At 45.5% G+C, this 213,680-nt stretch overlaps 5 protein-coding genes and 2 pseudogenes across 8 annotated transcripts; 5 read left to right on the top strand and 2 right to left on the bottom strand.

Annotated features, from left to right (window-relative positions):
* Positions 1–11,883: 11,883 nt before the first annotated feature.
* Positions 11,884–83,585, top strand: LOC133381901 (zinc finger protein 420-like). 4 transcript variants are annotated; one of them, XR_009761752.1, is made up of 3 exons: positions 11,884–11,996; positions 56,807–58,739; positions 83,419–83,585. XR_009761752.1 is itself a non-coding variant. In XM_061621475.1 (3 exons), the coding sequence occupies exon 3, from the start codon at positions 32,489–32,491 to the stop codon at positions 34,535–34,537; it is 2,049 nt and encodes a 682-aa protein (XP_061477459.1). In that variant the 5' UTR covers positions 11,884–11,996; positions 30,661–30,787; positions 32,418–32,488; the 3' UTR covers positions 34,538–37,230. The 4 variants fall into 4 exon arrangements, 3 of the variants coding, with proteins under 3 accessions (XP_061477459.1, XP_061477458.1, XP_061477460.1); XM_061621475.1 differs by lacking the exons at positions 56,807–58,739; positions 83,419–83,585 and adding exons at positions 30,661–30,787; positions 32,418–37,230; XM_061621474.1 differs by lacking the exons at positions 11,884–11,996; positions 56,807–58,739; positions 83,419–83,585 and adding exons at positions 31,129–31,195; positions 32,418–37,230.
* On the bottom strand, positions 47,143–201,567 carry LOC133381895 (zinc finger protein 420-like; annotated as a pseudogene).
* LOC133381989 (zinc finger protein 892-like) lies at positions 83,673–97,617 on the top strand (the record flags this gene model as incomplete). Its single annotated transcript, XM_061621633.1, has 3 exons — positions 83,673–84,053; positions 84,222–84,475; positions 97,614–97,617. Coding segments are annotated over 3 exons (639 nt in total), but the record flags the coding sequence as incomplete, so codon positions are not given.
* LOC133381902 (zinc finger protein 883-like) lies at positions 105,354–116,598 on the top strand. Its single transcript, XM_061621477.1, has 2 exons — positions 105,354–105,436; positions 111,092–116,598. Exons 1-2 carry the CDS (start codon positions 105,394–105,396, stop codon positions 113,014–113,016), a joined length of 1,968 nt encoding a protein of 655 aa, XP_061477461.1. The 5' UTR covers positions 105,354–105,393; the 3' UTR covers positions 113,017–116,598.
* On the top strand, positions 133,100–145,222 carry LOC133381905 (zinc finger protein 420-like). The gene is made up of 2 exons (XM_061621482.1): positions 133,100–133,208; positions 143,148–145,222. The coding sequence occupies exons 1-2, from the start codon at positions 133,166–133,168 to the stop codon at positions 144,902–144,904; spliced, it is 1,800 nt and encodes a 599-aa protein (XP_061477466.1). The 5' UTR covers positions 133,100–133,165; the 3' UTR covers positions 144,905–145,222.
* Positions 167,797–212,187, top strand: LOC133381918 (zinc finger protein 420-like). Its single transcript, XM_061621497.1, has 7 exons — positions 167,797–167,848; positions 172,766–173,493; positions 173,835–173,949; positions 174,471–174,550; positions 175,727–175,853; positions 177,794–178,796; positions 208,330–212,187. The coding sequence occupies exons 2-7, from the start codon at positions 173,005–173,007 to the stop codon at positions 209,264–209,266; spliced, it is 2,751 nt and encodes a 916-aa protein (XP_061477481.1). The 5' UTR covers positions 167,797–167,848; positions 172,766–173,004; the 3' UTR covers positions 209,267–212,187.
* Positions 203,550–203,651, bottom strand: LOC133382552 (5S ribosomal RNA; annotated as a pseudogene).
* Positions 212,188–213,680: the final 1,493 nt, after the last annotated feature.

Below are 213,680 nucleotides of genomic sequence, written 5' to 3'. Positions count from 1 at the left end.
TCCTTGAGATTATTCTCCTGGCATAAACTTGAGGACATGCTCTTCATGGAAACAAAGATGGGGGGTGCCTTTTCTTATCTTGATCAGTATTTCTCAATTTGAGACCTTCCTTTACACAGCAATTTAAGAGTTTCCATCCTCCACAAATTATTGCCACTACCATTACTATGCAGACCATCCCATACAAAATGACACTTTCTAAAGATTTAAAAATCCCCCAAAACCATGAACCAATACTCCAACCAACATCCCATCCCATGTTTGATTCTCCAATGTCTTTGGCTTCTTTCCCTGCCTGCAAGATGTTCTTGGTTATGTCTGACAATTGAGATGCATTATCAGGAATAAACACACAAGTAAAAAAAGTAAGTAAGTAAAATTTAATTTTTGTGTCACCTATCTGGCCGAAGCCACTCTAGGCGACGTACACATTGAAATTGATAAAATACAATATAAATACAGAATAAAATACAATGCAATCAACCATAACCATTTTAATCAACACTTAGTTCCTACAACCGAACAGACTCTGCCCTGATCTGCCAATAAAAAATCCAATGAGACTCTGTTCTGGAGTATCATCATTCTCATGGCGTGCATTTCGACAGTAATTGCTGTAAGTGCTGTAGCAGTTTGGTTTGCTACTACATCTATTATCTGTCCCAAGCGCCTGATTTCTCTTAAAGAATAAGCAACTGGTGCTGATGGAAAAAAGAAAGACAATGCTGTCTCACTCATGGGTCCCCATGATTTTTGGAATCTTTTGACACGTGATCTAGGAATAGAAGCCTCTGAGCATCTTCTATTCCGTAATTTAGGAAATTCTGTGCTGTTTGTATGATGCATAGCAGGAATTAGATAAGACAGATAGCATGATCCTGTCCATCCATTTATGCAAGACAACAAAGTTTTGCAGTATGTCAGCATGTAGTCATCCATCATCACTAAGTCTTTGCAATATGGTGGTATGGGAGGTGTGCTTGGCAGTCTCATTGGTCTTCCCATCAGGATCTCATGTGGTGACAGACCCAAATTTTGGCTATAAGTTGACCTTATGCTCATTAAAGCTATAGGAAGTGCATCTACCCATTTTAAACCAGTTTCAGCACATATTTTTCTTAATTTTCCCTTTAATATAGAATTCGTCTTTTCCACCCTACCACTAGAGGCAGGATGGTACGGAGTGTGAAGTTTTTGCTGGATTCCTAAGGCTTGACAGACACCCTTCATGGCCTCAGCTGTAAAATGGGTACTCCTATCAGAATCCAGTACAAGTGGAATCCCAAATCGGGGTATTAATTCTCTCACAAGTTTTTTTTACTACTGTTATGGCATCTGCCTTTGCACAAGGGTAAGCTTCCAATCCTGAGAACATGCAGACTATGACTAATAAATACTCATAAGGCCCACATTTAGCTAGTTTTGCAAAATCGATTTGAAGATTTATGAGACTGACAAATGTGGCAAGCTTGACAATGCTCCTTGGCGATCTGAGAAAATCCCGGAGCATACCAGTACCTGGCCAGTTCCTTTGTCATCCCATCATGACCCAAATGAGCCTGTCCATGTGTTAGTCTGGCAAAATATGCCAATAACGCTTTTGGAATTACCAACCTCCCTTTTCTGTCTCTCCAACGTCCATCTGATCCCCTAGTGCATCCTTTGTTTAACCATTTTTCTTGTTCTACATCATTTACATTATCCTGTATTATACTTAGGTTTTCCCAAGGGTTTATGTCCTTACCCTGCAACATTCCCACATAAGCTTCACCTGTGGTCTTTTCCCAGGCTGTGGCTTTTGCAGCCATATCTGCCATTTCATTTGATATTTCATCCCGTTTATGTATATGAGCTTCACATTTTACCACTGCTATTTCTTTCGGCAGTAATGCCGCTTCCAAAAGTGCAGCTATATGTTTCCCATGTTTAATAGGGGTACCTGCTGAAGTGAGAAATCCCCTATACTTCCAAATTTGTCCAAAATCATGTACAGTGCCAAATGCATATGCGGAATCTGTATATATATATTTACAGATAATCCAGTGCCTAATTTACAGGCTTGTGTTAGAGCTACTAATTCAGCAACCTGGGCAGACTTGACCAAAGGCAAATATGAACTCTCCAAAGTCTCCAAACGGCATAGGCCGCTGAAAGATCACCCTTTTGATCTCTTAGGCATGAGCCATCAGTATAAAGAATTAAATCAGGATTTGGGAGGGGTATTTCCCTTAAGTCAGGTCTTGGCTTGCTAATTAATTCAACGGTGGCAACACAGTCATGAGCTACCTCCCCCAGTTCTGCTTCTGGGATTGGGAGCAAAGTAGCAGGATTTAGACTGGTACAGCGCTGAATTGTAACATGAGCCGGTGTTAAAAGCAAATGTTCATACTTAGACAGTCTTTGATTTGATAAATGTTGTGCTTTCGCTTTTAAGAGTAAAGCTGCTACTGCATGAGGAACCATCACCACCAGTGGAGACATGAGAACCAGTGGCTCTGATGCCTCCACTAGGCTTGCAGCTGCTGCCACTGCCCTCAAACATGGTGGAAATCCTTTGGCCACATTATCCAACTGTTTACTCAAATATGCCACTGGACGCTGCTTATTGCCATGAAGCTGCGTGAGGACTCCAATCGCTGCACCTCCCTTTTCATGGCAAAACAGCATGAAGGGTTGGTCATAATTTGGAAGTCCAAGGGCAGGAGCAGGAGCCAGGGCCTGTTTGAAAGCCAAAAATGTGTGTTCACATTCCTTTGTCCAGACAACCTTTTCTGGCACTAATTGTAATGTTAATTGTTGGAGGGGTTTCACCAATTCTGCATACCCCAGGATCCATGGGCGGCACTAGGAAGTCATGCCAATGAATGACCTTACATCCATTTTTCTGCTTGGACGAGTTAGTGCCAAGATAGGCTTAATTCTATTCATTGAAAGTGCTTTTTGGCCTTGTGATATATCATGTCCCAAATAATGGACCCTAGGGAGGCACAACTGTAGTTTTTCCTTGGAAACCTTATGCCCCTTTTCAGCTAATGCACGCAACAATGTTACTGAATCCTCTGAGCATGCCAAAAATGTTTTAGATGCTAATAGAAGATCATCAATATATTGGACTTCCGGGAAGGGTGACTTAGCCTGTGCCTGCTTTTGAGACGGGCTCCTGCCTCAAAAGAAGCTTATTCAGATATATCAGTCAGATTTTTTCTTTTTTTGACTGATTAAACTTCTCCCGGGTAGGGAGAAACGAAGAGATTAACCTCAAAGCCTATTTTTGTTGGGACGACCAGATCTCATTAATTTATGGGACGAGGTCCAGCCGACGAAGGTGGGACGGATTTTTAACAACAAGCTCTATCTGATAAAGCGAACGTTCATCTTATCTTCTAAGAGAGAACGCACTAACAGGCAAGCACCCTTCTTTCTATATTTTTCTTTTACTTGACTTAAATTGTTGCTGTTTAAAAGAGATTTGCCAGATTGATCGGTTTTTGACATCTCACTGGGGAGCCATAACTTCTCTCTGCTACTCACTAATTAATAGCTTATCTCTGTTTTTGTTGCAAAAAGCTGTCCTGGATTTGCATTCTAAAGATATACACAGAAGAGGGATTTCTATTCCAGATTTTTATTTTGAAGAATATTATATTGTCTGAGACTACTCTCTTTTTGGTCTATTTTATTTTGACGAATCTGTTTCCTGACGACCGCCATTAATTGTTTCGATCCTGGGAACTGCATTTTGTTTACTTAAGCATGGAGAGATAAGGCTGTCTGCTCTGTTTATACTGTGATGTCACCAAGTTTGGAGTATTAACCCAATTGTTGCTGAAATAAGAAGTGGTTTTCCTATATTTTTCTTTTAAAATGGCAATTAAGAAAGTGGCTGAGAAGCTGGAAATAACTATGTTTCAGAAAATAATGGATGAGATTGAGATAACGAAACAAAACCTGCGACAGGGTTGTATGGAGCTGAAAATTGAATTGAGTAAAATGAAGCAGGAGATTAAAGATATAGGGGTCCCTGTGAGAGAGGTGACCCTGGAAGGGGTCCCTGTGAGAGAGGAGACCCCGGAGATTGGAACAAACGTGGAACAGGAAAAAGATTTGGAGTCTATGGACTTTAGAAACAAAATCTATTGTTTGGAGACACAGGAGATTAAAGACATAGGGGTCCTTGTGAGAGAGGAGACCCTGGAGACTGGAACAGGGGTCCCTGTGAGAGAGGAGACCCTGGAGACTGGAACAGGGGTCCCTGTGAGAGAGGAGATCCCGGAGATTGGAACAAACGTGGAACAGGAACAAGATTTGGAGTCTATGGACTTTAGAAATAAAATCTATTGTTTGGAACTCAATGTTATCTCTGAAGAAATTAATGAAGATTCTAGAGATAAAGTTATCAATGGCATGGATAATCTTCTGGACTGGAATGATGTGATGGAGCCCAATATAGAGAAAATCTATGGAATTAACTGCAGCCATGTGACAATGGAAAAACTTTCAAGAGATGACCCAGTGTATTTTGAAAAAAAGAACAGAGATATGATTTTACAGCAGTATTTCAGCAACCTATTCAGAATGGATGGCAAGAAAATATTTGGGATAGAGGTAATTCCCATCAGACTCTTACTATATGACTATGGCTTTGACAGCAAGATTATTATGGAATACTGATAATGGAAGATTGGATACTGAAATTACTGGACTTAACAAGACTACTGAAGATGGAAGATGGAAAATGGAACTAATAGGGATAATAGAACAATGGCTACTGAAATTACTGAACCTAACAGATTCTGATGTGATGGATTAATTGAAATGTTTATTTTGACTATGGTTATGACAATAAGATTATCATAATTAGTAATGAGATGGATTAATCGATATGCTTATCTGGAAAAAAAAAATTGATAGATATATTTCTTAAAGAATTGAAACCTCTCTTTGACTTTTTGTGGAAAGAATAAAGTAATGTTTATGAGATTTGATGATTAAGTAAGATAACTACTGGAGGAAAGTGATTTTATAATATGACTTAAGAGACAGGATTGTTATATATTATAGACTTATAACTGATTTGATCTTTGACAAATGGGAAGTCAATATTTTACTCTTTATTTTTTATTTTTTATTTTTGTTTTTTTTTTTCTTTTTTTCTTTTTGTTTAACTATTTTTGATTTTGTTTTTTGTCTTTGAATGTTTTATGATTTTGTCTTGTATGTTTTATGAAAATCTGAATAAAAATTATTGAAAAAAAAAAAAAAAAAAAAAGAAGATCATCAATATATTGTAATAAGACTGATCCCTGGGGGAAGACAATATCATCCAAATCCTTCTTTAAAGCCTGGGAAAATATGGAGGGGGCATGGCAGAATCCCTGAGGCAGTCTTTTCCAGGAGAACTGCGTCCCGAGGAAAGAGAATGCGAGGAGGAATCTACTATCCTCATGGATAGGGATGGAGAAAAAGGCTGAACAGAGATCCACAACCATGAAGTATTGGGCTGAAGGGGGTAGCTGTGCTAATATGGTATGGGGATTTGGAACAACTGGAAAGGAGGGCATTACTACCCAGTTGATTTTCCGCAGGTCTTGCACAAGACGAAATTTTCCTGAAGGTTTACAAATACCCATTATAGGGGTATTACATGGACTTTGAATTGGGGCAATAATATCTTGTTGTAAGAGGGAAGTTATGTCTTCCTTTAATCCTTCAATTGTTTTAGGATTCAGGGGATATTGAGGCACTCTTGGCAATGATTTTGTAGGATCTATGGCAATATGAACAGGATCAGCAGATATGATGCATCCCACATCATTTGCATGTGTAGCCCAAAGCTTAGGAGGTACCCTATCTATAATTTGTTCTTGTTCTGTTGTAAATAGGCACACTCCCTCCCACATGGGAATTGATAGAGGAGAAGGAATAGGGCTATTCAGCACAGCCACTGCTTCATCACATCTCCTATGGTCCACATCCAGAAACACTCCTACTTCAGTACAATATATTGTACAACCCAATCGACATAAAAGGTCTCTTCCCAAAATATTTACTGGAGAAGATGGACTTAATAGAAATGCATGCTCTACTGACAGAGGGCCAATAGTGATTGGCAAAGGTTCTGTTACTGTATGTGGAATAGGTTGATTGGACACCCCTATCGCTTCTACAATGGTAGAAGTACTAGGGACATCTGAGAAATCTGATGCCTTTAAGACAGAAAGGAGCAGTGTGTCCCGCCACCATACATTCAAATTTTGAAGTTTGCCCATTTGAAAGTGGAATAATAGTTTCCACATCCATGATAGTGGCTAGTGTTGTCAGCTCTGCCCTGTTTGCTCCTAGTTGATCTTATTGTCAATTCCATTGATCCCACACCCCCTCATTGTTCTGTCTTTCTTGACCTTCTTGAATTTCTTTTGAGGGTTATAGGAGGGCTAAATGGGTTAGTTCCTTGTGGGGGACCCATCCTTTGTGGAGGTCTGCTTGGGATATAACCATGATTCACTGGGTGTTGATTTGCCCCCATCCCTTTCCCTCTTTCAGAGTGACTTTCCCAAGGGGCCCATCCTACTTGATGTTTAATAAGACAGTCTCTTTTATAATGGCCTTCCTGACCACAATGGTAACAGGTTGGTCCCTCCCCATTGTCCTCATGTCTCCTCTCATAACATCCCTGGTTATCCCCTTTCTAGCTCCCCTTCCTTGCCCTCCTCCTTTCGGTTGCCAAGGAGGAAGGGCTACTGCCAGTAATTCTTTTCCTTCCTTCTTCTTTGTAGGCACATTCATAAAATGATTGGCCTGATCAATAATTTCTTGCATCTGTTTGCTTTGCCATCCCATTACATGTGTTCGAATTGCTTCCCCTACTTTTGGTAATAATCCCTGAACAAAGGCTGCCACCAAGGCTGGTCTAGCATTTTCTTCTGCATTTTCTATGCCAGAACATTGATTAAAAATTGTTTTCATTCATTCCATAAAATCAGAAGCATTTTCTCCTTCTTTTTGTTTACAGTTATTTATTTTGATCCAATTAGCTTTCTTTGGACATATTTCCAAAATTGTATTTAGCAGATCTCGTCTGAGATCAGGTAAAAACTTTAGGTGGCAATCTTCGTCTGGCCATTGAGCATGAGTTTTAATTCTCTTAGCCACATTGGCTGGCATTACTACCCGCAGTAGCTGATTCACATCTGCCCAGCTGGGATTGTAACAGGTAAGTACCATTTCCAATTCTTCCTTAAATTTTTGAGGACCATCCCTTATTTTTGAAAATGTCCTTGTTAAATTTAACAAATCTCCTGGGGTCCAAGGAGCATGCACTGTTTCGAGATCTCCATGGGCCCCAGGCAGCTGTCTCAATGGAAATAATCCCTGCAGTGACAGAGCCTCCTCTCCCTCATTTAACACAGATCTGGTTTGTTGTAACTGTTGAAGTTCTACTGGCAACAACAATTTTGGGGTCGAGGTGGTTGGAAGTTTACTACGAGTATTCCTGGCTGGTACCTGTCTACTAGCCAGTTCTTCCCCCAACTTGACCATCTCATTTTTAAACTGAAAATCCTTTGGACCGAAATCCAGAAAAGGTATCCCTCCCTTTTGTCCTAATTGCATTTCTCCTCCTTTCTGTAGGCTGCAGAGGAGTCTATCTGTCTAGTTTTCCAGAAAGACAGAAATGAAAGACAAGTAAAGGGTTAAGGTGCGCAGCAGCTCAAGGACAACTCACAGCAGAGGCTGCAGCTGACACAGAGCAAACCCAGTCTATAAAGCCTTGAAAAAGAAACTACAAGGTGTGGGGGTGTTAGGAGTGTGAAGGAAAGTATTCGCATCTGTATTGTAACCGTTCCTGTACGAAATCCTGTCAGTAAACAATTAACAATTAACGGCCCGTGTGGGGGTATCCTTTCAACTTGCTCTATCCTGCTGGGCACACGCAGTCGATACACCGCTGCCAACACTTTCTGGGAGGCACTGTGTTGGGGAGAGTTAAATGGGTCCGGTAAATCCAACCAGGTGGTTTCTGAAGGGGCGGCAGAGGTTGGAGACACTTCTGTTCCCCATTGTCCAGCCCAAGTGAGGGCTCTTTGTGGCAAAAACTGTTTTGGCCAATCTCCCACAGTTACTTTGATTGAATTTACAGGAGAGCTATTTAGTCCCTGATTTAAATCCATATGAATTACACTGGTTTCTCTTGCTTCCCCCAGTCCACTTCTAGCTTAGGGTTGGAATCCTTCGTTTACAATCCCTTTTAGAGGATACAAATCAATTTTGCCCTTTGTTTCAGCCTTTTGGGCGGTTGCTGTTGCTTGCTCCAAAGGCTGTGGTGGTTTTTGGAGCGGCTGTGGTTTCTGGAGGGAAGCCAATTGCTCTGTTACTCTTGTTTTTGTATTTTTAAGGCTTCTGACTTGAGAAGCTGTTTTTCTCAAATTAGCCTCTAGTTCCCACAGCCTGAATGACTGCCATTGTTCTTGGGGAACCTGTGAGCCAAAGTCATGAAGCCATTTTCTTAATGCTTTTATCCTTCCAGTATCAAATGATCCTTCCTCTGGCCACTGCAGTTTTCTCCCCAAGCTGCTAGTATGAGCATGCCAGAGTGAGAGGTACTTTATGGGCACCATCCCATATTTTTCATACAGTTTAGCTGCTGGAGTGCCCTTTTCAGGGAGCTCTACAGGCTTTGAAAATGATTCCCCCATATCTGGTATTTCTTTGGGATAGGGTGCCCAGCGGCAAATTGTTAAAACTGACCACTCAGTGTTTTTGTTCTCGTTTTTTCCTTGCTTCTGGTTTAAACGTTCCCTTTCTCCACAACGACAAATCCTCTGTAGGGCTCGAGATCCAAACATTTATTCTTAAAATATCCAGAGGATAGGTCATGGGGTATATATGCGTATCTGAATATAACTAGGGCATAACAGCCCTGGGCGAAGCCCAAACTTCCTTATTTGCTGAAAAGCCCACCTTCTATGCCTTGTGCCTAGTTTCAAATCCCACTGTTTATCTAACAACTTTCTCCATTTTTCAGTATAAATTCTCTTTGGGTGTTTGTGTTTTGGCTGCCTCAAATAGCGTGGGTGAGGTGTACAATAATCCGCTATTGTCCAAAAATTTGGCGGCGGTGGCAGTTTCCAATTATGATACAAACCTGAATATGCTAAAGGCCAAGAGCATCCCTCCCCTGCAAACTCTCTTTCTTCTTCAGTTTCCCTATTTATTTCCTTATCTGTGGCTGTGGACATTACCCTGGGGTTCTCAAACTATATTTCTGAAGGGACCTAGATCCTAGCCTGACTCTGAAGGGATCTATTCCTGGACAGTATTCTCCAAAGGAACTTAAATCCTAGTCTAACTCTGAAGGGATTGAAGTCCTGGCCTATTTATCTCCAAGGGGAATTCAAATTCTAGTCTGACTCTGAAAGAATTCAATTCCTGGACTATCTATCTCCGAGGGGACCTAAAGCCTGGCCTGACTCTGAAGGGGCCTTTAAATCCTGGACAAATTCCTTTATTTCCTTAAATTCCACACCACCCTGCTTTCTGGGTTCTTTGCCTTAGCCATGACTCTCGCCCTTATTGGATCCTTAAGTTAATAGCCTCAGCATAACCCTGTAACATTTATTATTTCTTCTTCTTCTCCAAATCAATATTCAATTCTCAATACCAGTTGCACCCGGTGATTATTCAAGCCCAGAGAGCTGTTGCTAGTCGGGCGGTATATAAGCTTAAATAAATAAATAAATAAAGCCTGGATTTGCAGAGAGAGCCCATTCATTCAATATTGTGTGTCTCAGTCAAGGCTCTCCCTCTGGTGTTCATTTAGCCAGACCTGACTTGACTGTTACACACAATCTCTACTTTTCACAGATAGAGGGAAATGGGAGTGGGAAAACAAACAAACGGTTTTCAGGCATGCAGGGTCGTTTGACCATGGAGGGGTCTATGAACTCCTCATTCATGGCAAGGTGGTAGACACTGCTATGCAAACTCGCTAACCACTGAGTTCAATTGGCTGCATTCATATGGAAGCCCCCCGTTCGGGAGACCACCAGGGATGATGCAGGGGAAGAGTCTTGAAAGAGAGTTCACATACCAGGGACCCCTATGCCCACATAGACAGTCATTCCTCCATGCACTCTCAATGTGTTCCTTACCCAACTGGTATTTTCCCTTTTATAAATCCCTCAAAACATTTATACTCACCCAGTCAGCAGGAGCTTTTGAGCTCAAAGTTTTTATTGATGTTCTCTGGCCAATTTTGCACACAAGCAGGACACACACAGATGCCTATATCCTATGGAGCGACAATCTGGTGTTGGTCTATTCAGCAGGAGCTAACAGGCCGAGCCCTAATGTCTCCACCAACAAGACCACCAGGCTCCAATCCTGTCTCTGTCCTGCCCCACGTGAGGCGCCAAACTGTTGAAGGAAAAACTTTCCAGACCAAGATTGTGCTCCAAAAGACAGAGGTTTATTGATCAATAACATAAAATACCAGTATGCATAATGGGAGAGGAAGCTCTCTCGAATTTCATTCTGCCAATCAACAGGAAAACATTGCTTTTTATAGTGAGTTATGCATCATACATACATTGTACCTTATGACCCCTTTGGGCCAATCCCTACCCAAGCATCCTCCCCTGAGGGCAGGTACCTGGTCCCAGTGTCTCAAACTGTTTATGTCCGTTTAGAGAAAGAGGAAGGGCCCTTTGCCCATGTTCTGACATCTCACAAGGTACAAAACAAGACACCGAAACACATCTGAAGAAGAGTTATAGTTCTAACTTTTACTCAATACAATTTCAGCATATGTGGTGTTCTCCTAAGAAACATTCTTACAACAGTTCCTCTTTTTCTTTAACACTGAGCTGCCTTGATTGTGGCTCCGGAAACATGCTGACCACAAACTGCAATCTCTTCTGACAAAATGTTAGGAGAACATCTAAACAACAACAAAAACTTGCCTTGAGCAGGGGGCTGGACTGGATGGCCTTTCAGGCCCGTTCCAACTCTATGGTTCTAAGGATACTTGGTGGGAAAGGGGGCAGAATAACAAGCTTTGCAACAGGACAAAAGTGGGTCTCTCTCCAGAAGAGTGGTGAGGCAGGGTCCCCCCCAGGATGGGCAAACAAAACCTCCCAGTTAGTGGGGCAGTGAAATCCACTCCGGGTTTTCCCAGAAGGTGTCCAGGGAGCTGAAACCTCCGCTGCTCCCAGCTTTCTAAGTGGCATCCCAGTGGATGCCTGCTGCGATCCCTGCAGCTGGCCTCAGACCTCTGCTCTGGCAGACACGTGCTGGAAAGGCTGATCCCTCTGGGGAGGGAGTTGAAAAGGACTGGGTGGCAGGGGGAGGAGAGGAGATCCTGGGCTTGGAGGCTGCAGGCAGGAAGGGGGAGCAGCATAGCTGGGATTGGAGGGAGGCACTTATGGCAGCCCAAGTTTCCCGCTCCGAATAGCTCCACTCATCCCTGCGCCTGTTTCTTGGCGCGCTCCCTCTCCTGTGGGACCCAGAGCGACCTCCCGGAGAAAACCTTGACAACCCGGCCCAGGCAGGCAGCTCACTGGTGGGATAAGAGCAGGAGCATGGCCACTGGATTGGGCTGATGGGAGTTGTAGTTCCCAAAAGTAACTTTTCCAAGCTCTCAGCAGGAGTGGAGTCCACTGCTGGGCCAAGGACGATCCGTTCAGCCCGCTGGAAGAGCAGCCTCAAGGGAAGGTTCACCTGTCCAGAGCCAGCGGCTGGCCAACCGCACAGGGCTCGGGGCTCCGGAGTGGAGCCTGATCACTTCCCCAGGCCCACCCGTTAAGAAGCCTCTCTCTGCCGGGAGCTCTTGAAGGGTTAACAAGCGACGACAGAGCCGGAGGAAGGAGCGCAAAGGAGGGACGTCCCTTTCCTGCCTCGCCTCTCTGCGAGAAACGGAGGCTGGGAGCGCCGGAGGAGCCCCTCTTCGTGCGCAGCGATGTTGGCCAGCGGGGTTGCGCGGGGGGAGCCTGGAGACAAAGGTAGGCAAGTTGGGGAGGGTGGAAGAGGGCGAGGACCCCCTGAAGCGCCCCTCCCCACAGACCCTCCCGATCGGAGGCTGCAGCTCTGCCCGGGGAACATCTGTGGGTCTGGAGGTGAATTTCAGGGCCTTAAGCTTTGCAGATGTGGAAGCTTGATCGTCAGAACAGAGCTAAGGAGACACCAGTGCGCTGAATGTGCCGCTTCTTCATGTGTCCTCCTTTCTCCTTTGGTTCAGCTGTGAGAGTTGAATAGTGAGGTTATTCTGCCATTAATTCCATTCTGCCAGCCCTCCCCAGTTTCCTGTTCTGTTAGAATTAAGTTCGCCATTTAATCCAGGAAAGCAAAAAGGTGGCCCTGCCCTCCTTGTTTTGGGGTAGCCTGGCAGACAGACTACTTAGCGAGTGACGTTTCTCCTGAAATGGGTGCAAATTCGTTGAAGCTACTTCCTGCTCTCTCTTCCTACACTCCAGGTGTAAGTTCCCTACTAAATCAGAGGATGTTATCCAGTTTCTCCACACCACGCTTCTTTATGGCATATCCACAGTGTACATTGAAAGCATGTGGCTTCCTCCAAAGAGTCCTGGGAGTTGTAGTTTATGAAGGGTGCTGGGAATGTAGCGCAGTGAGGAAAAACTATTATCCAGGATTCGTTGGGGGAAGCCATGTGCTTTACATTTGTGTTGAATGTGCTTTAAAGGTGTGATGTGATCATATACTTCCATCGTGTCTCCTCTAAGCTATTTTTCTATGGCAAAAATCCCCAAATGTTGCAATCCTTGATCACTTTGGCTGCCCATTTCTCTACCTCTTCCACCTCTAGAATGCTATTTTTGCGATCAGGCAACCAGAACAGAAGACAACATTCCAAGTAGGATCACATCTTCAATGTGTATAATGGCGTTAAGATATTGGCAGTTTTATTTCCAATCTGTGTCTTAATAATCCTTCACATGGAATTCATTGATTTCATAGATATAACATATCTTAACTGAGGCATCCGCTATGACCTCAAGGTCTCTCTCCTGTCAGTCACCACCGGTTCACTTTGGATTTTTTTACTTCTGTGCATCACTTTACACTTGCTTTCATTTAATTGCATTTGCTCTTTGGAGAGTTCCTTTGGGAGTTCCTCACCATCCCTCTTTATTTAATCACCCTGAACTTGATATCAACAGTAAATCCATGTCATTTAGCAACAAGTTTAAAAGCACAGGTCCTAATCCTGATGATAGGCGGGGGGACACTTCTTACATCCCTCCATTGGGAGAACTGTTCATTTATTCCGACTTTCTCCTTCCTGATCTTTAAACAATTCGTGATGCATGAGAGCATATTCCCCGATATCCCATGATTGCTGAGTTCCACTCCATGTTTGGTAATTTTATCTTTAATAATATTTTACACTATTTTTCCCAGAACAGTTAATAGGCCTCTGATTTCCCTGATACCAGTCCATATGGTAGCAAGTCTTTGAGAGAACGTACCTATTTTTGTTAGAAGATCAGATGCCATCTGGACCTGAGGTGATTTGTGAACTCTAAAGGAAAAGATCCTGCTTGCCCCATCTCTCTTCAGAGCGTGAGTGGAGGGCAGATGATGTCCATGCCTTGCCTGGGAGTATCAATGAAGAAGGCAATGTTTTTTTCTTCCAGGGATTGGTGATCTTTGAGGAAGGGTCCTTGCACTTCACCCAGGAGGAACAGGCTCAGCTGGATCCAGACTAGAGAGCTCTGTACAAGGAGATCATGCAGGAGATTAATGAGATGGTGATTTATGCTGTTAGAATTAGGAGAGGTTAAGGATAGCCTTCTTACTCCCTTCCTGGCACCCCTGCTTCGCAAATCTGACCCACAATGCATTTCAGATTATCCGTTGGAGCTGCCATCATTTCCTACACCCCCTTTTCACAGACAGGAAGACTCTGGGATGCCAATTTAGTGCTGATAATTCTGGGATCCTAGCACAGCACCCCCTGTGCTTCCCAGCCAGAGCCCTCTTCAACTTACTGCAAGGCCTACAACCAACACTCTCCCTCTTTTGCTGCCACCAGTCTGAAGAGTCAGCTTTTCTTTAGCACCACATCAACCTCCCTGTCTACAACCACCCTGTCCAACCCCCACCACCATGACTCAACTGTCATCCTCTCATTTATACCTTCAGCCATTCAAACACACAGCCAATCATCCTCCAGCATTCTACAGCCCATGTACTCCCCCTTCTCACTCACTCCACTTACCATATTTCCTATAATAAACCTGCACTTACCATATTTACATTACATTCACATACAGGAACATCACAAATGCATCTTTGCATTTGAGGATCTTTTCTTGTAGCTACCCTTGCCAGTCCAAGATTTCTTGACTATTGTCTCCAGTTTGGTTAATGAGTGTGCCAAGGTATTGATAATCCTTGACAAGTTAAATGTCCTCATTGCCAACTTTGTTTTTCTTATCTGCCTTCAAGTCAATGATGACTTATGGTGACCCTATGAATCAGTGACCTCCAAGAGCATCTGTCATGAACCACCCTGTTCAGATCTTGTAAGTTCAGGTCTGTGGCTTCCTTTAAGGAATCAGTCCATCTCTTGTTTGGCCTTCCTCTTTTTCTACTGCCTTCTGTTTTTCCCAGCATTATTGTCTTCTCATGAGGTGTCCAAAGTGTCATGAAAACCTGAATTCAAGATGGTTGTATAGCAAAAAAATGTGGGGTTTCATTTGTTAATGTGGGATCTTAACAGGTTAACATTTCGTTTCTGTGTTAGAGCTGTGAGTTGGCAGTTTTATTTCCCAGCTGTGGATTTGAATTTTTGAATTTTGAATTTATTATTATTACAGTCAACAGACCATTCAAGACAACATACAAAATCGTATAAAAGTATTAATACACTCATAATTCATCCCTGTATGATAAGATAATTAATTTCAATTAAAATCATAGTACACTTAAGTTAACAGATGGTTAGTTCATTATAATTTTCCTGGATTTGATGGCCGCCATCCAACAGACCATTCAAGACAACTTACAAAATCGTATAAAAGTATTAATACACTCATACTTCATCCCTGTATGATAAAATAATTAATTTCAATTAAAATCATAGTATAATTTAATTAACCGATGTTTGATTCATTATAATTTTCCTGAGTTGGATGGCCGCCACACTAAATTTGGCAACTACAAATGTCACCTCAGGTAAGTTGTCGCCTAGTAAGTAATCTAGATAAAAAGCTTGGTCCTACCTGGAAAAGGTCGTAAAATGGGTGAAATTAATTTAGTTCTCAGATCTTGATAATATGTACAACAAAAGAGAACATGTTCATTAGATTCTGGTTCTTTTACGGCACATGAACATACTCTCTCTGAGTAGGGAATTTTATTGTATCTGCCGAAAAGGATAGCAGACGGTAGGATATTTAAACGCATTAAAGTAAAGGCTCTACGGTAGTTAGGGAGCTCTAGGGTCGTCAAATATGTCATTAATGTGCAAAATTTGGGATTGTGTCTTTGCTTCTTAATAAGAAGTAGATAATTCTAGGTCAGTGTCTTTGAGCCGTTGCTTAACTAGCTCTCGGGCAGCTTCAAAGCTCAGTTGTAGTATATAAGCTGGAGAAAGACCTAAAGTTGTTAGTTTGTTGTGGATCATTATCTCCCAGGAAGAGTGATGATTATCTATAAGAACATGGGGGGCCAACCCTAGGGAGTTAAAGATCAGTTTTAACCAAAATAATATTCTCAGCTTCCAAACAGTTGCCTCAATAGATTGCAGACCACATTCTAGTCTAAGAATGTGGTTAGGTACACAGGTGGGAACTCCTAATATAGCTCTTAAAAAGGAGTTTTGAATAGCTTCCGTCTTTGTGAAATTCGTAACTGCTAATCTGGGCTCCATAAATAAGTTGAGGGATTAATTTGGCAACAAAAACTTTTCTAACCGGGGGGAATAAGTCGACCCCCTTTAGTATGAAAAAAAGATATTAAAGACTTTGTCATACATCTAGCATTCAGCAGACTAGAGGTAATATGCTGCTGTTGGGAACCTGATGATTGGAAAATGATTCCAAGGTATCTAATGTTTTTTGCCTGTTCTATAAGCCGATTATCAATCCTCCAGACATGTTTGATCTTTTTTTTAGTAAATACTACCACTTTAGTTTTATGGTGGTTAATTATTAGATCTTCTTCTAGGCAAAAAGATGTTAGAGACGCCATTAATCTTTTAAGACCAACTGGAGTTTGTGATAATAGAACTATGTCATCAGCATATAATAGACAAGGTCTGGGCGTATAGGACAACATCGGGAGATGTGATGGAATAGGGGCGACGGTGAATACTAACGCATTTATATATAAGTTAAATAATAAATGAGCAAGGATGCAACCCTGCTTCACGCCCTTAGAAGTAGAAATTTGTTTCGTTAGATGGCCTTTATTATTACAATGAATTTGTAGAGAAGTGTTTTGATACAAACCTTGTATCAGGGCTAATAGGCGTCTGTCAATTCCCAAATTTTGTAATTTCAGCCAGAGTCTTGTTCTGGATATAGAGTCAAAGGCCGCTTTTAGATCAACAAAGGCAGTATATAATGCTTTACCCTTAGTATTACTATACTTGGAGATTATATGCTGCAAGACCAGAGCGTGGTCGTAGGGAGAACAGCCAGCACGGAAGCCTACTTGCTCTGGTGCCAAAAGGTCCTTTTGATTGACCCAGTCTAAAAGTTTTCTGTAAAGGTAAGTGGCATATAGCTTAGTTATTATGTTAAGAAGACTTACAGGTCTATAGTTTGCTGGGTCTGAGTGGGAACCTTTTTTAAAGATGGGAATTATTATTTCAGCTCCACAGCCCTCAGGGATAGTCATAGAGGAATTGATATTAGTAAACAGGGCAGCCAAAAAGGGTGCCCACCAGTTAGCATTCAGTTTAAAGACCTCTGGGGGTATGTTGTCGGGCCCTGGAGCCTTGTTTGATTTAAGAGAGGCTATAAGATCCAAGGTTTCTGCTTTTGTAACAGCTGGCCATATGGGAATTTCTAAGGAAGAGCCCTGCGGGTCCTCTGCTTTAGGCGTATTGCTTCATTTCTGTATTAGAGCTATGAGTTGGCAGTTTTATTTCCCAGCTGTGGATACTCAGAGGCCCACCCTAAGATCACCTTGTCAGTAGAAGCTGGGCTCCATCAAGGTTGTAATGTCTGGGAAGTTTTAGGGAAGATGTTTCATTTGGCCGGTGATTGATGGGCCCTTTTTTCATGCAGAAATTTCCAGATTGCTTAATTGGATCCGGCCTGTTGCTGGGCAGTTTGCCATAAGTATGGGGCTCAAACCTTAGCTTTTGTTCCTCTCCTGGGTCCCATCCTGCCTACCTGATGTTTCCTGCTGAGGTTCCATTTTGCATCACCTCTCCTGACTGTTCCTCTCTCTGAGAAGAGGGAGTCTGTGCAACTGTCTACCTGTATTAGACTAGGTTAGATAGTTTTCTTGTTTTTTTCTTGTGGCTGAACTCCCTAGGTTTTACCTTGCCCTTTTTGGATGTTGATATTAAGGAACTACTTTGCTGCTGTAACTGTGCACCTCTTTTATTCTTTCATAAAGTTATTTCTACTGACCAGTGTGTGTTCATACAGCAGAGGTTTGGCTCTGAACCGGTACCTTGCCAATGACCACAACTACAATTTTAGCTTCTAGTGATAGTTCTGGTTTAATTTGTTCTAACACCCAATTATTTGTCTTTTTCGCGGTACATGGTACCCACAAACCTCTACTCCAACACAACATTTCAAATGAGTTGATTTTCTTTTCACTGTCCAACTTTCACATCCATACATAGAGATGGGGAATACCATGGTCTGAAAGATCTGGACTTTGGTGTTCAGTGATCCATCTTTGCATTTGAGGATTTTTTCTCAGAGCTACCCTCCCCAGTCCAAGACTTATTCTGATTTCTTGACTATTGTCTCTGTGACTATCCCAACTTTTGGCTCCACCTGTCAGGTTCCCACCTGCTTGTGGCTACCGCCTTTCACTAGGCACCACCTCAGGACACCACCAGTCAGGATTGTCCTTTTTATTTTTTCTCACTCCGCTCTAGCACAGATCTCACAAGATCCCACTGCTAGGCAGCACCACCAGCCACTCCCTATAAACAAGACTGCTAGAGACCTTGCTTCAGTCTCTCTATAGCTTCTTACTTTGTGTCTGGGTGCCCTTGCTGTCCACAACCCCCCTGTATCTTTGTCTTGAAAGCATACAATCCTGGGTTGCTCTGGATACTTGACGATGTTACAATATCTCCCTTCGCTGCTGCCACCATTAGATACAGTTTCCCTTCAGCCTTGGTAATTACCCTGCCCTCCCTTCTGGTCTGTATATTTCCCCAGCCAAGGATCAGGCATTTGGTAAACCAATAAAAGTATTTCTTTGCTAACACCAGGAAATAACAAGATTACTTTAGGAATGTTTAACAAGCGTATGGTTTCACATAGTGTCACTCTTTATGTTTCTGGTCATATATATACTGTCTAAATGTCAGCCAAATATAATCCAACCCTCCGTCAGAGCTCTGCCAACCAACCCATCCAAATAACTCCTCATCCAGCATTCTCCAGCCTTCCATCCCATGCTCTTCCCCCCTCTCATTCAATTCACTTACCATGTATGCCTTCGTAAACCCACACTTACCATATTTACAGGTTTTAACATAAGGACAACACAGTCTCCACTTTGGTTAATGCCTGTGCCAAGTTCAGTGTCCTTGTTGACAACTTTAAAGTTACATAAATCTTCTGTTGTCATTACTTCAGTCTTCTTGACGTTCAGCTGTAGTCCTGCTTTTGTGCTTTCCTCTTTCACTTCCGTCAGCATTCTTTTCAAATCATTACTGGTTTCTGCAAGTAGTATGGTATCGTCTCCATATCTTAAGTTGTTGATATTTCTCCCTCCAGTTTTCACACCTCCTTCTTCTTGGTCCAATCCGCTTTCTGTATGATACGTTCTGCATATAGATTTAAACAAATGGGGAACCAATCAGTTTCTCCATATTCTATCCATGCAGTAGCCTCTTGTCCATAGTATAGGTTGCGCATCAGGACAATCAGATGCTGTGGCACCCCCATTTCTTTTAAAGCATTCCATAGTTTTTCATGATCTACACAGTCAAAGGCTTTATTATTGTTATTGTTACTGTCTTTATTTATACCCCGTTGTTTTTCAAAATTGGAACTCACGGCGGCTTCCAGATAAAAATACATATAATGAAAAACATACAAAGTCTACATTAAAATAAAATTAAACTATTTCCAGTATTAAAACATACACACATATAATATTTGCTATAATCTATAAAGCACAGTGTGATTTCCTTCTGATATTTCTTGGTCCGTTCCATTATTCAGCTTATGTTTGCAATGCAATCTGTGGTCCCTCTTCCCTTTCTAAAACCAGCTTCAACATCTGGCCCTTCTCACTCCATATATGGTAAGAGCCTTTACTTTCCTTGCATGGTATATTAAGGCAATAGTTCAAAAACTACTACAGTCCCTGGGATCCCCTTTCTTTGGAGTTGGGATGTCTACTGAACGCTTCCAGTCTGTGGCCATTGTTTTCTTTTCCATATTTGTTGACAAAGTTTTCTCAAAATTTGGACACAGTCAGTCTCAGTAGCTTGTAGCAACTCTACTGGTATGCCATCTATTCCTGGTGATCTGTTTCTTCCAAGTGTTTTAAGAGCAGCTTTCACCTCAGATTCTAAAATTTCTGGTTCTTCATCATATGGTTCCTCCATGAAAGAATCTGTCATCCTTCCATATCTTTTATAGAGTTCTTCAGTGTATTGCTTCCATCTTCCTTTTATTTCATCTCAGTCAGTCAGTGTGTTCCCCTGTTGATTATTCAACATCCCTACTCTTGGCCTAAATTTCCCTTTAATTTCCTCCTGTACTTCTGCATAAAATCTCTGTTTCCTCCTCTTCTCTGTTTGCCGTTGGAGCATAGACTTAGATGATGATTACATTGATAGGTTTCCCATGAAATCTCATTGATATTACTCACTCAGCCTTTGCATTATAGCTCCTAATTGCTTTTTCTACGTCACTTCTCACTATTAAAGCAACCCTGTTTTTTCTTAATTTATCATTTCCTACATAAAATATTGTATAGTTGCCTGAAAATGTCCCATTCCCATCCATTTCAATTCAGTCACACCAACTATTGTAATGTTGATGTGTTCCGTGTCTTCCTTGACAATTTCTAACTTTCCCTGGTTCATGCTTCTCACATTCAGTGTTGCTATTGTGTATGTTGCACACGTCTGGACTCTCTTGTCACATTGTGTGCATCAGCCTCTGGGCTTCCTTTCGGCCATGACCCAGCTGCATCCTTAGTCATAGCACTACTCGTACTTGTCCGTTGTTCTTCCCCAGTAGCTCACAGAGTGCCATCTGTCCTGGGGATCTCATCTTCCAGCACTATCTTGTGTTGTAGGTAACAGGGGGACAACATTTTGGGAGGGAGGGAGAGAGGGGATGTGAGCTGCCCTCTGGGCAGTGGAAAGGGCCATGTTCCTGTCAGACAGGATACATCCTAAGTTTGTAAATTGCAGCTGTGCATAACTGTTGGAGAAATTTTCCTCCATTGGGATCTTTTGCTGGGGGTCCTTGTCTATAAAAATTGAACACAGACGCTTGGAGCAAAAAGGTAGGCCTTTCTTTGATGACAAGTGTACACTTGGTCAGTCTCCCACCTAGTGGGTGGAGAACGGCAACTTAGCACTGTTTGCCTGGGTTTTTTATACATTTCAGGACAAAGACTTTAGCATCTACCAATCAGGATTTAACACATCAGTATGACACTGGATGACATAGGCATTATAGTATTGCACAGTTATTTGCATAGGCAATGTGTAGGTACTTGCCTAGGTACTGTGCTTTCTGCATCATGTTCTAGTGAATTTGGCAACGTACAGTGCTTCACATGAAAGTCCCCTTTCACCATGAGCTGAGTGCTCCAGCAAATGAGTAAAGAAATGTAGCTAAGCAATTTACTGCAATTCTTTTTTTACATCTTATCAATTTTTACAGTGTTATCACTTGTTTTGAATTCAAGTAGTTCCGAACATAAGAAGAGCCTGCTGGATCAGGCCAGTGGCCCATCTAGTCCAGCATCCTCACAGTGGCCAACCAGGTGTCTGGTGGAAGCCCGCAAGCAGGAGCCAAGTGCAAGAACACTCTCCCCTCCTGAGGCTTCCGGCAAATGGTTTTCAGAAGCATGCTGCCTCTGACTAGGGTGGCAGAGCACAGCCATCATGGCTAGTAGCCATTGATAGCCCTGTCCTCCATGAATTGGTCTAATCTTCTTTTAAAGCCATCCAAGCTGGTGGCCATTACTGCATCTTGTGGGAGCAAATTCCATAGTTTAACTATGCGCTGAGTAAAGAAGTACTTCCTTTTGTCTGTCCTGAATCTTCCAACATTCAGCTTCTTTGAATGTCCACGAGTTCTAGTATTATGAGAGAGGGAGAAGAACTTTTCTCTATCCACTTTCTCAATGCCATGCATAATTTTATACACTTCTATCATGTCTCCTCTGACCCGCCTTTTCTCTAAACTAAAAAGCCCCAAATCCTGCAACCTTTCCTCGTAAGGGAGTCGCTCCATCCCCTTGATCATTCTGGTTGCCCTCTTCTGAACCTTTTCCAACTCTATAATATCCTTTTTGAGATGAGGCGACCAGAACTGTACACAGTATTCCAAATGCGGCTGCACCATAGATTTATACAACGGCATTATGATATCGGCTGTTTTATTTTCAATACCATTCCTAATTATCGCTAGCATGGAATTTGCCTTTTTCACAGCTGCCGCACACTGGGTCGACATTTTCATCGTGCTGTCCACTACAACCCCGAGGTCTGTCTCCTGGTCGGTCACCGCCAGTTCAGACCCCATGAGCGTATATGTGAAATTAAGATCTTTTGCTCCAATATGCATAATTTTACACTTGTTTATATTGAATTGCATTTGCCATTTTTCCGCCCATTCACTCAGTTTGGAGAGGTCTTTTTGGAGCTCTTCGCAATCCCTTTTTGTTTTAACAACCCTGAACAATTTAGTGTCATCAGCAAACTTGGCCACTTCACTGCTCACTCCTAATTCTAGGTCATTAATGAACAAGTTGAAAAGTACAGGTCCCAATACCGATCCTTGAGGGACTCCACTTTCTACAGCCCTCCATTGGGAGAGCTGTCCGTTTATTCCTACTCTCTGCTTTCTGCTTCTTAACCGATTACTTATCCACAAGAGGACCTCTCCTCTTATTCCATGACTGCTAAGCTTCCTCAGAAGTCTTTGGTGAAGTACCTTGTCAAACGCTTTTTGAATGTCTAAATACATTTGCTCCTCAAATTCTTTTTTAGCATCACTTATTGTCTTCTTGCATTTCTCTTGCAAGAATTTGTGTTCTTTTTTATTTTCTTCATTCGGACAACACTTCCATTTTCTAAAGGAAGACTTTTTGCCTCTAAGAGCTTCTTTGACCTTGCTCGTTAACCATGCTGGCATCTTCTTGGCCCTGGGGTTACCTTCTCTGATCTGTGGTATGCACTCCATTTGAGCTTCTAATATAGTGTTTTTAAACAACATCCAAGCATTTTCGAGTGATGTGACCCTCTGGACTTTGTTTTTCAGCTTTCTTTTTACCAATCCCCCCATTTTTGTGAAGTTTCCTCTTTTGAAGTCAAATGCGACCGTGTTGGATTTTCTTGGCAATTGGCCATTTACATGTAAGTTTAATTTAATAGCACTATGGTCACTGCTCCCAATCAGTTCAACAACACTTACATCTTGCCCTAGGTCCCGGTCCCCACTGAGGATTAAGTCCAGGGTTGCCATCCCTCTGGTCGGTTCCATGACCAACTGGTCTAGGGCATAGTCATTTAGAATATCTAGAAATTTTGCTTCTTTGTCATGACTGGAACACATATGCAACCAGTCTATGTCCAGGTAGTTGAAGTCACCCATTACTACCACATTTCCTAGTTTGGATGCTTCCTCAATTTCATATCTCATCTCAAGGTCTCCCTGAGCATTTTGATCAGGGGGATGATAGATCGTTCCCAATATTAAATCCCTCCTGGGGCATGGTATCACCACCCACAATGATTCTGTGGAGGAGTCCGCCTCTTTTGGGGTTTTGAGCTTGCTGGATTCAATGCCCTCTTTCATGTATAGAGGGACTCCGCCACCAATACGTCCTTCCCTGTCCTTCCGATATAGTTTATATCCAGGGATAACCATATCCCACTGGTTTTCTCTATTCCACCAGGTCTCCGTTATGCTCACTATATCAATGCTCTTCTCTAAGACCAAGCACTCCAGTTCTCCCATCTTGGTTCGGAGGCTCCTAGCATTATCATACAGGCACTTGTAAGCAGTGTCTCTCTTTAAGTGTCTTGGGCACTTGTGGTTTGGCCTGTGGTAATTTTGCCCTTCTGAATTGATATGCTGGGCCTCTGCTCTCACAATGCCTACTTCTAGGCATACGCCTTTTAAAATGTCATCATTTCTTTGGTTTTTATCCCAGGGGGGAGGTTTATTCCGAACCAGATCTTCCTCAGCTCCTGTTGGGTTTCCCCCCTCAGTCAGTTTAAAAGGTGCTCTGCCACTTTTTAATTTTAAGTGCCAGCAGTCTGGTTCCATTCTGGTTCAAGTGGAGCCCATCCGTTTTGTACAGGCCCGGCTTGTCCCAAAATGTTCCCCAGTGCCTAACAAATCCAAACCCACCCGACACCATCGTCTCATCCACGCATTGAGACTGCAAAGCTGTGCCTGTCTGGCTGGTCCTGTGCGTGGAACCGGTAGCATTTCAGAGACAGCCACCTTGGAGGTCCTGGCTTTCAGCATCCTACCTAGCAACCTAAATTTTGCTTCCAGGACTTCACGGCTGCATTTCCCCATGTCGTTGGTGCCAACGTGCACCACGACCACTGACTCCTTCCCAGCACTGTCTACCAAACTATCTAAAGGACAAACCAGCACAGTCAGGGAAGACTGCTCTAAAAGAAAAAAAGAGTCTTGCTTGCTACAAAACTATTAATATGTTATGAACCTGTTTGAATACAAGTAGTTTTATAGAAGAATATATCTTGCTTATGTATATTTCATTCCCCATCATATGGCTATATAATATTTCCCCATTATAAGTACTGGGCTGTCCACCTTAAATGGAGGAAGAAGAGTAGATTTTTATTACAGTTGTCTCTCTCTGCATCTCTTTTCACAACCTGTGTTCTGTCATGCCAGCTTGCCAGCTTTACCCTGGCCTGCATTTAAAATGGCTGAACACCAAAGCCTTGTGGGGATTTTTCCCCTTGACATCTGTTTTGTTAACCTGCTGGCAAGCAGTTAAACATTTGGTTCCCCCCCATCACTGTGACCTGGTGATTTTACAACACAGCGCTATTGGGTGAAAGTTAGCTTAGCACCTCCTTATCAGCAGAAGGGGCCTGGTTCTGTCAAGGCTGTAAAACTCGTTGAGTTTGTTATGGGAAACCAAGAGGAGGCGCCATGTGCTGTGGGAAGATAGTTTTTTCATCCTTTTGATGAAAATGTCAATTGGTTAATTGTCTCCGGCTGAGCCAAGATCTCTTCCGTAACAAGGGGCTCAGAACTTTGGGTTTGTGTCCCACTTCGGAGGATCAGCCTATTGCATAGGTGATGTTCTGCTGTGGCTCCATTTTCATCCTGAGATGCAAGTTCCGTGAGGGGAGGAAGGCTATTCATCTGTAGATCTTATGGTCCGTAAGTATAGCTTAGGGTAGGAAGCTTTCGTTATTTTAATCTGTGCCAAAAGTCTCTTACTGTTTTCCTTTTTAAACCTTAACTTTTTGGGCATATGGTAACAGTATCTAAATTGCTACTAAAATTTATTGTGTGTACCTCTTTCTTATTTGTAAAACTTTTATGCTTTTCTTATTTTCTTTTTAATAAATTTTAATTATCTTAACCAACGTGTGTTCACTCCAGAGAGGGGTTTTAGTTCCTAACTTCAGTCCTTGCCATTCGACTACAACTACCGTGTAACAGAGGAATGTTTTACCTGAGACTTTAGAAGGGACAAGGAGTGCTTCCATACTCTTCTCCTGAGAAGCTCTGGTGTTTTAACTGGACTCTGCAGTTCCCTTCACCCCAGAGTGCTAACCACCTAGAAGGGTGGTGGCAGTTACTACCTTGCAGGGTTGGTGCGAGCATGCACAACCTTGTCAAAGCAGGACTTGCTTGGATCAATTGCCCAAAGCTGGGGATTGACTCCTGGGATGGTGAAGGCAGACAGCTGGTGGGCTCAAGCCTTTCACTACATAGTGACAGTGGGTGGGAGTTGCCCTCCCCACTTTCACTACATGTCCAAGCACCTACTGCTAAAATAACTCTGTACAAGGCATCGAGCTTCGACAGTTAAACTCTGATGTCAACAGAACTCCGAGAATTTTTTTTTTCAATTATTTTTTTATTCTAATTTTCAAAACCAAAATAATACAAAAAGAAAACAACACAAATCAATAACTAATACAATACAAAAAGAATATATATATATATATATATAAATATTGACTTCCAATTTGTCATAGTTCACCTATAAATCTATAATATATAACAAACCTATCTCTTAATAGATTATAAAATCACCTTCCTCCAACGGTTATCTTAGTTGGTTTCAAATCTCATTAACATCATATCATTTTAATCTTCCACAAAAAGTCAAAGAGAAGTTTCCAATCCTTGAGATATATGTCAATCAATTTTTTTTCTAAATAAACATATCAATTAATCCAACTCATCAAATCTACTAAGTCCAGTAATTTCATATCGCTCTTCTGTCATTATCCATATTGGGTCCATCTTCCATCTTTACGCACCGAAAAATCTTGCTGTCATAGTCATATAATAAAAGTCTGATAGGAATTTCCTCCATCACAGATATTTTCTTGCCATCAAATCCAAACGTATCACTGAAGTATTGTTGCAAAGCCGCATCTCTGTTCCTCTTTTCCACATGATACACTAGTACATCTCTTGAAGGTTTTTCCATTGACAGAAAACAGGGATTAATTCTGTTAACTTTCTCCATTTCAAGTTCCATCAAATCCTTCCAGTCCAGGAATTTTTTTGAACCGATAATATCTTTATCTCCAATCTCTTCAATTCCTTCAGGGACAGCGCTGAATTCCAAACTATAATATTTGTCTCCAGGATCCGTCACAACCAGGAAATCCAAATCTTTTTTCATGTCCATATTTAAGCCAATCTCCATAATTTGAACCTTGCCTTTAATTTCTCTTTCATCCTTTTTTTGTTTTCCAGATCTATCTTTATTCTCCTTTCTCATAGAATCCTGAGTTTCTTTCAGCTCCTGTCTCATTTCGTGAAATTCAATTCTCCACGCTTGTCTATTATTTCTCAGTTCTTGTTTTATTGAGTTAATCCCATTCATTATTTTCTGAAACATGTCTAGAAATAAAGTCCCTTCTTGTACATCCATGATCTTCTTAATTGTCATTCTTAAAGCCAAAGGAACAAAACTCCTTCAATTTTCAATGTCCCAAGCAAAGAGCAGTTTATTTCTTTATCCAGTTACAAAGGAGTTAATCTTTTCAACCAACTAATGTCACACGCTGGACAGCCCTTATCTCTTATATGCCCAGAAATGCAAAAACAACTTTAGTTCACAGCACCCAAATAGCTTGTAGCAGAGAGAATGAGCAGATCTGTCAAAAAAAAAAAGTAGATCAGGAAAAATAGTCCCAGCCATATATTATACAAAAGTCTTATAAATCAAAAAGATTTCTTATCTCTTCCAATCAGAAATCCCTCACCCGTTGTAATCTTTAAAATGCTATTTTCCATGTCAGCTTTTTGCAATAAAAAAAGATAAGCTATTTATATTTTCTTCCCCCTTAGTTCCGTGAATAAAAAAGGAAAGTCTTACCTCACCTAGGTTATCTTAATTGCTGTTACTGTGACAAATCTCTTTAGCTGTATAGATAAGAAAATGATAAATGTAGACAGGAGGATGTTTGCCTGTTAATCCGTTAAAGAAAAAACGGGTCACTTATCCAGCTGAGCTAGCATAAAAATCCTCGCTCTGTCTGAGCTGCTGGAAGACAGACAATTCTGACGAATTCCAGACTCCAACAATCAAAGCAAAGCTGTGTAGGAAATCTCACATTTCTTCCTTATCCGGAAGAAATTATCCCCAGTCAGAAAAGACCCTTCTGACTGAATTTAAAACTGAATAACTTTTGTCCAAGACGGAGCTCGTCTCAGAGGCTGCACAGGCGTAGGGATCCTCCTGGGAAGTCTTATTTTCTTTTTAATAAATTTTAATTATCTTAACCAACGTGTGTTCACTCCAGAGAGGGCGTTTAGTTCCTAACTTCAGTCCTTGCCATTCGACTACAACTACCATGTAACAGAGGAATGTTTTACCTGAGACTTGAGAAGGGACAAGGAGTGCATCCATACTCTTCTCCTGAGAAGCTCTGGTGTTTCAACTGGGCTCTGCAATTCCCTTCGCCCCAGAGTGCTAACCACCTAGAAGGGTGGTGGCAGTTACTACCTTGCAGGGGTGGTGTGAGCATGCACAACCTTGTCAAAGCAGGACTTGCTGGGATCAATTGCCCAAAGCTGGGGATTGACTCCTGGGATGGTGAAGGCAGACAACTGGTGGGCTCAAGCCTTTCACTACATAGTGACAGTGGGTGGGAGTTGCCCTCCCCACTTTCACTACATGTCCAAGCACCTACTGCTAAAATAACTCTGTACAAGGTGTCGAGGTACGACAGTTAAACTCTGATGTCAACAGAACTCCGAGAAATATGTTTTTTAAAAAATTAAGAAATCGGGATCCTCATGTTTATTAGCCCATCCATTAATATTCCATGACAGCAAGGATAACTGTCACGTAGATATAATCTCGTCAAATAAATCTGTATTTGCTATACAGCCATTAAAAATTAGGTTATTTCATTTTAGTTGACTAGGGGCTTTCTCATTTTTGGTCGGTTGATTGGATGTAACTAGTTTTATCTGATTAGCATGAAGGGTTTCCAGTTTTCTATACTCTGGACTGTTAAATGGTGTCCCTAATTCCACCGCCTCCAATATACGCATTCTTTCCCACCGCCCTGGTGTATCGATTTTTGCATATTTAGCTAATTCATAGCGTGGAGAATTTCCCCATTGATTATTTTCCTCGATCAGGAAGTGTGGAATTTTTGCCTTGCCTTTCTCTCTACTCATCCGGTTGGAATTGATCTGTACTTCTATCTCCTTGGTTAGATCATTATGCGTTCCCGTTCCACATGAATCCTTAGATTTTATGGGGTTTGATATCTTTGTTAATGGATCTAAAGTTAATACAGAATTTGCCCTTTCTAAACGATCGGAATCTGAAGTTCGATTCCGTATTGCATACAGGTGGTTTTTTAGACCCTCCAATCTTTGCAATATCTCATTTTGGGCGAGATCTGATAATGTTCCAAAGGTATCTAATAATGCCATTTCTTCAGAAGTGAACATGTTGTTACTATCCTGTGGCAGTTGGGGTGGGGCAGCAAATGAAATCTGATCCATCGGTTCTGTATTAATGACTATAAGAGGTTGATTGGACAGTGACAAATCCCTCTGAGATTGTTTAAAATTTTTAGAGTTAATAGATTTTGTTATCAATGACATCGGTAAAGCTTTGTTTACAAAATATCTGCTTACTCAAATATTTAAATCAGAAAGGGCGGATCTGGCCAAAAGCAACTTTTGGACAACCAAGTTAGAAGAAAAATAAACTATAGCCCGGGCATTACATCCATAAAAATACAAATATTGTACCTGAACAACATCAGATAGAGACAGCGTTACCATTGGGTTTAAAATGTTACACAAATGTAATTTGCGATCATCTTGATTTAAGAAATCCCATTGGTTTTGGATAATTTTCAAATACTAAATGTAAATAAGAGGAGAGGTCCTCTTGTGGATAAGGAATTGGTTAAGAAGCAGAAAGCAGAGAGTAGGAATAAACTGACAGATCTCCCAATGGAGGGCTGTAGAAAGTGGAGTCCCTCAAGGATCAGTATTGGGACCTGTACTTTTCAACTTGTTCATTAATGACCTAGAATTAGGAGTGAGCAGTGAGGTGGCCAAGTTTGTTGATGACACTAAATTGTTCAGGGTTGTTAAAACAAAAAGGGATTGCGAAGAGCTCCCAAGAGACCTCTCCAAACTGAGTGAATGGGCGGAAAAATGGCAAATGCAATTCAATATAAACAAGTGTAAAATTATGCATATTGGGGCAAAAAAATTGAATTTCACATATACGCTCATGGAGTCTGAACTGGCGGTGACCGACCAGGAGAGAGACCTCGGGGTTGTAGTGGACAGCACAATGAAAATGTCGACCCAGTGTGCGGCAGCTGTGAAAAAGGCAAATTCCATGCTAGCGATAATTAGGAAAGGTATTGAAAATAAAACAGCCGATATCATAATGCCGTTGTATAAATCTATGGTGCGGCCGCATTTGGAATACTGTGTACAGTTCTGGTCGCCTCATCTCAAAAAGGATATTATAGAGTTGGAAAAGGTTCAGAAGAGGGCAACCAGAATGATCAAGGGGATGGAGCGACTCCCTTACGAGGAAAGGTTGCAGCATTTGGGGCTTTTTAGTTTAGAGAAAAGGTGGGTCAGAGGAGACATGATAGAAGTGTATAAAATTATGCATGGCATTGAGAAAGTGGATAGAGAAAAGTTCTTCTCCCTCTCTCATAATACTAGAACTCGTGGACATTCAAAGAAGCTGAATGTTGGAAGATTCAGGACAGACAAAAGGAAGTACTTCTTTACTCAGCGCATAGTTAAACTATGGAATTTGCTCCCACAAGATGCAGTAATGGCCACCAGCTTGGACGGCTTTAAAAGAAGATTAGACAAATTCATGGAGGACAGGGCTATCAATGGCTACTAGCCGTGATGGCTGTGCTCTGCCACCCTAGTCAGAGGCAGCATGCTTCTGAAAACCATTTGCCGGAAGCCTCAGGAGGGGAGAGTGTTCTTGCACTCGGGTCCTGCTTGTGGGCTTCCCCCAGGCACCTGGTTGGCCACTGTGAGAACAGGATGCTGGACTAGATGGGCCACTGGCCTGATCCAGCAGGCTCTTCTTATGTTCTTATGTTCTTATGTTATTTAAAACTGGTTGCATAGGTTGTTTCAACAAGATTTCTGTCCATGGATCTTGAAAGTTATCAAAGGTTTCTAGAGCACCATTCTGAAAAGTTAAAGATATATCAAAGGTATTTATAAGTGACGATATGGTCTTATCTGGTAATTTCAATGAACACTCAGTTGTATCTAAAATCCCGGGATTTTTTTTTTTAGGTGCCTTCTCAATTGTATGTTGATTTCCCTCCATTTTCCGACGAGGTTTTCTTGCACTTTTTTGTAATCCAGAGTGCTTGTTAGCAGTTGGACCTTGCTCTAGCAATTTGAATAATTTCTTAAAATTCATTTTTTCCCTTCGACGATTTTTACAATTTTTCATATTTCTCTTTTTTTTTAAGATTGGATTTTTATCATCAGTTTTCCTTTTTGTTGTCTTTTTTCTCATAGTAGATTTCTTCATTAGGGGATTGATCGTCATTGGGTTATTTTCCTTCGAAATTATGTCTGGGTGCCGGAATGAAGCAGCAGAAGAGGGGTTTTGGGTAGTTGGTAGAAACTGCCCCTTATTATCCAATATTCCCAGGACCGATGTAAGTATATGATTAGTCTCAATTAATGAGGATTTCATAGAATCTAAATCGAAGGCTAACATAAGAAGCCATCCAGTAACTGTTGGACTTATTTCATCTGCTTTTCATTCTGTTTCCGTTTGAGTATAGGTATGTTGAACTTCTAATTGTAAGTTGTTTTTAGCTGCGCCATAACTGGTCGGCTCTAAATGAATAGAAGACGCATTTAACAAATTTACAGGCTCAAGCTGCTGCTCCGGCAACAAGACATCAATAACTGTACCATTATCCTGTTGATCAAGAAAGTTATTTATGCAGTTTAAAGAGCCAGATACATTGGGTATAAAAGGTGGAGTCTTCGTAAGATGTTCCAGACCACCTTCAGCAGAGTTAATAGCTGTATTTGCTATGTCTACAGATGTGTTCTTGGTACGTAAGACTGAATTTAATGACTGAGATTTGAGTTCATTTTGAAAATACAAACGCTCATTAGCAGCAATATTTGCTGATGTTATCTCTGCTGCTAGATTAGGACCCGTATCATCAGTAGATTTATAAGAATCATTGACTGGTATGTATTTCACTGACCAGTCGTGATTAATATAGGTCTTATTAGGGATTTTCTTCAGTAAATTTTCTTTTCCGGTGGAGACACAAAACTGTGTAATATGAGTTTGTCCCTTTAATTCCTGAGGGAAAGAATCAACTTGTTGAAATGCTGCTGGCAAAATGCCTTGAGATAAGTTCTTAGTGTTTACTTTTTTTTCTGCTGTTTTTTCTTCAGAGACCAAGGCTGAGGTAAATCACCCAAGGCTTTCCTTAGACTCCTTGTTAATACCATGCTGTTTTAGTATTTAGCTTTGTTAGTTCATTATAGTTCCCAAAAGATGATGATAATATAACTCCTAACGAGTTTCTCCTCTGGAGATGTCGTTATTTAAGATAACAAGGCTATAACAAGGCTATTACTAACTGTTGATATCTTAAAAAAGAATATCTTGTTAAAAATCCCTTGTTAATTAGTTTAAAATAGAGGTAAAATAAAAATAAAATTACAAACGAACGGGCAGGTAACCGATGAATCTTACCCGAACGCCATCTTTTAAAAGGAACACTGTAATATCCCCAATAGGTTACCCTCCAACCTGTGCTTTAAAATCTCTAACGAAGAAAAATCCAGCACCTTCCCAGGGAACCAGCCTATTCAGCTGTTAGGAACTCATTCAGACTTCCAGCAGAGGGTTGTTTTTAACCCCACAGGTTCATCTCCAGGGTTCAATCCCAATCCTCTCCATAACTTTGGATGCAGAACCACATCTCATCTTCCTGAACAGCGAGGTCACTCCCCGTGGTCTGGAGCAAAGCTGGCAGTTTTAAGCTTAGCCAATCTGTCTCCTACATTCTCTCCGCTAAGGGTGCTTGGTGCTCTCTCTCTCTTGCTGTACTTGAATAATTTTAAAGATGTTACTGTAGATAATATATGTTCATTTTTCTTCTTGTTTTCTCTTTTTAAACATTGTATACCTGTGTTGGCCTATGGTCCTGCAATAAAGGTTTGTTGTTGTAGAAATATGTTTTCAAAGAACAAATCATAATATATTCATAGGATTTATCCACATCATTTTATCTCCTTTCCTTTTCATTCCATCAGGATACATCTGGGGGGGGGTCAAAGCTGAGAGAGAACCATCTGAAGTATCACTGGAAAAAGCTGAGGAGCAGATGCAGGAGCAGAAACTGAGGAGTCAAGATGGAGCAAAGAGACAAGAGGAGCGACAGACGCACACAGGGGAAAAACCTCATAAATGCTTGGAATGTGGAAAGAGCTTTAGTCAGAGTGGCCACCTTACTTCACATCAAAGAACTCACACAGGGGACAAACCTTATAAATGCTTGGAGTGTGGAAAGAGCTTCAGTGACAGTAGTGCCTTTAGTAAACATAAAAGAACTCATACAGGGGACAAACCTCATAAATGCTTGGAATGTGGAAAGAGCTTTAGTCAGAGTGGCCACCTTACTTCACATCAAAGAACTCACACAGGGGACAAACCTTATAAATGCTTGGAGTGTGGAAAGAGCTTCAGTGACAGTAGTGCCTTTAGTAAACATAAAAGAACTCATACAGGGGACAAACCTCATAAATGCTTGGAATGTGGAAAGAGCTTCAGTCGGAGTGACAGCCTTACTTCACATCAAAGAACTCACACGGGAGACAAACCTTATAAATGCTTGGAGTGTGGAAAGAGCTTCAGTCACAGTAGTGACTTTAGTAAACATAAAAGAACTCACACAGGGGACAAACCTTATGAATGCTTGGAGTGTGGAAAGAGCTTCAGCCACAGTAGTGCCTTTAGTAAACATAAAAGAACTCACACAGGGGACAAACCTTATGAATGCTTGGAGTGTGGAAAGAGCTTCAGCCACAGTAGTGCCTTTAGTAAACATAAAAGAACTCACACAGGGGACAAACCTTATGAATGCTTGGAGTGTGGAAAGAGCTTCAGCCACAGTAGCATCTTTAACACACATCAAAGAACTCACACAGGGGAAAAACCTCATAAATGCTTGGAATGTGGAAAGAGCTTCAGTCGGAGTGACAGCCTTACTTCGCATCAAAGAACTCACACAGGAGACAGACCTTATAAATGCTTGGAGTGTGGAAAGAGCTTCAGTCACAGTAGCGCCCTTACTTCGCATCAAAGAACTCACACAGGGGAAAAACCTCATAAATGCTTGGAATGTGGAAAGAGCTTCAGTCGGAGTAGCCACCTTATTTTGCATCACAAAACTCACACAAGAGACAAACCTTATAAATGCTTCGAGTGTGGAAAGAGCTTCAGGTGTAGTAGCAACCTTTCTTTGCATCACAGAATTCACACAGGGGACAAACCTTATAAATGCTTTGAGTGTGGAAAGACCTTCAGTCAGAGTAGTGCCCTTACTTCGCATCAAAGAACACACACAGGGGACAAACCTTATAAATGCTTGGAGTGTGGAAAGAGCTTCAGCCAGGGTGGAAACCTTACTTTGCATCAAAGAAGTCACACAGGGGAAAAACCTCATAAATGCTTCGAGTGTGGAAAGAGCTTCCGTCGGAGTGACAGCCTTACTTCGCATCAAAGAAGTCACACAGGAGACAAACCTTATAAATGCTTGGAGTGTGGAAAGGGCTTCAGGTGTAGTAGCAAACTTTCTTTGCATCACAGAATTCACACAGGGGACAAACCTTATAAATGCCTGGAGTGTGGAAAGAGCTTCAGTCAGAGTAGCGCCCTTACTTCGCATCAAAGAACTCACACAGGGGACAAACCTTATAAATGCTTTGAGTGTGAAAAGACCTTCAGTCAGGGTGGAAACCTTACTTTGCATCAAAGAAGTCACACAGGGGAAAAACCTCATAAATGCTTCGAGTGTGGAAAGAGCTTCTGTCGGAGTGACAGCCTTACTTTGCATCAAACAACTCACACAGGAGACAAACCTTATAAATGCTTGGAGTGTGGAAAGGGCTTCAGGTGTGGTAGTAAACTTTCTTTGCATCACAGAATTCACACAGGGGACAAACCTTATAAATGCCTGGAATGTGGAAAGACCTTCAGTCGGGGTGACCAACTTACTTCGCATCACAGATCTCACACAGAGGACAAACCTTATAAATGTTTGGAGTGTGGAAAGACCTTCAGGTGCAGTAGCTCCTTTACACAACATCAAAGAACTCACAAGGGACAAATGTTATCGATGCTTGGAGTGTGGAAAGAGATTCAGTCAGAGTAGCTACCTTACTTCTCATCAAAGAAGTGTTACGATTGCTTGGCTAACCCCATTTTGGTTCAAGTGGAACCCAGGAGGTGCAGGGCCATGAACTATAACTCCCACCCCCACCTCTCACACCCCTGCCCCGCTGGTATGGCTGGTTACGAGTTCCTCGACATAAATTTTTTATTCAAGTTTTCAAAAACAAAACAAAACAAAAAAGAAAAAGAACAAATTAATAACTAATACAATAAAAAATATTGACTTCCGATTTGTCGTAAACCAGCTATAGGTCTATAGTATATAACAAACCTGTCCCTTAATATATTACAGAATCACTTTCCTCCAGTAGTTATCTTGATTAATCATTAAATCTCATTAACATCATTTCATTTTATTCTTTCCACAAAAAGTCAAAGAGAGGTTTCCAGTCCTTGAGGAATATATCTTTCGATTTTTCTCCAAATAGGCATGTCAATTAATCCATCTGTTCAAGTCTAGTAAATCCAGTAGTTTCAACAGCTATTCTTCCATTATCAGTGTTAGTTTCATCTTCCATCATCCATCCTTGCACACATAATCCTGCTGTCATAGTCATATAGTAAGAGTCTGATAGGAATTTCCTTCATCACAAATATTTCCTTGCCATCAATTCTGACTGTGTTACTGAAATATTGTTGTAAAGTCATATCTCTGTTCCTCTTTTTTACGGAATGCACTAGCACATCTCTTGAGAGTTTTTCCATTGTCACATATCTAGAATTAATTCTATAAACTTTCTCTATTTCAGGTTCCATCAGATCATTCCAGTCCAGGAATTTTTTTGAAACATTGATAAATTTATCTCTGATATCTTCACCAATTCCTTCAGAGCCAGCACTGAATTCCAAACAATAATCTTTGTCACTAGGATCCATCACAGCCATAAAATCCAAATCTTTTTCCAATTCCACATTTGATATATCTATTCCAATCTCCAGGACTTGCACCTTCTCTTTAATTTTTCTTTCATCTTCTGTTACTTGTCCAGTTATATCTTCTTTTCTCATAGAATCCTTTATTTCTTTCAGCTCCTGTTTCATTTTGCCAAATTCAATTTTCATCTCTTGTCTGCCCTGTCTCAATTCTTCTTTCGTTATCTTAATCTCATCCATTATTTTCTGAAACATATTTAGAGAGAGAACCCCTTCCTGTACATCCAGGGTCTCGGCCACTTTCTTGATTGTCATTCTTAAGACCGGAAAAAAACAACAACCCTTCAATTTCCAATATAGCCACTATTCCCAAGCAAAGAGCAATTTATTTCTTTTTCCAGCAACAAAGGAGTTAATATTCCAAGCCTGTTGACATCATCTTCTAGACAGCACAAACTGCCTTATCTCTTATGTTACCAAGAGTGCAAAACAAATTTAGCTCACAGCATCAAAATAGTTAGTGGCATAAAGAATAAGCAGATTCGTCAAAATAAAGTAGACCAGAAAAAATAGTCCCAGACATATAGTACTCAAATGTTCATATTAATCAGATTTTCCTCGGATTAGATGCCCCTCATCCGTTTGTATCTTTATAATGCTCAATTCCATGCCAGCTTTTTGCAATAAAAACAAAGATAAGCTTTTTTGATTTTCTTCCTCCTTAATTCCGTGTATAAAAGAGAAAGGTATAACTCACCCAGGGATTCTTTGTTGCTGATTCTTTAACAAATCTATTTTACTGTAACAATGATAAGAATGATAAGAGTAGACAGAAGAATGCTTGCCTGTTAAAATCCGTTTTTCTTTAAAGAAAAAAAAACTCTCGCTTAGTCAGTTTGAGCTTGCTTGAATTCCCTGTCTCCGTCCGACGCTGCTGGCTACACCTTCGTTCATAGGCGATCCTGATGAATTCCAGTCCCCAACAAACACAACGAAACTTCAGTGGGTGATCTCTTCATTTCTCCCTTGCCTGGGAGAAAGTTTTTACCAGTCAAAAAATTCTTCTGACTAGTTTTAAAACTGAAAAAGCTTCCTCTGAGACGGGAGCTCGTCTCAGAGGCAGTCACAGGCGGAGCAATCCTCCTGGGAAGTCTGCTGGTTATGAGTTCCATAGGTGTTGTGCGAAGAACAACAAGGGCACCGTTAAGAAACAAAATTAACCAAAAGCTACGGCATAAATGTTATCTTCTTCTTTGGCAGACTTCCCTCACTCACAGTAGAATCCTCCATTGTTCATTATAAGGAGCCTTAGTTTTTCAGGGTTAGTAAGAAACTCTCATGCAGGCACACACACACACGCGCACAAAATCAGCAGATTCCCAGTCCCCTCCTTTGCAGGAGGGGGAGAGTGGAAAAAGTCTTTTAAAAATGAGGCTTGAATCTAGAGAGAGAAGGAGAAGGGGGGCCAGAGAGATCCGAGCTCCACCCTGTGTACTATGCTGTCAAGGAATGCATGGAGGGACTGCAGGGACAGAACCGGGAAGACTCTGGGTCTTGGAGCAAACCCTTGAGACCAAGAGATTCCTTCCTGGTTTTGGATCAGAGCTCTTCCACATACCTTCAGCTGTATTCAGCCGCCCACTCAGGGCCTAGGAGAGGTAATCATTCCTACTTTTAATAGGAATAGGGTCCTTTAATCTCTTTAGTTTAAAGTTATGAATGGGTTAGGATATCAATGATTAATGCTGCCACGCACCCAAGTAATTCTGTAACGCTGTTCTACTCTTTTTCTCAATAAAATCAAGCTTTGCTTTAGTCTGGTGTGTACCTGCCTTTCTTGGGATACATATATATACGCACCATTTAGGCACACTTCAGGGCAAAGCGCTTGTTCTTACCCCTAGCAAGAGATCCCCCTCCTCTCAAGGAGGTGTGTTTCATGGGACAGGGACGTGGCAAGTTCACACACTCAGGTTCCCAAGAGCAAATGTAACAGACTGGCGGAGACTGGTGGGCAGCAAGGGTTGCAGGAAGTAAAGTAATGTGTGAACAGTCCTGCAATGCAGGGAAACAGGTAGCCAAGTTCTGAATGTGTCTGGAATGGGTGTGATTTTCTTTTCCTTTATTTTTATGTTTCGCTGTCTCTTGGTTTAAAATAAGTGGGGAAATGTCCTTTAAATGCTGTGGTAATTTAGAGGTTAAGGTATAGAAATTCCCTGGCACATGGCTATTTCTCTCCTCCTCTGTCCCTGGTAACAAAGCTTTGGCAAACAGTGGTAGCAATTGTGGCACAGTGTTTGGCCAAAGTTGATACTGGATAGAAAAGGTTAACCCACGAGTGGCCAGAAGCTACTAAGGGGGTTCCCTAAACTGGGTCCCATCCATTTTGAAAGCCCTTGATAACACTTGTGTCTCCCTCCCCTTCCGCAAAATCCTGGGGAACGAAGCCTTGCAAGTGGCTTGAGTGGAAATGCAATTTGCACTGAGAAGGTTCAGGGCTCTGGCTGGCAGAGACTCCCAACAGGTTCCTGTCCCTTTAGAAACCCCCCTCTTGTTTTTCCTTTTGAGAGTCAATCTGGGGGAAAAAGCTGGTGGGCAACAGCTTTCCTCATGAGTGACTTGATCTGGGAATGTGGCATTTGAAGTTGGCTCATCCCTGAACTTATTTTGAAACTAGGTTTGGTTGTTTTGTGTCTGCATTGTTGAACTCTTTGCATTTGGCTTTTGGTGTTGGAGATTTCTAAGTTATGGCAAAAGTGGCAGCCATGGACGGAACGAAATGCTTTATGAATCCAGTAGAGCGCCTAATGAAAGTAGAGAAATCATTGATGAATAAGGGAAGGTGCGTGTGGGGTAATAGTTCTTTTAAAAGAGATAGCCCCATGGAAATCATGAATGGGGCCTATGAGGAATATTGCAAAGAATAGAAGCCTTCCAAATGAAAGGAAAATGCTGCAGCAGCTTGGGGATTTTATAATGCATGTCAGGATTTGTCAGATCTTTCAAGAACATAAGAAGAGCCTGCTGGATCAGGCCAGTGGCCCATCTAGTCCAGCATCCTGTTCTCACAGTGGCCAACCAGGTGCCTGGGGGAAGCCCGCAAGCAGGACCCGAGTGCAAGAACACTCTCCCCTCCTGAGGCTTCCGGCAACTGGTTTTCAGAAGCATGCTACCTCTGACTAGGGTGGCAGAGCACAGCCATCATGGCTAGTAGCCATTGATAGCCCTGTCCTCCATGAATTTGTCTAATCTTCTTTTAAAGCCATCCAAGCTGGTGGCCATTACTGCATCTTGTGGGAGCAAATTCCATAGTTTAACTATGTGCTGAGTAAAGAAGTACTTCCTTTTGTCTGTCCTGAATCTTCCAACATTCAGCTTCTTTGAATGTCCACGAGTTCTAGTATTATGAGAGAGGGAGAAGAACTTTTCTCTATCCACTTTCTCAATGCCATGCATAATTTTATACACTTCTATCATGTCTCCTCTGACCCGCCTTTTCTCTAAACTAAAAAGCCCCAAATGCTGCAACCTTTCCTCGTAAGGGAGTCGCTCCATCCCCTTGATCATTCTGGTTGCCCTCTTCTGAACCTTTTCCAACTCTATAATATCCTTTTTGAGATGAGGTGACCAGAACTTTACACAGTATTCCAAATGCAGCTGCACCATAGATTTATACAACGGCATTATGATATCGGCTGTTTTATTTTCAATACCTTTCCTAATTATCGCTAGCATGGAATTTGCCTTTTTCACAGCTGCCGCACACTGGGTCGACATTTTCATCGTGCTGTCCACTACAACCCCGAGGTCTCTCTCCTGGTCGGTCACCGCCAGTTCAGACCCCATGAGCGTATATGTGAAATTCAGATTTTTTGCTCCAATATGCATAATTTTACACTTGTTTATATTGAATTGCATTTGCCATTTTTCCGCCCATTCACTCAGTTTGGAGAGGTCTTTTTGGAGCTCTTCGCAATCCCTTTTTGTTTTAACAACCCTGAACAATTTAGTGTCGTCAGCAAACTTGGCCACTTCACTGCTCACTCCTAATTCTAGGTCATTAATGAACAAGTTGAAAAGTACAGGTCCCAATACCGATCCTTGAGGGACTCCACTTTCTACAGCCCTCCATTGGGAGAACTGTCCATTTATTCCTACTCTCTGCTTTCTGCTTCTTAACCAATTCCTTATCCACAAGAGGACCTCTCCTCTTATTCCATGACTGCTAAGCTTCCTCAGAAGCCTTTGGTGAGGTACCTTGTCAAACACTTTTTGAAAGTCTAAGTACACTATGTCCACTGGATCACCTCTATCTATATGCTTGTTGACACTCTCAAAGAATTCTAATAGGTTACTGAGACAGGACTTTCCCTTGCAGAAGCCATGCTGGCTCTGCTTCAGCAAGGCTTGTTCTTCTATGTGCTTAGTTAATCTAGCTTTAATCATACTTTCTACCAGTTTTCCAGGGACAGAAGTTAAGCTAACTGGCCTGTAATTTCCAGGATCCCCTCTGGATCCCTTTTTGAAGATTGGCGTTACATTTGCCACTTTCCAGTCCTCAGGCATGGAGGAGGACCCAAGGGACGAGTTACATATTTTAGTTAGCAGATCAGCAATTTCACCTTTGAGTTCTTTGAGAACTCTTGGGTGGATGCCATCCGGGCCTGGTGATTTGTCAGTTTTTATATTGTCCATTCAGCTTAGAACTTCCTCTCTCGTTACCACTATTTGTCTCAGTTCCTCAGAATCCCTTCCTGCAAATGTTAGTTCAGGTTCAGGGATCTGCCCTATATCTTCCACTGTGAAGACAGATGCAAAGAATTCATTTAGCTTCTCTGCAATCTCCTTATTGTTCTTTTGTACACCTTTGACTCCCTTATCATCCAAGGGTCCAATTGTCTCCCTAGATGGTCTCCTGCTTTGAATGTATTTATAGAATTTTTGTTGTTGGTTTTTATATTCTTAGCAATGTGCTCTTCAAATTCTTTTTTAGCATCCCTTATTGTCTTCTTGCATTCTTGCGTTTCAAGCAGAGTCACTCCTGCATCTGGAGATGGTGGGAGGATGAGGGGCAGAGTGTAGATGGGGGCATGAGATTTCTGCTGCTGTTTATGCAATTGACCCATGCGATGTGGGGGGCTGAGAAGTGGAACAGCCACACAGCCTCCTGGAAGGAGAAGACAACTATCCCTTAAAAACACATAACAAGAAAATGATTAAGAATAAGAATTCTGAATAAGAATTACTCATAGCAAAAAGGGTGTCACGGAGTCTGCCACTCCAGCCCTCTAGGAGAGATTTAAAATAGATCGAGCTCCGTGGATTCCCATTCTACTTATTCTTTCATTGTGAAGTTTCAAAAGATGGCCTTGACCTGTCTGCGGACGCAGGAAACTCTTTTTCCATGGACTGACAGAGCAAGCCAATCTCAGGAAGAGCCAGAGCATTTCTCTGCTGATACATTCCCCCCTTTTGTTTAAAAGTGTTTATGTACTGCCAGCATCCCTCACATCTCCATGTGACATGTGTGTGTGTGTGTACTGCCTTCAAGTTGATTCTGACTTATGGCGATCCTATGAACAGGATTTTCATGGTAAGCGGTATTCAGAGGTGGTTTACCATTGGCTCCCTCTGAGGCTGAGAGGCAGTGACTGACCCAAGGTCACCCAGTGAGCTTCGTGGCTGTGTGGGGATTCGAACCCTGGTCTCCCAGGTCATAGTCCAGCACCTTAACCACTACACCACACTGGCTGTGTGTCCATGGGACATACCACAATAAAATACAAAACAACACAAATAAACAGTATAGTTACAAATCCAACTACATCCAACATATCTGGTAGTCAAAACATTCTGACAACCTGGAATCCGCTGCATTTTGGGAAAGGGAGTTTCTATTTCTCTCCTCTGTGGCCAGTGATGGATGATTTGTGCCCCAACTGACAGCTGCTCTGGGACTGGTGTTTGGTGCTCTACACAACCCACCATAGGTGTTGAAAATAAGAAGAGCCCCCTCCCTGATCAGACAGAAGAGGGTTCCTGTGCTCTGACATCTGTTTCACTGCAGTGGGAAGACAGAGAAGCCCAGAGCAGGGCATGAAGGCACCAGCCCTCCACCCCCCACTTTTCATCCCACCCCGAATTTGGCCCCATGAACAAGGTGGCACCAGGCAGGGACTTTGTCTGCAGAGCAACATGTTTCCTGAACTGTTTCCCTTTATGCTGTGTAATATGATGAAAATACCCAGAGCTTAAAGGAAGATAAAAACCGGTGGAAAGAAATCAGTATGTAAAATTTATTTATTGTTTTTGGAAAGAGGGGAGCATGTACTGAAAGGAGAGTTTGGATTAGAAAACGGGGTAGGACTTGGGAGGTCCTCATCCCACCCCACCAGAAAAAAAAATCTTTCTTGGAAGTATATGGCATCTATGAGCCCTTTGGGTGATGCTGGACTACACCAGCGTGGAGTTGCCCAGATGAACGCATCCCACATCAGTCTCAGACTCATTCTTCATCCAGGTGCCAAGTGAGGGACTGGGGATTGGGGGGCAGAGCAAGACAGGTAAACCAGAACAGAAAGTCTTGGGAAGGGCCAGGAGCCCAGCCGGCCTTCTGGAAGGGAAAGAACTGGCTGTCTGCTCCTTCCTCATCTGAAAGGAAAGGCGAGAGGGGCTGGTGAGCTGGGAGCCTTCCGCTTATCTCCTGCGACCAGCAGAGGGGAGACTCTCCGGGCAATACTTGCACTGTTTTTCTCAATGTGCACAGGTAAAATCAGAGCACACCGTTGTCATGCATGCTGTCGTAGGGATGCCTGTGATTAGACTGGGGCTCCAGGTGACAAGTTCACTCTCATTTTTAAAACTGCTCTGTGTCTGCAAGTTCTGGTTTAATTTGTTATGTTACTCAACAGGGGAAGGTTCAGACAATCCACCAGTCAGGTCAAATGCCTTCCTGCCTTCCAGGGATTCATGGCTTTTGGCCCAGCATGTCCCTGTTAAGGCAGAGTGTAAATGAGGAGATGGTTTAGGGGGCTCAGAAGGTCCCCGTCTGTCTCCTGGGGACCTTGTCCTTGGGGCAGCCTCCTTCTTCCTTAGGACAACCACACTGACTGGGGGGCTCCCAGCTGCCCTCCTTCCAAGCCAATCCTCCCTCTTTCTCTCCCCCCCATGCCATCTCTTTTTCTCCAGTGGAAGACATGGATGTGGAGGAGGACTTCTTCCAGGAGAGCTTCCCATTCCAGAAGATGCCCCATTTAGCCCATTCAGTTAGCATTCATTATTAGTGGCCGAGCTGAAAGCGGGAGCTGCAGGAAATTCCTGGTCTCCGCTCTCTTGCAAAGAAGGCTCACCCTCGTCCCTTCCCAGCCTCCACACGCTCTGCTTGGTGCTGATGCTGGAGGCCAGGGTGGGTGGGGGCTCCTTCTTGGGGGGGGGCTCCAACTAGCAGATGACTTTTGAGTGAAAGGACTGTGAGGCCAGTTCAGTTCTGGTCCTGAAAGCAAATTCCCAGGTAATTTGCGATATTACACTTAAACAAATGTATGCTTTTCTGCCTTTATTGATATTTAAGGAGATACACATGCTGGCAATTGCACTTATTTCTCCAAAAAAGCAAGAAACGTGTCACCCCCCTCTTCTCCCTTTCCTTCCCACAGAGAATGAAATTGACAAAGCTTTCCGGAGGCAGGCTGAAACCGACCACCACCCCTTTCTTGGTTAGTGTGCATTGCAGATCTCACTCAGAGCGGCCGCCCAGTTTGCAGGCTGGCAAAAAATAAAATGCATCTGCGCAGTAGTTGCAGACCCCGCCCAACACCCCACCATTGCGATGTTTGGTTCAATTTTCCCGGGCTTATTCTTGCACATGTGCAAAAGTGCAGATACGTGATTGGCTGGAATGAGGAGAAGGGGCAAGGGGAAACACCCAAGAATCACCCATCAGCTGTAAAGTCCGCGGTATTGCATCCTAACTCCTGAAGGCACAGCGGATGATTCCTGATTTCAAAGAGCAAATCACATTTTTGCTGGTATTGCAAGGAGCAGATTTAACCTGCGAAAATGCGTAACAGCACAAGATGTCATTTGGATGACCGAAAAATAATGAACATACATAGTGGGCATGTCACACATTTTGCAGTCATCTGGATGAGCCCCCCCCCTCTCTCTCTCTCTCTCACACACACACACAAACACACACTCTGTGTCTGTCTCTCTTACAGAGTCTCTCACACAGAGTCACACACAGTCTCTCTCACACACACTCTGTCTCTCTCTCTCTCTCTCACACACACACACACCGCATCCCCCTTTAGCTACAGCACAGGCAGCATGATTAACAGCCACTTGTTTGGCTCTAGCTGCTGCCCCCCAGCCTCTTCTCAGACAGGGAAGCCATTGACAATGTTCAAGGCTTTATTGATGCTACTAGAAGCCCACAAGGAGAGGCCTAATGAAGCAGAAAAGCGTGGGGGGGGGGAGGTGGCTGTGGTGGCTGTGGCAGCATGCACCCTTTAGCAGCACTGATGGAACTGGGGGTTAGTGGTGGGTTTCATGTTCTTACCATGCAAGATCATTTAATGTTTGGGGCTAAGAACGACTTGTTGCTTGCAACCCTTGACCTTGAATCCAAACTTCAATTTTCTCAAGCCAGTCACAGATAAACCAGAGCCCAGTTAAATCAGGCCTGGCATCAGCATGCAGTCCTCTCAGGGAGATGAGGTCTCATTAGAGATGCCTGCCCTAATCCAGCCCCTTTAACGCCCCCTGCCATGAGACACCATTTTAATTTTCCACTCAAGGGAAGGGTAGCCACGGTGGTGCCCTCCAAATGTCCTTGGACACCAACTCCCATCACCCCAGCTAGCATGGCCATGGAGGTTGGGCCCGAAGGGCAGTTTGGGGATCCTGCTGGTGTACCGCCCGCCCCGCTGCACGGCAGACTCCCTGGCCGAGGTGCTGGAGGTGGTTGCGGATGTACGGATGCTCTCCCCCAATCTTTCGGTTATGGGGGACTTCAATGTGCATGCTGAGACTGTCCTCACTGGAGCCCCTCGGGATTTCATGGAAACCATGGCTTCCTGGGAACTGCACCTTAGTAATACTGGGTCCACCCATGTAGCCGGTCATGCTCTCAACCTTGTGTTTGTCCTGGGAGAGGAGAGAAGTGCTCTGAAGTTGGGAGTGGTTCTTTCCACCCCTGTGTCATGGTCAGATCACCATCCGGTAAACGTGGACTTTTCGCTGCTGCACCCCCTCCGCAGGGGTGATGGACCTATTAGAATGGTCCGCCCCAGGCGCCTGATGGATCCTGATGGATTCCTGACTGCGCTAGGGGAATTGGAACCTGCTGAAGGCCGCCCGGTCGAAACCCTGGTGATGGAGTGGAATGGAAAGATCACCGGGGCGTTAGACCGGGTGGCTCCGAAACGTCCTCTCCCCCTGAACAGAACTCAGTTAGCTCCATGGTATACACCACGGCTGCGTACTCTGAGACAGGAGGTGAGATGACTAGAACGCCGGTGGCGGAAATCCCGCTCCAAAGGTGTCCGGACACAAGTTAGAGCAGCAGTAACTGCCTACCAAGTGGCAATAAAGGCAGAAAAGAAAACTTTCTTTACTGCCTCTATTGCATCTGCAGAGTGCTGTCCCAGGAGGTTGTTCCAAGTGGTCCGAAGCCTGGTCGGTCCAGTTGCTCAGGAACCCTTGGAACAGTCAAAAGCCTCCTGTGACACTTTGGCTAAGCACTTCGTTGATAAAATCGAACGCTTACGGAGCTCGATCCCGTGCACCGTGGATACGGTAGATGAGCCAGAGTTGGCCAGTTGAACGCTGGTATGTTTGGATCACTTTCAGCCTCTCTCTTCTGAGGATGTGGACAAGGTGCTCTTGACTGTAAAGCCTACCACCTGTCTAACTGACCCTTGCCCATCGTGGCTCATTATGAGCTGCAGAGAGAAGTTGGGTGAGGGGATTAAGGCGGTGGTAAACACATCCTTGAAAGAGGGTGTGATGCCATCAGCCCTCAAGGAGGCAATTGTTAAGCCCATCTTGAAGAAGCCCTCCTTAGATCCCCAAGTTTTTAATAACTTTCGCCCAATTTCGAATCTACCATTCTTGGGCAGGGTCATTGAGCGAGTGGTGGCTAATCAGTTGTCGACACACTTGGATGAAATGGATTACTTAGATCCATACCAATCGGGCTTCAGGACTGGTCACGGAACTGAAACAGCCTTGGTCGCTCTGGTAGATGATATGAGGAGGGCATTAGATAGGGGAGAATTCACCTTTCTTGTCCTCCTTGACCTTTCAGCGGCTTTTGATACTGTTGACCACAGTATCCTTTTATGTCGCCTGGAGGGATTGGAGGAATCAGCTAAGTTGGTGGGAACTAGAGAGAGGGCCTTTTCAGTGGCGGCCCCCACCCTCTGGAACTCCCTCCCACAAGATCTTTGGCACGTCTCTTCCCTGAATATGTTCCGCAAGGCCATAAAGACCTGGCTTTTTCAACAGGCTTTTGGGACTTCTGGGGAGGCTTAATGTTCTTACGTTTCAAATGCCTCCTACTCTGTATTCTGCTGTTATTATAATTTATAATTTATATTGTTATAGTGTATTTTAGTGTATTGTATTTCGCTGTATTTACTATATGTACGTCGCCTAGAGTGGCCATTGGCCAGATAGGCGACACACAAATTAAATTATTATTATTATTAATCAGGAATGATGGGTGTTGTCGTCCAGTAACATACAGAAAACGTCTTCTTGGCCACCCCTGACCTCAGGCTGGTTCACATTGGATGGATGCCTCATTAAAGAGTGGTGTGCCTGTGTGAATGAGCCATCCTCCCAGGTCAAGCATGCACATATTCAGTGAGAGAACTTTTATATCACTTCACATTACCTCAAAGTTTCCAGTGTGTCAGTTAGTTCACACCCTCAGCTGTGAAGTGATATCATGCATGTGCCCTAAAATGTTGAAGCAAGAAGAATGACTGCAGCTTTCTGTTGAAGCCAACCTGGTTCACAGAAACTGAGCCCCAGTACCTATTTTCTATGTGCAGGCCCTTCACCATGATGAGATAACACATGTTTCTGTTACCCAACTTTGGAATGGTTTTGATTTTGGGGTACGACCTTTGCAGGTGGAGGTTGACAGGCACGGTTGACAGAAGTGGTGCATCAAATTGGAACCCCACCCCTACAAACACAAGGCACTGTGCATAAAACTCAGCTGGTCAAATTACTTTGACACCCGGGATGAGAAATCCCGCAAGTGCCTCTATTTAATTCATGATTGTTGTAAAAATACAGTGACGTCTGATGTTTTGCTAGAGCTGCTGTCTACTCGGGATGGAAATGTTCCAAACTACAACTGTGGAAGACGGAATCGTTTACTGGCTGTTCTTGAACGGGCTGACTCTGAAAATTCCATCCAGATTTCAAGCTTGTTGAGCATCTATAAAATCCCACAGGTAGGAACGGAGAGGAGAGCAGCAGCATTTGTTGGACTCCTCGCTCAATGAAGCTTTTTCCACACTCAAAGCATTTATAAGGTTTGTCCTATGTGTGAACTCTTTGATGCAGTTGGACTCATCTCTCAATGATACTTTTTCCACACTCAAAGCATTTATAAGGTTTGTCCCCTGTGTGAGTTCTGTGATGCGAAGTAAGGGTGCTACTCCGACTGAAACTTTTTTCACATTCGAAGCATTTCTAAGGCTTGTCCCCTGTGTGAGTTCTTTGATGTGAAGTAAGGGTGCTACTCTGACTGAAACTTTTTCCACACTCGAAGCATTTCTAAGGCATGTCCCCTGTGTGAGTTTTGTGATGTACAGTAAGGTCGCCACTCTGACTGAAGCTCTTTCCACACTCCAAGCATTTATAAGGTTTCTCTCCTGTATGAGTGCTGTGATGCGAAATAAGGTGGCTACTCCAACTGAAGGTCTTTCCACACTCAAAGCATTTATAAGATTTGTCCCCTCTGTGAGTTCTTTGATGTTGAGAAAAGTCTCGTCTCCACCTGTAGCTTTTTCCACACTCGAAGCATTTATAAGGCTTGTCCTCTGTGTGAATTATTTGATGCAAAGTAAGGGTGCTACTCTGACTGAAGCTCTTTCCACACTCCAGGCATTTATAAGGTTTGTCCCCTGTGTGAATTCTGTGATGCAAAGTAAGGTGGCCACTCTGACTGAAGCTCTTTCCACATTCCAAGCACTGATAAGGTTTGTCCCCTCTATGAGTTCTGTGATGCGAAATAAGGTGGCCACTCCGACTGAAGCTCTTTCCACACTCCAAGCATTTATAAGCTTTGTCTCCTGTGTGACATCTTTGATGCAATGTAAGGTCGCTATTCCACCTGAAGCTTTTTCCACACTCAAAGCATTTATAAGGTTTGTCCCCTGTGTGAGTTCTTTGATGCGAAGTAAGCGTGCTACTCCAACTGAAGCTCTTTCCACACTCCAAGCATGTATAAGGTTTGTCCTCTGTATGAGTTCTGTGATGCAAAGTAAGTTTGGTACTACTCCCAAAGCTCTTTCCACACTCAAAGCATTTATAAGGTTTGTCCCCTCTGTGAGTTCTTTGATGCAATGTAAGGTCGCTATTCCACCTGAAGCTTTTTCCACACTCGAAGCATTTATAAGGCTTGTCCCCTGTGTGAGTTCTGTGATGTGAAGTAAGGTGGCTACTCTTACTGAAGCTCTTTCCACACTCCAAGCATTTATAGGGTTTGTCCCCTGTATGAGATCTTTGATGTACAGTAAGGTGGCCACTCTGACTGAAGTTCTTTCCAGACTCCAAGCATTTATAAGGTTTGTCCCCTCTGTGAGTTCTTTGATGCGAAGTAAGGGTGTCACTCCGACTGAAGCTCTTTCCACACTCGAAGCACTGATAAGGTTTGTCCCCTCTGTGAGTTCTTTGATGTGAAGTAAGGGTGTCACTCTGACTGAATCTCTTTCCACACTCGAAGCATTTATAAGGTTTGTCCCCTCTGTGAGTTCTTTGATGTGAAGTAAGGGTCTACCTTCTATTATTAATTAGCAAGATGTAATTCTGATTATTTTGGGTTTCCTTCTTTGTATTTTGGAAAGAATCTTAAAAACAACGGCCACAACTGGAGAGGACTGGTTATATGTGTTAGCCGAGCAGCAGAAACAGCAGATGCGTTGAGCTCTGTGTGTGAATATTGATGTGAAGTAGCTGACCTTTTCCTGGATAAAGTCACACTGAGACTTAAGACAAGAAGAAAGGTTCTTTATTGTTGGATGTGCATGCTTGATGGGAACATGGTCTATCTCTACCATTGAGGTGTAAGACTTCATGCTGAGGGAGAGGGAGACTAGATGAATATGTCTTCTGGTGGCATTCAGGAGGCAGCTGGACAGTCACCGTTCAGGAATGCTTTAATTTGGATACTTGCCTTGAGCAGGGGGCTGGACTGGATGGCCTTTCAGGCCCCTTCCAGCTCTATGGTTCTAAGGATACTTGGTGGGAAAGGGGGCAGAATAACAAGCTTTGCAACAGGACAAAAGTGGGTCTCTCTCCAGAAGAGTGGTGAGGCAGGGTCCCCCCCAGGATGGGCAAACAAAACCTCCCAGTTAGTGGGGCAGTGAAATCCACTCCGGGTTTTCCCAGAAGGTGTCCCAGGAGCTGAAACCTCCGCTGCTCCCAGCTTTCTAAGCGGCATCCCAGTGGATGCCTGCTGCGATCCCTGCAGCTGGCCTCAGACCTCTGCTCTGGCAGACACGTGCTGGAAAGGCTGATCCCTCTGGGGAGGGAGTTGAAAAGGACTGGGTGGCAGGGGGCGGAGAGGAGATCCTGGGCTTGGAGGCTGCAGGCAGGAAGGGGGAGCAGCATAGCTGGGATTGGAGGGAGGCACTTATGGCAGCCCAAGTTTCCCGCTCCGAATAGCTCCACTCATCCCTGCGCCTGTTTCTTGGCGCGCTCCCTCTCCTGTGGGACCCAGAGCGACCTCCCGGAGCCCGCTGGAAGAGCAGCCTCAAGAGAAGGTTCACCTGTCCAGAGCCGGCGGCTGGCCGACCGCAAAGGGCTCCAGGCTCCGGAGTGGAGCCTGACAACTTCCCCAGGCCCACCCGTGAAGAAGCCTCTCTCTGCCGGGAGCTCTTGAAGGGTTAACAAAGGACGACAGAGCCGGAGGAAGGAGCGCAAAGGAGGGACGTCCCTTTCCTGCCTCGCCTCTCTGCGAGAAAGGGAGGCTGGAAGCGCCGCAGGAGCCCCTCTTCGTGCGCAGCGATGTTGGCCAGCGGGGTTGCGCAGGGGGAGCCTGGAGACAAAGGTAGGCAAGGAGGGGAGGGGGAAGGGGGCGAGGACCCCCTGAAGCGCCCCTCCCCACAGACCCTCCCGATCGGAGGCTGCAGCTCTGCCCGGGGAACATCTGTGGTTTTGGTGATGAATTTCAGGGCCTTAAGCTTTGCAGATGTGGAAGCTTGATCGCTGGAACAGAGCTAAGGAGACACCAGTGCGCTAAATGGGCCGCTTCTTCATCTGTCCCCCTTTCTCCTTTGGTTCAGCTGGGATAGTTGAATAGTGAGGTTATTCCGCCATTAATTCCATTCTGCCAGCCCTCCCCAGTTTCCTGTTCTGTTAGAATTAAGGTCGCCATTTAATTCAGGAAAGCAGAAAGGTGGCCCTGCCCTCCTTGTTCTGGGGTAGCCTGGCAGACAAACTACTTAGCGAGTGACGTTTCTCCTGAAATGGGTGCAAAGTCGTGGAAGCTACTTCCTGCTCTCTCTTCCTACACTCCAGGTGTAAGTTCCCTACTAAATCAGAGGGTGTTATCCAGTTTCTCCACACCACGCTTCTTTATGGCACATCCACACTGTACATTGAAAGCATGTGGCTTCCTCCAAAGAGTCCTGGGAGTTGTAGTTTATGAAGGGTGCTGGGAATGTAGCGCAGTGAGCAAAAACTATTCTCAAGGATTCGTTGGGGAAAGCCATGTGCTTTACATCTACACTGGCTACCAGTTGTGTACCGAGCCCAATTCAAGGTGTTGGTGTTAACCTTTAAAGCCCTATACGGTGTCGGTCCAGTTTATCTAAAGGAGTGCCTCCAGCATCACCAAGTATGCCACCTGACGAGATCAGCCTCCCAAGGCCTTCTCTCGGTCCCACCAGTTAAAACAGCTAGACTGGTGCGGACCAGAGAGAGGGCATTCTCAGTTGTGGCCCCCGCCCTCTGGAACTCTCTGCCATACGACCTTCACCATGCCCCCTCCTTGGTAGGTTTCCGCCAATGATTGAAAACTTGGTTGTTTCTAGTCTCCTAGATAATTTTTGTTTACAGTGTATAGATGTAGGTTGGTGGATTATAATTGTTTTATATGTTAAAACTGTATTATATGTTGTATTTTTAATTATGTACGCCGCCTAGAGTGGCCGTTCATTCAGCCAGATAGGCGGCCTAAAAATAAATTTTTATTATTATTATTATTATTATTATTATTACATTTGTGATGAATGTGCTTCAAATGACTGGTGTGATCATATACTTCTATTGTGTCTCCTCTAAGCTATTTTTCTATGGCAAATATCCCCAAATGTTGCAATCCTTGATCACTTTGGCTGCCCATTTCTCTACCTCTTCCACCTCTAGAATGCTATTTTTGCGATCAGGCAACCAGAACAGAAGACAACATTCCAAGTAGGATCACATCTTCAATGTGTATAATGGCGTTAAGATATTGGCAGTTTTATTTCCAATCTGTGTCTTAATAATCCTTCACATGGAATTCATCGATTTCATAGATATATCTTAACTGAGGCATCCGCTCTGACCTCAAGGTCTCTCTCCTGTCAGTCACCACCGGTTCAGTTTGGATTTTTTTACTTCTGTGCATCACTTTACACTTGCTTTCATTTAATTGCATTTGCTCTTTGGAGAGTTCCTTTGGGAGTTCCTCACCATCCCTCTTTATTTAATCACCCTGAACTTGATATCAACAGTAAATCCATGTCATTTAGCAACAAGTTTAAAAGCACAGGTCCTAATCCTGATGATAGGCGGGGGGACGCTTCTTACATCCCTCCATTGGGAGAACTGTTCATTTATTCCGACTTTCTCCTTCCTGATCTTTAAACAATTCCTGATGCATGAGAGCATATTTCCCGATATCCCATGATTGCTGAGTTCCACTCCATGTTTGGTAATTTTGTCTTTAATAATATTTTCCACTATTTTTCCCGGAACAGCTAATAGGCCTCTGATTTCCCTGATACCAGTCCATATGGTAGCAAGTCTTCGAGAGAACGTACCTATTTTTCTTAGAAGATCAGATGCCATCTGGACCTGAGGTGATTTGTGAACTCTAAAGGAAAAGATCCCGCTTGCCCCATCTCTCTTCAGAGCGTGAGTGGAGGGCAGATGATGTCCATGCCTTGCCTGGGAGTATCAATGAGGAAGGCAATGGCTTTCTTCTTCCAGGGATTGGTGATCTTTGAGGAAGGGTCCTTGCACTTCACCCAGGAGGAACGGGCTCAGCTGGATCCAGATGAGAGAGCTCTGTACAAGGAGATCATGAGGGAGATTAATGAGATGGCGATTTATGCTGTTAGAATTAGGAGAGGTTAAGGATAGCCTTCCTACTCCCTTCCTGGCACCCCTGCTTCGCAAATCTGACCCACAATGCATTTCAGATTATCCGTTGGAGCTGCCATCATTTCCTACACCCCCTTTTCACAGACAGGAAGGCTCTGGGATGCCAATTTAGTACTGATAATTCTGGGATCCTAGGACAGCACCCCCTGTGCTTCCCAGCCAGAGCCCTCTTTAACTTACTCTGCAAGGCCTACAACCAACACTGTTGCTGCCACCAGTCTGAAGAGTCAGCTTTTCTTTAGCACCTCAAAATCCTTTTACTCGGAAGTGGGGAACCCACGTTTTAGCTCAAGTATCTACCTGATCCTAAGTCACTACTTATCTCCGGGATATTGGTCCTGTCAGGGGTAAAGCTGTTTGGCTGGTCCACTGCAGGCTTTTTCCTGATGGTGGATGAGGGACAAAGGCTGCATATCTCAGCCCATCTTTTAAAGATAATTCCTCCTAGATAAGTTTATGGCATACTGGGCTCTCTTGGATCAATTAAAGCTGAACTCACATAGTGTGTGTGTGTGTGTGTGTTATGTGCCTTTAAGTCAGTTACAACTTATGGCGACCTTATGAATCAGTGGCCTCCAATAGAATTTGTCATGAACCATCCTGTTCAGATCTTATAAGTTCAGGTCTGTGGCTGCCTTTATGGAATCAATCCATCTCTTGTTTGGCCTTCCTCTTTTTCTACTCCCTTCTGTTTTTCCCAACTTTCTCATCTTTTCTAGTGAGCATGTCTTCTGATTATGTGTCCAAAGTGTCATGGAAACTTGAATTCAAGATGGTTGTGTAGCAAAGAATTGTGGGGTTTCATTTGTTAATGTGGGATCTTAACAGGTTAACATTTGGTTTCTGTATTAGAGCTATGAGTTGGCAGTTTTCTTTCCCAGCTGCAGGCCCACCCTTGTTGTTGTTGTTATGTGCCTTCACGTCGAGTACAACTTATGGCAACCCTATGAACCCATGATCTCCAACAGGATCTGTCGTGAACCACCCTGTTCAGATCTTATAAGTTCAGGTCTGTGGCTTCCTTGATGGAATCAATCCATCTCTTGTTTGCCCTTCCTCTTTTTCTACTTCCTTCTGTTTTCCCCAGCATTATTGTCTTTTCTAGTGAATCAGCTGTTCTCATGATGTGTCCAAAGTATGATAACCCCAGTTTCATCATTTTAGCTTCTAATAGTAGTTCTGATTTAATTTGTTCTAACACCCAATTATTTGTCTTTTTCACTCCTCCAATACCACATTTCAAATGAGTTGATTTTTCTTTTCACTGTCCAACTTTCAAATCCATACATAGAGAACAGGAATACCATGGTCTGAAAGATCTTGACTTTGGTGATCAGTGATGCTGTGATGTTCCCTCCTTTCTTTGTGACCGCTAGTGATGTCTCACCTCTGTCAGGCGCACCTTATGATGTGTAGCCTACTTCTGGCCACCCTGGTCAGGATCGTCATGTTTCTTTTACCTCTCTCCGCTCTAGCACAGATCTCAAAAGATCCCCCTGCTAGGCCACACTACCCAACACTCTGTGTACCCAATATAGCCTCTAGACCAGTGTTTCTCAACCTTTTTTATTTTTTTGTTGCTGGACTACAGTTCCCATAATTCCTGACCATTGGCCATGCTGACTGGGGCTGATGGGAGTTGTAGTCCAGCAACAACAACAACAACAAAATGGTTGAGAAACACTGCTCTAGACTGTGCCTTAGTCTCTTCCTGGCTATTTTGATACCTTTTGTCTGTGTGTATCGGTAATTCCCAACCCCCCTGAAGCCTCTTGCCTATGAAGCTCACAGCTCTGGGTTGCTCTGTGGTACTGGATGTTAATACAATATCTCTTCCTTCGCTGCTGCCACCATTCGATACCATTTCTTCTTCAGCCTTGGTTACTCTGCCTCCCCCCCTGGTCTGTACACCCCTGCTAAGGAATCAGGCTTTAAGTAAACCAAGAAAATGTATATTGATAACACTAGGAATAACAAGATTACTTATAGATTTCATTGACAAGGATATGGTTTCATATATGTTTCTCTTATGTTCCTAATTCCTAATATTTGCTTCAGAACTCCTAATCCAATCTCTCAACAGCCACCTCTTACTCTCCACATCAACCTCCCTGTCTACAACCACCCTGTCCAACCCCCACCACCATGACTCAACTGTCATCCTCTCATTTATACCTTCAGCCATTCAAACACACAGCCAATCATCCTCCAGCATTCTACAGCCCATGTACTCCCCCTTCTCACTCACTCCACTTACCATATTTCCTATAATAAACCTGCACTTACCATATTTACATTACATTCACATACAGGAACATCACAAATGCATCTTTGCATTTGAAGATCTTTTCTTGTAGCTACCCTTGCCAGTCCAAGATTTCTTGACTATTGTCTCCAGTTTGGTTAATGACTGTGCCAAGGTATTGATAATCCTTGACAAGTTCAATGTCCTCATTGCCAACTTTGTTTTTCTTATGTGCCTTCAAGTCAATTATGACTTATGGTGACCCTATGAATCAGTGACCTCCAAGAGCATCTGTCATGAACCACCCTGTTCAGATCTTGTAAGTTCAGGTCTGTGGCTTCCTTTAAGGAATCAGTCCATCTCTTGTTTGGCCTTCCTCCTTTTCTACTCCCTTCTGTTTTTCCCAGCATTATTGTCTTCTCATGAGGTGTCCAAAGTTTCATGAAAACCTGAATTCAAGATGGTTGTATAGCAAAAAAATGTGGGGTTTCATTTGTTAATGTGGGATCTTAACAGGTTAACATTTCATTTCTGTATTAGAGCTATGAGTTGGCAGTTTTATTTCCCAGCTGTGGATACTCAGAGGCCCACCCTAAGACCACCTTTTCAGTAGAAGCTGGGCTCCATCAAGGTTGTAATGTCTCGGAAGTTGTGGGGAAGATGTTTCATTTGGCCGGTGATTGATGGGCCCTTTCTTCATGCAGAAATCTCCAGATTGGTTAATTGGATCCGGCCTGTTGCAGGGCAGCTTGCCATAAGTATGGGGCTCAAACCTTGGCTTTCGTTCCTCTCCTGGGTCCCATCCTGCCTACCTGATGTTTCCTGCTGAGGTTCCATTTTGCATCACCTCTCCTGACTGTTCCTCTCTCTGAGGAAAGGGGGGCTGTGCAACTGTCTACCTGTATTAGACTAGGTTAGATAGTTGTCTTGTTTTTCTCTTGTGGCTGAACTCCCTAGGTTTTACCTTGCCCTTTTTGGATGTTGATATTAAGGACCTATTTTGCTGCTGTAACTGTGCACCTCCTTTATTCTTTCATAAAGTTATTTCTACTGACCAGTGTGTGTTCATACAGCAGAGGTTTGGCTCTGAACCGGTACCTTGCCAATGACCACGACTACAATTTTAGCTTCTAGTGATAGTTCTGGTTTAATTTGTTCTAACACCCAATTATTTGTCTTTTTCATGGTACATGGTACCCACAAACCTCTACTCCAACACAACATTTCAAATGAGTTGATTTTCTTTTCACTGTCCAACTTTCACATCCATACATAGAGATGGGGAATACCATGGTCTGAAAGATCTGGACTTTGGTGTTCGGTGATCCATCTTTGCATTTGAGGATCTTTTCTCAGAGCTACCCTCCCCAGTCCAAGACTTATTCTGATTTCTTGACTATTGTCTCTGTGACTATCCCAACTTTGGGCTCCACCTGTCAGGTTCCCACCTGCTTGTGGCTACCGCCTTTCACTAGGCACCACCTCAGGACACCACCAGTCAGGATTGTCCTTTTTATTTTTTCTCACTCCGCTCTAGCACAGATCTCACAAGATCCCACTGCTAGGCAGCACCACCAGCCACTCCCTGTAAACAAGACTGCTAGAGACCTTACTTCAGTCTCTCTATAGCTTCTTACTTTGGGTGCCCTTGCTGTCCACAACCACCCTGTATCTCTGTCTAGAAAGCATACAATCCTGGGTTGCTCTGGATACTTGACTATGTTACAATATCTCCCTTCACTGCTGCCACCATTAGATACAGTTTCCCTTCAGCCTTGGTAATTACCCTGCCTTCCCTTCTGGTCTGTATATTTCCCCAGCCAAGGATTAGGCTTTTGGTAATCCAATAAAAGTATTTCTTTGATAACACCAGGAAATAACAAGATTACTTTAGGAATGTTTAACAAGCGTATGGTATCACATAGTGTCACTCTTTATGTTTCTGGTCATATATATACTGTCTAAATATCAGCCAAATATAACCCAACCCTCCATCAGAACTCTGCCAACCAACCCATCCAAATAACTCCTCATCCAGCATTCTCCAGCCTTCCATCCCATGCTCTCCCCCCTCTCATTCAATTCACTTACCATATATGCCTTCATAAACCCGCACTTACCATATTTACAGGTTTTAACGTAAGGACAACACAGTCTCCACTTTGGTTAATGCCTGTGCCAAGTTCAGTGTCCTTGTTGACAACTTTAAAGTTACATAAATCTTCTGTTGTCATTACTTCAGTCTTCTTGACGTTCAGCTGTAGTCCTGCTTTTGTGCTTTCCTCTTTCACTTCCGTCAGCATTCTTTTCAAATCATTACTGGTTTCTGCTAGTAGTATGGTATCGTCTCCATATCTTAAGTTGTTGATATTTCTCCCTCCAGTTTTCACACCTCCTTCTTCTTGGTCCAATCCGCTTTCTGTATGATATGTTCTGCATATAGATTTAAACAAATGGGGAACAAATTCACAGGATTTATCCACATCATTTTATCTCCTTTCCTTTTCATTCCATCAGGATACATCTGGGGAGTCAAGGCTGAGGGAGAACCATCTGAAGTATCACTGGAAAAAGCTGAGGTGCAGGAGCAGAAACTGAGGAGTCAAGATGGAGCAAAGAGACAAGAGGAGCGACAGACGCACACAGGGGACAAATATAAATGCCTGGAATGTGGAAAGAGCTTCAGTCGGAGTAGCCACCTTACTAGGCATCAGAGATGTCACACAGGGGACAAACCTTATATATGCTTGGAGTGTGGAAAGAGCTTCAGTCTGAGTAGCCACCTTATTAGGCATCACAAAATTCATACAGGGGACAAACCTCATAAATGCATGGAATGTGGAAAGAGCTTCAGTCGGAGTGACAGCCTTACTTTGCATCAAAGAACTCATATCGGAGACAAACCTTATAAATGCTTGGAATGTGGAAAGAGCTTCAGTCAGAGTAGCACCCTTACTTTGCATCACAGAACTCACACAGGAGACAAACCTTATAAATGCTTGGAATGTGGAAAGAGCTTCAGTCAGAGTAGCCACCTTAGTTCACATCACAGAACTCACTCAGGGGACAAACTTTATACATGCTTGGAGTGTGGAAAGAGCTTCAGTCGGAGTGACAGCCTTACTTCGCATCAAAGAACTCACATGGGAGACAAACCTTATAAATGCTTGGAGTGTGGAAAGAGCTTCAGGTGGAGTAGCCGCCTTACTTCGCATCAAAGAACTCACACGGGAGACAAACCTTATGAATGCTTGGAGTGTGGAAAGAGCTTCAGTGACAGTAGTGCCTTTAGTAAACATAGAAGAACTCACACAGGGGACAAACCTTATGAATGCTTGGACTGTGGAAAGAGCTTCAGTGACAGTAGTGCCTTTAGTAAACATAGAAGAACTCACACAGGGGACAAACCTTATGAATGCTTGGAGTGTGGAAAGAGCTTCAGTTGGAGTAGCAGCCTTACTTCACATCAAAGAACTCACATGGGATACAAACCTTATAAATGCTTGGAGTGTGGAAAGAGCTTCAGTCAGAGTAGCCACCTTATTTTGCATCAAAGAACTCACACAGGGGACAAACCTTATGAATGCTTGGAGTGTGGAAAGACGTTCAGTGACAGTAGTGCCTTTAGTAAACATAGAAGAACTCACACAGGGGACAAACCTTATGAATGCTTGGAGTGTGGAAAGAGCTTCAGTGACAGTAGTGCCTTTAGTAAACATAGAAGAACTCACACAGGGGACAAACCTTATGAATGCTTGGTGTGTGGAAAGAGCTTCAGTCAGAGTAGGGCCCTTACTTCGCATCAAAGAACTCACACGGGAGACAAACCTTATAAATGCTTGGAATGTGGAAAGAGCTTCAGTCACAGTAGCACCCTTACTTCGCATCAAAGATCTCACACAGGGGAAAAACCTTATAAATGCTTGGATTGTGGAAAGAGCTTCAGTCGGAGTGACTACCTTACTTCGCATCAAAGAACTCACACGGGAGACAAACCTTATAAATGCTTTGAGTGTGGAAAGGGCTTCAGTCAGGTTGGAAACCTTACTTTGCATCAAAGAACTCACACAGGGGACAAACCTTATAAATGTCTGGAGTGTGGAAAGACCTTCAGGTGGAGTAGCAACCTTAGTTCGCATCAAAGAACTCACACAGAGGACAAATCTTAAAAATGTTTGGAGTGTGGAAAGACCTTCAGTCTGGGTGACCAACTTACTTCGCATCAAAGAACTCACACAGGAGACAAACCTTATAAATGCTTGGAGTGTGAAAAGAGCTTCAGTCATGGTGGAAACCTTACTTCGCATCAAAGAACTCACACAAGAGACAAACCTTATAAATGCCTGGAGTGTGGAAAGACCTTCAGTCGGTGTGACCAACTTACTTCGCATCACAGATCTCACACAGAGGACAAACCTTATAAATGTTTGGTGTGTGGAAAGACCTTCAGGTGGAGTAGCTCCTTTACACAACATCAAAGAACTCACAAGGGACAAATGTTATCGATGCTTGGAGTGTGGAAAGAGATTCAGTCAGAGTAGCTACCTTACTTCTCATCAAAGAAGTGTTACGATTGCTTGGCTAACCCCATTTTGGTTCAAGTGGAACCCAGGAGGTGCAAGGCCAGGAACTATAACTCCCACCCCCACCTCTCACACCCCTGCCCCGCTGGTATGGCTGGTTATGAGTTCCATAGGTGTTGTGCGAAGAACAACAAGGGCAGCGTTAAGAAACAGAATTAACCAAAAGCTACGGCATAAATGTTATCTTCTTCTTTGGCAGACTTCCCTCACTCACCGTACAATCCTCCATTGTTCATTCTAAGGAGCCTTAGTTTTTCAGGGTCAGTAAGAAACTCTCATGCAGGCACACACACATGCACAAAACCAGCAGATTCCCAGTCCCCTCCTTTGCAGGAGGGGGAGAGTGGAAAAAGTCTTTTAAAAACGATGCTTGAATCTAGAGAGAGAAGGAGAAGGGGGCCAGAGAGATCAGAGCTCCAACCTGTGTACTACGCTCTCAAGGAATGCATGGAGGGACTGCAGGGACAGAACCGGGGAGACTCTGGTGTCATGGATCCCAGCCGTCAAGGCGCAAGGACCATGTGTCAAACCCAATCCCCACCCTTAGGGAAATGGATCTGGAACCAAAAATACCAATTCACCCTTGCCTAGGCTGTGTAATCCAACACCAACCCTGCAAAGTAGAATGGTAGGCTGCCACCACCCCTGTTACTGGTTCCACTCAGAGCTAGGGGATCTCTGAGCCCAGACAATAGTTAAACCAAGGTCCAAAAAGACAAGAGCCAAACTTATACTCCTTGTCAGGAAACCTCTGGTAAAACCCACAAAATAGAATCGAGCTTTTAACTTCTTTTTCCCTCTTTGGTAGTTACGTGACTGAGATGGTCAAGGTGCTGAATTCAGAACCACCCTTTCTCTCAATGAACACACCAGGTTAAATAGAAGTAGCTTTATTAAAAATAGATAAGTGCACATCAAAATATAGCAGCAAGTAATCCTTTAAGACCTTATACCCAAAACAGGGACTTGGGTCACATAAAAGAGTTCAGGTACAAAACATGAAAATAACAACCTTTTCTAGCCTAATACTTACAACATGAGGTAGATGGTTGAAGTGGCTTCTCTCCTAAGAGAGGTTGGCATCAAGGACAAAGAAATGGAACCCTGCATAGATTACCTCCCATAGGCACCAGTCAGAAGGAACTTTCTCAGAACCTTCTTGAGGGAACAAAGGCTATGGGTTTTCAGCCCTATACTTAAAGGAAAGGAATCCTAACAGTCCAGGATTAATTGACCAATCAGGCATTGGCTGATGTAACCTGTTTCTAGATGTTTCTCACTTTTGCGCGCCTTCCAGGCCCCCTCCCAACTGTGTTCAAACTTCACAGGCCAAGAATGACCTTGAGGGCTAGGCACTTGCTAACCAGCACAGATAGCCAGTTGCGGCTTGTTGAAGCTTCTCCCTAACCGTCTTCAGCTGGAAAGCGAAACTTAATGTGTTATTTTGTCAGAGGCCTGTATTTTCTAATGGGGAAAACTCCCAGAGTCCCTTGCTTGAGTCAAGATATTACTTATGAGATTTTTAATAACTCATGAACATATACAGGTTCATGACATCTGGGTCTTGGTGCAAACCCTTGAAACCAAGTGATTCCTTCCTGGTTTTGGACCAGAGCTCTTCCACATAGCTTCAGCTGTATTCAGTCGCCCGCTCAGGGCCTAGGAGAGGTAATCATTCCTACTTTTAATAGGAATAGGGTCCTTTAATCTCTTTAGTTTAAAGTTATGAATGGGTTAGGATATTAATGATAAATGCTGCCACGCACCCAAGTAATTCTGTAACGCTGTTCTACTCTTTTTCTCAATAAAATCAAGCTTTCCTTTAGTCTGGTGTGTACCTGCCTTTCTTGGGATACATATATATACGCACCATTTAGGCACACTTCAGGGCAAAGCGCTTGTTCTTACCCCTAGCAAGAGATCCCCCTCCTCTCAAGGAGGTGAGTTTCATGGGACAGGTAGGTGGCAAGTTCACACACTCAGGTTCCCAAGAGCAAATATAACAGACTGGCGGAGACTGGTGGACAGCCAGGGTTGCAGGAAATAAAGTAACGTGTGAACAGTCCTGCAATCCAGGGAAACAGGTAGCCAACTTCTGAATGTGTCTGCAATGGGTGTGATTTCCTTTTCCTTTCTTATTATGGTTTGCTGTCTCTTGGTTTAAAATAAGTGGGGAAATGTCCTTTAAATGCTGTGGTAATTTAGAGGTTAAGGTATAGAAATTCCCTGGCACATGATTATCTCTCTCCTCTTCTGTCCCTGGCAACAAAGCTTTGGCAAATAGTGGCAACAATTGTGGCACTGTGTTTGGCCAAAGTTGATACTGGATAGAGACGGTTAACGCACGAGTGGCCAGAAGCTACTAAGGGGGTTCCCTAAACTGGGTCCCATCCATTTTGAAAGCCCTTGATAACACTTGTGTCTCCATCCCCTTCCGCACAATCCTGGGGAACGAAGCCTTGCAAGTGGCTTGAGCCGGTGGTGCTAGGCACTTTGGAAAAGTGGAAATGAGATTTGCACTGAGAAGGTTCAGGGCTCTGGCTGGCAGAGACTCCCAAGTGGTTCCTGTCCCTTGAGAAACCCCCTTCTTGTTTTTCCTTTTGAGAGTCAATCTGGGAGAAAAAGCTGGTGGGCAACAGCTTTCCTCATGAGTGACTTGATCTGGGAATGTGGCATTTGAAGTTGGCTCATCCCTGAACTTATTTTGAAACTAGGTTTTGTGGTTTTGTGTCTGCATTGTTGAACTCTTTGCATTTGGCTTTTGGTGTTGGAGATTTCTAAGCTATGGCAAAAGTGGCAGCCATGGAGGGAACAAAACGCTTTATGAATCCAGTAGAGCGCCTAACGAAAATAGAGAAATCATTGATGAATAAGGGAAGGTGCGTGTGGGGTAATAGTTGTTTTAAAAGAGAGAACCCCATGCAAATCATGAATGGGGCCTATGAGGAATATTGCCAAGAATACAAGCCTTCCAAATGAAAGGAAAATGCTGCAGCAGCTTGGGGATTTTATAATGCATGTCAGGATTTGTCAGATCTTTGAAAGGAGTCAAGGAGTAAGAGGAGGCCTTTGTTAAGGAAAGAGGTTTATGCCAAAGAGTGAAGTAGTTTGAAACTTTTGATAAGGAACGTCGCTGTCGCTGTGTTTTTGTTGCTGTCTTTGCCATTGCGGCTGCGGTGCCCTGTTTGCTGCTGTTGCCAGGAGCCGCTTTCTGCCTCGTGTGGCTTGGGTCGCCCTGCTGCTCGCCGGGGCTGTGGCTGGTTCATTGCTGGACTGCTGTTTCCTTTCTGCTGCCGTCGCGGCTGCGGCATTTTTTGCCGCGCTTTGTGCTTCTCCATCATGGGTGTGGCCGTGCCCTTCATTGCTGTTGCTGCGCTTCGTCCTTGTCGTGGCTTGTGCTCTGCTGGTACCGTGGCTGGTGTTTTTTGCCCCCTGCGTGCTTCCATCTCTGCCGCTGCGGTTTGCGCTCTGCCTTGGCGGCCCACGCCTCTTCATCATCGATATCCTCTGGACTCTTTGAGGGTGGCGTTTTTTTGTGTGAAGGAGAGAGGTTTAGAGCTGGCGTCTACGCGCACAGAGTGCGGGACTCTGTTTGCCGTGTTGGTTTGAATTGGATGAGTGGGTGCGTGTATGAGTGTATGTTGTGAGTGTGTATTTTTGTGTATATGAGTTTTTGCACTTATAGTTTATTATGTGCCTGGGGAAGAGGTCTTTCCACCAAGTGGGGAGACTTGTGGGGGCCCCAATTGCCGTAGTGACGGGCAGAGGGAGGTATGACATTATGAGAAGGACGTGCCAGGTAATGGGAACGCGGCCCAGACATGTAGTGGCTGTGCCTTGTTCTGGTCCTTCTCATACCCGCAGGGTTGTTGGTTGTCCCCTCAGCCAACTCTCAGATCTCCAGTTGCTGCTCTTAAATGCCAGATCGGTACATAATAAAACCTCCCTCGTTCATGATTTGATTGTGGACGAGGCAGCCGATCTGGCATGCATAACCGAGACCTGGGTGGGCGAACAGGGAGGAGTTAGTCTCTCCCAGCTCTGCCCACCGGGGTACCTGGTCCAGCATCATGGTAGGTCTGAGGGTCGGGGAGGGGGGGTTGCTGTGGTCTATAAGAGTTCCATCTCACTCACCAAGCACCATGTCCATGCAGCTACCGGTCTGGAGTGTTTGCACCTTGTGCTGGGCCAGAGGGACAGGCTGGGAATCCTTTTGGTGTACCACCGACCTTGCTGCCCAACGGCTTCCCTAACTGAGCTGATGGAAGTGGTCTCGGAGGTATTGTTGAGATCCCCCAGACTACTAGTACTGGGGGATGTCAACATCCATGCCGAGGCTACTTTGTCTGGGGCAGCTCAGGACTTCATGGCCGCCATGACAACCATGGGGCTGTCCCAATATGTTAGCGGTCCAACACATATGTCGGGGCATACTCTAGACCTTATCTTTGCTACTGGACATGGGGATAGTAATCTGGATGTGGGGAGTCTTACATCTCTCCCTTTGTCATGGACAGATCACTGCTTGCTGAAGTGTAGACTCTCAGTGGCCTTTCCCCTCTGCAAGGGTGGGGGACCTATTAAATTGGTCTGCCCCCAGAGACTGATGAATCCTGAAGGTTTTCAAAGGGCTCTGGGGGATTTTCCGGCTGAGAGGACTGGCGCTCCTGCTGAAGCCTTGGCTAATCTGTGGAATGCAGAGATGACCCGGGCTGTTGACACGATTGCTCCTGCGCGCCCTCTCCTTTGCAGAGCTCATACATCTCCTTGGTATACTCCAGAGTTGAGGGCGATGAAGCAAGACAGGAGGCGGCTTGAGCGGAGATGGAGACGAACTCCTGACGAATGCAACTATGCGCTGGTTTGTGCTTCTACTAAGCTGTATGTAGGAGCGGTGAGGGCGGTGAAAAGACAACATTTCGCTGCCACTATTAAGTCATCTCTCTCCCGCCCAGTGGAGCTCTTTAGAGTTGTCCGAGGGCTCCTCCATCCAGGCCTACAGGACACGGTAGATACATCGGTGGCCCGCTGTGATGAGTTTGCTGAGCACTTCCAGCATAAGATCTCATGCATTCGCCTGGACTTAGACTCCCATTTTATAGCAGCTGATCCTAGTGAGGTGTCTGGAGCACAGTCTTGTCATGTTTTATTGGATGAGTTTCAGTTGGTTCAGCTCAAGGACGTGGACAAGGTGCTTGGACTGGTACGTGTGACCACTTCGGTACTGGATCCTTGCCCCTCTTGACTAATAAAAGCTAGCAGGGATGGAACAGTTGGCTGGGCCAAGGAAGTGATAAATGCCTCTTTACGAGAGGGAGTGGTCCCTGGCTGTCTGAAAGAGGCAGCGGTGAGACCACTTCTGAAAAAACCTTCCTTGGACCCAGAAAATTTCAGCAGCTACAGACCAGTGAAGAATGTTCCATTCCTGGGCAAGATCTTGGAGCGAGTGGTCGCTGGCCAGCTCCAGGCGCTATTGGATGAAACCGATTATCTAGATCCATTTCAATCGGGTTTCAGGCCTGGTTTTGGCACTGAGACGGCCTTGGTCGCCCTGTTTGATGACCTATATCGGGAGAGAGACAGAGGGAGTGTAACTCCCCAGCCCCACCCATGAAGAAGCCCCTCTCTGCTGGGGGCTCTGGAATTCATATCATAAATGCATAATGATGTCATAAAATCATAAAGAATTAGTAATTGGGATGCCCACCCCAAACTCTGCCCCGGGGTAGGACAAATCATACACCCCAGGAAAGGGGAGGGTGCCCTCTATGAGATACCAGTGCATGCTGCCTCGCCCAAAGTGTCTGCTAGGCACAGAGTACGGATGAGGGCATCCATGCAAAAAAAAAAAAGAGGCAGAAAAAAATAAGTAACTGGCAGTACCCACCCCACACTCTGCTCTGGACCAGGACAAATCATATGCCCCAGGAAAACGGAGGGTGTGTTCTATGAGATGCCAGTCTTTCCCAGCTAAAATAATGAAAATAGGGGGAAATACGTAATTTGCGGTGACCACGCAAAATCTGCTGTGGGCTATGAAAAATCATTCACTTCAGAGAAGTGGATATTGTTCTCTGAGAGATGCCACTTCCTCCTGCCTTGAAAGGTTTTTCTTGTGGACCCCCAGTTCCTTCTTTTTTATACACACTGTTATGTTAGAGAGGACACCCTCCCCTTTCCTGGGGTGTATGATTTGTCCTGGCCCAGGGGAGGTTTTGGGTGGGCACTCCCAGTTACTTATTTTGCCCTTTCTGTTTTCGTCTATTTTGGTGTTGCAAAGATGCCCTCATCCGTGCCCTGTGGCCGGCAGAACCTCTGGGGTGGATGGGAAGCACTGGCATCTCCTAGAGGACACCCTCCCCTTTCCTGGGGTGCATGATTTGTCCTGGCCCAGACCAGATTTTCAAGTGGGCACCATCAGTTACTAATTTTTTTGGGTTTTATGATATCATGAATTAGGAACAAAATTCAGTGTCATGATGTTCCCGGGGGATGCTTCGATCCAGCTCCAACACAGCCAGCCCAGCTCAGGGGAGAGGCAGACAGGACGGGGCAGAGCTGTAGCCTCCGATCTGGAGGGTCTGCGGGGAGGGGGGCTTAAGGGGGTCCTCACCCTCTCCCACCCTCTCCTCTGCACCCCATTGCATACCTTTGTTTTGAGGGGCTTTTTAACACCTTCTCCAACAACAGACATTCCTAGGAGTCAGTAAGCATGAAAGAGGACAATGTTAGCTGCTTAGAAGAGTCTTCTCATTGGCAGAATTAACTCCTTTCAACTTGGCTCTGCAAGTGTATCATTGTTATACCTTCTGTGGTGGAATAATAACTTGGCTGCTTCTTTCATTTTTCTGTCATCTCTTTGGTGTGGCGCCCCTTCTGGTCGATGTGGGCACTTTCCTTCCTCAGAGTGGAGAGCTCTGTATATTCCAACTTCGCCAGTTTTGGGATCCATTGCTCTGTATCCCTTTTGTGTTGAAGAATATCCAATGAATATTACTTCCCTGGCAGTGTTGTCAAGTTTTGACCTCTTTTGTTTTGGGATGTGCACAAAGACCTTACACCTAAACACACAAAGGTGAAACACGCTTGGTGTCCTATCACGCCATAGTTCAAATGGTGTTTTGTTGGTTGCAGATACAAGAAGTCGGTTCTGCAGGTAGGTGGCAGTAACCACAGCTTCTCCCCAGTACATCTTTGGTAACTGTGCATCTTCCAACAAGGAATGAATCATTTGTCCAAGAGTCCTGTTCATTCTCTCCACAACCCCATTCTGCTTTGGGTTGTACACAACTGTAGTCTGGTGCTCTATGCCTTCCTCCTGGAGAAAGTCTTGCATAGCCCAAGGCACGTATTCCTTTGCATTGTCAGATCTTATGATCTGTGGCTTTCTGCCAAATTTGTTGGACCCAATCCTGACATAGTCTTTCAATTTTTGAAGTACTTGAGTTTTGTCCTTTATCATGTACATTGTAGTATACCTGGAGTAGTCATCTATAAAAGTTTGCATGTATAAATTTCCACCCTGGGAGGGCACTTTCATTGGCCCACAAAGATCAGTGTGAATTAATTCTAGAGACTTTTTGGTTTTCCTCTCACTTTCCTTAGGAAATTTTGGTTTCACACTCTTTGTCTTAATACAGCATTCACATGTCTGTGTCAATTTGCACTGTCCAATTTTAATGCCTCTTGCCAAATTCTCCTTTTCTAGAGCTCTGACTCTAGCTAAACTGGCATGTCCCATTCTTCTATGCCAGATATGCAAACATTCAGAATTGCAGGTTTCCTTGACCACATTTGCATGCATAGTTTCAAGATATTCTAAATGTAAAAGTCCATCTTTCAATTTTGCAGTGCAACATATTTCTCCATCTAGAACGTAGCAAAATTCTCCACTCATATAAAGTTCACCTCCTAATTTCATTATCTTAGTAGCACTTATTAAGTTGTCTTTAAAATCTGGAACATATAGGCAGTTTTTAAGTTCAAGTTGTCTTTGGCCATCTGGGGTTTTGCAAAGCAATTCTACTGCACCTATTCCTTCACAAAAGAATATTTGTCCAGATGCTGTCAATATTTTTTGCTTGTGACTTTTAAAACTTTTAAACAGGTTTTTATCAATTACAAGATGTGAGGTGGATCCTGAATCAATTAAAAATCTGTTTTTGAATCATTTCTCCTCTCATCAGTCACATGGTAACTTGAAGCCTGTTTTCAGCTTTTCAGTCTGCCTAGGGCAGCCTTTCCCAACCAGTGGGCCACCAGATGTTGTTGGACCACAATTCCCATCTTTCTTGACCATTGGCAATGCTGGCTGAGGCTGATGGGAGTTGTGGTCCAACAACACCTGGTGGCCCACTGGTTGGGAAAGCTGGCCTAGGGGCTTCTCTCACTTCAGCTTGCCTTTGTTTAAAGTCAGACCTCGCTGTTGTCTGCCACCTATTGCATTTTCATTGAAGATGATTTGGAGAGATGCATTTAAAACAGAACTTCTGTCTGTGTTTGTCTGTGTCCTTTTGTGGATTCGGGCGATGACTCATGTCACTACCCTTTATTTGTTTGTTTCTCCCCATAGTAAAGTTTGCTTGCTCCGACACAGTCCCCAGTTCCTGTCTTTCTTTAAGATCTTGGTCTTTTAAATTTGATATAATCTGACTCAGGTTTTGGTCAGAATTTTCTAGCACACAGGAAATTAACGTATGATGCTGATGAAGAGAACTCAAAACCAGTGCCTTTTTCATATCATCATCTAGATCTTTCCCACATCTCTCAAGTTTAGCCAGGAGTTCTGTAAAAATTTCTATGTGTTTATTCAGGCTGCCTCTCTCAGCAGTCTTCTTCAGAGAAAATAACTGCTTGTAAAGGTGCTTTACATGGTTCTTTGTTTTCCTATTATATATTCCTACTAGCTTCTCCCACATTTGTTTTACATTGTTAAATCCTACGCAAACATTTAGTGCCTCATCTTTTGCATGCTTTTGCATGCTTATGTCTCCAGGAAGCTATAGCAGTCTCATCCTCTGCCGAGGGTTCAGGACCAGTCATAATTCTGTTCAAATTTCCCCCTTCCAGCAGCGCTGTGAAGCGCATATTCCACAAGACATAATTATCCTTCTCAAGTCTCGGGATTCATATCTCAAGCATTGATATTTCAGCCATCCTTTTTTATCCTTTGTTCTGCTTTTCCTTTTAACTTAAAGTCTCCTTTGTAAACCACACACAGCACTTAGCCTTTTACAGCTTCTAGCCACAACTTGCAATTCAAGTTAGTTTGCTGGGCCCATAACTCTTGTTGCTGGTGCTAAATTAGTTAAGCAGCACAACAGAGAGTAACAACGGTCTGAAATGCGAGTGTGCCAACGTGTGCATGCGTTTACCTAAGAAAGCAGACTTTTACCCTGCATCAGGATCATTCTTGAGACTTAGTAAATTAAGAAAAGCTACTTTATTTATAGAAATACATAGTAGATTGAAAGGCATACCTAGTTCTAACTAACTAACTAAGTTGGAGGTGCAATACCCAGGCATGGGAATTGCCCTCATGGCTAGCAGAGAGAGAGAGCAGAGACAAATGGTGTCTCCTCTTTCTTGTACAGTCAGAGAAGAGAAAAGAAGAAAGGGCGGAAGGAGGAGGGGCAGGTAAGCTTCCCTTAAGACGTATCAGTCTAGCGATGGAAGGAAGTCAGTCAGAGCATCCCAGGTAAAGGTAGCCAAGCCTATCCATCTGGAGAATCCTAGCTCTATCTCCCTTCTGGAACATAAAAAAAAGAACAAAACAGGAGTTGCTCTTGCCCCACTTCCAACATGAACAGCCCTCTGACTGTGGGCTACCCCTGACCCACCTCAATCTAGCAGCAAATTCACAGCCTTGACATGATTTCTTCTGAATTGTACCAATAAAGATTTTTACAACTGCCCTCCAGTGGCATCACTAAGGGGTGCGGGGGTTTGGACCGCACCAGGTGACACCATCAGAGGGGGGTGACTCTCAGCTTTAATTTTAAAAAAATTAAGTTTCTAGGTGGTCTGGTTCTCGAGATATGCATTAAAATGTCAGCCGCCCCCCAGTGGCATTACTAGGGGATGCGGGGTGTGTGGACCACACTAGGTGACACCATCAGAGGAGGGTGATTCTCAGCTTTAATTTTAAAAAAAAATTAGTTTCTAGGTGGTCCAGTTCTCAAGATATACATAAAAACGTCAGCCCACCCATTAAATCTTTTTTAAACTACTGTATAGCACTTTGTAGCTTTAACCCCACCCATTCAGGATTGCAGCCAATCAGTGAAGTGTTTGTTTGACCCGTGGCAGTGTTTAGTAAACCTCATTGCATGGCCAGAAAATGGTCCCCCCCCGTTTATTTGAAAATCTCATAAATTGGGTAAGTATATATATTTCAGTTTTTTCCCCTCTTGTGTGTAGGAGTCAGATCCTGGGCAGTGTTTTGAAAACCTTCGCAATACCTGCTTTTGTGGGGGTAAAAGCATTGCCAGTCCCATATCTCCAGAGTAAATCCCATTGAATTCAATAGGATTTACTTTTGAGTAGACAAGGTTATGAATGTGCTGAAAATCAATGGGACTTTGGAGTGAATGTAAAAAAGAATTGTGTTTGTGTTCTCTTTCTGTCCCCCCCCTCCAAGTCCTATTTTAAAGCAAGTAGGCAGGGCTTACTTAGGTATTACAGTTTTTATTCTGTAGGAAACGAATACTGATTTTTTAAAAAACTAATACTGATTTTTCTGCAATGACCAACTGGTTTGACAATAAACTATTATATGGGCTGTATGTATTTATACATCTGCAGTGTGTGTGTGTAGTCTTTCCAACAACCCTGTGAGGTAGGGTTGGAAACCAAGGCAGCTCACAACAAGAAATAAAACCATTTAAAATCCAAGAACCATAAAGCAAGAATAAACAGTTGGAAAACAGCCTAAAGAGGCATGATTCTGAATTTTGAGTTGGGTGAATGAAGTTTATTTATTTATTATTTGATTTATATCCCGCCCTTCCTCCCAGTAGGAGCCCAGGGCGGCAAACAAAAGCACTAAAAGCACTTTAAAACGTCATAAAAACAGACTTTAAAATATATTAACAGATTTTAGAAAATATTTTTTAAAAGCTTTAAAAAAACATCTTTTTTTTTAAAAAACAAAGAAAAGGCTTAAAAACATATTAAAAAGCAATTCCAACCCAGACTCAGACTTGGATAAGGTCTCAACTGAAAAGAACAAGTTGAAAGAAGAAGTTCCTTATCACTTGAGGCTGTAGTTCTCTGCACACTTCCCAGTTTGAGTAAGCCCCATTGAATACATTGGGACTTGCTTCCGAGTAAACAAACATCGGATTGCAGTATTTATTTTATTTAATTAATTCATTTAATGAGGAACTCAGGGCGGCTTACATTAAAACAGCAATAATTAATAAACATGATATTCAGTTTAAGCAATTTAAAATGGAATTAAATAAACATAAGTTAAAACTAACTACATTGGTTAAAAGCCCGTCTAAATAGAACAGTCTTCACCTGTGCACGAAAATTCGATAATGAGGAAGCCAACCAGACCTCAATAGGGAGAGAGTTCCACAGTCTAGGGGCGGCCACCGAAAAAGCCCTGTTCTGTGTCTCTGCAAGATGAACTTGCAGGAAGGAAGGGGTAATCAGTAGAGTCTCGCTGGAGGATCTTAAAGTCCGAGCAGGTTCATAGAGGGAGAGGCGCTCTGACAGATAGCCTGGACCTAAGCCGTATAAGGCTTTATAGGTCAAAACCAGCACCTTGAATTGTGCCCGGAAACAAATGGGCAACCAGTGGAGCTGATACAACAGCGGAGTTGTATGCTCTGTATATCCCGCCCCAGTTAACATCCTGGCTGCAGCTCTTTGTACCAATTTCAGTTTCCGAGCAGTCTTCACTATAAATATATTTAAAGATTGTGTAATTCATAAACATATTTGATAGTCATGTTTATAGAAATATTTCTTCATACTGTGTCCCAATAAGTATTTGATTTCACACTATGGTTGTAGATGATTTTTCCCCTCTACATTTTAAGTGTGCCCTTCTTCCTGGGGGTGGTTGTGGTTCTCCGTTGTTTTCATCCTGAGGGGAGGATAGGCTGAGAGATGGTGAGAAGCACATTTAAGGTCTCTTCACCTCCCCCCCCTTTTTTATTTGTATTTATTTTATATTTCTCCAATATCTTCCCCTGGCTGTTTTTATGTATTTAAAATATTTTCAGATTAAATCAATAGGAAATCATAATTGTGAACCTCCCTAAAAGCAATTTACCTATCCTTATGTTTTGGCAAAGTGATGGTGTGAAGGCCTGCTGGTAGAACAAGAGACCATGTTTGAGGCATGTTATAAGGTGTTTGAGGACTTTGTCACACATTACTTTTTGAGACCTGCAGATTCTTGTTGGAAAGAACAGGTGCACGTATTGAATGGTGGCTTGGGTGCTGTTTTTTCAGTCTACGCTGCATGCGTAGGGAAGGTGATACATCATCTGGCAGCTAGCTTCATAACGTGAGAATGAAAAACATTTGGATCAGCATTCACTTGTTTACTTTTCTCACTATTGAGACCACTTCATATATTACTTTTTCATACACAGAAATTTAATCTTTGTATAGGAAAAAGTATGTTGTAAAATGTGAAGGACGGTGGCTGCCCAGTCAGTACAGCCACTGTACAAGATCTACTCAGCCACTGTAATTACCTTTTAGTTTTGAGTGCCCTTTTGTCTGGGTCTTGGTTCAGGGGTGTATCCAACTTTGATGTGCTTATGGAAGGGGTGTGCTAGTAGTGCCCCCCCCAAGTGTGGAGGCTTGGACAAACATTGTGTTATGGAAAACCAAAGTCTGTGTGAAAGTACATATTTGGAAATGCCATCAGTGTAATCCTAAACACACTTAATAAATAATATCGAACTTGCACGTCACAAAATATATTACGGTCATGTCCATAAGCACCAGGAGGGTAGTCACCCAGGGGGTTTTAGTCCCTCTGCTTTTTTGGGAGCAGGGTCCCTATGTCTCCAAGCATCCTAAAGTCAGCATGAAAAGGGAGTGTGTTAGTCACTGAAAAGAGACTTCTAATATGCTTCCTTGCCTTTTCTGCAGATTGGAGTCAATCAGAGCCAATCTCAGTTGCTACCGCCCTCCACTTTCATGCTGATTGGCTCCTAGAGATGTTTGTTGTTGTGAGAGAATGCATTAACAAAGAAAACTGGTAGAAAGTATGATTAAAGCTAGATTAACTAAGCACATAGAAGAACAAGCCTTGCTGAAGCAGAGCCAGCATGGCTTCTGCAAGGGAAAGTCCTGTCTCAGTAACCTATTAGAATTCTTTGAGAGTGTCAACAAGCATATAGATAGAGGTGATCCAGTGGACATAGTGTACTTAGACTTTCAAAAAGCATTTGACAAGGTACCTCACCAAAGGCTTCTGAGGAAGCTTAGCAGTCATGGAATAAGAGGAGAGGTCCTCTTGTGGATAAGGAATTGGTTAAGAAGCAGAAAGCAGAGAGTAGGAATAAACGGACAGTTCTCCCAATGGAGGGCTGTAGAAAGTGGAGTCCCTCAAGGATCGGTATTGGGACCTGTACTTTTCAACTTGTTCATTAATGACCTAGAATTGGGAGTGAGCAGTGAAGTTACTCAAAGTTACTCAAATAAAGTAATAAATTACAAGTAATTCGTTACTTCTAACTAGTTACTTCCAAGCTCTGGGGAAAGGACTAGGCAGTTCAGCATCAGGCTCTTGAGGTTGGTCCGGAAGCTGCAGCTAGTGCAAAACGCAGCAGCGAGACTGCTCAGTGGGGCAGGATATCCCCGACATGTCGCCCCTGCTGCTGCTGAAAGAATTGCACTGGCTGCGCATTTGCTACTAGGCCAAGTTCAAAGTCTAGTCTTGGTGTTCAAAGCCCTACACAGCTTGGGACCAGGATACCTGAAAGACCGTCTTACCCCTGATATACCCAGCCGATCAGTGCACTCTGCAGATGATGGCCTCCTGCAGATACCGTCTTATCAGGAGGTCCATTCTGCACAATATAGGAAGCGGACCTTTAGTGTGGGGGCACCTACCCTGTGGAATTGCCTCCCCTTGAATATTAGGCAGGCACCATCTCTGCTATCTTTTCGGTGCCTTTTGAAGATTTTCCTCTTTCAACAAGCCTTTGAAGTTGAGACCTATCCCAGTCTGCGTTTTTAATAATGTTTTTTTTAAAAAAAAATGTTTTTAACACTGTTTTGTTTTAATGTATTTTAAGGTCTTTTTATGATGTTTTAAAGTGTTTTTCGTGTTTCTGTTTGCTGCCCCGGGCTCCTCCTGGAAGGAAAGGCGGGGTATAAATAAATAAATAGATAACTATGGGGCTCCAACCGTGGCTTTCGTTCCTCTCCTGGGTCCCATCATGCCTATCTGATGCTGCCTGCTGAGGTTCCCTTTTGCATCAACTCTCCTGCCTGTTCCTCCTTCTGAGGAGAGGGGGCTGTGCAACTGTCTACCTGTGTGTAAGGAGAGACTAGGCTAGATAGCTTTCTTGCTTTCTGTTGGGACTGAACTCCCTATGTCTTACCTTGCCCCTTTTGGGTGTTGATATTAAGGGACTATTTTGCTGCTGTAACTGTGCGCCTCTTTCATAAAGTTATTTCTACTGACCAGTGTGTGTTCATTAAGGAGAGGTTTGGCTCTGAACCGGTACCTTGTCCACTGACCATGACCACTGTGTGAATTGGGCATTTTTCCTAAAGGCTTCAGAGCAAGGAGTGTCTGTTGGACTCTTCCCATTTGGGAGTCCCTGGCAGTTTTCTGGGCTCTGAGTTTCCCCTTGGCTCAGGATGGTTAACCAGTCGAAGAGGTGGTGGCAGTCTACTACCCTGCAGGGCTGTTGTGAGCAGGCACAGCCTTGGCAGAGCATGATATCTTGTCAGAGTCAATTGCCCTGGGTGGGGAATTGGTTCCTGGGATGAGGGTGGGGGTCCAGCCACTGGCACCCCTCCATCACACCCTCCTTTCGCATAATACAGAAATCAAACCAGAGCTTCTCACAAAAGGGGAGTCCTTCTCAGGGCGGTTTAGTGTCAAAGTTGCCAGGGATTTCATCTTTACTCAGCGCATAGTTAAACTATGGAATTTGCTCCCACAAGACGCAGTAATGGCCACCAGCTTGGACGGCTTTAAAAGAAGATTAGACAAATTCATGGAGGACAGGGCTATCAATGGCTACTAGCCATGATGGCTGTGCTCTGCCACCCTAGTCAGAGGCAGCATGCTTCTGAAAACCAGTTGCTGGAAGCCTCAGGAGGGGAGAGTGTTCTTGCACTCGGGTCCTGCTTGCGGGCTTCCCCCAGGCACCTGGTTGGCCACTGTGAGAACAGGATGCTGGGCTAGATGGGCCACTGGCCTGATCCAGCAGGCTCTTCTTATGTTCTTATGTTCTTATCTCATCTCCTGCACACAATGGGTCAGCATGTCACGGAACACATTGGAACGTTGCTAATAAATATTATATTTTGATGGAACTGATTTTCTTGTTATGGCCGCAGCTCCTTGATCCTGAAGCGTGTATCCCCCAGGATTCAAATCTTTCTCAGAGTTGGAAAGACTAACCTGATGTTTCACAGGTATGTTTTCCTAGAGGTCACGTGACAATCGCTTATGAGCCAAATGGTTTTTTCAGAGCACCCTTTTCTCTTCCAGAAGAGGAATCATTTGCCAAAAGGCTAGGATGACTTTAGAAAGAAGAGATAGAACTGGGAATGCAGAAAGGAAATCAACCGGGAAACCTGATGTCTTGCAAAGATGATGTCTTTTCTTAAATAGACTGAAATAAGTATTAATGCCAGTTATTGAACTGGAAACAAACATGTCAGTAAAATAAACAGGAAATCAAACTGTCCATTTGTAAAATCTAAACGGACGTTACATTATTAAACCAGAAATATGCATTTCAATAAAAACAGAAACTGTTCCAAAAACCTAAATGGGATATGTGTTACTGATAAAAAAAGTATGCAAGGCCAGCCCTAGAAAAAATGCACAGTCAGGTTTGCAGAGCCAGCCAGAGGGTTTATGGGGCCCAGAGCATGCATGATGTTAGGACTCTGCTGCTGCCCCTCCAAGGGCCCCATGTAAGAATTGCTGCATGCACGGGCTACACTTGACAATTCTCACCCGCAGCTCCTCCTGGCCCTTGGATCAGGCAGGATGAGCGGTGTGCTTCCTTTCCCCCCCTTACATTAGGGATGAGGGAGCCAGGATCAGGGTCTGCTTCTCCTCACACCTCCTCCAAACTCTAAGCCCCTTCTGGCAGAGCTTCTTCCTGCTTCCTGGGATTCAGCCTCAGAGGTCGTCTGCTGCTGGTCTCCTCCACTACCCACTTGCTTGGGATTCCTCCCTCAAGCCTGGCCTCCCACCACTCCTATGCCTTTTCCTGGGGTAACCGGGGTGCCAAACTGCCAAGAGGATGTTCTGGGCCCGGTCCACTGGATGTGGCTCACACCCTCTGCTGCACTCACAGATGATGGCACAAATGTACTTGCCCTTCACGTCATGAGCAAATGTGCACCCTCTTTTGCAGATGGAGGGGGGAGGAGTGCCCAAAGATCAATCTGAGGTCACACACAAGTAACAAGATGCCTGACAAATACAGTATCAAACAGGTGAAGCTTTCCCCATAATTTTAGTTCCAGACCAGAAAAGTCTTACTCTGTTTAATATCTGCCTGCCACTCAGCTGTGAAAGGCATGAGAGCCCTGCTCCCCTTCAGCACCAACCGGAACCCATGCAAAGAACTCCAATTGCATGAGCTATAAATGAGTTCTGTATTGTTGTGTATCTTAGCTGGGGGATTGTTTTATCCTCTTGAAATGGTAACCCCGGGACCTCCTGGTGAAGTGTGGATAGGAAACGCTCGTGAGAATTCTGCTTTCAGGCTACCATCTTCAAGCACACTTAGGAAGCAGCAGAATTCAACCCTCTCATATCTTTATTGAGCGTTTGTTCTGATTTCTTCACGGGCGGGTAATGCGACCACAAGGGAGCATTCCTACTGATTTGCTTGCAGGATGTTCGCAGGTCTTAGGAGTGCACTGTCGGTGCTCACCACAGTAACACGAGAGTCCCAGAAGGAAGGCATTAGGCAGGAGATCTGTCTCTGGCTGGAGTCTGTCACTTCATATTGCAGGAGGGAAGTAGCAGAGGGGGATGTTCCTCCGTACAAGTCAGCACAAAAAATCCTTGCACAGAGAAATCTAATAGGTAAAGGAAACAGGGTTCCCTCGAAGCCTTTTTTAAAAAATGTCTGGCATTTTTATTTGGAATATGGAGAAGGGTCACCGGCCAGAAAGGGGCTTCCCACCTCCACATTTTCACTTTAACCACATGAGTATGTATAAATGTAAATATATTTAGGCTGTGCGTATAATATTGTAATTTAAAGGTGTAATTTTAATTTTGCTAGTTCATGTCACTACTATTGCCATTACATTCAGTGATATATTGGAATTACGATTTACGAGTAACATTAGTACAAAAAACATTACTAAGGATTCTGTATGGTCTGGTCCGGGAGGAGGTCCATGGGGGTGACACCATGAGTTACCGCACCGGGTGACACCAACCCTAGTGACGCCACTGCGTTTTTCCTCAAACGGGTGCTAATTGGTGGGAGCTTTTTCTTGATGGTGGATGAGGCACAAAGGCTGCATATCACAGCCCACCTTTTAAGGATATTTCCTCCCACCTAAGTTTGTGGGGCGCTGGGCTCTCTTGGATCACTTCAGGCTGAACTTACGTAGTGTAGGTGTGTGGGTGTTATGTGCCTTCAAGTCAATTACAATTTATGGCGACCCTTCAAAAATCAAAATTGTTGGCTATTGTTGCATCTCTCTCACAGGAACATCTTCTTATCATCCAAACCTTTCTGCTCTTATCCCTATCAGATCATACCCAAACTGTTGTTGTTGTTGTTATGTGCCTTCAAGTTGATTATGACTTATGGCGACCCTATGAATCAGTGACCTCCAATAGCATCTGTCATGAACCACCCTCTTCAGATCTTGTAAGATCAGGTCTGTGGCTTCCTTTAAGGAATCAATCCATCTCCTTTTTGGTCTTCCTCCTTTACTACTCCCTTCTGTTTTTCCCAGCATTACTGTCTTCTCATGAGGTGTCCAAAGTGTCATGAAAACCTGAATTCAAGATGGTTGTATAGCAAAAAAATGTGGGGTTTCATTTGTTAATGTGGGATCTTAACAGGTTAACATTTCGTTTCTGTATTAGAGCTATGAGTTGGCAGTTTTATTTCCCAGCTGTGGCTACTCAGAGGGCCACCCTAAGACCACCTTGTCAGTAGAAGCTGGGCTCCATCAAGGTTGTAATGTCTGGGAAGCTTTAGGGAAGATGTTTCATTTGGCTGGTGATTGATGGGCCCTTTTATCATGAAGAAATTTCCTGATTGGTTAATTGGATCCGGCCTGTTGCTAGGCAGTTTGCCATAAGTATGGGGCTCCAACCTTAGCTTTTGTTCCTCTCCTGGGTCCCATCCTGCCTACCTGATGTTTCCTGCTGAGGTTCCATTTTGCATCACCTCTCCTGACTGTTCCTCTCTCTGAGGAAAGGGGGGCTGTGCAACTGTCTACCTGTATTAGACTAGGTTAAAGAACTATTTTGCTGCTGTAACTGTGCACCTCTTTCATTCTTTCATAAAGTTATTTCTACTGACCAGTGTGTGTTCATACAGGAGAGGTTTGGCTCTGAACCGGTACCTTGCCAATGACCACGACGACAATTTTAGCTTCTAGTGATAGTTCTGGTTTAATTTGTTCTAACACCCAATTATTTGTCTTTTTCGCAGTACATGGTACCCACAAACTTCTACTCCAACACAACATTTCAAATGAGTTGATTTTCTTTTCACTGTCCAACTTTCACATCCATACATAGAGATGGGGAATACCATGGTCTGAAAGATCTGGACTTTGGTGTTCGGTGATCCATCTTTGCATTTGAGGATCTTTTCTCAGAGCTACCCTCCCCAGTCCAAGACTTATTCTGATTTCTTGACTATTGTCTCTGTGACTATCCCAACTTTGGGCTCCACCTGTCAGGTTCCCACCTGCTTGTGGCTACCGTCTTTCACTAGGCACCACCTCAGGACACCACCAGTCAGGATTGTCCTTTTTATTTTTTCTCACTCCGCTCTAGCACAGATCTCACAAGATCCCACTGCTAGGCAGCACACCAGCCACTCCCTGTAAACAAGACTGATAGAGACCTTGCTTCAATCTCTCTATAGCTTGTTACTTTGTGTCTGGGTGCCCTTGCTGTCCACAACCCCCCTGTATCTTTGTCTATAAAGCATGCAATCCTGGGTTGCTCTGGATACTTGACGATGTTACATATCTCCCTTCACTGCTGCCACCATTAGATACAGTTTCCCTTCAGCCTTGGTAATTACCCTGTCCTCCCTTCTGGTCTGTATATTTCCCCAGCCAAGGATCAGGCTTTTGGTAATCCAATAAAAGTATTTCTTTGATAACACCAGGAAATAACAAGATTACTTTAGGAATGTTTAAGAAGCGTATGGTTTCACATAGTGTCACTCTTTATGTTTCTGGTCATATATATACTGTCTAAATATCAGCCAAATATAATCCAACCCTCCGTCAGAACTCTGCCAACCAACCCATCCAAATAACTCCTCATCCAGCATTCTCCAGCCTTCCATCCCATGCTCTCCCCCCTCTCATTCAATTCACTTACCATATATGCCTTCGTAAACCCACACTTACCATATTTACAGGTTTTAACATAAGGACAACACAGTCTCCACTTTGGTTAATGCCTGTGCCAAGTTCAGTGTCCTTGTTGACAACTTTAAAGTTACATAAATCTTCTGTTGTCATTACTTCAGTCTCTTGACGTTCAGCTGTAGTCCTGCTTTTGTGCTTTCCTCTTTCACTTTCATCAGCATTCTTTTCAAATCATTACTGGTTTCTGCAAGTAGTAAGTTATCATCTGAATATCATAAATTATTGCTATTTCTCCCTCCAATTTTCACACCTCCTTCTTCTTGGTCCAATCTGCTTTCTGTATGATATGTTCTGCATATAGATTTAAACAAATGGGGAACCAATCAGTTTCTCCATATTCTATCCATGCAGTAAGTAGCCTCTTGTCCATAGTACAGGTTGCCCATCAGGACAATCAGATGTTGTGGCTTCCCAATTTCTTTTAAAGCATTCCATAGTTTTTCATGATCTACACAGTCAAAGGCTTTATTATTGTTATTGTTACTGTCTTTATTTATACCCCATTGTTTTTCAAAACTGGAACTCACGGCGGCTTCCAGATAAAAATACATATAATTAAAAACATACAAAGTCTACATTAAAATAAAATTAAACTATTTCCAGTATTAAAACAATACACATATAATGTTTGCTATAATCTATAAAGCACAGTGTGATTTCCTTCTGATATTTCTTGGTCCGTTCCATTATTCAGCTTATGTTTGCAATGAAATCTGTGCAAGTTAAGCAGCAGACCGAGTTCGGCAGCTCGAACTTAAGCTTCTGCTTCTTAACCAATTCCTTATCCACAAGAGGACCTCTTCTCTTATTCCATGACTGCTAAGCTTCCTCAGAAGTCTTTGGTGAGGTACCTTGTCAAACGCTTTTCGAAAGTCTAAGTACACTATGTCCACGGGATCACCTCTATCTATATGCTTGTTGATACTCTCAAAGAATTCTAATAGGTTACTGAGACAGGACATTCCCTTGCAGAAGCCATGCTGGCTCTGCTTCAGCAAGGCTTGTTCTTCTATGTGCTTAGTTAATCTAGCTTTAATAATACTTTCTACCAGTTTTCCAGGGACAGAAGTTAAGCTAACTGGCCTGTAGTTTCCGGGATCCCCTCTGGATCCCTTTTTGAAGATTGGCGTTACATTTGCCACTTTCCAGTCCTCAGGCACGGAGGAGGACCCAAGGGACAAGTTACATATTTTAGTTAGCAGATCAGCAATTTCACCTTTGAGTTCTTTGAGAACTCTCGGGTGGATGCCATCCGGGCCCGGTGATTTGTCAGTTTTTATATTGTCCATTAAGCTTAGAACTTCCTCTCTCGTTACCACTATTTGTCTCAGTTCCTCAGAATCCCTTCCTGCAAATGTTAGTTCAGGTTCAGGGATCTGCCCTATATCTTCCACTGTGAAGACAGATGCGAAGAATTCATTTAGCTTCTCTGCAATCTCCTTATCGTTCTTTAGTACACCTTTGACTCCCTTATCATCCAAGGGTCCAATCGTCTCCCTAGATGGTCTCCTGCTTTGAATGTATTTATAGAATTTTTTGTTGTTGGTTTTTATGTTCTTAGCAATGTGCTCCTCAAATTCTTTTTTAGCATTCCTTATTGTCTTCTTGCATTTCTTTTGCCAGAGTTTGTGTTCTTTTTTATTTTCTTCATTCGGACAAGACTTCCATTTTCTGAAGGAAGACGTTTTGCCTCTAAGAGCTTCCTTGACTTTGCTCGTTAACCATGCTGGCATCTTCTTGGCCCTGGTGGTACCTTTTCTGATCTGCGGTATGCACTCCAGTTGAGCTTCTAATACAGTGTTTTTAAACAACTTCCAAGCATTTTCAAGTGATGTGACCCTCTGGACTTTGTTTTTCAGCTTTCTTTTTACCAATCCCCTCATTTTTGTGAAGTTTCCTCTTTTGAAATCAAATGTGACCGTGTTGGATTTTCTTAGCAATTGGCCAGTTACATGTATGTTTAATTTAATAGCACTGTGGTCACTGCTACCAATCGGTTCAACAACACTTACATCTCGCACCAGGTCCCGGTCCCCACTGAGGATTAAGTCCAGGGTTGCTGTCCCTCTGGTCGGTTCCATGACCAACTGGTCTAGGGAATAGTCATTTAGAATATCTAGAAACTTTGCTTCTTTGTCATGACTGGAACACATATGCGGCCAGTCTATGTCCGGGTAGTTGAAGTCACCCATTACTACCACATTTCCTAGTTTGGATGCTTCCTCAATTTCATATCTCATCTCAAGGTCTCCCTGAGCATTTTGATCAGGGGGACGATAGATCGTTCCCAGTATTAAGTCCCTCCTGGGGCACGGTATCACCACCCACAACGATTCTGTGGAGGAGTCTGCCTCTTTTGGGGTTTCGAGTTTGCTGGATTCAATGCCTTCTTTCACGTATAGAGCGACTCTGCCACCAATACGTCCTTCCCTGTCCTTCCGATATAGTTTATATCCAGGGATAACCGTATCCCACTGGTTTTCTCCATTCCACCAGGTCTCCGTTATGCTCACTATATCAATGCTCTCCTCTAAAACCAAGCACTCCAGTTCTCCCATCTTGGTTCGGAGGCTCCTAGCATTAGCGTACAGGCACTTGTAAGCAGTGTCTCTCTTCAAGTGACTTTGGCACTTGTGGTTTGGCCTGTGGTAATTTTGCCCTTCTGAATTGATATCCTGTGCCCCTGCTTTTACAATGCCTACTTCTAGGCCTATCCCTTTTTAAATTTCATCATTTCTTTGGTTTTTCTCCCATGGGGGAGGTTTATTCCAAACTGGACCTTCCTCAGCTCCTGTCGGGTTTCCCCCCTCAGTCAGTTTAAAAGCTGCTCTGCCACCTTTTTAATTTTAAGTGCCAGCAGTCTGGTTCCATTCTGGTTCAAGTGGAGCCCGTCCCTTTTGTACAGGTCCGGCTTGTCCCAAAATGTTCCCCAGTGCCTAACAAATCCAAACCCTTTCACCTGATACCATCGTCTCATCCACGCATTGAGACTGCAAAGCTGGGCCTGTCTGGCTGGTCCTGCGCGTGGAACCAGTAGCATTTCAGAGAAAGCCACCTTGGAGGTCCTGGCTTTCAGCATCCTACCTAGCAACCTAAATTTTGCTTCCAGGACCTTACGGCTGCATTTCCCCATGTCGTTTGTGCCAACGTGCAACACGACCACTGACTCCTTCCCAGCACTGTCTACCAAACTATCTAAAGGACAAACCAGCACAGTCAGGGAAGACTGCTCTAAAAGTAAAAAAGAGTCTTGCTTGCTACAAAACTATTAATATGTTATGAACCTTTTTGAATACAAGTAGTTTTATAGAAGAATATATCTTGCTTATGTATATTTTATTCCCCATCATATGGATATATAATATTTCCCCATTATAAGTACTGGGCTGTCCACCTTAAATGGAGGAATAAGAGAGCAGATTTTAATTCCAGTTGTCTCTCTCTGCATCTCTTTTCACAACCTGTGTTCTGTCATGCCAGCTTGCCAGCTTTACCCTGGCCTGCATTTAAAATGGCTGAACACCAAAGCCTTGTGGGAATTTTCCCACTAGACATCTTTTTTTTTAACCTGCTGGCAAGCAGTTAAATGTTTGGTTCCCCCCCCATCACTGTGACTTGGTGATTTTACAACAGTTAGCTTAGCACCTCCTGATCAGCAGAGGGCGCCTGGTTCTGTCAAGGCTGTCAAACTCCTTGAGTTTGTTATGGGACATCAAGAGGAGGTGCCAGGTGCTGTGGGAACATAGTTTTTTCCTCCTTTTGATGAAAATGTCAATTGGTTAATTGTCTCCGGCTGAGCCAAGATCTCTTCCATAACAAGGGGCTCAGAACTTTGGGTTTTTGTCCCACTTCGGAGGGTCAGCCTATTGCATAGGTGATGTTCTGTTGTGGCTCCATTTTCGTCCTGACACGCAAGTTCCCTGAGGGGAGGAAGGCTATTCATCTGCAGATCTTATGGTCTGTAAGTATAGCTTAGGCTAGGAAGCTTTCGTTATGTTAATCTGTGCCAAAAGTCTCTTACTGTATTCCTTTTTAAACCTTAACTTTTTGGGCATATGGCAACAGGATCTAAATTGCCACTAAAATTTATTGTGTGTACCTCTTCGTTATTTGAAAAACTTTTATGCTTTTCTTATTTTCTTTTTAATAAATTTTAATTATCTTAACCAAGGTGTGTTCACTCCAGAGAGGGGGTTTAGTTCCTAAATTCAGTCCTTGCCATTTGACTACAACTACTGTGTAACAGAGGAATGTTTTACCTGAGACTTTAGAAGGGACAAGGAGTGCTTCCATACTCTTCTCCTGAGAAGCTCTGGTGTTTTAACTGGACTCTGCAGTTCTCTTCGCCCCAGAGTGCTAACCAGCTAGAAGGGTGGTGGCAGTGACTACCTTGCAGGGTTGGTGTGAGCATGCACAACCTTGTCAAAGCAGGACTTGCTGGGATGAGTTGCCCAAAGCTGCGGATTGACTGCTGGGATGGTGAAGGCAGACAGCTGGTGGGCTCAAGCCTTTCACTACATAGTGACAGTGGGTGGGAGTTGCCCTCCCCACTTTCACTACATGTCCAAGCACCTACTGCTAAAATAACTCCATACAAGGTGTTGAGCTTCGACAGTTAAACTCTGATGTCAGCAGAACTCCCAGAAATATGTTTTCAAAGAACAAATCATAATATATTCACAGGATTTATCCACATCATTTTATCTCCTTTCCTTTTCATTCCATCAGGATACATCTGGGGAGTCAAGGCTGAGGGAGAACCATCTGAAGTATCACTGGAAAAAGCTGAGGAGCAGATGCAGGAGCAGAAACTGAGGAGTCAAGATGGAGCAAAGAGACAAGAGGAGAGACAGACTCACACAGGGGACAAACCTTATAAATGCTTGGAGTGTGGAAAGAGCTTCAGTCACAGTAACACCCTTACTTCTCATCACAGAACTCACACAGGGGACAAACCTTATACATGCTCAGAGTGTGGAAGGAGCTTTAGTCAGAGTAGCCACCTTACTTCGAATCAAAGAACTCACACAGGAGACAAACCTTATAAATGCTTGGAGTGTGGAAAGAGCTTCAGTCACAGTAACACCCTTACTTCTCATCACAGAACTCACACAAGGGACAAACCTTATACATGCTCAGAGTGTGGAAAGAGCTTTAGTCAGAGTAGCCACCTTACTTCGCATCACAGAACTCACACAGGGGACAAACCTCATAAATGCTTGGAATGTGGAAAGAGCTTCAGTCGGAGTGACAGCCTTACTTCGCATCAAAGAACTCACACGGGAGACAAACCTTATAAATGCTTGGAGTGTGGAAAGAGCTTCAGTGACAGTAGTGCCTTTAGTAAACATAAAAGAACTCACATGGGAGACAAACCTTATAAATGCTTGGAGTGTGGAAAGAGCTTCAGTCAGAGTAGTGCCCTTACTTTGCATCACAAAACTCACATGGGAGACAAACCTCATAAAAGCTTGGAATGTGGAAAGAGCTTCAGTCACAGTAACACCCTTACTTCTCATCACAGAACTCACACAGGGGACAAACCTTATACATGCTCAGAGTGTGGAAAGAGCTTTAGTCAGAGTAGCCACCTTACTTCGCATCACAGAACTCACACAGGGGACAAACCTCATAAATGCTTGGAATGTGGAAAGAGCTTCAGTCGGAGTGACAGCCTTACTTTGCATCAAAGAACTCACATGGGAGACAAACCTTATGAATGCTTGGAATGTGGAAAGAGCTTCAGTCGGAGTGACAGCCTTACTTCGCATCAAAGAACTCACACGGGAGACAAACCTTATAAATGCTTGGAGTGTGGAAAGAGCTTCAGTGACAGTAGTGCCTTTAGTAAACATAAAAGAACTCACATGGGAGACAAACCTTATAAATGCTTGGAGTGTGGAAAGAGCTTCAGTCAGAGTAGTGCCCTTACTTCGCATCACAAAACTCACACGGGAGACAAACCTTATAAATGCTTCGAGTGTGGAAAGAGCTTCAGTCGGAGTAGCCACCTTACTTTGCATCACAAAACTCACACAGGAGACAAACCTTATCAATGCTTGGAGTGTGGAAAGAGCTTCAGTCAGAGTAGCACCCTTACTTCGCATCAAAGAACTCACAGAGGGGAAAACCCTCATAAATGCTTGGAATGTGGAAAGAGCTTCATTCAGAGTAGCCACCTTACTTCGCATCACAAAACTCACACGGGAGACAAACCTTATAAATGCTTGGAGTGTGGAAAGAGTTTCAGTCAGGGTGGCCACCTTACTTTGCATCAAAGAAGTCACACAGGGGACAAACCTTATAAATGCCTGGAGTGTGGAAAGACCTTCAGTCGGGGTGACCAACTTACTTCGCATCACAGATCTCACACAGAGGACAAACCTTATAAATGTTTGGAGTGTGGAAAGACCTTCAGGTGGAGTAGCTCCTTTACATAACATCAAAGAATTCACAAGGGACAAATGTTATCGATGCTTGGAGTGTGGAAAGAGATTCAGTCAGAGTAGCTACCTTACTTCTCATCAAAGAAGTGTTACGATTGCTTGGCTAACCCCATTTTGGTTCAAGTGGAACCCAGGAGGTGCAAGGCCAGGAACTATAACTCCCACCCCCACCTCTCATACCCCTGCCCCGCTGGTATGGCTGGTTATGTGTCAGGACATTCTCTAGACTTGATTTTTGCCACTGGAATGGGGGAAGGTGATCTGGGAGTGAGGAATTTTACATCTATTCCTTTGTCATGGACAGATCATCGCCTCTTGAGCTTTAGACTCACATTGCCTTCTCCCCTCTGCAAGGGTGGAGGACCAATTAAGATGGTCCGTCCCCGGAGACTAATGAATCCTGAAGGATGGTCATTCCCCGGAGACTAATGAATCCTGAAGGATTTCTGGGGGATTTTCTGGCTGATAAAACTGACGATTCTGTCGAAACCCTGGTCACTCTGTGGAATACGGAAATAACCCGGGCAGTTGACACAATCGCCCCAGTGCACCCTCTCCACTGCAGAGCTCAATTGGCTCCTTGGTTTACCGAGGAGCTAAGAGTGATGAAAAAAGGAAGGAGACGGTTGGAGGGCAAATGGAGACGAACTCCTGACGGCTGTAATTATGCACTTGTGAAGGCCTCCACTAAACGTTATGGGAGGGCGGTGAGGACGGCGAAGAAGCAATACTTTGCTACCTCTATTCAGTCATCTTGTAACCGCCTAGCGGAACTTTATAAAGTTGTCCGGAGACTTTTACACTCTGGTCCTCCGGACGCAATATTACCATCAATGGCCCGCTGTAATGAGTTTGCGAGGCACTTCCAAGATAAGATCATAAACATCCGCCTGGACCTTGACTCCAATATTGCAACAGTTGAATCTAATGAGGTGTCCAGAACACAGTCTTGTCCTGTTTTATTGGATGAGTTTCAGTTGGTACAGCTCGAGGATGTGGACAAGGTACTTGGACAGGTATGGGCGACCACTTCCGCTCTGGACCCTTGCCCCTCGTGGCTAATAAAAGCTAGCAGAAATGGAACGGCCGGCTGAGAAGGAGTGGTCCCACTTTGCCTGAAACAGGCGGTAGTGAGACCACTCCTAAAAAAGCCCTCCTTGGACCCTGACAATTTTAACAACTATAGGCCGGTAGCAAATGTTCCATTTCTGGGCAAGGTTCTAGAGCGCATGGTCGCTCGCCAACTCCAGGCCCTTTTGGATGAAACATTATCTGGATCCATTTCAATCCGGCTTTTGGGCGGGGTTTGGTACAGAAACAGCCTTGGTCGCCCTGTATGATGACCTCTGTTGGGAGAAAGACAGAGGGAGTGTAACTCTGTTGGTTCTCCTTGATCTGTCGGCGGCTTTTGATACCATCGACCATGGTATCCTTCTGGGGTGACTCGCGGATTTGGGAGTTGGAGGCACTGCTTGGCAGTGGCTGTGCTCCTATCTTGGGAATCGTCTCCAGAGGGTGATGCTTGGGGAACATTACTCGAGTCCCTGGGTGCTACAATATGGGGTTCCGCAGGGCTCAGTTCTGTCCCCCATGCTTTTTAATATCTATATGAAGCCGCTGGGTGAAGTCATCAGGAGTTTTGGAGTGCGTTTCCAGCAATATGCTGATGATACGCAGCTCTACTTCTCCTTTTCATCTACTTCAGGTGAGGCTGTTAATGTACTAAACTGCTGCCTGGCTGCGATAATGGACTGGATGAGAGCTAATAAACTGAGACTCAATCCTGACAAGACTGAGATGCTGTTGGTTGGGGGGCCCTCTGCTCAGATGGTTGATGTCAGACCTGCCCTAGATGGGGTTACACTCCCCCTAAAGGAATAGGTCCGTAGTTTGGGGATCTTATTAGATCCGCTTCTGTCACTCGAGGCCCAAGTAGCCTCGGTGGCACGAAATGCGTTCTACCAGCTTCGGCTGGTAGCCCAACTACGACCCTATCTGGACAGGGAGAACATTGCCTCAGTTATTCACGCTCTGGTAACCTCTAGATTGGATTACTGTAATGCTCTCTACGTAGGGTTACCTTTGAAAACGATTCGGAAACTTCAGCTAGTGCAGAATGCCACGGCCAGAGTTCTTACTGGGACGAAGAAATTCGACCACATAACACCTATTCTGGCCCAACTGCAGTGGCTTCCAATACGTTTCCGGGCCAGATTCAAAGTGTTGGTCCTCACCTATAAAGCCCTTAACGGCACTGGACCGCAATATCTGATGGAACGCCTCTCTCGCTATGTTCCTACCCGTTCACTCGGCTCGACGTCTAAGGCCCTTCTCTGGGTCCCAACTCCCCGGAGAACAGTAACAAGATCGAGGGCCTTTTCGGTGGTGGCCCCTGAATTATGGAATGCCCACCCAGATGAGATACGCCTGGTGCCTTCTCTGTCATCTTTTCGGCGCCAGGTAAAAACCCACCTCTTCACCCAGGCATTTTAAGCTTTTATTTTAATTTAATCTTATGTTTATTTTCTTTCACTCTGTTTTTAAATATGTTTTAAATTGTATGCGCAATATACACTTGCTTTTTTATTAAATATTGTGGTTTTATCATGTTGTACACCGCCCTGGGAGCTGTTAGTTAAGAAATGCAATTAAATAATAATAAAATAATAATAATTATGAGTTCCAGAGGTGTTGTGCGAAGAACAACAAGGGCACCGTTAAGAAACAAAATTAACCAAAAGCTACGGCATAAATGTTATCTTCTTCTTTGGCAGACTTCCCTCACTCACAGTAGAATCCTCCATTGTTCATTATAAGGAGCCTTAGTTTTTCAGGGTTAGTAAGAAACTCTCATGCAGGCACACACACACACTACACACACACACACACACACACACACACACACACACACACACACACACACACAAGATCAGCAGATTCTCAGTCCCCTCCTTTGCAGGAGGGGGAGAGTGGAAAAAGTCTTTTAAAAATGAGGCTTGAATCTAGAGAGAGAAGGAGAAGGGGGGCCAGAGAGATCCGAGCTCCACCCTGTGTACTACGCTGTCAAGGAATGCATGGAGGGACTGCAGGGACAGAACCGGGAAGACTCTGGGTCTTGGAGCAAACCCTTGAGACCAAGAGATTCCTTCCTGGTTTTGGATCAGAGCTCTTCCACATAGCTTCAGCTGTATGCAGCCGCCCACTCAGGGCCTAGGAGAGGTAATCATTCCTACTTTTAATAGGAATAGGGTTCTTTAATCTCTTTAGTTTAAAGTTATGAATGGGTTAGGATATCAATGATTAATGCTGCCACGCACCCAAGTAATTCTGTGACGCTGTTCTACTCTTTTTCTCAATAAAATCAAGCTTTGCTTTAGTCTGGTGTGTACCTGCCTTTCTTGGGATACATATATATACGCACCATTTAGGCACACTTCAGGGCAAAGCGCTTGTTCTTACCCCTAGCAAGAGATCCCCCTCCTCTCAAGGAGGTGTGTTTCATGGGACAGGGAGGTGGCAAGTTCACACACTCAGGTTCCCAAGAGCAAATGTAACAGACTGGCAGAGACTGGTGGGCAGCCAGGGTTGCAGGAAATAAAGTAACGTCTGAACAGTCCTGCAATCCAGGGAAACAGGTAGCCAAGTTCTGCATGTGTCTGCAATGGGTGTGATTTCCTTTTCCTTGATTACTATGTTTCGCTGTCTCTTGGTTTAAAATAAGTGGGGAAATGTCCTTTAAATGCTGTGGTAATTTAGAGGTTAAGGTATAGAAATTGCCTGGCACATGGTTATCTCTCTCCTCTTCTGTCCCTGGCAACAAAGCTTTGGCGAACAGTGGCAGCAATTGTGGCACTGTGTTTGGCCAAAGTTGATACTGGATAGAGAAGGTTAACCCACGAGTGGCCAGAAGCTACTAAGGGGGTTCCCTAAACTGGGTCCCATCCATTTTGAAAGCCCTTGATAACACTTGTGTCTCCATCCGCTTCCGCAAAATCCTGGGGAACGAAGCCTTGCAAGTGGCTTGAGCCGGTGGTGCTAGGCACTTGGGAAAAGTGGAAATGAGATTTGCACTGAGAAGGTTCAGGGCTCTGGCTGGCAGAGACTCCCAAGTGGTTCCTGTCCCTTTAGAAACCCCCGTCTTGTTTTTCCTTTTGAGAGCCAATCTGGGAGAAAAAGCTGGTGGGCAACAGCTTTCCTCATGAGTGACTTGACCTGGGAATGTGGCATTTGAAGTTGGCTCATCCCTGAACTTATTTTGAAACTAGGTTTGGTTGTTTTGTGTCTGCATTGTTGAACTCTTTGCATTTGGCTTTTGGTGTTGGAGATTTCTAAGCTATGGCAAAAGTGGCAGCCATGGAGGGAACCAAATGCTTTATGAATCCAGTAGAGCGCCTAACGAAAATAGAGAAATCATTGATGAATAAGGGAAGGTGCATGTGGGGTAATAGTTGTTTTAAAAGAGAGAACCCCATGCAAATCATGAATGGGGCCTATGAGGAATATTGCCAAGAATACAAGCCTTCCAAATGAAAGGAAAATGCTGCAGCAGCTTGGGGATTTTATAATGCATGTCAGGATTTGTCAGATCTTTGAAAGGAGTCAAGGAGTAAGTTGACGCAGGCAGAGGAGGCATTTGATAAGGAAAGAGGTTTATGCCAAAGAGTGAAGGAGTTGGAAACTTTTGATAAGGAACGGGTAGATTTGAATGAAGGATGGAGAAATGACTGATAATTTTGGCCTTGAACAAATGAATTTCGTAGGAGAAAAATCAGGTGGGCTTTTTTGTTAAGACAAAAGGAGAGGGAGAGAGATGAGGCATTAGCTCAGGCTGAGATGGCTTGTAAGGAGTTGAAAAAGAAAGAGGATGAATGAACCAGGGCAAAATTAATTACTGAACACCTATTGGTTAGAGCACGAGAGCAACTGTTGAATGTTAGCCATGGTAAGAGTAAAGCTCAAATTCAAGAACTGGAAAAACAGTTGCAGGTCCAACAGGGGCTGGTGGCCACAGTCATGCATGTTTCAGATGATGGGGAGGAGGAATGGGGCCTTCCCCCTCTCTTTCCCCCTCCCAGAAGAGGCTGTATCACCTGCTCCTTTAAATCCTGAATGGAAGGAGTCACAGCTACTTGCACCCATTATAATGAAAAATGTGGTGGAAACCACTGGGATGGGGCCAGCTCGTTATAAAATTGTCCAAGAGATTGTATGTTGGTCCCCTCCCAAGGCAAAGGCAGTGGCTGATATTTTGGGTTCTTTGAATAAGGACACAGTTTGGACTTGGTTAATTAGGCAGATGAAATGTATTCTACTGATGATGCTCAAGATCTAATGCAGGTGGCAAGATATTGTGCAAATTGGAAGAAATTCCTTGCATGTTTATCAGGCCATGTGAGACGTCAGGAAGATGGCCAGTGTGAGTATAACAGAGACTTTCTGGAAGCCGTGCACATGGGGTTAAATGCTCAAACGAAGTTAGCAATAGGGAGGATGGATCTTGAATGTGTGATCTGGTGGGAATTGAGTGTGGCTATTTCGCAAGTCTCTGAGCTCCTTCGACGGGTTGGAGGGGGGAAAGCCGCCACTGCACAGAAGACGGTTCAGCTCGAGCCAATTCAAACTGTCCCATAGACCAATCAAGGGCCTCATTCATCTGTTGTACCCAATGCAAATTGGGGACCCCAGGGGAGAGGAACTTGCCACCCTCTCTTGTCCCCTGGTTCCAATCGGGGTAATTTCACATCAGCAGGGGGTGGAGACAGGAGACCTGGGTTCAATAACTCCAGCAGCAATCACGGCAACTTGTCTCCCTCCCACCAAAGCAATGACCCTACTCAGACCCGACAGGGGAATGAACTGGTGAGTTTTGGGGATCCCCTCCGTAATCAGCTTTGGTCCATGCTTAGAAATCTGGGAGAAAATATGGATCAGTTCCATAAGCAGCCCACTGAAGTTTTGGCAGAGGCCTTACACAGGAGATTGAAGGCACAGGCTCCTGATATGGCCCCCTCCACCTCTGCTTCTGTTCCCCCCACACACACTGCCCCACTGCTCCTATCCAGCTTCGCTCAGAACAGAGGCAGGCCATACAAGATGTGCACAATCGAACCCAGGACTGCCCAGTTCCTGCTGCTCCAGTCACAACTGTGTCAATGTTAGAGCCAGCTTTGTGGGGCAGAATGAATGTGGAGGCCACAGCCTGGGAACGGAAGAGTGGCCAGAAAACCAGGCTTGGTTTTTTCCGATGAATCCAGTGTGGTAGAATTTTTCCCCAAGCAGCTGAATGCTCCATTGCTCCCATCTTTCTAAGCAGCGTCTCAGTTGATGCCTCCTGTGATCCCTGCAGCTGCCATCAGACCTCTGCAAAGGCAGACAAGTGCTGGAAAGGCTGATCCCTCTGGGAAGGGAGGGAGGAAATGACTGGGTGGTGGGTGGAGTGGCAAGGAGATCCTGGTCTTGGAGGCTACTGGGGGGAAGGGGGAGCAACGTAGCTGGGATCGGAGGGAGGAACAGACAGCAGCAAAAGTTCCCCTGCTCTGAATAGCTCCACTCATCTCTGCACCCATTTCTTGGCCCCTCCCTCTGCTGCGGGACCCAGAGCGACCTCCCGAGAAAAAGAGGACAAAAGCAGGGGTGGCCGCCACTGCTGGGCCAAGGACGATTTGTTCAGCCCACCGTAAGAGCGCCTCAAGGGAAGGGTCCCCTGCCCAGAGCCAGGCGCTGACAGACCGTACAGGGCTCGGGGCTCCAGAGCAAACCTGATAACTCCCCAGCCCCACCCATTAAGAAGCCTCTCTCTGCTGGGGGCTCCGGAATGCATATCATCAATGCATCATGATGTCATGAAATCATAAAGAATTAGTAATTGGGATGCCCACCCCAAACTCTGCTCTGGGCTAGGACAAATCATACACCCCAGGAAAGGGGAGGGTGCCCTCTATGAGATGCCAGTGGATGCTGCCCGGCCCAAAGTGTCTGCTAGGCACAGAGTATGGATGAGGGCATCCATGCAAAAAAAAAAAAAGTCAACAAAAAGAGGCAGAAAAAAAATAAGTAACTGGTGGTACGCACCCCACAATCTGCTCTGGGCCAGGACAAATCATATGCCCCAGGAAAGGGGAGGGTGCCCTCTATGAGATACCAGTGCATGCTGCCCGGCCCAAAGTGTCTGCTAGGCACAGAGTACGGATGAGGGCATCCATGCAAAAAAAAAAATATCAACAAAAAGAGGCAGAAAAAAAAATAAGTAACTGGCGGTACCCACCCCACAATCTGCTCTGGGCCAGGACAAATCATATGCCCCAGGAAAAGGGAGGGTGTATTCTAGGAGATGCCAGTCTTTCCCAGCTAAAATAATGAAAATAGGGGAAAATACGTAATTTGCGGTGACCACTCAAAATCTGCTGTGGGCCATGAAAAATCATTCACTTCAGAGAAGTGGATATTGTTCTCTGAGAGATACCACTGCCTCCGGCCTCGAAAGGTTTTTCTTCTGGACCCTCAGTTCCTTCTTTTTTTATACACACTGTTATGTTAGAGAGGACACCCTCCCCTTTCCTGGGGTGCATGATTTGTCCTGGCCCAGGGGAGGTTTTCATGTGGGCACCATCAATTACTTTTTTTTTGGTTTTATGATATCATTATTGATTTATAATAGTATCAGAAGCCTGATGATTTTGATCGCATACATGTATTGTTATTCTTGATGAGGGAGTCCCCCGATCGCAGTGATATATCATACAGGGTACCCCAACATATATTTTGGGGTTCAGAGACATGTTAACTTTGGCTTCAAGTGGCTGTAGCTGTCAACCTTCCTTCTTTTTAGTGTTTTGAACTTTCAAAAAAACTGGAACTGGGAATTAGGAACAAAATTCAGTATCATGATGTTCCCGGGGGATGCTTCGATCCAGCTCCACCACAGCCAGCCCAGCTCAGGGGAGAGGCAGACGGGACGGGGCAGAGCTGCAGCCTCCGATCTGGAGGGTCTGCTGGGAGGGGGCTTAAGGGGGTCCTCGACCTCTCCCACCCTCCCCTCTGCACCCCATTGCATACCTTTGTTTTGAGGGGCCCCCAGTGCAACTCCGCTCTCCAACATCGCTGCGCACTAAGAGGTGCTCCACGCTTCCACCCGCATTTCTTGAACAGAGGCAGGGCAGGAAAGGGAAATCCCTCGTTTGGGCTCTTTCCTTTGGGTCTGTCCTCACTGGTTAACCCATAAAGAGCAAAGTGGCTGAAGCTCCTGGGCTGCTTCGCAGGGAGAGCGAGGGGAGAGGGAAGCCCCTTTCTGGCCAGTGACCCTTTTCCACATTAAAAATAAAAATGCCATGCACATTTTTAAAAAAGGTTTTGAGGGAACAGCTTAGGTTAGCTTAAACCCTGTTTCCTTTACCTGTTTATTTATTTATTTTATTTTATTCAATTTTTATACCGCCCAAAGCCAAAGGCTCTCTGGGCGGTGCACAGCATAGAGTAAATACAATACAATTAAATACAGTAAAATGACAATAGAAACATACATTTTGAACATTTAACAGCCTGGTATATATTAACAACAATAAAATATGTTAAAATGCCTGGGAACATAAAAAGGTTTTAACCTGGCGCCGAAAAGACAGAAGTGTAGGCGCCAGGCGCACCTCATCGTTAAAACTATTCCATAGTTCGGGGGCCGCCACTGAAAAGGCCCTAGATCTCGTTACAACCCTCTGAGCCTCTCTATGGGTCGGAACTCGGAGGAGGGCCTTTGATGTTGAACGTAGTGAATGGGTAGGTACATATCGGGAGAGGCGTTCCGCCAGGTATTGTGGCCCCGCACCGTGTAAAGCTTTATAAGTCAAAACTAGCACTTTGAATTTGGCCCGGAAACAGATAGGTAACCAGTGTAAACGCGCCAGAACAGGTGTTCTATGTGAGGACCGTCTGGTCCTCGTCAACAGTCTGGCTGCTGTGTTTTGCACTAGCTGTAGTATCTGAACTGTTTTCAAAGGCAGCCCCACATAGAGCGCATTGCAGTAATCCAATCTAGAGGTTACCAGAGCATGCACAACTGAGGCGAGGTCATCGCTGTCCAGATAGGGACGTAGCTGGGCTACCAACCGAAGGTGGTAGAACGCATTCCGTGCAACTGAGGCTACCTGAGCCTCAAGAGACAGGAATGGATTGAAAAGAACCCCCAAGCTACGAACCTGTTCCTTCAGGGGGAGTGTAACCCCATCCAGAACAGGGCCGAGAAGGCACCCACCAACAGCGTCTCAGTCTTGTCAGGATTGAGCCTCAGTTTGTTAGCTCTCGTCCAGTCCATTATCACGGCCAGGCAACGGTTCAGCACATTAACAGCCTCACCTGAGGAAGATGAAAAGGAGAAATAGAGTTACGTGTCATCAGCATACTGGTGACAGCGCACTCCAAAGCTCCTGATGACTGCACCCAGTGGCTTCATGTAGATATTAAAAAGCATGGGGGACAGAACCGATCCCTGCGGGACTCCACAGTGGAGAGTCCAGGGTATCGAGCAGTGCTCCCCAAGCCCTACCTTCTGGAGATGATCCACCAAGTAGGAGCGGAGCCACTGCCAAGCAGTACCTCCAACTCCCAACTCCGTGAGTCTCCCCAGAAGGATCCATGGTCGATGGTATCAAAAGCCGCTGAGAGATCAAGGAGAATCAACAGAGTTACACTCCCCCTGTCTTTCTCCCAACATAGGTCGCCATACAGGGCGACCAAGGCCGTTTCAGTGCCGAAACCGGGCCTAAAACCGGATTGAAATGGATCAAGATACTGTGACAAAACCCCTTCTATTTGGAGAAACTCATGGGCCACATAATCCCACAACTCTACAACATGGGGATCTGTTAAATCGATGTGTTCGTGTTCTCCTTCCCCAGTCATTGGGCAGGGAGGGCCTACCCATACTCCCTCAAATCGAGACCAGGTGCGCAGTTTAATATGCACCACACAGGGAGGTGAATAATGCTCTGAGGCATCAGAGGTGATCATTACTGTTCCCAGAGAACATTTATACCATCTCTGCTTTACTCTCATATGGCGGCAATATCGCTGGCGGATCTGCCCTTGTTTCCGCCAACGTGTAAATATTTCCATATGGGCTACCCAGGCCCACATGGGGGCAATAAGGGGAAGCTGTTGTTCTTCCATTCCCCTTATGGGAGATTGGAATATTCAATTGGGAGGGAAACACTCAGGACAAAGCAATGTAGCTAATTCACTGTAGAGATTTCTGCCTCTCCACAGCAATCCTCTTTGTATAGAACGAAACCCATACTGTGCACTTAACATCCATATGCCATTTACAGCACTGGGTACCGTTCTCTGAATATTAAAGATTTCTCTCAGTGTTTCCTGCCCATTAGCTGGGGTGGCCCAACACACAATAAATTCTATCACAGCCTTAGGGAAGAAGTCTCTAGAATATTCAAACGTCCAATGCAAACAAAAATCCCCTGACACTTCTTGATGTTCCACCCGAGTGTCACGGTGTGTGTATAAGGGCACTAAAAATAACAAAATTCCCTGTAATCCAGGGAAATCATCCCTGTCACTGTAATCTGTGAAATCATCTCTAATATGATATTCAAGGGGATTAGCCATTTACAATTCAAAATACCAAAATAGGAAAGACAGGGTCAAAACTACTATCATACATGCTATGGCCACAACGTCTTCCCTATCCCTCTCCTCCCAAACCATTATCTACCATACAGACAGTTTGCAGGAAGCATTCGAGATGAGTCTTCGCCCTTCAATAACACGGCATAGGTGTTGCCAGCGCCAGCATAAAGTACCTCTCCTTCCTTCAGATCTGCGACCCCAGGCAGTTGTACCCATACACGGCCTCCTGTGGATCCAAAGCCTCCAATTCCTCTGGCTGTTTGGTTTGTAGGCTGGGCAATTTCCGTGATTTGCGGGACTAGGAGAACCTTTTCCAGCACCAATTGTGCTAGCCTTTCCCCCTGTGCAGAAAGACAAGAACTTTGAGACAAGTTATGCAGAATTACTTTCACTTCCCCCCGGAAGTCTGGATCAATTACTCCTCCCAACACTGTTATGCCTTTAGCTGCCAGACTGGACCTTGCAGCTAGGCGTCCATAAACTCCTGGAGGAGTTTGAAGCCCTATACCCACTGGTATGGTGGCAGTCTCACCTGCTTCCAGTCTGAATTCCTTAGGGGTGCGTATGTCTAAGCCTACTGCCCCAGGAGTGCCTTGAACAGGGATGCAAGCTTCAGGCACCAGTTTCCAGACTCTAAGCCCACCTGTTTGTGGCAGGGGAGGTGGATTAACTAACCACTCCATGGGTGAACCTCCCCCTGGGAGCCCTCTCTGATTAAGCAGTCAGACTGCCTCCTCCAGATTTCTTCGCCACCTCTTCAGGTCGGGTCTACCTGTCAAGAGTTTCACCTGTTGTTTCAGAAGACCGTTAACTCTTTCAACCAGAGCAGCTCCCTGGGGATGGTATGCAATGTGATATATCCAGTCCACTCCTTTATCTTCAGCCCACTTCATGATTTCCTTGCCTTTGAAGTGGGATCCATTATCACTCTGAATTTGCTGTGGAGTTCCATACATGTTTTCCAGGCTGTTCAATCCTCTGATAGTGGTTTGCTGCGTTGCTCGGGCAGAAGGAAAAGCTTGAGTTACCCCACTGAAGGTGTCTACACATACAAGGGCATAACACGCTCCTTGGTCCTTTGGCATGGGTCCGATATAGTCGATCTGCCACACCTGTCCTGGTTTAGTCCCGCGGGCTATATGTCCCCAATTCTTCTGCCCTGGGATCTTATGTTGTTTGACTTTGCTGCACACAGGACAGCTCTGAATGAAGTCTTCTATATCTTTCTTGGAAATAGGCAGACCACACTGTTTAGCCCATTCCCAGGTTGAGTCCACCCCTCGGTGCCCACACTGAGTATGTGCCCAGTCTGCTAGTGCTATTTCGATTCCTCGAACTCGGGCTAAGCTGTCCGCTTCCATGTTGCCAGGAGGGGTAGTAACAGCATGGGCATCTACATGCCCCACATGCATTCCACCCTGACACGCAGTGGCATATATGTCTTGCCACATATTTGCCTCCCAAACTGGCTGCCCATGTGGGGCCCAATCTCTGGCTTGCCAGTTGGCAATCCACAGGGTAGCTCCTTTAAATACTGCCCAGGAGTCAGTGTAGATATGTAGGGGCCTTCTTGTTTCCCCCACTATGACTATCCATACTGCACGTAGCTCAGCCCACTGGCTTGACTGGCCGATACCTTCATCCCAATACAGTGTTTGGTCTTCTGGCTGGTATGCAACAGCTGTCCACCGACGTGGTCCTGCTGAGCCTGTGGCAGAGCCATCCGTGAATCAAGCACACTGTTGTTCATCAGGTGAAAGCTGCACTAGAGGAGCTGCCTCTGATATTGGAGACGGGACACTGTTTAACTCTTCTCCTGTTTTGTCCTCTTCTTTGGCTTCCCAGGTGACAGTGCCCAAATAGGTTGCCATTTGATCACTGATAGGAGAAGCTATCACATGGCTTCGTTGTTGCAAATAAATTCGCCATTTCACCAAAGTTGGGTGCTGGGCTGCCCCTGTTCGCTCCAGACGAGTATCAGCTACCCAATTGGCTATAGGGTACTGTGTTCGTACTTGGACCTGCTGAGGCCCCGTGGTCCTCTCAGTTTCTATCAGCGCCTGGTATACTGCACAGATCTGCTTTTCCAGGGGGCTATAATTCCGCTGGGCTCCCTTCCAACCAGTGGACCAAAACCCTATCGGTCTTCGTTTTTGCTGGGCGTTTCTCTGCCATAGGCCCCATGCCATCGGGATTGAAAAGAAGGCATTTGCCAAGTCAATGACAGCATGAATGGTCCCTGCATTCTTTGCCAGGTCTTCAATAATTGTTACCATGTCTGGGACTGCTGCATGAAGAGGTGGGGCACGTTTGTTCAGCTCTCTGAAGTCTGTTGTCAGCCTCCACTCCCCTGTGGGCTTCTGGACTGGCCAAATAGGACTATTGAATGGGGAAGCTGCAGGTCTAATGATTCCCACTCTCAATAGTTCCTGTACAGTCTGGCTGATTTCTTCTGTCCCTCCCGGAATCCTGTATTGCTTCACATGTACAGGCTCCTTGGGTGACGGTAGAATTACAGGCTGCCACTTTACGTGGCCCCTTAACACTGGCTTCACACTGCGAACATGGAATGAGCGGCCAAACTGAAAAATTCCTGTATCAGTTTCCACAGTGCGCCCTTGCAATAGGTCTATACCTATGATGTATTCTGGCTCAGGGGTAATGACTACCCACACATCACATGGTGGATTATTGCCAATTCCCATCTTAACTCTTGTCCATACCCCCTGGATGGTTTTTCCTCCATATCCATCGATACAGATGGTTTCTCCCTGATACTTTCTTGGATCACCATGAATTAGGGTCACTTCTGCTCCTGTATCCAATAATGCCATCACATGTTGGGTATTTTTCTGGCTCCAATGAATTCGCGAAGGCACATGGGGCCGTCAGTCCCCCACCGCCGCTATTCTTCTTACTTGGGTTGTGGCAGGGAACCGGCCTTCCCGTCATTGGGGGCTCGGCGGTGTCCATCGTGGTAGCGCTGACAAATCAGGATAGAGCCCTGTTTTCTTTGATGAAGTCTTCTCCTGGCTTTGGCCCCCCTGTGACTCATCTTCTTGCAGAGGAGCAGTGGGCGTACATGGCTCTGGATTCGATGTGAACTGCTTACTTTTTGGCAGTTTTTTCCATTTTTCCGATAAAACAGCATTGGGCTGTTTATCTATTTCGTCTCTGGGCACCCCTGCATTTAATAAATCTTTCCACATTTGCTGACGTGTCACTTTTAGGGGTCCCAACGTCTTGTCTGGGGCATCTTTCACCTCTTTCTGCCCCCCTACTACTCGGACTCTTTTGCCATGATCTCAATGATCCCGTTCTGGGGCATTATCCAGGTTGTCTAGCTGACTGAGCATCACTCCTACCTCCCAGACTGATCGTCCAATGGCAGCCCCCAGCATTCCTAATAGAACCCCTTTATATAGAGGTGGGGCATTGCAAAGCAACTTCATACGCATGCCTGCAGTGAACAGCTCACTATCGGGTCCTTGGAAAGCATTACCGTAACAAGCTACTAACATGCCCAATTCTCTCAACAGAGCTTGTGCTTCTCCCAATGTTCTCCAGGGGCGAGTTTCTGATTCAACTTCAGAGGCATCTGGCCACGCTTGCCGCATAGCATTAATTACCCAGTCGATAAGACTGTGTATGCCTTGTACTGCAGTAGCTCCCTGTAGGAGCTGTCGTATTTGTGGCTGCCCAGCAACTCCACTGAGCTTCAGCATTTCTGACCCATTCAGCTGGACAGAGTCACCTCCCATGTCCCACAGTCGAATCATCCAGGCCAACACAGACTCACCCCTTTTTTGTTGATACTGCTGCTGTAAGGCGATTAGATCTTGGCTGGTATAATTTTTAATGAGCCGTGTGTGCTCTATCACCTGAGCAGGTTGGTTTGAAGCATTTTTCTGACGAAGCTTGTTTTCAACTAACAGCCTTACTTGTGCTGCCAGTCCTATATTTTCTTCTTCTTCACTCCAAGTCTCACCTGAATCTTCCTCCTCTAAATCTTCAACATCCCATGGATCCCACTTCTCTGGGTCCCAATCAGGTGAAGTGATGATACTGCGCACTCTGGCATGCTTGGGACACTTCTTCCGAGTTCTACGAATGAGTCTCACCGCCAGTTCTTCAGCTTTACGTTCCCAGGCTTCACTGGTGGCAAGACTGTCCTGTAACGTTTCTCTAGTCAGGACTCTGAAGTCTTCCTCTTTTTCTAACTCATCCTCAAGCCTGCCTGCTGTTAGCTGCCAGTCCAGCTCCTTCTGCCCGGCAGCTTGCACAGCTGTCAGCAAAAGCCAAGCCAGAGTTCCTGCACACTGTTTCTCCCTAGCTGACCACTTCTCCAGCCTTAGGGGTTCAATGGCTGTCACCAGACCAGCTGGTGTACAGTCCTTCTCTATTTCTGGCCAAGCCACCGGTCCTGTTAAGACCGATAACTTCTTAGCCACTGGCCCCCACATCTCATGTTGCGGCCAGCCTGGAAGACGATTGGGCAACTCGACTTCCATCACCTCCTCATTCCCCCTGAGTCTAAACATACTCAAGTCTGATAATCCCACCTTCGTCGCCAATTGTGTACCTTCAGGATTGTTTTGGATTACCAGAGATGAGATGCAGACAAGAGGTTTGCTTACAAAGAGTTAAAATTTATTGAGTAATTTACAGCATTCAGCCAAGTATTCCCAATAAAAGTGGATCATCCACACGGCTCTGCAGTAGCTGGGTCAGACTGAACACCCATATCGGGCACAGGTCAAGTTTATATAGCATAAATCTTGGCACATAACATTGACATACACATGAGGTTACATATATGATTAATCAGCATACAAACTTTGAAGTAATACATAATGACATCTGTTTGCATATAATTGGCAGTTCTGACCTTTTTACAGAACACCTTCAAAGCAGACTAATTGCTAGAAAACTATAGTATCTTTCCCGGAGCACCTTGGCATCTTCCCTTGGCAAACTGCATAGCTACCATCTTTATCTCCATCTTTGCTAACAAGCAGGTTCATATTTAACTGGTGCACTAATGAGCAACTGCTGCATTATCTGTGCATTGACTGTCCTGCGACCCATCCACCTGCCTATGCTAAACAACATGCTCATCCTTGAATCTATGCCTATCAGTGCTCTATTCATATCTAAACTTTAACAAGGTACTTTCCAGCATTATACTGGGCAAGCCTTCATATCCTCATTAAAACACTTAGATTAGACTGCAGGTGGCTATGAGGTGATTTGGAATACCCAAGGATACTGGGGCCTGAAGGGGAATACAAGCTTCCAGGCTAGCTAACAAATACATATTGAATATATATATTGATTAACTTAAGGCTATAATAGTTTGCTTAGAATCATTTGCTGGCACAGGGTATACAATGTATTACTGAACACTGAAGTCAGGATCATTCAGACCATGGTATTCCTGATCTCTATGTATGGATGTGAAAGTTGGACAGTGAAAAAAGCTGATAAGAGGAAAATCAACTCATTTGAAATGTGGTGTTGGAGAAGAGCTTGGCGTATACGATGGACTGCAAAAAAGACCAATAATTGGGTGTTAGAACAAATCAAACCAGAACTATCTCTAGAAGGTAAAATTATGAAACTGAGGTTATCATACTTTGGACACATAATGAGAATACATGATTCATTAAAAAAGATAATAATGCTTGGAAAAACAGAAGGCAGTAGAAAAAGACGAAGGCCAAACAAGAGATGGATTGATTCCATCAAGGAAGCCACAGACCTGAACTTACAAGATCTCAACAGGGTGGTTCATGACAGATGCTCTTGGAGGCCACTGATTCATAGGGTTGCCATAAGTTGTAGTGGACTTGGAGGTGCATAACAACAACAACAACACTGTTGTGAGCCCCGCCACGTGGCAGTGGGGGTGAGTTAGAGGATGAGGACTTGGACTGGGACAAATCACCCAGGGAGGGTCCAAGTAGCAGGTCCAGCTTTGAGGGAGCCCCACCTCTGCCTTTGACACTACAGCTCCCCAACTCCAGACCCCCCAGTGGGAGCTCAGCCTGCTCCATCAGAAGCCTCTCAGTCAGGCTCCTCCACCTCCTGTGCCTGAACTGACAGTTAGGAACCCCCTTCCATTGGAGGGGGGAGAGGAGGAACTGGCTGAAGCCCCCCTTTGCCCAGCGCTCTGAGATGCATGCGGTGGGAAGTTCAGCAGACAGAGCGGAGGCTTCTTGTTGTGTAAATTTGTATTTAAAGAAGACTTTCCTGTTCTCCCAGGCATTTTAGCATGTGTTTTTAAATTGTTTTAAATTGTTTTTAAGAGATGTGTTTTTAAATTTGTATATTTGTTTTTAATGTTTTTAGTTACAGTAGGGCCCCACTCATATGGCGAGTTATGGTGCAGACCCCCACTGTAAAGTGAAAACCGCTGTAAAGCAGAACTCATTGAATACAATGGCGCACGATGCCCAAAATCCGCCATAAAAGAGGAACAAGCGCCATATGAGTGGGGCTTTACTCTAATTGCATCTCATTGCCGCATTAGCGAAGTGCCTTAAAGGGGGGGGGGGCTACTGTACTGTAAACTATCCAGAGAGCTTTCGCTATGGGGTGGTAAATAAATAAATAAATAAATGAAGCAAAATGCTGTGTGCCTGCGTGTGTGTATTTACCTGAGAAGCAGGCTTTTACCCTGCACTGAGATCACTGAGACTTAAAAATAGTAGTAGATAGAAAGGCATACCTACTTCTAACTAACTAACTAAGTTGGAGGTACAACGCCCAGGCTTGGGTGTCACCCTCAGGAGGGAGTCTCCTCTCTTTAAGAAGAAGAGAAAGGAAGGAGGGGCAGGCCAGCTTCTCTGAGCATATCCGTTACAAGGGGAGGAAAACAGGCAGAGAACAGCACAGGTAAAGGTAGGCCAGCCTAGCCAGCTGGAGGACCCTCACTCTATCCTCCTTCTGGAATACAAACAGAAGAACTCAAACAGGAGTTGCTCTTGCCCCACTTCCAATAAGAAATGCATATGAAAGAGGAGAAAGAGCGAGCAGGTGCAATGAAAAAAAAAACAAATCTGGGGGACTAGAATATTGGTGAATCGCGTCCCTTGTCAATGCATCTAATACAGCCGAAGCATTTCAAGCAGAGTCACTCCTGCATCTCGAGATGGTGGGAAGATGAGGAGAAGAGTGTAGATGGGGGCATGAGATTTCTGCTGTTGTTTATGCAATTGACCCATGAGATGCGGGGGGCTGGGAAGCAGGACATCCACACAGGCTCCTGGAAGAAGACAATCCTTAACACGTAACAAGACAATGATTAAGAATAAGAATTCTGAATAAGGATTACTCATAGCAAAGAGGGTGTCACGGAGTCTGCCACTCCAGCCCTCTAGGAGAGATTTAAAATAGATCCAGCTCTGTGGATTCCCATTCTAACGTACCTCTTTTCTTCTGAAGTTTCAAATGATGGGCTTGACCTGTCTGAGGACACAGGATACTCTTTTCCATGGACTGACAGGCCAATCTCAGGAAGACTCAGAGAGTTTCTCCACTGATACATTCTGCCCCCCCTTTTGTTTAAAAGTGTTTATGTCCTGCCTGCATCCCTCACATCTCCATGGGACGTACCACAATAAAATACAAAACAACACAAATAAACAGTATAGTTACAAATCCAACTACATCCAACATAACTGCTAGTCAAAACATTCTGACAACCTGGAATCCGCTGCATGTTGGGAAAGGGAGTTTCTATTTCTCTCCTCTGTGGCCAGTGATGGATGATTTGTGCCCCAACTGGCAGCTCCTCTGGGACTGGTGTTTGGAGCTTTACACAACCCGCCATAGGCGTTGAAAATAAGAAGAGTCCCCTGGGCCAGATGTTCCCCATCCCTGGGTTGAAGGCTAATATCCAGTCCTTACAGCATGACTACGTTCTCTGTTGTTTCAAGAGGCAGGCCCCGCCCGGGGGATTCAAATGCACAATTTCTAGAAAAGATGCACAAAGAGGGATAAAGCAGGCAGATATAACTGTCAATCAACCAAAAAAAAAGGGAGTGAAAACCCAAAGGGACACCCCCTCATTTCCCTCTTACTCCCCCCCCCATAAAAGGTAATGAAGGCAAGCAAGAGGTGATGCTCAGGGGACTGCACAATTAAGCAGGATATTCTCCTTCCATCCTCCTGGAAAGTCTGCATCCTCTGAGCATGGAAAGATGGTCCCTCACAGGGAGAATGATGGGATGCCAACAGAGCAGCCAAGTCTAACTGATGAGGGCTGCAGGCAGAGGAGAGAGAGAAACCCATCACTATGGGGAGGGGGAAATAATCCCAGCCAGGCTTTGGGGCTATCCCCTTGGATATGGGGCCAACACAAACTACCAAGGCAGTGGGGGGCACTGCACAGTCCCTGCCATGATTAACTGTCCCCCACCCCTCCCTCAGGTGTAATCCCACCCACGCAGCACAGAGCATGAAGCAAGGACCTCTTTCATTCTTTAATAAAGTTACTTCTATTTCCCAGTGTGTGTTCATTTCAGGAGGAGGTGAGCCCTAAAATGGTAACTTGGCCACTGACCACGACTACTGTGTCAATTGGGGATTTTGCCTAAAGGCTCCAGGGCAAGGAGTGTCTGTTGGACTCTTGGTATTTGGGAATCCTTGGCAGTTTTCTGGGTTCTGAGCTTCCCCTTGACTAAGGGTGGTTAACCAGTTTAAGGGGTGGTGGCAGTGTACCTTATACTGTCATTCTTGCAAAAAGGAAGTCCCTTCTCGGAGCTGTGTAGTGCCAAGGTTGCCAGGGATTCCATCTCATCTTCTGCACATGATGGATCAGCATGTCATGGAAGATGTTGCAACATCTCTAATAAATATTATATTTTGATGGAATTGATTTTCTTTTTATGGCCGCAGCTCCTTGATCCTGAAGCGTGTATCCCCCAGGATTCAAATCTTTCACACAGTCAGTGGAGGCAGGGGGTTTCATGTCGGTGGGGCAGTGGAATCCACTCCGGGTTTTCCCAAATCTTCACTGCTCCCAGCTCTCTAAGTGGCGTCTCTGTTGATGCCTCCTGCGATCCCTGCAGCTGCCATCAGACCTCTGCAAAGGCAGACAAGTGCCGGAAAGGCTGATCCCTCTGGGGAGGGAGAGAGAAAATGTGTGGGTGGCGGGTGCAGGCGTAAGGAGATCCCGGTCTCTGGAGCTGCGGCAGGAAGGGGGAGCAGCGTAGGTGGGATTGGAGGAACTGAAGGCAGCCAAAGTTTCCCTGCTCCAAATAGCTCCACTCATCCCTGCACCCGTTTCTTGCGCTGCGGGACCCAGAGCGACAGAGGAATCTAACAGGTAAAGGAAATGAGGGTTTAGGTTAACTTCAGCTGTTCCCTCGGAGCCTTTTTTAAAAAAATGTGCATGGCATTTTTATTTTTAATCTGGAGAAGCATCACCGGCCAGAAAGGGGCTTCCCGCCTCCCCTCTCGCTGTCCGTGCGAAGCAGCCGAGGAGCTCCAGCCACTTTAAGGGTTAACAAACGACGACCGAGCGGAAGGAAAGGGCGCAAAGGAGGGACTTCCCTTTCCTGCCCCCCTCCCTGCGAGAAATGCATGCTGGGAGCGCCGGAGGAGCCCCTCTTCGTGCGCGATGTTGGCGAGCGCGGTTGCGCGGGGGGAGCCTCGAGACAAAGGTGTGCAATTGGGGGCGGAGGGGAGGGGGGGAGGGAGAGACACACCCCCTGAAGCGCCCCCCAGCAGACCCTCCAGATCGGAGCATCCCGCGGTGGTTCTGGGGATGAATTTCGTGGCCTTCAGCTTGGAGATGGAGGCGCCCCATAGTCGGGGCAGAGCTAAGGAGACGACAGTGCGCTAAATGGGCCACTTCTGCATGTGTCCTCGTTTGTCCTTTGGTTCAGCTGCGATAGTTTGAATAGTGAGGCTCTTCTGCCAATGCCGCCATTCTGCCAGCCCTCCCCAGTTTCCTATCCTGTTAGCATTAAAGTCGCCGTTTAATTCAGGAAAGAAGAAACGTGGCCCTGCTCTCCTTGTTTTAGGGTAGCCTGGCAGAGAAACTGTTTAGCCAGTGACATTTTTCCTGAAATGGGTGCAAATTGGTGGGAGCTACTTCCTGCTCCCTCTTCCTGCACCAAGTGTAAGTTCCCTACCAAATCAGAGGGTGTTATCCAGTTTCTCCACACCAAGCACCTTTATGGCACATCCACAGTGTACATGGAAAGCATGTGGCTTCCTCCAAAGAGTCCTGGGAGTTGTAGTTTATGAAGGGTGCTGGGAATGTAGCGCAGTGAGGAAAAACTATTCTCCAGGATTCATTGGGGGAAACCATGTGGTTTACATTTGTGTTGAATGTGCTGTAAATGTCTGGTGTGATCATACACTTCTATCATGTCTCCTCTAAATATTTTTTTCTACAGCAAAAATCCCCAAATGTTACCACCCTGGAGTAGTTTGGTTGCCCATTTCTCTATCTCTTCCACCTCTAGAATGCTATTTTTGTGGTCAGGCAACCAGAACTGTAGACAGTATTCACTAATAGGCCACCACTCACCATATGCCCAGAGGCACATATTACCAAATTTTTCCAAGCTGCACAAGAAGTGGATTGGACTGTGAAAGACCAATCCAAATTGTGTTTGCATTTTGACCAATTTGTAGGGTAGTCCAATATCGTAGAGAGGAGGTCAGATCTCTCGCTCCCCTGGTGCATTCACTATAGTCGCCTGATTTCCCTGCTTTTTAAAGTTTGATAGAAATATTTGTTGGCTGTAGGTACGTTCTGAAAGTGCAAGGTTTTTTGCCTATTAGTGAATTTCTCTGCTTTTTAATCTGGGAGGTAAGAATTGGGATCCTGTTCAAATTTGCTGAGAATGGGTTGATCATTTGCATGCTTATTGAGTTCAGTGGCATTTACTCCCCTGCAATCATGCTTAGAATAGGTGGAACTGACTACAGGGGATGGGAAGGGGAGAAGGTGGAGGAGGGAGGGGAGGAGGACAGGTTTGATCATTTGCACGTTTGTTGAGTTCAGTGGGATTTGCTCCCATGCAATCATGCTTAGGATAGCTACAACTGACAGGGGGATGGGAAAGAGGGCTGGAGTGGGCAGGCGAGGAGGAAGAAGGAAGAGGGGAGGGGAGGAGGAAGGGAGAGGAGAGGGGAAGGAGGGGAAAGGCAGGTCTGATAATTTGCATGCTTATTGAGTTCCATGGGATTTACTCCTATGCAGTCATGGTTAGGATAGGTAAAACTGACAATGGGGTGGAAGAGGGGGAGGAGAGGGGGAGGGGAAAGGAAGGGGGAGGGCAGGGCAGGCTTGATCATATGCTTGCTTATTGAGTTCAGTGGTATTTACTCCTGTGCAATCTTGCTTAAGATGGGTAAAATTGAGTCACTCTGACTGAAGACCTTTCCACACTCCAAGCATTTACAAGTGAAAAAAAATCATTGAAAGCAGATGGCTTCCTCCCAAGAGTCCGGGGAGTTGTAGTTTAAGGGTGCTGGAAATGTAGCGCAGTGAGGAAAAACTCTTTATCCAGGATTCGTTTGGGGAAGCCATTTGCTTGACATTTGTGTTGAATGCGCTTTAAATGTCTGCTGTGATCATATATTTCTATCTTGTCTCCACTACGCTTTTTTTTCTACAGCAAAAATCCTCAAATGTTGTGACCCTTGATCAATTTGGTTGCCCATTTCTCTACCGCTTCCACCTCTAGAATGCTATTTTTGCTGACAGGCAACCAGAACTGAAGACAGCATTCTAAGTAGGCTCACATCTTAGATGTGTATAATGGTGTTATGATATAACCAGGCACCTGGTTGGCCACTGTGAGAACAGGATGCTGGACTACATGGGTCACTGGCCTGATCCAGCAGGCTCTTCTTATGTTCTTATGATATTGGCAGTTTTATTTTCAATCTGTGTCTTAATGATCCCTCACATGGAATTCACCAATTTCATAGCTATAACATCAGTATCTTAATTGAGGCATCCGCTATGACCTCAAGGTCTCTCTCCTGTCAGTCACCAGCAGTTTTTTTACTTCTGTAAATCACTTTAAGCTTGCTTACATTTAATCTCTTATGTACACCGCCCAGAGAGCCGCCAGGCTTAGGGCGGTATATAAATGAAATTAAATAAATAAATAAAAATAAATAAATAATTGCATTTGCTCTTTAATACCCAACCCTGCTTGGAGAGGTCCTTTTGGAGTTCCTCACAATCTCTATTTTAATCACCCTGAACTTGATATCAACGGTAAAGTTGGTTACCTCACTTCTCACCCCAAATCCATGTGATTTAGAAACAAGTTTAAAAGCACAGGTCCTAATCCTGATGATTGGTGGGGGGGGCACTTCTTACATCCCTCCATTGGGAGAACTGTTCATTTATTCCTGCTTTCTCCTTCCTGATCTTTAAACACTTACTGATGCATGAGAGCATATTTCCTCATATCCCATAATTGCTGTGTTGCACTCTGTGTTTGGGAATTCTGTCTAATAATATTTTCCACTTCTTTTCCCGGAACAGCTAATAGGCCTCTGATTTCCCGGTTACCTTCTGTGTCCTTTTGACTTTCAAATTGTAATACATTTGCCAGTCCATATAGTAGCAAGTCTTTGTTAGAAGATCAGCAATGTCACATTTGGGCTGTTTTAAGACCTCTCCGGTAGATGCCATCTGGACCTGACATGATGTGTGAACACTAAAGGAAAAGATCCCGGTTGCCACATCTCTCTTCAGAGTGGAAGTGGAGGGCAGATGATGTCCATGCCTTGCCTGGGAGTATTAATGAGAAAGGCAATGGTTTTCTTCTTCCAGGGATGGGTTACCTTTGAGGAAGTGTCCTTGCACTTCACCAAGGATCAACGGGCTCAGCTGGCTCCAGACTAGAGAGCTCTGTACAAGGAGATCATGCGGGAGATTCATGAGATGGCGATTTATGCTGTTAGAATTAGGAGAGTTTAAGGATAGCCTTCTTAGTCCCTTCCTGGCACCCCTGCTTTGCAAATCTGACCCACTATGCTTTTCAGATTATCGGTAGAGCTGCCATCATTTCCTACACCCCCTTTTCCCAGAGAGGAAGACTCTGGGGGGGCAATTTAGTACTTATGATTCTGGGATCCTAGGACAGCACCCCCTGCGCTTCCCAGCAAGAGCCCTCTTTAACTTACTGTGTAAGGCCTAAAACCAACACTTTCCCCTGTTGCTGCCACTAATCTGAAGAGTCAGCTTTTCTTTAGCACCTCAAAATCGTTTTACCCGGTAGTGAGGAACACACGTTTTAGCTCAAGTATCTACCTGATCCTAAGTCACTACTTACCTCCAGGATAATGGTCCTCTCAGGTGTAAAGCTGTTTGGCTGGTCCACTGCAGGCTTTTTCCTGATGGTGGATGAGGCACAAAGGCTGCATATCACAGCCCACCTTTGAAGGATATTTCTTCCCACGTAGGTTTGCTGGGCACTGGGCTCTCTCGGATCAATTAAAGCTGAATTCACGTAGTATAGGTGTGTGTGTGTTATGTGCCTTAAAGTCGACTATGACTTATGTCGACCCTCAGAATCAGTGACCTCCAGTAGCATCTATCCCAAACCTCCCTGTTCAGATCTTGTAAGTTCAAGTCTGTTGCTTCTTTTATGGCAACAATCCATCTCTTGTTGGCCTTCCACTTTTTCTACTCCTTTCTGTTTTTCCCAGCATTATTGTCTTTTCTAGTGAATCATGTCTTCTCATGGTGTGTCCAAAATATGATAGCCTCAGTTTCATCATTTTAGCTTCTAGTGACAGTTCTGGTTTAATTTGTTCTAAACACCTAATTATTTGTCTTTTTCATGCTCCATAGTACCCACAAAGCTCTGCTCCAACACCACATTCCAAATGAGTTGATTTTTCTTTTCACTGTCCAACTTTCACATCCATACATAGAGATCAGGAATACCATGGTCTGAAAGATCTTAACTTTGGTGTTCCGTGATCCATCTTTGCATTTGAGGATCTTTTCTGATAGCTGCCCTCCCCAATCCAAGACTTATTCTGATTTCTTGACTATTGTCTCCAATTTGGGTAATGACTGTGCCAAGGTATTGATAATCCTTGACAAGTTCAATGTCCTCATTGTCCACTTTAAAGTTACATAATCTTCTGTTGTCATTACTTTAGTGTTCTTGACATTCAGCTGCAGTCCTGCTTTTGTGCTTTCCTCTTTAACTTTCATCAGCATTCAATTCAAATCATTACTGGTTTCTGCTGTGAGTATGGTATCGTCTGCATTTATTTATTTATCTATCTATCGATCGATCGATCGATTGCGCATCTGGCTGGTTGTCCAGCCACTCTGGGCGACATACAAAATAAAAACATGTAATTACATTAAAACATTAAAATCTCAACAGTAATAGTAAAACCTAGCCCACCCCAAAAGCCTGCCTGAAGAGCCAGGTCTTCAAGGCCCGGCGGAAGCTCATCATAGTGGGGGCATGACGCAGATCATTTGGGAGGGAATTCCACAATGTGGGGGCCACAATTGAAAAAGCCCTCTCCCTAGTCTTCACCACTTTACCTGTTTTAACTGGTGGGATGGAGAGAAGGCCTTTTGAGGTTGATCTTGTTGAGCGGCATCTCTAATGATGATGGAGGCACTCTTTCAAATAGACTGGGCTGAAACCGTGCAGGGTTTTAAAGGTTAAAACCAACACCGTGAATTGGGCCTGGAAAATAACTGGTAAACGGTGTAACTCCTTTAACACTGGAGTAATGTGATCTCGCTGGCGGCTGCCTTTAATCAGGCGGGCTGCCATATTCTGTACCAGTTGCAGCTTCCAGACCATTTTCAAGGGTAACCCCGCATATCTTCAATTATTGATATTTCTCCCTCCAGTTTTCACACTTCCTGCATCTTCTTCCAATCCAGCTTTCTATATAATATGTTCTACATATAGATTAAACAAATAGAGTGTCGTGTTGCAGGTAACATTTTGCGAGGGAGGGAGGGGATGCGAGTTGCCCTCTGGGCAGTTGAAAGGGCCATGTTCCTGTCAGACAGGATACATCCTATGTTTGTAAATTCCAGCTGTTCATATGTACTGGGCTGTACCCCTTAAATGGAGGAACAAGGGAGCAAATTTTTGTTACAGTTGTCTCTCTCTGGTCTCTTTTCAAAACCTGTTACCAAGCACCTACTACTAAACTAACGCCATACAAGGCCTCGCTTTGACAGTTAAACTCTGATATCAACAGAGCTCCCAGAAATACGTTTCAAAGTACAAATCATAATATATTCACAGGATTTCTCCACAGCATTTTATCTCCTTTCTGTTTCATTTTATCAGGATACATCTGGGGGTCCAAGGCTGAGGGAGAACCATCTGAAGTATCACTGGAAAAAGCTGAGGAGCAGATGCAGGAGCAGAAACTGAGGAGTCAAGATGGAGCAAAGAGACAAGAGGAGCGACAGACGCACACAGGGGAAAAACCTTATCAATGTTTCGAGTGTGGAAAGAGCTTCAGGAAGCGTTCTGCCCTTACTTCGCATCAAAGAATTCACACAGGGGAAAAACCTTATAAATGTTTGTTGTGTGGAAAGGACTTCCGTCGGAGTGACAGCCTTACAATGCATCAAAGAATTCACACAGGGGAAAAACCTTTTAAATGCTTTCAGTGCGGAAAGACCTTCAGTGACAGTAGAAACCTTTCTTCCCATCAAAGAACTCACACAGGAGACAAACCTTATAAATGCTTGGAGTGTGGAAAGAGCTTTAGTCAGAGTAGCACCCTTACTTTGCATCAAAGAAGTCACACAGGGGACAAACCTTATAAATGCTTAGAGTGTGGAAAGAGCTTCAGTCAGAGTAGCCACCTTACTTTGCATCAAAGAACTCACACAGGGGATAAACCTTATAAATGCTTGGAGTGTGGAAAGAACTTTAGTCAGAGTAGCACCCTTACTTTGCATCAAAGAAGTCACACAGGGGACAAACCTTATAAATGCTTGGAGTGTGGAAAGAGCTTTAGTCAGAGTAGCCACCTTACTTTGCATCAAAGAACTCACACTGGGGACAAACCATATCAATGCTTTCAGTGCGGAAAGAGCTTCAGTCAGGGTAGCCACCTTAATTTGCATCACAGAACTCATACAGGGGAGAAACCTTATAAATGCTTTGAGTGTGGAAAAAGCTTCAGTAACAGTAGCGGCCTTTCTTCGCATCAAAGTAGTCACACAGGGGACAAACCTTATAAATGCTTGGAGTGTGGAAAAAGCTTCAGACACAGTAGCGGCCTTTCTTCGCATCAAAGAAGTCACACAGGGGACAAACCTTATCAATGCTTGGAGTGTGGAAAGCGCTTCAGTCAGAGTGACCACCTTACAAGGCATCAAAGAATTCACACAGGGGAAAAACCTTATAAATGCTTGGAGTGTGGAAAAAGCTTCAGTAACAGTAGCGGACTTTCTTCGCATCAAAGAACTCACACAGGGGACAAACCTTATAAATGCATGGAGTGTGAAAAAAGCTTCAGTCACAGTAGCGGACTTTCTTCACATCAAAGAAGTCACACAGGGGACAAACCTTATAAATGCTTGGAGTGTGGAAAGAGCTTCAGTCAGAGTAGCCCCCTTACTTCGCATCAAAGAATTCACACAGGGGAAAAACCTTATAAATGTTTGGAGTGTGGAAAGGACTTCAGTCAGAGTGACCACCTTACAAGGCATCAAAGAATTCACACAGGGGAAAAACCTTTTAAATGCTTGGAGTGTGGAAAGGGCTTCAGTGACCGTAGCAACCTTACTTCTCATCAAAGAACTCATACAGGGGACAAACCTTATAAATGCTTTGAGTGTGGAAAAAGCTTCAGTGACAGTAGCGGCCTTTCTTTGCATCAAAGAACTCACACAGGGGACAAACCTTATCAATGCTTGCAGTGTGGAAAGGACTTCAGTCGGAGTGACCACCTTACTTCGCATCAAAGAATTCACACAGGGGAAAAACCTTATAAATGTTTGGAGTGTGGAAAGGACTTCCGTCGGAGTGACAGCCTTACAATGCATCAAAGAATTCACACAGGAGACAAACCTTATAAATGCTTGGAGTGTGGAAAAAGCTTCAGTGACTGTAGCGGCCTTTCTTCACATCAAAGAATTCACACAGGGGACAAACCTTATAAATGCTTTCAGTGTGGAAAGGACTTCAGTCGGAGTGACCACCTTACCTCGCATCACAGAACGCATACAGGGAACAAACCTTATATGTGCTTGTAGTGTTGAAAGACCTTTTGTCAGAATAGCTACCTTCAGGCACATCAAAAGATCCTTTTAAGGGAAGAGATGTATAAATGCTTTGAATGTGGAAAGTACTTTAAGCAGAGTTCTGCTCTTTCTCTGCATCCATATGGGGAAGCCGGGCTTCAAACAGGATTTTTATGGAGAGTTTCAGACCCGCGACAATGTTCTTCTCTTAGCTTAACCACAAACTGTTCCACTTCCCTTCACCCCATGCCGTGGAGTTGGAATCGTGGAGTGGGAGTCGGAAGCAATTTTGGGTGGAGTTGGTAGAAATGTACCGAGTCCGACTCCGGCTTCAAGATAAAATTAATATTTTAATAGAATAGTTACAGGAAGCATGAAAATCATGATAATCGTGGCAGAAAGTGGGATTCTGGGTGTGGTTATTTTTCCCGTCCCCTTCAAGGGTGAAATAATGTTTGCATTTACTTACACCAACCTTTCTTTCCTTTGGTCTTGTTTCCCAAAAAACAGAACTCACCCAATCTTGACAGGACATACCAAACCCCATTTTATTGGACCACAGGGGCTAAGTCCGAGGTTGGATTTGCACTTAACCATTTCCATTCCATTGGCATAAAAATGGGGGCCGTATCAGTGAGGTTCTCTTCATTCAAAGGGATTGGTACAAGGGCAACGCCTCCCTCCCCATGGATAGGGAGTAGGGAGCATATCCAACAGTTACTCACACTAGAGTGAATGAGACCAACATGTATATAAAGAAACACCCCTTTCCCCATTTTCCAGTATTATTTTGGCTTGTCTCTGCAGGCAACTCTTCAAGATTCCATTGTCACTTATCTTCCTCAGTCCAGCAGGAGTTTTAGGGTGAGAAACACGAGCCAAATTCCACTGTAGCACTAGAACACCTCTTCCTTTCAGTGTCTAAGGTGCCTGGGAATCCAGGTGCCACAATGAGTGTGGAAGATACAAGGTCAACAGGGAAATTGTTTCATGGGTCAAAGTCACAACTGGTTCAGCTCAGCTCCGTTCTTGCGCTGTGACACTTGTGCAGTTGTTTGCACCTTGCAGGCAGAATGGGCCATCAGCATCACTTGATATGGACCTTGCCACCAATCCCCAGGGAGAGTGGGATGACCAGGCTCCATGAGGGGCTCTGGAACGGCCTCTTTGACCTATGAATGCAATCTTCTAACAGCCTCAATTAATACACATCAGTACTTCCATAAGGCTTCAACCTCTAACTTTAACGTGGAAGGATGAGAGAGAAAAGGTGGTGAATGGGGCGTGCACATGGGCCATGCCATCAAAATCTCTACGGAGACAATTCATGCTCACGGCTAGCAGTGCTGGAAGTGGGGCAAGAGCCACTGCTGTTTTTGTTCTTATGCTTCTGGAGATAGAGTGAGGGTCTTCAGCTGGCTAGGCTTGCCTACCTTTACCTGTGCTGTGCTCTGACTTGTGTTGCGTTGCAGACTGATTTGTCTGCACTGACCGGCAGCATCACTCTGGCATTTCAGAGAGGGAGCCTTTCTCACCCTTTGTGGTACTGCTGGGGACTGACCTGGACTGATCCTTAAGAATGATTATTTCTTTTTCTGGACTGACTATGCTCTAGACCAGTTGATCATGGAACAGTTATAAGAACATAATCAAGCCCATCTAGTCCAGCATTCTCTTCTCACAGTGGCCAACCAGGTGCCTGGGGGAAGCCCACAAGCAGGACCCGAGTGCAAGAACACTCTCCCCTCTTGAGGCTTCTGGCAATTTGTCTAATCTTCTTTTAAAACCATCAAAGCTGGTGGCCATTACTGCACCTTGTGGGAGCAAATTCCATAGTTTAACTATGCGCTGAGTAAAGAAGTACTTCCTTTTGTCTGTCCTGAATCTTACAACATTCAGCTTCTTTGAATGTCCCGAGTTCTAGTATTATGAGAGAGGGAGAAGAACTTTTCTCTATCCACTTTCTCACTGCCATGCATAATTTTACACACTTCTATCATGTCTCCTCTGACCTGCCTTTTCTCTAAACTAAAAAGCCCCAAATGCTGCAACCTTTCCTCGTAAGGGAGTCGCTCCATCCCCTTGATCATTCTGGTTGCCCTCTTCTGAACCTTTTTCAACTCTATAATATCCTTTTTCAGATGAGGTGTCCAGAACTGTACACATTATTCCAAATGCGGCCGCACCATAGATTTATACAACGGCATTATGATATCGGCTGTTTTATTTTTAATACCTTTCCTAATTATCCCTAGAATGGAATTTGCCTTTTTCACAGCTGCCGCACACTGGGTCGACATTTTCATCCTGCTGTCCACTACAACCCCGACGTCTCTCTCCTGGTCGGTCACCGCCAGTTCAGACCCCATGAGCGTATATGTGAAATTCAATTTTTTGGCTCCAATATGCATAATTTTACACTTGTTTATATTGAATTGCATTTGCCATTTTTCCGCCCATTCACTCAGTTTGGAGAGTTCTTTTTGGAGCTCTTCGCAATCCCTATTTGTTTTAACAACCCTGAAAAATTAACTGTCGTCAGCAAACTTGGCCACTTCACTGCTCACTCCCAATTCTAGGTCATTAATGAACAAGTTGAAAAGTACAGGTCCCAATACCGATCATTGAGGGACTCCACTTTCTACAGCCCTCCATTGGGAGAACTGTCTGTTTATTCCTGCTCTCTGTTTTCTGCTTTTTAACCAATTCCTTATCCACAAGAGGATCTCTCTTATTCCATGATTGCTAAGCTTGCTCAGAAGTTTTTGGTGAGGTACCTCGTCAAAAGCTCTTTGAAAGTCTAAGCACACTATGTCCACTGGATCACCTCTATCTATATGCTTGTTGACACTCTCAAAGAATTCTAATAGGTTACTGAGACAGGACCTTCCCTTGCAGAAGCCATGCTGGCTCTTCTTCAGCAACGCTTGCTCTTCTATGTGCTTAGTTAATCTAGCTTTAATAATACTTTCTACCAGTTTTCCAGGGACAGAAGTTAAGCTAACTGGCCTGTAATTTCTGGAATCCCCCCTGGATCCCTTTTTGAAGATTAGCGTTACATTTGCCACTTTCCAGTCCTCAGGCACTGAGGAGGACCTGAGGGACAAGTAACATATTTTAGTTAGCATATCAGCAATTTCACATTTGAGTTCTTTGAGAACTCTCGGGTGGATGCCATCCGGGCCCGGTGATTTGTCAGTTTTTATATTGTCCATTAAACTTCCAATGTGAAGACAGATGCAAAGAATTCATTTAGCTTCTCTGCAATCTCCTTATAGTTCTTTAGTACACCTTAGACTCCATTTTCATCCAAGGGTCCAGTCGCCTAGCTAGATGGTCTCCTGCTTTGAATGTATTTACAGAATTTTTTGTTGTTGGTTTTTATGTTCTTAGCCATGTGCTCCTCAAATTCTTTTTTAGCATCCTTTATTGTCTTCTTCAATCTCTTTTGCCAGAGTTTGTGTTCCTTTTTATTTTCTTCATTTGGACAAGACTTCCATTTTCTGAAGGAAGACGTTTTGCCTCTAAGAGCTTCCTTGACTTTGCTCATTAAGCATGCTGGCATCTTCTTGGCCCTGGTGTTACTTTCTCTGTTCTGTGGTATGCACTCCAGTTGAGCTTCTAATATAGTGTTTTTAAACAACTTCCAAGCATTTTCGAGTGATGTGACCCTCTGGACTTTGTTTTTCAGCTTTCTTTTTACCAATCCCCTCATTTTTGTGAAGTTTCCTGTTTCGAAGTCAAATGTGACTGTGTTGGATTTTCTTGTCCATTGGACATTTACATGTATGTTTAATTTAATAGCACTATGGTCACTGCTCACAATCGGTTCAACAACACTTACATCTCGCACCAGGTCCCGGTCCCCACTGAGGATTAAGTCCAGGTTTGCCATCCGTCTGGTCGGTTCCATGACCAACTGGTCTAGGACATAGTCATTTAGAATATCTAGAAATTTTGCTTCTTTGTCATGACTGGAACACATATGCGGCCAATCTGTGTATGGGTAGTTGAAGTCACCCATTACTACCACATTTCCTACTTTGGATGTTTCCTCAATTTTATATCTCATCTCAAGGTCCCCATCGGAAAGGGTGTGAGACAGGGGTGTATTTTATCACCCTATTTATTTAATCTATACACAGATCATATCATACGGAAAGCAGGATTGGACCAAAAAGAAGGAGGTGTGAAAATTGGAGGGAGAAACATCAATAATTTAAGATACGTAGACGATACCATACTACTAGCAGAAACCAGTAATGATTTGAAACGAATGCTGATGAAAGTTAAAGAGGAAAGCACAAAAGCAGGACTACAGCTGAACGTCAAGAAGACTGAAGTAATGACAACAGAAGATTTATGTAGCTTTAGAGTTGACAATGAGGACATTGAACTTGTCAAGGATTATCAATATCTTGGCACAATCATTAACCAAAATGGAGACAATAGTCAAGAAATCAGAAGAAGGCTAGGACTGGGGAGGGCAGCTGTGAGAGAACTAGAAAAGGTCCTCAAATGCAAAGATGTATCACTGAACACCAAAGTCAGGATCATTCAGACCATGGTATTCCCGATCTCTATATATGGATGTGAAGAAGGAGGGGGACTGCGAGCGAAAAGGGACTCGAGATTCCTGTCCCTGAAAGACTTGGGAGCTCTGGTGAGGTAAGCAGCTCATCTGCATACTTTCTTTCCCACCAGGCTCGGCGGCGCGCGCCTGAGAGGGGCACGTGAATTAAAACACACAGACACACACACAAACTAGAATCCGTTCAACTAATTCCTGGCACTGACAACAGGGACAACAAGACTGCCTCTGAGAACAGGAATAGTAAACAACAAACAAAAACTGGAGGGGCATCAATCAATTGTTGTCACCTGCAAGGGGTGCGCTTTGTTCATCTTCTTGACGGAAAACATCCACGATTACACTCAATAGAACACAGGAGGAACTAATCAAACAGGGAACAACACAAAGTACAGGAAGAAATTGACAAGCAAGAAGAGGACTGCAACAAATCCCCATGGAGGACTGTCACTTTTACCCCCACAAAAGCAAGTATTGGGAAGGTTATGAAAACACTGCCGAGGATCTGACTCCTACATGCAAGAGGGAAAAACACTGAAATGTATATAAGAACATAAGAAGAGCCTGCTGGATCAGGCCAGTGGCCCATCTAGTCCAGCATCCTGTTCTCACAGTGGCCAACCAGGTGCTTGGGGGAAGCCCGCAAGCAGGACCCGAGTGCAAGAACACTCTCCCCTCCTGAGGCTTCCAGCAACTGGTTTTCAGAAGCATGCTGCCTCTGACTAGGGTGGCAGAGCACAGCCATCATGGCTAGTAGCCATTGATAGCCCTGTCCTACATGAATTTGTCTAATCTTCTTTTAAAGCCGTCCAAGCTGGTGGCCATTACTGCATCTTGTGGGAGCAAATTCCATAGTTTAACTATGCGCTTAGTAAAGAAGTACTTCCTTTTGTCTGTCCTGAATCTTCCAACCTTCAGCTTCTTTGAATGTCCACGAGTTCTAGTATTATGAGAGAGGGAGCAGAACTTTTCTCTATCCACTTTCTCAATGCCATGCATAATTTTATACACTTCTATCATGTCTCCTCTGACCCGCCTTTTCTCTAAACTAAAAAGCCCCAAATGCTGCAATCTTTCCTCGTAAGGGAGTCGCTCCATCCCCTTGATCATTCTGGTTGCCCTCTTCTGAACCTTTTCCAACTCTATAATATCCTTTTTGAGATGAGGCGACCAGAACTGTACACAGTATTCCAAATGCGGCCGCACCATAGATTTATACAACGGCATTATGATATCGGCTGTTTTATTTTCAATACCTTTCCTAATTATCGCTAGCATGGAATTTGCCTTTTTCACAGCTGCCGCACACTGGGTCGACATTTTCATCGTGCTGTCCACTACAACCCCGAGGTCTCTCTCCTGGTCGGTCACCGCCAGTTCAGACCCCATGAGCGTATATGTGAAATTAAGATTTTTTGCTCCAATATGCAAAATTTTACACTTGTTTATATTGAATTTCATTTGCCATTTTTCTGCCCATTCACTCAGTTTGGAGAGGTCTGTGGAGCTCTTCGCAATCCCTTTTTGTTTTAACAACCCTGAACAATTTAGTGTCATCAGCAAACATGGCCACTTCACTGCTCACTCCTAATTCTAGGTCATTAATGAACAAGTTGAAAAGTACAGGTCCCAATACCGATCCTTGAGGGACTCCACTTTCTACAGCCGTCCTTTGGGAGAACTGTCCGTTGATTCCTAGTCTCTGCTTTCTGCTTCTTAACCAATTCCTTATCCACAAGAGGACCTTTCCTCTTATTCCATGACTGCTAAGCTTCCTTAGAAGCCTTTGGTGAGGTACCTTGTCAAACGCTTTTTGAAAGTCTAAGTACACTATGTTCACTGGATCACCTCTATCTATATGCTTGTTGACACTCTCAAAGAATTCTAATAGGTTACTGAGACAGGACTTTCCCTTGCAGAAGCCATGCTGGCTCTGCTTCAGCAAGGCTTGTTCTTCTATGTGCTTAGTTAATCTAGCTTTAATCATACTTTCTACCAGTTTTCCAGGGACAGAAGTGAAGCTAACTGGCCTGTAATTTCCGGGATCCCCTCTGGATCCCTTTTTGAAGATTGGCGTTACATTTGCCACTTTCCAGTCCTCAGGCACGGAGGAGGACCCAAGGGACAAGTTACATATTTTAGTTAGAAGATCAGCAATTTCACCTTTGAGTTCTTTGAGAACTCTCGGGTAGATGCCATCCGGGCCAGGTGATTTGTCAGTTTTTATATTATCCATTAAGCTTAGAACTTCCTCTTTCGTTACCACTATTTGTCTCAGTTCCTCAGAATCCCGTCCTGCAAATGTTAGTTCAGGTTCAGGGATCTGCCCTATATCTTCCACTGTGAAGACAGATGCAAAGAATCCATTTAGCTTCTCTGCAATCTCCTTATTGTTCTTTAGTACACCTTTGACTCCCTTATCATCCAAGGGTCCAATCATCTCCCTAGATGGTCTCCTGCTTTGAATGTATTTATAGAATATTTTGTTGATGGTTTTTATGTTCTTAGCAATGTGCTCCTCAAATTCTTTTTTAGCATCCCTTATTGTCTTCTTGCATTTCTTTTAGCCAGAGTTTGTGTTCTTTTTTATTTTCTTCATTCGGACCAGACTTCCATTTTCTGAAGGAAGACTTTTTGCCTCTAAGAGCTTCCTTGACTTTGCTCGTTAACCATGCTGGCATCTTCTTGACCCTGGCGGTACCTTTTCTGATCTGCGGTATGCACTCCAGTTGAGCTTCTAATATAGTGTTTTTAAACAACTTCCAAGCATTTTCGAGTGATGTGACCCTCTGGACTTTGTTTTTCAGCTTTCTTTTTACCAATCCCCTCATTTTTGTGAAGTTTCCTCTTTCGAGTCAAATGTGACCGTGTTGGATTTTCTTGGCAATTGGCCATTTACATGTATGTTTAATTTAATAGCACTGTGGTCACTGCTCCCAATCAGTTCAACAACACTTACAGCTTGCACCAGGTCCCGGTCCCCACTGAGGATTAAGTCCAGGGTTGCCGTCCCTCTGGTCGGTTCCATGACCAACTGGTCTAGGGAATAGTCATTTAGAATATCTAGAAACTTTGCTTCTTTGTCATGACTGGAACACATATGCAGCCAGTCTATGTCTGGGTAGTTGAAGTCACCCATTACTACCACATTTCCTAGTTTGGATGCTTCCTCAATTTCTCATCTCAAGGTCTCCCTGAGCATTTTGATCAGGGGGACGATAGATCGTTCCCAGTATTAAGTCCCTTCTGGGGCATGGTATCACCACCCACAATGATTCTGTGGAGGAGTCTGCCTCTTTTGGGGTTTCGAGCTTGCTGGATTCAATGCCTTCTTTCACGTATAGAGCGACTCCACCACCAATACGTCCTTCCCTGTCCTTCCAATATAGTTTATATCCAGGGATAACTGTATCCCACTGGTTTTCTCCATTCCACCAGGTCTCCGTTATGCTCACTATATCAATGCTCTCCTCTAAGACCAAGCACTCCAGTTCTCCCATCTTGGTTCGCAGGCTCCTAGCATTAGCGTACAGGCACTTGTAAGCAGTGTCTCTCTTCAAGTGTCTTTGGCACTTGTGGTTAGGCCTGTGGTAATTTTGCTCTTCTGAATTGATATCCTGTGCCCCTGCTCTCACAATGCCTACTTCTAGGCCTACCCCTTTTAAAATTTCATCATTTCTTTGGTTTTTATCCCAGGAGGGAGGTTTATTCCGAACCGGACCTTTCCCAGCTCCTGTTGGGTTTTCCCCCTCAGTCAGTTTAAAAGCTGCTCTGCCACCTTTTTAATTTTAAGTGCCAGCAGTCTGGTTCCATTCTGGTTGAAGTGGAGCCCGTCCCTTTTGTACAGGCCCGGCTTGTCCCAAAATGTTCCCCATTGCCTAACAAATCCAAACCCTTTCACCCGACACCATCGTCTCATCCACGCATTGAGACTGCGAAGCTGGGCCTGTCTGGCTGGTCCTGCGCGTGGAACCGGTAGCATTTCAGAGAAAGCCACCTTGGAGGTCCTGGCTTTCAGCATCCTACCTAGCAACCTAAATTTTGCTTCCAGGACCTCATGGCTGCATTTCCCCATGTCGTTGGTGCCAACGTGCACCACGACCACTGACTCCTTCCCAGCACTGTCTACCAAACTATCTAAACAACGGGCGATATCCGCAACCTTCGCACCAGGCAGGCAAAACACGTTGCGGTCTACACGCCCATCACACACCCCACTGTCTATGTTCCTAATGATCGAATCACCCACTACAAGGATCCCTCCAGCCCCTGGAGATATATCCTCGGCACGAGAGGATAGCTGCTCATCCCCCAAGGAATGGGTCCCTTCTAAGGGATCGTTTCCCTCTTCCTCAGCTGGATGCTCTCCTTCCCCGAGACCATCGTTCTCTATGACAGCAGGAGAGCTATCATCGTTGGAGTGGGACACAGCTATTACGTCCCTGAAGGCCTCCTCCACACACCTCTCTGCCTCTCTCAGCTTTTCCAGGTCCGCCACCTTGGCCTCAAGGAAATGAAGTCGTTCCTGGAGAGCCAGGAGCTCATTGCACCGAGAGCATACCCACGACTTCTGTCCAACAGGCAGATAGTCGTACATGCTGCAGGCGGTGCAAAACACTGGAAAGCCCCCACAACCCTGCTTGCTTCTTACCCTGCATAGTTTTGTTTAAGGTTTATTACGTCAATGGGTTGGAGACTGCGGTTTAGTTGAGGTCAGGGAACAGACAGGCAGAGTGGGGGGCCCTGGCCTCGTCGCCCTGCTGCCGAACTTGCTCTGCTGCTTAACTCGCCTTGACGCTTTAGTCAGCTGGGGCCTTGACGCTTCGTCAGCTGGGGCTCCCTCGCTAGGTGCTCTGACTTTATATGTGTGGCTGGTTCCTCCCAGCTACTGCTACCAGCCAGTGATGTGTTACTTGAGGTTGATGGCTATCAGCTGGGGCTTAACTCTTTAGTATTCTCTCAGGCTTCCTTCCTGAGCGAGGAGTGGGGCTGTTTAAGGTTTTGGCTGCTTTTAATCTCAGCAAGGGGCTGCGCCTTCCAGGCAAGTCTTTTGTGTTTGTTGTTTTGTTTGTTTTGTATACTTTCCCAATTTATGAGATTTTCAGATAAACGGGGGGGAGGAACCACCATTTTCTGGCCTTGCAATGAGGTTTACTTGACACTGCCACAGGTCAAACAAACACTTCACTGATTGGCTGCAATCCTGAATGGGCGGGGTTAAAGCTATGAAGTGCTATACAGTAGTTTAAAAAAAGATTTGACAGGTGGGCTGACGTTTTTATGTATATCTCGAGAACCGGACCACCTAGAAACTTAATTTTTTTAAAAAAAATTAAAGCTGAGAATCACCCCCCTCTGATGGTGTCACCTGGTGTGGTCCGCACCCCCCTAGTAACACCACTGGGGGGCAGCTGATGTTTTTATGCATATCTCGAGAACCGGACCACTTAGAAACTTAATATTTCTTTTAAATTAAAGCTGAGAGTCACCCCCCTCTGATGGTTTCACCTGGTGCGGTCTGCACCGCCCACAGCCCCCTAATGAATCCACTGCCAGGAAACAGCGGAGGGTGCTTAACTACAAGTTTACAGCCTATGGAACAAACATAGAAAAGGCTTTAAGTGCAACAAAAACACCTTGCTGAGAGAGACCACTCCTAACTTGATTTAAATTGTAAATTGTATTGTTTTATTGATGTATTTTATATTATATTTTTACATTTGTGATTTTTGTAAGCTGCCTTGAGGGCCTTTGGCCGAAAGGCGGAGTATAAATAAATTATAATAATAAAAATAAAATAATAATCTGTTAAAAATATATATGCCTGCACAGAAATACAGGAGGATGAGTTTGGTAGCTTCACCGAGAGTACCTGGATTGAAATAAATGTTGCAAGGAATAAAAGGAACAAGGTGGTTGGAGTCTACTACCGACCACACAAACAAGGACAGGATGAGAATGAAATTTTTGCAAAGCAAATGTTTCCAGGAGGCATGATGTAGTAAGTGGGGACTTCAGTTAACCCAATATCTGTTGGGAGACTGAGGGCTCATCCAGACGACTGCAAAATGTGTGACACGCCTGCTATGCGTGCTCATTGTTTTTCGGTCATCCAAACGGCATCTCGCGCTGTTACACATTTTCGCGGGTTAAATCCGCTCCTTGCAATACAGGCAAAAGTGCGATTTGCTGTTTAAAAGTGGGATTCATCCGCTGTGCCTTCAGGAGCTAGGATGCAATACGGAGGACTTTACAGCTGATGGGCGCTTCTTGGACATTTCGCCTTGCCCCTTCTCCTCATTCCAGCCTATCACGTATCTGCACTTTTGCACATGTGTGAGAATAAGACCGGGAAAACTGAACCAATCATCGCAATGGTGGGGAGTTGGGGGGGTCTGCCACTACTGCGCAGATGCATTTTATTTTTTGCCAGCCTGCGAACTGGGCGGCCGCTCTGGGTGAGATCTGCAATGCACAGCAAGCGAGAAAGGGGGGATGGTCGGTTTCATTCCTGCCTCCGGAAAGCTTTGTCAATTTCATTCTACTGGCTGGGGTTTTTGTTTCAAACCATTTCCCTGCAGGAAGGAAAGGGAGAAGGAGGGGGGGTGACATGGAAAGTATGCCAGGAGATTGAAATTGACAAAGCTTTCCAGAGGCAGGCGTGAAACCGACGAGCAGCTCCTTCCTTGTTTGTATTTGCCATATTACGTTTAAACGAATGTATGCTTTTCTGCCTTTATGTTTATTTAAGGAGATACACATGCTGGCAATTGCACTTATTTCTCCAAAAAAGCAAGAAACGTGTCACCCCCCTCTTCTCCCTTTCCTTCCTGCAGCGAAATGATTTGAAGCAATAACGCTACAAACTCTCTGCCGAACTCTCTCTGCTGCTTAACTCGCCTTGATGCTTTGTCAGCTGGGGCTCTCTCTAGCTCATGGAGCAGGCTCCCTCGCTAGGGTGCTCTGACTTTATATGTGTGGCTGGTTCCTCCCAGCTACTGTTGCCAGCCAATGATGTGTTTTTTGAGGCTGATGGCTCAACTATCAGCTGGGGCTTAACTCTTTAGGATTATCTCAGGCTTCCTTCCTTTGAAGGCAGGGCTGTTTAAGCTTTTGGCTGCTTTTAATCTAAGCAAGGGACTGCGACTTCCAGGCAAGTCTTTTTTGTTTGTTGTTTTCCCACCTAGAACAGCCTGACCTTTCTTTAACCTAGGGAAACAGAGCTTGTGGTTGTGTTTCAGGAAGGCTGAAGCTGCCCTTTTTAGCAAGGACTGAGCTGACTCTCTCCCTGGATGTGTCTGTGGAGTTTCCTTTTCCCCCTTCTGTCCGACTGGAATTTAGCCTTGTTTACAGTGTCCCCTGAAGCTTTCCTGCTAGGGTGGTGTTGAAAACTGCCTTTCTATAGGCTTCCTTCTCCTAGGATCTGTCTCCTAAGATATAGGTTCTTTCAGGATTTGGCTCCTAGCTCAGGGTGACCTTGGGCTGCCCTTATTACTTATTGCTCTGAGCTGTTTTACTTCAATTAAATAATGGAATAAATGGGAGCTACTTATCCTCTTTCGCTCTGCTGCTTAACTCGCTTTGACACTTTGTCAGCTGGGGCTCCCTCTTGCTCATGGAGCAGGCTGTATCCAATTTTGGCAGGACCTACCAAATCCCATTTTGTTGGGCCACAGGGGCTATGTCTCAGGTAGAATTTGCGCTGAACCATTTCCATTCCATAGGTATAAAAATAGGGATTGTGTCAGTGAGTTCTGTTCAGTCAAAGGGATGAGTACTTCATCGACAGGGAGTAGGGAGCATATCCAACAGTTACTCACACTAGAGTGAAAGAGACCAACATGTATATAAAGAAACAGGGGCATCACTAGGGGGATGCGGGGTGTGTGGACCGCACTGGGTGACACCATCAGAGGGGGTGACACCCAGAGCCACCCTTAGGCACTGGGAAGCAGGGCAGTTGCTGCACAGCGGTTTTTTCCCCCATCCTGTCTGGCCTGCCCGCTCATGAGCTGGGAATTTTAGGTGGGAGGTTTGAATCTGCTCTTGTGCTGCACTTCCCGGTGCCTAGGGGCAGCTCTGGATGTCACCCCCTCTGATAAGGTTTGGAAAACCTCCGCTGTTAAGGCTTGGAAGAGGAGAAAGTCACAAGTCTTAAGCTGAGGCAAAGGAGAGCACGCTGCCGCCGCTGCTGTTGCGATGGCTCCAGCTTCTCCCAGCCAGCTTTAGGTGCTGTTGTTGGGGGTGGTGCAGGTACCTCCCGGGGGGCGTTTCTTCCTGTGCCAGGCAGCAGGCGGGGTGGTGGTTGTTTCCGCTGCTGGGAGCTTGAGAAGCGGCTCCCCGCGGCTCACTTTGAAAGAGCCACTTTTGCTTCTGATCTTTCTGGCTCGTCTCCGGCTGAACAGCCCAATGAGGCGAAAGGGAGCCGCACACATATTACAGGCGTGCATCGCTGGTGGGGCTGGTAAGGGATCGGAGGCATTCAAAGCAGCCCTGCCAGGTGGCACTGAAAAGCGGCTTGAGGTAGGGGGAGTCAAAGGGTTCTCGTTCCATCTCTCTCCTCCGCCTGCTGCATTTTTAAGAGCTTCCTGTTGCAGGAGAAAGCTGAACTTTCTCACAGTCTGTGCCCTTGTTTTGTGTTCGGACTCTCCCCTCCATCCCCATTTGAGGAAAACAGGCTGAGCTTAGCGATTAGAACCTTTCTCGATACCAGAGATCGGCCCAGGAAGAAACAGGGACAGTGCTTCTGTCCATGTGCAGTGTTTCCCCTCCCCCTCCCCTGCTTCACTGACTGCAATGCAATTTCTAGAGCCAGCCAGCTTTCCAATTCGGAGTGGGCAACTGAGCCTAGGCAGCTTCCAGACAACGGGGAAACCTGATATTCACTTAACATTCTTTTTGGATGCTAAATATTGCAGAGGCCTGTGTGTTGTATAGTAATAGCAATGATTAATAGGCAAAGATTGTAGTGTGTTACAATACAGGTGTGCCCTGGGGCCTGGGAGAAAAGTATGGTGACTTTGTGAAGACAAATTACCATGTGAAATTGTAAACGATAAAAGCCTCACACAAGCAATAGGATGATGTTGTCAGTGACTGAACATGGCATTTCATTTACACATTTACACTTGGATCACTTTGGATCACTTGGATCACTTTCATGCCATACATTTATTCCACTGTTATTTCACATTTAAACAGCAGGGCTGCTGCCAAAAGGCGGTCAGGTTGGGCCCTGGCCGAGGGGTCCCTGAAGGGCCCCTCCTTAGGGTGTGGGGGTAGCGCTCCCCTTCCGTGACCCTCAGCAGGGTCGACTCCTGACCCTGCCACACATAGCAGAGACAAAACTCTCAGGGGCCCCCAGACTGTGCAGGCCCACAGCGCCAGCCCGCTCCACCCACATCTCCTCCCTTTTTGTGAATGCCTTGTGCGCTCTGCACACAGCTGCCATCAACCAAAATGGCAGCAGAAGCTTCTGCCATCTTAATTGATGGCAGGCATTTGCATGCATGCAGCATAGCGTGCATGCATGCCATCAACAAAGATGGTGGTAGGGGTATCAGCCCCTTAGAGAAGCCTCCGCTGCCATCTTAGTTGATGGCAGCGACCTGTGTGCCCAGTGTGCAGGGCCTTCACAGAAAGAGAAGAGGTAGGTGGAGCAGTCCCACATGGTCTGTAGGAGGGGTCTGGGAGTGGGGGGCCCAGGGTAGGCTGGTGCCTAAGGGCCCAGTCATGCCTGGCGCCTGCCCTGTTAAATAGTCATGACTTCCCTCAAAGAATCCTGGGAAGGGTAGTTGGTGGAGGGAGCTGAGAGTTAGGAAACCGCTATACCCTTCACAGAGGTTCAATTCTCAGAGTGGTTTAACAATCAATCTCTCTTTCCAGGGAACTGGAGAACTGTAGGTCTCTGAATGGAATTGGATTCTTCTAACAATTCTCAGCACCCTTCATAAACTACACTTCCCAGGATTCTTTGAGGGAAGCCATGACTCTTTCAAGTGGTATAAATGCATGGTGCGCATGTAACCTTACACAACCCTTTAACAATATTGAATAACAATGGGACAAGCAAAAGGTTATGTGAAGGTAGGGCCTGTATAGTAATTTTTCTAAAATAATGTTTTTATTGGTTTTGGGTAGAACAGAATACAAAACAAGAAAATACAAAAAGCATTACTAAGGATTCTGTATGGTCTGGTACGGGAGGACGTCCATGGGGTGACATCATGAGTTACTGCACTGGGTGACACCAACCCCAGTGACGCCACTGACCTGTTCCAGTTTATCTGGACACTCCTTCATGTGTGGTGTCCAGGAGTGAATGCAGTATCCAAGATGAGGCCTAACTAGTGCCTAATAGAGGGGAACTCTATGTGATTTGGAAATGATATTTCTGTTAATGGAACTTAAAATAGTATTTGCCTTTTTTGCAGCCACATCACAAAGGCTCTTGCCATATATAGAGCGAGAAATGCTAGATGTCCAAGCTAGATTTAGAAAGGGAAGAGGTACCAGAGATCATATCGCAAACATACGTTGGATAATGGAACGGACCAAGGAGAAAATCACCCTGTGCTTTACAGATTACAGCAAAGCCTTTGACTGTGTAGATCATGAAAAACTATGGAATGTCTTAAAAGAAATGGGGGTGCCACAGCATCTGATTGTCCTGATAGGCACCCTATACTCTGCACAAGAGGCTACTGTAAGGACAGAATATGGAGAAACTGATTCGTTCCCTATCGGAAAGGGTGTAAGACAGGGGTGTATTTAATCTATACGCAGAACATATCATACGGAAAGCAGGATTGGACCAAGAAGAAGGAGGTGTGAAAATTGGAGGGAGAAATATCAATAATTTAAGATATGCTGACGATACCATACTACTAGCAGAAACCAGTAATGATTTAAAACGAATGCTGATGAGAGTTAAAGAGGAAAGCACAAAAGCAGGACTACAGCTGAACGTCAAAAAGACTGAAGTAATGACAACAGAAGATTTATGCAACTTTACAGTTGACAATGAGGACATTGAACTTCTCAAGGATTATCAATATCTTGGCACAATCATTAACCAAAATGGAGACCATAGTCCAGAAATCAGAAGTTGGACGGTGAAAAAAGCTGATAAGAGGAAAATCAACTCATTTGAAATGTGGTGTTGGAGGACAGCTTTGCGGATACCATGGACTGCAAAAAAGACCAATAATTGGGTGTTAGAACAAATCAAACCAGAACTATCTCTAGAAGCTAAAATGATAAAACTGAGGTTATCATACTTTGGACACATAATGAGAATACATGATTCATTAGAAAAGATAATAATGCTTGGAAAAACAGAAGGCAGTAGAAAAAGAGGAAGGCCAAACTAGAGATGGATTGATTCCATAAAGGAAGCCACAGACCTGAACTTACAAGATCTGAACAGGGTGGTTCATGACAGATGCTCTTGGAGGCCACTGATTCATAGGGTCGCCAAAAGTCGTTATCGACCTGGAGGCACATAACAACAACAACAACACTGTTGTGAGCCCTGCCAGGTGGCAGTGGGGGTGAGTCAGAGGACTTGGACTGGGACTGGGACAAATCACCCAGGGAGGGTCCAAGTAGCAGGTCCAGCTTTGAGGGAGCCCCACCTCTGCCTTTGACACTACAGCTCCCCAACTCCAGACCCCCCAGTGGGAGCTCAGCCTGCTCCATCAGAAGCCTCTCAGTCAGGCTCCTCCACCTCCTGTGCCTGAGCTGACAGTTAGCAACCCCCTTCCATTTGAGGGGGGAGAGGAGAGACTGGCTGAAGCCCCCCTTTGCCCAGCGCTCTGAGATGCATGCGGTGGGAAGTTCAACAGACAGAGCGGAGGCTTCTTGTTGTGTAAATTTGTATTTAAAGAAGACTTTCCTGTTCTCCCAGGCATTTTAGCATGTGTTTTTAAATTGTTTTAAATTTTTAAATTGTTTTAAATCGTTTTTAAAAGATGTGTTTCTAAATTTGTATATTTGTTTTTAATGTTTTTAGTTACAGTAGGGCCCCACTCATATGGCGGTTTACGTTCCGGACCCCTGCTGTAAAGTGAAAACCGCTGTAAAGCAGAACTCATTGAATACAATGGCGCGCGATGCCCAAAATCCGCCATAAAAGAGGAACAAGCGCCATATGAGTGGGGCTTTACTCTAATTGCATCGAATTGAGACCGCCGCATTAGCGAAGTGCCTTAAAGGGGGGGGGCTACTGTACTGTAAACTATCCAGAGAGCTTTCGCTATGGGGCGGTAAATAAATAAATAAATAAATGAAGCAGAGTTCAACAGAGGTCTGAAATGCTGTGTGCCTGCGTGTGTGTATTTACCTGAGAAGCAGGCTTTTACCCTGCACTGAGATCACTGAGACTTAAAAATAGTAGTAGATAGAAAGGCATACCTACTTCTAACTAACTAACTAAGTTGGAGGTACAACGCCCAGTCTTGGGAGTCACCCTCATGGCTCAGGAGGGAGAGCAGAGACAAAGGGGTCTCCTCTCTTTAAGAAGAAGAGAAAGGAAGGAGGGGCAGGCCAGCTTCTCTGAGCATATCCCTTACAAGGGGAGGAAAACAAGCAGAGAACAGCACAGGTAAAAGTAGGCCAGCCTAGCCAGCTGGAGGACCCTCACTCTATCCTCCTTCTGGAATACAAACAGAAGAACTCAAACAGGAGTTGCTCTTGCCCCACTTCCTATAAGAAATGCATATGAAAGAGGAGAAAGAGCGAGCAGGTGCAATGAACACAAAACAAATCTGAGGGACCAGAATATTGGTGAATCACGTCCCTTGCCAAGGTGTCTAATGCAGCCGAAGCGTTTCAAGCTGAGTCACTCCTGCGTCTGGAGATGGTGGGAGGATGAGGGGCAGAGTGTAGATGGGGGCATGAGATAGGGGCATGAGATTTCTGCTGTTGTTTATGCAATTGACCCATGAGATGCGGGGGGCTGGGAAGCAGGACATCCACACAGGCTCCTGGAAGGAGAAGACAATCCTTAACACGTAACAAGACAATGATTAAGAATAAGAATTCTGAATAAGAATTACTCGTAGCAAACAGGGTGTCACGGAGTCTGCCACTCCAGCCCTCTAGGAGAGATTTAAAATAGATCCAGCTCCGTGGATTCCCATTCTACTTATTCTTTCATTGTGAAGTTTCAAAAGTTGGCCTTGACCTATCTGCAGACGCAGGAAACTCTTTTTCCATGGACTGACAGGGCAAGCCAATTTCAGGAAGAGCCGGAGAGTTTCTCCACTGATACATTCCCCCCCCTTTTGTTTAAAAGTGTTTATGTCCTGCCTGCATCCCTCACATCTCCATGGGACATGTGTGTGTGTGTGTGTACTGCCTTTAAGTCGATTCTGACTTATGGCGATCCTATGAACAGGATTTTCACGGAAAGTGGTATTGAGAGGTGGTTTACCATTGGCTCCCTCTGAGGCTGAGAGGCAGTGACTGACCCAAGGTCACACAGTGAGCTTCGTGGCTGTGTGGGGATTCAAACCCTGGTCTCCCAGGTCATAGTCCAACACCTTAACCACTACACCACACTGGCTGTGTGTGCATGGGACATACCACAATAAAATACAAAACAACACAAATAAACAGTATAGTTACAAATCCAACTACATCCAACATAACTGCTAGTCAAAACATTCTGACAACCTGGAATCTGCTGCATTTTGGGAAAGGGAGTTTCTATTTCTCTCCTCTGTGGCCAGTGATGGATGATTTGTGCCCCAACTGGCAGCTGCTCTGGGACTGGTGTTTGGAGCTTTACACAACCCACCATAGGCGTTGAAAATAAGAAGAGTCCCCCGGGCCAGATGTTCCCCATCCCTGGGTTGAAGGCTGACATCCAGTCCTTACAGCATGACTACGTTCTCTGTTGTTTCAAGAGGCAGCTCAGGCCCCGCCCGGGGGATTCAAATGCACAATTTCTAGAAGAGATGCACAAAGAAGGATAAAGCAGGCAGATATAACTGTCAATCAACCAAAAAAAGGGAGTGAAAACCCAAAGGGACACCCCCTCATTTCCCTCTTACTCCCCCCCCCCCATAAAAGGTAATGAAGGCAAGCAAGAGGTGATGCTCAGGGGACTGCACAATTAAGCAGGATATTCTCCTTCCATCCTCCTGGAAAGTCTGCATCCTCTGAGCATGGAAAGATGGTCCCTCGCAGGGAGAACGATGGGATGGCAACAGAGCAGCCAAGTCTAACTGATGATGGCTGCAGGCAGAGGAGAGAGAGAAACCGATCACTATGGGGAGGGGGAAATAATCCCAGCCAGGCTTTGGGGCTATCCCCTTGGATATGGGGCCAACACAAACTACCAAGGCAGTGGGGGGCACTGCACAGTCCCTGCCATGATTAACTGTCCCCCACCCCTCCCTCAGGTGTAATCCCACCCACGCAGCACAGAGCATGAAGCAAGGACCTCTTTCATTCTTTAATAAAGTTACTTCTATTTCCCAGTGTGTGTTCATTTCAGGAGGAGGTGAGCCCTAAAATGGTAACTTGGCCACTGACCACGACTACTGTGTCAATTGGGGATTTTGCCTAAAGGCTCCAGGGCAAGGAGTGTCTGTTGGACTCTTGGTATTTGGGAATCCTTGGCAGTTTTCTGGGTTCTGAGCTTCCCCTTGACTAAGGGTGGTTAACCAGTTTAAGGGGTGGTGGCAGTCTACCTTATACTGCCATTCTTGCAAAAGGAAAGTCCCTTCTTGGAGCTGTGTAGTGCCAAGGTTGCCAGGGATTCCATCTCATCTTCTGCACATGATGGATCAGCATGTCATGGAAGATGTTGCAACATCTCTAATAAATATTATATTTTGATGGAATTGATTTTCTTTTTATGGCCGCAGCTCCTTGATCCTGAAGCATGTATCCCCCAGGATTCAAATCTTTCACACAGTCAGTGGAGGCAGGGGGTTTCATGTCGGTGGGGCAGTGGAATCCACTCCGGGTTTTCCCAAATCTTCACTGCTCCCAGCTCTCTAAGTGGCGTCTCTGTTGATGCCTCCTGCGATCCCTGCAGCTGCCATCAGACCTCTGCAAAGGCAGACAAGTGCCGGAAAGGCTGATCCCTCTGGGGAGGGAGAAAGAAAATGTGTGGGTGGCGGGTGCAGGCATAAGGAGATCCCGGTCTCTGGAGCTGCGGCAGGAAGGGGGAGCAGCGTAGGTGGGATTGGAGGAACTGAAGGCAGCCAAAGTTTCCCTGCTCCAAATAGCTCCACTCATCCCTGCACCCATTTCTTGCGCTGCGGGACCCAGAGCGACAGAGAAATCTAACAGGTAAAGGAAATGAGGGGTTTTTTTAAAAAAATGTGCATGGCATTTTTGTGTTTAATCTGGAGAAGCATCACCGGCCAGAAAGGGGCTTCCCGCCTCCCCTCTCGCTGTGCGTGCGAAGCAGCCGAGGAGCTCCAGCCACTTTAAGGGTTAACACACGACGACCGAGCGGAAGGAAAGGGCGCAAAGGAGGGACTTCCCTTTCCTGCCCCCCTCCCTGCGAGAAATGCATGCTGGGAGCGCCGGAGGAGCCCCTCTTCGTGCGCGATGTTGGCGAGCGCGGTTGCGCGGGGGGAGCCTCGAGACAAAGGTGTGCAATTGGGGGCGGAGGGGAGGGGGGGAGGGAGAGACACACCCCCTGAAGCGCCCCCCAGCAGACCCTCCAGATCGGAGCATCCCGCGGTGGTTCTGGGGATGAATTTCGTGGCCTTCAGCTTGGAGATGGAGGCGCCTCGTAGTCGGGGCAGAGCTAAGGAGACGACAGTGCGCTAAATGGGCCGCTTCTTCATCTGTCCACGTTTGTCCTTTGGTTCAGCTGCGATAGTTTGAATAGTGAGGCTCTTCTGCCAATGCCGCCATTCTGCCAGCCCTCCCCAGTTTCCTATCCTGTTAGCATTAAAGTCGCCGTTTAATTCAGGAAAGAAGAAACGTGGCCCTGCTCTCCTTGTTTTAGGGTAGCCTGGCAGAGAAACTGTTTAGCAAGTGACATTTTTCCTGAAATGGGTGCAAATTGCTGGGAGCTACTTCCTGCTTCCTCTTCCTGCACCAAGTGTAAGTTCCCTACCAAATCAGAGGGTGTTATCCAGTTTCTCCACACCAAGCACCTTTACGGCACATCCACAGTGTACATGGAAAGCATGTGGCTTCCTCCAAAGAGTCCTGGGAGTTGTAGTTTGTGAAGGGTGCTGGGAATGTAGCACAGTGAGGAAAAACTATTCTCCAGGATTCATTGGGGGAAGCCATGTGGTTTACATTTGTGTTGAATGTGCTTTAAATGTCTGGTGTGATCATACACTTCTATCATGTCTCCTCTAAACTTTTTTTCTACAGCAAAAATCCCCAAATGTTACCACCCTGGAGTAGTTTAGTTGCCCGTTTCTCTATCTCTTCCACCTCTAGAATGCTATTTTTGTGGTCAGGCAACCAGAACTGTAGACAGTATTCACTAATAGGCCACCACTCACCATATGCCCAGAGGCACATATTACCAAATTCTTCCAAGCTGCACAAGAAGTGGATTGGACTGTGAAAGACCAATCCAAATTGTGTTTGCATTTTGACCAATTTGTAGGGCAGTCCAATATCTCAGAGAGAAGGTCAGATCTCTCACACCCCTGGTGCATTCACTATAGTCGCCCGATTTTCCTGCTTTTTAAAGTTTGATAGAAATATTTGTTGGCTATAGGTACTTTTTTTTTTGCCTATTAGTGAATTTCTCTGCTTTTCAATCCGGGAGGTAAGAATTGGGATCCTGTGCAAGTTTGCTGAGAATGGGTTGATCATTTGCATGCTTATTGAGTTCAGTGGGATTTACTCCTGTGCAATCATGCTTAGGATAGCTACAACTGACAGGGAGATGTAAAGAGGGCTGGAGTGGGCAGGGGAGGAGGAAAAAGGAAGAGGGGAGGGGAGGAGGAAGGGAGAGGAGAGGGGAAGGAGGGGAAGGGCAGGTCTGATAATTTGCATGCTTATTGAGTTCCATGGGATTTACTCCTATGCAGTCATGGTTAGGATAGGTAAAACTGACCATGGGGTGGAAGAGGAGGAGGAGAGGAGGAGGGGAAAGGAAGGGGGAGGGGAAAGGAAGGGGGAGGGCAGGGCAGGTTTGATCATATGCTTGCTTATTGAGTTCAGTGGTATTTACTCCTGTGCAATTTTGCTTAAGACAGGTAAAATTGAGCCACTCTGACTGAAGGCCTTTCCACACTCCAAGCATTTACAAGTGAACAAAATTCATTGAAAGCAGGTGGCTTCCTCCCAAGAGTCCTGGGAGTTGTAGTTTAAGGGTGCTGGAAATGTAGCGCAGTGAGGAAAAACTCTTTCTCCAGGATTCGTTTGGGGAAGCCATTTGCTTGACATTTGTGTTGAATGTGCTTTAAATGTCTGCTGTGATCATATACTTCTATCTTGTCTCCACTACGCTTCTTTTTTCTACAGCAAAAATCCCCACATGTTGTGACCCTTGATCAATTTGGTTGCACATTTCTCTACCGCTTCCACCTCTAGAATGCTATTTTTGAGGTCAGGCAACCAGAACTGCAGACAGCATTCCAAGTAGGATCACATCTTTAGATGTGTATAATGGCATTATGATATTGGCAGTTTTATTTTCAATCTGTGTCTTAATGATCCGTCACATGGAATTCACCAATTTCATAGCTATAACGTCAGTATCTTAATTGAGGCATCCACTATGACCTCAAGGTCTCTCTCCTGTCAGTCACCAGCAGTTCAGTTAGGATTTTTCACTTCTGTGCATCACTTTACACTTCCTTAAATTTAATTGCATTTGCTCTTCAATAGCCAAGCCTGCTTGGAGAGTTCCTTTCGGAGTTCCTCACAATCCCTCTTTATTTTAATCACCCTGAACTTGATATCAACGGTAAAGTTGGTTACCTCACTTCTCACCTCAAATCCATGTGATTTAGAAACAAGTTTAAAAGCACAGGTCCTAATCCTGATGATTGGCGGGGGGGCACTTCTTACATCCCTCCATTGGGAGAACTGTTCATTTATTTCTACTTTCTCCTTCCTGATCTTTAAACACTTACTGATGCATGAGAGCATATTTCCTCATATCCCATAATTTCTTTATTTATTTATTTGTTAAATTTTTATACCGCCCCACTAGCATAGCTCTCTGGGCGGTGTACAACAGAAAGTATATACAATAAAATCACATAAATCGGTACAAAAACATATATATAACAATCCACAAATCTAAAACCAAATTGAACATATTAAACTAAAATGCCTGAGCAAAGAGAAAGGTTTTAACTTGGCGCCGAAAAGATAGCAATGTCGGCGCCAAGCGCACCTCAATGGGAAGACTATTCCACAATTCAGGGGCCACCACTGAGAAGGCCCTGGTTCTGGTAACCATCCTCCGAACCTCTCTATAACTCGGAATTCGGAGGAGGGCCTTCGATGTTGAACGTAGTGTACGGGCAGGTTCATATCGGGAGAGGCGTTCCAAAAGGTATTGTGGTCCCGCACCGTATAAGGAGATTGCAGAGAAGCTAAATGAATTCTTTGCATCTGTCTTCACAGTGGAAGATATAGGGCAGATCCCTGAACCTGAACTAACATTTGCAGGAAGGGATTCTGAGGAACTGAGACAAATAGTGGTAACGAGAGAGGAAGTTCTAAGCTTAATGGACAATATAAAAACTGACAAATCACCGGGCCTGGATGGCATCCACCCGAGAGTTCTCAAAGAACTCAAATGTGAAATTGCTGATCTGGTAACTAAAATATGTAACTTGTCCCTCAGGTTCTCCTCCGTGCCTGAGGACTGGAAAGTGGCCAATGTAATGCCAATCTTCAAAAAGGGATCCAGAGGGGATCCCGGAAATTACAGGCCAGTTAGCTTACGTTCTGTCCCTGGAAAACTGGTAGAAAGTATTATTAAAGCTAGATTAACTAAGCACATAGAAGAATAAGCCTTGCTGAAGCAGAGCCAGCATGGCTTCTGCAAGGGAAAGTCCTGTCTCAGTAACCTATTAGAATTGTTTGAGAGTGTCAACAAGCATATAGATAGAGGTGATACCGTGGACATAGTGTACTTAGACTTTCAAAAAGCGTTTGACAAGGTACCTCACCAAAGGCTTCTGAGGAAGCTTAGCAGTCATGGAATAAGAGGAGAGGTCCTCTTGTGGATAAGGAATTGGTTAAGAAGCAGAAAGCAGAGAGTAGGAATAAACAGACAGTTCTCCCAATGGAGTGGAGTCCCTCAAGGATCGGTATTGGGACCTGTACTTTTCAACTTGTTCATTAATGACCTAGAATTAGGAGTGAGCAGTGAAGTGGCCAAGTTTGCTGACGACATTAAATTGTTCAGGGTTGTTAAAACAAAAAGGGATTGCGAAGAGCTCCAAAAAGACCTCTCCAAACTGAGTGAATGGGCGGAAAAATGGCAAATGCAATTCAATATAAACAAGTGTAAAATTATGCATATTGGAGCAAATAATCTGAATTTCACATATACGCTCATGGGGTCTGAACTGGCGGTGACCGACCAGGAGAGAGACCTCGGGGTTGTAGTGGACAGCACGATGAAAATGTCGACCCAGTGTGCGGCAGCTGTGAAAAAGGCAAATTCCATGCTAGCGATAATTAGGAAAGGTATTGAAAATAAAACAGCCAATATCATAATGCCGTTGTATAAATCTATGGTGCGGCCGCATTTGGAATACTGTGTACAGTTCTGGTCACCTCATCTCAAAAAGGATATTATAGAGTTGGAAAAGGTTCAGAAGAGGGCAACCGGAATGATCAAGGGGATGGAGCGACTCCCTTACGAGGAAAGGTTGCAGCATTTGGGAGTTTTTAGTTTAGAGAAAAGGCGGGTCAGAGGAGACATGATAGAAGTGTATAAAATTATGCATGGCATTGAGAAAGTGGATAGAGAAAAGTTCTTCTCCCTCTCTCATAATACTAGAACTCGTGGACATTCAAAGAAGCTGAATATTGGAAGATTCAGGACAGACAAAAGGAAGTACTTCTTTACTCAGCGCATAGTTAAACTATGGAATTTGCTACCACAAGATGCAGTAATGGCCACCAGCTTGGACGGCTTTAAAAGAAGATTAGACAAATTCATGGAGGACAGGGCTATCAGTGGCTACTAGCCGTGATGGCTGTGCTCTGCCACCCTAGTCAGAGGCAGCATGCTTCTGAAAACCAGTTGCCAGAAGCCTCAGGAGGGGAGAGTGTTCTTGCACTCGGGTCCTGCTTGCGGGCTTCCCCCAGGCACCTGATTGGCCACTGTGAGAACAGGATGCTGGACTAGATGGGCCACTGGCCTGATCCAGCAGGCTCTTCTTATGTTCTTATGTTCTTATGTGTATAGGTTAAAACCAACACTTTGAATCTGGCCCGGAAACAATTAGGTAGCCAGTGCAAGTGGGCCAGAACAGGTGTTATATGTTCGGACCGCCTGGTCCTCGTTATCAGCCTGGCCGCCCCATTGATGAAAAACAACCAGTGGCAGTACGGCCTAATGGGTCAACATTTTGCACTAGCTGTAGTTTCCGGACCGTCTTCAAAGGCAGCCCTACGTAGAGTGCATTGCAGTAATCCAATCGAGAGGTTACCAGAGCATGGACAACTGAGGTGAGCTCCTCCCTGTCCAGAGGACAGCTGGGCGCAGACCTGGTGTGTATTACGGAGATCTGGCTGGACAAGGCCTCAGCTCCCATCCTTGAGGCCATGTATCCGCCAGTTTTCCATTATGCGCAGCAACCGATGGTAGGAAGGCAGGGAGGGGGAGTGGCAGTCATCTATCGGGAGTCCTTGATTTTCACCAGGCCTCCGCTCCCAAGGACCAAGTTTGTTGACTGCATGTATTGGAGGTTGGGCCCGAAGGGCAGTTTGGGGATCCTGCTTGTGTACCGCCCACCCCGCTGCACGGCAGACTCCCTGACCGAGGTGCTGGAGGTGGTCTCGGATGTACGAGCATTGACCCCAGAGTTCTTAGTGCTGGGGGACTTCAACGTGCATGCTGAGACCACTCTCACTGGAGCCCCTTGGGATTTCCTGGAAACCATGGCTTCCTGGGAACTGCACCTTAGTAACACTGAGCCCACCCATGTAGCTGGTCATGCCCTCGACCTTATGTTTGTCCTGGGAGGGGAGGGAAGTGCTCTGAAGTTGGGGGCTATTTCTTTCACCCCCGTGTCATGGTCAGATCACTACCTCTTCCTTCTGAGGATGTGGACAAGGTACTTTCAACGGTGAAGCCTACCACCTGTCTAATTGATCCTTGCCCATCATGGTTCCTTATGAATTGTAAGGAGAAATTGGGCGAAGGGATCAGGGCGGTGGTAAATGCATCCTTGAAGGAGGGTGCACTACCACCAGCCCTCAAACCCATTCTAAAAAAGGCCTCCTTGGATCCCCAAGTCTTGAACAACTTTTGCCCCATTTCGAATTTGCCATTTTTGGGCAAGGTCATTGAGCGAGTGGTGGCTAGCCAGTTGTCAGCACACTTGGATGAAACGGATTATTTGGATCCATACCAATCGGGTTTCAGGACTGGACATGGTACTGAAACAGCCTTGGTCGCTCTGGTGGATGATATGAGGAGGGCACTAGACAGGGGAGAATTCACCTTTCTTGTCCTCCTGGATCTCTCAGCAGCTTTTGATACCGTCAACCACGGTATCTTGTTAGATCGCCTGGAAGGATTGGGAATAGGAGGCACTGTTTTACAGTGGTTCCGTTCCTTTCTCTCTGACAGGCATCAACAGGTAGCATTGGGGGATGAGGTTTCAGACCCTTGGCCCCTCACTTGTGGAGTGCCACAGGGTTCTATCCTCTCTCCCATGCTATTTAACATCTATATAAAACCGCTGGGAGCTATCATCAGGAGTTTTGGGCTGCGGTGTCACCAATATGCCGATGACACGCAGCTCTATCTCTCTTTTAAATCCTCACCGGAGGTGGCTGTGGAGACCTTGTCCAAGTGCCTGGAATCCGTGAGTGGGTGGATGGGAAGGAACAGGCTGAAGCTCAATCCTGATAAGACCGAGGTGCTACTTGTGGGTGACAAGGGAGGGTTGGGTGTTGTTGACCTGAAGCTTAATGGGGTGAGTCTACCCCTGAAGGATCAGGTGCGCAGCCTCGGGGTTGTTCTTGATTCCAGGCTGTCCATGGAGGCTCAAATTTCGGCAGTGAGCCGGGCAGCTTGGTATCAACTGCACCTCATACGGAGGCTGCAACCCTATCTCCCTATTCATCAGCTCCCACTGGTAGTACATGCCCTGGTCACCTCTCGATTAGACTACTGCAATGCGCTCTATGTGGGGTTACCCTTGAAAACGGTACGGAAACTACAACTGGTGCAGAATGCGGCGGCTCATTTGCTTACAAACAGCCGCCGCCGTGGTCACATCACGCCAGTGTTATTTCATCTACATTGGCTTCCAGTTGTTTTCCGGGCCCAATTCAAGGTGTTGGTCTTAACCTTTAAATCCCTATACGGTCTCGGCCCAGTTTACCTGAAGGATCGCCTCCAGTACCACAAATTAAGCTGCCCAACCAGATCAGCCACACAGGGCCTTCTCTCAGTCCCACCAACGAAAACAACTAGGTTGGTGGGGACTAGAGAGAGGGCATTTTCAGTGGTGGCCCCCACTCTCTGGAACTCCCTCCCATTCGATCTCCGCCATGCCCCTTCCCTTGATACATTCCGCCGGGCCTTAAAAACTTGGCTCTTTGGACAGGCCTTTGGGATTTCGGAGTGGGCTAATTTTTCTGTAATTGTTTTATAATTGTTTATTGATTGCCCTACATGGTTTTATACTGCTGCATTAGTGTTGACTGCATTGTATTCTATTTTGTATTCTATTGTATTTTATTGAATTTTAATGTGTACGTCGCCTAGAGTGGCTTCGGCCAGATAGGCGACACAAAAATTAAATTTATTATTTATTATTATTATTATTACCAACCGAAGTTGGTAGAATGCATTCCGTGCCACCGAGGCTACTCCCAGACTACGAACCCGCTCCTTCAAGGGGAGTGTAACCCCGTCCAGAACAGGGTGTATATCGACCATCTGATCAGAGAAATCACCCACCAACAGCATTGCTGTGTTATACTCTGTGTTTGGGAATTCTGTCTAATAATATTTTCCACTTCTTTTCCTGGAACAGCTAATAGGCCTCTGATTTCCCGGTTACCTTTGGTGTCCTTTTGACTTTCAAATTGTAATACATTTGCCAGTCCATATAGTAGCAAGTCTTTGTTAGAAGATCAGCAATGTCACATTTGGGCTGTTTTAAGACCTCTCCAGTAGATGCCATCTGGACCTGACATGATTTGTGAACACTAAAGGAAAAGATCCCGCTTGCCACATCTCTCTTCAGAGTGGAAGTGGAGGGCAGATGATGTCCATGCCTTGCCTGGGAGTATTAATGAGAAAGGCAATGGTTTTCTTCTTCCAGGGATGGGTTACCTTTGAGGAAGTGTCCTTGCACTTCACCAAGGATCAACAGGCTCAGCTGGATCCAGACTAGAGAGCTCTGTACAAGGAGATCATGCAGGAGATTCATGAGATGGTGATTTATGCTGTTAGAATTAGGAGAGGTTAAGGATAGCCTTCTTACTCCCTCCCTGGCACCCCTGCTTTGCAAATCTGACCCACTATGCTTTTCAGATTATCGGTAGAGCTGCCATCATTTCCTACACCCCCTTTTCCCAGACAGGAGGACTCTGGGAGGCCAATTTAGTACTGATAATTCTGGGATCCTAGGACAGCACCCCCTGAGCTTCCCAGCCTCTTGTCCAGAGTATAGGTTCCACCCTGTTCAGATCTTGTAAGTTCAAGTCTGTTGCTTCTTTTATGGCAACAATCCATCTCTTGTTTGGCCTTCCTCTTTTTCTACTCCCTTCTGTTTTTCCCAGCATTATTGTCTTTTCTAGTGAATCATGTCTTCTCATGATGTGTCCAAAGTATGATAGCCCCAGTTTCATCATTTTAGCTTATAGTGACAGTTCTGGTTTAATTTGTTCTAAACACCTAATTATTTGTCTTTTTCATGCTCCATAGTACCCGCAAAGCTCTGCTCCAACACCACATTCCAAATGAGTTGATTTTTCTTTTCACTGTCCAACTTTCACATCCATACATAGAGATCAGGAATACCATGGTCTGAAAGATCTTAACTTTGGTGTTCCGTGATCCATCTTTGCATTTGAGGATCTTTTCTGATAGCTGCCCTCCCCAATCCAAGACTTATTCTGATTTCTTGACTGTTGTCTCCAATTTGGGTAATGACTGTGCCAAGGTATTGATAATCCTTGACAAGTTCAATGTCCTCATTGTCCACTTTAAAGTTACATAATCTTCTGTTGTCATTACTTTAGTGTTCTTGACGTTCAGCTGTAGTCCTGCTTTTGTGCTTTCCTCTTTAACTTTCATCAGCACTCAGTTCAAATCATTACTGGTTTCTGCTGTGAGTATGGTATCGTCTGCATTTATTTATTTATTTATTTATCGCCCATCTGGCTCGTTGTCCAGCCACTCTGGGCGACATACAAAATAAAAACATGTAATTACATTAAAACATTAAAACCTCAACAGTAATAGTAAAACCTAGCCCACCCCAAAAGCCTGCCTGAAGAGCCAGGTCTTTAATGCCCGGCGGAAGCTCATCATAGTGGGGGCATGGCAGAGATCATTTGGGAGGGAATTCCACAAAGTTGGGGGCCACAATTGAAAAAGCCCTCTCCCTAGTCTTCACCACTGTACCTGTTTTAACTGGTGGGATGGAGAGAAGGCCTTTTGAGGTTGATCTTGTTGAGCGGCATCTCTAATGATGATGGAGGCACTCTTTCAAATAAACTGGGCTGAAACCGTGCAGGATTTTAAAGGTTAAAACCAACACCGTGAATTGGGCCTGGAAAATAACTGGTAAACAGTGTAACTTCTTTAACACTGGAGTAATGTGATCTCTCCGGCGGCTACCTTTAATCAGGTGGGCTGCCACATTCTGTACCAGTTGCAGCTTCCGGACCATTTTCAAGAGTAACCCCACATATCTTCAATTATTAATATATTTCTCCCTCCAGTTTTCACACTTCCTGCATCTTCTTCCAATCCAGCTTTCTATATAATATTTTCTACAAATAGATTAAACAAATAGAGTTTCGTGTTGCAGGTAACATTTTGCGAGGGAGGGAGGGGATGTGAGTTGCCCTCTGGGCAGTGGAAAGGGCCATGTTCCTGTAAGACAGGATACATCCTATGTTTGTAAATTCCAGCTGTGCATAAGTACTGGGCTGTTCACCTTAAATGGATGAACAAGGGAGCAAATTTTTGTTACTGTTGTCTCTCTCTGGTCTCTTTTCAAAGCCTGTTACCAAGCACCTACTACTAAACTAACTCCGTACAAGGCCTCGAGCTTTGACAGTTAAACTCTGATGTCAGCAGAACTCCCAGAAATATGTTTTCAAAGAACAAATCATAATATATTCACAGGATTTATCCACATCATTTTATCTCCTTTCCTTTTCATTCCATCAGGATACATCTGGGGAGTCAAGGCTGAGGGAGAACCATCTGAAGTATCACTGGAAAAAGCTGAGGAGCAGATGCAGGAGCAGAAACTGAGGAGTCAAGATGGAGCAAAGAGACAAGAGGAGAGACAGACTCACACAGGGGACAAAACATACAAATGCTTTGAGTGTGGAAAGAGCTTCAGTTGGAGTAGCACCCTTACTTCGCATCAAAGAACTCACACAGGAGACAAACCTTATAAATGCTTGGAGTGTGGAAAGAGCTTCAGTTGGAGTAGCACCCTTACTTCGCATCAAAGAACTCACACAGGAGACAAACCTTATAAATGCATGGAGTGTGGAAAGAGCTTCAGTTGGAGTAGCACCCTTACTTCGCATCAAAGAACTCACACAGGAGACAAACCTTATAAATGCTTGGAGTGTGGAAAGAGCTTCAGTTGGAGTAGCACCCTTACTTCGCATCAAAGAACTCACACTGGGGACAAACCTTATCAATGCTTTGAGTGTGGAAAAAGCTTCAGTTCGAGTAGCACTCTTACTTTGCATTACAGAACTCACACAGGAGACAAACCTTATCAATGCCTGGAATGTGGAAAGAGCTTCAGTGACAAAAGCAACTTTACGTCGCATCAAAGAATTCACACAGGAGACAAACCTCTTAAATGTTTGGAGTGTGGAAAGGGCTTCAGTCACAGTAGCCACCTTACTTCACATCAAAGAACTCACACAGGAGACAAACCTCTTAAATGTTTGGAGTGTGGAAAGGGCTTCAGTCAGAGTAGCCACCTTACTTCTCATCAAAGAACTCATACAGGGGATAAACCTTATAAATGCTTGGAGTGTGGAAAGAGCTTCAGTCGGGGTAGCAACCTTTCTTCGCATCAAAGAAGTCACACTGGGGACAAACCTTATCAATGCTTTCAGTGCGGAAAGAGCTTCAGTCGGGGTAGCGACCTTAATTTGCATCACAGAACTCATACAGGGGAGAAACCTTATAAATGCTTGGAGTGTGGAAAAAGCTTCAGTGACAGTAGCTGCCTTTCTTCGCATCAAAGAACTCACACAGGGGATAAACCTTATAAATGCTTGGAGTGTGGAAAGAGCTTCAGTCAGAGTAGCCACCTTACTTCTCATCAAAGAACTCATACAGGGGATAAACCTTATAAATGCTTGGAGTGTGGAAAGAGCTTCAGTCGGGGTAGCAACCTTTCTTCGCATCAAAGAAGTCACACTGGGGACAAACCTTATCAATGCTTTCAGTGCGGAAAGAGCTTCAGTCGGGGTACCGACCTTAATTTGCATCACAGAACTCATACAGGGGAGAAACCTTATAAATGCTTTGAGTGTGGAAAAAGCTTCAGTGACAGTAGCGGCCTTTCTTCGCATCAAAGAACTCACACAGGGGATAAACCTTATAAATGTTTGGAGTGTGGAAAGAGCTTTAGTCGGGGTAGCAACCTTTCTTCACATCAAAGAAGTCACACTGGGGACAAACCTTATCAATGCTTTCAGTGCGGAAAGTGCTTCAGTCGGGGTAGTGACCTTAATTTGCATCACAGAACTCATACAGGGGAGAAACCTTATAAATGCTTTGAGTGTGGAAAAAGCTTCAGTAACAGTAGCCGCCTTTCTTCGCATCAAAGAACTCACACAGGGGACAAACCTTATCAATGCTTTCAGTGCGGAAAGAGCTTCAGTCGGGGTAGCCACCTTAATTTGCATCACAGAACGCATACAGGGAATAAACCTTATACATGCTTGTAGTGTTGAAACACCTTTTGTCAGAATGGCTATCTTCAGTCACATCAAAAGATCCTTTTAAGGGAAGAGATGTATAAATGCTTTGAATGTGGAAAGTACTTTAAGCAGAGTTCTGCTCTTTCTCTGCATCCATACGGGGAAGCCGGGCTTCAAACAGGATTTTTATGGGGAGTTTCAGACCCCCGACAATGTTCTTCTCTTAGCTTAACCACAAACTGTTCCACTTCCCTTCACCCCATGCCGTGGAGTTGCAATCGTGGAGTGGGAGTGGGAGTCGGAAGCAATTTTGGAGGAGTTGGTAGAAATGTACCAAGTCCGACTCCGGCTTCAAATAAAATTAATACTTTAATAGAATAGTTACAGGAAGCATGAAAATCATGATAATCGTGGCAGAAAGTGGGATTCTGGGTGTGGTTATTTTTCCCGTCCCCTTCAAGGGTGAAATAATGTTTGCATTTACTTACACCAACCTTTCTTTCCTTTGGTCTTGTTTCCCAAAACACAGAACTCACCCAATCTTGACAGGACATACCAAACCCCATTTTATTGGGCCACAGGGGCTAAGTCCGAGGTTGGATTTGCGCTGAACCATTTCCATTCCATTGGCATAAAAATGGGGGCCGTATTGGTGAGGTTCTCTTCATTCAAAGGGATTGGTACAAGGGCAACACCTCCCTCCCCATGGATAGGGAGTAGGGAGCATATCCAACAGTTACTCACACTAGAGTGAAAGAGACCAACATGTATATAAGAAACACCCCCCTTTCCCCATTTTCCATTATTATTTTGGCTTGTCTCTGGAGGCAACTCTTCAAGATTCCATTGTCACTTATCTTCCTCAGTCCAGCAGGAGTTTTAGGATGACAAACATGAGCCAAATTCCACTGTGGCACCAGAACACCTCTTCCTTGCAGTGTCTAAGGTGCCTGGGAATCCAGGTGCCACAATGAGTGTGGAAGATACAAGGTCAACAGGGAAATTGGTTCATGGGTTAAAGTCACAGCTGGTTCAGCTCAGCTCCATTCTTGCGCTGTGACACTTGTGCAGTTGTTTGCACCTTGCAGGCAGAACGGGCCATCAGCATCAGTAGATATGGACATTGCCAGCATTCACCAGGGAGAGTGGGATGACCAGGCTCCATGAGGGGCTCTGGAAAGGCCTCTTTGACCTATGAATGCAATCTTCTAACAGCCTCAATTAATACACATCAGTACTTCCACAAGGCTTCAACCTCTAACTTTAACGTGGAAGGATGAGAGAGAAAAGGTGGTGAACAGGGCGTGCACATGGGCCATGCCATCAAAATCTCTACGGAGACAATGCATGCTCATGGCTAGCAGTGCTGGAAGTGGGGCAAGAGCCACTGCTGGTATTGTTCTTATGCTTCTGTTAATATAAGGGAGATAGAGTGAGGGTCTCCAGCTGGCTAGGCTTGCCTACCTCTACCTGTGCTGTGCTCTGACTTGTCTTGCATTGCAGACTGATTTGTCTGCACTGACCGGCAGCGTCACTCTGGCATTTCAGAGAGGGAGCCTTTCTCACCCTTTGTGGAACTGCTGGGGACTGACCTGGACTGATCCTTAAGAATGACTATTTCTTTTTCTGGACTGACTATGCCCTAGACCAGTTGGTCATGGAACAGACATAAGAACATAATCAAGCCCATCTAGTCCAGCATCCTCTTCTCACAGTGGCCAACCAGGTGCCTGGGGGAAGCCCGCAAGCAGGACCCGAGTGCAAGAACACTCTCCCCTCTTGAGGCTTCTGGCAATTTGTCTAATCTTCTTTTAAAACCATCCAAGCTGGTGGCCATTACTGCATCTTGTGGGAGCAAATTTCATAGTTTAATTATGCACTGAGTAAAGAAGTACTTCCTTTTGTCTGTCCTGAATCTTCCAACATTCAGCTTCTTTGAATGTCCACGAGTTGTAGTATTATGAGAGAGGGAGAAGAACTTTTCTCTATCCACTTTCTCACTGCCATGCATACTTTTATACACTTCTATCATGTCTCCTATGACCCGCCTTTTCTCTAAACTAAAAAGCCCCAAATGCTGCAACCTTTCCTCATAAGGGAGTCGCTCCATCCCCTTGATCATTCTGGTTGCCCTCTTCTGAACCTTTTCCAACTCTATAATATCCTTTTTGAGATGAGGCGACCAGAACTGTACACAGTATTCCAAATGCGGCCGCACCATAGATTTATACAACGGCATTATGATATCGGCTGTTTTATTTTCAATACCTTTCCTAATTATCGCTAGCATGGAATTTGCCTTTTTCACAGCTGCCGCACACTGGGTCGACATTTTCATCGTGCTGTCCACTACAACCCCGAGGTCTCTCTCCTGGTCGGTCACCGCCAGTTCAGACCCCATGAGCGTATATGTGAAATTAAGATTTTTTGCTCCAATATGCATAATTTTACACTTATTTATATTGAATTGCATTTGCCATTTTTCCGCCCATTCACTCAGTTTGGAGAGGTCTTTTTGGAGCTCTTCGCAATCCCTTTTTGTTTTAACAACCCTGAACAATTAAGTGTCGTCAGCAAACTTGGCCACTTCACTGCTCACTCCCAATTCTAGGTCATTAATGAACAAGTTGAAAAGTACAGGTCCCAATACCGATCCTTGAGGGACTCCACTTTCTACAGCCCTCCATTGGGAGAACTGTCTGTTTATTCCTACTCTGTTTTCTGCTTCTTAACCAATTCCTTATCCACAAGAGGACCTCTCCTCTTATTCCATGATTGATAAGCTTTCTCAGAAGTTTTTGGTGAGGTACCTCGTCAAAAGCTTTTTGAAAGTCTAAGCACACTATGTCCACTGGATCACCTCTATCTATATGCTTGTTGACACTCTCAAAGAATTCTGATAGGTTACTGAGACAGGACCTTCGAGATTAAAATACAATATAGAATAAAATCAGTAACAGAAAGGAACACATTAACTAAAATGTTAACATAAAACATTGAACATTAAAATGCCTGGGAGTATAGCCAGGTCTTAACCTGGCACGTAAAATAAAGAACCGTAGGCGCCAGGCGTATTTCCTCCGGTAAGCTGTTCCACAATTTGGGGGCCACCACAGAAAAGGCCCTAGATCTAGTAACAATCCTCCGGGCATCCTTGTGAGTTGGTACCCAGAGGAGGGCCTTAGATACTGAATGAAGTGAGCGGGTAGGTTCATAGCGGGAGAGACGTTCCACAAGGTATTGCGGTCCCACACCGTGTAAGGCTTTATAGGTCAACACCAGCACCTTGAATCTAGCTCGGAAACAAATAGGTAGCCAGTGCAAGCGAGCCAAGACAGGTGTTATATGCGCAGACCTACGTAGAGCGCATTACAGTAATCCAATCTAGAAGTTATGCAAGATAATTAACTCCCATTAGTGATAAGAGCAAGAATTTGGGCTGTGCGTATGATATTGTAATTTAAAGGTGTAATTTTTATTTTGCTAGTTGTTTATGTCACTACTATTGCCATTACATTCAGTGATATATGGGAATTACAATTTACGAGTAACATTAGTACAAAAAACATTACTAAGGATTCTGTATGGTCTGGTATGGGAGGAGGTCCATGGGGGTGACACCATGAGTTACCGCACTGGGTGACACCAACCTTAGTGATGCCACTGCTTCTCGCTCCATATATGGCAAGAGCCTTTGTTGTAGAATCTTGACTATTACTTCACTTGCATGGGATATTAAGGCAATAGTACTATAATTACTGCATTCCCTGGGATTCCATTACTTTGGGGTTGGAATGTATGTTGAACACTTCTAGTCTGTGGGCCATTGTTTTTGTTTGCTATTGTTATGTGCCTTCAAGTCAACTATGACTTATGGTGACCCTATTAATGGGCCATTGTTTAGTTTTCCATATTTGTTGACAGATTTTTGTCAAAATTTGGACAGATTCTGTCTCAGTAGCTTGTAGCAACTCTGTTGGTATTCCGTCTATTCCTGGTGATCTGTTTCTTCCAAGTATTTTAAGAGCAGCTTTCACCTCACATTGTAAAATTTCTGCTTCTTCATCATGTGGTTCCCCCATGAATGAATCTGTTGTCTTTGAATCTCTTTTATAGAGTTCTTCAGTGTATTGCTTCCATCTTCCTTTTATTTTATCTTGGTCAATCAGTTTGTTCCCATGTTGATTATTCAGCATCCCTACTCTTGGTCTAAATTTCCCTTTAATTTATTCCTGTACTTCTGCATAAAATGTCTGAATTTCCTCTTCTTCTGTGTTTGCCATTGGAGCATAGACTGAGATGATGGCTATGTTGATAGGTTTCCCATTAAATCTCATTGACGTCACTCACTCAGATTTTGCATTATAGCTCCAAATTGCTTTTGCTGTCACTTCTCACTATTAGATCAACCCTGTTTCTTCTTAATTTCTCATTTCTTGCATAAAATATTTTGTAGTTGCCTGAAAATGTCCCATTCCCATCCATCTTAATTAACATCATAACTCAATGACTCAAGTATTGTAATGTTGATACGTTCCATTTCTTGCTTGACAATTTCTAAGTTTCCCTGGTTCATGCTTCTCACATTCTATGTTCCTATTGTGTGCATCGTGCAACTCCGGACTCTCCTTTCACATCTGTGCGCATCAGCCTCTGGGCTTCCTTTCCGCTTTGACCCAGCTGCGTCATTAGTCACAGCACTACTCATACTTGTCCTTTGTTCTTCCCCAGTAGCTCACAGAGTGCCTTCTGACCTGGGGGTCTCATCTTCCAGCACTATATCGTGTTGCAGGTAACAGGGGGCTAACATTTTGGGAGGGAGGGAGGGGATGCGAGCTGCCCCCTGGCAGTGGAAAGCACCATAATCCTGTCAGACAGGATCCATCCTAGGTTTGTAAATTCTAGCCGTGCATAACTACTGGGCTGTCCATCTTCAATGGGGGAACAACAGAGCAACTTTTTGGTACAATTGTCACTCTGTTTCTTTTCAGAACCTGTTACCAAGCACCTACTGCTAAACTAACACCATCCAAGGCCCCACAACTGCTCTAGTAGTTCTGGGATCAGGGGCAAAGGGTATCAATTCCGAACTGTAATCTGGTTGAGGTCTCGGTAGTCATTACAAAGCCGGAGTTCCCCACATTTCTTTTTTACGAATAGTGCAGGGGCAGCTGCAGGTGATGTGGAGGGGCGAATGAACCCTCGATGCAGGTTCTTGTCTAGGAACTCTCTGAGGGCTGCCAGTTCAGGTTCCGACAGGGAGTAAATCCGGCCCACGGGAATCTTGACTCCGGGGAGCAGGTCAATGGGGCAGTCATAAGGACGATGGGGTGGCTACTGGTCTGCCTCTTGCATCCCAAAAACATCCTGGAACTCCCGGTACTTTTCCGGTAATTTCTCCAGTGCGGAGCTTGCCACACAGGATGTGCTCCTTTGGCCCCCAACAGGTGGTTTGGCAATAGGGGGATCCGAGGGTCAGTCGGCCCATGGACCACTGGATGAGGGGGTCATGCCGGTGTAGCCACACCAGGCCAAGCACTACCGGGAAGTGGGGCACGGCAGCCAGGTAGAACTGGAGGCTTTCCCGGTGCTCACCCAGGGCCATGTCTAGCGGCACTGTCTCCTGTACTACCGGGCTCGAGGCGAGAAGCCGCCCATCAATAGTCTCCACGAGGATAGGGCGACGAATGGGTTGACTAGGAACCTGATGTAGATTGGCAAAGGACACGTCCATGAAATTGCTGGTGAATCCTGAGTCCAGCATGGCTGGTACTTGGAGGGTACCCCTTCCGGGGACTGTCAGAGAGATCAACATGGTCAGATGGTTGGGTGATGAGGAACTGAGGTGGCAGGCCCCCTGAACCATGAGGTTGCCCCAGCTCAGGGGCCTGTGGAGGCCGGGACGTGGGCGTTTCCGAAGGTAGGGGCTGTGGGTCGTTTCACAGAACAATGGGCTGCAAAATGTCCCTGGGCCCCGCAATACAGGCAGAGGCCCTGCTGCCTGCGTCTCAGCTTTTCGGCAGCAGAAGGACGTGGCCGAGCCCCTCCCAGCTGCATAGGTTCTACCGGGGGTGTAGGGTCATTGCCGGAGGGCTCCGAGGGCACAGCCACTGTGGCTGAAGCTCTGTAGACTGGCTGCCGTCAGTTGGCAGCACGCCTGCTTTCCAGCCTCCCATCAATCTGGAGACACAGGTGTATTAGGGCTTGCAGGGTTCCAGGGCGCTCCACCCTAGCTAGCTCATCCAGAAGCTCATCGGACAGCCCCTCCTGAAATTGATCCATGAGAGCCGCTTCGCTCCAGCCCAGGTTTTGTTGTAATAAATGAAAGTCTGTTACATATTCCCCCAAGGGGCATCGGCCTTGCCGCAGCCTGGGTATGCGGTGGTTGGCTGTGGCTGATTTGACTGGGTCCTCAAACATAGCCTTCAGTTCCCTGGTGAAGGCGGCTAGGTCATTGAGCACGGGGCTACGCTCGAGGAGCAGGGACATGGCCCATCTAGCTGCGGCCCTGGTGCACAGGTTAATCAAGAATCCCACCCGGGGCTTATCATCTGGGAAGGCCTCTGGTCGTAACTCCATGAAGAGCTGGGCCTGGGCCAAGAATGCTGAGAGCTGTTCTGAAGCCCCAGTGAATTTCTCTGGGAGGGTCACAGGGCACTTGGCTTTCCCTGTAGGTAGAGTGGGTGGGGCTGCTGCTAGCTGGGCTTGCAAGCCTTGGATGGCTAACAACAGCTGGTCTACTTGTGAGCGCAGGAGCATGTTTTCCTGATGGAGTTGCTCTATGGTCGGCACTTCCCTCACTCACTTGTTGCTTGCTTTGTTTTGGGCTGACTACAAACTGTCAGCTCTTCACTGAGACAGCAGTGTCGGTGGGGGTGCAGGCAGGGCTGGAGATTCCTTGGTAATTGCCAGGCCGTAAGTCCTCAGCTGGCATCTTGGCTATAAATCTGCCAGGCTAGCAAGGAGGAAGCAAGATAAGGGCAGAGGCCGTTCAAAGCTTACGTGCCAAGCCAGAAATCCAGAAGAGACGTCAGTGAAGGTCCAGGTCTAGTTTGCCGAGAGATCAGTCCAAGTCAAGGTTCAGGGGATAGGAAGACACACAGTGGTCATACCTGACGTTGTAGTCAGCAACAAGCTGAAGCCAAGGTTTGACTTTTAAGGAGCAGGTTTGTCAGCAGGTGTGAGACATCAGCGTTTTGGCCTTAAGTGGACAGGCCTGCCCCTCTTCTGCCTGACCTTCTGTTTTCAACGTTCTGCAGGTGAGGGGGGAGTATCCTGTTCACTTTCTGCATCTGGCTGAAGGGCTTGAGCTGTGTCTGGGGTGCTCTGCAGCTGAGGGGGAGAAGGAGCTGGGTTCTCAGGAGTTTCCTCCATTTCTCCTTCTGGGTCTGCTGCTTCTGGGTCTGCTGCTATTACTCCCGAGTCATCCTCGTCTGATGAATCATCTGATGGGGCCATGACACACACAGGGGACAAACCTTATAAATGCTTGGAGTGTGGAAAGAGCTTCAGTCAGAGTGGCCACCTTACTTTGCATCAAAGTTGTTCACGTAGCCTGCAGTCCTTGGGAAAGTTACTTTTTAAAACTACAACTCCCATCAGCCACAGCCAGCATGGCCACTGGATTGGGCTGATGGGAGTTGTAGTTCAAAAAAGTAACTTTCCCAAGCTTTGCACATAGGGGACAAACCTTATTAATGCTTCGAATGTGGAAAGAGCTTCAGTCAGAGTAGCCACCTTACTTCGCTTCACAGAACTCACACAGGACACAAACCTTATCAATGACTGGAGTGTGGAAAGAGCATCAGTAGGAGTAGCGCCCTTACTTCGCCTTACAGAACACATACGGAAAACAAATGTTATTAATGCTTGAAAGAGCTTTCGTCAGAATGGCTCCCTTCAGGCACATCAAAGGATCCGTTCAAGGAAAGAGATGTATAAATGCTTTCAATGTAGAGAAAGCTTTAACCGGAGTTCAATTCTTTCTGTGCATCAAAGTATCCATATGGGGAATCCGGGCTACCAACTGGATTTTTGTTGTTACCTCCATGTGCATCATTCGAACATCCGTTTTTGTGATGGGCTTAGTAGTCTTTGTCACACAGCGTCTAATACAATGTAACACCAACTGGATTATTACATATATGAGCACCAGCAAGCATAAACCCATTATAACATATTTTAGCAGATATTTTCCTAGGCCTCCTAGCCATCCACCTGGATTCGGTAGCCATCCCCACCAATCAAAACCGCTACTCCTGTCAAAATAAGCTACTTCTGCTATTTTCTTAGCATGATATATTATGGAATTGGCATAGGATTCAATCTCTCCAGCTGAGCTCTTTTTGTAGGAAGAACATTCGCTCCCAATGATGGCACAAGTCCCTAGTAGGGGCCAGCTATTCCCCACCAAGTGACACCATCAACTGGATCATAAGGGTTCCTAGTCCCGTTCTGAAAAAACACTCCTCAGTCATTAAGGTATTTACAATCCCATGCTTGATGACCACCAGAATTGGTAAAGGCAGAACAGTGTATCATATTATCAATAGAATAGTTAGAGGAAGCATGAAAATCATGATAATGTTGGCAGAAAGTGGGATTCTGGGTGTGGTTATTTCTCCAGTCCCCTTCAAGGGTGAAATAATGTTTGCATTTACTTACACCAACATCTACGACTTTCTTTCCTTTGGTCTGGTTTCCCAAAAAACAGAACTCATCCATAAGAACATAAGAAGAGCCTGCTGGATCAGGCCAGTGGCCCATCTAGTCCAGCGTCCTGTTCTCACAGTGGCCAACCAGGTGCCTGGGGGAAGCCCGCAAGCAGGACCCGAATGCAAGAACACTCTCCCCTCCTGAGGCTTCCAGCAACTGGTTTTCAGAAGCATGCTGCCTCTGACTAGGGTGGCACAGCACAGCCATCACAGCTAGTAGCCATTGATAGCCCTGTCCTCCATGAATTGGTCTAATCTTCTTTTAAAGCTGTCCAAGCTGGTGGCCATTACTGCATCTTGTGGGAGCAAATTCCATAGTTTAACTATGCGCTGAGTAAAGAAGTACTTCCTTTGGTCTGTCCTGAATCTTCCAACATTCAGCTTTTTTGAATGTCCACGAGTTCTAGTATTGTGAGAGAGGGAGAAAAAAGGTCTCTATCCAATTTCTCAATGCCATGCATAATTTTATACACTTCTATCATGTCACCTCTAACCCGCCTTTCCTCTAAACTAAAAAGCCCCAAATGCTGCAACCTTTCCTCGTAAGGGAGTCGCTCCATCCCCTTGATCATTCTGGTTGCCCTCTTCTGAACCTTTTCCAACTCTATAATATCCTTTTTGAGATGAGGCGACCAGAACTGTACACAGTATTCCAAATGCGGCCGCACAATAGATTTATACAACGACATTATGATATCGGCTGTTTTATTTTCAATTCCTAATTATCCCTAGCATGGAATTTGCCTTTTTCACAGCTGCCGCACACTGGGTCGACATTTTCATCGTGCTGTCCACTACAACCCTGAGGTCTCTCTCCTGGTCGGTCACCTCCAGTTCAGACCCCATGAGCATATATGTGAAATTAAGATTTTTTGCTCCAATATGCATAATTTTACACTTATTTATATTGAATTGCATTTGCCATTCTCCCGCCCATTCACTCAGTTTGGAGAGGTCTTTTTGGAGCTCTTCGCAATCCCTTTTTGTTTTAACAACCCTGAACAATTTAGTGTCGTCAGCAAACTTGGCCACTTCACTGCTCACTCCTAATTCTAGGTCATTAATGAACAAGTTGAAAAGTACAGGTCCCAATACCGATCCTTGAGGGACTCCACTTTCTACAGCCCTCCATTGGGAGAACTATCCGTTTATTCCTACTCTCTGCTTTCTGCTTCTTAACCAATTCCTTATCCACAAGAGGACCTCTCCTCTTATTCCATGACTGCTAAGCTTCCTCAGAAGCCTTTGGTGAGGTACCTTGTCAAACGCTTTTTGAAAGTCTAAGTACACTATGTCCACTGGATCACCTCTATCTATATGCTTGTTGACACTCCCAAAGAATTCTAATAGGTTACTGAGACAGGACATTCCCTTGCAGAAGCCATGCTGGCTCTGCTTCAGCAAGGCTTGTTCTTCTATGTGCTTAGTTAATCTAGCTTTAATAATACTTTCTACCAGTTTTCCAGGGACAGAAGTTAAGCTAACTGGCCTGTAGTTTCCGGGATCCCCTCTGGATCCCTTTTTGAAGATTGGCGTTACATTGGCCACTTTCCAGTCCTCAGGCACGGAGGAGGACCCGAGGGACAAGTTACATATTTTAGTTACCAGATCAGCAATTTCACATTTGAGTTCTTTGAGAACTCTCGGGTGGATGCCATCCAGGCCCGGTGATTTGTCAGTTTTTATATTGTCCATTAAGCCTAGAACTTCCTCTCTCGTTACCACTATTTGTCTCAGTTCCTCAGAATCCCTTCCTGCAAATGTTAGTTCAGGTTCAGGGATCTGCCCTATATCTTCCACTGTGAAGACAGATGCAAAGAATTCATTTAGCTTATCTGCAATCTCCTTATCGTTCTTTAGTCCTCCTTTGACTCCCTTATCATCCAAGGGTCCAATCGCCTCCCTAGATGGTCTCCTGCTTTGAATGTATTTATAGAATTTTTTGTTGTTGGTTTTTATGTTCTTAGCAATGTGCTCCTCAAATTCTTTTTTAGCATCCCTTATTGTCTTCTTGCATTTCTTTTGCCAGAGTTTGTGTTCTTTTTTATTTTCTTCATTTGGACAAGACTTCCATTTTCTGAAGGAAGACTTTTTGCCTCTAAGAGCTTCCTTGACTTTGCTCGTTAACCATGCTGGCATCTTCTTGGCCCTGGCGGTACCTTTTCTGATCTGCGGTATGCACTCCAGTTGAGCTTCTAATATAGTGTTTTTAAACAACTTCCAAGCATTTTCGAGTGATGTGACCCTCTGGACTTTGTTTTTCAGCTTTCTTTTACCAATCCCCTCATTTTTGTGAAGTTTCCTCTTTTGAAGTCAAATGTGACCGTGTTGGATTTTCTTGGCAATTGGCCAGTTACATGTATGTTTAATTTAATAGCACTGTGGTCACTGCTCCCAATCGGTTCAACAACACTTACATCTCGCACCAGGTCCCGGTCCCCACTGAGGATTAAGTCCAGGGTTGCCGTCCCTCTGGTCGGTTCCATGACCAACTGGTCTAGGGAATAGTCATTTAGAATATCTAGACACTTTGCTTCTTTGTCATGACTGGAACACATATGCGGCCAGTCTATGTCCGGGTAGTTGAAGTCACCCATTACTACCACATTTCCTAGTTTGGATGCTTCCTCAATTTCATATCTCATCTCAAGGTCTCCCTGAGCATTTTGATCAGGGGGACGATAGATCGTTCCCAGTATTAAGTCCCTCCTGGGGCATGGTATCACCACCCACAACGATTCTGTGGAGGAGTCTGCCTCTTTTGTGGTTTTGAACTTGCTGGATTCAATGCCTTCTTTCATGTATAGAGCGACTCCGCCACCAATACGTCCTTCCCTGTCCTTCTGATATAGTTTATATTCAGGGATAACCGTATCCCACTGGTTTTCTCCATTCCACCAGGTCTCCGTTATGCTCACTATATCAATGCTCTTCTCTAAGACCAAGCACTCCAGTTCTCCCATCTTGGTTCAGAGGATCCTAGCATTAGCGTACAGGCACTTGTAAGCAGTGTCTCTCTTCAAGTGTCTTTGGCACTTGTGGTTTGGCCTGTGGTAATTTTGCTCTTCTGAATTTATATCCTGCGCCCCTGCTCTCACAATGCCTACTTCTAGGCCTACCCCTTTTAAAATTTCATCATTTCTTTGGTTTTTATCCCAGGGGGTAGGCTTATTCCGAACCGGACCTTTCTCAGCTCCTGTCAGGTTTCCCCCCTCAGTCAGTTTAAAAGCTGCTCTGCTACCTTTTTAATTTTAAGTGCCAGCAGTCTGGTTCCATTCTGGTTCAAGTGGAGCCCGTCCCTTTTGTACAGGCCTTTCTTGTCCCAAAATGTTCCCCAGTGCCTAACAAATCCAAACCCTTCCACCCGACACCATTGTCTCATCCACACATTGAGACTGCAAAGGTTATGGGCCCAGATCCACAGCGCATTACACGGGAGTAAGTTGCTGGTCTGAACGGCAGACGGAGTTCCAGAGGGCAGCTTGATTGATTGTACCAGACCAGGTGAGCAACATGGCTGTAAACCTGTCTGGGGGAGGCTTGCCAATGGAAAGATTGACGGAAAAGAATTATGGCAGCTGGAAGCCGAGGATGCGGGCTTTGCTGATAACAGAGGATTTATGGGACATTATAGATGAACCACCCCCGGCGGTATTGACCGCGGCCTGGAAGCACAAAGATCAGAGGGCGCAGGCGTTTATAATCTTGGCTCTATTGGATTCTCAACTGATGTGTGTGAGAGATGAGCCATCGGCTAAACAGATGTGGGACGTGTTGCAGGATTTGTCCCAGGAATGGCAGCGGAGGCAGAAGGCGCAGAGAGCCGAGCTGATGGAAGCTGTCAGAAGCAAGGAGGAGAAAAGTGCCGAACTGGAGGACCCAGCCGAAAGCAAACAGGATTACAAGCAGCAGCTGTTAAAGGCTTGTTATGCCTGTGGGGCTCGTGGGCATCTCCGAAAAGACTGTGCAGTCAAGCGAAACTCCAGGGACGGAGGCTTGAAGCAGGGAAGTGTGAACTTTGTTTGTAAACAGAAGTCTCAAGATTTAGGACCTGTTAACTGGCTTCTTGACAGCGGTGCAAGCCATATATTAATCAAAGACAGAATTTTGTTTTATGCTTCAGAAGAAGTGCAAGATTTTGTGCAACATGCAGATGGATCACACAAAAGGGTGGAAGCCCGAGGACTGGTGAGATTTAATAAACTTGGGATAATGTCAGAATGTTTGTTTGTTCCAGAATTGGCTCATAATATTTTATCAGTTCAAAAACTGGTGGATTCTGGGTATTGTGTAACATTTGATACAGGAAAATGTTTTCTGCAGAGAAAAGGCAAAGTTGTCTGTCAGGGTTTCATGACACAGGGGCAGTTTAGAATGACCGTGGGTGTGAAGTGTTCTGATGCCTTGAGTTTAATGGGGCGGAAAGAGAATGACAGTCAGGGCTGTAAACAGACTGCTGTTGTGACACTGTCGGCATTAACCATTCAAATGAAGCACATGGAATGCGCGGAACCAACCTCATTTAATGAAATTAGGCTGATGCCTGAGGCAGAGAAAAATAAGTGGCAACAGGCCATGCAGGAAGAATTGAAAGCCATGGAACAGAATCCATGTGGACATTAGTAAATTTACCTATGGGGGAAAAGGCCATAGGTTGCAGATGGGTGTTTAAGAAGAAGAAAGCAAGTTCCGGGGAAGTACAGAGGTACAGGGCACGTTTGGTTGCGAAGGGATTCACCCAGCAGCATGGGACAGATTATGATGCTGTTTTCGCCCCGGTTGTGAAACATGAGTCCATTCGTGTGCTGCTGAAGCTGGCAGTGATGCAGAACATGAGTGTAAATCACTACGATATAGGGACGGCATTCCTACATGGTGATTTAAGAGAGGAGATATATATGGAACTGCCTCCGGGTTCTGTGTCAAAGGAAGGGTTTGTGTGTAAACTGCATAAATCAATATATGGACTGCGGCAAAGTGCATGCTGCTGGAATGAGAAATTGGACAGAGTGTTGCATGGAATGGGATTCCAAAGATGCAAGGCAGATCCATGTGTGTATATAAAGAGACAGGGGATGAAAACCACGTTCTGTGCAGTTTACGTTGATGACATCATGTATATTTATCATGAGCAGCAAGAGGAACGAGAATTCAATGAGCAACTGGGCAGGCAGGTGGACACAAAGAATTTGGGGCCTGTCACACACTATTTAGGCACGGATATTGTGCGTGCAGAAGACGGAAGCATAACATTGAGTCAGGAAAGTAAAATAAATCAGATCATAGAAGAATGCAACATGACAGAATGCAATGTTGTGAAGACTCCAATGGTTGTGGCTTTCCAACAGAATGTGCAGGAGACGCCTTGTACAGATCCTGAGAAGTACAGGCGCATAATAGGGAAATTGCAATATTTGGTGAAGGTGTCTCGCCCAGACATATGTAATGCAGTCAGCATTTTAAGCCGGAAGGTAGAGCATCCTTCAGAGGCTGACTGGCAAGGGATTAAAAGGATAGTGCGTTATCTGAAAGGCATGAAGACAAAGAGTCTGGTTTTGTCAGGAGCAAAGACAGGAGGTCTTGAATGTTTTGTGGATACAGATCATGCAGGGGAACTGAGCAGTCGTAAGTCAACCTCTGGCATAGTTGTGATGTGGCACGGGTCATGCATTGACTGGAGCAGCAAGAAACAAAATGTGGTGGCAACCTCAAGTGCAGAAGCAGAGTATGTGGCTCTATCACAGGCCTGTAATGAGCTACAATGGTTCGCAATGCTCATGCAGGAAATAGGCATTGATATGCAATTTCCGATTACTGTATATGAAGACAATCAGACCTGCATCAAGATAGCCACATCAGAAGCTCATACCAAAAGAACAAAACATATTAGTGTCAGATACTTTCACGTAAGGGATTGTGTGCAGCAGGGGTTCGTTAACCTGACATTTTGTGACACTAACAACATGGTGGCTGACATAATGACCAAGCCTTTGTGTGAGGAGAAATTTGGCAAGCTGGTGACAAGGCTTGGAATGAGCCAAAGTTTGATTGAATAAAGTTTTAGCTAAATGTGCAGAGATGTTCTGAAATGTACTGCAATGTACTGAGATGTAATATGGATCTGTATGATGCAATGTATTGAAATGTATTACCTTTGTATTGCTGAAATGGAAAAGTTATAGATGCAATGGAAAGTATTTGCAGTCTTAATGGAAAAAAAGGGGGGTATGTTGGGCTGTGATCCATGGGCATTACTGTCTCTAGTTGTTTTCCATAAAGCCTGCAAGTTTGGAGAAGTAACTGTTATCTCTTGGCCTGAGAGTGAGCAGACATCCAAAGCCAGCGGTTGTCATGGTAACGTGAGATAGCAACTGGGAAAGTTCTAACAGAGTCTGTAAGTTGTGTCTTCTGAATATTGCCTCTGAACTGTGAGGCTGGTCTTCTGAATATTGCCTCTGAACTGTGAGGCTGGTCTTCTGTGTATTGCCTCTGAACTGAGAGGTTGTCTTCTGTGTATACCTTTGGAGAGAGAGGCACCAGAAGGGGGGTGACTGAAGAAACTCTACATGTATTTATTCTTAAGCCTTTGGCCATAATGTCTTTTAAGTAAAGACTCTTAAACTTTCTCAATGCCTCTGTGATGATTCTTTACCATCTTACATCCAACGTAACATGTTTGTTTCACGCAAGAACCGCCAAACATCAACAGGGTTATGGGCCCAGATCCACAGCGCGTTACACAGGAGTAAGTGGCTGGTCTGAACGGCAGACGGAGTTCCAGAGGGCAGCTTGATTGATTGTACCAGACGGAGGTGAGCAACATGGCTGTAAACCTGTCTGGGGGAGGCTTGCCAATGGAAAGATTGACGGAAAAGAATTATGGCAGCTGGAAGCCAAGAATGCGGGCTTTGCTGATAACAGAGGATTTATGGGACATTATAGATGAACCACCCCTGGCGGTATTGACCGCGGCCTGGAAGCACAAAGATCAGAGGGCGCAGGCGTTTATAATCTTGGCTCTATCGGATTCTCAACTGATGTGTGTGAGAGATGAGCCGTCGGCTAAACAGATGTGGGACGTGTTGCAGGATTTGTCCCAGGAATGGCAGCGGAGGCAGAAGGCGCAGAGAGCCGAGCTGATGGAAGCTGTCAGAAGCAAGGAGGAGAAAAGTGCCGAACCGGAGGAGGCAGCCAAAAGCAAACAGGATTACAAGCAGCAGCTGTTAAAGGCTTGTTATGCCTGTGGGGCTCGTGGGCATCTCCGAAAAGACTGTGCAGTCAAGCGAAACTCCAGGGAAGGAGGCTTGAAGCAGGGAAGTGTGAACTTTGTTTGTAAACAGAAGTCTCAAGATTTAGGACCTGTTAACTGGCTTGTCGACAGCGGGGCAAGCCATATATTAATTAAAGACAGAAGTTTGTTTTATGCTTCAGAAGAAGTGCAAGATTTTGTGCAACTTGCAGATGGATCACACAAAAGGGTGGAAGCCCGTGGACTGGTGAGATTTGATAAGCTTGGAATACTGTCAGATTGTTTGTTTGTACCAGAACTGTCTCATAACATATTATCAGTGAGAAAACTGACCAGTTGTCAATTTTCAGTCTTGTTTGACAGAGGGAAATGTTTTGTGCAAAGAAGAGGCAAAGTTGTCTGTCAGGGTTTTATGACACAGGGGCAGTTTAGAATGACCGTGGGTGTGAAGTGTGCTGATGCCTTGAGTTTAATGGGGCGGAAAGAGAATGACGGTCAGAGCTGTAAGAAGACAGCTGTTAAAAGCACACAGCCACAGTATTCATGTAATGCAGTCAGGCTGATGCCTGAAAGAGTGCATCGCAGCCGAGTTTACAAGCCACAGGGTAAGAGACGTGGCAAGCGTGCACCTAGAGCACAAGAGAATGCATATTTCAGAGCTTGGTGTCCAGAAACACAAGCGCAACCATTTAAACCAGATCTTGACGTAAATCTGAAAGCACGAAGACAAAGAGTCTGGTTTTGTCAGGAGCAAAGACAGGAGGTCTTGAATGTTTTGTGGATGCAGATCATGCAGGAAAACTGAGCAGTCGTAAGTCAACCTCTGGCATAGTTGTGATGTGGCACGGGTCATGCATTGACTGGAGCAGCAAGAAACAAAACATGGTGGCTGACATAATGACCAAGCCTTTGTGTGAGGAGAAATTTGGCAAACTGGTGCCAAGGCTTGGAATGAGCCAAAGTTTGATTGAATAAAGTTCTAGCTAAATGTACAGAGATGTTCTGAAATGTACTGCAATGTACTGAGATGTAATATGGATCTGTATGATGCAATGTATTGAAATGTATTACCTTTGTATTGTAGAAATGTATTGCTGAAATGGAAAAGTTATAGATGCAATGGAAAGTATTTGCAGTCTTAATGGAAAAAAAGGGGGATATGTTGGGCTGTGACCCATAGGCATTACTGTCTCTAGTTGTTTTCCATAAAGCCTGCAAGTTTGGAGAAGTAACTGTTATCTCCTGGCCTGAGAGTGAGCAGACATCCAAGGCCAGCGGTTGTCATGGTAACGTGAGATAGCAACTGGGAAAGTTCTAACAGAGTCTGTAAGTTGTGTCTTCTGAATATTGCCTCTGAACTGTGAGGCTGGTCTTCTGTGTATTGCCTCTGAACTGAGAGAGAGGCACCAGAAGGGGGGTGACTGAAGAAACTCTACATGTATTTACTCTTAAGCCTTTGGCCATAATGTCTTAATAAAGACCCTTAACATGCTCTAATGCTCTGAAGAAGTTTCTTGCTCAACTTAACTCCAACGTAATGTATGCTGTTTCACGCAACAACGCTCACACGTCAACAAGCTGGTCCTGCACGTGGAACCGGTAGCATTTCAGAGAAAGCCACCTTGGAGGTCCTGGCTTTCAGCATCCTACCTAGCAACCTAAATTTTGCTTCCAGGACCTCACAGCTGCATTTCCCCATGTCGTTGGTGCCAACGTGCACCATGACCACTGACTCCTCCCCAGCACTGTCTACCAAACTATCTAAATGATGGGCGATATCCGCAATCTTCGCACCAGGCAGGCAAAACACCTTGCGGTCTACACACCCATCACACACCCCACTGTCTATGTTCCTAATGATCGAATCACCCACTACAAGGATCCTTCCAGCCCCTGGAGATATATCCTTGGCATGAGAGGATACCTGCTCATCCACCAAGGAATGGGTCCCTTCTAAGGGATCGTTTCCCTCTTCCTCAGCTGGATGCTGTCCTTCCCCGAGACCATCGTTCTCCATGATAGCAGGAGAGCTTCCATCCTTGGAGTGGGATACAGCTATAATGTCCCTGAAGGCCTCCTCCACACACCTCTCTGCCTCTCTCAGCTTTTCCAGGTCCGCCACCTTGGCCTCAAGGAAATGAAGTCATTCCCGGAGAGCCAGGAGCTCATTGCACCGAGAGCACACCCACGACTTCTGTCCAACAGGCAGATAGTCGTACATGCTGCAGGCAGTGCAAAACACTGGAAAGCCCTCACACCCCTGCTGGCTTCTTACCTGCATAGTTTTGTTTAAGGTTTATTATGTCAATGGGTTGGAGACCGGTTTAGTTGAGGTTACGGAACGGACGGGCAGAGTGGGAGGCCCTGGCCTCCTCGCCCTGCTGCCGAACTCTCTCTGCTGCTTAACTCGTCTTGACGCTTCATCAGCTGGGGCTCCCTCTAGCTCGTGGAGCAGGCTCCCTCGCTAGGGTGCTCTGACTTTATATGTGTGGCTGGTTCCTCCCAGCTACTGCTGCCAGCCAATGATGTGTCTCGTTGTTTTCCCACCTAGAACAGCCTGACCTTTCTTTAACCTAGGGAAACAGAGCTTGTGGTTGTGTTTCAGGAAGGCTGAAGCTGCCCTTTTTAGCAAGGACTGAGCTGACTCTCTCCCTGGATGTGTCGGTGGAGTTTCCTTTTCCCCCTTCTCTCCGACTGGAATTTAGCCTTGTTTACAGTGTCCCCTGAAGCTTTCCTGCTAGGGTGGTGTTGAAAACTAGCTTTCTATAGGATTCCTTCTCCTAGGATCTGTCTCCTAAGATATAGGTTCTTTTTGGATGCTAAATATTGCAGAGGCCTGTGTGTTGTATAGTAATAGCAATGATTAATAGGAAAAGATTGTAGTGTGTTACAATACAGGTGTGCCCTGGTGCCTGGGAGAAAAGTATGGTGACTTTGTGAAGACAAATTACCATGTGAAATTGTAAACGATAAAAGCCTCACACAAGGAATAGGATGATGTTGTCAGTGACTGAACATGGCATTTCATTTACACATTTACACTTGGATCACTTGGATCACTTTCATGCCATACATTTATTCCACTGTTATTTCACATTTAAACAGCGGGGCTGCTGCCAAAAGGCGTTCAGGTTGGGCCCTGGCCGAGGGGTCCCTGAAGGGCCCCTCCTTAGGGTGTGGGGGTAGCGCTCCCCTTCCGTGACCCTCAGCAGGGTCGACTCCTGACCCTGCCACACATAGCAGAGACAAAACTCTCAGGGGCTCCCAGACTGTGCGGACCCACAGCGCCGGCCCGCTCCACCTACATCTCCTCCCTTTTTGTGAATGCCTTGTGCGCTCTGCGCACAGCTGCCATCAACCACAATGGCAGCAGAGGCTTCTGCCATCTTAATTGATGGCAGGCATTTGCATGCATGCAGCATAGCGTACATGCATGCCATCAACAAAGATGGTGGTAGGGGTATCAGCCCCTTAGAGAAGCCTCCGCTGCCATCTTAGTTGATGGCAGCGACCTGTGTGCCCAGTGTGCAGGGCCTTCACAGAAAGAGAAGAGGTAGGTGGAGCAGTCCCACATGGTCTGTAGGAGGGGTCTGGGAGTGGGGGGCCCAGGGCAGGCTGGCGCCCAAGGGCCCAGTCATGCCTGGCACCAGCCCTGTTAAACAGTCATGACTTCCCTCAAAGAATCCTGGGAAGGGTAGTTGGTGGAGGGAGCTGAGAGTTAGGAAACCGCTATTCCCTTCACAGAGGTTCAATTCTCAGAGTGGTTTAACAATCAATCTCTCTTTCCAGGGAACTGGAGAACTGTAGGTCTCTGAAGGGAATCGGATTCTCCTAACAATTCTCAGCACCCTTCTTAAGCTACACTTCCCAGGATTCTTTGAGGGAAGCCATGACTATTTCAAGTGGTATAAATGCATGGTGCGCATGCTGACCTTACATAACCCTTTAACAATATTGAATAACAATGGGACAAGCAAAAGGTTATGTGAAGGTAGGGCCTGTATAGTAATTTTTTAAAAAATAATGTTTTTATTGGTTTTGGGTAGAACAGAATACAAAACAAGAAAATACAAAAAGCATTACTAAGGATTCTGTATGGTCTGGTACGGGAGGAGGTCCATGGGGGTGACACCATGAGTTACCGCACCGGGTGACACCAACCCCAGTGACGCCACTGTAAAGAAACACCTCCCTTTTCCCATTTTCCAGTATTATTTTGGCTTGCCTCTGCAGGCAACTCTTCAAGATTTCATTGTCACTTTTCTTTCTCAATCCAGCAGGAGTTTTCGGATGAAAAACATGAGCCAAATTCCACTGTAGCACCAGAACACCTCTTCCTTTCCGTGTCTAAGGTGCCTGGGAATCCAAGTGCCACAATGAGTGTGGAAGATACAAGGTCAACAGGGAAATTGTTTCATCAGTCAGAGCTGCCTGTCTGAGCTAAGGCTCACAAGAGGACTTTTCTGAAGGCTTTATTCTGGCCTGTAGCTACTGTCTCCTATCAGTCTGCCAATCCTGGAGAGCAGACACGTTCCTCTCTACCCATCCTAAAAACATGTCAAGTAAAACCAATACATAGTTAAATCTTGCACACTGAGGCATTTCTCTGGAATCCATCTGAACACTGACAAAAGAACCAATTGGTTTATATGGAGTTGAGGGAGTAGATTTTCCTGCTTTACCTACATTGTTGTAAACAGACTAAACACCAAAAGCAAAAATTGTGTGCCACAGAAGAGAATTTACCTTTTTCATTATTTTACAAAGTCTTAAGTCCCAGTGATCTAAATCCAGGGTAAAAGCCAGCTATTTAGGTAAATACACATCTTTCATTCATTGGTGATCAGTCGTGGGCCCAGTGCTCTTTAACATTTTTATTAATGACTTGGATGAGGAGGTACAAAGCATGCTTATCAAATTTGCAGATGATACAAAGTTGAGGGGCATAGCAGTATGACATGTGAGAAGGATCTTGGAATTGTCGTTGATCACAAGCTGAATATGAGCGAACAGTGGGATGTGGCTGCAAAAAAGGCAAATGCTATATTAGGCTGCATTAAGAGAAGTTTAGTTTCCAAATCGTGTGACGTATTAGTTCCTCTCTATTCAGCACTGGCTAGGCCTTGTTGGGATAATTCGGACCCATAGGCCCACAGCACTATGTCTCGGATCACCCCACCATGAACCAAAGTTGCAAAGCATACTGGGACTGGCTAGCAGATGGCTTGCTTAAGTTCTGTTTCCTTCAAACAGAAACTGACAGGGTACAGGGCCTCTGCAACTGCAATAAAGTTTCCAAAGCTAATCGCTCAACCGTCCTTGACTGCTTTGAATTCTCTGTAGCTTCCCTTCACACTTGGATATCTCATCCTGCTTGTAAATAACAAAAGGGTATTCCCTTCACATGTTTCATAGGCATATCTTAGAAGTCTTTTGTAACTAGATACACACTGTGCTAAGTAAAGGACATACACGTTGATAAACGACTTGCAGAATGTATATGTAAGCACTCTTTGTATATGTGCTTTGCGTTTATGACCCCCAAAGTGTTTCTCTTCCTGACATTCTCATGCTTATCTTACGATGAGTTAAACCAAAGAATTTGTATTTCAAAAGGGGGTACATCCTGGCTTTGATATGTATCAAGTGATATGTAGCTTACATCTGTTATTTTCTTTCTTGTTTGATTACATTGTGTTTATTGATGCTTGATCCCCAAAACCCTATATAATCCCTTGTTGAAAAATAAACGGGGCTCCTTCTTGCCAGGCTGCTGTGCCCGCGTAAGATTGAGACACTTTTTGATCAAGAAGTATTGTGTGTTTTTACTTGGTATCTGGAAGGAAATTATTCATTGGGACTCTCTCAGCTCGCACTCCTACCCGGGTGTACTGAGGTAAACAGTGGGCAATTTTGCCAGAAAATTTCTCATCAGCCTCATCTTGAATACTGCATCCAGTTCTGGTCTCTGCACTTCAAGAAGGATGCATACAAACTGGAACAGGTTCAGAGGAGGGCAAGACAGATGATCAGGGGACTGGAAACAAAGCCCTATGAGGAGAGACTGAAAGAACTGGGCATGTTTAGCTTGGAGACGAGAAGACTGAGGGGAGATATGATAGCACTCTTCAAGTACATTAAAGGTTGTCACATAGAGGAGGGCCAGGATCTCTTCCCGATCGTCCCAGAGTGCAGGACACGGAATAATGGGCACAAGTTGCAGGAAGCGAGATTTCGACTTGACATCAGGAAAAACTTCCTAACTGTTAGAACCATACGACAATGGAACCAATGACCTAGAGAGGTAGTGGGCTCTCCGACACTGGAGGCCTTCAAGAGGCAGCTGGACAGCCATCTTTCGGGAATGCTTTGAAATGGATTCCTGCATTGAGCAGGGGGTTGGACTTGATGGCCTTATAGCCCCCTTCCAACTCTACTATTCTATGATTCTATGGTTGGAGGCAGCATGCTTCTGAAAACCAGTTGCTTTCATGGGGTATATGATTTGTCCTGGCCCAGAGCAGATTTTGAGGTGAGCACCTCCAGTTCCTCATTTTTTATGATTTTACGACATCATTATGCATTTATGATAATAGCAGAAGCCTGATTATTTTGATTGCATAAACGTATTGTTAGCCTTGACGGGGAGAGTCCCCCGATCACAGTGATATATCATACAGTGTACCCCAACACATATTTTGGGGTTCAGAGACATGTTAACTTTGGCTTGAAGTTGCTGTAGCTGTCAACTTTTCTCCTTTTTTAGTGTTTGGAACTTTCAAGTGAATAAGGAACTGGGAACTAGGAACTAACTTCAGGGAAAGAGGGGGAGTAATCTAGGGGCACCCCGTGGCTCGGGCCTGCACGGGTTAAAACCCCACGCTGCAATCCTAGAGAGGCCTGGCAGGAGGAGGAGGAGGAAATGAGAAGTGTGGACGTCACTTCCTCTCCCTCCTCCCTCCCTGCCCGAGGCGAGAGAGGAAGAGGAAGAGAGCTGCGAGAGGTTTGGTGAGTTTGTAATGGGGGGGTTGGAGGGCGGAGGCCAGTTGGGGGGAAGGGGTGGGGGGAAGATCCACCTTTCTCCCCTGCCCCCCCAGAGGAAGATACACACACACCCCTCCCTCCCTGCATGAGATCCTGCCATGCAAGCGGGGGGGGGGGGGAGGACCCGCGCTCAGAGGACCCGCGCTCAGAGGACCCGCTTTGCATGCAAAAAGTCTGGCTTGACATGGGTGTGGGTTCCCTGTTCCTGTTTAAACCATCCCTTTATTGAGACCCATGAGGACTGGAGCCTTGCTGTTGTCTTTTGAGGAAGGAGTGAAGCTCAGCAGCAGGGGAGCGCCCACTTTGCATGCCAGAAGTCCGTCTTGCTGTGAGGAGGGTTCCCCTTTAAATCATGCCACTGTTTAGGACCATGCGGACCAGAATCGTGGCAGTTAAAGAGTGTGCCAGGGTAGCTGGGCTAGGAAACCCCTCCCTCCCTAAAACCTCTCGGAGAAGCCGCAGCCCATGCCTGAGGCAGTTTCCCCCCAGATGTTTTTGGACAGCAGCCCCCATCATCCCTTGCCAGGGATGCTAGGAGTTGTAGCCTAACAACATCTGTTGTTATTGTTGTTATGTGCCTGCAGTTCAATTTTGACTTATGGCGACCCTATGAATCAGTGACCTCCAAGATCATATGTCATGAACCTCCCTGTTGAGATCTTGTAAGTTCAGGTCTGTGGCTTCCTTTAAGGAATCAATCCATCTCTTGTTTGGCCTTCCTCTTTTTCCGCTCTCTTCTGTTTTCCCCAGCATTATTCTCTTTTCTAGTCAATCAGGTCTTCTCGTAATGTGTCCAAAGTATGAGAACCTCAGTTTCAGCATTTTAGCTTCTAATGATAGTTCTGGTTTAATTTGTTCTTTTAAATTTATCTTTTTCACAGTCCATGGTATGCGCAAAGCTCTCCTTCAACACCACATTTCAAAGGAGTTAATTTTTCTCTTATCCGCCTTTTTCACTGTCCAACTTTCACATTCACACATAGAGATTGGGAATACCATGGTCTGAATGATCCTGACTTTGGTGTTCAGTGATACATCTTTGCATTTGAGGATCTTTTCTAGTTCTCTCACAGCTGCCCTCCCCAGTCCCAGCCTTCTTCTGATTTCTTGACTATTGTCCCCATTTTGGTTAACGACTGTGCCAAGGTATTGATAATCCTTGAGAAGTTCAAGACCCCCATTTTGAGGAGTGCAGGAGGATAAGGCATCATTTGCCAGCCTGGTGCCCTCTGGAAGTATTGTCCTCCCAACTTCCACCAGGTCCTACTGCCATGCCTGGTGGGGCCAATGGGAGCTGTGGTCTAAAGCACCCAGAGAGTACCAGGTTGGGGGAGGGTGTTCCGAGGCACCCTCTAGACGTCCTTTTTGAGTTGGAGAGAGGGAGGCCTTCCTCTGCAGCAGATTTAAGAACATAAGAAGAGCCTGCTGGATCAGGCCAGTGGCCCATCTAGTCCAGCATCCTGTTCTCACAGTGGCCAACCAGGTGCCTGGGGGAAGCCCACAAGCAGGACCCGAGTGCAAGAACACTCTCCCCTCCTGAGGCTTCCGGCAACTGGTTTTCAGAAGCATGCTGCCTCTGACTAGGGTGGCAGAGCACAGCCATCACGGCTAGTAGCCGTTGATAGCCCTGTCCTTCATGAATTTGTCTAATCTTCTTTTAAAGCCATCCAAGCTGGTGGCCATTACTGCATCTTGTGGGAGCAAATTCCATAGTTTAACTATGCACTGAGTAAAGAAGTACTTCCTTTTGTCTGTCCTGAATCTTCCAACATTCAGCTTCTTTGAATGTCCACGAGTTCTAGTATTATGAAAGAGGGAGAAGAACTGTTCTCTATCCACTTTCTCAGTGCCATGCATAATTTTATACACTTCTATCATGTCTCCTCTGACCCGCCTTTTCTCTAAACTAAAAAGCCCCAAATGCTGTAACCTTTCTTTGTAAGGGAGTCGCTCCATCCCCTTGATCATTCTGGTTGCCCTCTTCTGAACCTTTTCGAACTCTATAATATCCTTTTTGAGATGAGGCGACCAAAACTGTACACAGTATTCCAAATGCGGCCGCACCATAGATTTATACAACGGCATTATGATATCGGCTGTTTTATTTTCAATACCTTTCCTAATTATTGCTAGCATGGAATTTGCCTTTTTCACAGCTGCCACACACTGGGTCGACATTTTCATCGTGCTGTCCACTACAACCCCGAGGTCTCTCTCCTGGTCGGTCACCGCCAGTTCAGACCCCATGAGCGTATATGTGAAATTCAGATTTTTTGCTCCAATATGCATAATTTTACACTTGTTTATATTGAATTGCATTTGCCGTTTTTCCACCCATTCACTCAGTTTGGAGAGGTCTTTTTGGAGCTCTTCGCAATCCCTTTTTGTTTTAACAACCCTGAACAATTTAGTGTCGTCAGCAAACTTGGCCACTTCACTGCTCACTCCTGATTCTAGGTCATTAATGAACAAGTTGAAAAGTACAGGTCCCAATACCGATCCTTGAGGGAGTCCACTTTCTACAGCCCTCCATTGGGAGAACTGTCCGTTTATTCCTACTCTCTGCTTTCTGCTTCTTATCCAATTCCTTATCCACAAGAGGACCTCTCCTCTTATTCCATGACTGCTAAGCTTCCTCAGAAGTCTTTGGTGAGGTACCTTGTCAAACGCTTTTTGAAAGTCTAAGTACACTATATCCACTGGATCACCTCTATCTATATGCTTGTTGACACTCTCAAAGAATTCTAATAGGTTACTGAGACAGGACATTCCCTTGCAGAAGCCATGCTGGCTCTGCTTCAGCAAGGCTTGTTCTTCTATGTGCTTAGTTAATCTAGCTTTAATAATACTTTCTACCAGTTTTCCAGGGACAGAAGTTAAGCTAACTGGCCTGTAATTTCCGGGATCCCTTCTGGATCCCTTTTTGAAGATTGGCGTTACATTGGCCACTTTCCAGTCCTCAGGCACAGAGGAGGACCCGAGGGACAAGTTACATATTTTAGTTAGCAGATCAGTAATTTCACATTTGAGTTCTTTGAGAACTCTTGGGTGGATGCCATCCCTGCCCGGTGATTTGTCAGTTTTTATATTGTCCATTAAGCCTAGAACTTCCTCTCTCGTTACCACTATTTGTCTCAGTTCCTCAGATTCCCTTCCTGCAAATGTTAGTTCAGGTTCAGGGATCTGCCCTATATCTTCCACTGTGAAGACAGATGCAAAGAATCCATTTAGCTTCTCTGCAATCTCCTTATCGTTCTTTAGTACACCTTTGACTCCCTTATCATCCAAGGGTCCAATTGCCTCCCTAGATGGTCTCCTGCTTTGAATGTATATATAGAATTTTTTCTTGTTGGTTTTTATGTTCTTAGCAATGTGCTCCTCAAATTCTTTTTTAGCATCCCTTATTGTCTTCTTGCATTTCTTTTGCCAGAGTTTGTGTTCTTTTTTATTTTCTTCATTCGGACCAGACTTCCATTTTCTGAAGGAAGACTTTTTGCCTCTAAGAGCTTCCTTGACTTTGCTCGTTAACCATGCTGGCATCTTCTTGGCCCTGGCGGTACCTTTTCTGATCTGCGGTATGCACTCAAGTTGAGCTTCTAATACAGTGTTTTTAAACAACTTCCAAGCATTTTCAAGTGATGTGACCCTCTGGACTTTGCATATTTGGTTCCCGAGTTTGGATAATTGGTCAGTTGCCTGCTTTGGACGGGGTCATACTCCCTCTGAAAGAGCAGGTCTGTAATCTGGGGGTGCTCCTGGATCCATCTTTGTTACTAGAGGCCCAGGTGACCTCAGTGGCTAGGAGTGCCTTTTACCAGCTTCGGCTGATAAGACAGCTGTGGCCATTTCTGGACTGGGATAGCCTGACTACTGTTGTCCATGGACTGGTAACCTCCAGGCTGGATTACTGTAATGTGCTCTATGTGGGGCTGCCCTTGAGGTTGGTCCAGAAGTTGCAGCTGGTGCAAAATGTGGCAATGAGCTCACCGGGACAGGGTATCGCCTACATGTCACCCCGCTGCTGAAAGAATTGCACTGGCAGCCCATTAGCTACCGGGCCAAGTTGAAGGTTCTAGTTTTGGTATACAAAGCCCTGTAAAGCTTGGGACCAGGATATCTGAAAGACTGTCTTACCCCTTATGTACCCAGTCGATACCTGCGCTCTGCAGGTGAGGGCCTCCTTATCAGGAGGTCTGTTCTGCACAACGTAGGAAATGTATCTTTAGTGTAGTGGCATCTATCCTTTGGAATTCCCTCCCCTTAAATATTAGACAGGCACCATCTCTGTTATCTTTTCAGCACCTATTGAAGACCTTGCTTGCCAGTCTGCGTCTGTGTTGGAATTGCTTTTAAACATGCCTTTAAAGCTTTTTCATAAAGATGTTTTTAAAGATTGTTTTAATATATTTTAATGTCTCTTTTTATGATGTTTTAGAGTGTTTTTAGTGTTTTCGTTTGCCGCCCTGGGCTCCTACTGGGAGGAAGTGGTGACGGTGGTGGTGGTAATAGTAGTAATAGTAATAATAATAATCTGGTTGGCCACTTCCGGGCTATTGCCTGGTCTAGGAGGCTGTGCTTATGTTTTCTTGTTTCTTGTTTTCTTGTTTCTTTTTAATGAAAATGTTGGAGAATATGTCTGAGTGATGGGATGTAATATGGTGGGAGCTCATTATAATGGGGCTCGCTGTACCATGGATTCAGACATACTGTGTGTATCACAATGTCCCCCAAGTAAAATACTACACACAGTCAACAGCTCTCATTATAATGCAGAACCCCCTGTAACACAGGTGCATCCTTTGTTCCCAGACCCCTGCGTTACAACAAGCTTTCACTATACTGTTTTGGTCCCTCTGATTCTTGGTTTTTTCCCACCCACAGGGAGAACTTTGAGTTGATCACTGAAACGCTTCAGTTTTGCTTGTAAATCATCTGTGTGTGTGGAGATTAACAGCACACAGCCCCATGCATGTCAACTCAGAAGTAAAGACCCATTGAATGCAATAGGACCTAACTCCCACGTAGCTGCATAGAGGATTGCAATCTAATTTTTTTTTTCAAGGGCTCTTTGGCCTTGTGAGACTAAGCAGGAGCTCTTTCAAGCAATCTTTGCTCTAGGAATGGAAGGCGCTTTAGAGCAAGGGGGTCTTTTGGCCCTGGTGGGAGCTGAAAGTGACCTCGGAGGGAAAACGGATATGTCAGGCCCAACAGGGGAGGGACCAGGAAAAGGTCCTGATTCCATCCTGGCTGAGAACTGTGGGGAATTCAGGAAAAGAGCTGGGCAGAAGATCCTGGATGAAGGAGTCATCAGTTCGGACATTCAATGCCAGCGTTTCAGGGATTTCCGCTACCAGGAGGCCAAAGACCCCCGAGAGGTTTGCAGCCGACTCCACAATCTCTGCCATCAGTGGCTGAAGCCAAAAAGGCACTCGAAAGCCCAGATGCTGGACCTGGTGGTCCTGGAGCAGTTCCTGGCTGTCCTCCCCCCGGAGATGGAGAACTGGGTGAGGGAATGCAGAGCGGAGACCAGTTCCCAGGCGGTGGCCCTAGCAGAAGGTTTCCTTCTGAGCCAGGTGGAGGGGAAGAGGCAGGAAGAGGAGGAGGAGCAGGTGAGAGAGCGTGTTTTCATCCTGGTAGTTCCAAGGTGCTGAGGAAGCATGCAGAAAGATTACATACTTATGTGCCCCCTGCTAGCACTCTTTTCCAGGACTTGTCCAAGGGAGAGGTTTCACAACCTCTTGAGGTAGATTGTTCCATCAGAGAGATGCTGAATTTGGCACCCTGGAGCTTCCTCGATGCTTCCAGGATGTGGGGATGTCATGCCTGCCCCACTGATTTCTGTAGGTTCTGCTGAGACTTGAGGGACAAGGGTGAGAATCCATCCCTTGGCCTTGTATCATCCCTCTAACTCCTCTCCCTGCTCTCTGCATGGGTTCCTCGCTCGTTTCAGGTGCTGGAGCTGATCATTGATTCCCCCAAGCTGAAGGACAATTTGCCAAGTTCCCATCAGAAGCCGTTCTTCGGGGTGATCGCACAAGAGGGTCAGACTTGGAACATGTTACTGGGTATTATTATTATTATTATTATTATTATTAATTCTGTTTGATTTTATTAAACCTTGTTGGTCGCTTTTCTCCAGAAAGGTGAAACCAAAGCATTTTAGAATCAATAAAAAAATTAAAACCAGTATAAAAACTGAAATTAAATAGAAAAGTAAAAAACATAATGGATAAATATAACAGGTGGTGGAGCAGCTCACCCCCTAAAAGAGGCTTCAACATGACAAGCCCCCCAAAATTAGGAGCTGGATGCCTTTTAGGTGCCTAAGAATAAATCGTGATGGAGCCATGCGTGCCTCCCTAGGGAAGGAGCCTTCTGTGGATGGGGGGCCACCACTGAGAAAGCCCTTAAGGTGTGGGATTCCTCCTTTGGAGGGATATGAAATCCCAACTCTCTCTCGCCTTTTGTGGAAACACTGAATTAATGAGCTGCTTTTATTTCTCTGGCTCCTGGGTCTGGGCAAAGGAGACATTTATTAACAGTGCTTTGAAAAAGTCTGTTTCCGCCCTCTGTGTCTCCTTCACAGGGAATGCATTCCCCTCAGTGGCACTCCCTAAACCGTCTCGTCATAGCAGAGCAGAAACTCCTGCCATGCAGCCAGCTCAGGTAAGGAAAGGATCGTTGAACAACATTTGCAGGGCACAGAGAGGATGGTTGATACCAAAACTCTCTGTGTATATATGTTTATATTTACCTACCCAGGTGAGAGATGGAGGAAAGGGACTTGACCCAGATGGCAGCTGGCAGGAGGGATGGACATTCATCCATAAAAGCTCAACAAAAGTCCGGTCACTCACAGCTTAGCCTCACTCACAAAGGAGAGGGAAGGAGACTCTTGAGTTTTTCTCAGAGGAATGACTGGATGCAAATGTGATTGATTAAACGTTGAGCCTTCCTAATGAGAATATTTATTTTATTTTATTAATCCTGCCCTTCCTCCCAAAGGAGATCAGGGCAGCAAACTACAGAGAACGAAAACGATACAATTCAAACAAAATGAAAACACATTCAAAACATTAAGAATATCTAAAAACATTTACCAATGTTAAGGATATTTGAACACAGTCACATACCCTCACAGCTAATAATTTCAAGGTGCCCAGAAATAGTATCTTTCAGCCATCAAATACCTTCCCCAACCTGTCGCCCTTGGGCTAGTGGGGGGCAGATGGGAGTTATAGTCCAAAGCGATGGACGGCAGCAGGTTGGGGAAGGCTGGTTTTTGGAAACAATTCAGACGGGCAACAGATTGCAATGACTTCTTTAAAAAAAAAATCTTGCAACATCATAACAGGAATAAATGTCACCAAACCCAGAGCAACAAACAGTCCAGAAGCCAGTTAATAAAACTTTGCTATTTCAACAGGCCTTTGAGATCCTTGGGATGGGTTAATCTCCATGATTTGTCATCTATTATATGCTGTAAATGTAAATGTTTTATAAATGTACTGATGACTGTCCAGTATTTTATTTATTGAGACTAATGTGACTGCATTTGATACTATTGCATTTTATCCCATTTTAATGTATGTCGCCTAGAGTGGCTATCTGCCAGATAGGCGACACACAAATTAAATATTATTATTGTTGTTGTTGTTGTTATTATTATTATTATTAAGGGGAGGCTGTGAGCTCTGCTCATCTCCTCACACAATGCTTTCAGACCCCTACAGGAAAATGCCTGTTCCCTGCATGGATCAGATATCTCTTTCCTATTTTGGAGGGCAGAAGAGGACGGATCTCCCATGACCTCCCTGTTAAACTATTTTCTTCCTCTTCCAGGGCCCCCTGTCCTTTGAGGAGGTGGCTGTGTGCTTCACTGAGGAGGAGTGGGCTCTGCTAGATCCGGGCCAAAGAACGTTGTACAGGGAAGTCATGCTGGAGAATTCTCGGAACGTGGCCTCTCTAGGTAAAGGATCCCTCCTCTCTCTGGGTTTAGAGCATTGGGGAAGGCATCGATTCCTGGTCTTCAAGGTGTGGAGCTGGAGATGGTCCCCATACCTCAGCAACTAAGGTCCCCGTGCCTCCGGGGTCTCTGAGAGGGAGAAAAGCCCAGAATCTGCTGATCTTCTCGTCAGAGATGGATGAGGTGGAGATGGGCCTTCCAAAAAGGGCAACCCCTCCAGATTGCACCTCTGCTGAGGTGGGTCTGAGTGCGAAGGATGCTGCTGGCTTCTCCTCAGCTACTCCTCTGACCCACATTTCATTTCCAGCTGAGCAAATGCCCACAAGGACCTGGATGCTTGCCGTTGGGCTGAGGAGCCTGTTATCCCACTTGAGGCCTGCTTGGCACAGTGCATCGTTCAGTCTTTTGCTTTGCTGATGGGGTAATGTGGTGATGTTGTTAATAATAATTACATTTATATCCCACCCTTCTTCCCAAAAGGAGCCCAGGGTGGCAAGCAGCAAGTGATGAAATAATTAAAACTGCTTAAAAAAGAATTCCAATCCAGGTTCCAACTGCGATAAAGATCTCAACTTAAAAGACTTGTTGGAAGAGGAAGGTCTTCTGTAGGTGCCGAAAAGACAACAGAGATGGCGCCTGTCTTAATATTTAAGGGGAGGGAATTCCACAGGGTAGGTGCCGCCACACTAAAGGCCCAATTCCTGTGTTGTGTGGAACAGACCTCCTGATAAGATGGTATCTGCAGGAGGTGGAGACGACAATTTGGCCAAAGAGTGGCTAATTCCAGACCGGTGGTGACGGTGGGTGTCCTGGGGCCACCCAATAGTTGCTCATCTCTTGTAAGCTACAACTGGAATTTCCAATTGACCTTCCATACTATCAGGAGTATTGTGCTTTTTTTATCTTCAAGCAGAGGCTGGACAGCTATCTGCGGGAGATGCTCTAGCTGTGGATTTCCTGCTGTGCGCAGGGGGTTGGACTCGATGGCCTACAAGGCCCCTTCCAACTCTGTGATTCTATGATTCTGATCCTGCTAGTCCTCTCCACACCAGTGGTTGTTGCCTAATTGCTATGGATGAGAAAGGGGAAGGTCCAATTCACCTGAGCAGCCATTTGATGCCAGGCGCACAATTCCTAAAACCCAGGCGTGGGGGCCAATTTATTTCTTTGCTTGTTTATACATACATACCCCGCCTTTTTATCACCCTATTACTTTTTTAATCTTTCAGTTAGCATTAAAATGTTTTTTTAGGCTATTTTCCCCCAAATATTAAGTGAAATACTACTTAAATAAATTACCAGGGCTATTTAAAAAAACCCGCAAGCCTAACATACCTCTCCTAGCCCTGTTGTTCTTGCTCTGCTGTTAGAGTCAGTGTGCTTCCGAACACCAGTTGATGGAAACCGTAGGAGAGGAGAGTGCCTGCAGGCATCCCATAATGGGTGTGTGGCTGGCCACTGTGAGAACAGGATGCTGGACTAGATGGATCTTCTTCTAGCTCCTCTAGAATGTCATGTCAGTGTGTTCCATCCCTCCCTGGTTATCTGGGGAGCATCAACTGTAACATATTTCTGTTGTTAAAACCAAAGGATTTCTGAATTGTACAGTATTTTGATATTTTTGACCTTTTTAGCAAGTGGTATCTGTTGATTAATGCTGTGTTTTAATTCCTGTTTAAGTGTTTTGACTTGTTACTATGGTAAACCACTTTGAGGGTTTTTTTATAGTAAGCAGTTAATAATTTTATTAAATAAAAAAGAAGTGGGTATAATGTAGGAACCCACTTCTGTCGAATATATAGAACCCTCTTAAAACTTTGGAAGGAATTTGGGAACAGAGCTACACATGTGGCCACTTCTTCTCCACAGCAAAGAGTTTGGTCTGATGAGAAGCTTCTTTTTCCTCCCTTGAGCTCTAACCAGGTCTCTCTCTTTTATTTCAGAGGGTGATGGGTGGGCCCCTAAGAATGATGAGGGGCCACATGGAGAGTCGTTAGAAAGGAACAAGTACCGAGAGACAGAAGAGGAAATCCTAAATCATGAGGGGCCAAAAAATCAGGAGGGGAATCAAATGGCAATGTGGAGGCATGAATCCATTCCTTGGCAGGGTGGCAACTTCCTTGAAGTTCCAGTTCAGCAAGAAAAACAGAATGGAATGAAAAGAAATGTCTGCCCAGTGTGTGGGAAAGGATTCAGTCATAAATCGGACCTTAATGTCCATTGGAGAATCCACACGGGAGAGAAACCATTTAAATGTCTGGAGTGTGGAAAGAGCTTCACACAGCGTGCAAATCTCGCATCACATCAAAGAATTCACACGGGAGAGAGACCATATAAATGTTCAGAATGTGGAAAGGGCTTTTATGACAAATCAAGCCTTGCTATACACCAAAGAATTCACACAGGGGAAAAGCCATATCAGTGCTTGGTATGTGGAAAGAGCTTCCATCAAAGTTTTGGTCTTACTTCCCATCAAAGAATTCACACAGGAGAGAAGCCCTATGTCTGTTCATACTGTGGAAAGGGCTTTTATGATAAGCCACACCTTACTAGACACCAAAGAGTTCACACTGGGGAGAAACCATATAAATGTTTGGTGTGTGAAAAGAGCTTTAGTCAGATCACAAGCTACACTTCCCATCAAAGAATCCACACCGGAGAGAGACCCTTTGTGTGCTCACACTGTGGGAAGAGCTTTTATGACAAATCGAACCTTCTTACCCACCAAAGAATTCACACAGGAGAGAAACGATATAAATGCCTAGAGTGTGGGAAGAGCTTCAGCCAGAAAAAAAATCTTACTTGCCATCAAAGTATACACACGGGAGAAAAACCATACCAGTGCCTGGAGTGTGGAAAATATTTTAGGCAGCATACAGACCTTACTTCCCATCAGAGAATTCACACAGGGGAAAAACCCTATCAGTGTCTGGAATGTGGAAAGAGGTTTTATAGAAAAGCAGATCTAAATAGACACCAGAGAATTCACGTGGGAAACCCCGTAATTTCTTGGAATGTTGAAATGCCTTCAGATGGTATATCGGTGTTATGTCCTATCAGAGAATTCAACCAGGAAAACCAGTATGTAACTCCTGAGATGTTGCTAAATCACCCCTTATTAGTCAGTGAAGAATCTACATAGCAGAGACCCCAAATAAATACTTGGGGGGCAGGAACCCAATGTTCCAGACCCCAAATAAATACTGGGGGGGGGCAGAAAGAGGTTCAACCTGAGCAAGCTATATAAATATGCAGACTGTTTTGAGTTTTTTTGTGATAAATCAAACTTTCATGCATACATCATCTGATGCTGATAGTGGGCTCTCCGACACTGGAGGCCTTCAAGAGGCAGCTGGACAGCCATCTGTTGGGAATGCTTTGACTTGGATTCCTGCATTGAGCAGGGGGTTGGACTTGATGGCCTTATAGGCCCTTTCCAACTCTACTATTCTAGGATTCTAGTCCCTTATTTCTTTGTTTGCATATATAATGGCATATAATTTAGCCTTCCCCAACCTGGTGCGCTCCTGGTGTTTGGACTACACTTCCCATCAGCCCCAGCACAGTCCTTTCATTCCAAAATGTCTGGAGGGCACCAGCTTGGTGAAGACTTCCTCAAAGTATTTTTTATAATAATAATTTAATTTGTGGGTCGCCTATCTGGCCAGTGGCCACTCTAGGCGACGTACAATTTAACAACAATTATGTTATGCCTTTCTGGGGCCTGTCGTAACTTTATCAACCGCTTTGCATGAGGATTCCTTATATTCCCTTGTGCCTTAGTTCTGCGCCTGCATTTCTGTTTCTATTTACATTAAGAGAGAGAGAGAGAGAGATTTAATGGAAACTGTTTCTGTCCATTGCCCTGGAATTCTGACTATGCCCTGCCTTTTATAGTGATGCACATTAAAACACTTTAGTTAATTTGGAGTTGCCCTCTGGTGGTAGATCTGAGCAATCTTACAATTATTGCTGAATATCTTGTATTAACAGCATTATATTTATTGACAGTGGGGTCTCTTTTGTTCTTTCAATCTCTTTCCTAGCATGGATTCTCCCTTTTTCACAGCTGCGCCATGTTGCCAAAGCCTGGGAAGGGCTATGTTAGTCTTATTTATTAAATGTATATCCCACCAGGGCTGCAGACACACAAGTGATACAACAGCTAAAATATCTTCCACTGTACCACTGGAAGTCACAGCTTCTTTGAGCAATGGAGGGATGGCATTCTTACTGGAGCGAGAATCCTGTGCTTCGGAGGTGGGATCCCTCCGCCCTGCCTTGCGCAGACACCTGCACTTTGGTCTTCGGTCCAAGTCACCAAAACCTCTGCCTGCCTGCTGTGCTAAGGCCTCCTAGAACATCACAACAGCCAGAGCTGCTGCAAACGTTCAGAGGAATAACCCTGGGTGGCTCAGCCATTGAGGTCATTGGAGGCTTGAAGTCAGGAGCATTGCCCATCCTGTGATGGCCTTAAGGTGTTCCATTGTACTATGGCGCAGTAGTGGGCAGCCTCTGCCCTGTGGACATAATGAGGCCTACTGCGTAGCTGGGCTGAAAGGGAGTTTGAAGGCCTGGCTGATGGGCTGCGGCTACAAAGTCCCTTACATAGTGCTCTCCCCCAATCAGCTGATTGTCGGGGCTCAGCTGGTCATTGGCTTGCAAAGCTCACATCCACAAACAGTAGCCAGCTTCGGCCTTGCAACATCCACTGGCCTCCGCTTGGTCTGTTGGCCAGCTTCAGGCTGTGGGCATCAGCTGCTTTCACGCTGCAATTAGGCAGCCCGCTCCGCAAGGCCCCGGCGAACTTGCCACCTCATCTGCTCCATAGCCACATGATGGCCTGCTCCCATCTTCCAGTTCACGTAGTGGAACCCCGTAGTCTTCCTGGGAGAGATAGATGAGCGGGCTCTTTCATTGTGGCTGAAGGGGAGCTTCGCAAAGAACTTGGGGAGGGGGACGGCTTTCCCTTTGTCCCCTGGGTGACCTAAGGGAAAGATGTGCCCTCCTTAACATGTACTTAGAAGCTGTTTAGTTGGAAGAAGCTCAAGCCATGCTGAACGTCGCCGCCGGTACCTGCTGCATTCTGTCAGGGGAGAGTGAAGGGGGGCTGGGAGGGGGACCCAGGGAGGGAGGGAGGGAGGGGGGAGCTGGTTCCCCCTGTAAGAACTGCCTCTTTGGTGGGGATGCAGGATGAGGCAGTTACTACAGAGAGGAGGGGAGCAACTCCCTCTCAGCCAGCCAGCTGCTCCTTCTCTGTGCTAGCTGCCTCTTTCCCCTGTCTGGACTCCGCTTTCCTTTTGTGACATCACAGGCAGGCAGCAGCCAATTGACAGCTCCTCCCTCCAGGCAGCCAGTGGACAATGGAGCTGCTCCATCCATCCCTCCTCCTTTCCCTCTTTCGCCTTGGCCCACCTCTCTCTGGACTCCGCTTTCCTTTTGTGAAATCACAGGCAGGCAGCAGCAGCCAACTGACAGCTGCCTCTTTCCCCTTGGCCTCCCACTGCTCCACTCACCTGCCATTCCTCTTGTGACATCACAGGCAGGCAGCAGCCCATGGCAACAGCTGGGGAGGCATCACCCCCCTAGAAGTGAGTGCAACTCAGCAATAGCTCTGTCGAGGGAGGCTCAGCCAGGGGCATCCTAGCAAAGGCGCCTCCATCTGCCATGCAGGGCTGGGGGGCGGGCTGGGGGGCCCTCCATCTGTGGTTGGGCTCCAACTCCCGGCAGCCAGGAAGGCGGATGGTTGGGGAGGGATGTGGGGAGGGGGAGTCCAGCAACATCTGGAGGGCACCAAGCCCCTCCCTCCCCCCACATCTAGTAGGGGATGCCTTGGTGAGAGGGCAGCCTTTGGAGGAGGGGCCCAGAAGCTGTTCACGTGGAAATCAAATGGAGGACTCAACTGGAAACTTGGATGGCTGGAGGCCACCACATCCCCTTTGGTTGGGAGTGGCACTGCCTATTTCAGAAGGGAGCTGCCTGTTTTTTGGGGGGTGGGGGATGTTCTGAGCATCATCAGTGAAATGGGTATTTGATTGACTGATTGAAATATTTATAATCCACACTTTCATTCAATCTATCAAGCCGTTATACAACATGCGAAAAAAATCAGTAAAAGTATCCATATATTAAAAACATAATTAAACGCATCAATAAAACATCAATAGATAACAGGGTGGTGGTGGTGGTGGTGTTTTTAAAAAAAACCTATTGTAAAGGGCTGTCCAAATAATTCCATTTTCAGACAACGTCTAAAAGTAGGCAGGGAAGGGATAATGGTGCCCACAACAATTTCTTTGATATCTAAATATGTCCCCACCCAGGCCCAAAAGGGATGGGGGCCCCTGTGTTAGATTGTTGGACTAGGACTAAGGAGGCCTGGGTTAAAATCCACACTTAGCCTTGAGGATCCCTGGGTGAGGCTTAAAAAGAAGAGGAGGAGGAGGAGTTGCTCTTTCCCAGATGTGCCCACCTGGCTATACGGTTCAACACTGTGGTAGATCCGAGGGTCGGGGAGGTGGGGTTGCTGTGGCCTATAGGAGCTCTCTCTCGCTCATCAGGCACCCTGTCCAGTTGGCGACTGGTCGGGAGTGTCTTCACCTTGTGCTGGGTCAAAGAGACAGACTGGGAATCCTGTTGGTGTACCGCCCACCCTGCTGCCCAACAGCTTCCCTAACTGAGCTGACTGAGGTAGTCTCGGAGGTATTGTTGAGGTCTCCCAGACTATTGGTACTGGGGGACTTCAACATTCATGCCGAGACTGCTCTTACTGGGGCAGCTCAGGACTTCATGGCAACCATGGGGCTGTCTCAATTTGTTACTGGCCCAACGCATGTGTCAGGGCATACCCTTGATTTGATCTTCGCCACTGGACATGGAGATAGTGATCTGGAGGTGGGGAGCCTTTCAACAACCCCATTGTCATGGACAGATCACTGCTTGCTGAAGTTTAGTCTTACAGCACCCCTTTGCCTCCACAAGAGTGGGGGACCTATTAAGTTAGTCCGACCCCGGAGACTAATGCATCCACAGGGTTTCCAGAGGGCTCTGGGGGGGTTTCCGGCTGATAAGACTGGCGCTCCTGTCGAAGCCCTGGTCGAATTATGGAACACCGAAATGACCCGGGCCGTGGACACGATCGCTCCTGCGCGCCCTCTCCCTTGCAGAGCCCATGTAGCTCCGTGGTATACCCCGGAGCTGAGAGTGATGAAGCAAGAGAGGAGGAGGCTTGAGTGCAGATGGAGGCAAACTCCTGACGGATACAATCATGCCTTGGTAAGTGCATCTACTAAAAGGTATATAGAAGCGGTGAGGGCAGCAAAAAAGCGGTATTTTGCTGCCTCTATTAAATCATCTCTTAACCGCCCAGCGGAGCTCTTTAAAGTTGCCCGAGGGCTTCTTCATTCTAGCCCTTCGAATATCTTAGAACCATCTCAAACCCGCTGTAATGACTTTGCTGTGCACTTCCAAGATAAAATCTCTTGCATCCGCCGGGACTTAGACTCCAATATTATGGCAGTTGAACCCAATGAGGTATCCGGAGCACGGTCTTGTCCTCATTTATTGGATGAATTTCAGTTGGTACAGCTTGAGGACGTTGACAAGATACTTGGACTGGTGCGTGCAACCACTTCCATACTGGATCCTTGCCCCTCTTGGCTAGTGAAAGCTGCCAGGGTTGGAACAGCCGGCTGGGCCAGGGAAGTGATAAATGCCTTCTTGAGAGAGGGAGTGGTCCCCTGCTGTCTGAAAGAGGCGGTGGTGAGACCACTCCTGAAGAAGTCTTCCCTGGACCCAGATAACCTGAACAACTATAGACCGGTTGCGAACATCCCATTTTTGGGCAAGGTTCTAGAGCGTGTGGTTGCCAACCAGCTCCAGGTACTCTTGGATGAAACCAATTATCTGGATCCATTTCAATCCGGTTTCAGACCCGGTTTCGGCACCGGAACAGCCTTGGTCGCCCGGTATGATGACCTATGTTGGGAGAGAGACGGGGGGAGTGTAACCCTGTTGATTCTGCTTGACCTCTCAGCTGCTTTTGATACCATCGACCATGGTATCCTTCTGGAGAGACTCGCAGAATTGGGAGTTGGAGGTACTGCTTGGCGGTGGCTCCGCTCCTACTTGGCGGATCATCTCCAGAAGGTAGGGCTAGCGGAACACTACTCAACGCCCTGGACTCTCCATTGTGGAGTCCCGCAGGGATCGGTTCTGTCCCCTATGCTCTTTAACATCTACATGAAGCCGCTGGGAGCGGTCATCAGGAGTTTTGGAGTGCGTTGTCACCAGTATGCTGATGACACGCAACTCTATTTCTCCTTATCTTTTTCAGGTGAGGCTGTTAACGTGCTGAACCGTTGCCTAGCCGCGATAATGGACTGGATGAGAGCTAACAAATTGAAGCTCAATCCTGACAAGACTGAGACGCTGTTGGTGGGTGCCTTCTCGACCCAGGTGGTGGATGTTCAACCTGTTCTGGATGGGGTTACACTGCCCCTGAAGGAACAGGTTAAAGGTTGGGGGTCCTTTTCGATCCATACCTGTCTCTTGAGGCTCAAGTGGCCTCGGTGGCACGTAATGCATTCTACCATTTTCGGTTGGTAGCCCAGCTACGCCCCTATCTGGATAATGTTGACCTCACCTCAGTCGTGCATGCTCTGGTAACCTCGAGATTGGACTACTGCAATGCACTCTATGTGGGGCTGCCTTTGAAGACAATTCAGAAACTACAGCTAGTGCAAAACGCAGCAGCCAGACTGCTGACGAGGACCAGACGGTCCTCACATGTAACACCTGTTCTGGCGCGTTTGCACTGGCTACCTATTTGTTTCCGGGCTAGATTCAAAGTGCTAGTTTTGACTTATAAAGCCTTACACGGTGCGGGACCACAATACCTTGCGGAACGCCTCTCCCGCTATGAACCTACCCGATCACTACGTTCAACATCTAAGGCCCTCCTCCGAGTCCCGTCCCATAGGGAAGCTCGGAGGGCTGTTACTAGATCTAGGGCCTTTTCAGTAGTGGCCCCCGAATTATGGAACAGTCTCTTCGATGAGGTGCGCCTGGCGCCTACTCTTCTATCTTTTCGGCGCCAGGTTAAAACCTTTTTTAGCGTTTGACAAGGTACCTCACCAAAGGCTTCTGAGGAAGCTTAGCAGTCATGGAATAAGAGGAGAGGTCCTCTTGTGGATAAGGAATTGGTTAAGAAGCAGAAAGCAGAGAGTAGGAATAAATGGACAGTTCTCCCAATGGAGGGCTGTAGAAAGTGGAGTCCCTCAAGGATCGGTATTGGGACCTGTACTTTTCAACTTGTTCATTAATGACCTAGAATTAGGAGTGAGCAGTGAAGTGGCCAAGTTTGCTGATGACACTAAATTGTTCAGGGTTGTTAAAACCAAAAGGGATTGCAAAGAGCTCCAAAAAGACCTCTCCAAACTGAGTGAATGGGCGGAAAAATGGCAAATGCAATTCAATATAAACAAGTGTAAAATTATGCATATTGGAGCAAAAAATCTGAATTTCACATATATGCTCATGGGGTCTGAACTGGCGGTGACCGACCAGGAGAGAGACCTCGGGGTTGTAGTGGACAGCACGATGAAAATGTCGACCCAGTGTGCGGCAGCTGTGAAAAAGGCAAATTCCATGCTAGCAATAATTAGGAAAGGTATTGAAAATAAAACAGCCGATATCATAATGCCATTGTATAAATCTATGGTGCGGCCACATTTGGAATACTGTGTACAGTTCTGGTCGCCTCATCTCAAAAAGGATATTATGGAGTTGGAAAAGGTTCAGAAGAGGGCAACCAGAATGATCAAGGGGATGGAGCGACTCCCTTACGAGGAAAGGTTGCAGCATTTGGGGCTTTTTAGTTTAGAGAAAAGGCGGGTCAGAGGAGACATGATAGAAGTGTATAAAATTATGCATGGCATTGAGAAAGTGGATAGAGAAAAGTTCTTCTCCCTCTCTCATAATACTAGAACTCGTGGACATTCAAAGAAGCTGAATGTTGGAAGATTCAGGACAGACAAAAGGAAGTACTTCTTTACTCAGTGCATAGTTAAACTATGGAATTTGCTCCCACAAGATGCAGTAATGGCCACCAGCTTGGATGGCTTTAAAAGAAGATTAGACAAATTCATGGAGGACAGGGCTATCAATGGCTACTAGCTGTGATGGCTGTGCTCTGCCACCCTAGTCAGAGGCAGCATGCTTCTGAAAACCAGTTGCCGGAAGCCTCAGGAGGGGAGAGTGTTCTTGCACTCGGGTCCTGCTTGTGGGCTTCCCCCAGGCACCTGGTTGGCCACTGTGAGAACAGGATGCTGGACTAGATGGGCCACTGGCCTGATCCAGCAGGCTCTTCTTATGTTCTTATGTTCTTTTTATTTTCCCAGGCATTTTAATTGCTTCATGTTAAGTTAACTGTATATTACGTTGTTAAATGCTTAAGTTGTTTGTTTTAGGGATTTTATCTGTTTTTTACTGTATTGTATTTTATTCCTTGCTGTGAACCGCCCAGAGAGCCATTGGCTAAGGGCGGTATAGAAATGGAAATAAATAAATAAATAAATAAAGAGGGCAGAGGACGTAATAAATGTAATGTCATCTCTAAATGGGTCACCTGAGGCATAGATGTGCCCCAAAGAACACTGGGAGGCCCTGGCTGGATCAGGCACACAGAACCCCACAGATTCAGTGGAAGGAACCTCGCAGCTGGGTGGGGCCAAAGAGGCTCTTCGAGTTCAGCATCCTCTTCTCACAGTGGCCCAAAAGTGGGATGTGAGCGCAAGAGCAATCGTCTCCCTTCCTGCCGTTCCTGCAGCTGGTATTTGGGGGCTTAGAGCTGTGGAGGCAGAATATAGCCATCGTGGCTAGTAGCCACTGTCTTGTCATGCTTTACCCCCAAACTCTGGCAACAAAGGCATTGGAAGGATTCTGGGGTTCCTCTTCTGAAATGGGAAGAAAATCCTCCCCCAGCCTGGCAGGACTCCTGTGCTCTGTATTCTTCTCTTCCCTTGGGGAACTTCTTCAATTGCCCAGGACTGGCTTTAACCAGGATCTCTCCTGACTGCACGGGGCTGGGTTAGGCTGTTAGTTATGTTTGTCTTTATTTACCTATATTTGCACATCTCGCCTTTCCTCCAAGGACATAGAGGCGGTGTGCATGATTCTTTCCCTCCCCCTCATTTTATCCTCACAAGAACCCCATGAGGTAGGTATTAAACTGCGAGGCAGCGTGGCTGGCCCAAGACAGCCATTTTAACGATTCTTCTGAAGTGCTTTTAATGGCTTTTTTAAAAAAAAAATATTGCTGCTGCCCCAAGGACAGTATATAAACGCACTAATTAATTAATTAATTAATTAACGCAGTGAGCTTCATGGCCAAGAAGGGATTTGATCCAACTTTTCTGAGAACGTAGGAAGCTGCTTTTGTACTGAGTCAGACGGCAATGTGTGTGTGTACTTATGAATTCTGTATGTTTTTTAAAATGGTACACACAACAAGCAACTAACAAGTGTAATTAATAATATTGTCTACACTGACCAGCAGCAGCTCCCCAGGATGGGGTCTTACCAGTTGAACCCAGGACCTTCCACATGCAAAGCAGATGCTCTGCCTCAGAGCGACAGCCCTTCTCCACCGGTGCAGCTGGACACTGCCCTCCCTTTCCAACTTCCCCAAGAGGTGTGGTTTTAATATACTACACAGGTGAACCCTTCGCCGCATGGCACACACCTCCATCCTTCTTGGCTGCACTGTCCACTGCCCAATACTTCCTATCCATGTTGGTACCAAAAGGTCCAGAGGGTGAGACGAACAGGGTCATCTCTTTTCCATCTCTGCCTGCAAGCTGCTACTCTGAGGCCCTCACTCCCTGCCTTGAAGAGTGAGAGTGAGGAAGTAATTTTATGCAGCTGCCACTTCACTGAATAATAGGAGAGTTGGAAGGGGCCTATAAGGCCATCAAGTCCAACCCTTCCTTCACCAGCCTGGTGTCCTCTTGACAGTTTGGACCCCAACTCCTATCAGCAGCTGATGAATAAAGGTTCAAAACATTTAGAGGGCAGCAGATTGGCAAAGTCTGCCCCCCCAACTGAGTCAGAAATCTGAGATCTCGATGCTGCCCGCAGAAACGACTTTGAAAGAGGACTGGAGGAACAGCAGGACAAAGGGGGCAAGGAAAGAGGGGACCCAGAAGTGGATCTTGTTCAATTAAAAAAAAAGATTTGCACAATTTTGCTAGTTCGATAGTTAAAATACTTTTTAAAACAGCATCAGCAGCCAAGCGTTTCTTAGTCACTGCTGCAGGGAGGTTGGAGAGAGGCTGTAGTTCAGGGAGAACAATGTTTCTTGCTTCAAAGCAGCTAATTACCCAGGCTCTCAGTGGATAATGAGCCCTGACCACCCAGAAATTTTGCATTTTGAGGAGGGCAGGGGAGGGGAAGTCGCAGCTGCCGACTCGGTTTGAATCTTGGTCATGTTCTGATTTGGCATTCATGAATGCTCTCCCCCACCCACACACCCCCTTTTGTACCATTCCTCCCTTTCATCCCCTGTGAAACCTAAGAAGTCTGCCTTATCCCGAGTCAGACCACTGCTCCATCTAGCTCAGCACTGTCAGGCAGCGTCTCTCCAGCGTCGCACCCTCTCCCAGCCCCACCTGGAGAGGCTGGGGACTGAACCTGGGGCCTTCTGCACGCCAGACAGATGACCCTCCCGTGAGCTGCAGCCTCTCCCCAGCCTGCAACAGAGGACTCAGAGCAGCATGATTTTAAAAAACGATGCGTCAGTATTGACGCAAGCAGTCTCTCTCGGGTGTTTACGAAAGACATAAAATAAACTATTTTTAACAACAAAAATTGTCAGATGTGCAACAGAGGGACTTGCACAAAAGCACCTGTCACCTTCTGCTCCGAAGGGTTCTTCTGCCCCAGCTACAAGGGGCAGCGCCCCAGGAGGCACCCACTCCCCCTCCTCTGTTCAAGCCCTTCTGCCTTCTTGTGAATGCAGGGATAGGGCGCTTCTTGCACAGACATGCAAGCACTATCACCCAACCCATGCCTTTTCTTTTCTTTAGGTCCAGAAGTCTCTCGCCCAGTGTGGGTTGGTGCCCCTGGGGACTGGCAGGGCAGAAGGCAGGGAAGCCCAACAGGCTTGTCCCTCCTCCTCCTTGCTGAGTTCTACAAAAGCAACACTGAGACTACAGAGGAGGAGGCAGCCAACAGCCAGGGGCACCCCCTGGACGGGTTATCAGTGGGGTTGGCTGATGGCAGACAGGTGTTGTTAATTGGGGACACCATAGTAAAACAAAGAATGAGGAAATAGGGATTATATATGTAATGGCTTTATTAACCCAATCTACAAAATCATAAAATAACACCTACACATGATAGGAAGCGTCAGATATTAGATAGATAGATATAGATATAAAACGATTATAGACTAGAAATCCGGTAAATCAAAAGGCATTGCAGAAAAAAAGACAGAAAAGCTTTGCACACATCCATCAGGGAACACAGCATGCCAAACCAAGAACAAAGGGCTTCTGTGGCGAGAGCTCGAGATCAAGAGCCAACCCTTTTGGGGGGCATTTTCTATGGCCCACCTCTAAAAAAGAATTATCTAAGTGTCCTTGAATGTTAAGTGTTGACCTCATTACATTCTGTGTGGTGCTTCCACAGCCTTCAGTATGTAACATGCTCATGTACCAGTTCTAAGCATTTTGCTCCATCTCTCCCCCCTCCCAATGAATGACATTTGAAAGAGAGGCAAACTGGGATGCCAGATTTAAAGTGAAGGATCCAGTGGGTAACGCTGCTGTGGACCAGACTGCCTTTGGGTACAACCATGGTTATCCTTTCCGATATCTAAGGGTTTCCGGGACCTCCTAACCAAAAGGTCCTCCTTGAGAAAACACAAACAGAAACACACGCACGGTACAAACAAGTGGCTGCAGCAAAGGGTCACGCCCTTTTCAAAGCATTCCGTTCCCTGTTTCTCTGTTCCAACAGACCCTCAGCATTGCACTGGAGGCCCACTGAGCATGCTCAGTTCTCATTAAGCTGTTTTAGGTCCTCTCACCCCACTCCCTGACAGGCATTTTTTTCCCTAATTTTTTTTTTCACTTCTCCAAGCTTTGGGGTTCCATTAAAACCAGCTTATACCACCCCCTGGTGCATGGCTGGTTTCATTTGGGCTTCATAAGGATCCACACTAGGAGAGCCCATTTGCTATGAGAACCCTATCTAGTAACAGCCCATCCAGACAGGAGTTTTATGGCAGGTGCGTTCTGCAACACGTACATGACACAAGAATAGCGCATTTATTCTGCTTTCTCCAATGTCTGGAGGGGCTATAGCATAATAAACGTAGCAATACCCCCTCTAGCCCCCACAAAGTTTGCACTGTCAAAAAAGTTTTGGGGTTTCAGTAGGACATGCCTTGACTGGAAAAAAAAAAGCATGTCTGCCCCCAAACCTTTGCAGGTACAAACAGTAATGAAAGGGGAATTGCATGTGACTGCCCCGATAGCATCGTGAACGCAAATCGTTACGAATGCGCAATAAAACAGCCATCTGGATGGTCCCTTAATGTGGTTCCAGATTCTGGAAGGTGGGGTTGGGGGAACTCTTGCTTGACTCTTTGATCTCTGGTGACCTGCAGGATTCCATCTTCTCCCCACACATGGCTACCAGCCACAATGGCTATGTTCCACCTCCACTGTGAGAAGCAATATGGTTCTCAAAACCAGTTCCTGGGAATCGCAAGTGGGGAGATTCCTACTGTTGTGCTCAGGTCCTTCTTGTGGGCTTCCCTTTGGGGCCTCTTGTTATCCAGTGTGCGAACAGTCATCTAATTTGGTATAAAACAACTTCCTGTGTTCCATGCTCCAAAGGCAGCTGGTTTTTCCACCCTCACACATTCTCGTGAGTGCAGTTTGCATGATGGAAGGAGGGTTTTTTCTAACCTTTTTTCATATTTCATATATAGTTCATCTCAAATTGGAGGCTCCTATTAAAGTCTCATTGGTCAAAAAAGCTCTCATCTAATTATTTACACATATCTACCAGAGGCATGAGTCATTTAAAAGGTAGCATCTGTGCTCCACCTCAAGTCCTTTCCTCGTTCCGAGCTTTCCTATAATTCACCAAAGTGTCTCTGGTATAATTTATTTTTTTTTAAAAAAAATTATGATTTCTCTTCTGGCAGAAGCTCCACACACTGAACATTTACATGGTGCTTCAAATGATAAGCAAGGCTGTTGCTCCGACTGAAGCTCCTTCCACACTCGGAGCACTGATACGGTTTTTCTCCCGTGTGGGTTCTTTGATGAGAAGTAAGGTTTATCCTCTGACTGAAGCCCTTCCCACACTCTGAGCATTTATAGGGCTTTTCTCCTGTGTGGATTGTGCGATGTAAAGTAAGGCTCACCCTCTGGCTGAAACTTTTTCCGCACTCAGTGCACTGGTATGGCCTCTCCCCTGTGTGAACCGTCCGATGTCGAGTAAGGTTGATCTTCTGACGGAAGCTCTTTCCGCAGTCCAAGCATTTGTAGGGCTTCTCTCCTGTGTGAACTCTTTGATGTTTATAAAGGGTGGAGCTCTCACTGAAGCGCCTTCCACACTCAGAACATTCAAATGGTTTCTCCCCGGTGTGAATTCTTTGATGTCTTAGCCGGCTATTGCTACATCTGAAGCTCTTTCCACATACTGTGCACATCCACCATTCCTCTCCTGTATGAACTCTCTGATGTCTAGTAAGGTGGTACCTCTGGCTGAAACTCTTTCCACACACTGAGCATATCCACCACTTCTCACCTGTGTGGACTCTTTGATGTCTAGTAAGGCTGTAGCGCCGATTGAATACCTTTCCGCACTCAGAGCATTCCAGCAATGCGTCCCGCTTATTGATTCTCTGATGTCTCCTGACGTTGGGCTTGGCAGTCAAGTTTTCTGCACATGGAGGGAGTGCCTGCGTTTCACTTCTTTCCCAACATTCTTCTTGGGTTGGCATTTTGTGGAAGTTGGTGCCTTGGAGCAAAATGTTCTCCTCCTTACAAACCCGCTCTTGTGTCTCAGGTTCACTTCTCTGTAGTTTGGCAACTATCCCATTCTCCATCGCTTCCCCTGAAGGAAGAAAAGAAAAAGGAAATCCTTGATAGTGGAGCAAAACCCGAATTTATTGAACAGAAAAAGACTGGATGGGGGGAGGGTGGAAGCTGCCTCTACCTAGGTCACCTGTGTTAGAACAGCTTTTCCACAACCCCTGACGCTCTCTGGATGTTTTGGAGTACAGCTCCCATCAGCCCCAGCATCGTACAGCCCTGTTGGCCTGTGCTGATGGGAGCTGTACAGTCCAAAACATCCAGAGAGCATCAAGGGTTGTAGCCAATCCTAGTCCTACTCAGAGTAGACACACTGAAATTAATAGGCATGACTAAGTTGGGTTCATTATTACATTTATATCCAGTCCTTTGTCTCAGAAGGAGCCATTAATTTCAATGGGCCTACCCCAAGGTTGAAAAAACTGATTTATAAGAATATATATATCCCTTTTTTGGGGCCCTACAGAGAGCCTCCCAAACAGCTTGCAATCAAACACACCGTTAAGAGTCAGCTGATGAGGCAGAGCGGACAAGGCATTCAGCAGCGTGCATCAGTCCCGGCTAAAAACACTACCACAATGTGGCGAGCTGTGAACCAGCACTGATACCAGTTGGTCCAGACTGACCTTCCTCAGATGGTGGTCTTGCTTGAATAGAAGGGGTGCAACTGACTCAGCACCCCCTCCTTCCCCTATCCCAGGGATGGGGAAGCTGTGGCCCTCCTGGAGCTTGCTGGGAGTCTGGCTCCCATCAGCCAGCCAGCATGGCCAGTGGTCAGAGCTGATGATGGGAGTTCCAGTGCCGCCATGTCTAGAGGGCCACAGGTAAGATGTCCCATTTCTGCCCTGGGTGCTGCCAGAGGACAGAACAGTCTCCGCTTCCGCTCATTTGCAGGAAGAGTGTCCTTCATGCCTGGGGGAGAAAGCAAATTTGGTGCAACTTCTCCTTCTCTAGCTGATGGACAGGTCAGGCTGGCCTCCCCACCGCTGAGACATTTTTATTTTTATTTTTTTGCATTTATATCCCACCTTTATCCCAATGAGCTTGGCAGCGTACATGGTCCCCCCCTCCCCATTTTATCCTCACAACAACTCTGTAAGGTAGGTTTTACTGAGAAACAGTAACTGGCTCAAGGTTACCTAGTGAGCTTCATGGCTAAGAGGGGGAACTGAACCCTGGCCTCCCAGGTCCCAGTCTAACCATTATACCACAGTGCCTCTCTTCCCAGGAGGTAGGTGGTCCAGCCTCCCAGTGGCCCTCGGTCCCCTGGCCAATGGTTGGGGCCAGACTTTGCTCCCTTTCTGCTCTCCTGTACCAGGGAAATACTTTCAATAACCAAAGGAGCTCAACTCAACAACCAAAGGCTGCATTAACAGAAGTAGTTTCCAAATTGTGTTTTGACTGGACACCAAGAAAAACTTCCTAACTGTTAGAGCCATATGACAATGGAAGCAATTACCTAGAGAGGTAGTGGGCTCTCCGACACTGGAGGCATTCAAGAGGCAGCTGGACAGCCATCTGTTGGGAATGCTTTGATTTGGATTCCTGCATTGAGCAGGGGGTTGGACTTGATGGCCTTATAGGCCCCTTCCAACTCTACTATTCTATGATTCCAAATATTAGTTCCCCTCTATTCGGCACTGGTTACACCTCATCTTGAGTACTGGGTCCAGTTCTGTTCTCTGCACTTTAAGAAGGATGCAGACAAACTGGAACGAGTTCAGAGGAGGGCAACAAGGATGATCAGGGGACTAGATACAAAGCCCTATGAGGAGAGACTGAAAGAACTGGGCATGCACTCGTCAAGTACTTGAAAGGTTGTTCTCTGTCATACAGAATGCGGGAAATGGACTAATAGGCTCAAGTTGCAGAAAGCCAGATTTCGACTAGACATCAGGATAAACTTCCTAACTGTCAGAGTGGTATGACAATGGAACCAATAACCTTGGAAGGTGGTGGGCTCTCCAACACTGGAGGTATTCAAGAGGCAGCTGGACAGCCACCTGTTGGGGATGCATTAATTGGGATACCTGCACTGAGCACGAGGGTGGACTTGATGGCCTCTACTATTCCAGCTCTACTATTGTACGATTCTATGAACTGTTGACAACTCGTTCTTCAGGCTTACAGAGGCAGCTGATTTAAACAAAGTGGGTTTATCTGCTGCTGGACAGCTGTTTTATGATGCCGATTGGTTTTATGGTCCCCTTGTTCTTTATTGTCTTTTTGATGGCTATTGAAGATCTTCCTTTAAGTGGAGATTCTTATCCCAGTGAGTCTGTATCTGCATTGGATGTGAAACTGTTTTCACTTTTTTTCATATATGACATTCCTTTATGTAAGTTTTTGTTAATGTCTGTTAAATTGCTATGAGATTTCAGAAGAAGCAATTCACAAATAAAATAAATAATAATGTATTTTAACTGGAGAGGCCTCTGCATGAACACTGTGAGGCCACTCCTGGATTCTAACTTGTCACTGGAGTCCCAAGTGGCTTCTGTGGCTAGGAGCGCTTATGCCCGGGCCTCAGTTGTCCATGCTCTGATGATTTTCCATCTGGATTACTGTAATGTGCTCTAAGTGGGGCTGCCCTTGAAGACGGTCTGGAGGCTGCAGCTAGTGCAGAATGCACATAAAGCCCTAAATGGCTTGGGACCAAGTACCTAAAGGAATGCCCTTCTCAGTATTAGCCATCTTGGGCCCTACAATTGACAGGTGATGCCTTGTTAGAGGTGCCGCTACTGGCTGCTGTTTGGCTGGTGCTGACCTGTGACTGGGACTTTTCAGTGGTGGGTCCCCATTAGTGGAATCCCCTCCCCACCCCCATGAGATGCATCTGTCTCCTTCATTATTGACTTTTAGGAGAAATTACCCAGGCGTTTGATGGCTGACAGATACCGACCATGCCAATTGTGAAATTAACAACCGTGTGGTTGTGCAATTGCTTTTAAATGTTTTGAGTTGGTCTAAGTTTTTTAGAACTTTTTAAATGGTTTTAAAATGATCTAAATACATTTTTATTTTAAATTGCATGGTTTTAAAATTTTGTTTCCTGCTACCCTGGACTCCTTTGGGATGAAGGACGGGGTACAAATTTAAGAAGAAATATTGCCTCTAATAATATTTGTAATTAAAAAATAGCAGGACTAGGAAGATTTCTGCATGAAACCTTAGATGGCCTCCAACAATCCATGTAGGCCAGAAAAGGAAGGGGGCCTGGAGGCCTCTAGATGTGGCTAGATTGCAACTCCCATCAGTCCCAGCCCACTTGGTCCATGACGATTGTCTGGTCAATGTAATCCAGCAATATCTGGAGGGCACCAGGGTTCGCCACAAGTGATACAGAGCTACACTCAAAGAAGTAAAGAAAGAAACTGGTTCTCTATCTCCAAATATATGTGTCCTTGTTGCCATAACAAGGGGTATGTTCTGCATCTCAGGCAACTGCCAAACATCCCCGTAGCCAAAGGCAGCCATCCTGAGTCAGACAGAAACCAAAGGTCTTCTCTACCAGACAATGTAGGCTCAAATCCACGGAGCAGAGCTTTGGCTGACTCCTGACCAAAAACTCTTTGCAAAACGTTTGACTGTATATTTATTGGAGACTTGCCTTTAACCGTCTGGCCACCTCCAAATTAAAACACTGTAATGCATTGATTGTGGGGTTGCCTTCAGAAATGGCAGTTTAATTCAAACAACAACTGCCAGCTGAGACTGGGCAGCATGATCGGTGCCAACTGAACTGGCTGCCAGAACAGTTCTGGGCCCAATTCAAAATTTAGCTTTTACTTTCATTTATTTTTACTTATTATGATTATTGTTACATTTTTGGACCACCCTTCAACTGAGGTTCTCAAGAACTATAGTGAAATGCAACATAAACATCAACAATAAAACTACGATATCATCAAACTCACAAATCTGCCACAAAACTCCAGCTGTACACTAAAGTGTAGATGGGTTGACTGAGTTTACTTATAAGCCGCCTTTCCACAAATGAGATATGCCAAAAGGAGCTTATAACAAACAAGCCAAAATTTTGACTTCCATAGCTTGGGTCCCAGGACCTGAGAGATCTCCTGTCCCCACAGGTATCTGTCTGTCCACTACAGTCTTCACCAAGGGGGTCCTTCTCCATCTAAGGTGCGGCTGGTGGTTACGAGAGAAAGAGCCTCCTCAGTCGTGGTCCCGACTCTGGCCCTCTCTCCTGACAGAGGCCTGCCTGGTGCCAACACTGATCTCATTTTGGCACCAGGCAAGTTTTTTTTTTAATTCTATTTTCCCCAGACCTAATAAATGAGCCTGTTCCTTACACTCCCCTTTTCAAATTTTGGAGACTGCTGCTTTTAGCTGAGAATGTTTCAAAATGTTGTACTTTTGATTTAGTTTTAATATGCTGCCATGAGAACTTGTTCAAAAGGTGAGAATGAAATAAAGTGCTGTTGCAACGTAACAATGACCATCAACTCAGACAGCTTTAAAAGAGGATTAGACATATTCATGGAAGAGGAGAAGACTACCAATGGCTACTAGCCACAATGGTTATGCTCTCCCTCTAGGGTCAGAGGCAGTATGCCTTTGCATAATACCAGCTGTTGGGAATCACAAGTGGGGAGAGAGTGTTGCTGTTGCACTCAGGTCCTGCTTGTGGGCTTCTTCCCATTGGTGCATCTGTGACAAGAGGAGGCTGGATTAGAGGGGGCTGCTTTGGCCCAATCCAGCTCCTTCAGGGGTCTTCTGATGCTCCTTACCCAGAGAGACCAAATTCCCATAATTCTCCACCATGACCTCCCACTGGAGAGCCCTTTGGTCTGGGTCCAGCAGAGCCCACTCCTCCTCTGTGAAGTACACAGCCACCTCCTCGAAGGTCACCGGGCCCTGGGAAAAGAAGAGGAAGGAAATATTTTCTCCGCAAGGGTAACAAAACAATCCAAGGAAAGATAGCAGAAGGCAGAGACGGCTGGAGGTTGTCCTTCAAAATCCAAAGCTCATTCAGAGCCTTCCTACCGAGGCCGCTTTGACAGGTTCCGTCATGTCCAGGGATGTCTGCGGGGGACAGAGGAGGCACCTATGCCTAATTTTCCACTTCTCCTACCTGACCAGGCAACTGTACAGCAACCATTTCCGCTCCGTCACACAGCAGAGAAGGGTTGGGATGATCTGCTGGTGTTGCTCTGTTGCCTGTGAGGAAGAGAAAGGGAGGAGGTGAGAAGGGAGTGCTTCAACCTGTTCACTGCCTTGTCCAGTTCACAGTCGGCTGATCTTCCTTTCTCAGCAGCCCTGACCTGCCTGGGAGTCGCATACATTAGAGAATGCTCTTGCCCACAGATCCCTCCTTGCTCATGAAGCTCACCTGGACATAAACATTCAATATTAATCTTATTAATATCATTGCTGCTGCTGCTGTTGTTACTATTATTATTATTTCAATTGATATCCTACCACCACCACCATTATTATTACTGTAGTTTCAGTGTCTATCCTGCCCTCCCTCTCAAGGGAGCCCATCAATAAAAATATCTAAAAAAAGTTAGGAACTTTTAAAAAGTTAGGAATCACATACGATTCTCACTGAGCCTTGGGATCACCTACAGCAGGAACAGCCAATGGGGCACTCTCCAGTTGTTGATGGGCCACAGCTCCCATCATCATCCCTGACCATTAGTCATGCTGGCCTCCGGGGGCTGGCAGGAGCTGGAGTCAAGCAACAACGTATTGGCTACCAACGATCTAGAGCAGGGGTTCCCAAACTGTGGCCCGTTGACCCCCCCAGTGGCCCATCAGCTTCATTCAAATGGTCCGCAGAATCTCAGTGGATTTTGAGGATGAAGACAGGAGATGGAATATCCATCGTTTTAAATATTCATACTGATTTTTAATTGCATTTTTCCTTTTCGCTTCCTTTATGTCTTATACTGCATTTAATTGTATTACAGCACCTAGCACAGCACAGAAAAATCACAGTCTGCCAAGACCCTTGTGCATTTTCAAGTGGTATACGGAAAGGGGGAGTTTAGGACCCACCGATCTGGAGAGGACCCGATCCATGTTCCCCCACTCGTCTGATCCTCATCCTTTTCTGTAGTTTGGACACCTAACAACTTAAATATTTGGAGTGAAACATCTTCCCCCCCATTTAAAAAGAATCTGGAGGCAATCATAGAATAGAATCATAGAATCATAGAGTTGGAAGGGGCCTTGTAGGCCATCGAGTCCAACTCCCTGCTCACAGCAGGAAATCCACAGCTAGAGCATCTCCCGCAGATAGCTGTCCAGCCTCTGCTTGAAGACGTCCAACGAAGGGGATCCCACCACCTCCCTAGGCAGTCGGTTCCATTGCCGAACTGCCCTTACTGTCAAGAAGTTCCTTCTAATGTCCAATCTGAATCTACGCTCCTGCAACTTAAAACCATTAGACCTAGTCCTACCCTCTGGGGCAGCAGAGAACAAATCTGTACCCTCCTCTATGTGACAGCCCTTCAGGTACTTAAAGAGTGCAATCATGTCGCCCCTCAGCCTTCTCTTCCCCAGACTGAACATGCCAAGTTCCTTCAACCTTTCCTCATAAGACTTGTTCTCCATACCGGCACTCCCATCCCACCCCACAGGCCCAAAGCAGTGGGTGGTCTTCAACACTAGGCCTACTCAGAGTAGACCCATTGAAGTTAATAGGCAAGTCTCACTTATTTCAATAGGTCTACTCTTAGTAGGATTTTGCTCAATACAACCTAGTGCATCCAGACTCCCTTGAGAGAATGTGATCAAACTGAAATTTGCTCCCAGTTCATCCTTACCCAAAGAGGGGGTGCTTCCCCTGCTGCCCTCCGGCACGCCTCCCCTGCACAGCCGCTTCTGCCTGGTGTCCGATGGACCCTTCTCTGCCTTGGGGGAAAGAGGGCCCACTTTCTTTGGTCCCTGAACCTGAAAAAGTGGGGATTCCAGCAAGGGATGGAGATGGATTAGGAAGAGACTGATGAAGGCAAAGGACACGGGGGCCAGGAGATCTCTTTTGGGGATGAATTCAAGGAGGAAACAAGCCAACAAACCCAGGCGTCACATTTGCCGGGGGGGGTTTGCACATGTTATTAGAACCCCCAAATGCTCACTCTCTCACCTGTTCCTCTTCCTGCCTCTTCCCCTCGGCCTGGCTCAGGAGGAAGCCTTCTGCCAGAGCCACCGCCTGGGAACTGCTCTCCGCTCCGCACTCCCTGACCCAGCTCTCCATCTCCGGGGGGAGGATAGTCAGGAACTGCTCCAGGACCACCAGGTCCAGCATCTCAGCCTTGGTGTGCCTTTCAGGCTTCAGCCACTGATGGTAAAGGTGGTGGAGCCGGCTGCAGACCTCCCGGGGCCCCTCAGCCTCCTGGTAGCAAAACTCCCTGAAGTGTTGGCGCTGGACGTCTGAGCTGGCATTACCCTCGCCCAGGATCTTCTGCACATTCCTTTCCCAGACCTCCCCACTGCTCCCAGTCTGGGCAATGTGGGGGCCTTTTCCCACCCAGGGGCCAGCCGAGTCTGGCTTTTTCATCTTTGCTCTGGGCTCTAGTGAAGCTCCCAATGCGAAGGCAGTTTCTCACTTGAGCCACAAGTGGCCTGGAGTTGACGAGTGGGGGGGTGCTGCACCCTCTTGCAAAGGCCACAACCCCCCGCTGCATGCAAGAAGTGGGAAGACCCTTTGCAAGGAGGAAAGGATGGTCCCAGCTAGTGACCTGTAAAGGAAGGCAGACAGACACACAGACTTATATGCAATTTTGGGAGGGAGGCAGTATGGTGCAGTGGTCAGAGCAGGGGTTCTCAAGCCTGTGGTCCATGTCCCCTGGTGCTTCAGTGGGTCTGTGAAGTGGGCACAAAAAACAAAACAATTTCCAATGCAATAAAATAAGCTGCATTTATTTATTTAGGGGGTGGGGGGAATCCATTGCTTCCATCAGATTCTCAGAGGGGTGCCAGGCTGGGACCTAGGAGGAGGCTAGGGTTCAAATCCTCCACTCAGCCATAAGGCTCCTTGGGCCAGTCACTGCCCTCAGCCTGACCTACCTCACAGGGTTCTTGTGAGGGCAAAGTGGGGAGGGGGAGAAGCCGCCTTGAGCTCTTTGGGAATAAGAGTGGAATATACATCTAATTTAGTAAATAATATAAAAAATAAAGAAACAGAGGCTCAAACCAGCCTTCTGGCTGACATCCACACACGAGGATGGATTTCCCCCCTTAGTTTGACACCAGACCCCTAAAGACTCCCTCCCCTTCAACCCCCCCACCCACAACTGCTGTGCCTACTCCGCCCTCTGCCCCCTCCCCCAAATGCCCATTCCTTCTGTTATCTCCTCCTTCCCTCCTGCGCTCCCAGTGCGCGCTGGTTTGAAACCGGTTTCAGTCCCGGGAAGCGGGACTCGCAATCTTCCCACCCTTTTGTTCTGGCAGCTGCAGCGCTGGGAAAACCGGGGGAGGGGGCGAGCGGGGGGGTGGAAACTCCAAGATGGGCGGGAGATGGGGGTGTGTGGATGAATCAGCTGCACAGCCAACATCCTTTTGAGGGGGAGACGATCTGGAGCTCCCCCTCCCTCCCAGCCCCCCTCCCAACCGGCTGCCCCCCGTCTCCTTTTGTCTCCATCCATTGCTTGAGCTCTTTTCTCCCCCCTCACCTCATTCCTTTGTATCTCCTCCCCCCCCCACGCCAGAGGACCTCCTCCCACCAAAACATGCATTTCCCACTCACCGATTCCCCTTGGAGGAAGAGTCAGGCTGGGGGGGGGGCAAGGGGCCCTGATGCTCGGGGGAGGGGAGGAGGGGGAAATCCCAGGCTCCTCTGATGCTCTGCGCGCAACAGCCCGCCCCCTCCCCAGTGCCACCCCCCCACTCCTCCTTGCGCGCCTCTCCAGGAACCCAGCCTCTTGCTCGCTTTAACCCTTCCTCTCCCCAGACCCCACGGAGGAGCAGAGCCCTCCGCCTCTCCGGCCCTGCAAAAGCGCCGAGAGGCACGCGCGGGGAGCGGCCCGCGGGGAGCGGCCCGCGGGGAGCTCCGTGCGTGGTGCGCTCCTCCCGCCGCGCGCCTCGCCGGACAGAGAAAGCGAAGGAGAGCCCCGGAGAGGGTTAAAGCAGCCGCCTGCTCCTCCCGGAGGTCACTTCCTGTTCTCCCCCCCCAGGCAGTCATTGTGTGGGGGAAAGCGGGGAGGGGTGTGGTTGTGGGTCCGGGGGAACCGGGGAGGAGGAGGAGGAGGAGGAGGTAAGGGACGGGTCCCCTACTGGAAATAAACGAAGGCCCAGGAGGGGGGAGGGAAATGAGGTCATTGCATGCAGAACAGCGTCCCCCCCCCCCGGCTAGAGCCCGAGAATGTTTCGGAAAAGACCCGCCGGATCCGCCGCCTTTCTTAGCGGGTTCTCCTTTTGCATCCCAAAGATCTAAGGCAGCCGCGATGGGCGAGCTTCCCTACGCGCTTTTGGAAAGCAGCCCCTGAACTAGAGAAAGGGCTCGTAGCCCAGTGGGTAGAGCAGCTGCTCTGCTGGCAAGCCCCTGGTGGCATCTCCAGACAGGGCTGGGAGAGACCCCCTGTCTTCAACCCTGGAGAGCCACTGCTGCCAGTCAGTGTAGGCAACTAGGTGGACCAATGGCCTGACCCAGTATAAGGCAGCTCCCTGTGGTTTTTATAAAAACCCCAGATAGATGAACCACTAGTGGCAGGTGTGGGGAAAGCGGCTTTGTGCGTTCGGCCTCTGGAAGAACCAAAGAGGTGGAGCTTGCACCCTGTGAATGTTCACAATGCAGGAAGCAAGCTTTAGAGTAACACAGGGCTCTTCCTCACATTAGGCGCTTTACAAAACAATCACCAAGGGAATGTTTCCGACTTGAGGAGACGGGGCCTCGGCGTTCCAGCCCATGGGTGGATCTTTCTAACTCTTGGGGTTTGCCTGTATTTCTTTATTTCAGGGAGAAACTCAAAATCTGGTTGCCGGGAAGAGATCTAGTTTCGCCTGCAAAGTATTTGCTGGAGGCAGCCCTGGTAACGGAAGGCTGATTGCCTCCTTGTGCGGCTCAGTGGGGGCCGCTTTGCACACCCCTTTTGCCCTGGGAATGAAGCGGGCTTCGTGTAAAGGGGAGAGCTTGGGCCTGTTTGGAGCTGCGGGTTGAGTGCAGACAGAAAATGAACCCTCAAGGCATCCCAGTGGGCAATGAAACAAGGAGGGGAGCAGGAAAAGACTCTCATGCTATCCAGGCTGGGAGCAGCAGGGGATTCTGGGAGAAAATGGCTCAGAAAATTGCGGATGAACCAAATGTGCATTGGGATGTTCACCCACTTCTCTTCAGGGAGTTTTGCTACCAAGAGGCTGAGGGCCCCCGAGAGGTTTGCAGCCGGCTCCACTCCCTTTGCTGTCAGTGGCTGAAGCCGGAAAGGCACTCAAAAGCCCAGATGCTGGACCTGGTGGTCCTGGAGCAGTTCCTGACTGTCCTCCCCCCGGAGATGGAGAGCTGGGTCAGGGAGTGCGGAGCAGAGAGCAGTTCCCAGGCGGTGGCTCTGGCAGAAGGCTTCCTCCTGAGCCAGGCCGAGGGGGAGAGGCAGGAAGAGGATCAGGTGAGAGAGAGAGAGAGCATTGCTATCCAGATACCTCCATGGGGCTGAGACTGCCTTCTGACATTCCAAGCCCCCACCTCCCACCCCCAGCAGTTATTTCCAAGGGGGAGATTTCACTGCCTCTTTAGGCAGACGGTTCTGTGGGTCAGGCGCTAAGGACAAGGGGGAGGAAGGGGGTCAGGGGAGGGTGCCTTTCATCCTGGCAGTTCAGGTGATCTGCTCAACAAACTGGCCACAGCGTTCTGCACCGGCTGCAGAGTCCAGGCCAGCCCCAAGGGAAGCCCCGCAAAGAGCCCACTACGGTAGCCCAACTGTGAAGAGATCCAGGACTTAGGAAGATCCAGGGGCTCAAGGCTTCCCTAATCCACCGTCCCTTTCTCTGTCTGTCTGGGGTCCTTTTTCAGGTGAATTGTCCGTTAGCCACAGGAGCTGCCGATTTCCTTGAGGCAGAGAAGACTCTGTTGGAAACCAGACAGAGGTGGCTGTTCCGGGGGATCCCGCTGGAGGGGGAGAGAGGGGCTGTCTCTCCAGGTAGGGACCAATGAGACACGTTTCAAGTTAACCTCCCTCTCTCAAGCCTGGGGGTGGGGTGGGGGTTGCAGCTTCTCTCCAATCTTGTCTCACTTTTGAGGGTTTTCTTTTTTAATTTCACTTCATGGATTGAAAGAAATCTTTCCCCGCTCTTGCTTTTCTGGGCCAGGTGCTTGGATATATATATATATATATATATATATATATATATATATATGTTTTATTTTACAAGTTAATAATCCAGTTACCTGAGGCCATCAAAGCAGTGTACAAGGTAAAAATGAATACAAAACAATTAAAATTAAAAACAGTTAAAACCATTTCTACATATTTGTTTAATATAATTTGCGTACCACTGTTGTTGTTATATGCCTTAAAGTCGATTATGACTTATGGCGAGCCTATGAATCTTCTGGATGTATCCGTAGGGTTTTCATGGTAAGAGGTATTCAGAGATGGTTTAGCACTGCCTTCCTCTATGCCTACGGCACCCGGTATTCCCAGGCGATCTCCCATCCAAGTACTAACCAGGCCTGACCCTGCTTAGCTTCCATGATCGGACGAGATCGGGTGTGTTCAGGGTAGTATGGTGTGTATCGATAGCTGCAAATAAAACTTCTAAGTGGCTTACAAAGAATGTAAAGCATACCTTGAAACTAAGTAAAAATTGGGTTTAAAAACAAGTTACAAAAAGCAAATTGTGCGGCTGGGAGCCTGTCTCTTTTCACCTGCTAATGGATTCCAGAGGGCTGGCGTTGCACAGCTAAAAACTAGACTGGCACTTTGAACTGGGCCTGAAAAGCAAAAGGGGAGACAGATTCAATTTCAGTCCAAGAAAGGACGTGCCAAAGGCTTCTTTAAAAGAAGGACGGAACACCTGTCTGCCCAATCCTTTGTCTCTCTCCCCCTCCACAGGCAGTGGGATGGTGCTAGGGCTTCCTTCATGCCCTTCTCTTTCCGCTGGAGTGGAACTGGATGTTGTGGAGTTGCCAAATCAGGTAGGAGATGAATTATTCTAGAGGTGGGCTGACCCCGATCTCTCTGGGTCCAGAAATGGTCTGTCTCAGCTTCCCAGGACTGGTTCCCTGAAGATGTTCTGCAGGCATCCAACTTGGGTAGGCTGAGATCTCTTTCTCCCTGTTCCTTTGCTTCTATCAAAGCTGCTTCCTCCGTGTTTTGGATAGCTGCATCATTTCCTCTGACAACATGTTTTATTTGTCTTCCAGGATCCGGTGACGTTCGAGGAGGTGGCCGTGCATTTCACAGAGGAGGAATGGGCTCTGCTGGATCCCGGCCAAAGATCTCTGCACAGGGCAGTCATGGAGGAGAATTCCTGGAGCCTGGCATCTCTGGGTAAGGATCTCTTTTTTTGCCTTGGCTGATAGATATTTTTAGTATTAGAGCTGGAAAGTACAAGGTGATGTTCTTAAAACCCTAAAGGCAACAGTAAAGCCCTCTTGCATCCACTTTCAAGCTGTCCTTCTGTGCTTCTAAATCTGTATTATTAATTAAGATTATTGATCACCTCCTAAGGACTGTCAATGCAGAATAAAACTCGCCCTAATCAATACAAAGTATAGCAGGGATCCTTTCTGAACCAAAGTAAAACTGCAGTGGTTCAGTGCCCACAGGAACACTTAACTGGTGGTTAAGTGTCCACAAGAAGGAAGATGGGAAAAAACCAGAACAACTGGACCACGCCCTGTGGCCCCTTGCTGGCCAAACCTCCATGGCTTCCTAGCTGTCTCCCCAGGTCCGGTGGGCGCCAGCCACCACTGAATACAGAGTCACACCAAATGCGATTTGAATCACCATATTAAAAAAACAGTTTAAATCACAGCAACAAATCAAATGAATCAAAACAATCACTACAAGATTTACAATTTGTTAAAACTCAACCAGTCTCCAAGAATTAAAATATCAACACTGCAGTGCCTGAGAAAATGTTTCTGCCCAGCACTGAAACAATCAGATCGTTGGCAGCAGGCAAGCTTCTCTGGAGAGGACATTCCATAAATCAGGTGTGATTTTGGCCCTGCGGATATTGCTGAACTGGAACTCCCAGAATCTCTGGCCATTGGCCATACTTTCTGGGGCTGATGGGAGCTGCAGTTCAACAACATCAGGAGGTCCAAAGGTTCCCCACATCTACCATGGGGACGTTGACTAGAAAGTCCTCTCTCTGGTAGCCACCCTCTGCACCTCTTGTGGAGTGGGCACTTGGAGAAGGCCCTCCAAATATTACCTTAGTCTTACCGTGACCTTGGGATTATTGGTTGGTTGTGATGTGGAGGTGGCCTTTTTCGCTGGTGGTTCTAGAATGTATTCTCTGCTGAAATAAGAAAGGCCCCATCTGAATTGGCATTCCTCCGGCTTTTCAAGACGCACCAGCTTGCACTGACATTTCCTTTGTCTCATGACCTGAGTCTCTTGTTTTAGTTCCTCGGTCATTTTAATGGGATTGTCCTGCTGCATGTTTTAATTATGAAAGTTTATATTTTAAGATTTGTGTCGTTGGCTTTTTATCCTTGTAAGCATCTTAGAAGCCTGTTTTGGCATTGAGCGGTGTATACATGAATAAACAATATCCAGGTATGCTCATACACGAAGAGGCATTCTACAACTTGTTGGAGTCCCAAGCTGTGTAATGCTGTAAAGGTTTGAACCAGCACTTTAAATTGGGACATGTCGCTGGATGGGGTTGCACTCCCCCTGAAGGAGCAGGTTCATAGCTTGGGGTTTTTCCTAGAACCATCTCTGTCACTTGAGCCTCAGGTAGCCTCGGTGGCACAGAGTGCCTTCTACCAACTTTAGTTGGTGGCCCAGCTATGCCCCATTATCTGGACAGGGATAACCTGGCTTCAGTTGTCCATGCTCTGGTAACCTCCAAGTTAGATTACTGCAATGTGCTCTATGTGGGGCTGCCTTTGAAGATGGTTTGGAAACTGCAGCTTGTGCAAAATGCAGTGGCCAGATTGGTTTGAACATATAAAATTGATTCTGGTCCGCTTGCATTTGCTGCCTGTATGTTTCCGAGCTCGATTCAAGGTGCTGGTTTTAACCTCTAAAGCCTTACATGGCTTGGGACCACAATACCTGATAGAATGCCTCTCCTGACACGAACCCACCCATACACTATGCTCAACATCCAAGGACCTTCTCCAGATGCCTACTGCAAGGGAAGCTGGCAACAAGGGAGAGGGCCTTCTCAGTGGTGCCCCCCAAATTATGAGTAATGATAACAACAGTGTTATCTTTTCAGTGGCAGGCTAAGACTTTCCTCTTCTCCCAGGCATTTTAGCATGTGTTTTGAAATTGTTTTTAAAAAATCTGTTTTTAAATGTGTATATTTGTTTTTAATGTTTTAATGGTTGTAAACCGCCCAGAGAGCTTCAGCTATGGGGCGGCATACAAATGTAATAAATAAATAAATAAATTGTTGAGGCCTTCATACTTGGAAATGTTGGAAGCTGCTTTCTGGCTTGACTCTGGAGAAAGTTAGGATGGTAGCAAGGGAAGGGCCGTAGCTCAGTGGCAGAGCATCTGCTGTGGATGCAGAAGCCCCCAGGTTCAACCCCCAGCATCGCCAAGTAGGGCTGGGAAAGACTTCCTGCCTGAAACCCAGGAAAGCTGCTGCCAGTCAGTGTAGACAATGCTGAGCTAGGTGGAGCAATTGCCTGACTCAGTGTATGACAGCCTGCTGTGTTCCTATGGTCTAAGAGGGATCTTCCCTCTGGGATGGGGCTTCTCCCACAGTCTTAAGTCTGAATATTTGTTATAAATGAACATGCCTGTTTCTGTTGGTTTCCCCCTTAAGGATGGTGTTTGGTTCCCAGACCTGACCTCTTCTCCTGGCTGGAAAGAGGAGGAGGAGATCCATTTGTCAAGTGCTCCAAGGAGGGAAAGAGATCAGCAGGTAGGAAGACACCAAGCTATGAATTCTCCTAGCAGATTTTTCTTCTGGCTGAACAGCCCCACTGGATACTTGACTGGTTTGGTTGGAGGAAAGAGCTGCAGATCATCTGTTGGACCCTGTGTCAGCTGGGAAAGTGGGAGGTTGTAGTGATGGGATCCGTTGTGTCCAAACTATGAGGGAAATGTCTGTGCCAAAGTCTATCCCAAGGATGGAGAACATGTAGCCCTCCAGACAGTGCTAGACTACAGTTCCCATAATTCCTGACTGTTGTCTGTGCTGATGGGAGTTGAAGTCCAACATCATCTGGAGGTTTCAGATTCCGCATTTCTGGTCTGTGCAGTCCATATAAGACATGTCAACATATAGATCTGCCCCTGGTCCATCTTGCCCTTTATCGCCTACAGGGACTAGAAGTGGCCCTTCAAGGTCTAAAGCAGAAGCCCTTCCCATCCACTATTTAAATGCTGGAAATAGCAGCTAGGACTTTACAAAACTGGACTCGAAACTAAAAAAATGAAATCGAACAGAGACAAATGCAATTAGGCAAAATAATTGTTACATTCATTCTAATTTTTATCCACCATCTCCCACCCCACGGAGGATCCTCAGAGCACCAGTATACTCTTAATTCAGATTATACTGGATGGGGCCATTGCTACAAGAGTTCACCCTTTTCATCACTGGACTCCTCATTTGGGCTTGTCCTTTGTCCTGCCTCCTACACCTAATGTTCCCCCAATCTCCTGTTATCAGTTTGTCATTGCGACATTTTGCCCCAGACTTTTGAATGTGCATGTATAGGATGGAAGTGTCTGGCTTGGCAATAATACATGTAGGATCTTGGCATTGTAGTCATTCACAAGCTGAACATGAATCAGTAATGTGATGTGGCTTCAAAAAAGGCTAATGTGGTTTTAGGCTACATTATTAGAACCCTTGCTTCCAAGTAACAAAGAGTATTAACTCCACTTTATTCTCTGCTAGTCAGCCCTCATCTAGTGTACTGAATGCTGCACTTTAAGAAGGATGTAGATAAATTGAAGCTGCTTTGTAATTCATATAACACCTACATGAGTTTCTTCTACAAATTAAATCTCATTAGGTTTCTTTATTCCTGCAGATGGTGGAAAGGGAAGCCCGCAGAGAAAGAAAACTGAATCAAAGCAGACATGGAGGATGAATTCTGACGCTTTTGAAGCTGCTAGTTCCCATGAAATCCCAATCCCACGAGAATGCCTCAAAGGAGAAAAAGGGAAAACTTTCTCTCTGTGTGCAAAACTGTCCAACATTAGTACAGATCAAAGGATTCATGGTGGGGACACACTGTTGATATGCTCAGAGTGCGGAAAGAGCTTCAATCGGAGCACTAACCTTATTCGGCATCAACGGATCCACACAGGAGAGAAACCATTTAAATGCTCAGAGTGTGGAAAGAGCTTCAGCCAGAAAATGAACCTTACTAGACATCAAAGAGTGCACACAAGGGACAAACCCCATGAATGTTCAGTGTGTGGGAAGAACTTCAGTCAGAACACAACCCTTAAGATACATCAAAGAATCCACACAGGGGAGAAACCATATACATGCTCAGAGTGTGGCAACAGCTTCCGTCAGAAGATAAACCTTACTAGACATCAAAGAGCGCACACAGGAGAGAAACCATATAAATGCTCAGAGTGTGGGAAGAGCTTTAGCCACAGCTCAAGCCTTAATGATCATCAAAGGATCCACACAGGTGAGAAACCGTATACATGCTCAGAGTGTGGAAAGAGCTTCAGCCAGATCACAAGCTTTTCTTACCATCAGAGACTTCACTCAAAAGGGAAACCATACAAATGTTCTGAGTGTGGAAAAAGCTTCAGCCATTGCTCAAACCTTAATGAACATCTAAGAATACACACTGGAGAGAAACCATATGAATGCTCAGAGTGCGAAAAGACCTTCAGTCAGAAGATAAACCTTGCTAGACATCAAAGAGTACATACAGGAGAGAAACCTTATCCGTGCTTAGAGTGTGGAAAGAGGTTCAGTGATGGCTCAAGCCTTACTGCCCATCAAAGAATACACACAGGAGAGAAACCATATAAATGCTCGGAATGTGGAAAGAGCTTCAGCCAACTCACTAACTTTACTTACCATCAAAGAATCCACACAGGAGAGAAACCATATAAATGCCCAGAGTGTGGAAAGAGTTTTAGTCAGAAGATAAACCTTATTCGACATCAAAGAGTTCACAAAGGAAGGCATCCTGAGATTGGTAGACGTGTTTGGAATGTGGAAAGAACTTGATAGACCACAGATCTTGATATCCAATGATTCACATGTAGGGAACATCTTATAAAAAGTGTGGAGCTTTTCTGGCCGATGTGATTTTAACCACCAGAGAGAATCCACACGGGAGAGAAACCTTGTGCTTGTTGTTGTTATATGTCTTCAAGTCGATTACGACTTATGGTGGCTCTATGAAACACCAACCTCTACCTGTTCAGATCTTGTAAGTTCAGGTCTGTGGCTTCCTTTACGGAATCAATCCATCTCTTGTTTGGCCTTCCTCTTTTTCTACTCCCTTCTGTTTTTCCCAGCATTATTGTCTTTCTCACATTCCATGAATATCGTGACAGATAAAGAACAAGATAGATTTTTTAAATAGATATATTAACTGTGGATTGAGACAAATCCTCGCGCTTGGCTCACCCCCAGTGAAATTGGTTGTCAGTCGGTTCAAGACCGACAAAGGAAATATTTCTTCACCCACCACACTGTAGGCAAGTTACAGAAATTATGTCCTCAATGTTTGATGAGGACTAGACAGCTGTAGAAATGGATTAGGCAAATTCTTGAAGGGCAGGTCTGTCCATGGCTATGATTTTAGGTAGTTAAGACTGGCTCCTGTGTGTGCATGGACAGTGTAGCTCTGAAGGACAGCAGGCTAAACAGATAGGAAAAGGCTAACATACTCATGTTTGCTTGGCGTCCATGGAGTCACCAGGCTGGTGCTCTTGGGAGGCCCGAGTGCTGAGCTTAGATGGACCATGGGACTAATTGCCCCATGACTGCCCTTCTATGGATATAGGAAGATGGGCCATGACTCCATAGGAAGCTTCAAGCAGACTCCATCAGACAGCCATCAGCTGGAGATGCTGTAGCTCAGGATTTCTTGCATCAAGCAGGGGTTTGATTATACAGCCTACGAATCCTCCCAGCAACTCTATGATTCTGTGAGTTTGCATGCAGAAGATATGCTCTACCACAGGATTCTGATCTCTCTGTAAATCTCCTTTTTCTCCATTCTGTAAAGTGGGGCAATATTTGTGGTTGTATTTGTGTTGGCAGATGTTGGATAGTTTACAGACGTTTTTTGGCAATGTTGCCTCAATTGTTCCCTGCGCTCTCCGCTTATCCCTGGTCGCTGGTTTGATAGGGAGTCGAATTCCTTCCTACCTTTATGAACAACAAAGAGTCTTGAGGCATCCTAAAGACTAGCGTGTTTAATTGCACATCAGCAGCCATGAATTCTGAGGTTGTCTGCACCACCGTGCCCCACAGAACCGGATTCCTGTGTTTCTTTGGAGGGACAAACTTCAGCAGGCTGGAAAGAGGAAGCTTTTAGAACTGGAGTGCGACACACCACTTTGCCAAATGAGGGGTGGATGTTTTCTGCCATCCTGCCTGGTTAGTGGAATAGTCAACAATCCTATGAGGACTGTGGGAGGGGAGGGGAGTTGTTTTAGAAGGGACATGAACTGGCCCTGTCAAAGATCCATCCCCTCGGGGTTCCTTACCCTCAGTACTCCAAGGGGGTTCTTTGCTTCTGAGAACAGGCCCCACCACACTGGGTTCCCACTTCTCAGGCACACTCCTCCCTTTCCACGGAAGTAATTACCCCTGGTATTCACTGCCACCACCCTTCTTTCTGAATTCTTCCTCTGAGTGAAGGGACCTCAGAGAACTATGTGATTTTAGAGGGATTGACCCTCACTAATCAATCTGTAGCGTTCAACCTTCCAGCGCTAGATTTAGAATCCTTAGTTCTAAGCCAATACACACCCTTTATACAAAGATTGTTTATTTAAGAGTAGATACGTTGGTATATACAACAGGAGAAATAGCAGTTTGATTCCTTAAAGCTAATCACCCTCAGGTAGGCTACACATGGTCATTGGCATAACAAAAGGAGAGAAGTTCAATACAGACACGAACTAAAGAAAGACTTATCCTAACTAGGATCCTATACTTACGTCCAGGTAACTATTCCTTCATGGAGCAGCCAGGTTCCCAAAAGGCTGTCCCTGTTACAGGTCAGCGAGTCGAGGTAGATGGAACAAGAGGGAACTCCCCTTTTTGAAAGAAGCTTCTTCATATTTATGGGTTTCTTTTCCTCAACAAAGAGGGGGGAAAGTAAATAGCCATATCCCGCCCCTGCTGGGGATCCCTTCCTTTGAAGTCTTTGAAGATTGAGAGAGCAAGACAGCATCATCCAGGTGTCCTGATCTACAATATCCCCTCTTCCTGACTTTTAATCCCAGGAAGCTGATAAGGAGCAACACCTAAAAATCAGTTGCATTTCCTTGCAAGGTTGTAAATTACCTGTCTGACACTGAGCTTCGGATCTTCCCCAGTAGGGAATCTCAAGGAAGACACAGGCTCCCAGAATTCTCTCTGGTTGCCTCACTTCAGCTTGACCAAAGTTAGCTATTCTTGACAGGCCCTACCTTCCATGGAACAGAGGGTGGGTTAACCCCCACCTCAAGAGGGATACTGTAGAGCTGGAAAAGTCTAGAAAAGGACAACCAAAATGATCAAGGGGATGCAGCGACTCCCCAATGAGGACAGATGACAACATTTGGGGCTTTTTAAGCTTAGAGCAGGGGTGGCCAAACTCGCTTAACGTAAGAGCCACATACGATAAACTTCAAATGTTTCAGAGCCGCAAGACATGAACAAATATTACACACACATTTTCATTGTTGCATGCACATTTTGTTACAAAAAAATTATATAAATATTATATAAATATTAAGAAATATATGTACGTAATAATATTCATGTATGTAGTTTTTAAACTGTTAATTTGGATTAGTTTCAATAATCACAAAGTACACATGTCTATACCAAATGTTTTCAAACTCCTGAATGATTATTGTTTTAACTATATTGAGCATATTTAATATGGTAATGAACTACGGAAACATCTAAGAAAAATATGCAAATAAAAGGGGTAAAAACAGATATTTAATGATATTTATTTGTCTTAGTAAATATCTGGTCAAAACACATATATGTCAAAGAGCCGCACGTGGCTTGTGAGCCGTAGTTTGGCCACCCCTGGCTTAGAGGAAAGACAAGTCAGAGGCGACATGACAGAGGTGCATAAAATTATGCAGGGCATGGAGAAAGTGGATAGAGAGTTGTTCTTCTTCTCTCGTAACATTATGGGATTCAGTCCCACAGGGGGCAGTGTTGGCCACCAACCTGGATGGTTGTAAAAAAGGGTTATGGAAATATATGGAGGAAAAGACTGAATGACTACTAGCCACAGTGGCTGTGTCCTCCCTCAACAGTTGTAATGTGTTTTACAGTCTTTCATTTTTAAGATGTTTTAAAGTGCTTTTTTGTTTGCTGCCCTGGGCTTCTTCTGGGAGGAAGGGCAGGGTATAAATTTTAATAAATAAATAAACAAACAGCTGGCAGCCACATTCCTCTGAATAATACCAGTTGCTGGGCATTACAGATGGGAGAGTTGCTGTTCCACCCAGATCCTGCTTGTTCCCACAGGGCTTCCCAGAGGGACATCTACTTGGCCACTGTGAGAAGCGGATGCTTTGGCCTCATCCAGCATCCAGGCTCATTCTCTGCCCTTACGGCCCTGCTGACACAACAAGCCGAAGACTTCGTATGAGCAAATTCCTTGGGTGAACACACCAAAATGGCATTCTCCTCTCCCACCTACCCGCTCCGCCAGTTGTCAAATCAAAGTCACTTTGCAGTGGATACTAGTTGCCATCTAGGGCCACCCCCGGCATTGGGATCGGACCCCACACCTATCGGGCAGGCCTATAACTCACTGGTGGAGCGCATGCTTTGCATGCAGTCACAGGTTCATTCCCTGGCATCTTCAGCGAGGGCTGCAAATGTGTCCTGCCTGTCATCCTGGAGAGCCGCTGCCAGTCAGTGTAGACAATATTGAGAAAGATGGACCAAGGACCCAACTCTGTGTAAGGCAGCTTTCTCCGTTCCTATTTGGGAAAGGTGCACAGCTCAGTGGCATACCAGCTGCCTGGCATGCAGAAGGTCCCAGGTTCAACCCCTGTCACCTCCAAGGATGGCCGGGAGACAACTGGGGCCTAGAAGCTCCACCATTGAACTACGGCTCTTCCCCAAAAGAATATGGCTTCTACCAAGTTGGACAACTGGTCCACCTAGCTCAATACTGCCTGCACTGACTGGCAGCAGGGCTCCAGGCTTTCGGGCAGGGAGTCTTTTCCCAGCCCTACCTGAAGATGCCAGCAGGGATTGAAGCTTGGTCCTTCTCATAGAATGGTAGAGTTGGAAGAAGCCTACAAGGCCATAGGGTCCAAACCCCTGCTCAATGCAGGAATCCAAATCAAAGCATTCCCGACAGATGGCTGTCCAGCTGACTCTTGAAGGCCTCCAGTGTTGGAGAGCCCACTACCTGTCTAGGTTATTGGTCCCATTGTCATAT

Source organism: Rhineura floridana, chromosome 3 (assembly GCF_030035675.1).
Source record: "Rhineura floridana isolate rRhiFlo1 chromosome 3, rRhiFlo1.hap2, whole genome shotgun sequence".
In the NCBI taxonomy this organism is placed as follows: Eukaryota; Metazoa; Chordata; class Lepidosauria; order Squamata; family Rhineuridae; genus Rhineura; species Rhineura floridana.
Note: the sequence above shows the minus strand (reverse complement) of the source record. Positions and strands in the feature narration are given on the sequence as shown.

Coding starts and splice junctions, on each gene's coding strand:
- LOC133381918 (XM_061621497.1), top strand. CDS start 173,005: ATGGAAGGCGCTTTAGAGCAAGGGGGTCTTTTGGCCCTGGTGGGAGCT. Junction 173,494..173,834: donor AGGAAGAGGAGGAGGAGCAG/GTGAGAGAGCGT, acceptor CGCTCGTTTCAG/GTGCTGGAGCTGATCATTGA. Junction 175,854..177,793: donor TCGGAACGTGGCCTCTCTAG/GTAAAGGATCCC, acceptor CTTTTATTTCAG/AGGGTGATGGGTGGGCCCCT.
- LOC133381901 (XM_061621474.1), top strand. CDS start 31,132: ATGTTCCAGACCACCTTCAGCAGAGTTAATAGCTGTATTTGCTATGTC. Junction 31,196..32,417: donor TGTCTACAGATGTGTTCTTG/GTACGTAAGACT, acceptor TCATTCCATCAG/GATACATCTGGGGGGGGGTC.
- LOC133381902 (XM_061621477.1), top strand. CDS start 105,394: ATGTTGGCGAGCGCGGTTGCGCGGGGGGAGCCTCGAGACAAAG. Junction 105,437..111,091: donor GGGGGAGCCTCGAGACAAAG/GTGTGCAATTGG, acceptor TCATTTTATCAG/GATACATCTGGGGGTCCAAG.
- LOC133381905 (XM_061621482.1), top strand. CDS start 133,166: ATGTTGGCGAGCGCGGTTGCGCGGGGGGAGCCTCGAGACAAAG. Junction 133,209..143,147: donor GGGGGAGCCTCGAGACAAAG/GTGTGCAATTGG, acceptor TCATTCCATCAG/GATACATCTGGGGAGTCAAG.